At 44.0% G+C, this 251,657-nt stretch overlaps 9 protein-coding genes across 16 annotated transcripts; 5 read left to right on the top strand and 4 right to left on the bottom strand.

Moving 5' to 3' along the window:
* Window positions 1–34,690: 34,690 nt before the first annotated feature.
* On the bottom strand, window positions 34,691–40,587 carry NRROS (negative regulator of reactive oxygen species). Its single transcript, XM_067538618.1, is given in 3 exon segments — window positions 34,691–38,288; window positions 40,346–40,545; window positions 40,548–40,587. Coding segments are annotated over 3 exon segments (2,214 nt in total). The 3' UTR covers window positions 34,691–36,314.
* Window positions 40,588–60,594: 20,007 nt separating this feature from the next.
* On the bottom strand, window positions 60,595–68,681 carry FBXO45 (F-box protein 45). Its single transcript, XM_067538688.1, has 3 exons — window positions 68,426–68,681; window positions 67,383–67,739; window positions 60,595–63,234 (listed from the first exon to the last, which is right to left on the bottom strand). Exons 1-3 carry the CDS (start codon window positions 68,672–68,674, stop codon window positions 63,049–63,051), a joined length of 792 nt encoding a protein of 263 aa, XP_067394789.1. The 5' UTR covers window positions 68,675–68,681; the 3' UTR covers window positions 60,595–63,048.
* A 538-nt stretch (window positions 68,682–69,219) lies between these two features.
* On the top strand, window positions 69,220–77,523 carry WDR53 (WD repeat domain 53). The gene is made up of 3 exons (XM_067538616.1): window positions 69,220–69,291; window positions 71,908–72,403; window positions 75,910–77,523. The coding sequence occupies exons 2-3, from the start codon at window positions 71,924–71,926 to the stop codon at window positions 76,483–76,485; spliced, it is 1,056 nt and encodes a 351-aa protein (XP_067394717.1). The 5' UTR covers window positions 69,220–69,291; window positions 71,908–71,923; the 3' UTR covers window positions 76,486–77,523.
* Window positions 77,524–79,931: 2,408 nt separating this feature from the next.
* SMCO1 (single-pass membrane protein with coiled-coil domains 1) lies at window positions 79,932–91,784 on the top strand. Its single transcript, XM_067538615.1, has 3 exons — window positions 79,932–80,031; window positions 87,422–87,571; window positions 89,828–91,784. Exons 1-3 carry the CDS (start codon window positions 79,982–79,984, stop codon window positions 90,249–90,251), a joined length of 624 nt encoding a protein of 207 aa, XP_067394716.1. The 5' UTR covers window positions 79,932–79,981; the 3' UTR covers window positions 90,252–91,784.
* A 1,544-nt stretch (window positions 91,785–93,328) lies between these two features.
* RNF168 (ring finger protein 168) lies at window positions 93,329–115,367 on the top strand. Of its 6 annotated transcripts, none has more exons than XM_067538686.1 (9): window positions 94,084–94,217; window positions 94,756–94,837; window positions 101,500–101,618; window positions 102,046–102,389; window positions 106,574–106,650; window positions 109,967–110,143; window positions 110,824–110,948; window positions 112,141–112,228; window positions 112,942–115,367. In XM_067538686.1, the coding sequence occupies exons 4-9, from the start codon at window positions 102,089–102,091 to the stop codon at window positions 114,025–114,027; spliced, it is 1,854 nt and encodes a 617-aa protein (XP_067394787.1). In that variant the 5' UTR covers window positions 94,084–94,217; window positions 94,756–94,837; window positions 101,500–101,618; window positions 102,046–102,088; the 3' UTR covers window positions 114,028–115,367. The 6 variants fall into 6 exon arrangements, with proteins under 6 accessions (XP_067394784.1, XP_067394787.1, XP_067394785.1 ...); XM_067538684.1 differs by lacking the exon at window positions 101,500–101,618 and adding an exon at window positions 95,397–95,510; XM_067538683.1 differs by lacking the exons at window positions 94,084–94,217; window positions 101,500–101,618 and adding an exon at window positions 93,329–93,437.
* Window positions 115,368–121,550: 6,183 nt separating this feature from the next.
* On the top strand, window positions 121,551–167,848 carry UBXN7 (UBX domain protein 7). Of its 3 annotated transcripts, XR_010918131.1 has the most exons (12): window positions 121,574–121,663; window positions 124,884–125,031; window positions 126,371–126,438; window positions 132,091–132,156; window positions 135,077–135,189; window positions 142,733–142,879; window positions 143,273–143,363; window positions 145,324–145,451; window positions 147,814–148,228; window positions 149,776–149,855; window positions 155,468–155,692; window positions 167,684–167,848. XR_010918131.1 is itself a non-coding variant. In XM_067538680.1 (11 exons), the coding sequence occupies exons 1-11, from the start codon at window positions 121,591–121,593 to the stop codon at window positions 155,627–155,629; spliced, it is 1,470 nt and encodes a 489-aa protein (XP_067394781.1). In that variant the 5' UTR covers window positions 121,551–121,590; the 3' UTR covers window positions 155,630–163,447. The 3 variants fall into 3 exon arrangements, 2 of the variants coding, with proteins under 2 accessions (XP_067394781.1, XP_067394780.1); XM_067538680.1 differs by lacking the exon at window positions 167,684–167,848 and having other exon boundaries at window positions 121,551–121,663; window positions 147,814–148,207; window positions 155,468–163,447; XM_067538679.1 differs by lacking the exon at window positions 167,684–167,848 and having other exon boundaries at window positions 155,468–163,447.
* Window positions 167,849–209,626: 41,778 nt separating this feature from the next.
* TM4SF19 (transmembrane 4 L six family member 19) lies at window positions 209,627–214,947 on the top strand. Its single transcript, XM_067538614.1, has 4 exons — window positions 209,627–209,803; window positions 211,640–211,717; window positions 213,822–213,991; window positions 214,758–214,947. The coding sequence occupies exons 1-4, from the start codon at window positions 209,627–209,629 to the stop codon at window positions 214,945–214,947; spliced, it is 615 nt and encodes a 204-aa protein (XP_067394715.1).
* A 7,947-nt stretch (window positions 214,948–222,894) lies between these two features.
* On the bottom strand, window positions 222,895–225,709 carry NEU4 (neuraminidase 4). Its single transcript, XM_067538667.1, has 3 exons — window positions 225,509–225,709; window positions 224,686–224,941; window positions 222,895–223,982 (listed from the first exon to the last, which is right to left on the bottom strand). Exons 1-3 carry the CDS (start codon window positions 225,707–225,709, stop codon window positions 222,895–222,897), a joined length of 1,545 nt encoding a protein of 514 aa, XP_067394768.1.
* Window positions 225,710–245,065: 19,356 nt separating this feature from the next.
* LOC137147174 (galactose-3-O-sulfotransferase 2-like) lies at window positions 245,066–247,544 on the bottom strand (the record flags this gene model as incomplete). Its single annotated transcript, XM_067539043.1, has 2 exons — window positions 245,066–245,890; window positions 247,274–247,544. Coding segments are annotated over 2 exons (1,096 nt in total), but the record flags the coding sequence as incomplete, so codon positions are not given.
* Window positions 247,545–251,657: the final 4,113 nt, after the last annotated feature.

Here is a 251,657-nt window from a genome sequence, read left to right as displayed (position 1 = left end):
AGAATCTGCATGCATACAAAGCAACAGGTCATTTGACAAGTGAGATCTAAGCTGTCTTTGCAGAGTGCTGGACACACTATGGGAGAAGTTCTGGCCATGGTGTTTGATTAAGGACTGTGCAAACAGCACGAAACGCTGCGGTTTCAGCCTACCAAATGCAGCAGGTCAGCAGTTTAAAGGGAAACAGGATTAAGGTCCAAGGTACATGCAGTATTAGAACAGTAACTAACCAGCTATCTAAGATTTAAGCTGGCTTCTCCCAGACTGACTCAGCTCACAGGCTTTGGTACAGAGCTCCAACGCCTACAAACAGGACACTACCTCTTCAGGTGGTAGCTTGCAATTCCAACACCGACCTCAATACACCACAAATTGCCTGGCAAAAGAGTTTTTTAACATAGGGTTATGTGACCAAGTGTGTATTGTATGTTTGCATGCTGCCTGGGTGATTGTTCTGTGTGTGTTCTATAAAGTGATGTTGAAAATCTAACTGTAGATGGGTGTAGGGATTTGGGGTGCATCTGTAATATGTGCCTGCAGTGTTGTCTAGACTTTGCATGTACATTTGCAGGCTTTGTGGTTTTTACTTTTGCTTTTTCTGAAATAATTGTTTTAAAACTTAGCATTGGCCTTTTTTGGTGCTTTACGTGTGGATGTCTTACTTTGTGTTTCGATTTGTGTGTCCTTGTTCTGTATATGTATGCAAAAATTGGCAGAGCACATTCTGTTAGGTAAAATCTGTATATGGCTTAACTTTTCCACAAACTGCAGACTATCCCCTGAGTTTGTGAGACGCTAATTCTGTCAGCCTTGGAATAAAGACAGAGGAAGGCGAGCAGGAGGGGAGAGAGAGAATTCTGCTAAACCTGTGTGTCTTACTCCTTGCCTGTGATGCTGGCTGGATTAAGGGGATGATTTGTAATATTATTGATATCAATATTGCAAAATTACAATAATTTGTATGAGATAGTCCATTTCAGATGCCATTGGAAAGGTATAATTTGCTAAGTATGATAATATTGTTTATGTCCATGTAACATCTTTGTATCTGAAGCTGTAAATATGGCTTTCCATATGGATTTCAAATGTGTTTCCTCCTGGAGTAATTGTTTGTATCTAGTTTAGCTAAGTCCATATAAGTCTTATGTATGTATCTGATTGCTTTGACCAGGGTTCTCAAACTGGGGGTTGGGACCCCTCAAGGGGTCACGAGGTTACTATGAGGGTGTCATGAGCTGTCAGCCCCCATGCATGGTTGACAGCTAGAGGCTTCAGAGCTGGGTGGCCAGAGAACAGCAGCTGCTGACTGGGAGCTCTGAAGGCAGCACCACCCCCAGCAGTAATGCAGAAGTAAGGGTGACATGACATGGGGGCGGTGGCACGGCATAGGGAGGTTGTCACAGGCTGAAATATTTTCAAAGAGGGTCCCTGAAAAAAAGTTTGAGACCCCCTGGCTTTGACCAATTTAACATCTCTCTTATTTGTTTCTTTCCTTTTATAATAAACCCTTAGGTGTAGTTACTAAAGAATTGGCTAACAGTGTAGTGTTTTGGGTAAGAGCCAAACATATGGATCTGGTAATGTGGCTGACCCTTTGGGGATCAGGAAAACATTTTTGGTAAAGGGAATAGAGTTTAAATAACTTATCTCTTTACTGGACCCAGTTGCTGATTGGAAGCCAGAGACTGAAATGCAACAAAGGGGGCTGTGTATTTCTTGTTGTAGCTTCTTGGTAACCAGTGTGAGAGATCAGAAGCACTGTGTGTGACTGGTTGCAATTGGTGAATCTAACTGCAGTGTTAGCCACCAGTTTGGGAGAATCTGCTCTCCTTTTGCAGCCTGCCCTGAGCTTGGCATTGTCAGGTGGGCTACCCTACGTACGGACAGGTAATATAGCTTGTGGATCAAAATTTTTCCCTGCCTCATTGTCTGTAGGCAAAAAGTTAGATTAGATGCAGTCTTGCAATTAGATCTTGAGAAAAAGCGGATTTATCTAGTGAGCAGTTTGTCCCAATGGTACTTGCAGGTTTCCTTTTAAAATCGTTAACTATCAACACTTGTGTATTTTCAGTATGGGTAGATGTTTGGATCTAAACAGTCTGTGTTTTTTATTTTTTCTTGGTAGGTTGCTAACTGAGCAAGATCTTTACCGCTAAAGCATCTAAAATATGCTGAGAATGTAGGCTGTTTGGGGCAGAGACATCCTTTTTCTGTGTTTGTACAGCACCTTGCACAGTGCAGGTCTGGTCCCTGATTGGGGCTCCTAGATGTTATGATAATACAAGTAGATCATAAGAATATAATTTATGTTTACTGATCACAACTACTAAAATGTAGCTTTCCCTAATGTTTCAAAGTTTCACTGCATTTATAAATCTAGTTTAACCCTTTTCACAAAGGTACTTTCCATTATTTAAGAGTACAACAAGATATCTGGTTAAATTTTTAAAGTCTGAATGAGTAAGTTAAAGGGACATAGTTTGTGGTAAGAACAGTCAGAAATGCCTCAAACTCAGAACTTTACTTAGTTGTAGTTTTGAAAAGAAAGTCAATAGTTAATGGGAAAGAAGAGTAAGTAAATAAATAATCTAGTTTGGATCTGCTCCTCCCAGCGGCTTGCTGAGCTTAGCCTGTGCAAGGCAGGGGGTGGCTGTAGCAAAAAAAATCGCCCTTCCCTCTGTATTTCAGTCCAAACAGGAATTGAAATGACACAAAGTGGGACTTTCCCATTTTAAATCCCTTGGGTGAACCCCAAGCACCTGCCCTGCTTTCACTCATGCCTGCCTGTGGTTCTGCGCCTACGTGAAATGCTGCCTGAAAATGGGCTGATCGGAATGTGGGGGAAGGAAAGTGAGGAGCAGCAGTTTCAAGGAGGGGGTGGCAACGACGTTCTCAGCAGCCCAGGCACTCGGACCACTAGCACCCATGACAACCATGTAATGGCTAGGAATTGCCTGTGTAGGGGCCCAGGACACTGTCCATGGCAGGGGACTAACACGCAGTGACTATATTGGTCGGGTGCTGTAAACTTGCGCCATCTTCCCTAGGTGATCATGTGTGATATCAGTCTCTTGAGGGTAACACAGGTGGAAAGGGAAGATTTGCTGCAAGCATCTGGGTACAGGCCTGGCCCTTATGCTGCTATGCTGTGTTCTGCAATGATGCCTGCTCATTTAATAGCAGAGTGGTGGGGAAAAGTGTCCTATCGTGGTGGAAGAAATAAGACTGGCCTCCCCAGAAACCTTCCGCAAAAGGATTGCGGAGGATCTACATGAAAGTTTCCTGGCGATATCCATGGAGGATTCTTGGAGCATCCTTATGCACATAAATAGTCTGTTCCAGGTGTAACCCTTTGCTTAAGTGGACCAACAAACTAGGAAGTCCATCCCCACAAACACACAGACTCCTTTTTTCACAGAAATAAGACGCTGGACTGGGGCTATAACCACAGAAATACAATTTGCTATACACACTCATCCCAGCACCTCGGTCAGTCACACTGTCCTGCATCTGGCTGGGCTGCTCTGGAGTAACACATATGTCCTGGCTTTCAGGGAGAATGGATACTCCGCTCACCTTCCCCCTGTTCTCCTCATCCTCCTTGTCCACAGAGTCTTCCTCATTCATCCTGGACTGGGATTCTACGGAGGTATCTGTACTACGTGGTGGCACAGTGGTGGGGTTACCACCGAGAATCGCATGCAGCTCCTCATAAAAACGGTATGTCTTTGGTGTTCGTCTTCCTAGTTTTTGGATATGCCTGCCTCAGCTCTTTGATTTTAACGTGGCACTGCTGCGCGTCCCTGTTATGGCTCTTCTCCACTATATCACACGATATCTTCTTGTAGATATCCACATTTCTTTTGCTGGCTCGGAGCTGAGCCAGAACAGACTCTTCACCCTACAGGCAGATGAAATCCAAGACCTCAGGTCTACTCCAGGCTGGAGCGTGTTGGGGCGTGCAGTCGCCATGAGCAGTTCAGCTACAAAGCTCTCTCCACGCTGACCAAACAGGAAATGGGAATTCAAAATTTCCCGGGTCTTCAGGGGAGGGACTGTTTCCTGTTTATGTGGCCACTGTGCAGCCAAGCGCAAATGTACAGAGCAGTCACAACAGAATATTATGAGATACCTCCCAGAAGCCAATGACATCAATTTACATTGTGCTCTGCCTACATTAACACTCATTCGACCCATTCAATTTGACTTCAGTGCTATGCCACTCGCAGAGGTGTTTTTATTAAGTCGAATTTTACCGCGATTTAGGTCGGCGCAACCGACATGCCAGTGGAGACACATACTTTGTGGTCGATGGAAGCAGCATGTCATCGACCTCTATTTTCAGTGTAGACCAGGTCCTAGTAACAGTGATATGCTTCCTCCGCCACAGAGAAAGAAAACATAGTCCCCCTATTGGCACAATGGTGTAGGAAGAGCTTGGTTGGGATTCACTGATGGACAGAGAGAAGTTACAAGACAGCCTTCCCTCCAGAGGATGCACATGTGCTTACAGAAGCTGGTTAAAAATAATATTTAGCAAACTGAGTTTTAAAAAGTTTATTGTGAGGTTAATGTTGGCTCCTGTCTTGCTCATTGCACCATGCTCATTTCTGGGATTTTTTTGCACCTCAGTTTTGTACCCCTTATTTGTCTAAGGAATCCATGAAAGATTATAGTTATCATATAACAGTGGTTTTCAACCTGTGGTCCATGGACCCCTGTGGGTCTGCAGACTATGTCTAAGATTTCCATGGGGGTCCACACCTTCATTAGAAATATTTTGTAGGTATCTGCAAATGAAAAAAAGGTTGAAAATCACTGCCCAAGGGGAAATGCCCCAACCTAGTAAACCCTGGGAGTTCATGCAGATTGACTTGAAAGGCCCATTCTACCAGAAACACCAGCTGGAAATTGGTATTTGCTGGTAGAGACATCTTCTCAGAGTGTGTGTGGGGTCTCAGCGACTGAATGAGAGAAGGACAGACACATGTTTGGCTGCACTGATGAAACATGGAGTGTTGCAGTTCACACACCAAGCTGCATCTGCAGTGATGAGGGGAAGGAATTGGAATCACGGTTATTGCACAAGGTTTGCCAACAACTCCAGGGAACCACAGTGAGGAACAGTGGGAGAGCAGAGAGAGTAAATCACACCCTTGGTTCCATGCTTAGTCAGTGAAGACCAACAACACTGATGTATGAAGGCACCTTTTGTCGTCATTACATATAACACCAGCCAGCACTCAACTATCCAGTACTCTTCCTATGAGATTATTTATGCACTTGCAAACCATGCTTCCCTGTGCCTTGCTATTCAGGCAGCAAGAACCAGAAAGGCCCCCTACACCTACACAGGTGGGTGATGCAGTGGCATGCCCGGAGGATGGGTATTCCAGAAGGCAGAGGAACAGATGAACCAGAAGTAAGCATTCCAGGCACAAGATGCCAATAAAAAGAATGATGTGCCCATCCAAGAAGAAAAGAAGTGCAACTGGAAAAAGCAGCCAGGAAAAAATCCAAGCTTTACCTTCCCTGGAGGGGATCTTACACAGGAAATAAACCAAATCACTTATTTTTGCTGATGCAAAAAGCAAGAGCTTGCCCTTTTGTAGTGTGTCAAGAGGAATGGAGAGGAAGATTTGGAAGAACTCCAGCAGGTTCCTATATGAGACTGGTTGTGGAAGAAGAAGTGACATCCTCAGGACCTCAACACACAGCACTCTTCAGCGCACACTCTGTCTACCACAGATAAGCCTAACCTGGAGACATGAACACGTACTCGCTGATAATCTAGAGCCAACTACAAGTTGCATCTCTATGACCGAATACAAGACTTGAGCTTTGCTTAACATGAGCTTTGGCATAAGAAACAGTTCCAACTGGCTCATGCCAGAGCCTCTTAAAGGTACAGTTCCCCACAGGACCAACAATGAAACCTCAGTTGATGGCAGCCAACCCTACCTCCTAGGAGTTAAAAAGACAATAAAGCATTTGATACTGTTTTGAAACTCTTATTAAACTAAAAGGGGAGGTTGTAATGATCAATGTAGACTATAGGTGGTGTTTGATCTCTATCTTAGTGCCAAGTTGTCTTGTTGGGGGGGAGGCGGGGGGTGAGGAAGAGCACTAGAAGAAACTTAAGTTCTGCCTGCATGTCCTGGGAGATGTTAGTTGCGTTGTCTCAATAAATCCTTTGATCTCTGTAAGTGAGTATTACAATACCAGCAGAGACAAAACTAGGGTTGCCAACATTGCATTTAAAAAATATGGGACTGTTTTCTTAGCACCCTTGCCCTACTCCTCCTGATATTATTATTAATAAATAGTAATATAAATAAGCAGTACTCATCTCCATTCGCCAGGAGTATTGCGCTTTTTGCAGCACTCAGCAGCTCCCAAAAGAACAGCCATACTGGATCAGACCAATGATCCATCTAGCCCAGTATCCTGTCTTCTGAGAGCAACCAATGCCATGTGCTTCAGAGGGAATGAATAGAACAGGTCATCATCAAGTGATCCATCCCGTCAGTCTCCAGCAAACAGCCATCTCATTGATGGATCTGTTCCTCACGAACTTATCTAGTTCTTTTTTGAACCCCATTATAGTCTTGGCCTTCACTACATCCTCTGGCAAGGAGTTCCACAGGTTGATTGTGTGCTGTGTGAAGAAATACTTCCTTTTGTTTGTTTTAAACCTGCTGCCTATTAATTTCATTTGGTGACCCCTAGTTTTTGTGTTATGAGGAGTAAATAACTCTTCCTTATTTACTTTCTCCACACCAGTGATGGTTTTATAGACCTCTATCATATTTCCCCTTTGGTCATCTCTTTTCTAAGCTGAAAAGTCCTAGGTTTATTAATTTCTCCTCATATGGAAGCTTTTCCATACCCCTAATCATTTTCGTTGCCCTTTTCTGTATCTTTTCCAACTCCAATATATCTTTTTTTTAGATGGAGCAACCAGATCTGCAGGCAATGTTCAAGGTGTGTTCTGCAGGCAGATCTGCAGGCAGTGTTCAAGATTTATAAAGAGGCAATGCAGGATCTTGTTGTACAGAGATATAAAAATAAGGGATGTTGGCAACCCTAAATGGAACCCAAATAAACAAGTTGCTCCTCACATCCCAGGCCTGGTACACATCAGGGGTTCCTCTACTGCAGTCCCTCTGCTTTGGTTCTCCTCTGGCCAACAAAGGAGTCAAAGACCCTTCGGTTTGCTTTTATTTACAAGGTGTGCATGAATTCCCACCACCTTACAGTGCCTTGCTTCAGCCAACAGTCTCTGAGGCTGTTCAGGGAGACAGGCAAAGCCTCCACCCTCCTTTCCCTCTCTTTCTGCCTCCTCTTCCCTTCTGGGCCAGCATTTACACCCTGCTGGGTCAGTGGGGCAGCTGCTGCCCATTGCCTGATCCAGCCTGGGCAACTGCTCAGCCTGCATATGCTGACAGCTGCCTCCCCTCGGGTAATCAGGCCACCACCCAGCTCACAGCTCTGCTGCCCCTCAGCTATAGAAGCTGGAGTGACAGGGGGCTAGCCAGGGGGTCACCCCCCAGCACCCCGTTACAGTACATTACTGACAGCTTACTGCCATGGCCGCTGTGCTTTCAAGGGAACTTGTTTTCTTCACACAGCTGAATGGCAGGAGCCAATCTGTCATGGCATCCTTTAGTTCAAGTTCAACATATGTCCTTTGCTCTGCATCTGATATTGTGCCCAGTTTAATGCTCCGATGGGCTGGGGAGCAGCAAGACAATGCCATGGGGAGAACAAAAGAGGATTAGGGATTGTTTCATTAACCAGTGACATAGACACCATTACTCAAGTGAAAGAAAGAACATCCCTCCCTGCAGACATGTCCCTACCTGCTCCCAAAGGTTTTTGTTCTTCAGGGACAGTCATTCCTCTTTCAAGGAAGATGGAGAAAGTCTAGACTGCAGGCATTAAAGAATCCATACTGGCAGAGCTTCTGTGCACTTCCTAGGTCCCAAGGAAGTGAAGTTACTTTGTTACTGTAGTATACTCCTTAAGAAATGTGCAGAAGGGGAGAAAATGCATAGATAAAAGTGTCCAGCAGGGCAGATCCACTGTCCTGGACCTCATAAGAGCTGCAGGGTGGGAGCTGCTCTCCTGTACAAGAAGGAACCCTTCTATCTCCTGTCCTGCACACGTTAGGCAATAAGAGGAGATTCCTACCCTGCAGACCTCAGGTAAGCACACACAATGAGAGCTGGGCGGCTGCAGACCTCTCGTGCTGTGAGGGCAAGCTGCAGTGAAGACTGACACTGAGAGGAACTCAAGCTGGTCAGTGAAGGAGGAAACCTGGAATTTTCTACGAGCTAAACACACCACGCTCAGAAACCCTGCAAGATCCCAAACAAAACCCTTTTGTCAGAGGGAAGTTAAGGGTGAAGGGCTGTTGCCATCGCTTCTGTCACACCCCAAGAAAACACCCTTACAAAAGGACAACACACAGGAACACATTCTCTGCCCACTCATTGCAGGACCAGACATGATGCAACCTAACAGCAAACAGCAGGCGACAGTGTCTGTATTTAAACCACTGACCCTCTTTTAATCAGCACCTCAGCCTGAAAACCTCTCTAGGCTTCTCCCAGGGCTGGCACACCATGCTTGTCCAGGCTGTGTTGGGAGTTCCCTTCGCTGGTCTTTCTCCTAAACTCCGTCAGCGGGGCTACAGGGTGTGTCCTGGTGCAGGCGAGAGTGGGCTGGAGCTGCGTGGGTTTGTGCCCCGCAGTGCGAGTTCAATGAACAATTGCCACTGGCTGAGTGTGTTTGAATGGAGGGCAAGTGCTCCAGCCCAGGCATCGGACTCCCACGTGCCATTGAGCTGCATTGTCAATGGCGAGCAGTCGTTTGGTGTCTCACCCCTCTATCCCCTCCAGTGTGAGGGAGGCACGTTTCCTTCTCTGTCCTCTCCTGCTTGTTCCAGGGGCTGCTCACTGGCTAGCAGCCCTGACCGATCAGACACTTGCCGACCCACCTCCCCTGGCAGCTCAGCCCATTTCTCACCCCTCTTCTTCCAGCTGCCCAGCAAGAGGGCCCAGGAGCATGACCCTTGATCTCCCCGCGGGTCAGGAAGCTGCTCAGCGACATGGGTGGGGGGGCCTACTCCCCTCAGGCTCCTGTGCTGGGCCGTACGTGCTGTGTAACGCAGGGCACACTGGGGTCCCCCGCTCTCCAGTAACGGATGAGGGTGGCGGGGTCAGTGTCTTAACGACTAGCCCTGCCGTTGGTGTCACGGATCTCCTGTATTCTGAGGACACCCGCTGCCCTTTGGCTTGGCTTTGCTCCCGTCACCTTTCCCACCCTGCTGGGCTCCCTTCCCCCCTGTTACCGACGCTCCCTTCCCAGGCCGTGGGGCTGCTGTAGAGTGACATGAGGCCCTCCCCAGGGCTGGGCGCCTGCCTCTGCCCTGCAGCTGGGAGAGCCGTTCTGAGAGGATCCAGGAGTGTCCCCTCGGTGCCTGGTTGTGCATCCCCTCCCACACTGGGAGGCTGCCGATTCCCACCACCTGCTGCTGAATGAGGGACGGGCCAAGAATCAGTCACAGAAAACATGCGGAGAGGCAAAGAGCAAATCTGTATGGGGGATGGGTGCAATTTCCCCACATTTATTGGCTTTTCAGAATTATTTGACAGACGTTTGCTTCAATCATTCCTGCTCCATAGCTCGTCAGGGGCAGTTGGTGGGGAACATCTCATAGGAAAATAATGGGCCGTTTTGATTGGATGCCTGGGTCACACGGGGCTAAATCCACATAGAGACAGGCAAAACCAAAGGAAAAAAATTGTTTCAGGTTCAATTTAGGTAAAGTTAGTCTCAAAGAATTTTATTCCAGTTTTTTTCCTTTTTTAAGGGGGGTGGGAGGAGGGACTGCAAAACTGCTAACTGGTTTTGACCCCCATTCACAAATGCTTTCTGTCCACCTGAAACTGCACTTTTTGGCAAATTAAATACTTGACCAAGGAACTTTGCTCAACTCAATTCCCAATCCTGGCTAGGCTGGGGAGCGAGAGGCTGGTGCCGTGCTGCAAAGAGCACTGGTCTCCCAGTTAGCCACGCTCCGCACTACCAGTGCTAAGTGACCCGGTGGCCACAAAGCCTGGCCCAAATCAGCATAGCTAAAGTGAAAACACAGTGAAGCTAAGGCAAGTGGTGGCGTCTCCATCCCTTGGTGTGTTCAGACCAAGACTGGAGGCCTCTCTGGAAGGGGCTTTAGTCCAACACACATTATTGGTCTCAGTGCAGGGGTAAGGGTGGAAATTCTCTGGCCTGGGTACACAGGAGGTCAGACGAGGGAGTAGCTTTGCTAGCCAGGGCTGCCCTCTCCTGGTGGTGCCTCTCCCATCATCGCCACCGCTGGCGGACCCACCTACACCCCAAATACTGCAGTGTCTTCTTCATGACTCAGCCCTCCAGCTGTGCCACTGGACAGGTTTCCCCCCTTCTGGACGGGCGGGGAGCATACCTCAGTTCAAGAATTTAGCCACTTCCCCAGTGGCAACCAGAATCAACTACAGTCAACTGTCCAGCCACTTCCCCAGGGATGCCAGCACCTTCTCACCCGCAACATGCCAGTCCTAGCAACCAGCTAGGAATTCCCTCTTGCTCCCCAGTTCCTGCCTAGCTCTGCTCTGTCCACAGTGTTAGCTGCTTCCCTACATCTAGTCCTCCCTCCTTGAGCTCTAGAGAGTAACTGATGGTGCTTTGCCCTGCGGCCCTTTTTATATGGGCCTGCTGGGTCCTGATTGGCTGCCTCTTGCAGCCTCTCTCCTATTGACTGCTTCCTGCACAGCCTCCCTAGGGCTCTATTAACCCATTCCCTGCCAGTGTGGGGCCAAAGACCCTCACACACACAAGAAAAAAAAGAACTTAAAAATGGTCAAAATTAACATGAAATGTGTGAAAACTAGCGAACCATGTATATCAGCTCATCCGAACCAAAATTTTGATCAGGGAGGCGGATTTTTGCTTTGAAACCCTTTGAGATTTCCACTTTTCATCCTGGTTCAGGGAAGTGTTTTGAAATCTTGAAAATTTTTACAGGACAGGACAAAACTACTGCCAGCCCTGTCTTTGAGTGATAAGTTGCGCAGCACATTTCCCTCTGGAGAAGAACTAATAGAGCCATGCAAATGCGCTGATATCCACTTTATATCCACGGACCTTTTTAGCAGATCGCAGATTGGATGCGAGACAAATTTTGTATCCGCGCAGAGCGCTAGCACTGATCTCCTGGGACCCGGATACACAAAGGTTAAAGATTCAAATCCTCCACTGGTGTAAATCTGCACGACTCCATTGACCTACAGCAGCTCAGGAACTGGCCCTCGTGTCTTTGCTGACGTGTTGGACTTAGCATACTAGAGGCCATGCAATCTTTCAATAGTAACAGCTGATGGTCCCTTATACCTCAGCCCTGATAATTCAGCTGGCAACACAAAGTGCTCTCAGCTGGCAGACAAAGATTCAGATGCAAGAGTCCCAAGCTACCAACACAGCAGCGGTTTCACCCAGGCTCTGGGAGGGCAGGAGCAAAAGATGCTTTGCCTCCTGCCAGGGGAGCCGTCCCAACAGGTAGCAGGAAACACTGGTAGTCGTTCAGACGGCAGGGTCAGTATGAGGGGGATTCTGCTGCACAGCAGAAGCAGAGAGATGTCTTCCCACGCCCGCCACCTCTTTTATGACAGAACCTTAAAAAAAAGCATCAATTGGCAGGAAGGGCGTGGGGAAGGAAACACACATGACCTGGCTTCACTTCTTGTTGGATGAGATGTTCTCATTGCTGAAAGGGGAAGCGGATGCCATGAGCTTGGATTTAGGTCACGTCTATATGACTGGCCCACATGGCTTGATGCCAGTCATGGGAGAATACTACGGAGGTGAATGTGGTGCAATCTGCCCTTCTAGCTTGTCCTTAATGGGAATTTACTACAACAGCCCTGATTGTATTGTGAGTTGTGGGAAGTGAGCGGCCCTTCTTCTCTGGCCCGGACACAATTAGTTTGGTCTAGTGTAAGGGGTCTATTAGCCCCTTACTGAAACTTAGTGGGTCTTTTTGATTGGCCATCTCTGGAGGAAACAGGACCCTGGAGCGGACAGCCCCAAGGCTAGTGGAGAGAGGCCAACTCAGGTCAGCCTGATTGACAGGGCAGACAGGCCATTGAGGGAGCCAGGAGGGTGGGGGGGAGACCGGCCCTTCGTGTGAGTTGGAGCTGCATGGCTGGGGCAGAACTGGCAGGAGCAAAGGACAAAGGAGCCAGCAGCTGGAAGACTGGAAGAGGAGCACAAAAAAGATGAATGGAGCCAAGCTGACCCCACCCACAGCAGCAGAGCAGAGGGGCATCCCAGAGAGCGAAGTCCAGCTGCACGGAGCAGAGCGAGCTGGGGCAGGAGCCATCTGGAGCTGGGTGCAGTGAGCAGCTGGGGAGAGCGAAGGGGACTTTGGGAGTGTGTGGCTGCTGCCAGAGCAGGGGTCTGACTCTGCAGCATAGCCCGGGCCTGGACAGTGGGCCTGCAATGTGTGACATAGACTGTGAACCCCAGAGACACTGTTTGTGATGCCCCGGGCCAGGGGGAAGTGTTGGGTGTTTTCCTTTAACCTTTCTCCTCTTTTCTTATTTTTTAAATTGATTTGATTGCTGTTTGTGTAATAAATTGTATTGCTTTGTATTGTATACAATGATCAGTGGGTCAGGGAAGCACCCAGTGCAGTTAGTACCTCAGAGTGGGGACACCCTAGCCCCTGCCCTAAGGAACCACAGCAAGATTGGGGGTTGAGCCCAGGAATCCTGGGCCCAGCCTTGTCGGAGTTATAGGCACCCCACCACACAGAAGAGTGGGAGGGAAGCCCTTGAGGTCAGGTGGGCTTCTGGGTAAAGAGAGTGGGAGCAGGGACTCAGATCCTTTTGCTAGCCAACTCTACAGGGGTAGTGTACAAGCAAGGAAAGTTCCCCACAATAACGGGCCCATTCCTCCGCTTACACTAGGAAATGAGTTGGGGGTGGTGGTAAAGGGGCTTAAAATCACCTTTGCACCCCCCCAGATGCTGCAGGCAGATTCGGACTGGAATGTTCTTGGTCATAAGCTAGAGCGGCCCCTTAATGGCTGGAGCAGGGTACTCTAACCCCACCCTTCCCTTCTCTGACACACCCCTCCTTCCCCGAAACACCCCAGCACTGGGGGCTGTGCGGTAGGGGGCATAGGGCTATTCCATTGGCTTTATCCCTCCGGGAACATCCGCCCCTTGGCAGCGGTTTTTCCAGGTGGAGTAGGGCACCTCCCTGCCAGCTGATGTGGAGGGGGCTGTCTGGAACCCAGAATAATGGCCAACCACTGCTGGTTTTGCCTGTCTTGAACAACCCTTAGCTATTCACATCATTCATCCCAGTTATTAAGGGTACGTCTATACTGCAGCCACAGCCAGAGCAGCTGTGCCTGAGCTGGCTTTAATGGCGCTAGCTGAGGTCCCGGCCCAGCGAAGCTGCAGCAGTGCGCGTTTCAGGGTGAGATAGCCCCATGAGTAATTACCCCTGGTTTCAGGAGGGCTTGCCCAGCCCACGCTGCCGTACATGCTGCCACAGCTTCATTGCACCATGACCCAAGCTGGCCAGATGGAAGCTAGCTCAGGACAGACACTCTGTCATAGTCATTCTAATCTCCCACTCCAGTCTCTGCCTAAGTAGCTGCGTAGCCTCAGAAGAGAGGATGGAGCAATGCTTTGGGCAGTCAATGAGCTAGATGTTACACCAGTTACTCCTTCTCTAGTAAAGGCTTCTCCAGAGAATAACTTACCAGCTAACACAGAGAAATTATTGCTGTCACCCGAAGCTTTACAGAGCTAGGTACAGACACCAGAGTCAGGCTGAGGAATCCATTTTTAGCATTCAGAGATTCCAAGGCCAGATGAGATATCAACTGCACACTTACTCTGGAAGCATGGTTTACCTGACATCTTCTCCTCTGTCCCATTTCAGATGACCCTACACTGTGCAGGACTGAAGGAACACAAGAAGGTAATTACTGGTAATGGAGGGAGGGGCAGAAGATAAAATCCTGAGTGAGAGTAAACTGAAAAAATAACCTGGTCAAGAAACACCAAGGAAAGGGCTAGGAATTCCTGGCCAAAGTTCATTGCAATCACCATGTCCTTAGTAACGACCTGGAACACAGATCCAGCAGCAAAGAGGTAAATTTGCTAATGGTGCTCAGTTACTCAGATTAAGAAGCACAGGAAGGAACAATATAAGGGCCCGCCCAAACTAGTCAATGCGGCAACATGATCGCAGATAAAATACAACAGGAAACACGGGCAGGGTAGTACCCTCCGGAAGGAACCAGTTAAGTTACCCAAGGACAAAAACAACAGGGGTCAGGAAGAGATTTACCCCTAGATACCATATTGCTCAACTGGCTAGGTGGATTATGGGGGATTTTTGCTGCCTTCCTGAAACGTTTTCTACTAGGCTCTGTGAGAGACGGGAGCGGATAGATGGGTTCTGGGATGGCAATTCCTCTGCTCACATGAACCTGGGTGGAAACCACTGTTCAGAGAAACGTCCCAGGGGACTGGATCAGGCCCCAGCTGACGCTGTGTGGCAGCCGTGTTGTAGAGCTGAGGCTCCCCCATAGAACCTGGCAGGGAAGCCTGCATGGCCTCAGCCTGTGTGGTGCTTGCTCTGGGGATAGGGAGGGATTTTAGATCCAAGAGCACTAAAGACATGTGAATTGCTTGTTAGAAGGGAAAAGATGAACCTTTGCTCTGCCTCATTTAGGATGTGAGCTACTCCTCATCTGGGGAAAGGGAGAGGAAAGGCTGTGAACCTGGAAAGGGAGGAGAGCCCACACTCAGATCCTAGTGTGTGCGGTCTCCTCACAGCAGACATCAGACAGGGGCACCACTGAGGGAGGATGGAGAGGGGGAGCACCTGCCCCTCTGTTTCATACCCAAGCCAGGCTCCAGCTCACTCTGCATGGAAGTGCCCGGGCCTGCAAGAAGCGAACGCTGGACCTTTAAGAAAGGTGCGCTGCGTGTGTTTGTACGTGCGCACAGAAGAGTCACACAATCCCTGCCCTGAGCTGTCAATTAGTCAGCGGCTTTTTTTATGTCCACGTCTTGGCTGAGGATCCTCTGCTTCACTTGCACACACCGTCTGCACTGTGCCGTGCCTCTCCCAGCCAAAACCTAGGGCTTGCACTACTCCAGGCTGCTACTTTGCTGAATTTTTCTGGGGTTGGTAAGGTGGTGGTCCCTGGATCCTGCGGCTTTCTTTGTCCTCCAGGCTGCGAATTGCAACCCCCCTTCTTTCCTCCTCTTCCCCCCAAAAGGGTTTGATCTAATGCACTTAGATCCTTATCTGCCCAATGGATCTGGGGCGCCTTCGGTGAGTTCATCATACTTCTGAGAAATTTTTTCTAAGCTTTCACAACGGAAGTATATTGCTGGGTGCCAGTGCTTTTACTGATGCGATGTAGCGTTATTGCTAAAATGCCTAGGACAGGGCCCTCCAGAAATTAAAGGGAAAAGATCACAGAGGGAAATGATGCTCCTCAGCAAGATGGCCGGGGTGGGCGGGAGGGTGGAGTGGGTTTCTGAATTATTCAGGGGCATTTCTTTTCAGATCTCCTCAGCTTCTAGTTTCATCTCCAGTGCATCAACAAAAAGAGTAAGATCTACCTCCAGAAGGTCCCTTCATTTGCCTAGGCACAAGGATTGGATGATAACAGCTTGTGATGTATGTGTTTAAGGATCTAGCCCCTGGGTCAACTTTATACCTAGGTACCCCCTTGTAAAATGGCTTGCTTTCCCCGCCCCCCTACCCCAAATGAAAGGGTTCAGTTGTGGATGATCTCCTCACAGGTGGACCTTTTACCATAGTTAATTCATTGCAATTGGTCCTTATAACAGATTGGAGTCAACCCTCGGTATTAGCCTCACGGGGAGGCCACACTTCTTCACAATCCACAGTACTGAGTGTCCCCAGAGACAAAGGTGGGGTTGGCCCCCAGCAGTCTAGGTGCCCAGCTCTTCTGGCAGGGCAGGACAACCAACGGTTAGGGGGCTGGTCGGTAATCAGGCAGACCCTTCAGGAGTCTATGAGCCCAGGCCCTCAGATAGGGTGGGGCAGCAAACAGCCTATAGCCCTCTGGGCAGGCCAGGGGTCGAGCACCTGCAAGGCTTCACAGGCCAGTGTGAGGCTACTACCCAAGAGGTGGGGTGACAAGAGGATAGGGGGACACGGGCCCTCCCGACTCCACCACGTCTCAGCCCAAGGCCCTAGCAGTGGTGGAATGTTCCACTGCTGGGTCGCCGGGGCTCCAGCTGCAACGCGCCAACCGGCACAAGCACAGCGAAGATGTTTCTGCAAAGAAACATCAAGTAAGTTCTAATAATTAGATATTTTAATACTCACAGTAAGTTGTGCTAAATGAATTATTCAGTACAGTGTGCTGCTTAGGGAGGGATTTTACCAGAGAATCCCTATCCATAGCTATCGCTAGCACAGCTGCCAACAGAAATTGCACCTAACAAACAGCAAGGGGCGAATTCTGATCTCCTTTACTCTGCTGTAAATCTGGAGTAATTGCATGGGTTTCAACCATTCTTCTGAATTTGGAGTTGTGTGAATGCGAACAGAATGTGGTCCATTATATTTCATTTTTAGTTTTGATCTTTTTGCTACAGGATTTTGAACAATATATTTTGACCTCCTTAATATCACTCTCAGGTTCATTGACGTACTTAATTTAGAATTGCAGTCAAGCATTTGTGCGTTGGAAAAGTAAAAATACAAAAATTGCTGCTATGAAAAGTGCTTCACTTGTGGGGTGCTATGAACAACCTTTGCGTTAGGGTGTGATACAATATTGTCCATGTGCATCATTCAAATCGTTGCAGTACCACAAGGTTTAAAGTAGTTACCCTGCAGGGTTGGGGTGGGGTTTGGTTGTTTTTGAAATCTACCTGTGTCTGCAGTGTTGTCCCTGGAATCACAGGTAAAGCTGCCCCTCTCCCCAAAATCTGAAATGGCACCCCTGACATCAGGGCCGCCTCCTGCACCCTTCACCCCATAGGAGCACGTGGCCTGAAAGGGAATGGAAACAGTAGGGCTCTGTGATGGGGAACTGGGGTATTCAGCCCTCCGGGAGCCCAGGCATCAGAGTTGCTGTGTCCTGACCGATTAGGAGCTTCTGGGTTGAATCACACAGACGCCGTAGATAGTTTAAATAAGATTCCACAGACCACTGGCATAGCCCTGCAGCCCACAGAACACAGCCAGCAGCTTCTCCAACTGCCCCACACCCTAGAATGGACTCACCTGCTGCAGCTGCTATATTCGGTACCCTAAAAGACCAGCACAGATCATGGGGTGGATTCTCCAAACACTTCAGGGGTCTGCCCCCACCTGCATATCAGTGAGTTTCATTGTTATGTAAGCCAGGTCTGAGTGTCTTGAGTGGCACTCTCCCTGCTCAGCAGCTGAAAGGGGGGCACTTTATTTGCATGGGCTTTGTATCTGCATGAGTACAAGTAAGTATTTAGCATAACTTACCTAGGTGCTGAGTATAATGGGAAATGGTTAGCAAGGCTGGTTTTTGGCTACAAACCACTTTTGTGTCAACTGCTGGAGTAATGAAATGTTGTCCTTCAATTGTATGAACAGATGTCAGCAAAACTGTGCTTAGTCTGTTATGATAGAATCTGCACCCTAAATTAAACCGAGCTCCACAAGGGTGGCGGACAGATGTTTCCAGAGAGAGGGGTCTTGTATTGGGATTGTACTGGCCCTGGCAAAGGGTTGCCCCCAGGCATGGAGTGACTCTCTCCTCCCATTATTAAAAGATAGACTTAATGACTCCTCTTGGAGTCTTTTGTTTCTTGAGAGCAGGGACATTGTCTGTGTGTCAGCAGAAGGTTTATCCATGAGCTGAAATCACAAAGAGCTGAACCAGTAGGGGATCTGGGAAATGTTGCCTGACAACTAACAGAGCTGAGTGAGCACCAGGCAACTCTGGTGGGAGGCTGGCACAGTTGGTGCCAGCCTGGTGTGGTCAGCGGTCGGCAGAGAGGCTGGCACAGTCGGTGCCAGCAGTCAGCGGGAGACAGGCGTGGTCACTGCCAGCGGTCGGGGACTCAGCGAGGCCCTGAAGGCGGTAGGAGACAGCGGCAGAGGGGGCCTGCTCAAGCCTGTGTCAGACAGGAGTGGCCTAGGGGGTGGAGCTACACCCAAGAGGTGGACATTGCAACTACGACGGTCAGTACAGGGGGAAAGAAGGAAGGGAGTGGCAAAGGACACACCCCGTACTCTGGGAGGGGTTTGGTTCATTGAGTTCATGAATGCTGTTTGCACTGTTTCCCAAACCAGTGCTGTGTTACCTCTCTTTTTGCTATTAAAAGGTTTCTTTCTACACTCAGACTCTGTGCTTGCGAGAGGGGAAGTATTGCCCTTTGGGGCGCCCAGGGGATAGTGTGTAATTTCCCAGGTGACTGGGTGGGGGCTCAAGCCAGTTTGGTGTGTATCATTGACAGGGACCCCTAGACATAGAACCCGACCCTTGCTGTTGCTGACTCAGTTCAGCAGAAGGGTTACATTTTGCAGAGTGCCGGACGGCATGGCCAGGTAGATCTGCGATTACATGGATCCACCGGCTGATCGCACTGCAGAGGGCAGAGCAGTGGCTGAGAGACTATGGCAGTGGGTGGGGGAAGGATTCAGTTCCCCCCATCCTTGAGGAGCCCCAGCCTGCCACGGCATACACCTGCATGTAAACATAGGGACAGAAGGCCAAGGCAATGGAATTAGCAACTGGGTTTTGCAGGACTGTGTCCCCAGAGAGAGGGAGGAAGGCTGGTCTTGTCATCAAGGGACATGACCGGAAACCAGAGGCACACGTTACACCCCGGTCCTGCCACAGACTTCCTGGGTGACTGTGGGCAAATTATTTAACACCCAATTGGGGGGGAAATAATGCAGATAATAATACCAGAGGGTTGTTATGTGGCTAAATGCATCACACCTGCAAAGCTCTCTGTATCCTTGGGTGCAAGGCGCTGTAGGAGGGCACAGCATTCTTGTTATTCCCATGTGCAGATCCTCTCTATTGGAGGGGAAGAATGTAAAGAATTCCAGAACCTTCAATGTCAGTTCAGATGGAGCTTTGACTCTCCTGTGTTGCTTCCTTTTCCCTCTGCTCTGTGACAGAAACATATTACGCTGTGGCTGTGGTGAAGAAATCCAACCCCAGGATTACATGGAAGACCCTGCGTGGTAAGAAGTCCTGTCATACAGCTGTTGGGAGAACTGCCGGCTGGAACATCCCCCTGGGCTTGATTCACAGTGAAACCGGGAGCTGCAAAATTGGTGAGTCAACTTGTGTATCCACTTGTCACAGCGACTATTTGTGTCCGTGTCCCCATTATAGATATATGGGAGGCCAGTGCTAGAGAGCAAGAACCTCATCCCCTCAGCTTTCCTCTGGCCTCTGAGTTTCTGGTGACCCAAGGATGCTGGTTGGGTGATAGCAAGTGGGAAATGCTGCTTTGTTTCAATGAGCCCAGTTTCCCTGAGATGGATTTGAGTATTTCTTACCCCAAGGGAGCAGCAGTCGGATGTGGCATTTCATTCCATTTAGTTAGTAAACTATTGGATATGAAATAAGGATAATGAGTCAATCTAGCATTCTAACAGCAAGGATGACAAAGACAAGGGCTTGGAGAGAAACTTTCCTTGCGGGCTGTCCATAGCTGCCTACTTCAGGGTTTCTTGCACTTTCTTCTGAAACAGCTTTTACACAACCCAGTTGGGGACATGATACTAGACGAGATGGAGCCATGCTTTGTTCCAATGTAACAAATCCTGTCTTCCTGATATGCAGGTTGATAGATCAAACCCTGACTGATCTTGATAATTGTCCCAGTTCACAATGCAGCCTCTGACATTTCTCAGGCTGAAGATATTACCTAGATGATAAGCTCTTTGGAACTGTGATTTTTTGTTCAGTGTCTATCCTTGGCAGTGGCATTCTGGCCTAAGACTACAATACAAATACTACTAATACTTTTTAAATTACTCATTATTTGCTTCAAGTCTCATGGTGAAAACCTGGTGCCTGTGATTTGCTGCCCACAGCAGAGATGCGCCCGTTTCTTATTGTGAATTTCACTGACTGTCACCTCTCTTTGTACATGTGCAGCACAGGAACGGATGGTTTTTAAAAAGAATGATCCACCTTTCATCTAAGGAAATGGCCTCTTCAGTCTTTTAAAGATATTTTAGATTTCAAATAATTTCAAATTACTTCAAGGCCTAGGAACGTTGAATCATATGAAGATTCTCACTAAGGATTAGAGAAAAGCAAGAGCAAGAGGGGAAATATACAAGAGATGTTCTGTATTCCTCCTGACAGATGAATTCTGTAGCGAAGGCTGCGCACCTGGGTCTCCACAAACCTCACAACTCTGCAGCTTGTGTGTGGGTTCAGACAGCAACTTCCCACCAGATTACAAGTGTGTCGCCAACAGCAACGAGAGATACTTTGGATACAGCGGGGCCTTTCAGTAGGTAACTCCAGTATAATACTACTTGCTCCTTAGGCAGTGATGGAGTGAGATCCCTGGCCCTGCTGGCAAAGCTCTGAGGTCTCACTTCTTCCCCCTCACTCTAATTTCCTCCTCCCTCCAGGCCCCACCTGACAGATGCCATCTTTCTGCTCACAGCGCCCTACAAAGCCCTTCAGTGCTGCCCCTTCAGGAGTGTGAGGAGCAATAGCAGATGGGAACTGGAACTTCAGACTTCCCACAGGGCTCAGCCACTAGATCTTCCCCTGTGACTGAAAGGGAGAACAGGACAGCATCTGTAAAACCCTTTCTCCAGTTCTCTTGTACGATTCCAAAGGAGAATTTAGGAGGCCAGATCCAGCAACCTTCTCCCCTGGGGAATATGGGTTCTGGGTTCACTTATACGGGCACCTCCACCTCTAGTATAAGTGCAGTATGAGAAGTGCTGATGCAACTTCCCCGTCTTGCCCACGTGTTCAGTCCTTTCTGTAGAAGCTGCGTCTTAGGATAAGAGATGAGTAGTTCATTTTTCATGTCCATTCAGTTCTTGGCTTCTCCTCTGAGACTGCCGACAAAAAGGCAAATTAGAGCCAATTATGAAGGTGGTTTTTGTGATGTGGACTCACGTCCACTAAGCATCTAGCTTGAGATCACCAGTTCATTTCATACCGTCCACCATACACTCAGTGAATGGTAACAACTCCTGGCACAGATTTGAACCAGTGCCCCGGAATCCTCTTACAAGTCCCTTGAGCCCATCGGTATCCGGTCCACTGACCACTAATATTATGAAAAAGTTTATTCTCCATCTGGACCTGTTTTCCGGAGACAGTTGGAAATGAAATATATTGCTGTGAGCTCTCCAGCCAGCACGCCTGCCCCATTCCCTCTGGTGCTCCCTGTTGCAGAACATACAGATCTCCCTGCCACTGTTCCAATCCAAACAGTGAAATCCTGCCGGGCCTGGGAAAGCTCTTTCTAGCTCTTTGTGCATGTAAACCTATGGCATGTTTTCCACATGGTGAGATTGTTACTGTAGTGTTCTCTGTGCTGGTAGGAAATGAGATGTGTTTTATTTTCTGTTTAAACAAGCTGCCAGCAATATCTGAATCTGCCTGTTCTCTTCCCTTGACAAATCTCCTCCAGATCTGTAGCTTCAGTGATCAGATCTGGGAGCTCCTCACAGTGGGAGCTTCATTCCTTGTAGCGTTCTCAGCACTGAACTGTAGCCAGCCGGGGTCCCACTGCCGCTGTTTCTTTCCCCTCCTTCAACTCAGCATTGAAGAGGTGTCTAGCCTGTTCTCATAATATTTACAACTCCCTGTTGTCATCAGAGCAAGAAATAAAATCTCAGATTCTAACAATGGGCTTGCTGACATTCAGTTTGAAATATTCCTTTGCATCTGCATCCTCAGCTATTACAGAATGCGATCAAACACACAGAGCAGTACAACACGGCCTCTCAGAAATATACGGATTTATTTTTCAGGGTGTATGGTGTCTATCATCTTTCTTTGGAAGCACTAACAATACAGCTATCCAGGTGCTATGGTAATACAAATAACAACAACACATTCCCAGAATAATCCAAACCAATAGAGCGTGTCCAGCTCCAAAGCCTAGATACCAAGTGGAACCAGTCAGAAATGTTCAGCTGCAATGTCCACCACAGCTAGACGACCAGCATTTTCGATGGGATTGTTTGTTACTTATGGGTGCCAACCTAACAGGTCACTGCATGCGGCATCTAGAGTGTGTGCTTCTCCAGAAGGGCAAGCAGCTGAAGTCTCTAAATTACTGACCCATCAACCCTCACAGCACATGCATGGGCACTATCAGCCTCACCTCATTCCAGCACATCCCTGCTCTCCCTGTGAAAGCTTTCTCTTCTCCACCTCTCTACCTCCTAGGGACACAGCAAAAGGGTGGGTGTAGTAAGACAGTGGGTGGCGGGGGCGGGGAAGCTGGTGGATAGAGGAGGGGTGAAGGGAAAGGATGTGGGACTTCAACAAATGGAAATAGAAGCAGCTCCAAAGAGTCCTGGCTGAACGGGTCTGAGATCATGCAGCCACTTGAGTTGTCTGCTTGCTTTAGGATCAATCCTGCTGGCGGTAACAAAGTGCAGTCAAGTTAATGTGACTTGCTGAGCACTGATGCTGATCTGTCATTTACAGCAGTGCCCTTAAAGTGCAGGACATTTGACCCCGAGGCACCAATGGCAGCAAGCTCTTTAGATCATTTACACCCTGGGGTGGGATTTATTTAGCCCTCCGCATAGTGTCTTATGTCTCAGCTGTCCACCCTGCTCTGCCGCTGAAAGCAAATCAGACGCAGACATTTGATTTTTCACTACAAATCATCATAAAAAAAGCCTGCTACACTGAGGTTCTCTGCCTAAAGGAAAGTTAGGCCCAGATCCTCAAAGGGATTTACGCACCTCACTTCTATTGATCTCAATGGGAGTGAGCTGCCCTGAGGGGCTGGGCCTTAGTAAGTAGTGGCCAGTCCTTGGTTACTAGTAAAGAGTCTGAAACGTAGACTCACTGATACGCAGTATTGCCTCCCCCACACTGGTAAAAAAGGGTCGTGCCCCCAAAATCACGAGATTGGCTTAAAGGCGTGAGATTAATGAAAAATGGTTGGGGGGGATTGAGTTGTTGTTAGATTTTGTTTTTGGCACCACTAATGTACGGTTGGATCAGATTTTCAAGCTTTTCTCTACAAGCATGAGGGCTAGAAACTTACTTAAAAAAAAAAAAAGAAGTGGAAATTCTCACATAATCATGCTGCCAGTTCGCCTAGTCCCATGTGGAATTTCAGTGCCAGGATAAGCCCTACCTGTGCAGGGACTCAGTGCTGCCATCCTGTTGGCTTATAAAATACATCTAACCCCAGCCTGCAAAGGAGCTGGGCCCAGTCAAGAGAACCCTGTGAGTACTGGACCGTCTCGTGGTTGGCACACTGCAGAGCTACAGTGGTGGAAGGGGAGCATGGAGTTCAGAAAGCACTTTTCCTCGCAGGACTTGGAGTAGCTTTGGGAAGGTGACTCAGGAAAATGAACTTTTTACGGTGCTTTCCATGGAGCCTCAATTGCTCCAGGAATTGTCCATGCTTTGATCCTGATCAGGATCCTGATTCCTCCCTCTCATCCCTGTGTCCCCCAAAGGGACTCACAACACCCCAGGGTGAGAGGCTGAGGGCTCAGAGACCGAATGCAGAACACACCAGGGATGAGGAACAGGGGTAAAACCTAGGGTCCAATATGAACTTTCAGGACCCATGAGAACCATGGGCAGAGTACTTGAGTCAGACTAAAATCCCCTACCTGATCATCTCTGACTGGTCTGGAAGCTTAGATTGAGATCCAGACTTTGTAACTAGAGATCATCACTAGCCGGAACCCACCAAAGGAATACAGGAACATGGGAAATGCCAGCCTGGATCCCACCCACAGTCCATCTAATCTAGTCTCTGACGATGGGCAGGACCAGCTGCGTCAAAGGAAGGTCCAAGAAATGCCACAGCTGGAAAAAATAGACTAGCTGCCCTCAGGGTAAGCTTCTTTCTGCCAGGGTCAGTTAGAGGTCGGCTTATGCTCTGAAGCATGTCAGTTTATAGCCTTTCTTACACAAAAATGGATTCTATTCCACCGCTGCAGCTGGGAATATTTCTTCTTGTTCATATAAATGGCCAAACCTTCTCTGAATCCTGCTAAACTCTGGGCCTCAATTGTATCTAGTGGCAATGAGATCCATGGATGAATCGAGCATTCTTTTTAGCAGTTTAAAAACTGCTATTTTTACAATTGTGTTGAACGTACCTTGTTTTTGTGTTAGGGAAAAGAGTAATAGGTGCACGAGTTACCTTCTCTGGTCCATTCCTGATCCTGATCTTCTACCTGCATGCTGGTCTCTTCTCCCAACTAAACCACTGCTGTCTTTCAGTTTCTCTTTGCAAAGAATCTTTTCCTGCATCTGATCATTTTCATCCCCCGTCACTGACCCCTTCCATTTTGGGTAAGTCTTTTTTGAGACACTCTGAGCCGAAGTGGACACAATGTTCCAAGTGTGAGAATTTACCACTGGTATTTCTCAGGGCATTGCAATATCTCTAGCCTTTCTCCCCTTCTTTGTGCTTCCTAACGTTTTCCTGGCTTTAACATGGAATTTTCTCAGCGCTTGCCATGGCAGACAGTTCCTACAGTTCTCATAGCAATGGGGGCAGACTAGATCTTTGCTGCCAGCCTGGGCTTAGGATTGCCCCTACGGAAGAATTACCCAGACTGCTCTGCCACCCAGTGATGTGTGCAACAGGCTCCATGGCTCCCATTGGAGTGGAGCTCTCACATGGTCGTCCAAGTTTTTAATTAAGTGCCTCAGTTTCTTCATTGGCTTCAAGGTATTTTTCGCCTAAAAAAAAACCACATTTCCTTTGGCTTTGCAGCAGCACATCTCCCCTGCCCTCCTCCTTGGGAACGGCAATGAGACAGCAGCGGGCCAGCCCCAGTGGGGTGTGGGCCAAGTCCCCGCCAAGAAGGATGAGCAGGTCTCAGAAAAGCCTGACAGTCTCTCAGTGGCGTGTAGGGGAGGACCATGCTGAGATAGTCAAGCAGGGCACATAGAAGCCCCCTTCACAGGGACCAGGCCACATTTAGGGGTATGGGCCAAAGGTAAGCTTTTCAAAGCCCCTCTAGCAGGGGCACCTATCCCCCAGCTCGCAGAGCCAGCAGCAAAGTTTCATTGGCACCTGCTGAATCTTCAGGAAGGCGAGGTCCCCACGTCACAACCCAGAGGAAGAAATCCCTGCTCCCAGCCAGCACGTAGGCAAGGTCCGTGCCCGGGTGGTTGAGAAGGCCACAGAGCACCCACATTTTGCCCTCAGCTGCCATGAAAAATGCCGGGGGCTGCAGCCTCTCTGACACCAGTGATTGATTAGTCTCCAGTGGTTCTGACTCACTCCTCATTCTACATAGTTGCCCCCAGCCCGGCCCCAGCAGCAGACAGTATGTGGTGAAGTAAGTCACATCCCCTTCCGAGAGCCTGGATCTACCTCCGCTCCCCCTCCCACCTTCAGAGATCCCACACAAGGTCATAAAGTGACTCCTTTTTTCCTCAAGCAGATAGATATGCAGCAGACTGGCCTTTCAATCTCCCTGATAATGCACTCCCCCCCTCCCAAGACCCACGGGCTAGAGTATATTGCTCACAACCAGCTCCTAGAGGGGCAGCACAAAGTCTTAAAACCTTTCATGAGAGAGTTTACCTGCTAGATCACTGGAGAAAAGGAGTTTGTGCTTTGAGCAAGAGACCATAGCAGCTTCTCAACTAAGTTTCCCAGAATTAAACACAGATGGGGCATCTAACTCCACAGGTGCGTACTGTTTTAGAAACTGAAACACCAACAAACAAAAAGTTGAAGCAGAGCTGTGTGATTCTTCCTCACCTGGTTTATCAGGGTGTGATTAAGGTGGAGTGGGAATGGCTTATCAAGACCTACTTGTCTCTAAGGAGTAAAGGTCTTCCAATCGTCCTTACTCGGCTTATAGTTAAGTCGGCTGGTCTCTGTCAGCAGTCATTTTGCTTTGTAATTCTGAGGAATTTTTCAAACTTTGCAGCCTCAATCCTTTTGACCTCTTGGTTTTCATCATTTAGAGACAGTCATCTTGTCCATTACCGATGTCATGATCCCATTACTGACGATATACAATGTTCTGTGTTCATTTCACTGCTGCAGATGGATCTCCCCCTTTCCAAACACATCATTACAATTTCCTAATTTTGACTTTAAGTGGCTATAAAGATAACAGTAATAGCTGGTGAGGGGGACAAATGCATATGGAGTAGGATCCAACTGTAGATGGAACGTGAGTCTCGTGTATATTTCTGTATTAACTTTCCGAAGCATTGCACAAATGAACTATCCCAGCGCACATACTGAAAGTTATCCCAGGCCCTTTCAACATATAGATGACATCATGCTAGACATATGATGGCTCCGTTATAGCATCTTATTCATTCTGGCTGAAATTCACCCCTGTTCAGAAGGCCAATAGACAAGATGTGCACATCACTCAGGTCTTATTTTGTTGGTTACTTAAATGGGACATACATATAGGCTTGGGCTGGCCCTCTGCACAGGAGTGAATTTCATGCTCTGGGCACTCACTTATGTGTTTCCTTGATCATATTTGACTCTAAATCTTTCTGCCTGTATCACCCACATCTTTTGCTGAGTGACATGAAATATTCACATTTAAAACTTCCCCATGCAGGATACATTTTTTAGTTGTAATTAGCTATGCCAGTTGGTCAACAATGGGCTAGTGTTATAAATATAACTGCCTTTGCATGGCATCTCCAAAGATCTGCTGCCAGCATAGTCATTGTATCAGAACTGTGAGTGCAAAAATGGGAATTCCTGTCCACTCACTTCACAGAACTATGGTCTGGCAGAACCTTTTTCAAGCTCTTGTACTTTTCAGCTGTCCGATCTAATTGCACTTATGTGAAGAAGCTTTCCAGGCAACCAGCTTTATTGCATTTCCCGCTTTGTATTTCAGCAGTCTTATCGGTCAACAGGTGTTTCTCAGTTTTATCCCTAGTTTCCGTTAGAAAATCTGTGTGAATAACATCTGCCCTTTTTGCTTTTATTTGTATGTGCTCTACAAATGTCCAATGCACCTCCTCCAGAAGCAAATGCTCTAATAGTATGGAAGTACATTGAGTACATGCCCAGTAGATACGTTAAGATTTAGGTTAGATAAGCGGGCTTTTGGAAGAATTTATGGTTGAGCTGTACATTTTTCCATAAATAGGGCACCTATTAACATTTGTGTGTGAGAGAGACATTGCATTTCAGCACAAACTGCTTGTAAAGGTCTGATCAATGACCTATGAACTTTGAATCAGGCTCTACATCTCTAATGGTTTATATTGTCCCGGCAATCCTCCAGATTTCCCCATCCAACTTAATTGTGTATAAAGGCTTTTTTCCTCCTATAGGACTCAAGTTACCATCATGACTCAGTTTACAAAACTCTTCACCCCTGAATAACTTAGGGATCATGACATTGGTCCTGCTATCAAAGAAAAAACTGTTCTGCTTTTGTATCTGAGGGTTTCCACCGCCATTGCACTTTATTTTTTTAAAAACAGCAGTTCAGCTTTCATTTTTTAAAACAAAACTGTAAGATACCCAGCAGGCATTTGGAACAGCTTGATGGCTATTGGTGTAACTTCGCAACCTTGACAGTGGTCCCTTGAAGAAAATAGAAATGTGACCACAATAAAAAGCTATAAGCCTGTGGTGAAAACGAAATGCAGCACTAGAATGAGGCAGAAAGGAAAAACCACTGCAAACCAGCGCAAAGAACCTTCGAGGTAAAAGGCAGTCAGACCCAACCCACTGAGGTTAGCCAGATGCAAAAGGCTTTGCTCATTAAAGAAGAGATCCACAAGGCTTTAGCAAAGCAAAACCCCATTACTCAGACAACTGCTCTGGATAAACCCAGAAATACCGGAGGTGAAACGCGAGCCAGAAAGAAGGAGTTCGGCTTTGAGGTACAGGCCTCATGCATGCACACACACAAACACAAAGCAAGGTCGAAAGCCTCTGGTTTCAGTTCTGCCAGAATTTCAGCTCAGCAGGAAACACCTCCACAAGCCGAAGGCTTTTGCGGCTGCCAGCGCAGAATCGGTTGCTGCAGGTCTAATCTGGTCAGATACGGAAGGGGAAGATGATTGAATCCAACGATTAATCCGGGCACTCACTTAAATCAAGGGGGATCTAGCCCAAACGCCTCTGCTAGCTGCAGCTGTGGCAGCAAGGCAGGCAGTGGGAGCTCCCCAGCCATTAGGACTTTATAGAGCAAAGCCAACAACCTAAAAAATCAGTGCTGTTCCAGCTTGCTCAACCCACCTCCCCGTCATGGATCGTCATCCCAGCCCCAAGGACGCACAGGCTCCTTCCCCTCCCACCCTCCCACTAAAGAAACCCACCCAGTTCCCATCTATCAATGCTGACCCAGCTACCCCACCCATTCCAGATGGGGGGGAATCCACTCAGTTCTTTCCCAACTGATAACCCTCTCGCCCCACCCCCGCAGAAACCAATCCACTTCCGCTTCACAGCCAAGTCATGCACCAGCCCAAGTCCTGACCCTCTTCTAGATGTGGAAAGTCCCTTCATTGTCACAACCAACTCCCCACCCCTTCCGCCTGCCAGCCACCCAACTGAGAAATCACCTCACTGACCTCCCTACCTCCCACCCTTGACCCGAGGGAACCCTGCTCACCTAAGCCCAAACCTGCCAAATGCTGCCTGCTCTAGAGACGGCTACAAATGCCAGTCAGCGTGCAAGGCCACGTCAGTTCCTGTCTCCTCCAGCTGGGGCAACTGCAGGGGAAGCTGGCGGAGCGCCGTCTGTGGGAATAGAAGTCAAGCCAAGCTGCATGCACCATTGGCATGCACTGTTGCCTTCATAAAGCTGCCCACCCTTCTCAGTCGCTAACTCACACGCGGGATCTAGCCTGGTCTAAGACAACCGTTGCCACTCTAAGCGCCCGTTTCCCGTGGGGCACTGCCAGATGCCCGTTCTCCTGCCCACACACTGGGCTGTGGCTGCTTTCAAAAAGAAGAAGCGTCAGCAGCTCCGTGTGGTAGAGGAAGCGAACGCATCCGCCCAAGGAGGCGGAATCTGCACACTCATTTCCCAGTTCTCACAATAGCACTAAAGGCAACTGCTCCCAGCATCTAAAAAGCAGGTCTCCTGCCCCACCCCACCTGCATGGGGTCAGCAGAAGGGACATGAGCAGAAGGGACTAGGCAGCCCCTGCTCTCAGTGCCTGGCATAGCAGATGGGGAGCTGCAGCGGGGTCTGTTTATAAAGGGGCACAAAGGAGGTTTCAGGACATCTTTGCACCCTCCAGTTTCTGGGCTGCTGTGGGGGCCAAAATGCCCTCCTACTTGTGTAGAGCAGCCCTTGGAGCTGGTTTCACTTACAGCAGCTTCCCCTGCCACTACGGGCTGCACAGCAACCAAGAATTCCTGTAGTACTCAACACTAGGGAGAACAGCCTGCTTGTCCGCCACATTCTCTGGTCCTGGGGCCAGTGAGTGGGGACAACATAATGCAACTTATGTCAGCCCCGTGTTGCTCATGCACTGGGAGGGGAGTTTCCCCAGGCTCTGGCGGTACCTGGACATCACCAGAGTAGCCAGCGGGCTGGAGTGGCGGTCAGAATCCGCTCCGTCCTCTCAAGGGGAGCAAGGATGCTCTCATAGTGAAAGCGCATTCCTGGGAGTTAGAAGAGCCAGGTTCGATTCCCAGGTCTGCCACAAACATGCCAGGTAAAATGCTCAAGCCAAGATTCCCAAACCTAGAGGGGATTAAAGTTAGTCACCTAAATTCAGCTTGAGACACTGGAATAAAAGTGGGGTTATTCGCAGCGGTTGTGAGCCTCCACACCGCCGCGCACTTTCATTTCGGCGTCCAATGCTGGATTTAGGAGACTAACTTTAAGCACCGTGTTTGAAATGTTGGCCAAAAGAGTTTGTGCCCCTGCACTTGCCCATCTGTAGGACAGGGCCAATAATTCTGACCTGCCTCACAGAGGTGCTGAGAGACAAACATAATGGAACAGTTCCCCTGAAGTCAAAGGCCTACATCTATGTACCCCAGCAGAGGGCCTAGCTCAGGCCTAGCATTTCTGAAGCTATTTGAAATCCTCAGACAGAAGCGCTGCAAAGCTCTCTGTGTAAGGGAGATCGTCTCACTGATGTTAATTTCTTGAGACATGCTTTAAGTGCGTCCTGGAGACAGTATCTTAGAGCGAATAGATTAACCATGTGACTAACATGAGATAATTGCATGCACTTCGTGTGTTTCCATTGCTAAATACACATGTAGAGCCGCAATTCGATGAAGCATTGGCCAAGCTCTAATACGTTTTTCCACAGCCGTACAAAACTTCAGGGTGCTCTGACTTCCCTTGGGGTTACCGAACACAGCGACCCACGCCCCAGCAGGCACTGCATATTCATTGCTCACAGTCGAGGACCCGGCCCGTAGTGTCAGCACCAGCAGAAGGCTAAGACACAAGGTAGAAGAGGGGGTGCGTGGGTGCACACAGCAGAGAACAGAGAACTGGGCCCAGCCCTCAGTGTGTGGTTTTCCTCTCTATAAACCTCCACCACAGAGAGGCCTCAAATAGTAAGCAAAGCTCAATGTGCACTCCAGGCTAATGGCCAGGCCAGCAACCGACAGGCTCCCAAACTCTGTGCTTGTGGCACTGCTCACAGGGCCTGATCCGCCACCAACTCAGCGCATTTAGGATTAAGCCCCTAATGGGTTAAATCTAAAGCGGTGATTCCTAATCACACTCTTCTGTGAATAAATCCATAGCAGCCAGCAGTCACTAATGGAAATAATTCTTAGCCCCTACCCAGGCTAGCCATCATGTCTGCTACTTCTTTGTAGCTGACCTGCCATTCTAAGGTAGGGTGACCAGCTAGCAAGTGTGAAAAATTGGGATGGGGTGTGTGGAGGGGAGGGGGGTGATAGAAGCCTATATAAGAAAAAGCCCCAAATATTGGGACTGTCTCGATTTTATAGGGACATCTGGGCACCCTATTCTAAGGCCACTGCCCTACAAGTCCCTGACTCCACCCCCAGCCCACCCACCCACTGTAAACACCCCCTCTCATTTTGGAGGAGTGGTCGTTTGTCCCAGGCACTCTAACTGCTTGGGCGCTAGGCATCACCTTGAGTGGATATTTATATTTTATCAGTTAAACCATCCCTCTTTACTTCCCTCATTCCCACGGCTCAGTAATTGCTCTGCAGATGCAGCCCCTGAAAAGCGAGACTGCTATTTCCTCCTACCCAAGGCACAGGAATAAAGGAAAGGGGAAAATACAGGAAATTCAGAGCAAGATCCAGCTAGCCCCAGCCCCGGATGGCTAGCACTGTGGATGGTACTAGTGTAGTGACAAATCTGCAGAGAGATGTATATTTATAGCCTATCACCACCTCACTTCTATCCTGGAGTTCTGGTTTTGTGTCATTAGAAAACTACTTATGGGCAAAAGAATAAGTGAAATTGCTCAAGGTTTTCCCCAGCGTGGGATGTCAGTGCTTTGAATAGAAGCATGCATCTTGCATCATGACCTGCGTCAAAGGTGTAACATAACATTTCACCTTCTCAGTGGCTAGTCCCATTCACAGCAGCTTTGCAGTGCACAGGCTCTGGCTTGTGCAGAATAGGACAGCTTATCTCCTCAAATGACAGCCCGTGACCACACCTGCCATCTGCCGTGGTCCCTCTACTGGGTCCCAGTACCAGGACTCACATCTCCATCCACCATCTTTTGATACATTGCAACTTACAAAATCAAGGACAAAGTACATGAGAGCTGGAAATTAAGTGTTCAGTCCTCAGCTGTGAGTGATCTCCCAGCATAGCCAAGGTGGGAGGGGAGGGAATGAAGGTGGCTCTAAGCCATCTTTACAGGTCCCCAGTATTAGGGTCAATTGGGTTCTTTTTTTAGCGCACAGATCTATTTAGAGCAGTCTCAGGGCTGCTCTAAATTGTGCCAGCTGCAACCACTTCCTTGGTGTCAACGTGATTGATATTCGACTGATATTCAACAATTTGTCAGCGAATCTCAGACCAATGTTCAACCAGAGAAACCCCAGCAGCATTGCAGAAATGAAGTCTGAAGAAAGAAAAAACGTGCTGGGGGGTGAGAGATTTCTCAATCACAAAACCCAGAGCAGTATGAGTTTTCATAATTTGCAGCTGCTTCTTCCAACGGGGTCTGTTTTGACCTCAAAAGTGCCTATGTCAATCTCTCTGCCAAACAAGAACATAAGAACGACCATACCGGGGCAAGACCAATGGTCCATCTAGGCCAATATCCTGTTTTCCGACAGTGGCCAATGCTAGGTGCTTCAAAGGGGATGAACAAATCAGGTGATCAACAAGTGATCCAAGACTTAAGGTCAGAAGCACCCTTATAGAGTCTTCTTATTCTGCAGACTTGCACAAAATCTAGTCACCAGTCTACCTGCCTTATCCATTGAAGGGTTTTATTACAGTGCCCATCTAAGGACTTCCCAGGCAAGTTAGATCTGCTAGGAATATTCTGGGGGAAGGGAATCATCATCATCACCATTTTCCTTAGTCTCTTGCCTCATTTGTTCACCACTCCCAAGTCAATCCTTACTGGTTACAGAGGGAGGGAGTCATCGAAGAGGAGGATCCTGCAATGAGCCTGGAGGTTATGAGCCCCTGGATTAGTCTGATCTCAGGAAGTTCATTTCACAGACAAATCTCTTGACCAATGATGCTTTAGGCTGGATCCTGGCTCCCACTATGGCTCCAGCAAAGCTAAGTGGCTTCAGGGCTGGCTTAGTGTGCTGAGAACACCCTCGTGTAGAGTTCCAGTACCATGCCACTCTTCGCACAGCTCTCTGACCAGGGAAAGCGGCCAGAGGGGAACTGGTAGGTGTGCAGATACTATGGTGATGAATGCTTAATAGCTAGTCTGAGTTACAATAAATGCCCAGATAAACATGCTAATTTCCACCCACACTAACACTTTGGATACATGAGGATTTAGCCAAACACTTAATTGCGGTATCTAACTCCTCTAGGAATCCCATGGCAGACCAGATGCAGGTACTGGCTGGTACTACAGTAGCTGGCAAATAGCACTCTATTATCATCAGCATTAGCATGGCTTTCCTGTGACTCCACATAAACTTGGTAAGAGAGAAGAGTTGTGACTCCACTTACAATTTATTTTGGCCCCCTTTTTCCCCTGGTGTTTTAATACAGAAGTTGCCTGACCAACTGGATTGCCTTCTATGATGAGATGACTGGCTCTGTGGATGTGGGGAAAACAATAGATGTGATATACCTTGATTTTAGCAAAGCTTACAATACAGTCTCCCACGGTGTTCTTACCAGCAAGTTAAAGACGTATGGGTTGAATTAATGGACTATAAGGTGGATAGAGAGCTGGCTAGATCATTGGACTCAACAGGTAGTGATCAGTAGCTTGATGTCTAGTTGGCAGCCAGTAACAAGCAGAATGCCTCAGGGGTCAGTCCTGGGGCCGGTTTTGTTCAACATCTTCATTAATGATCTGGATGATGGGGTAGATTGCACCCTCAGCAAGTTTGCGGATGATGCTAAGCTGGGGGGAGTGGTAGACATGCTGGAGGGCAAGGAAAGGATACAGTGTGACCTAGACAAATTGGAGGAATGGGCCAAAAGAAATCTGATGAGGTTCAACAAGGACAAGTGCAGTGTCCTGCACTTGGGATGAAAGAATTTCATGCACTGCTACAGACTGGGGACCAAGTGGCTAGGCAGCAGTTCTGCAGAAAAGGACCTGGGGGTTACAGTGGAGAAGAAACTGGATATGAGTCAACAGGGTGCCCTTGTTGCCAAGAAGGCTAATGGCATATTGGGCTGCATTAGTAGGAGCATTGCTAGGAGATTGGAGGAAATTATTCCCCTCTATTCAGCACTGGTGTGCCCATATCTGGAGTACTGTGTCCAGTTTTGGGCCCCCCACTACAAAAAGGATGTGGACTAATTGGAGACAGTCCAGTGGAGGGCAACAAAAATGATTAGGGGGCTGGGGCACATGACTTATGAGGAGAGGCTGAGGGAACTAGGCTTGTTAGTCTGCAGAAAAGAATAAGGGGGATTTAATAGCAGCCTTTAACTACCTGGAAGGGGGGGTTCCAAAGAGGATGGAGCTGGGCTGTTCTCAGTGGTAGTAGATGACAGAACAAGGAGCAATGGTCTCAAGTTGCAGTGGGGGAGGTCTAGGTTGGATATGAGGAAAAACTTTTTCACTAGGAGGGTGGTGAAGCACTGGAATGGGTTACCTAGGGAGGTGGTGGAATTTCCATCCTTAGAGGCTTTTAAGGCCCAGCTTGACAAAGCCCTTGCTGGAATGATTTAGCTGAGGTTAGTCCTGCTTTGAGCAGGGGGTTGGACTAGATGACCTCCTGAGGTCCTTTCCAACCCTAATCTATGAAATAAAGATTTAAAGAAGAAAAATGTTAATAAAAATAAAGTGAACATAATTTATTCCTGTATCTTGCATTCAATATTTTACATTATTCCCGATAATGGTCTCTTCTTTAATTGGGACAGCTACTTAAACATAATTAATGACACCACAGTAGATAGCCTAGAAATGTTCAGCTCATATCTCATCAAACAAATACAATCACATACATTTGATGACTAGAAGTCTAGAAAAGCCACCAGTTCCATTCAGTTGTCATGTGCTTGTTTCTATAGAGACCAGTATGTAAATATGGTAGATGTGTTCTCTTACTGCCCTTATTGTTGCTATAGATATGGGTTTCAGTTTCTTTTTTATCTTCTTTTTTAAAGGAATTTGTCACTGTGAAAATTTACAACCATCACAGATTGAAATTTGATATATTAAGTCATATCCAAGGGAAAAACGTTTCAGGGTTTGGTTTTTTCTTTGTTTCTTTTTAATAAAGCCTCACCTTCAAAAAACATTAATTAAAAGCATGTATTTGAAAGTTTAATCAGCAAGGTGGTGGTCACTTTTTTTACGTTATACAGCTCAAAATGAGTTGATTAAAAAAGTAAAATTTAGCAAGGGAGTCATTTATTCAGGTTAACCTTGATCATTAATTTACAAAGACAACCAAATGATCTTAAATGGGTTAGATATTTAACTCTGAAAATCTGTTGAGGAATAACCACGTTGCAATAAAGGCAATGAGGATTTTCACTCTCATACTTAATGTGCTTGTTCTATATTGAACATTGTACATACACAATATTCTCATTTACCCCACTGAGAATTAATTAGTCCTTATGCAAATCCACACCCCCACAGCCAATCAGTGTCCAGGTGACTATATAAATGTAAAACAGTTTGCATAACAGAAAACCGTACAATCTCCTGGATACTACAGTGGTGAATAAATGTATCACATCTGAGCGTGACAGTGGGAAGGAAGAAGCAACTGTTCATCCTTGCACTCTGATTGACTGAGACTGTTTAATTTCAACATAAATTAAAGTAATTGTCATGAATGGGAATTTTTGTTTCCAATTAGGAGAAAACAGATCCCTCTAGGCCTTAACTCAGAACTGTAGCTTCATAGGTTTATATTTATAGTGTAGACATATTTGCTTTATGTTTCACACGACTGATATACTCTGACCTCCCTTCCTTAGCCACCAGTGAAATGTCCTCTAGCGAACAGCAACAGATCTCACCTCGCTGTAAGCCTTCCTCTCACCCAGTGAGGCTACTTCACTGCTGACCTCTTGTTTTTTTCCTAACATTTGCTCTTCCTCATTGTGACCCTCTCCTTTGCCTTCTGAATTTCACTCCCATTTACTCATTTTCACAGTGTCTTAAAATCTGGTTTCGTTACTCTAATCACAAATTCTCCATCATCTTCCCTCCTGGTTCCGGGTCGAGCCCTGGGCTCCCTGAATTAAACTCCAAATGCCTCCACCGTGCTTCCCGGCAGAAGGCCCTATCCCTGCCCAGGGCAACAGGAGAACATGCACCAGGAAGCCACGCACTCGAAAGATCCTGGTCACTCCCTCCAAAGCGCCCCTGGCTCCCCTTTGCTGTCAGCCCCTCACAGGCATCTTAGAGTTACTACTCTGCCTGCATTCTTTGTGCCAGCTGCCTACTCTTCCCCCGCCTCCCAGAGATCAGTATGGGCTGGACACTCTGTACTGCCTTTTCACCATTTGAAGCAGCTTGTGCTTGAAAGTAAGGAAGATGACAGCTAAGGCGAATAGCAGGGTCAGGCAGGGAGGAAGAGCAAGCACGAGGTACCACAAAGCCATATTCATGGTCATCCACCTGCAGTTCTGGAGGACAGACTCAGGCAGCCCCACAGCATGAATAATCTTAGAGGAGTAGTTGCAGGTGACCTGCCCCCTGTCCACAATATGCACTGTCTTGAGACGGTGGAGGAAGTCCCACCACTCCAGCTTGCAGCAGTCAAATGGGTTCTGGCTGAGGTAGAGCACACTTAGGCTCTTCCCAAGGCGCTGCTGCATTGAGTGCTGGGGAAGGGAGAGAAGACGGTTTTTCCGGAGATCCAGGGTGTGCAGTTTCAGGCCACTCAAGGACTCTGGGAAGCTGGTCAGGGAGTTTCCAGACAGGTCCAAACTTACCAAGTTCTGAAAGCCAGAAAAGTCCATGTCCTCCCTGGTGGACGGGAGGCCAGCGCTCCTGAGAGATAAAACCTGCAGCATTAGTGCAATATCTTGTAGAGGCTGCAGGCCCCTGGCCAGCGCTCTCTGATTATTAGACAGATCTAGGTGGGTTAGTGTTGTCCCACTAAAAGCATCGCTGGCCACCATTTCTAGGCCACATCCAGTCAAGTAAAGTTTCCTGAGGGATGTTACGTTCCTTAAGTCTATGCAGATGGGACGCGCAGCCCCACCTGCATTCGCTTGCTGGGGACAGAGGTCTATGCGGTTGTGACTGAGGTCAACTGTAGTGATCTCTGTGTGGGTGAAAATTGTAGGTAGCACTCTCTGCAACCTATTGGCACTCAGATTAAATGATCTGAGGTGTGGCAAGGGGCCTTGGGAACCTAGATCCACCTTCAGCTCTGAAAGCTGGTTCTGGCTTAGATCAAGGTCCGTGAGCATATCCAGGGGTTCTCTCTCCTGTATGTGAAAGGTCTCTAGGCAGTTCTGGTTAAGCTTCAGATGGGAGAGGGAAGTCATGCCTTTCAGGAAGCCGTCGGGTAGGTACCAGAACTGGTTCTGGCTCATGTCCAGAAAGCTCAAGGAAGAGAGATTGCTCAGGCTGATCTCTTCCCAGAGACTGAGGGTAGTAACATTAGTGGTATTGCCATCTGTGAGAAGGAACTGAACTGTGACATCCAGGAGGGCGGTGGCATTGGGAAGATGGCGATAAAAGCTCATCTCGTTGTCCCTCAGCAGCAGAGAGTGCAGTTTGCTCTGCCTTGGTAGTAGCGGGAAGAACAGGAGCCGGTTATGGGAGAGATCCAGCGTCTCCAGTTCAAAGACAGCATCTCCCTCTGCGGCCAGGAACCACTCAATGATGTTATGGCTGGCATTAAGTGTCTTGAGCTGGGTCAGACCAAACTCCACAATGCACGGAATGTAGTTGTAGGCCAAATTAAGCCTCTGCAGGCCCTGCAGGCCTTCAAAGGTGCCCTCCTCAATCTCATAGATGTAGTTCTTCTCCAGGTTCAGCTCCTGCAGCTGACTCAGGCTCTCAAAGACAGAGGCGTCCAGCCTCATTATGATGTTCCTGGCCACAGACAAGGACTCCAAGGAGGACAAATTGCGGAGCATGGTCGCCACCATGTCCTCAGTGAGATGGTTCCCAGACAGGTCCAGTTTCTTCAAGGCTGGTAAGGAGCGAAGAGCAGCTGCCGTCACAGAGTAGTTTGTAAAGAGGGAGTTGTCTGCCACGCAGAGATTCTTGAGGTCTCTGATGCCAAGGAAGGCCCCAGGTTCAATGAGCTCCAGCCTGTTCTCACATAAGCTAAGGGTCTCCAGGTTCTGGTATTGCAGCAGAGAGGTGTTCTTTAGGGTCCGTATAGTGTTGTTATCCAGGAAAAGCTCCTTTGTGTCAGCTGGGAGGTCGACTGGGACTGAGCCTTGCCGTCTCCCAGTGTAATCCACAGCTCTGTGCACCTGAAGCAAGAAATATATACACATAAAAAAAACCATTGGAACAATATTTTGTTCCAATGTTTTAACAAAACAATATATATATATATAAATATATAAATATTATATATATATATATATATATATATATATATAAAACCCACCACTGGAAATAGTGAAACTGGGAGCAAAGGCCTTAGCGTTCAGATGGGACCCTTTGAGACTCCCTGCTGGGACGCATTAGAAAGCAGAGCCTGCCCTTGGGAATAAACCAGGACAGGACATGACCCTGCTCTAACATTGTGATGGTGACCCTCTGTCTCCCCACCTGCCTAGTCTGTTGGAATAGCACCAGCCAGGCTGCTCCTGGAGGCTGAGTCACTGACCGCCGCCCTGCTTGGCTCCACGGCAGCAGCAGCACAGAGCAGAGCAGACCTCCTGTTAGATTTCATGTGGGGGAGCAGTATCACTGAGCGGACAAGAAGAGATCACAGAGTATAGAACAAAGAAGGGACCAGGAAGGAAGAAAGGGAACTCCCCATCAAGGAAGGGGAAGAGAGCAAGGGGGAACGAGCCAATCAGAAAGATAGATAGATTTGGATTGATGTAGAGAAGGGGGCTCGGGGATGCAGGAAATGGAGGAGAAATGAATGGTGTAAAGCACAGATGAGAGGAAGGTTGGTTTTGTGATTATGACACTGGACTGGGACTCAAATTTCGGGTTCAGCTCCGAGCTCTGCCCCAGAGTCCCCGTGTGACCTTGGGTGAGAGACAATCTCTCTGTGCTTCAACACCTCATCTGTAAAACATGAACAGCAGCATTTCCTTTTCTCTCTTCTCTACTGAGATTGTAAAATCTTTGGGGAAGGGGCTGTCTCTTACTTAGTGTATGCACAGTGGTGTGCTGGTCTCACATGGCACCTCTAAGCACCAACATAATACAAACAAACAGAAGAGAAAACAGGGTGAGAAGATGGAAGAACAAAAAAGAAATCGGAGAAAATCCACCCGGTGTTAATCAGCATCTCTATCAGACAGACACTGGCTGCAGGTGGCAACACAGAAAGACTGAAATCACCTTGCCTGGCCTAAGTGAGGAAGGCTAAGAAAAGGCAAAAATGATACAGGGGAAGCATTGGATTTGGTTCAGTATTACAGGTAAGGCCAGATCCTCCGATGGGCTCCGAACCCACAGCAGTGGCCAGATTTTCACGCTCAGTTCTGTTGACCTCAGCAAGGGCTCAGGTTTTCTGCAGCGCCCGGCACACTGGCGAGCATGCTGCGTGCGAAGCTCTTCTGAAAATCTTTCTGCAACCATGGCAGCACCATTGAGCACTTGGAAATCTGTCCCTTTGTGGGCAAGCTCCTGGGGCATCTTCCTCTGCTTCTCATGTAGCCTCATGCATCCCTCACTGATCAGCAAATAGTAAGTGTTTCCAAACAGGGAGCTGCAGCTGCTCCGCGCCTCTGGAAACCAGGCCCAGGACACCAGAAGTTACTCAAAATCTGCAGCACCTGGAAATCAGTGGCCACTTTTGAGACTTTTTCCCCCAAGCTCCCCCGCCCCTCCTGTTTGTGAATCATAATCTCTAGCCTACCCAGCTTCTGCATTTAGCATCTCCCTCCCCACCCCCACCTCACTTCCATATTTTTGTTCATTTCAAAGGCCAAGTGAATAAATGCTGCTAACTATGGTCGTGTTTATCCAGACACCACCACAATGATCTATCCTACTTGATCAATCCAAGGGCCACCTGGCTTTATTCACTGTGCATCAAATGAGACTCTTGCCTCATGTTCAAAAATGGCAAACTAGGTTTTGGGCACATTTAAAAACAAACAAACAAACAAAAAAACCGCAACAACTTTGCACAGATATCAAATCTGGAAAACTGCAGCCTGAACGGTGAAAGTCACAGGCTAGAATGAAAACAATGGGCTTCCAGGCCTACATAGAAGTAGTCACTGTCAGTGCCTCTGGAATACATACTCAGAGTAAACATCTGCTTTTCTGAAGGCCGTGTGCAGTGAGAAGGGAATAAACAATTAACAAGTTCATGGGTTTGCATTAGAGGACTCACTAGTTTGCAGGTCCTGTGATACGTTGCCAGGACCATTCCTGTCTTGTTTCCCCATCCTGCTACTAGAAAGACTAGGGAGAGACTAAGGAACATTGACTCCATCTCAACAGCCACAGTCCTGCAAAGAGACAAAGCGAGAGAGAAAAGAGACAAGGTGAGACACCATTTGAAAGATCTGGTCTGGTTTTTGCCCTTCATTAAGAGATAGATTCTGGCACCACAAAGGATTTCCCAGGAAACATAAGATGAGACAGTCTCTACCTCAAAGAGCTTTGTCTCAAATACCTTCTGATGCTGAATTAGGATGTTAGATCCTCCGCCAGCCCAAGATCAGACTCGGACTCTAAACGTTTTCTCTGTGGCACTTTCCCCACATTGTGGCATTGGATCCATTACACTACGTGATGCGCTTGCCAGACTTAGCTATACATCATGGGACTGATGTCCCACTGTAGCACGGCTGGCACCAGGGCATAGGGATTGCACTGGAGACTTGGGTGGCGCACGCTGGGCTGCAGCGGCTCCCAGCTGACTTAAGAGTTCCTAGAGTGCTGTTACAAGCCAGCATAACTTGGACTAGCCTCTGGGGGGCAAATTCTGCCCCAGGATCCAGCTAGGGAGAGAAGCCACTTTTGTCCATGTCCCCATGCAGTTCCAATGCTCTGGTGAACTGGTCCTTTGGAGTTTGAGTCCACCACAGGAAAACCTGTGCTGGAGGCATCTTCTGGCCCCAACTTTATTAATTACTCTGAGGTTAAGGTTTATTGTAGCAAGATGGTCTCTCAGGCATAGCTTAGTCACTGGGGTAAGAAAAGGGCAAGGTAATTCTGGGGTCCTGTATTCAGATGTCTGAGCAACTCACAAGACTTTCTAATGATAATAGAGAGGTAACCTTGTCTCCCTGGCCAGGGGCTAGGAACCTCTACTGGGACCTGGGGACCCAGATTTGCCTGTGACCGTGGCAAGTCATTTTTCCTCTCTGTGACTGTTTCCTTTCCCACCCATTGTCTATCATGCCTATTCATCTGTTAGGCCCAGATCCTTGATGGTATTCAGGCACCTAATTCCCACTGAAATCAGCTGATGTTAGGAGCCTAAATACCTTTGGAGTTCTGAGGCTAAACTCTTTGAAGCAGGGACTATTTCTCACTGTGTCTTCTGCAGCACGAAGCACAGCGGCACCCTGATCTCAGCTGAGGCTTTCATCACTTCTGTAATATACATAACACAAATTCATACAGTTTGACTGGAGGAGTAGACAATGTGTGTTGTAGAAACACACTACATATTGGCACTAGGATGGGAAAATCCTTTTTTAAAGCAACATCACCATCTAATTGAACAGTTGTTTGCACACATTGATTAATTGACATATTTCATGAAGAAGTTTCCCTCTAATTTTGTAAATTGAAAAATCCAACACATCCAGTGTTCTTTACATGTCTTATCAGCACACAAGGGGTTTAGTTTTTAGATGCACTAAGCACCCACAACTCTAACACAAACCAATCCCTGAACTCCCTGGAAGATCAGGTCCTTAATTAAAGTTCCAATGATGGTGATCAAAGGAACTTGCTGTTTTCCAATAAAGTGAAATAGGATAATAATGGCCATTCACGGCATCAGAGTTTATTGTCCTCAAGAGACCGCGAACCCACATGCAAACATGTAGTGAGGCCCTGATTACGCTATTCACAATGCGTGCTCTCTGAGCAGTGTTTTCAAACCTGTGAACTTTTCAAAAAGAAATTGAAGATTCTTTCTGGCTGCTGAAGTGGTTAGATCTAAATTCCTGTACACAGCTGGGGATATTTTCAGAGGGTTTTTTTTTTAATTTAAATTTTTGTTTTTTACCACCAGCCAAACCACCCTTAAATCACAGATTCAAACAGTACAAAGCCAATGTCTTATCAAAGAGATCACTGACTGCGTCTCCCCTGGGGGTTTCCCCCTTTTCTTTCTATATTTCCTCTGGGACAGATCCTCAGCTTGTGTAGCGCCACTGCAGCCATTCATAGCTGCTGGGAACCTGACCCTCCATGCCTCTAGCGGTGTGGAGATACCACAGGAACAGCTGCGGTACAGAAACCTAAGAGACTGACCTTGATGCAGCTTTATTTCAGCCTTTTTCAGGGTCCTTGTTTCCATCACATTGATTTTTCTATTGTATTTTCACCTTTACTAAAGGTTTCCATGGATTTTAACATCAAACTCTTTTTTCCCAGTTCAGGAGGTTCTCTTTTCTGATTCAGCCGCTCTCCCTCTGTTCGCTTCTTAGGCAACGTGTTTGTTCTCTCCCAAGCTCTGTCTGCCCACCATTAGCTATCTTCCCTCCAGCAACAGCCCTCCTCCCTCCTGGCTTGTCCTGCTGGGACGGAGGCCAAAGGGTGGCATCCTCTAAACATGGGTGGTGGGCATTTCAAAGGAAGACCATGAGAGAGAGTGAACTTGAAGGCATTGCCTTGCCAAAGCTGGCAGGGCCCTGATCACCGCAAAGCTTGGGGGAGGACACTGCATTACAGAATGAGAACCAGGCACATCGCCACATTCAAAGCTTGGAAACGCTCCACACTCCCCGAGCTCAGACGTAGACACACAGAGTAAACCATGGGTGTCGTAATGACCGGCCATCCAGCTGGGAGTTTCTTTCCATTGCCCTCCCTGCCACCCATCCCTGAGCTTTAGCTTCAACCGGGCAAAGTGGGGAGCCCCGTTTTGGGGGTTACTCACCGCTCGGGGCAGCGCATACAGATCGCGGGGACTCATGCTGCACACAGCCGCACTCCTGCTCTCGCTCAGCTGCTTCACAATGTTTGCTGCACCCTTTTTTTTTTTTTTTTGTTTTCTTTTCTTCCTCTCACTTAGCATCAGGTTAATATAGATCTTGCGGAAGGAACTAACGGAAACTGCAGTCACATGGATTGCAGAGTTAGCTGCAAGCCGCTTTGCTTACTGATATCAGCACTTACTCAAGGGTCATGCACATGCAAGTCAATTAAAAACAAGAAGGAACCAGGAGAAAGGGGGAGGGGAGAAACTAGTCCCTCCAGGTTCAGGCTATGAAATCATTAGCTGAACTCTTGTTAATTGCTTTGGGACCTCTTCCAGGGACAGACAGACTGAGTGGTCTGCTATGACGACACTTGCATCAGGGCTCTTCTGTTTGACCAAGGGAAAACACATCATAAGTTCAGTCTCATCACACCGGAGCCCACTTTAAAGCTCTCCTACTAAAAGAACCTTCAGGCTGTAGAAGTATTATACATAACATTCCCATATTTTTCAGTGCTCTGAAGGTTACCCCCCCTTTCCCTGATTCCAATGCAACCTTCCCCTTAATATTGACATGACCATCATTCTTGCTAAGGAATATTTTCTTCAGCGCCAAATCAATACGGCTACTCAAGGTCACTATCAAATTACGGGGAGCAGCCTCTTCATGAGGCACCCAATGCAACTCCCACTGAAGTCAGAGGGAGTTTTTCCATTCATTTCAACAGGATCTGAACCAGGCCTCTAGCAATACCAGCCCTTGAGCAGCTTGGGAGCAAAAAACCAGGACCCGGAATCAAATCTGTCTCCCCTGCAAGGTAGTGCAGAGTTTTGCCACCAGCCCAATGGGCCAGCTCAGCTCCTCATTTTATTTTTAAGAATTCTAAAAGCAAGTCCTAGGAATTCTGCTAGAAAGAAGATCCCATGTACTCTGTTCCAAGCTGGACCCAAATTCTGCCCCCGGGGACTCAGGTTTCTATAGTATTGAGTGGGGCAGCCAGAAAATCATTTAAAGGTTAAAAAGGGAGATTTTTACGGAATTCAGTATGAAGATTGCTAATGCCATCAGTCCAGCATTGCCCAGGTTACTTTCTTTGATGTTAAATTCTGTTTGTTATAAGCCACCCTCGCATTTTCAATTTTCAACCTTCTGCAGCATTTTGTCTTAACTGCTGCCATGCAATGAGGCAATGGTTGGGAGCGATGGAGGTTTGGGCAGCAACGTAGAGGAAAATGGGAGTGTTTGGCAGAGGAGGCCATTTGGGATTGTGAGATAAGCATATTAGTGGTGTGCTTCTGCAAGAACAACCAGAATAGGGGAAAAAAACAACAGTGCTCAGATCTACATGGCACAGCTAGGTTTGAGAGCCCACACTCCACTGGCATAATGGGAAATTCGCACCATCCTCTAATTGACTTTCAGGCTGGCTGCAGAATCAGGAACACAGCACATTCAGCCCATGTTTTAAGGATCTCTGCAATCAATTAGGGTTAGAAACAATGTTTTAAAAATTGAAAAAAGGAGATTCTGGAGGCGAAGTCTGCAGCAAGGGGTGTAATGTATGTTGTCCTGGAATACATGGGGCCCTTGTTATAGATAAATATCTGCATTGGGATGGTGCTGAAGGCATTCCATCTTCAGTTCATTCCTCACATAGCACAAAGGAAGACTTATTGATTACACTCTCTGCCATGCATTTTAATTCATTTTTAATCTATCAATTAGTTCTATACCGCAATGAGGCAGAAAGCAACCCTCAAACAGTTTAGGACATCAGAAAGCAAAGGAAGACAATGACCATTACTGCTCCCTTCCCGATTTGCTATCCTCTTCCAGAAACAGTCCTGTGACAGAATATGTCACTGTGTTCACATCCTACACACTATTGGAATCATGTTTGTACAAGGCATGTCTTGTTGAGATATCATTTAAAAACCCAACTTGCTGATCAATAATATCATGACAAAATGCATGTAGCAGCATTGTGTGTGATGTTATAAGCATAAGCCAAGATCATGACTGAGGCTTTGTCTACACTTAAAAAATAAGTTGACCTATCATGGGTCAACTTACAGCTACCACTGGTGGCTGATGTCCACACTGCCCTCCTTGGGTCAGTGGAGTATGTCCTCACTAGGAGCTCTTCCACTGACCTAAGGGGCAGTGTGAGGAACTGAGAGACCCTGGGGGCTGACTCCCCACTCCCTGGTCCCAGCAAGAAGCCTGGGGAAGCCTCTGGGGACTTCTCCCCTCCCCTTTCCCTGCCAGGAACCACAGCCATGGCAATTTCACTGCTCAGCCGCATAATTGACAAGGCTGCCCCAGTTTGGAGCAGGTGGAGAAGCACCCGGGCTTCTCACCCTATCTCCCAGCCCGAAGCAGGAACCAGCCACCCAGGCTTGGGCTTTCCTGACAGCTGATGTAAGCGGGCACGTCTACATGGACACTGAGTCGCTCTAACTATGCCGATAAAAGCCCTACACCTCTCACCGAGGTGGTTTTAGTTTGTTGAAAAAACAGGGCAATTTTGTCAACAGGGGTGGCTTGCAGTGTGTATACCACCTCAGTATTGTCAACCAAAGCTGACTTTGGTCGACAAAACTCTCTAGGGTAGACCAGGTCTAAAAGTCTGTTTTCTAGAGAAGTCTGGGGATTGGCCAAACCAATTAATCAGAGACAAAGGGGAAGCTGACTGTCATGCTGGTTAGATTGGGAGGGCAGGGGGACATTTGTCATATTGGTTAACATCAGTGTGTCAAAATCATAATAATTCACATAAGATATGCCATGTCAGGTACTGTTAAAAAGGATATAATGTGCTGAGTAAGATAACAATACTTATGCTCATGTGTTGTATGTAAAATGGAATTTATGGATATATTTAATATATCTGTATTCAAATTGTGCTGGCTGGGATACACCCCAGACAGAGAGACAGCAAAACATCAGCCTGCTTGATGGCCCATTGAAACCTTCACAGATGCAAGGGGCCCAGGAAGAAACTAAAGGCATACCTGAAGAGTTACCAGGATTGGCCCATGTGACTCTGGACTCCATTTTAGTTCTTGTAATATTCCACAAGACAGCATGGCCAGGGCCAAAGGGTATATAAGGCCAAGCCACAGAATCCATTTTGTCTTTGTTCCTGTTCAGCTACAGACACATACCTGCCTCTGGATCAATTCATTTTGCAACTGAACCGAAAGACTTAGACCCATCCAGGTACTGGATGTGCACCAGAGGAACTGTACAAGCTTGCAACTCCACAATTCTCCCAGAAACTTGATGTATATGGACTTACAATCACCTGTATGTATTTGCTTTGCTTTGACCCTTTAACATTCTCTTACGGTTTATTTCTTTCTGCTTACAATAAACTTTTAGTTTTAGTTACTAAAGGATTGGCTGGCAGCGTGATATTTTGGGTAAGATCCAAACTTATATTGGCGCTGTGGCTGATCCTTTGGGGTCAGAGGGAACCTTTTTAGTAAAGAGCATAGAGTTTAAAGAACTGATCTCTTTACTGGACCTCGTGGCTGATTTGGGAACCAGGAACTGGAATGCAGTAAAGGGGCTGTGTGCTTTTGTGGACTGGTTTCTTGATAATCAGTGTGGGGAAATAAGAAGCAGTTTGTGGCTGTTTGGGAAGCCTGACTTCAGTGTCACCCATCAGCACTGGGAGAATCTGCTCTCCGTTTACAGCCTGCCCTGACCTTGGCATTTTCAGGTGGCTACCCTAGGCATGGATGGGTCACACTGACACCTCAGCCAGGTGTAAACAAGGCTGACAGACTATTATCTGCTAGAATGGCCATTCTTTGGCAGGAAGGGGGACAGCAAAAAAATCTACATCCTTGCAAAGAAACAGCACAGAGAGAGTTCCCTTCCACACAGACTAGCTGTTGTCTTGCTCTCAGCTGGAAATAGTTCTCACAGAGGGATAAAAAGAAGGGACAAACAACCCAAACCCCGTCTCCCTCCACATCACATTCACTGCACCTGAAATGACAAAGGCAGCATTCGTCAGACTCTGGGAGAAGAGGTCCTGACTTAAGAAGTTTTGTTCGTGAGACAGCAGAAAGCATGTGATGAGAAAACTTTGCTTTGAATTTAATAGGGTTTAAGTTAGACAAAGTGTTTGATCTTTATTTTTCTTATAACCATTTACAGTAAACATTTTCTCTTTCTTATAACCATTTCTGACTTATGTCTCTTTACTTGTACTCACTTAAAATCTCTCTCTTTGTAATTAATAAACTAGGTTTACTGTTTTTATCTAATTCAAGGTATTTAAATTGAAGTGTTTGAATAACTATGTGAAATAGTAAGTTGGCATATTATTCCCATTAAAGAAATAACGGACCTAATATGGGCAGTACAGGACATATGTTTCTGGGGGGAAATCTAAGACTGGGAGGGTGTGGGGGTCACCCTGCAGTATAACCCAGGCTGGTCAGAGTCAGGGTGTAGCTGGCAGACTGCAATTATAAACAGACACTTCAGCAAGGTATTGTAAGGTCACCCATGGTTACAGGGCAGAGGTGATACAGCAGCTCATTGGTCTGGATTATACCCTGGGTCTGTCACAACTCCTATCAATGGGCTTAGGCCAGAGCATGTACCTGGGTTTGTTGGCGGGGTTTTTTTTTTTTTTTTTTTTTTGCCTTCACTGTGGATTTGGTTTCTTTTGTTACCATAAGTCAGATCCCTCCTGTCACTTTTGCAGAGTGTTCTGCGGTTTCGTTTCCTTCATTTTCAAGGAAGTTTTAAGAACAGAAATCAAGAAGGAAAAAGAGACACACCCGTTGTCTAAGTGCCAGAGATTGTGATCGAAGCCTCAGTGCTGGGTAAAGACCATGGACACGGGTTGGTTAGGGTTGAAAACTAGTCATATTGTGCTTTTGATATGCTCTACACTCAAGATCTCTGGGACTTTCACATCTGCTGAGCTACAAGAATTCTAGCTTGAAACAGATCTGGAAACCACAACCCCAATAGGCAGTGGAGTTTGAATTTCCTGGCATGCATCCCATTGATCACACTGTGGTGAGGTACCCACCAAGACCGCCGAGTAGGAGGCAGATGGACTGATAAAACTGCAACAGAAAGTGGCTGGATGAGAAGCAGCCCCTTGTTTTTTTGATTAGCCAGCCTCAGTGTGTTATTTTCTTTCCTGTATGGAACATGATTTCTTCTAAAGTGGAACTTCTGAAAGTAAGGGTCACCCACAGTTCAAGCAGCTCCTGCAAAAGCAGATCAATATCTCCCCATGTAAGTAAGAGCTAAATACATAGAAATGTTTATCGATGAACCACATCTACTCACACATTGACTTCAGTACTGAGAACTGAGTGTAATCAATGAGAAGTCCAACGGAACAGGACAAGAGCCTTGAGGATGATACAAAGTGTTACGGGCAAGCCTGGAGGTTGTAGTTAGCAACTAGCATTTTGCCAGCTATCAGCTAGCTGTGGATAGAGTCCATGGGCAAAAGAAACCTGAAGGAGTAAGAGAACTGACAGCTCCATGAAACTGAAGATCCAGGGACATTTCAGAGACAAAGAAAAAATTTTAAAGCAGCATCTGATAAGACTTGAGAGAAACTGTATTATAGTTACTGGAAATGCTGTGTAGTTCCAACAATATCCACTGTAGGCCGCTGCTTCCATGTTTGATCTCAACCCAAAGAAAGGTGTCAGGTTGGATCTGGCTGGCCACCCAATACTTTGCCTTGTGGCCACCCATCTCGTGGTCCAGAATTTAAGCTTTCATTTAAAAACATTAGGTTTCTAGCCCTTATGGTTGTAAAGAAAACCTGCAAAATATGATCCAAGTGTTAATAATGCAGTGATATCTGCCAGAGACTTCAGACAGCCTGGAACAATTTCTCTGAAAATCAGAAATCCCTCATCTATCTCAATAAGGATGTTCACTCGTAAACAAACACTGATAATTTTAATGTCAGTATTCCTAACTACTTCACTACTGATCCAAGAATGAGGAACAATCATTATAAAGATCTGCACATCTACTGCATCATCTCATTTTGACATCAGGAGGGGGCCAGGTTTGTGACATAGGTGGAGCTTGGGAAAATACCACCACCTATTTTTCCCATCTTAATTCTGATTCAAAGTAAATTTGAGCAAAACTCAGCAATTTTGAGTTACTATTGAGGGGGGAAAAGCTTTTTCTGTTAAAAACTATATTAAATATATTCACTAGGGTTTGGATGTTTTGAAACATCCAAATGAAAAAAAATCAAAGTTGGTCTTCAACTAACCTACATCACATATTTTCATTAACTACTGAGTGATGTATTCTGTACAGGCAATGTGGAAAAATTAATGTTTCTGTAATTAATCTTTGTATTTAACTTTTTCCACTTTGAACTGTCTTTTAGAGGAAAAAATAGCATAACTGCTCTTACAATGCATGGTAAAACTCACCACTTTGCATTCTAACAATAAGCTATCTTATGGTCCTAAATCGCTGCCCATCACCATAGTATCTGAGCACTAATGAAAGGAGATTATTTATATAATACTACTACTCATGATAAAATGATAAAACAGTTTTATAGAGTCATATTATAAATACTACTATTTGGAGATATGTCTTTATTAAAAAGAAACCAAAATTCCATTATTTTTCCAAAACTGGAAATACTTCATATCAGATGTATTTTAAAATGAATCATGGGTTTAATAAAAATACATTCTCCAAACCATATTCCCATGCAAACAAATTTATCAAGAAGTTGTTAATTAGCTAAGTAAGAGAAGACAGTTAAAACTAGACCTAAATAATATATAATGGCTTAATTTTAAGCTAGAGCTCTGGTACTGTTCTCCCTCCTGGCTAAACTTCTCAGGATCCTTATTTGCTACCTTGTGTTTTTTTATCTTGTCTGTTTACAAGAGGGGAGTCCAAGTTCTCTAAATTAAAGAATTAAGTCCCTAACCCTGGAAAGACTTCCATGTGCAAAGTTAAGCAAGTGTGTAAGTGTTTGCAAGATCAGGGACTAGTCAATTTATCTGGAGCTTTGCAAGGAACAGGGATATTGTACCTTAATTCCCTCTGCAAGAAAAACTTACTGAATAGTCTACGCTGAGTTCTAGAAATGCCAGCAATTTATGACCAACTTCAGAGTGTCTTTTTTCTTCTGGCTGCAGCCAGAATTCTCTCTGTTTATATATCCAACAGTGCTTCTTCCTTGCTCCAAGCCTCTTTGCTAAGCAGGTGCTAATACTTCTATGCCTACCTACAGTGGAACTTTATGCTACAAATGTCTCCAGTTTCAGAGTTTTCAGGGATCCCCAATATTCAAAGTGTTCTAAATCTGGGCTAACTGCTCCAGTGATTTCAATCTATAATCAGTTTTAAGCACCTGCTTCACCAGTGCAGCCTGAACAGGGACCTTAATGGCCATCTTGTCCTGTGACTGCATCTCTCTGTTCACATGCAGCTAGACTGACCCTGGGATACCTATTTTCTTGTCTCTGTTCTTTCCATCATTAATGAAACAAATATCAATGTTTACAGAAAAGAACGTTCCCTGTGTGTTCAGTTTTGCTTCCTGAGCTTTAAACAACTCATGGATCAATAGTTCTTACTTCTGAGGAAGGGTTTGCCATTGGGAAAAACTGCAGGTCCATGGAGCTGAAGACCAAGGTTTAAAGAAATCATTCATTCTTTATCTCCATATTTAAAGTGCATTTCTATTCTGAAAAGTGTTTATTGCTGTTCCATATGTATTCAGTCACGCCCGCTGGTTTGAGCAACAAAAAAAAAAAAAAAAAAAATTCTTTCACTCTGCCTTTTGCTTTTTTTAGATTAAAATTTTGCAGCAGGGATTGCATCTTCCTGTGTGTTTGTACAGCACCTAACCCAGTGATCCTAAAAGTGGCCCCTGGGAGCTGTCAGCTATAAATTGTTAAATAATAATATACTGCTTTTCTCTCCCATCAGCCCTGCAAAACCAGCACACCTCAAGGCACGAGAAGGGTTCTATCCTTTCTTGTGCATCATTATAGTGGCTTACTTCCTTTCTACATTTACACCTCAGCAATGGGAGTGCTTGGGCCATCGCTGATGGCATAAATTTTCCCTGGAGAATTGTTTCTTTTTTATTGATTGACAAAGTGCAAGCAGCAAAAAATCCAAGAGGAGTTTGCAGGCTTTGCAGTTGGAAAAAACATGGCTGGACTCTAACTGAACAAACTTGGATCACAGAGACAAAGCTGGAACTTCAAAACTCAATACCATTTTTACACTTACTTTTCAGACTAGAATCACCTTCAACCCTGCACGAGTTCCACAAGGAGGTCAGAAGGAAGTCAGAATTAGGTCTTAGTAGAAAGCAAAACCAAACTTCTAAGAGCACAGAAGCATTCTGGTGTGTGCTGGTCAATGGACTAGCCACATCTGCTTTACCGACTGATGTGAAAGGGCTAGGTGTACCCCTTTGCAGGGCCCAGCCACCCAGTGGATCCCTGCATGGGAGACGTAGAAGAGGCAGTGCTACCTCAGGGGCATCTTTCCTTCCTTTTCCTAAGAACACAAATAGAAATGTAAATGAGGAGGAAGTAGGTCAGGGAGGAGATAGCCAAAGTGGTGACATCATTTCCCTCCCCACAAATACACCCCACCCATGTAGAATTTTTGCATTTTTTAGATAAAGCTAGTGTTCATTTCCCCATCACATTGTTGGCAGTGGGGTTTGGGCCAGAATCAACAGGGTAGCCCCTATCTGCCCAGCTGGAAGGACAAAGAGTGGTCAGCAATCAGTGGAGGGGCACAAGGGAACCCCCTGGTTCTTTAGGATGAACCTCTCTCTTCTCAGAGAAGGCACATCCCACTCCCTTAATGTAAGAACTTAAACTGAGGAGATGAATTTCCTGCTCCATTTGTTAGAATGATGCATATAACAGGACCGTATTGCCCGGAATCAAACATTAAATGTATTAACAATGTCTTAGCTTTCAGTTAATATAGAAATGTAAGTATTAGCACTTCCTTATAATCTGTGAACCAAGATAAGGTTTTCTGGAAGTTTAAATGTTCTAGACAGCTGTTGGTAATTCATTCGTATACAAGTATAAACAAGTTTTTGAATGTACAAGATAGAAAAGAATACAACTCTCTCCTTCCTCGTCTACCCAGAGCTGAGGAAAACCTCAGATATAAACTGAGGAATCCTACATTTTGGTCTCTGGTTCCATCTACACTAAAAAATGTTGTATCCATTTTCCAGCAGTGGTGAAAGTGCTAGCATAGACAGAGCTCAGGCATTTTTACCAGTATGAGATCAGGCTGCTCAGCACAGGTTTTCATGACAGTGGTAAAAACTCCTGAACCCTGTTTATGCTAGTACTAGAATACATTGTTATTTTTTCTAATGTACAATTTGCAAGACTCTGGATACTAAAATATCAAGGATCAAAGTACAAAGAAAAGTCACTGTTACTGACATCATTCAACAATGCAAGTGTGGCAAAATAGTAACCCACATCTGCACAGTCACATAGAGCCTTTTCCTGCACTTAAGAGCTTGTCTACCTGGGGAAATTGACTAGAATTGCTATTGCAGAATAACTCCTTGTGTGGACACACTTATTCCAAAATAAGAGTGCCTTTCTCCAATTTTGCTTAATCCATGAAGCAGAATAGTTTATTCTGGTCATCTTCCCCATATACACCAGCCCTTAGTTCTCACTTCTCTTTAGGAGAAAAGTCATTAATACAAAGGGAAGTGAAAGTATTATAGTGAGTCCTCCCACAGACCTATATACATCCCAAGTAACCTATCCTCTCTGGCCAAGATGGCCAACCATATGCTACACATTGTGTCAGACAAACAGGATCTTATGTTGGATTAAAAATCAAGTTAATTGAATACTTGAGAAAGTCAGGAGACCTGCTCACACTCTATAGCCCTCCTTTGCCCCAGTCCTTCCACCTCTGGCAGGCAGGCATCACACCTTCTCTCACATGCAGCTTTGAAATCAACTTCCACAGAGTCAAGATAAGCCAATCTACTATTTTTTAAAAGGATGAACTTGAGGCGCCTTATTTTATTTGATGCACATGTATCATAATGAAAATGGCCAGGTATACCAGTCAACCTGTAAACTTCCACAATTTTCCCCTCTTCTTTTTTTAAAGCAGTATGATATGGCCCCTGTAGTGCCTTGGAGAGCCAGCCACTGACGTTGTACCTGAAAGAATCATAGAAGATTAGAGTTGGAAGAGACCTCAGAAGGTCATCTAGTCCAACCCCCTGCTAAAGCAGAACTAACCTCAGCTAAATCATCCCAGTCAGGGCTTTGTCAAGCCATGGCTTAAAAACCTCTAAAGATACCACCCTACGTAACCCATTCCAGTGCTTCACCACCCTCCTAGTGAAAAAGTTCTCTCTAATATCCAACCTAGAGCTCCCCCACTGCAACTTGAGACCATTGCTCCTTCTTCTGTCATCTGCTACCACTGAGAACAGCCTAGCTCCATCCTCCCTGGACTCTCTCCAATCGGTCCACATCCTTTCTGCAGTGGGGGGAGGGGGGACCCAAAACTGGAAACAATACTCCAAATGCGGCCTCACCAATGTCAAATAGAGGAGAATAATCACTTCCCTCGATCTGCTGGCAATGCTCCTGCTAATGCAGCCCAATATGCCATTAGCCTTCTTGGCAACCAGGGCACACTGCTGACTCACATCCAGCTTCTTATCCACTGTAACTCCCAGGTCCTTTTCTGCAGATCTGCTGCCTAGCTCGTCGGTCCCCAGTCTGTACCTGTGCATAAGATTCTTCCGTCCTAAGTGGAAGACCCTGCACTTGTCCTTGTTGAACCTCATCAGATTTATTTTGGCCCAATTCTCCAATTTGTCTAGGTCACTCTGTAAGAAGCTCAAAACAAAGCTATTACTTGTTTTGGTTCTAGTATTTATTTTTCCACTTAGCCAGAGTACTGAATAGTTCACATATGCAAATGATAGAAGAAAAAGTAGAGAGCTCAGACAGACTATGTGATCTGCTGTGTAGCTCTCTGAGAAGAGCAGCAGACTAATCCGTCAGTCAATAAACATCACATCCCAGAAACACTGCAAGATCTGCCCGCCACCAGAGATTATGTTCAGAGCTGAAGATAAAGCAAGAACCAGGATGTAACATAGCTTTACATTTAACAGTGAACCACTCCCACATTTCAGATTTCATACTACCCTGTTTCTCTCTAACTAATATTTAATCTGGCTCTGCATTAGGAGTTATTGATTTTATTTTTTCCTGGAATACAATAAATTAAATCCACAACCAAAAGAAAACTATAACTTAGAAGGCTACAAAGCACCATAATTTAGTTTTAAACTCCATTCTGATGCTACATTAATCTGTAAGTGTTTGACACCCATCATGATGTGAAATTATCATTCTCTGCGTTCCAGAATGTGAAAAGGAAGGGGGAAAAAATCATTGTGGAGAAGGAACAAGTGTAGCGGTACATGCCACATTACACTGGTTTAGCTTTGAGGTTGACTTTGGTGAATGCTTTATCATTTCTTCCCCTCCCCCCCAGCTCTGGCTTTTTAGCCTTCTTTGGTCTGTTTGATAACATGCTGCCCTCTGCTGTTGGAATAAGACTAATTTGAAAACGGGTTTGATCAGCATAGCATTCAGTCCACGATACAAAGAACCTACTAGCGGATATTAATGTTGGTATATACATATTTATCTAGAGCTGTTTTAAAAAATGAAAATTCAGATAAAGCAACTTTTTGAAGGGGAAGATCTTTAAGCCTTTGTTTCATAAGTAGCTATATGCTATTTGCTTCAGTTAAGCAGGGTCTGACAAAGCAATAGGAAATATTCTTCACATGTACCTGACAGTGCAGATCTCCAAGCTTTCTAATATTTCAATCCACTTCTGGTGTGTCTGAGCAGAAGCTGCAAGTGGTGGCATGTACAAATGGGTATCAGACAGAAACCACCAAATACATTTACTTTGGAGTGCAAATCCCAATTCCACTTGCTTCACCACCAAGTTTAGCGCACACACAACCATGCTGTCAAGATGCTGGAGGGATTTTGGGGAGGTGAAATGTGTGCTCTCTCATTCTGGTCCAAAACAGATCTTTGCTCCCCATTTCTCTGAGCAGGTTTTATTTTGTATAAATAAGCCTCTCCAATTAATTTTGAGACCAATCTACTCATGTGACCCAGGCATCTCTTAGTGCCAAATGGCAATGGGCACAGAGGGGCTGCATAGGGGTTACAGGGATCTCCTGAGTCTGGCATATACAGTCTAGTTCACCAAAAAGTCAAGTGAGGTCTCAGATTAAAAGCTGGTGTCACTTGTCACCAGCAAAGATGAAAAATAGGTTTTCTGGCAGACAAGAAACCTTGATCCAGCAGGCTGTTTACAAGGAAATTAAGTATTGCATAGTTCACAAGGGGTCTGAACCAAATGCTAAGGAAAGATTGTGAAAACAGAGAGAAAAAAGCATCAGGAAAAGCAAGGAGAGGGGATGGGAGCACCTTATTTTGGAGTGCACATCAAAGGTTGGTTCAAGCATATTTTGCGGACAAAGACACCCCATCATCCTCCACCTTGGAAGGAAGCAAGCAGTGTTTACTTCATGAAAGAAGGGTCTCAACCAGGCTTCATTGCAAATGCTGGAGAGAATGTTGGGTGAGATAAAGTTTCTTTAGACAAGAGGTTAACATTGTCACTAGGAGGGTGGTGAAGCACTGGAATGGGTTACCGACGGAGGTGGTGGAATCTCCACCCTTAGAGGTTTTTAAGGCCTGGCTTGACAAAGCCCAGGCTGGAATGATTTAGTTGAGGTTATTCCTGCTTTGAGCAGGGGGTTGGACTAGACGACCTCTTGAGGTCCCTTCCAACCCTCATCTTCTATGATTTTATGTAACCTTTTTGTTTTCAGTATTCTTACTCACTGTCACTTGAATCTCTGTTCTTTGATGATAATCTTGGTCTTGTTTTCATTATAAGATATCCTGAGTTCAATTTATAAGATGGTGTGCCCTGTTCCTTTGGGAACAGCAGGCCTGGTAATTCTGTGAAAGTTCTGTTGGGAAGGGGGTGAACACGACAAGTACTTAAAGGTTGGTGTGGGCCTTTCACTAACCTGTACAGAGACAAAGGCCTGGAAGGCAAGAGCTTGTGCTACCAGAAGCTGGTGGTTTAACAGAGCTGATCCACAGCAGACACAGACAAGCCTTCCTCATGACGAGGGCAAGTGGTGGTGTGGTGCCTCACAACTCTGGGTACCCCTAGGGAGCAACACAACTGTAATTAACAAAGGTTAGACTATTTTCAACTGTCATGACTGACTTCTTTAAACTTCAGCCTACAAATCCATGGGACTGTGGTTTGAATAAAATACAATCTCAGAGAAGACCAAGAAGTTCCTTTCACGCCGTTATCCACTTTAGATACGAATCTAGATCTATGGCTGTCCAGTCTTTACCAAACTGTAGAATGCCAACATAAACGGGACACGTTTGAGCAAAATGGTCTTGATTGCCATGCACAATAAATGGCAGAGGTGTTGCAGCACTAAACCTGAGCAGTGCTGTGACCCCTGTGCCCATGTTTGCAATACCACTCACTCTATTTTGGCTCCACCACTCCCCGATCATGACAGAGGACCAGCTGGGCCAAACCTGAGTACAGCTTTTCCTTGCCACTGCTGGGGGGCAGGCTCCTGCACCAGGGCTTCCCTCTGGGGACGTGACCAGTGTAACAATTCACGATTGCTGCAGGCCGTAACACATCATCTGTAGTCCGTGGAGTGCCAGTTCTGGTCCAGAGAAACAAGCACAGACTGGTGGGACTGTATCGTTATGCAGCTGTGGGATGATGACCAGCGGCTGCAGAACTTTCGCATGCGAAAGGCCACTCTCCTTGGACTTTGCACGGAGCTGTCCTCCTCCCTGAAGTGCATGAATACTCACTTGAAACAAGCTCTGATGGTGGAGAAGCGAGTGGCCATCGCTCTGTGGAAGCTACATGCTTAGGAGCTGAAATATGAACCTTGGAGCCTCATTTTAGGCTCTCACTTTTAAAAACCTTGGTCTTGAGATTTAAAGAACCTCAAAGCAGATTTCAACAACAGAACAGTAATTTTGCTTATGGATTCACAGAACACAGCTGCTCTGCAGTAGATTCAAAAGCAGTTCCAAAGAGGATATAATCATATAGCATCAAGAGCATGGAAGCAGCACAAAGTCTCAGGATTATTTAAATTACAAGTTACAAGAGTGTAACCTGCCAGCCTAATTCCAGTTCAACAAGATTTTTTCCAAGAGTCAGGCAGTATTTTAAGGCATCAGTTCAAAAGCTATCCCACAGGCATTCCAGTGAACATTGGAAAAGAAAATGACAAATCCTTGTTCAACAACATTTTGAGAGAAATTACTTATTCTAGGGTAGAAACTAAAACAAACGTTCAATTTCTAGTTATTGTGAGATAGTGTCTTCAACATCATCTGGGACTATTAAAAAATGTCCTTCTTTATAAAAAGATTAGAATTAATACATCCAAGAAAGAGGGCAAGAAATGAAGAGATTCAATTAGAGCTAAATCATCAGAATTAAAATACACAGATCTGGCAATCACATCCGGATCAATTACAAGTTAGATTTAATCACAAATACAAAGAAAAAGTTTTAGGACCAGTTTTATCACCAAATTGCTATAATTCACCCCTGCTGATGCCACAACCACCTCTTTACTCCCACAATGGAAATTGTACAGAAAAAGCCAGCCATCTGGAAATATGTCCGTGTGTTAAGCAGATTTAAAAATATGGATTCATACGTAATAGAGGCAAGAAAAAATGGTGAAGAGAGAAAAAGCTAATTTACATCAGGTTTTCATTGGGATTCAAATATGGAAAGAAGGGTACAAATAAGTCCATGAAAAAACTCAGATTCAACATAAAATATGTAATGGTACAGCCCACAGAACCAGACACACCTATGATCAAGGCCATCTGCTCCAGGCTAGCTTTGTCACCTGACAAATAAACAAGATTCGTAAAATTAGTAAAATCAACTGAATGCAAGTACCTTGGCTTCTAGCAAAAGAAGTCACATGCAATACAATTCGCTAGTTTGGGCTTTTATTTCTGCTGCCACTGCATTTTAACTGAAACAAATGTAAAAACAATACTTAGTATTTCCAAAGCACCGCATACTTTCAAAAATTTTTAATTATGATTTACTACCTCTATTAAGTAGAAGTATTTTCATTTTACTGATGGGGAAAACAAAGGTCAGATGACTTATTTAAAGTCAAGTTCAGAAGCACTTTGATTGTAACTCCCAGTACTGTAGAGATACCACTAGGACCATATTGCTTCTGACCAGGTTGCAGTATTCCTCTAGCAGCATGGGCCCCAAAGCTGGGGAAGTATGTCTTGCCTTTTGTAAGTTTTTAAGCTCTTCTTGGCTTCTCCATACAGGATGAACAGATGATCATCTGTTTTTTAAAGTCATGTATCACATAGTATCTTTCTAGGCACACTTACAACAAAAGACTTAAAAGCACAAATCAATTAATAAAATATTCATGATCCAGACAGAAGTCCATCTGTAACTCCTCCAAAATTGAATGGAACCCCCCTTTCCCCACTACAGCTGCCCTTTCAAGGAGAATCTGAGTAAATAGACAGGCTTTGCCCTAAAGACCTTCAAATTCGAGCCCTTTCAGACTAAGGAGGAGCTCAAGAACTGAAAGGCCACTACCTGTACAAAACACACACCAAGTTAGATCACCTACACTCATTTCAGCTGAGGAAGATTACATTAGACACTAACTCTCTGTACCTAACCAGGACCCAAACAATGAAGAGCCTTGAGATAAACATACCATCTTGAACTGCATCTGCAAACAAATTGGAAGCAAAAGAGCCCTATGGAAAACCATGTAAATATGTGCTCCAAGAGTTAGATGACAGTAATAAATAGGGAGCTGCATTCTCCACTAGCTGACACTTCTGAGCATTCTTCAAGTGTAGCCCGAGTTAGTGTAACTAAGGCTAGAGGTGAAAAAGGTACAGATGACAGTGGCAAGAGCCACATCTAACACAAGCCACCCATGCCCTAGCCAAAAGGGAAGAAAAATTAATCTGTGTACTTCTGCAAAGAAGCATCCAAAAGCAGCCACAAATCCAACAGATCATAACAAAAGTCAGCTAACATCACCACTTGTCTTACCTTCAGTTATATTTTTATATTCCCCAAAATCCAAAACATAGAAGAGAGATGAACATTATTTACCAATTGGTTATCCAAAATAAGCCCTTTTGATTACAGATTTATTTTCAGATATTCTCAACTGTAGAGCGTCTGGGTATATTTCACTAATGTAACAAATCAGTGAGCAGAAAACTTTTCATTTGAAACAAGTTTTCTCTAATTAAGCCATTTTAAAAGCAGCATCTATATAGAAAAGGTAGTTTGGGGGTAGCAGCACAGTTCCTTAAATTCTCCTTTCCTAGTGATACTACCTGTTAAGTATACCATTTTAAGAGTGATGAGCAAAAAAAAAAAAAAAAAAAAACCCAGAAAGCTACAAATCAGTATTATATAAACAAACATACTTAATGGCAAAACGCTTACCAGCCATAGGGTGAGAGAAAGTATTACTCCTAAAATATTTTTCTAATGAATGCATTTGCCATAAAATCAGTTGCCCAGAGTAAGATCTGAAAGGAAATGAGTATGTCAGCAGGGTGATAAATCTCTATCAGCAAGCATCCCTTTGATGATTGTTCCCCCTGCATAAAATAACGGAAGATTTCTTGCCACAGATTTACACTACTCAAAATAAAAGGACAACTGATTTTCCTAACTTTAAGTGATGAGTTAAAAGTGATCAAAGTGCCTCAAAAATTCTTTATTCAGCTATCGTAATACAAACAACTTCCATCAACATTCACTCTAGAGCCTTTTATTAAGAGGGGAAACGTTTATTCACTCTCCTTAAAAGTACCCAATATCTTTAACTTTCCCATCAAGAACCACAGAGTGGCAAAAAGAACTCTCTGTGCAGCACTGCACACACAGCAATGCAGTCTCAGCAATGAGTATCAACCCCTCTCCTGCTGTGTAACTTGAACCAACATCTTTCCGGCTCTTAGGGAGTGTTGCTGAGAGCCACCTGTGAGATTTCCTGTCTTTCAAAGAGTACACAAGCAAATATACAAACCATTGAGTTACATACTTTTCAAAATCATTGGTCAGGTTCTCTGGCCTTTTTTTTTTTTTTTTTTTTTTTTTTTTTTTAAATGCCCACATTGAAAATTAAACAGCAGAAATAAGTCACAATGGCCCTCATCTTTTTGGCCAATTGGACTAAATGAAATTTCTCCAATTCAATACTCTCAAAATTGCTACTTCATCTCCCCCATCAACATACCATGAATACTGTTATACCAATACACAAACATTTCCTTTTATGTTATAGCAGAGTTTATTTTAATATTTTGTACAGCTAGCATTGGTCTCCAGTAATAAGTTATAAGAAGTTTACATAAGCAAGTTGTTCCCCACCCACCCAAAGGAAAGGATGTTCAACTTCCACCATTTCTAATTTATAGGAAAAGGGGGCATGACATTACCTGAAAAACAAAAAGTGAAACCTAATTCATGAGCAAAATTCTCTGGAAGAATTCTTGAGGTTAGCTATATCGACTTGGAATCCATAAACAAGTGCTGAAACCATGTCTTCCAAGACTCATTTAGAGAGCACATTAATTAATCTAACTGAATTTTTTTTTCACTTTTGGACAGTTTTTTAAATTGATGCCATAATGTTCTACTGTACTGATATATAGTTTACAGTCTAATACAAATAGTTAATGTTTGTAACAATCAGATTCTTCTAAAAGTTATTCACATATACCAGTCTCACTTCATTCAACTGTTCCATGTTTCAGTTCCATGTTTTAAAAGGTCTTTCATTTCTTAATATGCATTTTGTTTTCAAACAAACAGACAAAAGAAACTGACCTCAACAGATATTCCCTTTAAGTAACAGACTACACATAAAACAAATAAATACTTTAAAACCCTTCAAGTTGCAACAATGTACATAGTTTGTTCCAGGGCAGAACCCTGTTATAACTTATGTAAAAAGCATTCCAAACGTAGTTCTTCAGCAGCACCCCAATTATTCCAGGCAGCTACCTATTCCATTTCCCCTGGCTTAATCAGATAACAGAAAAAAATTAAATCAATAACTTAAGAATTTCCTCTTGCCCATACACAGACAACTCAAAGATGTGTCTGAGATTACATAATTCGGATTCTCTAGCACAGACAAATTAAGGGTTTGTATAAACATTTCCTTCTCCCTTCCCTCAAAGCATTTTGCCAATAATCCTGAAGCATTTAAAATAGCTCTGAGAGGCTTGGAGAAACATCAAGAAATAAGAAATAAAATATTAATACAAAGGACTGGCCTCAAGGCTTAGAGGTTAAGATGTTACTGCCAGGTTGGGGGCTAACTTTGCATTTTTCAACATGGAGGCTTGTGGTTTCCCAGACCACTGCTGAGCTTTCAGACTCTGTGGAAAGCATCTGCAACAGTACCTACACGCACTTCCTTAGGACACAACTGATTGGTATCATAGCCTTCTCAGATTCCATGAGCATTGTAATGCTGACAAGTTTGTGAAAAATAGTTTTTAGAAAAATGAAATGGGTGAAAACCCCACACACTAGAGCTGATCCAGAATTCCTGCCAGAGGGAGATGAGAGTTTTACTATTCTTGGCCGTAGGAGGACAGAGCCCATACCTGAATATTTAGGGATATTTGTTTTTAAAAACAATCTAACTTAAGTCAGGTAAAAGGAAGCCTTGAACCCTTATAAAAACACTTTAACAGGAAAATAAAATCTAGACCCATGAAGTTTAACATTGTTTTTCATATTACTTTGAAAGCCTCATTTTACAATATTGATGATAAACTTTAAGACTTTGTAAAGATTAATTAGTTTTTCTGCATCAAGAGAAGATCAACTCAACAAACAGGTTTGCAGTCCCTGTTTGTGGCAAAACAAAACTTATGGGGGGCTTCTTTTTGTCATAGAAAACAAAAAAAAAGATTACTCTAGCCATGTAAAAACTTTTAACCACATCCAAATGAGCCTATGTAGCACCTTCCTCCACAAAAGCATCCCAAGATCCTTTATAACACAATAAAAAAAGTACATTTGCATGTATGATGTCTATCTGTCAACAGAGGTTGTTCTGATGCCATGTAGTGGTTTTTCCTTTAAGAAATTATATCCCAGTTTAGAACAAAGCAAACCTTTTGTTTTGTTTAACAGGATTTTTTTTTAAACGTGTTCTGTATATACAACCTTTAAAATACACTTAAAAATAGCTGCACACGTTTTATATCTCATTATATGAGAGAAGTGCAGTCCAGGCAGACCATGCTTCTCAGTATGTTAAAAAACATAAATAAAACCCAGCTAGACTCTTTCTTCTCTGGTAGCCACACTGGCCCAAAAGGAAGGAACACAGTTTTAAAATGAGAGTCTTTCACAAAACACACGACCTACAAACCTCAGGTTAATTTCCTCAACCACTTCTATAAAATTACATATTTGAGGTCACACATTGCCAATTTAGCAATGAAATCTGTTGCAACATGCATGTGTGAACTGCCCACTCAACCAACTGCAACCCTGAGGATTTTTCTGGCCTGGTAGAAAAAGGAAATGTAACAATTCCTGCAGTATGGCTGGTTCTCCAAATCACAATTCTTTTGTTTTCCTGGATGTTTCTTACACACACACCCACACTATTTCAAGTTCATGTTTCCATCTAACCAACAAGCAGATTTCTCCTCCAGGTCTTCCACATCTTGATGTCCCAATGAAACAATCAATGTCATCCATCTAGAGGTTTTCCCAAGTAGACCAATGTCACCTCTGTGTTGCCATACACAGCAGACACTGCTGGATACAGGCAGGCCTTTGGCAGTCCTCTGAATGCAACTCCCAGGAACTCATAGCCTCGCTCAAAGGCTAATGTCTTGTCTTCCATGTCCAAGATGACTCGAATCCTCTCACCTATCTGCAAATGGAGATAGGAAGAAGAGTCAGTCAATATTCAAAGGGAAACCCATTAAAGGGAAATAAAATGAAAACAGAACATAGACAGTAGAACAGGAGGCCTTAGAAGAAAGGCATTTTTCTGTTTCTCAAGATATGAATTAATTTTTCTGTGGGAGTGTCAGTTGCAGGGGATGATCACAAGATTCTGTATAGCTGAACAGACAATTTCAAGTTGACATTGTTTCTTTAACCATCACAATGCTAAATGCCCCATACATAGTTCAACCACCAAATGTGACCTTTCGCATGTGACTGTTCTGGCAGTAAGAATTAATACCTGCATTACATCTACTTCAGTGTTCTGCAGTATGTGGCAATTTTGTGCAGGGCGGAGGCCATTATTTCCCATGACTCTGAATATAGCTTTCTTTATGATAAATAGGTAAAGCCTTTGCAGAGAGATTTTAAAGCCACAGAACTGGTTTTAAGAAAGTAGATGCTGTATGCCACGTGCACTGAAAAATGTTTTTGGCCACGCATGAACTCTGAGCATCAGCATTACTCTCTTATTTACAAATACAGCAGGACATTTCACACCAATGTGTAGGCTTTTCCCATTTTTTGCCAGAAGAGATTATATGAGAGTAATGAACACTGAACATAGAATCACAGATCAGCATATAAACATGATATTGCATGTCAGCTCATTGTCCTAGACCATGATTTGAAATTTAAATAAGTCACAGTTCCCAACAGCAAGGAGTAACATGATACTACACAAGCTTCTATTTTGTGGAAGAGTCAAGCTACCCTCAAATGTAGTCTCCTTTAATCTCTAATTTATAAGAGGGTACTTAAAGGATACCTTTTAGTCTTTACTTTATAGATAGAAAGATCATCTTACTTGCTTTACTTAATTCAAGCATACATTGAAGAGACAACAACTAGAAATCCAGTCAATTTAAAAACTAAGATCAAAGCAGTTTTGTCTATTACCATATCCTTGAGTCTCCATGATAATTTCTGTGGTTTTAAAATTCTCCCCCATTCTCATTTCCTATTTGGGTGTGATAGACCCAAACAATAAGGGGAACTGAGAACAAAAAGTAAATAGGTAGAGTGATTATACACAATGCTGTCAAACACACAAAGTCAACTACAGGAAAAAAAATCTCTCTAATCTTTAAATTACAGTAATCTTATGTTTTACATACAAAAAATCAGAGGTGCATATTTCAGAGAAAAGTGCAATTTTTAAATTTAACTGCCATTATACAGATCATGTTTGCTATACAATTCAGACACCTAACTTTACATAGAGAGGGGATTTCACAGAATCATAGAAGATTAGGGTAGGAAGGGATCTCAGGAGATCATCTAGTCCAACCCACTGCTCAAAGCAGGACTAACCCCAACTAAATCATCCCAGCCAGGGCTTTGTCAAGCTGGACCATAAAAACCTTTAAAGATGGAGATTCCACCACCTCCCTAGGTAACCCACTCCAATGCTTCACCATCCTCCTAGTGAAAAAGGTTTCTCCTAATATCCAACCTAGACCTCCCGCACTGCAACTTGAGACCATTGGTCCTAGTCCTGTCACCTGTCACCACTGAGAACAGCCTAGCTCAATCCTCTTTAGAACTCCCACTTCAGGAAGCTGAAGGCTGCTATCAAATCCCACCCTCATTCTTCTCTTTTGCAAACTAAACAAGCCTAGTTCCCTCAGCCTCTCCTCGTAAGTCATTTGCTCCAACCCCCTAAACATTTTTGTTGCCCTTCACTGGACTCTCTCCAATTTGTCCACATCCTTTCTGTAGTGGGGTAGGCCCAAAACTGGACACAATACTCTAAACGTGGCCTCATCAGTGCCGAACAGAGGGGAATAATCACTTCCCTCGATCTGCTGGCAATGCTCCTACTAATGCAGCCCAATATGCCGTTTGCCTTCTTGGCAATAAGGGCACACTGCTGACTCATATTCAGCTTCTTATCCACTAACTCCCAGGTCCTTTTCTGCAGAACTGCTGCTTAGCCAGTCGACCCCCAGTCTGTAGCAGTGCATGGGATTCTTCTATCATAAGTGGAGGACTCTGCACTTGTCCTTGTTGAACCTCATCAGATTTCTTTTGGCCCAATCCTCCAATTTGTCTAGGTCACTCTATCCTATCCCTACCCTCCAGCCTATCTACCACTCTGCCCAGCTTAGTTTAATCCACAAGCTTGCTGAGGGTGCAATCCATCCCATCATCCATATCATTAATGAGGATCTTGAACAAAACCAGCCCCAGGACTGACCACTGGGGCACTCTGCTTGATACCAGCTGCCAACTAGACATCAAGCTGTTGATCACTACTCATTGAACCCAATGATCTAGCCAGATTTCCATCCACTTTATAGTCCATCCACCCAACCCATACCTCTTTAACTTGCTGGCAAGAAAACTGCAGGAGACTGTATCAATAGCTTTGCTAAAGTCAAGGTAGATCACGTCCTCTGCTTTCCCACATCCTCAGAGCTAGTCACCTCTTCATAGAAGAGGATCAGGATAGTCAGACATGACTTCCCCTTGGTGAAACCATACTGACTGTTCCTGATCACCTTCCTCTCCTCCATGTGCTTAAAAATGGATTCCTTGAGGACTTGCTCCATGATTTTTCCAGGGACTGAGGTGAGGCCGACTGGTCTGCAGTTCCCCAAATCTTTCTTCTTCCCTTCTTTAAAGAAGGCACTATGTTTGTCTATTTCTAATCAAACAGGTCCTCCCCCGATCACCGTAAGTTTTCAAAGGTAATGACCAATGGCTCTTCAATCACATCAGCCAACTGCCTCAGAAGCATTGCATCCGACCCCCTGAACTTGTGCGTATCCAGCTTTTCTAAATAACCCTGAACCTGTTCTTTCACCACTGAGGGCTGCTCACCTCCTCCCCATACTGTGCTGCCCAGTGCAGTAGTCTGGGAACTGACCTTGTCTGTGAAGACAGAGGCAAAAAAAGCATTGAGTACTTCAGCTTTTTCCACATAATCTATCACTAGGTTGCCTCCCCCATTCAGTAAGGTACCACACTTTCCCTGACCTTCTTCATGTTGCTAACATACCTGTAGAAACCCTTCTTGTTACCTTTCACGTCCCTGGTTAGCTGAAACTCCAATTGTGCTTTGGGCCTTCCTGATTTCACCTCTGCATGCTCAAGCAATATTTTTATACTCCTGCCTAGTCATCTGTCCAAGCTTCCATTTCTTGTAAGCTTCTCTTTTGTGTTTAGAAATTTTAAAGCTTTAGGAATATTATATACAAATAATTATTAAACAGTGTTCACCCACTGAAATGCAGTCACCTCTGAAGTGGAACATCACACAAAAACACTACATAAAACTATAAATCAGGAAGTATAATGTATTCAACTGAATCTGTACTGTCAGGAAATCTAGCAGGCAGGATGTAGTTATCCAAAAGTGGAATTTGGCCAAAGCTAAATATCGTTATGGGGGAGGGGAGGGGACGACAACACACTCTTTAATTATGGCAAGTTATCTGAACATCAATTTATGTCTTAATCAAAAGATATCACCTCTAAGAAGAATACCAATTATTGAATGACCATCACTTCAACATCACCTAGAGAATTCCTATTTAAGTACTGACCAGACCCAGCACACTTAACAGTGGGATGCACCAAAAAGACTAAAATGCTTATCAAACATAGCCATGTTTTTGGTGGACAAATCACTGGTTAAAACATACAGAATGCTCTAATACTTTTTATTACAAAAAGAAGTAGCTGCCTTTCAATGAACTGTATGAATGCAGGATAATTTCAGTAAGATTTAAGATAAAAGAAGGGTACAAGTTTAATTTTATTCTAACATGAGAAGACAACATTGGATCCAGAATCTGTACACCATATGGGGATGTAATCTAAAGAACGGTAAATTAGAAAAAAAGTAATAAAGTACATTTTTCCCCTCAAAAGGTAAACATAGTGTATATGCTGCTATGTAAGACCAATTTAGGAGACAGACATTTTTATAATAGAAAGGAAACATATCAAAGAACTGTATTTACGCTTATTTGGCAATGAAGTCTTTTTCTTGCCCAACAATTCTTGAAGGACAGCTGTTCACAAATACAGTAGAGCCTCTAGCTGGTGCTTAGTCTCACTCACCTGGTATTTTGGTGCATTATTGCACTGTGGGAAGCTGCCATTTACTTCTCCATTATGTAGCAAATTATTGTCCACCAGATTCCATCCCCAACTCTGGTCATCACTGCCCAGCAGTGCTACATAGCCCTGACACTGCATGGGAGCCCGTTTTGTGGCGATTCCAATTACTGCCACTGTGCCAAGGGGGCCCTCCCACCAAACTTCCCAAGCATGACGACCCTCGCTGAAGCCAATCTTGGTCCTTGCCCCATCTGTGCTCTGAGCAATGGGGTTCCGGTGCAAAGTAAATCCATTTTTCTTGATGTATACATTCCTGGAGCAGTCATTGGTGCTGAAAGCATGTTGAAAGGCCCGTACCTAAAACCAAGGGAAGAGAGAAGGGATTTTTGAGTGGAGGGATTACTAATAAAATTAATTGATTCTTTAACATCCTACAGCTCTTTGCCAACAAATTTCAAACTTTAAAAAAACAAACCCACAGTGCTGGAGGAGACAGGCAGGATAGGGGGCTTACTAGCTGAAGACTCCAGAGAGTAAGGAACCAGAGTATCTGAGCCCCTGACACAGAGAGCAGGAGAGAGGACTGAGGGGAATAGCAGGACGTGGGGACCACCTGGAAGACAAGCAACCCAAAGCCCTGCCTATAGTAGGGCAATTTTTCAAATTGCTAACCCCATTCCAGCTCCCCAGGCCGCAGCAAGGAGGATAGGCTGCCAGCTGCCCAGCGTATTTTAAGCACCGCTGACCAGACGTGCTTTGAACAGCTGGCTGGACGAGACGCAATAGGATGGAGGCAGCTTCCTAGGACAAGCCTGCCCCGATAAAAGCGGACACTTCGCCGACACCAGATCTGGTGCTTGCCATTCTCTGCCCGGCGGAGGAACAGCGCCCGGCTGGTACCGCTCGGCCTGACACGGTCGCTATGACCGCGCGGGAGGGGGGGGTGCCCGGGATCCCGGGGGCTCAGCGCGCGCCGGTTGGGCTGGTCTCCCCGCGCCGGGCCGGGCCGGGCCGGGCCAGGCCGGGGGCGGCGCCCCGCTCACCTTGCCCTTGTAGGTGGGCACGTTGCAGAGGATGTCGGTGCGCAGCGCCTCCTCGGCCAGGCTGCGGGCGGCCAGGCTGCGCCACACCTCGCTGTTCTCGTCGCCGTGCAGGACGCGGTGCCACAGCCGGCAGACCAGCGCGCAGCTGCGCAGCTCGCGCAGCTCCAGGTAGGAGAACACCAGCTCCAGCACCCGCCCGGGCAGCCGCCAGCCCGCGCCCCCCGCCGCGCCGCCACCGCCCGCCGCCATCACCTCAGGCGGCGCCCACCGGCCGCTCGCCCCTCCCCCCCGGCGCCGGCCGGCCGGCAACAGCCGCCGACGCCGCCCCTCCTCCCCCTGCGCGAGACCCCCCCCCCGGCGGCGCGAGCCGCTGTCCCAGCCCCCGAGGCGGGCGGCGCGAGCCGCACAGCACCAGCCTAAGCCAGCCCAGCCTCGCTATCGCTAGCCAGCAGCACAGTGGGGGGCGGTGCGAGCTGGAGGCCCTCCTTCCCCCGGTCCCCGCCCGACTGCTGACAAGTGCGGGCGGAAGTGAGCTCTGCTGTTGGGTGGGCGGGGCCCCCGCTGAGATTCCAAAGGGCCGCTGCTTACCACAGCTACATAGCCGTGAGCGACGGCCAGCCCAGGCCACCCAGCCCACAGCAGCGGTCATTACGACTTCGCATGAGGAGGGCTGGAAGGCAGCGGCGCCATCTTAGCTTAGGGCAGAGCGGTCAGAGAGCCTCAGAAGCGCCTGCGCCGCAGAATACGCTGCCATGGCCCCCGACGGGCGTGTGGGGGGGGGGAGAAATACTATGAGATGACGTAATTATGCTGCGCCGAAACACGCGAGCGAGAATGAGGAGTGCTTGGTGTGGCGCTGGTTAGAGGTAACCTAATGCGGCCTCCAGTCCTCCCCAGCCCCACTCTGGGCTGCCCGCCCGCGGGGCCGCGCCCGCTGCAGCACAGACAGAGCGAGCGGCGTGGTGGAAGCCAGCCCCTGCCTGTCCCCCCGCGCCCCTCGGGCCTTCCCTCCCCCCCCCCCCCCCGCGCTCTCTCCGCCGGCCTTCCCTACAGTCACACCCCCTCCCCCCGGGGCTTTTGCTTACAGCCACTTCCTTTCACACACACCCCCTGTCAGCCACCCCATTGGGGGCTTTGCCTGCAGCTGTCCCTCCTGCCCCCTGTTCATCCCCCCCACCAGGGGGCCTTGCCTATGGCTACCACCCCTCCAACTGTAATCATGCACTACAGCACCTCCCCCTTCCCCCGCCCCCAACACACACACACACACACACACACAAGGAGTTTTGTCAGATATGCCACAGCCCTGATCACATCACAAAAATGTGAACCTCCATCACAAAATTTGAACAAATCATGTTTGGTTTAAAATAGAGGCAATGCTGCTTACTCCATTTTGTACTGGAACACCACATTGCTGAAATACTTAATATATTTGTGCTGTTTCAACTGTGACATGTAAAGCTGCTTATAAAGCCTCAACAATTTTAGGCCCCAGCACTACACTATGATTCATATAAGTGCCAGCGTGCTTCTAGGTGGATGCAATTGCAGAAGCAGAGCCTTATACTTACTTGCTGACAACTTCAATTAATAAGGGCAAACATGGTCATCAAACACATTAGTAAATTTAAAATTAGCTTTGTCCTGCTGTTCAGGCCCTGGGAAGTCTGGACTAGCCACAGATCTCCAGCTCCTAGTATGTGATGGGTCCATAAACATTCTCCTAACAGAGTCACATGCACACATGCCCCACCTTGCAATCACATAGCAAAGTGAATGCAATATATAAGGTGGTTTTATCGTTCTCTTTATCCTATGATACAAAAATGTGAAACATTTTACAGACCCACTTTTTAAAAAAAATGTGGGTTTATAAACATGAGCAAGGTTTTGGTTTTTTAAATGAAACTACACACTTCTAAAAAAGTGTCTTATTTTGCCCCTATGAAGTGGGTTATTTGGCAGTGAGGTTCCATGACACGTGTACCGGCAGACTGCATGCAGTGGTGTCAGACTGTAGAAGCTGGAGACTAGTGGGATCCTTGCTCTTATCAGTAGGGTCACACAAGCAAAAAGATTTAGCGTACAAAAATGCTGTATTCCTCCTCTTTATTGGGGCTTCCAACAACTTTAGAAAGATGCTGAAACAGTTTTTTGCACATCACATTTTTATAGTTTTAGTTTAGATGCTTTGTCTCACCTGGAAATTCAATAGCAGGAGTCAAAATACCATAGAAAATTCCTCAACCTTTTCTCTTTCAGTTCCTCTGAACCAGATATCACTTCCTATCTTACAGATCTCATATTTAAACCTCATTCACTTCATCTGTCAATTAACTCAATTCCTCCCAACTCCAATTTACATCATTCTGCCTTCACTAGAAACCAGTCTGGTCGAGTCCTTTTTGACTTTTCATTTCAGTTTTTCTATAGCTCATCTTTTTATGTTGTTTCCTTTCTGCTTGTGTGAGTATTGCTGTGCTCAGCTAAACTATTTTCTTTGTTCTGCTTACAGCGTATGTTGTTACTTCATGCAAACTCTGCCATATCAAAATAAGTTTATTGTTTAGAAAGAATAGAACTTTACAACTGGGGCAGGTGGGAGAGAAATTACAGCATTTTTTTTATTCCAGGTATCTTGAGTGCTTTACAAAGCAGTCTAGTGACTGTAATCAGAGCAGTTATGCTCTAAATTGTAGCTTTTCACACAACCTGGAACATTAGAATTTGTTATATGTAGAGGGAGTGTTGGCCAGAATACTAAGGGTTGGTCACACAGGGAACTTATGTCAGTATAACTACGTCACTCACTCCGAGCGACAATTACACAGACCTAACCCCCAGTGTAGACAGCGCTATGTTCACATGAGGACTTCCGCCTTCGACATAGCTACCACCTCTCAGGGAGGTGGAGTGCCTATACAGATGGGAGAAGCTTTCCTGTCAGTGGTGTAGGTAGTATCTTCACTAAGCGCTACAGTGGCTTAGCTGCACCCCTGCAGCTCTGTAAGTGTCGACAAGCTCCGAGATTTTTGCCATAGTCTTTTCAGTAAGTGCAATAGGAACTTTAACTTATGTGTTGTGATAGCACCTAGAGACCCCAGTCAGGGATTGGAATCCCATTTTGCTGGGCTCTGTTTGCACATAATGATGAGACAATCCCTGTTGCAGGAGTAATAACTGAAATAACTTCCACCTAGATAGCAACTCAAGATTGGCAGAAAGTGATTTAGTTTAGTTCATGTACTGGACACAGCACTTCTCACAATAGAACAACAAGGGGATGATGCAAGGTGTCAGTATTGTTTGAGCCCAACTCCCAATTAATGTGCTTACCTATACAGATGCCTGTTTTCCTGAGGGACACTAGCAGTATAATATGTACTGTGTAAGATAGTAGCTAAATGTGCTTCCAATCTTAATTTTTTCACTGTAGTAGGAAAAACCCTTGCCTAACATCAATTTGTTTTCCTTCACAGACTCCTCTGAAGTATCATGGCAGTCAAGTGGACTGATGGACATTCCTCTTCTATACTGTGCTTGAATGTAAACAAAGAAGGGCTGGTAGCTTCAGGGGCAGAGAAAGGAGAGCTCACTATCTGGAATGAGGAAGGAATTCAGTTAGGCCAAATACAGCTCCCAAGGGCAGACGATGTCACCTGTGTTGTGTTCTCTCCCACCTGCCCCAGCAGGCTGTACACTTCCCATGGGGAAACCATTAGCATGCTGGATGTCAGATCCCTCAAGGAGCCAGTTGAATGCTTTCACCTGAATGAGGAAGAGATCAATTGCCTTTCAGTGAATGAGACAGACAGTATCCTGGCTGCTGCCGATGACTCTGGGGCAATAAAAATTATGGACTTGGAAAACAAGAAACTCAGCCGGTCCCTAAAGAGGCATTCAAACATCTGTTCCTCTGTTGCCTTTCGACCTCAGCGTCCTCAAAGCCTTGTGTCCTGTGGACTGGACATGAAGGTGATTTTTTTATAGTAGATGGATGATGGCTAGAGAACTTAAATAACAGCCATATGTGTAATGAGATATTTGCTATACTTGGATAGTTAAAGTACAATCCATGGTTTAAATGTGGCTCTGCAACACTCATAATCCAGCATAATAGCCAGCACTATAGTGAGGATATTCATATTGCTGTTTTCTGCACAGCGGTTACATTGTTTCTATTGTTGTCTTTAATAATTATAAAAGAGTTGGGAAAGCAGGAATTAGCAGTGATACTCACACTGAGGCTCACGAGCTGCAAGTGGCTTTTTAATGTGTTTCCTGCGGCTCTTTGCAGCACAAGATATTAAAACACTACGTGATTTAATTATTAATCAGTCTAAGGTATTAAACCAATCAGGATTTTTTTTACAAGTGCAGTTGAAAAAATAATACTCAGTCATTTTGATGTGATAATTTTATATATAGATATATAACCTAAATATTGCCCCGTCATACTGTTTAAATATAAACATATAGCACTGTAGTTAATGAAACAATGAATTCACACGACTGTGGCTCTTTGGGTAATGTTGATCACTAATTTGGCTCCTGAACCGCTGGGGACTGTGTATCACTGAATGAGAGTATTCTCTCCAAAAGGGGGTGTGAGAAGTGGCAGCAGAGCTACAAGAAGCAAATAGTTTGAGAGAGAGGGGAACAGACCTTGGAGAATTGTGGCCCAGAACTTCAATCTGTTGTCAGCAAATAAGAGGTCAAATATTTGTCCATCACCCAAAGCCTAAATCTGCCAAGACTTAGAGGTTCTCTCTGATGTGGAGAGAAAGGAAAAATGACAGAAGGTGACTGTAGAGAGCTCTGCACCACATCAACTATCATTGTTTTGCTCTATGCATACTGCCTTTTCCCAAGTGACCAATTAAATACTGCAAACAGAAATTTGAGTGCTTTGCAAAAAATGCTAACTTTTGAAACCAATGTTCTGACATTTAGTACAGATTAGTTAAAAGCACGTTTATATGACTGGTACACACAATTATAGAAACAACAATGCTTATTTAAAATTTCATATTTTATTCCTTTGTTTGTTTCCTCTTGAAAATGAAATCAATTTTTTTTTCATTTGTCCTTCCTCTACCTCACTTCAAAGTCCAACTTTTATTTTAGGTTTATTATTTAGGACTTTTTTTTAAAGAAGAATATTCAGTTGCTTACTGAATCACATGGATTTTTGCAAAAAGATAAGGGGAAGTCAATGTGGGGATATATACTAACTTTGACAATGAACCTGTTACTAATCCTCTAATGATAAAATAGGACTCAGGTTACTCTTTGAGCATGGAGATGCTGGGGTCAGGCTTTTTTTCCTTGAAGGCATAATCCACTGGGCACCAATATAAACTTAATGCAAACAACATCCCCGAACATTGCAATACCCAGCTTTTGATAGCTTTTTAACATGTAGTCCTGCAGAGATTTGCTTATGCAAGTATACCCCTTGATGTTAAAGGACTACTCTTGTACATAAGGGCTTTCAGGTTCAAGCCCTGACACTGGATGCCTACTTTCAGGATATCCCTAGGGAAGGAATACACCTGGGATTGGCATAGCCATCTCTGTAGGTCACCATTTTATTTACTTGCATCTAAGTTTTGTGAGAAAAATAAAAAAACAGTCTTGATTGTTAATCCTATGACTTTAGTTACATATATACTGCTAAGTCCCATGACCAATGTCATATTTGTCATGTTCTAGTTAAGGTGATAATGTTTTTATTATAAACCTCAATTTTTGAATTCATCATTTAACAGTAATTCAGTAAGGGCTGACTTATTTTATACAGTGGTCAAAATTTGGAAACCTGGTTGCCTAAAATTCCTAAATCTATATTTAGATACCTCGATCAATGACTTTCAGAAGTGCTGAGTACCCAAAAAATTAATTGAAGTTAATGGGAGCTGCAGGTATTGAGCACCTTTGAAAATCAGGCCACTTATTTTAAGGTGCCTAAGTATAGATTTAGGAGCTTAACTTTACAAATCCAGGTTTGAAAATTTTGGCCACAGTTTTGGCCTTTTATATGTATTTTTCTTCATATGCCACTATAAAATAAGGGGGAAAACAGATATTTTTCAGTTTCTGAAGCTTCCTTGTGCTCCTGTAGCTCAGTAACTTCACTCCCTAACAAATGCATTAACCCTGTTAGGTGGTTCATGTTTAATTCTGACTTGCAGTACAGGAAGTTAAATAAAGCTCTATTTGGAAGCATATTTATTGCAATATGGGGATTGTGCAGGTAGCAGAGTGTCACTAAGTTTTATCCTCTGGAGAAGTGTTCTCACCAGATGATGATACTATAGGAAACTGTTCCGAAGCATTTGGTATTGTCACTTCAAATAAATGAATTCTAATTCTCAGTGAGCTGAGTGTGGGATTTGAGTTATGGTTGCCCTCCTCCTCACTGATAATGGGAACCATGCAGGCAAATCCCTGTGCATTGGTTTGGAAACTTAGGAGGTTACTTAGGGTGACTGCTAATGAGCCACTACCACATTCAAATAGATAAGTTCCTTTTTATATTTTACTTAGCTTGGCTAGTGAAATTAGCCTGGCCTATTTCCAGTCAGTGTCACTTCTCATGCACTAGCATAGTGCTGCACTGCAGGTTGCAAATACTGTGGCATGAATGGGGACTGTATCTGTACAATGTATGGAGTGTGTGTGAGATTAGGAACCCTATGTGTCTGTCTGTCAGGCTGCAAACTCCATTTTGAACATGCAACCTTTGACTTCTCTAGGGTGTGTGTGCTTCCACGTTGGCTTAAAAACACCAAAGGCTGGTGGTAGAATAAGAGTAGAGGGTAGTTGTCTTATAAGTACCCAATCACTGGAAATCTATTCACTCTAGACAAAAGTCGTCCTTGCCCAGAAGAACTGATTTAGCAGTGGAAGTGACCTTGACAATGAAGTCACTTGACGGGGGTTTGTCCTCACATGAGGACATGGGTGTCACCTGTGGGGGACATCATGGGTGTCAACTATCCCTTCTCTCAGCCTCAACCCTTAACTCAAGAGCTAAGGCTGAGAGAACTATGCTTCTTTAGTCTGCAGAAGAAAGAATGAGGGGGGGATTTGATAGCGACATTCAACTGCCTGAAGGGTGTTCCAGGGAGGATGGAGCTAGACTGTTCTCAGTGGTGGCAGATGACAGAACTAGGAGCAATGGTCTCAAGTTGCAGTGGGGAGGTTTAGGTTGGATATTAGGAAAAAAAATTTCACTAGGAGGGTGGTGAAGCACTGGAATGTGCTACCTAGGGAGGTGGTGGAATCTCCATCCTTAAGCCCAGCTTGACAAAGCCCTGGCTGGGATGATTTAGTTGGGGTTGGTCCTACTTTGAGCAGGGGGTTGGACTAGATGACCTCTGAGGTCCCTTCCAACCCTAATCTTCTATGATTCTATCCTAAGGAAGGCTGTTTCAACAGTTGTAGTGCTGAGTAATATTTTATTGTTTGATTTGAAGGTTATGCTGTGGAACCTGCAGAAAGCTCGCCCGCTATGGACCATGACCCTGCAGGAGAGTGAAGCAGAGGAAGTGGAACAGCAATCAACTGGCCAGTTCTTTAACCCTCCTCTAGCCCATTCTCTGTCCATTGCAGCCTGTGGCAATGTCTTTGGTTGTGGAGCTGAAGATGGGAAAATCAGGATCTTCAGGGTAACAGGTGTCAAGTTTGAACAGGAGCTGGTGTTTAAGGGTCACACTTTGGGGGTGTCACAGATCCTCTTTCTGCCAGAAGTATATTGGCTGCTTACTGGAGGAAATGATGGGAAGGTCTTGCTGTGGGATGTCAGCAACGAAGTTGGGAAGCAACTGAAGAGTCCTATGAAATCCATCCACAGGAGGAAGGCCAGAACATCAGCTTCCACCAAGAGGGATGCAGTGGTTACAAATGAACATGCCAGAGTTTTACCAAAGCTAAGCATAGAACATGGAGAGAAGGTGAACTGGATTTCATATGCAGAGATCAAAGGCTTCAGGAAGGTATTAGTTGCTGATCAGAGCAGCTGTATATCTGTATATCCTCTGACCGAGCCCTAGACACAAATTGTTTTAAGGAAGTCTTGGCAAGTAGCTAGTGTTTTGGGATGTTGTGAGCTAGCCTACCTGGTTCCCTACAGAGCCCTTTCCTCTTTGTTACCATGGAGAGAGTAAACTTCCTGTAACTTAAATAATTCCCGGCTCTCCTGCATGTTTAGAAGTGGCCAGAAATTGGTTGTGGCACATTATGCACATAAGTAACATTGCTTTATCTTTTTTAATAATGGCATATCTTCGCTGTAAATATTTTCTTGTGGAGTTGGAAGATGTTGCATCTTGAATATAGGTGTGACTGTTTGAAATGGATTGAGAAGAATTGCATGCTCAAAACTGAGCAGACAGAGGCAGCCTCATGCTGCAGGTTTTAATATTTTAATGTTTCAAACTGCAAGTGTAAAAAAGATACTGTGAAAGAAGGTATTCAATCTGGCAGAAAAAATGATGGTCTTTTCTGTATAAACTACATCAGTTGTAGTTCTGTATAAACTACATCAGAGAGCTTTGTTGAAGGTGTAAATTGACTGGAGTCCTCCAAAACCCCATACACTTACAGCAAAACTACTTATTTTCCTGCTTTGCCTCATTATCTCTTTAGTTCTTTGCTTTACTTTCCCTATTTCAAAATTTCTGGCAATTAGGCCTACATTTGACATATACTCTCATTATCTGAGCTGCAGCAACTGAAAATTTGGTTGCAAGCATGTTTCAACTATTTTTAATTTAATATAGTTAATTAGTGAAGTGGGTTAAATAGCTAACTTGATTTACAGTTCTCAGTGAAGTGGGATTTTCAGACTGGAACAAAATTAGGGGTTGGGGAAAAATGTTCACAGCTATTTACTTGGCCTGTCCTCCTCTGATTTCATGTGTCTTGGAAGAAAAATATCTTTTAAATCTTTCTCAATAAAAGCGTTCTCCCTCACTGTACTCCTTGCTTTTGTATGACGATCCTGTGTAACCCTATATGCTATGCAAAAGTGTGAAAATGAGCATTTTATAACTTAAATGCAGAGTATAATAAAAATACAGAGGACCAAATGCTAATATCTTTCTTACACAAATAGTATCACTGACTTCAAGGGCTCCTTGCATGATTAGGGCAAGCAGGCTTTCACCCTAGGTGGACTATTAGCTTTCAAATGTGGGGGGAAGTGACCAATTGTGAATCCTGTGCTTTGAAGTTATTTAATAACCTCTAGGCTTTTATGGGATGTGTAAATAACTCAGAGTTTATTTCCCCAGGTCCTGAATCACTAATGTGCTAAAAGTGCACTACTATAATGTTTGGAAACCAGTCTGACCAATTACATTATTGTCTTCTGGTGGTTTATACATGTAAAGTTCTGTGAGGAACAGTCCCTACCAAACACACTGAACTGTGAAGTATTAAATCTTACATTACTAAAATAAGGTTAATTCACATGTTGACCAATTAGAAGCCTTTTTTGGTGGCAAGCAGTAAGATAATGGGAGAAATGGAATGTCCTTTTCTACTAAGGAAAAAGCCAAACTATAACTAAAATAGTTAAGAAACATTGCCCTCTGGCTGCTTATGTAATCCACTGGAAATCTTGTGCATCAGTAAAGATTAAAAGATTCCTTACAATTGTATATGCTTGATCTTGTTTTCTTATTCTCTGCTTTTGAATGTTTAACTCTCATACGTTTCCAGGGTGACAAAGTAATGCCTTCTGTCAGATGTGCATTTCAAGGTATAAAAGTACCATCTCTATTGCAGTGGGAATCTTTGTGATCCTCATGCCCTGAGCAAAAGGACAATCAACACACTTCTGGAATTAATTTTTTATCATACTCAACAATTATGAAGTCTGCTTCAAAAAGTAGAGTTCAAGTTCCTCCCAGCAATGCAGGAAGCTATGGGAATAGGAGGAACAAGAAATTAGGTGGGGGTAGAAAAGTAGTATGAGGAGAAACGAGGTGAGAAGACAAAAGGGAGAAAAATTGAAAGGAAATGACATTGCAATGAAAGTCAGGTAGGAGAGAAGGAAAGAAAGCAAGAAATGGTGCACAATGTTAGCTCCATGCTAGATCCTCCCCTCTCTCTACAGTTCATTGGAGGGGCAGGCATGGTAGGACCTAGCCTCAGGTTTAAGGATGAAAGGGAGAACTAGAGATTAAAAAATAAAAAAAAGCCACACTTCTCTCTAATTTTTCAGGTTATGCTAGTCTGTTTAGCACACACGTTTGTATCCTGAACAAATGTTTGTAGCATCCAGACTAGTATGGACAAACATGTTAGCAAACTCAAATTAATTGGCAATCAACTCAAATTAAACTAGTGTAGCAACAAACCTTTGTTTTTTGTGGTATTTCAGTAGCTATCCAGTCATCAGTTTTACAGTCTAAAGAGTATGTGCATTTTTGATGTAAAGACACACTTTTTTCTGTAAATATGTTTCAGGCCTTCTTTATCCACCCACCCCCAACTGGACAATAATGCCAGCCTCTATTTTCCACTTGTTGCATTTTCTAAAAAGCTCCGCTGCTTTCTCCGATGCTACTCCTCACGCTTCAAAGAAGCTCTCTGTAAACATCCACAAAGCTACCTCATCCTCCTTCAAATCCCTCACACACACTCCTTTGTCATGGAGCCTACAGAAAACGTGACAATGGTTAGACCACTGATATGCTGAGACAGTCTATTACGCTGACCAATAGTCTCATCGTATTTCCTCATCTGTCCTCATCCATTTGTCATCTCTTGCCTTATACATAGATTGTAAGCTTTTGGGGGCAGTGTTGCCTAGTGGATACAGAACTGGACTGAGACCCAGGGAACCTGAGTGCTATTTCTGGCTCTGCTACTGGTCTGCTAGGTGACGTGGGGAAACTGCTCTGTGCCTGTTTCCCCATTTGTAAAAATGATGCTGACCACACCACCTTTGTAAAATGCTTTCAGATCTACAGATGAAAAGCACTATATAAAAGCTATTTGTGGAGTTATTGTAGTCATGTTGGTCCTGGGGTATTAGAGAGACAAGAAGGGTGAGGTAATATCTTTTAGTGGACCAACAGAAGATGGTCCACCTTGTCTCTATATAAACACCCACCTTATCTCTATATAAAAGCTAGTTATTTTTGTTCTGTATTTGTACACCATCTAGCACAAGAGGGTTCTCGTGTATAAGTGCTACAGTAATATAAATAATATATCAGGACAAAGCAGAACGGGGCACAAGCCCCTTTTCAGATCACCTTTAAATAAAGAGTAATTCATATACAAAGAAAGACAAGTGGGGTATTTGTGTTGGAGAAGCTGCACCAAATTCATATACCATTGAGTAACATGTTTGTGGGCATATGTTTGTGTGTCTAAGAACTATATTTGGATGTACTGGCTATAAAAAAACATTCAGTGCAAAATGACCTTTAGCAGAAGTCGGCTCTCCTGTCATGCTGTTGCTGACTGCCCACAAGAGAGAAGATCAAGCCAGGATTCAAGCCTATCAAAATTGCATTTCTTCTCTTGTTCCCCATGACCAAAGAGGCAATATCTCTGCACTCCCTGAAGCAGACATTAAACAGGTCACTAAGGGTTGTGTGTGTTAGTACTACAAGGAGGAACAAGGCAAGACTCCATTGTTCTGGGAAGGGGCTATAGCAAGATGGGGTAAGGGAAGAAACTAACTTCTACAGGAGTGACAGGTCTGTATATTAGATGAACCTGTATTTGTCTCATAATTCTTTGTGGGAAATAGAGGGGGTATAAACATAAACTGAGGGGATGATGGGTCGAAGATCACCAGGAGTCTCTTTATTTCTCCTTTATCTCTGAAAATAACCAGCTTTTTGTGAACAAACCTTTGCACAGTTTGCAGGCATTTAATCCTGTGACTCTGGTGCATGAGTGCTTTGCCACCAGCCTGAATGCTACCACTTGATCCCCAATTGTGAATGATCTCTTTTTTAAAAGTTGCTATTTGATGATGGGCCAGCAGGAAATTCTCATATTTCCGTATTGAACCATGTGCTAATGTTCTGATAAGATCAGTTCTGAACAACTGTTTTTAGGTAAACCCAGGCCCAGGATGGGTTAGAGGCAAAGAACTCAGAACCCAATGGATTCAAAACACAAGGGTGGGAGTAAGGTAGCCCACTGAGGAAACTCTACTCCATATTCTGTCTCTGATCAATTGCCCGGTCACGTATAACCACTGCCTTTAATTTGCAGACTATTTTTCTAATTTAAATAGTTAACAGATCATATTAAAATTAGAAGGGAAGAAAGAAAAAGATTTGAAAATGCTCCTAAACTTACAGGAGACTGGAGAAAATACAGTCAGTCCATTTTTACAAAAAGTATATATATGGGAATCCCATGTCTGGTATTATTGTGCAAATGTTATCTAACCAGAGAGGCTTGAGTATGTGGAAAGCTGGTGTATACTTGAATAAATATTATTGTAGTAAAAGTAGCTGCTGAATAACAAATGTATTATTACTGCTGGGATGCAATATTTCAATTAATGTTTCTAATGTCTCAACATCTGCATAATTGAACATACATTATTTATATCATGGAAGTGCCTAGGAACCCCAATCAAAGATCAGGACTCCACTGTGCTAGACATTGTACAGACAATTAACAAAGACGACAGTCTTTTTCCTAGAGATCTGACAGTCTGCATGTCAGGACACAGGTGGGTGAACGCAGACATACAGGTGGCTGGTTTGGGAGGAAGAGGTAACAGAACACAGTGACCACTATGGGAGAAATCAGGTAATACAGCATAAGATCCACAGTTTCTCTCATTTAACTAAAACATGTCTTGATTGCTGCTAGTGCTGTGATATATAGGGGGTCAGGCTTCAGTATTTCTGCTACACAAGATCATTGTATGTACTATTAAATCAGCTGTAACAAGTTAGCGACAAGGCAAGAGAAATGGCAGCATGCACCCATACATCTAAGAACAGGACTGAGGACTGTGTGTCTTAATGTTCATATTCTATATAGAGAAACGAGACAGAACTATGTGGAAAGAGAAAAGCAAGTAAGTTTTCAGTAGGAAGTGTAAGGAGTTGCTTGAGTTCTGTGAATAACTCTTTACAAAGTTAGGAATTATTTACCTCATTTACATTTATATACAGATATAAACTATGCTTCAGGGCATAAATCAGCCACTACCTGATGGGGTCAATAAGAAACTTCTCCTATGAGTGGAGTATTCTGCCACTGTTCATTGTGAGGTTTTTTGCACCTTCACAGCATTGCCAACCATCTGTAAATTTACACAGTCAGTAAAAAAAGTACAATTTTAATACTGTCCATAAACCTGCAAATAAATGAAAATGTCCATGAAATTGGGTAGAAATAAAACAAACTGTATTTTGACATTGATTGTCATTCAAAATCGCTTCTTGTATCATAAAACTACACTGACCATGACTTTATCAATTTTCTGTTTTCTATTATTGCACATGCCCAAAGAACTCAATTGCTCAATTAACTGCAGCTAAAACAATTGTGTAATTCCGAATTACTGTGTACAGAATATCACAAGTGAGTACATACTTTTGTGACATTATTGCATTGTTTATGGTATTTTTAGTGATGTCAGTAAAAAGTTTACTGTGTCAGTAAAAAAAAATAAAAATAAAAAATCAACTTCAGATCTTCTTGTCAGTAAAAACTAAAATGCAAGGTTGGCAACCCTGCTGAAACATATACCAATCACTATTGGAGACAAGACACTGGACTACAGGGTCTGATTGGTATGGAAATTACACTGTTCCACAACTCTGTGAATAATATTACCCATTAAAGTAAAAGTGACGGGTGATAAGAAACCTGTGCAGATTGAGGTCTTAAGCGAGGAGCAAACAAAGGAAAGATGTAAGTAAGTGTGTGGTTGATATCATGAAAACAGGATAAGGAGGTGGTATGTGTGACATAGTGTTATACAAGAGCTTGAGATTATGTAATGACCTGGAATATGCACATTTATAGCTTAGCGCTATACTAATAAAAATCAGGGCTGTTTGATTTTCTGGAAAGGGTCCAAACTCAGGGAAAGAAAAGCCATGAGCATTAAATAATGTATTGCAAAAAAAGCCTTTTTTCCATGTAGCATTCAATAACCAGAATGTGAGCTCTATGTTTTTACTGGATGTATTCCAAATGCAGTGCTGTATATTTACAGGAAGAACAGCAGGCAGGTTTTAAATGCTTTCTGGTAAAGAATCAGGATTTGTTTTGTGCTTGTACAAAACAAGATTGACACTGGGAATTATTAATTTAGTAGTAACCTCATTGGTTACCAATTTCAAAAAGGAAAGAGGCTGTAGAGGTCATTAATGGGATTAATTAAAGGGATAATTGAGTCTTCCATCAATCCTTGGGTTTTATCTATAATTCTGATTAAGGAAAAAGATGGTAGCACTAGATTCTATGTGGAATAAGGAAAGCCAAATGAAGTGACTTGAAAGGATTATCATGAGACTTGAGTAGATAATTCTTTGGATGATACAACAATGTTAATTGTTTTCTTGCAATGGATTGCAAGTGTCTGATGGTAGGTGCAACTGGATTCAAAAGAGAGACAGAAGCCTACTTTACAGCCAGGCTGGGTTACTGTAAAGTAATGTTTTCACATGAGTAAAGTGCTCATTTCTCTATAATCTGAGTGCCTCACAAAAAATTCTCATAAAACTCAAGTTAGATTAAGAGATATAATTGCTGCCATTTTACATTAAAAAACAGGCACAGAGAAGTTAACTTATTTTCCCCAAAATCAGAGTTTCAGTGGCATAGCTGGTAACAAAGTCAAGCTCTCCTGACTGCCAGCCTTGTGTCTTAAACACAGGCCATCCTGTCTTTCATTCCTCTCTCTCAGCCTGTTTGCTATATGTGGATGCCATTCGGAGGTTTGCTAACACGATGCAATTACAAATAAAAGTGTAAGAATTCTTAGTTTTGAAATGAAACCCAAAGAAATGTGAGTTATTTAAAAAGCCAGATAACCTACCATCATCCTTTGAATGCGGAATACATTTTCATTGACAAAGTGAATATTGGGGCAGTGCAGAGCTGGTCTATTCCCCAAAGGCTCAAGATGGAAAAGTTTTCTGTGGTTTGCTCTGATTAATAAAGGGTCATTTCCATGTATCATGATTTTGTAAAACCACTTCATAATTTCAAATGGTCAATGCAGTATGAACTGGCATTTTCAGAGCTGACACTTGTGAATGCTTCAGTGTTGACTTGAAGGTCATTTAAAGATATCTGCAAGTAGCTTAGAGTTTCTCCCAAAAACAAAAACAACTGGAAAAGCCAACATGGTAGAATATTAAAGCAACAGACTAAAGGTAGCAGAGAAAAATTATTGCAGCACTGGTGACCCGCTTTCATCAGTAATGAAATCTATTGACCATTTTCAACAGTTATGTAGAAGAAAGATTGTGAGAACAGAAACCATGAATCTTTGTTCACCCAACTCTATGAATGAGCCATTACAAACTGCAATGAATAATTCATCTCTGACTTCTCCACAAACGGACTCTTACAAATATGTTTGCTCATGTTTTTCAGCAGATGTTACATAAATAAATTTCAGGCTGTAGATTGCTGACAAAGTGTTTGCTGCAGCTATTCCTTTGCGTGTTTAATATATGAGCTGTGTGATTAGTCACTTCAATTATAGTATTGTTCCTGTTCCCTAACTGATACCTTCATATAAATAGTAGGGTTTGAACTTTTTCACCTTCACTGCTATCAGCATGGGCCTGCACTACTTAAGGTGATGTACTGACTAGTACATTAGGTAATAAGTCTGATAGCCAGCCACTAGAAGAGGACAAAGACCCGCTCTACTGGAATGAGTTACACTGAGCTTTGTAAACTAATCCCATTTCTGCCCAACATTAATTTCATTTTCTCATTAAACAAATTTCCTTTGTAATTAAACAAATCTCTGCTACAGGCCTAAAATTCCCTTTTTGCCAAACATTTATATGAAACTCTTTACACTTTCATGAATATTCCCAAGTGAATATAAGATGAGATGTAAGCAAGATTAAAGCAAAAGGTTATTTTAAGTTAGTTGCCAAAAAAATTCTCATTATATGTCCAGCTCTACATTTTATTATGGTAACACCTAGAGACCCCAACTGAGCCCAGGGAGCCACTGTGCTAGATGCTGTACAAACAGAAAGTAAAGCCCTGCTCCTGCAAAAACGTAAGTAAGTATGTCAAGTTAAGCATATATATGAATGTTTGCAGGATCAGAGCCTAAGCGACTTTTCCAGTATCATACAGGAAGTCTGTGGCAGAGCTGCAAACACAAACCAGATTTCCTGAATCCTAGTCCACTGCCTTAACCACAAGATCACCTTTCCTCTCTTTTTAGAATGAGTAATGCAAAAGGGCAGTTAGCCAAGTGCCTGTATAAATCACAAAAATATTAATTCAAGGTTGGAGAGACTTAAGACAGAAGCATGTCAACACTGATGCATTTTTCATATAACCCAGTTGAGAGGAACATTCTGGATACAGCCCTAAGCAGGCGAATAGGGATTAATTAGATAGAGAAATTGTGCTAATAAGTGAACAGCACTCATACAAATACCCAGGATTTATGGAAGTCCACATGTTCTTGGAACAAGAGAGGAAGCATTGTAAGAGTGGGCTTCAGAATCATTAAGAACTACACAAATGGAAGATCCATATATTAATTTACGGCAAAACTATACACTTAGTGGGCAACTGGAAACACACTGCAACATAGTGGCCTCTCAGAATAACAGTATAAAGACTTTTTGGTCTCACTGCAAAAGTCTGGATATTAAAGATGCTGCTATATATTACAGAAGAAATGGGGGGAATCAGCTGCTAATAGGTTTCAGTATCAACTGTTTGTATCATCTAAAGTGAAAAGAGACAGAGATTATACTATGACTAGGGCTCTACCATATTCATGGCTGTGAAAAATGCATCACAGACCATGAAATCTGGTCTCTCCCGTGAAATCTGATCTTTTGTGTACCTTTACACACAGATTTCAAAGGGGAACCAGTGTTTCCCAAACGAGAGGTCCTGACACAAAAGGGGGTTGCAAGGCTATTGTAGGGGGTGACGGTATTGCCATGCATACTTCCGCGCTACTGCAGATGGCAGCGCTGTCTTCAGAGCCAGGCAGTCAGAAAGCAGCGGCTGCTGGCCAGGTGCTCAGCTTTGAAGGCAGTGCCACCTCCAGCAGCAGCGCAGAAGTAAGGGTGGCAATACTGTTATCCCCCTACAATAGCTTTGCAATCCTTGTCCCCCCACAACTCCCTTTTCGGTCAGGACCCCCACGGTTACAACACCGTGAAATTTCAGATTTAAATATCTGAAACTGTGAATTTAAGATTTTTTAAAATCTTATGATTGTGAAATTTACCGAAATGGACAGTGAATTTGGTAGGGCCCTAGCTATAACTTGAAAACTACTGATATTTTGGCATTAAGGAAACATAAGGATGACAAAAATAGTCCAGGATACATAATTTCTGTAAGGCAGAGAATGATACTTTTAATCTAAGAAGTTCACCACTGCAACAGATCTCAAGCTCCTTGGAGGAGGGCCAGTCTTTTTTTTTTTTTTTTTTTCTTCTGTGTTTATGCAGTGCCTGGCACAATAGGGTCCTGGTCCATGACTTGGGCTCCTCAAAACTACCGCAAAACAAATAAAATAGTAGTAAAAATATCCATGGACCACACTGTTATGGAGGTGCAAGGCCATTGCCTGAAACAGTTTTGCAATTCAACAGCTGTCAGTTGCCATAGACGTTTTTTCAAGATAGCCTGTATCATCCTGTTAAAAAAAAAATCAAGGCTAACTGTACTTCTAATGAATCAATACTTTGCCAGTTGTGGGGTTCCTGGTTACTTGTATAGAACTTAGACAAAAAATTCCAATCTAAAGTATTTCAACAGCTTCAAGATCCCAGAAATACCTAAAAGTTGCACTTTGGTGGAACAATTTAACAGGGATTTTGGGAACTTAGGTAAGGTAAATTTCCCAAAATATTCCTGAGGAATACTATTAAAAGGGACTGTGACCAGCATATCCCATTCCTTTACATATACAGAGCAGCAATGAATGAGCATAAAGCATGCTTCCTGCCTGCTTGTGATTTAATATGTTGAACACAATAGCATCTTATAAAATAAAATTTCTTATATAGACTATATGGAGAAACTTTAAAAGCAAGATACCTCATTAGTTATATCATTCATGGGAAATATGAAAATATACCATTTTCTTAGAAATAAAAATGAGAAACATAACAACTAACTAGAAGTGAGACCAATGCTGCTACCAATTACAAAATAACCTTTTTAGTACTGGAGCTGATTGGTTCTGCCATATTTAAAGAGCCAGCTCTAGAAAAGCATGCTGGGAAAAAAGTTCTTACAAAAAGGAAACCTTGCAATATGGAGAGTTAGTGGGGATTAGGATGTCACCAGGCATAAGGCTGAAGGAGGGAAGGAAAAGGTTGGTTTAGTATTATGCTTATTATAGGAATTTTTTTAATTCATTTTATAGTGTGTGGATTTAAGTGTTATGTAGGCTCAAGTTGGGTCCTAAAATGAAACCCCTCAATAAGATTAGACTGAGCTTGATAGGTCCCTAATAGCAGACATTTAAGATCTTATGGTAAGAATGTCTGATACATTAATTCAGATAAACTTGACTATCTTCAAAGAAGACTATGTGATGATTGCTTCTAAAGATGCCCAGACTACATCAAGCAACTGAAGCTCAACTGGCAAATACCTGCCAAAAGAATGTCAGAATGACTTCCAAGTAAAATGGAGGAATCTTAAACTGGATCTGAAGTTAGCCATAATGCAGCAGAAGTAGAGCCCTCTTTCAGTGCGTAAGTTCAGATATGTTGATTCTAATAACATGACTCTGCTTCTTATATTCCACAGGGTGGAAAACAGGCTTCAGACCTTGGAGACTCAGTTCAAAGACCTGAACTCCACCATTGACAAACTGGCACAGAAGCTGGAGTTTCAGGGTAAGACCCTGGAGAAGCAGGTGGACCAGCATGAGATGTGGATATCATTACTGGAGGACAGGTGAGCCACAGAAGAACCAGCTTAGTTTTGCCTCCATGTATCAACTGAGAGACTAGAGAATTGAGAAACCCGTGTAACACTCCATACGTGCAGGTGAAGATGAATGGGTTTATACTACACTGAGTGAAAAAGATACAACTTTCTTTCTATATCCAGGGATGTGGCTCTGAATTGCCTCTTACCACAAGTGAATACAGAGTTTGTTGTTCTCAGCAAATGCAAGGCAAATTCCATTCCAAGTGCAAAAACTTCCAAAGAAATGTTAAATATGTACTAAATATTATTATATTTTTTTTAAAAAAATCCATACCATTTCTAAGAATACCAGAGACACCATATGCTCTTTGAAAAACTTTCAAATAACCATGTCCCACTGTAAGCAATAACAATCAATCTTATTAATGCCCTGGTTTCATGCAACTAGCAAATAAGGCCAAAACTTTCAAATTTCGGTGCCTGAAGCTAAGCTCCCATACCCATATTTGGATGTTTGGATAATTGGTTTTTTTTAAAGGTCCTTAGCCATCCACAGTTCTCATGGAAAGCGATGGCAGCTGCAGGTGCTCAGTGCTTCAAAAAAACAGGCTACTTTTACGTGCCTCTGACCTGATCCTATGCAAACGTGCAGTGTGTAACTCTCAGCACGTAAGTAGTCTTACTGAACCCAATAGGACTACTTATGAGTAAAATTACACACCTGCTTAAGCCTCTGCAGAACTGGGATCTAAATAGGTATTTCAGAGCTTAACTTTGGGCCCCCATATTTGGAAAATCTTGGCCTAAATAAATTTTGAATGCAAATAAATTGCATATATGGTACCATATGATGGCATATTACATTAATATCAATAACTGCAACAAAAAGAAATAGCACTTCATAAAACACATACTTGAACCTAATGATTTTAATTGAAACAAGATAGATATATGGTGGAGAAAAATCAAACAAAACATCAAAAATTTTAGTTTCTACATCCTTTTCAGAACTTCCCAGACCCTTTGGAAGGGAGTGTCCTTTAAGATTCATCTCCTTAGTTGGTGCCTTTAGTTAAAACAGAAACTGGAACTGAGTGAGAACATCTGACAGCCACTGGTTTGCTGTGTGACCTTGGCAAGTCATTTAACCTGTCTGCACCTCAGTTTATCCATCAGCAAACTGGGTGTATGATTCTGATACTTCATAAATCTAAGTAAAACAATCTATCACTGTAGGAGCTTACATCAACTAAAAACCCAAACAAAACATGAATAATTCCCAAAATACTATTTTTCTTCTCTTTCAAGTGTTGCGATATTAGGTTTAATAGAACTTATGTAAGGCAGTTAGAATCATAGATTAGAGTTGGAAGGGACCTCAGGAAGTCATCTATCCCAACCCCCTACTCAAAGCAGGACCCACCCTAACTAAATCGTCCCAATCAGGGCTTGTTCAGATGAATATTAGTACACAAGTGCAAAATAATTTTTTTTTCTTTTTGTATTTGTCCCCCAAAAAGCCTAAAGGGAAACCATCTAAGGTATACACTAGATAAGGTACACTAATCATCTAAAGTATACACATCTCCAGTGGTAACTGATCAGGTCAGAGCTCAGCTGGGAAAGCAAGATCAGTTGGTTTCAAAAGGCTACCTTCAACTAATTTTTTTACTCATCTGAATAATTAAACTCCAGTCAGGAGTGGTGGCTTTATATTTTCTCTTTTTCTAGATGCAACAGGATTCTTAATCAAACTGTAACAGACTAGAAAAAATCCACTGGGAAAAATGAACTAATGATCCCTGAAATTGACCTTAACAACAGCTTCAAGGAAATGGAAAGTCTACCCACTTTTTCATTCAAATTCAAGCTCACCTACAAGAAACCTGAAAACACCCCTTCATAGTTGAAAATGACAACACTGTGTTAGCGAGCTCCAGAGGGGTAGTCGTGTTAGTCTGTTTTTGACAAAACAACGAGAGTTCTGTGGCACCTTAAAGACTGACACATTTATTTGGGCATAAGCTTTCGTCAGATGAAGTGGGTTTCTGCCCATGAAACCTTATGCCAAAATAAATGTGTTAGTCTTTAAGGTGCCACAGAACACTGTGTTAGCTTTTTAAGTTGAAGGATTACTGAGAGATGATGGCTGGACCACCAGTGACTGCTGGGTTCAGAGACCACCAGAATCCTCCACTTATTACTTAAATGGGAATGAACTGATGTCTAGGGGAAGTACTTTTGTCTGAGAAGTGGTTTCTGTCTCCATCTTCCTGGCAGGTTCACTTCAATGGAGATAAATCTTTTCTACAGCTATGTCAGTGAAATGCTCTGCTGTTTGCATTCCAGTGTGAGAGTGAAGCTGCCAGATCTGGCAGGAGGCCTCCCCACCTTAGCCTCTATCATGAGGCGCAAAGACAAGAACAAGAGAATTAGACTGGTGTGGGAAGCAGTGCTGGAGATGCTGGGGCTGCAAGAAGGAGATATCTTAACTCTATGCACCTTTTTCATCATACACTGCTCTGAAGCTCAGTACTACCCAGCTAACCAGAGACAAATGTATACCAGTGATATCAGCACAATGATAACCAAGGTGGTGAAGAACCAGATCCTTCAAGAGAGTCTGCTGTGTGCTGTCCAAGTGGTAGAGAATGGCAGAGTACAGAGGGATCCAAAAAAGGTAGTAACTCTTGTCCAAAAATAACCTGTGTGGCAGCTTTCTTTAACTCCCTTACCTACTTAAGACAAACAAGCTTACAACCTAAACAGATTCCTACATAAACATACAATTACATACCCCATCTCCATGCATGTGTATATCAACACACACAGCCTTATGTTACTCCTGGGGGAATTCTGTGCCTAAAAATTCTGTGCAGGATATTTTAAAATTCTGCATATTTTAGTTGTCAAAATAACAGACTATAATCACACCAGTTTCAATTCGTTTGGTAATTTATTTAAACTATAATACAATGAATGGAGAAGGGGAATGGAAGCATTGGAGGAAATCCCCCCACCCCCTTTGTCTAACAGTAATGTAGCAAGGTTTGACCTTTTATTTCTAGTTATTAGTCAACAAACATCTGCAGCCAGATGCTCAGTATTACATCATAGGCATGTGAGGGCTGGGGAATCAAACTCACAGTTTATATTGACTACTGACTATCTTCAGAAAGGTCAGTAGTAAACAGTTCATGGAGCATATTTTGATAGGAAAATTTTTCAGTCCAAAAATTTAGGCCAGTTCTAATCACTGAAGCATGATAAGTGTTTATAAGGCCATATTGTAATTTACACCACTCTGGCAATGTAAGGAGCCTTAAAACTTTTACACCTGTTTTATGATCCTTGGGGAATTCACTAAGAATGGGAACAATTCACTAACAACAATGGGAACAACTAAGGCGGCAGGCTGCTACATTATGCCCTGCCTGAGGGGACAGAGCCTGCCTCACACCTACCTCCAAACGCCCCAAATTCCTGCCCCTTCACACCCGGTGTGCTGCAATAGTGAGCTAGAGGGACAGTTTCTCATTCCTTCACATCTGCCTGTGTCCCCCAGCCAGGTGGTGATTGACATCTCCCCACGCACACACCCAGACCCCCATGCTGATTTATATCTCTGCAGGCTGCTCCGAGCTGCCAGTGAGAGGCGAGTGATCACTCTTGCGGCTTCCCTTCCTAAGTCATTTTTCTGCAGGAAAGCAAAGAAATCTGCAGAGGACATGAATTCTGCACCTGTGCAGTGGTACTGGAGCAATTTTTATAGTGGGGGTGCTGAGAGTCATTGAACCAAACTGTAAACCCTCTCTATGATGAAAACCACTTCAGGCCAGAGGGTGCGGCAACACGCTCCCGCATCCCTAGTTCCAGCACCTATGCCCACAGGAGTAAGATGTACAAATACTCTCAACCATGACATGCTAATATGTATCATGATCATGAGTCTGAAAAGCCAGGCAGGTTCCCAAAATCAATACACCAATCACGTAAGATTTTTGTCACCTCATGCACAAGTTCAGTACGTACACACAAATGTGTAGGCAGAGGCTGCTGGGAGGGACACAAGGATTCATCTGTCTATCAGCTAAAGGATTTTGACACTTGCATAACGTTGAAGAGTTAAAATACCAACATCTTCCAGCCGTACTCTGTACTCTCATTGCATGTCTATGAAAGCTGTAAACTGTAGTATGTGGCAGAGATTCTAATCTCTTGTAATAAAACACCTTGGTGTATAGTTTAATGTGTGTTACCACTCTGTGGAAAAATCAATATTTTCACAGATTATAGAACTGGAAGGGATCTCATGAAGTCATCAAGTCAGTCCGCCATGCTGAGACAGAGCCAAGCACACTTAAGGCCATCCCTGACAGATGTCTGTCCAACGTGTACTTAACCTCCAATGATGGGGATTCCACAAGTTCCCTTAGAAGCCTATTCCAGAATTGAATTATTCTTATACTTAGAAAGATTTTCCTAATATCTAATCTAAAATCTCCCTTGCTGCAGATTAAGCCCATTACATTGTTTTACCTTCAGCGGACATGGAGAACAATTGATCACCGTCCTCTTTATAACAGCCCTTAATGTATTTAAAGACTTACCAGGTCCCCCCTCAGTTTTCTTTTCTCAAAACTACATCTGTGCATTTTTTACCCTTTCTTCTATAGCTTTGATCATTTTGTTGGCCTTCTCAGAACCTTTCCCAGCTCCACTATATCCCTTTTGAGATGGGGAGATCAAAACTGGACACAGTATTCAAGATGTGGGGCACCAAGGATTTATATATTGGTATTATAATATTTTCTGTTTTATTTTCTATTCCTTTCCTAATAGCTTCTAACATTCAGTAACCTCTTTTGACAACTGCTGCACACTGAGTTGAAGTTTTCAGAGAACTATCCACAGTAACTCCAAGATCTCTTTCTTGAGTGGTAACAGCTACTTTAGAATCCATCATTATATAAGTACAGGGTTTTCTTTTTCTTCTAATGTGGATTACTTTGCATTTGTGTTGAATTTCCTCTGCCATTCTGCTGCCCAGTCACCCAGTTTCGTCAGCTCCGTGTAACTCTTTACAGTCAGCTTAAATTTAAAAATTTTGAATAATTTTGTATCATTTTCAATCTTTGCCACATCCCTGTTCACCCTCTTTTCCAGATTATTAGTGAATATATTGAATAGCATTGGTCCCAGTTTAGATCAATTACCTATTTGGCAAGGTCATTGCAAATGCTGCCCCCCACCCACTTTGAGTTATCTGCAAAGTTTATTAGCACACACTCCATGCCACTATCCAAGTCATTAATAAAAATATCAAATAGTACTGGACCCAGATCTGAATCCAGCAGGCAGGATTACCACCTGGCCAGTATTTTGCCAGCCTGATCATTTTTTTTATGGATTTGCCAGTTGCCAGAAAAATAATTTAATCTGCCAGGGTTTTTTTTTTTTAATGCAGGTCTAAAGATTTGCATTATAATCACAGTACACTGGATCTCTAATGTTAAAAGTTTCTGTTTCCAACTAAAGATGCTGCAGCATTCCCACTTCCACAGTTTAAGTGATAACAAATCAAAACTGTTGAAAATACAGCAGCTGACTGCCCACTAACACACAAGTGCATTGCACGTGCGAAGGAGTCCTGCAAGGGTGAGGAGACAGGTGATGTTATTAATCTCATCTATATGTGTTCTCTCTAGATACTATAAGTGGCTGTTGAAGGAAGGGTTGCCTTGTAGTTGGGGTTATGGCAGGCTTGCCTGGGGGTGGAGGGTGCTAGTTTTTTTGCATTTCAAAGGGGGTAACTTTACCTGCAGGACCCTGTTAGATACACCCTCCCGGTATCACAGCACAAGCACACCAGCGAGAACTAGTCTTTGAGGTAGGTTTTTCAACCAGTAGTGTGCCCACATTTCCCTAGATGGTTCATCACATCAGGTGGGATTGCACCCAAAACTGGCCTAAAATCCACCTATAGCCTGGCTCATGCTTCCCTGCCCCACTCTGCCAGCAGCAGTGCCAGAGCAGACTAGGGGCTAGAGGTGGAGGAAGGGGCATTCACTGTCCCACAAGACCCACTCTCAGGGGCGGGCAGCCCCAGCAGTGCCCTGGCCTCTTCCGGCAGCAGGCGAGCTCGGGGGTGAGGGCACGTTCCGAGCCACGAGCTGCGCCTGGCAGCCCCGCCTGAGTCACCTCCCCGCGCCGCCTTCCCTTCCCCAAGGGAGAGATCCCTGCCTGCCTCCCGCTACCGGCCCTGCCAGTGCTGGGGTCGACTCAGCCGCCAGCTGAGGATGGGGAAAGCCCGGCCCGTCACTTCGCCTCAGCCTGTCTCGTCGACGTCGTACGTCCTCCCGGCCCGACCCCGCCCCCCGTGGCGGGGCGGGGCGAAGTACTCTCGGCCCGCGGCCCGCCTTGGTTGGAAGCGAGGCCACAGGCGGGGCCTAGCCCAACCACTGCCAATCTGACTGCGGGGGGCTACTGGCTGGACGGTGTTGTCAGCCCGCGCGCGCCTCAGCAGGTGACGTCATCAGTTTCTTAGGCCCGACCGCGGCCGGGAGGGCTCCTCGGAGCGTAGGGTTCGTTGGGCTCGCGCGAGTCGTGCGCGGCTTCGGGCTGAGGACGGTGGGCGAGCGGGTGCCGCCTCCCCACCGGCGGGCGGGCGGTGAGTGTCAGGCTGTAGTTCCGGGCCAGGGCAGGCGGGGAGTAGAGTCCCCAGGCCTAGCATGTGCTGCTTTCTGGGCCAGCCCCAAGGCGGGAGGAATGGGGGTAAGAAGTCTCTGAGCCTGGGCTCTCCGCAGTGGGGTGGAGGGAAGAAGCCTCTGGGTCCCCGCGGGGGAGGGGCAGGTTGCGGGGTAGGAGGCCCTGCACGGCAGGGGGCCAAGAAACACAGGTGGGGGGTAACTGCTGAAATCAGACACCCTGTTCTTGTTCCTGTGGGCAAAAACACAGACCATAATATTCTCATAGCAAAACACCGGCCAAGTGTTACTTTATCAACTACAATTGGTTAATAACCTACTAAAGGCAGCCTGATTGCTTAATAACTTTGCTTGGTTAATAATTCAATCATATAGTGTTTTAATATCATGTACTGCAAAGAGCCACTTGCAGCTCCTGAGCCTCAGTCTGAGTGTCACTGATCTACCCTGTATGTTTTTTTTTAAAAACCATGGCCTGTGAAATGGTTTTGTGTTCCACAGTACTACTAGACGAGATGGTGCGAGGAAGGTGTGCGATGGTCCATAAGAGTGTCACAAAGAAGTCATAGTCGGACAACCAAAGGTATACAGCCTATCGTTTAACTTATACGCATGCTTTTCAGTCCTGATTATTTCTTTTTAGGTTTTTAGCCCTAAATTAGTCAGCCAGATAGTTTATCCATCTGATAGATCCATCCTTTTGAGCAAGGGCCATTGCTGATCCACAGAACAACACTGAAGGTTAACTTCAGATGATGCTGAAATTGAGGTCCTGTACAAATAGCAGATTTTAAAGGACGTGGATGCAATGTATTGAAACCTTGATTGAGTGGAGGACTTAAGTTTATGAAGACTTGACACAAAACAACAATTGTGATATAATTGTGTATTCAGATGGCAAAAGTAACGTGAGAATACAGATGCAAAAAGATTTGGTTGTCCGATTACTCAAATGTTGAGGTTGCCATGAGCAATATTAGCTTAATTTTGATTATGTACTTGTGATTTTTTTGAAAAGTGTAGTTCAGGTAAACTGGAAAGCCTTTACTGAAAGTTGAAAACTTGAGATTCTGGTAAAAGAAAAGCACATGCAATTATTTTAAAAAGTGTAAATAGTATTCTAATAAAATTACCTCTCTTAGGTCCTGAGAAATGTGAGCTGTTGACTTTTTCTGTGCCTGAATTGAGTGACATCTGATTATAGCACTTTTGATATCACTCAGAAGAACTAGAATGTCTTAAGCTCAGGATCTTGAGTAGGTAAAAGTCTCAAATCTTGTTAAAATACACATTTTGATTTAATTTTGAGTAATGGTTGTATTCAGATGTGACAAAGTGGGAATTTTCAGTCATATTTTTATGAATCTTCCGTGCACCTCAGTTTCCTTCCATATTTTGCATTACTACCCAGTGGGGAGAAAAGGATTAAGGCCTTGTCTACACTAGCATTTATACTGGCAAAACTTTTGTCGCTCAGGTGTGTGAAAAAACACACCCCTGAGTGACATAAATTTTGCCAGCTTAAGTGCTTGTGTGGGCAGACCTATATCATGGGAGAGCTCTCTCCCGTCAAAATAATGTGGCTACACAAGCTCTCATGCTGGCAAAATTGATGTCATTCAGGGGGGAGTTTTTTGCACCCCCCAAGTTTTGCTGGCATAAGTGCTAACGTAGACAAGGCCTAAATTTGCTCTCAGGGCAGATGAAGAGACATAGGTATGTGTGTCACCTCCCCGTCTGGGTAGCATGAATAAAATCATTAAAGAATTGGCTGAAACCAACACAGGTCAAGAACGGGTCCAGAAAGACAATGCATGCTTCAGCGATTCATGCATGAATCAGTGCTCAACAGTGGGAAGCTTTGGCTAGGGGCATTGTGAACAATGATTGGCTCTTCCTGGAGAATGCAGGACTGGGAGCTGTGAAATGCGGGGATAAGTGTGGGCTCTGGAAGAGATTTGACTCTCATACCTGGGAATTTACTCAGGCTTTGTCTACACTAGAAAGGTTTGTTGATGGTAGTTAAATTGGTGACCAAAAAGCACTGTAATTACAGAGCTTGGTGCTCGTCCAGACAGCACTCATTTTTTCGCCAAAGCACAGCCACACTTGATACTGTAGCATTGACAGTGAGAGGAGTGCACTGTGGGCAGCTATCCCACTGTGCAACTTGCCACCGTCTTGTACGAACTGTGGGAAGGGGGAGAGGATCGTGAGGCAACATGGTTGCTAGCTCAACGTCCCATGATGCATTGATTTCCGTCTTGTCAATCATTGCATTCCTGGCTGCATTTTGTGGCATTTTTCAAAAGCCCCGTGTTTTCTGCTTGCCTGCCATCACTATCTGAAAGGATGGATCCTGCACTGCTTTCCAATGTTGCTGTAAGCGTTCTAAACATATCGCAGGGGGTTGTGCAATATATCATGAGCTCCTAATTGGAATGGGAATCTGAGGCATCTGTCCTGCTGCGTGACATGCAAAGAAACAGCACTGTGTTACCGTTTGCGTTCATGGAGCATCTGCACACGGTTTACCACCACTTTTGGATGCACGAGACAAGCACTGAGTGGTGGGATCGCATTGTTATGCAGGTCTGGGATGATGAGCAGTGGCTGCAGAACTTTCGAATGCACAAAGCCACCTTCATGGAATTCTATGTGGTGCTCGCCCCTGCCCTGCAGCACGAGGACACACAAATGAGAGCTGCCCTCTTAGAGGAGACGTGCATGGTGATCGCTGTGTGGAAGCTGGCAACTCCAGACTGCTACCGATCGATCGCTAATCAGTTTGGAATTGGGAAGTCCACCAATTGGGCTGTGTTATTGCAAGTGTGCAGGGCCATTAATTGCATTCTGCTGCGAAGGACTGTGAATCTGAGGAATGTACATGAAATAGTGGATGGCTTCGCAGTGATGGGATTCCCTAACTGGCGGGGCAATAGATGGCACACACATCCCAATTTTGGCCCCCAACCATCTTACGACAGAGTATGTCAATAGAAAGGGGTACTCCTCAATGTGCTGCAGGCACTTGTGGATCACCATGGGCGTTTCACTGACATCAGTGTGGTTGGTCAGGAAAAGTACATGATGCACATATTATCAGGAACACTGGCCTGAATAGGAAGCTACAAATGGGGACTTTCTTTCCAGACCAAATGATTCCAGTCAGGGATTTTGAGATGTCCATAGTGATCCTGGGAGGCCCAGCTTGCCCATTAATACCATGGCTCATGAACAGTTACACGGGCAATCTGAATAGAAGCAAGGAGCACTTCAATAACAGGCTGAGTAGGTGCCAAATGACTGTTGAATGTGCCTTTGGCCTATTAAAAGCTTGCTGGAGGTGCCTTTATGGCAAGCTAGACCTAAATGAGGACAATATTCCCCTGGTTACAACCATCTGCTGTGTGCTCCATAATTTATGCAAAGCTAAGGGCACAAAGTTTGTCCCTGGATTGGACCGCAGAGGCGGATTGCCTTGCATCTGCATATGAACAGTCCAATGCTAGGGGTCTTAGAGGGGCACAACAGGGAGCTATTTGGGTCAGGGAGGCATTGCGCGCTCATTTTGAGAATGAGAACAATAAGGTGTTTTGTTAACAGCATTGTGCCATGCTATAGATGCTATCCAGCTTGAGCTATGCATCAGTGGCAGGGGAAAGTCTTTAAAGAGTACCTATTGTTCTCAGAGCTTGTCTTTATTAAATGCAAAACTGTTCACAACACAAACACTGGGCTGGAGGGGAGAAAGGAGTGAGGGCAATGCGAGTTATGACAGCTGGATGTAAGTCGTAATGAGACGGGCCGGGAGTCTGGTAAGAATGTTTGTGTGGAGTTTGGGGGGTGCATGGAAAACAGTTCTGTAGTGGCTGCAATGGGGGACAAGCACGTATGAACGCTGTCTGCAGTGTCACAATTGTCTTTAGCACCTCTGTCTGCTCCTCCATGGCCTTGATCATGTGCTCATGACCAGCCATCATCTGGTCATGGTTTTCTTTCCTGTCTGTCTATTTTATGAGTTTGTCTCCATGCCCTTTTTTCTCTCTTATCTGCCTCAGAGGACAGGAGGAATTCCTGAAACATGTCTTCCTTGCTTCTCCTTCCTTATCAGGCTGGAGGTGCTCTGCTGGTGAAGGGGTTTTGGCTGTGAAAATCACATCTGTGCAAGCATAAGAAGCAATGAACAAAAGCATTATTGTGGGTGCTGTAACACTGTACATGCATTACTGTTAAACACACCCTTTCTCACTGTCCCATGGGAAGAGCACAGTTCTGTGGTCAGCCTGGGCATGGTGAGTTTTGCAGAGGTTGTGTGGGCAATCATACTTCGGAAGAGATTCTGTTGCTTGGGGCATAAATACAGGTACATATGGACAAAAATTCACATTGTGCCACCATTCTCCACAGGCGGGGACCATAGAAGCCAATATCTCACTCTTGAGAGTACACAGGGATGCTAGGGTGCATCTCCTCCATGCAAACGGCGTCAATCTGGGTCCCTATGCTGCTCATTTGTGTGCTGCTTTGGTCCCTGCACAAGTGATTGCTGATTGGCGTGGGAAAGTGCCCTACAATGGGGGAAGGAACATAGCCGCTCTGCCAAGGAATCTGAGACAGAGAATTGGAGAGTATGTGCAAGAAAGTTTCCTACAGATCTCACTGTGAAATCTTGGTGTGCATTAACATGCTTTTCAGCTGCACTGTCTAGCCGCACAAGGAAATGGGAAAGCACATGGAAACACAGCTACTCTTGTGCATTTCTATCCCTTCAACTACCTCTGTGATTTAGCAAAGCAAAGGACCCCCGTGCCTCCTGTACACAAGCGGTATCAGCTTCCCAAAACACTTACCAGAGCTCCCCTCCCCTGCTTCCTGCATGCCAGAGCTGTAGGGCTGGGGCTGGCTGCAACCTTTCGGGGTTGAGCACAGCTCCTGACTCCCAGCTTCACCAAACAAACCAATCCCCGGCTCTGGTCATCCTCCAACTCCACCTCTTCATTGACGACTTCTTCATCAAGGTTGATTCTGGTGTCTGCTGGCCCCAGGGCCGCGGAGGTGTCCACGGGTGTCTTGAGGGTTGAGGTGGGATCGTCGCTGAGTGTGGCTTCCAGCTCCTTGTAGAAAAGGCACTCTTTGGCTCTGCACCAGAGTAATGGTTTGTGTCTCTGGCATTTTGGTAGCTCTGCTGCAGCTCCTTGATTTTCGCTTGGCACTGCAGCGTGTCCAGTTCATAGCCCTTCTCTGCCATGGCATGAGAAATCTGGCTGTAGGTATCATAATTCCTTCGGCTGGAGTGGAGCTGGGACTGCACGGCCGATTCTCCCCAAATTCCGATCAGGTCCAGCAACTCTGGTGTGCTCTAAGTGGGAGAGCATTTGCTGCATGGAGCTGCCATGGCCAACTGGGAAGATGCGATGTGAGCTCTCCATGCTGACAAAGTAGGAAGTGGAATTTCAAAGATTCCTGGGACATTAAAGAGGGAGGAGCGGGTGGCTGCAGGGCAGCAGAGTTCAAATTGATGGCCAGAGCCATCAGGATGGGCATTGTGGGGCACTTCCTGAGGCCATTTTCTGCAACACAACCAAACCGCAGTGTCTACACTGACACTTTTTCAATTTAAGTTGGGTGAAAAAAATTCTACACCTCTCATCGAAGTGGTTTTATTTTGTCAAAAAAACAGGGCAGTTTTGTCAGTGGGTGGGGGGAGGGAGGGAGGGAGGGAGGAAAGTGATTGCAGTGTGTACACCAGCATTGTTTTGTCAAAAAAGCTGACTTTTAAAGAGACTGTTTAAAAACTGGAATGTAGTAACATCAGGACTCAGAAAATACACATGCCAGTGGTAAGTAGGAAGCTTTCTTGAGCAAGGGCAGTTCTCTACACTTTGGAAAATAAAGCATTCTCTATAGTTGTGAAATGACATTCCAGATATGTCTCAGAACAGTATTACTTCCCTAAGTCTGCAGACAATCCCACTGCCTATGCTTCTGTTCAGAGTTTTGCCAGGTTGAATGGTTAAATCTGACCAGACTAGTCAGTTTTCTTTACTAGTATTCAGAAGCATGTTAGTAACAGTTAAACAGACAAGAATGGACTGATTTCATGATGCAGTTAATAGAGCTGTTGACTGAGAAAGAGGATTCCAAACCAGAGACTAGGAAATACATACAATATTGGAAATGTTCCAATCACTATCCTCATCATCTAGCAAGCTGGGAAATACAGAAAAAGAGAGGAGAGAATGCTCACCTTTTCCAATAGTGGTGGAGTAAGGGGCTTCAAATATATAGTCTTACTAGTTGGAGGATGGAAAAGATGAAGTCCCTAGGCATGATTAAGAACGGCCATACTAGGTCAGACCAATGGTCCATTTAGCCCAGTATCCTGTTTTCGACAGTGGCCAATGCCAGATGCTTCAGAGGGAATGAACAGAACATGACAATTATCAAGTGAGGCATCCCCTGACATCCAGTTCCAGCATCTGGCAGTCAGAGTCTTAGGGACACTCAGAGCATGGGATTGCATTCCTGACCTTGGCTAATAGCCTTTGATGGACCTGTCCTCCATGAATTTATCTAATTCTTTTTTAAATCCAGTTAGTTTTCATCTTCACAACATCCTCTGGCAACAAGTTCAATAGGTTGACTTTGTGTTGTGTGAAGAAGTACTTTCTTTTGTTTGTTTTAAGCCTGCTGCCTATTAATTTCATTGGGTGACCCCTGGTTCTTGTGTCATATGACAGGGTAAATAATACTTTCTCTTCACTTTCTCCACACCATTTATGATTTTTAGACCTCTATCATATTTCCCCTCAGTTGTCTCTTTTCCAAGTTGAATAGTCCGTTTTTTTAATCTCTCTTTAGATGAAAGTTGTTCTATACCCTTAATCATTTTTGTTGCCTTTCTCTGTATCTTTTCCATTTCTAGTACATCTTTTTTGAGATGGGGCAACCAGAACTGTACACAGTATTCAAGGTGTGGGTGTACCATGGATTTATATAGTGGCATTATGATATTTACTGTCTTATTTTGTATTCCTTTCCTAATGGTTCCTAATGTTCTGGTACTGACACTGAATATTGAGTGGATGTCAGACAAATATCCACAATAACTCCAAGATTGCTTTCCTGAGTGGAACCAGCTAATTTAGATTCTATCATTTTGTATGTATAGTTGGGATTGTTTTCCAATATGCATTACTTTACATTTATAAACGTTGAATTTCATCTGCCATTTAATTAAAGGAATCACTCTGGTGGAAATCCCAACAACCTCCCTGTGTCTGAACTGAGCTGCTGGGAGAAAAAGGGAGGATGGGCTTGGCTTCTCACCTGAGTGTTAAGCATACTCCCCATTCCCACAGGTAGTGTCACAAAGGGCATAACTTCATTGGAGAAAAAGGGGTGTGTTGGCAAAGGTATTTTTCACACTAGCTAGTGGATGCATGTAAATTTTCAAGCCCTGCATATATTCTTTTCCTGTTTTGGAATTTTACAATAGCACATTCAGGATTTGTGCAAAACTTTGTAGTTCACTTCCAAGCATTTTGTGTAACATGGATTACTGATGTAGTATCAGTTATTTCAGGAGGGTAAATGACTCTGAGAAGGATTTTCAGTTTACTCTGCAAATCTGGAATCTTGGGGATGATGAACAAAAATAGCTGATTTAAGCACACATTGTGATAGCTCAAGCCTTTTAATACATTATTCAGCACACATTTTTAACTCTGTTTTAAATTGTATTCTTGATAGTACCAACTAAGAAATGTGTTTTTGTTTTGGCTGCAGATACTGATGTTGAATTAGCCTCCTTCTCTTACTTGGAATCAAAATGTCAAAGAAATCTGAGGCTCTGCTTTCCTTGACTGATTATATCTGCCAAATCTGCATGGAAATTTTTGTGGAGCCAGTGACCCTGCCATGCAACCACACTCTCTGTAACTCTTGTTTCCAGTTGACAGTAGAAAAGGCAAGTCTGTGCTGCCCTTTTTGCCGTCGACGGGTCTCTTCTTGGGCACGATATAATGCCCGCAAAAATACTCTTATCAATTGGGAACTATGGGAAAGGATTCAAAAGAATTACCCAGAAGAATGCCAACGCAGAGTAAATGGACAGGATCTGGAAGAGGACAGTAAGTAAAATGACATTTGTCTTGTATTTGTCTGCCGTAACAAAGTAATTGGTGTTAGTGAGCTTGAATGTCATGAAATGAGATCATAAAAGTATTCGCTGGCGCTGCTAAATTATTGAATCATCCAGGAAATGCAGTCTCACACTAATTTGCTGAAATTAAAGGTGACTTGCAAAGGAAAGATATGGATTTGTGCCCTTTTTTATGTAGTATAAAGAAGGCAGGCTACATGTTTGTTTTTTCAGAACTGCACATTTGTTCTTTTTGCGTTTTAGAGAAAAAATGGGCATCTTGTCCATGCAAAGAAAAGTACCAGTGGTGATAATAGAGCAGGCTGCAAGTTCAAATGGTGCTTGGGTCTTTTTTTTTTTTTTTTTTTTTTTTTTTTTAATTACCAACATATGGGTGACATGGTGACCTTGTCTACATTTTGCTGACACTGGTGGTTAATTACAAATTTGAGTTTTCTTAGAGTAGGCACAGCCTGAGAGACTCCTGGATAGTCTACTGTAATGGGTGGGAGTCAGGCAGGTCAACGAACAATCCCAATTGGTGGTCAGAGTTCACACAAGGGATCCGATTGCTAGGAGATCCAGTCCAAGGAGAAGGGACAGCAAGGAGGCTGCTAGGGTCAGATCCAAGGCATCCGGGAGAGGTCAGGTGAGTCTGAGTAGCAACTAGCAGGCAATGGCTTCTTGCTCAGACAAGGCCAGAAGGGAAGCAGGAAGTTTATATATGATCACCAACCAATCAGGGTCAAGATTGTGTGGCCAATCAGGAAGTAGGTCATGGAACCCTGGAAGCTGGCCCACCCAAGTCTGTGAATTCCCTTGTAATCTAATATGTTGGAGTGGCACAACAGCAAATGGTGCTTCCCAAAAACCCAGTGGGCCTGGGTTCGAGGCCAAGGTCCTGACAAGGATTGACGTCACAATCACAAGGAAGTAAAATCTGGTTAACTGAGATGAAGATTGATTTTTTTTTTTCAGTTAGGCCAGGTCTACACTACAAACCTATATTGGTATAATTACGTTACTCAGGGATCTGAAAAATCCATACCCCTGAGCAATGTAGTTATATCAACCTAACCCCCCCATGTAGATGAGAGCTTCTCCTGTCAGCATAGCTACTGCCTCTTGGGGAGGTGGGTTAACTATGCTGAAAGAAGAAGCTCTCCCATCAGTGTAGGAGCATCTTCACTTTAGTGCTATAGCAGTGCAGCTGTGCCAGTGCAGCATTTTAAGTGCAGACCTGCCCTTAGACTGTTTATAACTTAGTTATTTTGACACTGCATTAAGTAAGTTCCAGAAGGGTAGCCATGTTAGTCTGTTTTTAGCAAAACAGCAAGAGTTCTGTGGCACCTTAAAGACTAACACATTTATTTGGGCATAAGCTTTTGTGGGCAGAAACCCAATGCAACGAAGTGGGTTTCTGCCTACGAATGCTTATGCCCAAATACATTTGTTAGTCTTTAAGGTGCCACAGGACTCTAAAGTAAAATACTTTGGAGAAAAGATTAATGTTGAGGATTTAATTCTCCCTACCTCCCCACCAATCTTTTCTATTATGGTCAATACATGTCCGAGAACCTCAATAAGTTTTTTAGCCAAAGCAGAGAAGAACAAACTTGACATTCCTGATATTTCTAAAGTAAAATAAGGGGGGTGAAGGGGTGGAATTCTTTAGATACCATCATCATAGGATTCTCAGCCTTGGGTCTTAACCCTCCAATTTCAGATTCACTTTGGAAGTTCCAGCCAAAGGGTTTTGGAGGGCTGCAATGATATCAGTTGGTTTTATTTACTCTTCCGGTTCCCTCAGGATTTTCAACCAATTATTTCTGTATTTAAATGTCAGAAGACAAACTTGTTCAGGGGCTGTGATTGACTGTACCGAACTTACACTAAGGCTAAGGAGTGGTGGAGCAGCATTGGGCCAAGAAGGTCCTGACCCTCAGCAGCTACAGAGTATGCTCCAAATGGAGGATCTACTTAAAAGGGGCTCTGACAGTCAAGCAAGAGGCAGAGTGAAGGAGAGAATGTCTGCAGGAAGATACTCAGGCTGTAGATTCTGGGACAAAGCGATCTACAGGGGAAGGGTCTGGAATGTGGTGAGATCTGACCAGGAGCCTAACTTCTTTATAGCCCACCCCAACAAGGAGAAACAACCGGACACTGAAAGTGAACTGGGAAGCCCCAGATGACTATCTGAATTGTTGAGACTGTAAGAGCAACCCTCTGCTGAGAGGGAAGCAGTGTGCGGGAACTATACCCCTAACCAAAGAGAGAACGGGATGTAGGAAGTGTCCCAGAGGAGGCTGGTCTAATGTATTCGCTAAGAGGGGCCTGAGACTCTCCCCTCACCTCTTTCCTGTTGAAGAGGAAAGGCCTGGGAACCTGCAGTTCGTCCCACTGTTAAACTGGATCTCCAGGTCAGAGCACTCCAGTTTACGAGCGATGTTTCTTGAACAGGGTCAACTAGGTTTTTGCTCCTGCTAAAGACTGTCTTCAAGACTTGTGACCAGTAGGCAGGTATATGCACTGATTCAAATCAGCTTCTTCAAAACAAAGTGTTTATCTAAAGGAACAAAGTAAACAGAGTGAAAAGGTTAAAATAAGAAAAGGCCTTATAGGTATATTGTCTTACAAATTACCCCTGACATCCCAGCATCAGGGATTGAAGGTTCACTATCGTGCCCAGTAGTCGCTTCCTCCTTCTGACAACCTTTCAGCTTTAGAGGCTGAGGCTTGTAACCTCTCTTAGGGTATGTCTACACAGCAAAGAAGAACCCACGGCTAGCCCATGCCAGCTGAGTTGGGCTCATGGGGGCTGGGCTGTGGGGCTGTTACATTGCTGTGTAGACTTCCAGGCTTGAGCTGGAATCCACACTCTAGGATCCTGCGGGGTGAGAGGATCCCAGAACTCGGGCTCCAGCCCAAGCCTGGAAGTCTGCATAGCAGTGAAATAGCCTCGCAGCCCAAGCCCCTGAGCCTGAGTTGGCTGGCATGGTAGAATATACTTGAGGCATTTGTATTTATCTCATGCAGTTGAAAGGACCTGATTTCTCTCATTATTTAAAAAAGATGAAAATGGTTGGTTTATTTGAGCAGGAGCCTATAATTTTATCGCTGTCTGATCTAGTGAGTGTTTTTTATTAAATGGGAGATGTCTTAAGCTACTTAATCGAGAGTGAAAATCTTATTATGGTATCTTGATAAAAGAAAATTACAGGACTATTACTTTTGGAGAGTAAGTAGCTCAAGAAATGTCCCATTTAATAAAAAGAGCGAACATGCACACTAGATCAGGCAATGATAAAGTTGTAGGCACATGCTATGAACATGCTCTGTTGATAAAACCTGCAAAATAAAGGTAGTTCTGATTGCTCTGTGGACCTTCAGAGCTTGAAAGCCCAGAAATTTCAAACAAGTAATCGGGGCATCATATCCTTCATCAGAAAGGGGTGTGACATCCTTAATTCTGCTTCTTTGAAGATAATATTCTTACAGGAATCTCACTTGTCCATTGCCATCAGAGTTTGAATGGCTTTACCTGTACTGCAGTGAATTGATACATTTCTTCCATTTGTTTGAAAAAGAAACGGACATCTGAGGACACGAGTGAGCTGTATCACTGCCAGTTCAGGATGGGAATGTTTCCTCTGTTGATATGTGGGGATGAAGCCTTGCAACATTTTAGCTTTGGGAGTTTTATCCAGTCAAGAACTTCTAAAACTCAAGAGTGAGAATCTTGTGAAATAGCTTCAAAGCAACAGGACAACACACATTTCAGGCTGTCTTTGTACACCATAAAGAACAAAAGACTTATTTTTCCCTTTGAAGGTCAACTTCAAGATCTTTACTTTTCACGTTGTACTATTCTGCTGTGTAAGGAAACCATTTTCCTCATAAAGGGTGAGAGAAGCTGGAAGCAATTAACAGAGATGTCTTTGCTTTCTCTCTGAATTGGAACATACTCCATATTCCCACTAGTTGGACACAATTGAGTTAAGGTGCAGTATTGGATATGGTTCTGTTCTGCATGTTGTAGGTTTAAGTTAAACTAGGATAATATGAAATTGTAATGGGCTATGGTCTGAAAAGAATCTCTTCTATAAAAATCTGAGATATCTAAAGTGATCATTTGTTTTCCCCACGCTCCTCTTCTCTTTTTCTCTGAATTAGTTTGTATATCCCAACCACTGCATCAGCTAAGCAAACCTGGGGAATTGAGACAGGAATATGAGGCAGAGATTAGCAAGGTAAGTCTAGAAAATCCTGTTTAAAGTTGTAAATGCCTTGAGTATTGATTTATTTGAATTTTGTATGTATATGAAGATGTCAGTATTTGATGATTTATTTAGAGTAACTTTCCTCCTCTTTCTTCTAAAATGGAAGATAAGTTTGGTACTGTGCTAGAAAATTGAAGAGGAAAGAGCTACAAAAATGGTTTGAAGTTTAGAAACACACCTTACAGTGAGAGATTTAAGGAGTTACCTTTTCTTATTAAAGAGAAGGTTAGAAGATTGATCATGATGTACAAGAAGCTACTCAGTGAGAAGGTATTTGATTCTACTGAGCTTTTTAATCTAGCACACAAGGGCATAACAATATCAAATGTCTGCAAGTCAAAGCTATAAAAATTCAAACAAGAAATAAGGTGTACATTTTAAGTCAGGGTCGGTGACCATTGGAATAGCTTACCAAGAAACGTGATGTGACTAACTCTCAGTCTTTGTCTTTCAATAAAGATTGGATGTTTCTCTAAAGACATACTCTTGTTCAACCACAAGTTGTTGGGCTCAGTGCAGGAATTAATGGATGAAGTTCTGTGACCTGTTATGCAGGAAGTCATATTAGATGATTATAATGGTCCCTTCTGGTCTTAAACTGTGAATCCATATCCCCTTGTGAATTTGAACGTTTGGCTTAGGCATATAGATATGGCACAACACCCAGCAAGTCTTGAATCTCATCTATTTCTGAACATTATCTAGGAAGCCTCCAGAAATTAAACATCAACCTCCTTGAAAATACACACCTACCCATCCATGCTGAGAAATAGCTTCTCTAAGTCTTATAATGTATATCCAGCGTCATGCTTGGAACAGCTCCTATAGGTTTATAGTAGACATTTGGAACCTGCCTGTCTTTTTACGTGTTACCTTGATTAGTATCACTGACTGCTACTAGCTGGATCTCATTAGCAGTAATATCAGCTTATTCTCTTATTCAATGGCTTTGTCTTTATTCATCTAGTAGAGCAGTGGTCGCCAAACCTTTTACCCCACGCCTGCCCTTACTCATCCATCCCCCTCCCCCAGCTGGGTCTGGGAGTGGGGCCATAGTCCTGGCTGAGGGATGTGGCAGAGCTTCTGAGTTGGGAGCCCCGGGGCAGCAGAGCTTCCCTGCTCTCAGCCACGAGACAGCAGCCCTGGGGCAGTGGGGGCTCCCGTGCCCCCTGCAGTGTTCCTCTATGCCTCCCATGGGGGCGTACCCCACACTTTGAAGACCTCAGCAGTAGAGAAACAAGATAGGTGAGGCATTATCTTTTATTGTACCAACCTCTGCGTTGAGAGAGAAAAGCTTTCAAGTCTCACTGAGCTCTTCTTCAGATCTGGGAAAGGTACTCAGAGTGTCACAGCTACATACAAAGTGGAACAGATTGTTTGCAGTAAGTAGTTAGGACATATTGTAAGAGACCATTCAAGGTGAAGTGGCCCATTAACACCTCTGCAGTTATAAGACAAGCTTGTTTCTGTCATCAACAGAAGTTGGTCCGATAAAAGATATTACCTCACCCACCTTGTCTCTAATGTCCTGGAACCAACATGGCTACAATAACACTTCTAACAATAAATATATTCAATAATCAGTCAAAAAATATGTTCAATGGCCTGCTTTATATTTACTGTCAAAGTTAGGAGCCATCTAAATGGAATTAAACAATGTACTAATAATGCTTATATATTTTCCATTTGAACCAATGTCTGAATGCTCTTGTACCACCTTTTCCTGATGGCTGCATTGTTTTTCATCACGGCAACAAGGAGATTGAGTGAGCCCAGTGATCATGTGCAACCTTCCTTTTACAGTATGTTTGGAAGCAGACTAGAGGAATGTCAAGGCTGGTATTGATGGAAGGATGGAAACAGGTTGCAATGGTTGGCACTTGAGAGAGATGGTACCTAGTGGTTAGAGGATGGTAGGGGAATCCTGGCCCTCCTACTCCACTCGTCTTCGTCCCAGGGCCCTGTGAGGGTAGCCAAGGTCAGACACCCAGGAGCATCTTAAGACAGCCCTCCTTGGGCCACTTCTACATCTCCACTCTATAGTTCAAGCTTTTCTAGCCTGTAGTTAAGGAATGCAGAACACAGTGCCTGTAGTCTGTCTTGGTTCTAGTGGGTTGATTCCTCTCTTCTCAGAGGAGCAACTTCCACATTCTTCAGGAGTTCTTGAAGCCAGGTCTTTCTCCCTGCCTGGTCAGCCCCCTTTCTGAACTGTCTGGGCACCTTTTAAGCCACACCTCCACCTGGAGCATGTTCTGCATGCTGAGTAGGGTTGTTGGGCTCAGAGTTGTTCCTTAACCCATTCTCTCTGAGTGCTGGGTTTATACACCCTGTCACAAGGATACAAAAACAGAGACAATGTAAGAGAGGTTGGGAGGGGTGCCTGATGTAATCATTGGAAGCAGATACAAAATTTTAATTTTGATACACAGGGCAATGGGAAGCCAGTGAAGCATTACTGCTTTTACACTACACTATTCTGTCAAGTTAGAAGCAAGATTGGATACCCAGTTCAGGAGAGCAATCTGAAGTCTTCATTTAGTGCTGTTCAGTCCTTTGTGTGGTGGTTTCTGCTGGCTGATCTCCCAAGAAAGAAAGTCTGCAGAGGTAATTCCTAAAGGAAGAAAAGATTTTAACCCATAACTGGAGTTCAGTATGTTGCATCAAGAGCGCTACTTGCCCACCCAACTCCGTTAGAGTTCTTTTTATGCTCCAAAGGGTTAGAAACGAATTGAAAGGGATGAGGGCTATGCTGTCTTCCATATTCCTGCATTAAATGATTGGCTGTATGAGAGGATGAACAGCTTCAGCAGTGTTTGCAATATGGCTTCCAGTCTGCTGTATTAAGGGCACATGTTTTTCTCAAGATTCTCTGTAGATTCATATAGTTGGAGAAGTCTAGCTGCAGGTAAGTAACTTTTCACACAGACTGGGAGACCCTTTGCAAATCACTGAATCTTGCAAATTAACAAGTTTACAAATGCAATTTTCTAAGAATCAAAAGGTAGTTCATTAGTGTACTTGATTCTTTTGATTACTGAAGCTTTAATACTTAATAGTATACTAGATTATGACCTGTGTATATGCTAAAATTAATGAAGTCTTAATACTGAAGTTTCACAGTACTCTGCTATTAAATTTTTGCTGGGAAACATGAAAAGTGAGTGCCTTTTTTGTGAATTATGGGGTGTTCATATGAAGTGCAAGGTAGAGAGGTTCTAGTGTAAATGTGTTGTCTGCAGGTTCACTTGAAATTTAATTTGAGATCTTTTAAAAATTACTCTTTCAGGCTGAGGCAGAGAGGAGGGCACATGAACAAGAGGAGAGCAAGGCAAGTGAGGAGTACATTCAAAGGCTACTAGCAGAGGAAGAAGAAGAACACAGGCTGGCAGAAGAAAGGCAAAAAGAGAGGGAGGAACAGCTAAAACGAGATGAAGAGCTGGCATGGGAACTGAGTAACAGTCTGGTGAGTGTGGCTCCAGGGACATTAGAAGATTGTGTTTCTCAAAGTGAGTGATCTTTATATGTTCCAGAGCATACGCAAAAATCTTTGAGGAATTTCAAAAAAATTCTACAAATTTTAAATTGGAATCCAACATTAAATATTCAGTGCTTAAATAACTTAATTGATGAGCATTAAGTTTTAGAATCCAACAAAAGAGAAAAGAATATAAAAATGTCCACATTTAAAATACACTTGAAGCACTTGCCAGTAGTTGATTTAAAATCTCCGCCATAGCCACCCCCTGTTTGGATACCACGAGCTCCTCTCTATTCAAGGAAGTTAAAATCTGTATCCTGTGCTTAAGAGTGGAAAATGCAATGGCAGTGTTTGAGAAAGAGTAACTTAGACAAATCCTAATCCCTGAAATATCTATCTATGTGGGGTGTACATTGCTCAGTTGTATCTGATATAACCTGCTATTTTGTGGTAATACTAATGAAAAGCAATGGATTTATCACTAATGAAAAACTCCTCTTCTCCTGATATCACTGCTTCCAGATATATTTAATGCATGTTGAGGGCAATTCCCTATCTATACTTATTGTTAGCTCCAAAGAATTCATGCAAATAACTAATCCAGTGTACAGAAGGAAACTTATTTTCAGTATTGTATAACTTCTGTATGTTTCCTGTCATTGAAGAATAAGTCTGCCGATGAACAGATTTTCAGCAGTCCTTTACTTCCAAACAGTCACGCATCTGGCCCATCTCCAATTAGTTCATGCAAGACAAAAAACAAATCCAGCAACTCTGGAGACATCCAAAAGTAAGTAATCCATCTTTTTGTTTAAGATTTGTTGATAAACTTCCATAACATATACAACATATGAAAAGAGAAATACGGTTTTTAGTCTGGAAAGAACTTACTAAGTATGGCTAAACTTTGGAAAGTACCACTGTAAATAGTACACTGGCATTCTGTGTTTGATTCTCTCAATGACTTATCAGACTTGCTTAGGTACCAGGTAAAAAGATGGACTTTCTAGTTGTCAGTAGAGTAAATTCAGCCTGGAATCTGAAAGTCAAGCTGTGGTTCTTCCTCAGAGATGACATAGCAATATAGAATCTGCAATTGGAGCTCAGTTAGTAATTCTGTTGATGCCCGGCCAAGGACAGAATCAGTCTTGTTCTCCTATAGCTGTAGTGCAAATAGTGAAAATATCAGTAAACAGATAAGATTTGACACCTATAAGTAGATCTATTAACTAACAAATGCCACACTTGCATAGTTGACTCTCTCAACTGTAACTTCACTTTAAGATCACTGGTCTTTGCTTCTATATCCTGTTGTAGTCTCATTGGCCTACTTATGCTGAATTTATTCTATGCTGATATATTCTTTAAACTTTCTTACTGTGTCCCCTTTTATTACTCCGCTTTAGTTCTGTTCCTTGAAGATCAGTTTCTGTTAACTATTTCTTTTTTAAGTTCACCTGTTCAGAGAAGTGTTACTCAGTCCTTATGGACTTGTACACCATCCAATCTTCCAGTTAAGATCAGAGAACTCAGCCCTTTATTGTCTTTCAGCTGTGGCTGGTAGCCACACTGGTTAATCATTGTTGCCTTTTAAAGTACATATGAACTATTTCTCATTGTTTCAAGAAGGCTTGGAAAGTATAATGCCAAGCATTTGTTTCTTGTTGATACAATATATCACCTTCAAAATGACTTATAGATAAATTATTTTTCATTTTTTTTTAAAATAAGTTATCCTTTAATCATTGGATTCTAGTGGTGAACTGTATTACTTTTTTGGCATGCCATGTCTTTTTTGGTAATCTATGGTAACTGGAAGCTATTGAATAGTTACAATATTTCACCACAGGATAACGTGGAAGATAAAAGTGGGACACTCACCTACCTTGATCTGAAGGTTCAGAGAAATGTAGAGGACTCTGACTTTAATTTGATGCTTAAAGTTTTGTCTTAATGTGTGCTTTTTTTTTCTTTCTCTTAAGGTATCTATCTCCAAAGCCACCCACTGCCTCGGTACCAATGTTGCGCTCTAAAAAAGGAGAGAGAGGCAGGAATAGCTCCTTTTCTATGGTAACCTATGTCTTCATATGATGTTATATATAGCACAGTTTATTAGTAATTGCAGGTTCTTTTCTTTTTGTTGAGAGTATATAGACTGGAAGTACATAATTAGCCATAAAAATGAACACATTGTCATCTTAAGGTAAATGTTCTATTTAAATATAATTTCAGAAATGGCCCCTGAAGGTATTTCATACAGACTGAATCTATCACTGACTAGGCAAAATATATTTTTGTTAGTTTGTGAAAAATTGCAAGATCTGAATATTAATTCTAATTCTCTGACATCAAGTATTGTGGTCAGAAAAGTCCCTGTTAAATTACTCCTGTTTAGTAGATCTTCGCCTTATGTATGAGACTGTACTTTTCTGACCAAAAAATATTTTAACTGCGAACTCAGCATGGCATCTGGAAGGCAAGCTTGTGCTTATTTTGACTGGTGCATCATCCCCAACAAGTATTCTACAGTGGTGACTTGATTAATAATTCTGTTGGTGCACAGGCCAAAGAAGAATCCAGATTAATATCCTCTAGCTTTCAGAGTTAACGCAGTCAGCAGAAATGAAACTTGCTTTTCATTTTATCAAATTTTCTATTTATATAAAAGCTTATCAGAGGATAGTAAACATTTCTGAACAGAAGTAAAAGCTTTTGGAAGATTAACTTTTCACCACGCTCTGTTTGATAGGTTTGTTTTGAGTTTTGCCTTATCTTTTCTGTAGGAAAATAGTAGCACTGAAAATGACATCTTAATGTGGCAAGAAAAGGATAGAGAGGAAATGCCAACATTATCTCCACAAACTTCCTTCACTGTTCAAGACAGAGATGTTAAGGATTCATTTTTAGAATCATGTCAGACTTACTTAAATCTCTCTCCTGGAGTGGGGTCTCACCCCTCTGAGTGGGAAGGTATACCAAATCCAAACTATCAGGTTGATGAAATGACAAATGCATTTCGCAATGTCACAAAACAGGAAAGACCTGATACTGGACTTTCTTATTCCAGTGGAGAGGTAGCCAGAAGTGCTTTTGAAAATAACTCTACATGTATAGAAAACATAGACTTTGAAAAATGTGCAGAAATTAGCTCTTCTCTTCAGGAAACAGTTGATTCTGTGATGTTTGGCAAATTAGAAAACAGGGATGCAACCCATAATCTCATGGAAGTGACTGCAAACTGCTCAGTTGAAGGAAAGAAACAAAATATGTTACAGAACATTAAGGAGACTTCAAAAAGAAAATGTCAAGAATCTCCAACTGAAGCAGCATTTGATTCATGCTTGATTGATAAAAGGAGGAAAACTTTTCCAGAAACTTTTGAAGATCAAGAGGAGAAGGTTAATGATCTTCAGGTCCAAATGTATATAGATTTGGAGAAACAGCTTTATGACAGACATAAGCAAGAGGAGCAGGACAGACTTCTGGCTCTGCAACTTCAAAGAGAGATAAACAGGGAGCAAAAGACATTAAATCGAAAGAAAGGCTCTCCAGATGAGTACCTTCTGCGCACTAAGTCATCTCCAACTCTGGAGGAATCTCCAACTGGGAGAGGAAGTCAAAAGATGGCAAATGATTCGACATCTCCCAAGAGCCAGACTGAAATGAGTCATCGGAAACTGCGAAGAGGCTCCCACAATGAGAACTGGCAGCCCCCCAGCAAGCTCCAGATGAAATCACCGAGTGTCAGAAGAGGAAAGGTATTGAACTGTGTCATCAACAGCTGTGACTCAAAGGATATCCAATCACTATTGCCCAAGAATAAGCAAAAGACAATCCTTCAGATGTTTAAAAGGTCCGTTTCAAAGTAAAAGATCAGTAGGAGTATGAAGACGCAATGGGGTGGGTGGGAAATAAAGGAGTGTTTTAATGTCCTTCCCAGTATCTGCTTATACTTTTTGTAAACAGCTATTTTTAAGTTGGTTGTGTTTAAGGGAGGATAATTTTGGAGCACAAATGCATTCAGAATTATACAGTGTTTGTTGAGCCAAGGAGCCTCTAATGCCTTCCTTTCCTCCAGACCATATCAGTTTTAAGTTAATTTCTTAACTAAATACAAAACTAGTCTGTATCTTCAATTATTTGCTCACTACAGAGCTACATCACTATAGGCTTCCATCAGCACAGTTGCTGTGCATTAAGTTGACCGGTTGATCTGGAACCTCACCATGCTTGATTAGTATTGGCTGGTGAGGATGTGACAGTTAGCCATGTCTGTTATATTTGTTTTCCTCCCACAGTTCTGTAAATAGATTCCTATAGAAAATAATGGCTAAATTAACATTACTTAATTTTCTACAGCAATATGTTGAATTTCATCTAAAGTATATAACACACAAACATCACCAGACCAACAGGTGGTGGGGGGAGGGAGGCAGTGAGAGGAGTCACAATAATCAGATTATAATTTGGAGTAAATTATAATTAATGAATCAATAATTGTGAATAAGGACTAGGTTTATTCCCACCTTTGAGTTAATTTAATTGACTGGTTATAAGACTACCTATACTTTTTGTTGTGTTTATAGGATATCATCCCTTTATGTAAGTAACCATTTTCCTCCTCCTTTGGTTTTTTTTTTTTTGGTACATGTTAAATGTTTTTGGTCAAATAAGCAATTAATATCAGAGTTTTATAATTCGGATGAATTGCTGTTCATCTAGAATGCAAGAAACATCTGGCCTCTGAGAAGTTATTATAGGCTGCAGATGATAAAGGGTTCTCATTTGCCCACATTGCTTCCTCCTCCTTACTTCTCTGACACTCCTAGTTTACTATTTGTTTTCATTGTGAGGAAACAAAACTCAACAATTTGTTTGACTTGCCAGTCTTTAAAAAAACTAAATGTTAATCTATAGTAATACTAATGAAGATGTTCTATGTATATTCATATTTTTAGTGAATAAGGATCACAGTATATGTTTGAACCCTATTTTGATCTGTACATTTGTTTGAATAATAGTTAGTTTGGGTGTTCTTGGAATGAAAAATTCCAAAACAAAAACTAAAAACTGTGTTTTGACTCTGAGTTTAGTCTTTAAGATGAAGCATTTTTCATGGTTTAACTCTGAGACGTTCCCAAGTCATAATACGGCTGCTGTTTTTTCTTCTGACTTACCATCCATTAAAATGGGCTTCAACACTGCACAACCCATGTAACTTGAATTATTCTGTCATTCTTTTCCTAGAGAAGACTAAAAATACTAGTGTTTTACATTTTGAGTGTAAACATTTTGAAATAATTTCTGGAAAGCAGAAGCAGTGGGACAAGCCCAAAACCTGTGAATGATTTTTGTCTTCAGATATTTATAACAATAATAATAGCTGCATGGTAGGAGACTCACATGCATAAATGATATTTTCCTTGAAGAGCTTTTCAGTCTAACAAAGACAATAGGTAAGATGATACATTACCCTCCTTTCCCCCAAAAAAACCCCAAAACAAAACCACTCTCCACTTTTCCATGTTGCTTTCTCAACCGTTGTGCAGAAGCCTTCACTCACTATATTTTTGTTTATAAAATACCCTAACTTATATTCTATCCCAGTCCAGTCCTTAATTTTTCTTTTCAATTTTTATACTTATTAAATGTATATTTACTCTATTACTAATCCTATCTATTTGCCCAAAGCTGTTAACCTTTTCCTACATTAAAATGCTTCTCTAAAAACAAAATCTTGATTGGATTCCTGCTTTTTTGAGTTTCAGCTCTCCCTAGCATGCACGAACTGTAATTCCTCTAGCTTTCAAAGATTTTTTTTTCTCTTTGAGGCACTGGTAGTTTAGCCCCATTTGAATGCCAACTGCCTATGCCTTATACCTTCTGCAGTGTTTTGTTTTGGTTCCTTTTGACTTTGCTCAAAAAAGGAGTTTCCTGTCTAGCTCTCTACTACCTCTGTAAGTTTTTTATCCAGTTTTGATGGTTTCTGCAATTTTATTTTTCCCTTGTTTTCTTTTGGTTACAGCATTGGTGTCTCCACTGGTGCTTTTTAGCTTTGCAGATGAAATAGGCCTAGTCTATGTTAAAAATTTACACCAGAATAGCTATATTGGTCAGGGATGTGAAAAAATACATCCCTAGCGACATAGCTGACAAAACCCCCAGTATGAGAGATAGCTATGCCAACAGAAGAGGGTTTCTGTCAGCATAGCTAACATTCGGGAAAGTGGTGTTCTGTATCAGCAGAAATGCTACTTCTGCTCATGTATGCTGCATCTAGGTTAAGGGGCTACGCTGACAGTCTCTGTAATGTAGACACATCCATAGTCTGAGTTATCAGTGCTGCTTTGAGGCAACGAGGGATTTTTAGCTGTTGCCACTTGTGGGTAGATAACTTGGGCACACTGGGTCATTGTCCTTGTTTTCCTCAGGTGTACTGTGATCATATAATTAAAGACTATCTCAGTGCATATGTACAATGGGAGAGGATTAAAGTTACAAATGCAACTTTAATTCTGGCACTTCATAACTTTTGATTGCTTCATTGGCAATCTTAATTATCTTTTAATTTTTTTTGTAATTTGTAATCTAATTTAAAAATGAAAAAATTATATCGTGCGCAACTTTAGCAACCCCCTCTCGCCCACCCAACTGCTTTGGGTCATCAGCAGAGTTAAAATCTAGGACAATTCAGTGCTGTAGCAGATCTCTACCACTTGAGCCAAAAGAGTAATTATATTACCTGATAGTGTCAGAAGGCTGTTATCCTCTGAGGACCTGCCACATAACAACATGCTAAAACAGTGAGTAATATATACAAGAATGGCCCCATGTTGTAGCCAACATATCTGAGCACCCAGTTTTGGCAGATTCTTTGAGAGACAATACAGCTGAGATTTGGGGCTGTTGTATTAGAGACATTGGTTCTACTACAGCTTTCTGCCAGCAGTGACTCTGTGTATCTTCTTACTCTTACCTCCTAATGTTACAGATATGAGACTTTACTCAGTATTAATGATTGTGGAGTGTGCAGCGCTGACACCACTTAGTAGAAGTGAATCTAAACTCATAGTTTCCTGGTTCACAGGCCAGTTTGCTTTTCCTTAAGCCAAAGGGTGGCAGGGGCAACAGAAGGAGAATGATCCATTGATGTTAAAGCATTTGTTCTCAAAGCTTTCTGTGAGCAGGCTTGCCATGCAGTTCTAATTCTTTTTGGAGCCTGCTGCCAAATTTCATTAAAAGACAAATAAAAACACACAAAATGCTTTCCAACTGTTAATTTTCAAAGTAAACAATTACAGTAGTTGGCACAAGCATCTTGCACGGAAGGTGAAGGTGTCCATGAAACAGTTGCTCTAGTGAGATGTAGTTGTCACTGAAAAGTTTAAAAACTCCTATTATTAAGGGAAGTTACATGACAAAAGGAACTGCCTCCTTTGGATTGCTATGGTTAGAACATATTTCACTATTGTTTCTCTAGCCTAGTTCAGTGTCACTTTCAGAGATACAAAACCTTCAGTCAAGCTGTTCACAGCCCCAGCTACCACCAAAACACCCATGCCATTTGTAACACCACTTGCTCCACCCACAGGTTCCAAACTACCATCTTCTGCCTCACCCACAACATATGCAGCACCTCTCAACCCAATGCCTCTCAGTACCTATGCCACCTACAGAACCCGTTGTATTCATAGTACTGTGCCTTATAGCCCTGGCTAAAATTTGTAGGCCTACTGAGGTCTGGAAGTTCTGAGCACTCCCCACAAAGCCTGAGTCTCAGCATCAATACGTGTGGTAAGGCAGGTCTGTGCTTGAGGTCTTCAGTTTCATTTGGACTGGGACCTCTAGGGGCTGCACTAAATCATAGCACTCTAGATACCTGCCTAAAGCCCTAGTTCCTAGACTCGTGCTGACATCAAAATCTCAACTTTCATTAAAGATGAAATGATTGGTTTAGATTTCATCGTCATTTAAAACCATATTAAAAAACCACTTCAAATCATGAGCTGAACATCCCTTACACAATGATGTGTACCTGAATCTGCAGATAGCCTGGACTAACAGCTCTCAGAGGTGTGAACTGCTCTGAGGGTAACTAACATAAGAACAGCCATACTGGGTCAGACCAGTGATCTCTCTAGTCTAGTACACTGTCTTTCAACAGTGGCTGAGGTCAGATGCTTCAGAAGAAATGAACAGTTCATGGCAGCTATCAAGTGATCCATCCCTTTTTAACCAGTTCCAGCTTCTGTTAATGAAAGGTTTAGGGACACCCAGAGCATGGAGTTGTCTCTGACCATCTTGGCTAAAAGCCATTGATGGACCTATCCACCATGAATGTATCTAATTCTTGTGTGAACCTGGTTATACTTTTGGCCATCACAACGTCCCCTGACGATGAGTTCCACAGGTTGACTGTGCATTGTGTGAAGAAGTATTTCCTTATATTTGTTTTTAAACCTACAGTTTGTTAATTTTATTGGATTATGTGGGGGTTCTTGTGTTATGTGAAGGAATAAATAACACTTTTTCTTATTCACTTTCTCCACAAATTTTATGATTTTATAGACCTCTGTCATATCCCTCTCCTTAATCATTTCTTTTCTAAGATGAACAGTCCCAGTCTTTTTAATCTATCCTCATATGAAAGCTGTTCCAGACCTCTAATCATTTTGTTTCCCTCAGTACTTTTTCCAATTCTAATATGTTTTTGAGATGGGGCAACCACAACTGCACACAATATTCAAAGTGTAGGTTTGGAGTTATATAGTGACATTATATTTTCTGTCTTGTTACTGATCCCTTTCCTAATGGTTTCTAACATTAATTTTTTGATTGCCGATGCACATTTTGAATGGATGTTTTCAGAGTACTATCCACGATGACTCCAAGATCTTTTTCTTGAGTAGTAACAACTAATTTTGACCCCATCATTTTTCATGTATAATTGGGATTGTTTTCCAATGTACATTACTTGCCATTTATCAACATTGACTTTCCTCTGCCATTTTGTTGATCAGTCACACCATTTTGAGATCTCTTGTAACTCATTGCAATGTGCTTTGGATTTAACTATCTTTAATATTTTGGTATCATCTGCAAACTTTGCCATCTCACTGTTTACCCCCTTTTCCCGATCATTTATGAATATGTTGAACAGGACAGATCCCACTACAGATCATTGGGGAATCCCACTATTTACCTCTTTCCACTGTGTAAATTGACCATTTATTCCTACCTTTTTGTTTCTTGTCTTTTAACCAATTACTGATTCCCTCTTATCACATGACTGCTTACTTTGCTTAAGAGCCTTTGGTGTGAGACCTTGTTAAATATTTTCTTAAAGTCCAAGTACACTATATAGACTGAATCACCCTTGTCCACATGCTTTTTGACCCCCTCAAAGAATTCTAATAGAGTGGTGAGGCATGATTTCTCTTTACAAAAGCCATGTTGACTCTTTCCCAACATACCTAGTAAAGCTTTTAAGAACAAGTTAGACAATCACCTGTCAGGGATGGTTTTAGGTATACTTGGTCCTTCCTCAACACAGGGAGATGGACTAGATGACTTCTTGAGGTCCCTTCCATCCCTTCATTGCTATGATTTTATAATACAATGTTCATCTATGTATCTGATCATTCTGTTCTTTACTATAGCTTCAAACAATTTGCCCGGTACTGAAGTTAGGTTTACTGGCCTATGACTGCCAGGATTGCCTCTGGATCCTTTTTTAAAAATCAATGTGTTAGCTATCTTTGTCATCTACAGAGGCTGATTTAAGCAGTAGGTTACATACCACAGTTAGTAGTTCTGCAATTTCATATTTGAGTTCCTTCACAAATCTTGGGTGAATACCATCTGATCCTGCTGACTTTTCTTACTGTTTAATTTATTATTTTTTTCCAAAACCACCTCTAATCTGAGACAGTTCCTCAGATTTATCATCGTAAAAGAATGGCTGAGGTTTAGGAATCTCCCTCATATACTCTGCAATGAAAACTGATGCAAAGAATTCATTTAGCTTCCTACAACAGCCTTGTCTGCCTTGAGTACCTTGATCATCTAGTGGACTCTGATTGACAGACTTCCTGCTTCTGATGTACTTCAATTTTATTTATTTATTTATTTATTTAGCTGTTTGTGTCATTTGCTATTTGCTCTTCAAATTCTTTTTTGACCTGCCTAATTATATTTTTAAACTTGATTTGCCAGAGTTTCCTTTTTATTTTCCTCACCAGGGTTTGACTTTTTATTTTTAAAGGATGCCTGTTTGCCTTTAATCATCTGTCTTACTCTGTTATTTACCTATGGTGGCAATTTTTGGTACTGTTTTGTTTTTTAATTTGGGGTATATATTTAGTTTGAATCTCCATCATTGTGTTTGTTAGTTCCATGCAGTTTGCAGGCATTTCACTCTTGTTGATTGTTCCTTTTAATTTCTGTTTAACTAGCTTCTTCATTTTTGTGCACTTCCTCTCTTTGAAGTTAAAAAATGCTACTATGTTGGGTTTCTTTAGTGTTTTCCCCCCTACAATGATGTTAAATTTAATTAGTGTGAGTACTGTGATATCTACCTGCAGCTAGAGGAAGCAGGTGAGAAGTTTGAATTACCCCATTCATCTGCTTGGGGTATTGACTGAACACCTAATGGCACTGGAGTCCTGCTACCAACACTGCATCCAAGGGGCAGGTGCATCCTAATGGCTGCCTTCCTAGTAGCAGACTCAGCAGGGGTGAGTGGGAGCAACTTGTGCACAGAAAGGGGGTGATGGAGCCCCAGCAGCTAGGTCTGGTGTGGAGGGCTAGCCTATTGAGACAGTACTACCACCTCTCAGTAATCTGTGGTGAGTGGCATAATATGTGGTGCTTTTCTTAAAGCCCCAGCTCTTGGAATCATGGGAAGAGGGGAGACATTAAGAAGGAAGGCTTGTCTGCATAAAAGCCTTGATGGGGCAATGTGAGTGCCCCCCCTAAAGCAGATGCCTCCTGGCATATTAAAAGAACCCCACTATTTTGTTTTTTTAAAAACCTGATTTTCTCGCTAATCATTTGAGGGCAGGGGCCTGACTCATCAGTGGGTGGGGACTGGACCAAGGACTGCCATAGCCCCAGCAGCGGCTGTCAGGGCCTGGGCTGTGGGAGAAGGGGCAGTTGTACAGCCCTCGCTTTGGCTCGGGTAACTGTCCAGTGCTGGGGGCGACGGGACAGTGGCTCCAGCCCTTGAGGGGGCGGGGAAGTGGGCGGAGCACCTCCTGGGAGCTCTTCTGCCTCTCTGTCCGCGGCCGCGGCTTCCAATAAAGCTTGACATTGAAATTGAAAGCGCCTCACTGGCGGTGAGCGAGGGGAAGGGGCGCGGGCGGCTCTGCGCCTGCGCACAGCGGCCGGGGCAGGTGGCTGGTGTGTTGTTGTTCGGCGGCGGCAGCGGCAAGATGGCGGCGCACGGGGGCTCTGCGGCCTCCTCGGCGCTGAAGGGGTTAATCCAGCAGTTCACCGCCATCACGGGTGAGACACACGGAACCGGGGGCGCCCGGGACGGGAGGGGGCCCCGCCGGGAGCTGTGCCTACCCTATGGCCGCAACCGCGGGGGGCGAAGATGGTGCAGGGGTAGCACCGGCGAGCTGGGCCCCGCTGCAGCTCCGCCTGGAGCCGGCCCCGGCCAACGGCGGCTTCCTTCCGGTCCGCGGGGAGGCTCAGGTTGCGCCCCGCGGGCCCCGGAGAAGCGGCACCGGCACGGAGGCTGACAGGATCGGGGGTCCCCTGAGGCAGCCGGGCCAGAGGTTGCCCCGCCTCGCGGTGACCCTCGGGGGCCGGGCCGGGCCCGAGCCCCGCTTTCCCGGCAAAGCCCCGGGCACAGGGAAGGGAGCGCAGGCATCCCACGGGGCAGGTGAGCCCCAGAGCGGGGTGGGCGCTGGACAGGAGGGGAGAGCCTTTGGCGGGAGGTGGACATGCCGTAGAGAACAGGCGGTGGGGAAACTGGGGGCCTGGCAAGGCATCTCTATCTGTTACGCGATGACACTCCAACCCTGTCAGATGCGCAGGTCCTTTTCCCTCCATCCCCAGAACAGGTGTTCTTTGCATTCAACAGAGACCAAAAAATGCATCATCAGTCTTCCTCCTCCTCCTGCTGCTGCGCCCAGTGTAACCGAGGTTCTGTTTGCTTGAGTACTTAGTGGGCCCATTCTGGTGTGAAGTCATCTGTGGGAAATAATCTATTAGTGCACTGAAACGATGATCCATTGTGTCTGAAAGTATTTTCCCACCGTTGTTAGAAATTGTACTGGATTGTTCACAATGATAATTCTTTGTTCAGTTTATCTTGAGCGCTTGATAAAACTTGTGCATAGTCTGTTTTGTTATGGCTTCATCTATTTGTGTGTCTTCACTCAACTACAGAGGAGGGAAGGGTTTTAAAAGATAGGAAAATATGGTTGTCAAAATACAAAAATCTTCTGGTGAAGTAAGTGGAACTACTAAGTTTCATGTTATAAGTAAGTAAATTCCAGATTGTATCCATTTTACTATTCAGATATGATTGGATCAAAATCTGGGTTAAGAACATTGGAGATGTTAAGTAGCTAGAAAATTGCCAGGTATACCCAATAGTGTGTATACTGGGGACTTCTTAGTAAGTTAATTCTTTGTAAATCACAAATACTCATTTTTAAACTCTTGGAGAAAGTACAATATCTTATAGCTGTGCTGGCCTCCACTAATGAAGAATGAGGAGAAATAGTCCTTCAGTATATTTGTGCTGTAGGAAAATAGAGGATTGACTTTTTGTTGTCATTCACCAAGAAGAGTGGTTGTAAGAAACTGAAAAAATACCCATGAGCTACAATGAAACTAGATGACCTTTTTGTTCATATTTCAGTGTTTGAAGTGCTCATTTCAAGGCAAATGCAACAGTAAATATGTTGTAAAGAAAGTAAAGCTGGTTTTAAAGCATTTATTAGTTATAGAAGATCAATACAGACACTGGGTCTTGACAACTTTTGTCTTCTACAACCAGTGATAGGTTTTGAATAGCAGAGATTTGAAAATGGCAATGTCCTTGCAGCAGAGAATGACTGCACATATATGTATACAGGAGTTGTAGCATTATATGGTCATTTCAAAGCATAAAAGTGTCTGAGCATTGCTGGTAACACAGCAGTAAAATTAAATAGGCTTTTTTATATCAAATTGTGATTATAGTTTAAAGAAATTAGATGTAATTTCCATACTTTTACCTAGTTGTCTCTGATATCTAATTTGCTTTTGTATTTATTCACCATTTTAATTAAGGTCTCAGACTAGAGTTGACTTTTATCATAATTGATGCTGTTTGTCTTGGCAAGTTGTTTTTGGAAAGTTGCTCTGTCAGACAAACTGACATTATCTGTGACTTAATGTAATAGCAGCCGCAGGCCATTCAAAGTCATGTTAGCCATACATTTTCTAGTCCTTGTTCTGTTTCACTTGCTGGCTGGGCTGTTCTGACTATAGCTTCCCAGAAAACCTCGTATTGCCAAATAGAGATGAGTGACCAAGATAAAATGGGTTTAGGCCAAGGTGGCTTAATTTACTACAACTGTAATTTTATCGACCATAATCTTTTCATCATTGCTGTGGTATTTGGGCACTTGAGCTAGTGGAAATTAAACTAATCATGAGTACAAAAGCTATTGCCAAGACTAACTCAATTGAAATCTGGGTCTGTAACTCACTAATTGCCTTCACTTACTGTCACCTGAAGAAGAGCTCTGTGTAAGCATGAAAGTTTCTCTTTCACCAACAGAAGTTGGTCCAGTATAAGATATTATCTCACTAACCTTGTGTCTCTAATATCCTAGGACCAACATAGCTATGACAAACACAGTCTCTCTGTGGGTTGGAGAGCTCACACTTATGCTCTGGCAGGTAGACTGTGGGAGAAAATAAAATTCCACCAGTGAGGTTGCTTCTTCGGCCTGACTAACTTTGGATGCTCTTTCTGGAGGAGAAAGGTCTTTTGATGTGGAGAAGGAGGTGGTACTCTGTCACTGTTGTTACTTAAGTATCCATGAACAATAATGGGTACAGTAAGATCCTGACTCTGGGAACCATTTTAATAAATGGACATGTATCAACATGTAAAGAAACCTTCCTCCATTTCTTTCTTCTGCCAGTTATGTTCATTTTCTCTGGATTGAGCATCTGCTGGTTCACTTTTGCTCATGCTATATCTTGGTCAGATGATAGATAATGTAGGGAATGTCGCCTTTCTGCTATAAATATCTATCATACACTGGCCGAAAGCATGATACTCCTTACTGATTTAATATTGAGTTGTCCATAGGGTGATGAGACGTTTGTATTTTGTTTTATGTATAACTCAACATCTTTCCGGATCATTGCACTTTCATGTTTTGAATTTTGTGTTAGGCAAAGGTCTGAGAGCTATTAAAAACAAAAAAGATTAAATGGCTTCTGCTAAATTTCTGGGTTGTTTAAGGAAAAGGATTTCTCTCAATCACACCCCCTTTTATCCGCTAAGCAAGTTGTGTAAATTAGTATTTCTTCTGGTGGTTTCTAAACTATAAATGCAAAGCAAGTGACAGCCAGATAAGTTGTGCATTCTTACTAATTACACATTTTTTGAGAGAACAAGCTTGCCTGTCAGCTATTCCCAGCACCTGTTTGATCAGGTTCTTGATACTGTTTTCTGAGTCTTCTTTTTTAAATTTTGTCTTTGGTATTATAGGTGCCAGTGAAAGTGTGGGGAAACATATGCTCGAAGCATGCAACAATAATCTAGAGATGGCTGTCACTATGTTTCTGGATGGTGGAGGCATAGCAGAGGAGCCCAGCACCAGTTCAGCAGCAGTATCAACTGTCCGATCACATACCGAGTATGTGTTTGTGTGAATGTATCCATATGAATTAATAATCTGTGTTGAATAGTGGTAGGATGGAAAGATGGGAAAGTTATTTTGCTGTTGCCTCTTGTTCATTTCTCTGCTAACCTGCTGTCACTTCACTGTTACTATGTAGTCCTTTAATGATCTTTTCCACTGCTCTGGTAGGACCATTCTAGTAAAACTTTTATATAGTAGTAAGAATGGTCCTGTGACTGAAACACAGGACTTGGTGTCAGGAGACCTGGGGCTTGTTTCTCATTTTCTTAGGAAAATTACCTCTTCTCACTGCTTATGTTACAGTAGTGCATGCCTAGAGGCTAGAACATCATATTGCTCTACAAACATAGCAAAGAAAAGGTCCCCTGCCCTGAAAAATCATACTATGATTCAGTTTCCTCACCTGTAAGTTTTGGATATAATTTGGCTACCTAACAGGGATATTGGTTACAAGCCATGCTAACTAAATGCTGTTTTCAAGAGATGCAGAAGCTGGGTGGATGTATAAGTGGTGCTAATGAAAATTACTTTCACCTCCACTTTGTTGCTTTGAACTTAGTCTAATTGGATTAGTGGCTAAAAAGTAACTAGGTGTTTGGTCTTAAAGAAATGAGTTGGTGGTCTCTGTCCAGTTGCTAGGGGACTTGTGTCCCACCATAAAATCCACAGCAACAGTTGACGTTAATTGGCACCCCTGTTGTGCATGAAAGGCAAGGGTGGGATTAATTATGAAGAGTGGTGCCAACACTTCTAGCCGATGCTAAATACTGTACCTTTTTGCCAGTTGCCTTTGACAGGTAGTAATACTGAAGCTAAAAATCTGTACTCGTCAGTATCGTGGCCTTATTTCTATGCCGATTCATTGTGAATCAGTGACTTCTATACCACTATAAGTTAAAATCTATAAGTTCCATTATTGGAATAAATTTGGTAACGTTGACTCCATTCAAGAGCCAGGCAGTCCATCTCCTATACTTCAAACACAGTGCCTAGGAGACTGTAAAGAGATTGGTAAAACAAATAAAGCATTTCTCTCTGCATTATGTAGGGTTGTAGGCTCTAGTCTGTGACACCTGTAAAACCTCTTATGTGTCAAGGATAGTTCAGATCTCTTAAACATTCACTTCCTCTGTGGAGCCTTTGATCCACTTGAAATGATGAAATAATTAAAAATGTATACAACATCCTTACTTCTTGATCTAAGTATCATGCATCTGTATTGCTCTGTCTCTATCAAGCTGCAAGATCCATGGGGCAGGATCTGGTTTTCTTTGTTTATACAATGCCCAGCACATCCCTCAGTAATTAACAGGTTATTTTTTCTCCTTGGTAGGGATGAAGTACGAGCACCAATTCCACAAAAGCAGGAAATTTTGGTAGAGCCAGAGCCCTTGTTTGGAGGTAAGACTGTTTGTGTTTTTGTTTATGTTGCTTCCTACCTGACTGGGTGACAAAAGAAAAATTATAACTGATTGAGGGCCTGTCTACGCATACAGTGCTTCAGTGGTGCTGCAGTGCTCCCCGAGAGGCAAAAGCTACGTCAATGGGAGAAGGCCCTTTCCTCCCCTCCTCTCTCCCCCACCGTCAACGCAGTGCTGTCTACACCAGGAGTTTAGTCGGTATAACTGCAATGTGCTTAACTAAAATAAGTCTGGAGTGTAGACCAAGCCTGAGAAATTGAATCCGTCACTGTTTTTTCAGCTACTCTATAACCGTAGGACATGATGGCACACTTTGAAATATCTCTGTGTCGTTGGAAGTACGGTCTCTCAAAGGAGACCTGGTAATAAATAATGCACCACTGGGAGTGCACTTTGCTTCATGTGCCATTTATCTGAGGCAGCACCCAATAAGCTATGCTAAAATACTCCTTTTTACTGGCTGAATACAGTGGTCCAGGAACAAGACTGGAAGATACATCTCCCAAATTAGAGATGTGTAAAGTGGTAGGGTTGAAGGACAGAGTGACTGATGGTGAAGGGAAGAAGAATTGGTGAAGATTCAGGAGGACTAGAGTTATAAGGGAGATAGGAGGATTAAAAAATGAAGTCAGAAGAGAAACTATTAATAAAATACATATTAAATAAAAATATTTGATTATTTTAGTTCTGCTTCGTATTGAATTTATTGAATGATCTGAACCTACTTATCTGCTGCAGAAATATTATTGGGGAGACTTAGAAAGTAGAAGATTTCTGAGGGGGAATCCCTGGGCGATCCACAGGCAGAGGTGTATGCAATGACTATTGCTATGTAATACACAAACCCTAGTAATTGTACACTTGCAAAGTATGGATCCCGTATGAATTTGTTTTAGGTGGTAATGGCACTTTTTCCATTTGTGACTGCTGATGGTAGTTTAATCTCTTTTTTTCCTCTGGAGAATAAGATGCAGCTTGTAGTTTTTGTTTTCTGTTTGCTTTAAGTACAAGATGGTTTTATCATCTTTTGCAACGTTGTCTTTTTTCCCCTTTCTAAAGAGAAATGCTAATAGGAAGATCACTTTCCTGCTAGTTAAAAAGAGGTAGCTGTTTATATTGTGATAATCCCTGGGGCCCTGATAAAGGTTCCCATTGCGCTAGGCACTGTACAGACATGTAGCAAAAAAAAGTCCTTGCTCTAGGGAACTCAGTTTAGGTATAAGGATATTTGGATTTGAATTTTATCTAGTTGTTTGTTGAAGGCAGCATCTCTTGAGAATGAGATACTTAAATAATTGCCTGAAACAGAATAGTTGGCTATTACATTCCAAAGAAATGTAAAAATATAGGACAGCATTTTCAAACTTGTATACAATATTAGAATATTAGGGTTGGAAGGGACCTCAGGAGGTCATCTAGTCCAACCTCCTGCTCAAAGCAGGACTAATCCCAACTAAAACATCCCAGCCAGGGCTTTATCAAGCCGGGCCTTAAAAACCTCTAAGGATAGAGATTCCACCACCTCCCTAGGGCTATGTTTACACTGGCGGCGGCAAAATCGCTGCCGCCAGATCTATCTTCCATAATCAATTGAGTGGTCAGTGAGACCCGCTCAATGGATGAGGGAGTCAACTTAACAAGTCCACCTCCTCAACTAGCGTAGCGCTGAGCCGATGGGAACGCTTTTCCCGTCGGCTCAGCGCAATGTGAACAGTGCTCAGAAGCAGTCGACGGGAGTTACACAAACTACTCTATGTAGTTTACGTAACTCCGGTCGACAGCCACCGAATTTTCGGGTAAGTGTGAACAAGCCATAGGTAACCCATTCCAGTGCTTCACCACCTTCCTACTGAAAAACTTTTTCCTAATATCCATTGTAGATTTCCCCCACTGCAACTTGAGACCATTGCTCCTTGTTCTGTCATCTGCCACCACTGAGAACAGCCTAGTTCCGTGGTCCCTGGAACCTCACTTCAGGTTGTTGAAGGCTGCTATCAAATCCCCCCTCACTCTTCTCTTCTGCAAACTAAACAAGCCCAGTTCCTTCAGCCTCTCCTCATAAGTCATGTGCTCCAATCCCCTAATCATTTTTGTTGCCCTCTGCTAGACTCCAGTTTGTCCACATCCTTTCTTTAGTAGGGGGCCCAAAACTGGACACAATACTCCAAATGTGGCCTCACCAGTGCCGAATAGAGGGGAATAATCACTTCCCTCGATCTGCTGTCAATGTTCCTGCTAATGCAGCCCAGTATGTCATTAGCCTTCTTGGCAATAAGGGCACACTGTTGACTCATATCCAGCTTTTTGTTCACTGTAACCCCCAAGTCCTTTTCCGCAGAACTGCTGCCTAATCAGTCGATCCCCAGTCTGTAGGGGTGCATGTGTTTCTTCCGTCCTAAGTGCAGGACTCTGCGCTTGTCCGTGTTGAATCTCATCAAATTTCTTTTGGCCTAATCCTTCAATTTGTCTAGGTCATAGTTTCTCAATTTGTGGTACCTGTACCCCTGGGGGTACACGAGACATAGGCAGGGGGTATGCAGCAAAAAACTCAGTGAAGGAAGGCGGGCAGCAGCCGCCAACTTCTGGGGAAGCCTGGCGGCAGCCTCCCACTTCCCTCCCAGTCCCAGCTTCCATTTGGGACGCCGGGCGGCAGCCGCCGGTTTTTTGGGAAGCCGGGTGGCAGCTGCCCGTGTCCCACCCAGTCCCAGCTCCCAGGTGGGAGCCCAGCAGCAGCCTCCTGTGCCCTGAGAGCTGGGCTCGCAGCTAGGTGGCTGCCACATGTCCCCCAGCTCTGAGCCAAGAGACAGCCTCCCATGTCCTGGCTTGAAGACGGGCAGCAGCTGCCTGCCACCTGCCCATGTGTCCCAACCTGAGCAGAAGCCTCCTCCGCCCCAGCTTGGAGCAGGTGGCAGTCGTCCACTTCCCAGGCTGGCAGACAGGTGGCAGCCACTTGCAACTTGCCCAGGTGGCAGCTCTTCTCCCCGGCTCAAAGCCCCGGTGCCCAAAAAGCCAGGTGGAGAGCCCAGTGGCTTGCCCAATCCTGGAGCCCAGCTTTACCCTCACGCTTACTTGTCAATTTCACTGCTCTAGCTGAGCAGTTAAATTGACAACTATGACAGCCACAGATTTTACCAGTATAAAAATCTTAAGGGGGGGCCCACACTGTGTGATTTGCCCCAGACCCGCACTCCCTAGGGAGGCATGGGGAATGCTGCTATCCACTCTAGTGGGCTGCTAGAGCCTGCTCATACCTCACAAGTTCCTGCCTTCGTGAGGAGAACACCAGGTGACCCCACCATCAGGCCATAGTGATTGGCTGGCATTGATCTTTGCTCCTATATGGAGGAAGGAGGGGAGAAACAGCAGGGGGTTTTCTGATCTGCCACAGCCACACAGCTTTGCAGAACTCAGAACTCTCCTGCTTTACGAGAAATAGTCTTCCAGTTGTAAAGGGGAAATAGATTGTAATTCTCAGAGTGGAAAATTGAGTGTTGGGGTACTTATTAAAATTTTCAGAAGTTAGAGGGACTTGCTACTTAAAAGGTTGAGAAATACTCGTCTAGGTCACTCTGTATCCTATCCCTACCATCCAGCGTATCTACCACTCCACCCATCTTAATGTCATCCATGAATTTCCTGAGGGTGCAATGCACCCCATCCTCTAGATCATTAATGAAGATGTTGAACAAAACCGGCCCCAGGACTGACCCCTGGGACACTCCACTTGTTACCAGCTGCCAACTATACATGAAGCCGTTGATTGCTACCCATTGAGCCCGATGATCTAGCCAGCTTTCTATCCACCTTACAGTCCATTCATCCAACCCTTACTTCTGTATCTTGCTGAGAAGAATACTGTGTGAGACTGTATAAAAAGCTTTTCTAAAGTCAAGATAATCACATCCACTGCTTTCCCCACATCCACAGAGCCAGTCATCTCATCGTAGAAGGCAATCAGGTTGGTCAGGCATGACTTGCCTTTTGTGAATCCATGCTGATCATTCCTGATCACCTTCCTCTCTTCCAAGTGTCTCAAAATGGATTACTTAAGGACCTGCTCCATGATTTTTCCAGGGACTGAGGTGAGGCTGATTGGTCTGTAGTTCCCCAGATCTTCCTTCTTCCCTTTTTTGAAGATGGGCACTATATTAACCTTTTTCCAATCATCCAGGAACTCCTCCAATCGCCACAAATTTTCAAAGTTAATAGCCAATGGCTCTGCAATCACATCATCCAACTCCCTCAGCACACTTGGATGCACTGCATCTGGCCCCATGGACTTGTGCATGTCCAGTTTTTCTGAATAGTCCTGAACCTGTTCTTTCACCACTGAGGGCTGGTTACCTCCTTCCCGTTCTATGATGCCCAGTGCAGCAGTCTGGGAGCTGACCTTAGGCTCCTAAAGCCATACATAAATACGTAAATATGGGCATGTAATTTTTCACCAATTCTGAGCGTTTGTAGCACACATTGATTTGTGTGGGACTTATGGGTGTTTCATACTTAACTCCTAAGTTTATATTGAGGCACCCAGGTCTGAAAATTTTGATTATAATGTACAAAGCAGATCACCTGGGGGCCAGAAAAATTATACCTTTTTTCGTAATTACTTGAAATGAGAAATGCCCATTAGTTCAACCAGTCAGTCTGCCTGCAAATACATTTTTAAAAAACAGGCTTTAATTAAGTTTAATTTGTATAGTGGCCTCTTTCCATTTACTTTGAGTGTTTGCGCATCTCCTGTAACTGAATTTACTTTGAAAATACTGTTTTCAAACCATTTTGTTCCTGTCTTAATTGTTAGAAGTGACCGTTCCTAGGCAGAGGAAAACTTGTAATAAATCTCTCTCTGTGTCTTGTCATGGCCCTATCAGGAGTGCTTGTGCGCAGCAGCTACAGATAGCCAGATAAAGGGCTTGGCTGAAGTCGTGGCATTGCTATTAAAGAGGTCTGTGTGGGTTAATTGCCCAGAGAATTGGAACAATATCTCTGCCTCTCCTTTTGTGCCCAGAGGCAACTGCATAGACCTCCTTGAGGGGGTTTACTTGTGGATAGGGTGATACCTGGATTTAAAAGGAAGAATCTTGCTATTGCCCACCCCACCCCACAGCCAGGAAGACAATGTGGGTGAGTGGTCTGACAGAACTGAATTGGAGAACCCTGGGAGTAACTGTTTTCCTAAGGGTTTTTCCATAATTACTTATGCAGTACGTATAGTTTTTCCAAGGTGGGTTCCTATTTTATGTTAGGGGTTCAGTATGGTAAGAATTATTTCATTAAATACTATATTGGGCCATATAGCAGAAAGACAATCAGCATGGGTATGTGCAAGCGTATCAGAAATGGGAATCCTAGCATTTTACCTGCCTTCATCAGCAACTTAGAATTGCTTTGAGGAAAGACTTACTGTTGGGGGGATATCCTAAAGTAAAATGTGTTGATATTTGAAACGGTTATACTAGTTTTCCTCCGACCTTTTCCCAATGACCTTACGCCTTCCCATATATATGATTTGGGTATTCACTCTTTTGCATCACAAACGTGTGGTACACCATTATTCAAAAGTAATTCTTTGACATTCTAACTTTGAAACTACATCTGAAATATATATATATATATATTTTTTTTAAAGCTCCTAAACGACGCAGACCTGCCCGTTCAATATTTGATGGTTTTCGGGATTTTCAAACAGAAACCAGTAAGTATCTGTGGTTCATTATGGTGGCGTTTCTAGTTTGTTGTGTAATTTTATGGGTGGAATGAACAGAGTCATCTGCTATTGGCTGTGATCATTGGCTGCAGTCATCAAACAATTTTAACTTTAAATGAAATTGGAATTTCCTATGCAGTAGGCAATATTCTGTTCTAAAACTACTATATTAATCCCTAGTTGTAATGGTGCCATTAATACTTAAAAATCTATATATTTATTAATCTCAGTTGTCTTCCCACAGATGCTAGTGTCCCAGTGAGGACTGCTTTTTTTAATCATGGCAATCTTAGATAGTTGTGAGGTGATTATGATGAAAATGCCATGTCATGGAAATATGAATCTTGGCTGATATTATTGGACCTTTTTGTGTCCCAAATACATCTTCCAATCTTATAAATAAATAAATAAATAGAACTGTGCTTGTTCTGTGGCGGTATTGGACCGATGAATAAAGTACTTGCCATATCAGTACAGATTTGATAACCCAATATAACTATTCAAAAGCATTTTTTCCCTTGGTGGTGGGAGAACTCAAGAGCCGTGGAGGAATTAAAACTCTCATTCAGTAATCTGGTCTTTTGTTTGGCCACTGTTGCTGTGTGTGCGCTCTTATTAGTCTTCAGATTAGCCCTGAATTTTATTTGGCAGAGCACAAAGTTCTCAGTGAATTTGTTTAGCCATTTATCATTACATCCACCCACCCATGTGCAAAATCTCCAATTGGACAAAATGACAAAAGGAATAGAGAAACTTCTAAATCAGGAAGTTTCAAAAAATGACTCCTTTGGCATCTGTGACAAATGCGGACTTAATAACGTTTATAGTAATTTGCATTACTGTAGTGCCTGAGAGCCCTAGGCATGGAGCAGGATCCCTTTGTGCAAGGCACTGTACAAACACAGAACGAAAAGCTGACGATCTTCTACTGGCATCGCTCAAAGGGTCCCAGTCAGATTCTTCAGTAATAATCAACCTATTTAAAGGTAGTGTTATTGGCTTCTGTGTGAATAACCTATATCCTGCTGTGCAACTACATTTTCTGACTTTCATGCCTGGTCTCAGACAGTGTACTTTAAACCAGTGGCTCTCAATCTTTCCAGACTACAGTACCCCTTTCAGGAGTCTGATTTGTCTTGCATACCCCCAAGTTTCACCTCACTTAAAACTACTTACTTACAAAATCAGACACAAAAATACAAATGTCACAGCACACTATTACTGAAACATTACTTACTTTCTCATTTTTACCATATAATTATAAAATAAATCAATTGGAATATAAATATTATACTATACACTGAAATGTAAGTACATAGAGTAGTATAAATAAGTCATTGTATGAAATTTATTTTGTACTGACTTCGCTAGTGGTTTTTATATAGCCTGTTGTAACACTAGGCAAATACTTGGATGAGTTGATGTACCCTCAAAAGACGTCTGCGTACCCCCAGGGGTACGTGTACCCCTGGCTAAGAACCACTCTTTAAACTATGTTAATAAAAGATGTACAAACTGAGGAGTCTTGCTAAAATTTAGTAATTTACTGGGAAGTGGTAGATTAACTAAATACAATAGAATTTAGGATTTTATTACTCTGTTTCCACAAAGGAAGATGTTCCAAAATGTGTTTTTGACACATCCTTACAATAACCTGAAGTGGTGCATACGAAGTGTAATCAACATCTTCATGATCACCAGTATGGTCAGATAGATGGAACACATGACCTTTTGTCCATTACTATGGTGTATATTATGAACAGTGGTTAATATAACAGGCAGTGTTTAATTCTTTCATATCACTGTACCAGTGTTTGAGAAACTAGAAGCATTCCACCGTGTCAATAATAGCTCTTGAACAAGGATTTATGATCCAGTTACACATTCATCTCTCATTTAACTTAATAACATTCAATAAAAATACATGAATCCACCAAAAGCTTTTTCATCTAAATGAAAGCTAGAAACTTAATAGTTAAAGTCTGACGCTAATTTGGCCTTTAATGTTTGTGGACTTGTTTCCAAGGACTGCAGATAGTGATATTTACAGGTTCAGGAGGCTTCTATACTCTGGTCTGGTCCACTGCCCATTTGCTTGTGACTAGTGGAGAGCTGGCTGATCACATGACACTGGCTCCCCATTTCCAGCTGCTAAAGTGCATAAAATACTGTTATCCATTTGCTTTTTAGATAATCAGTTGCTGTAATTGCCCCAAAGACTTTACGCTTCCCTGCCCATCCATGATCCTATAGTCTCCATGGTCATGAATGGGAGAGGTGGTGTCCACGAGACATTCTGTCTGTCAAGATGTGGTATACACTATAGAAAGAGTGTGAAAACCTCTGACATATTAGAGGTTGCAATAACTAAGTTCATCAGTGGAAGGATTCAATGTTAAAGAGAATATTCTTTGAAACTCACATTTATGTGAAGAATTATCTGAGTCTGTCAAGGGGGTCCTTTGATGTTTGTGAAGGTGATGGAACAGGTGAAAAATTAAAATAGAAATATTTTTGGATGTATGTCCATATTTAAAAAAGAGAAGCCTAAAGTTAGACTCCTAAATCCATATCTGGGCACCAGAATAAGGGGCCTGACTTTTCAAAAGCATTGGGTGTATAACAGATCCCACTAATGTGTACATTTTACAAATCAGAATATGTTTCAGTCAATGGGAGTTAAGTGTTCAGCACTTCAGAAAATTAGCATTTTGGTGCCTTGTTATGAATTTAGGATCCTGACTTTAGGGTTCTATCTTCAAAAAAAATCTTGGTATTTGGACTTTGTAACCTTGTAACATGACTTGAACAAATGAGTTTGTATGCAGGGGATGGGATGAAGACAGTATAATGCACTGTTGTGAGTGTTTTGTCTAATTCAACTCTTGTTCCTCCCGGGGCTGTACAGTTCGACAGGAGCAGGAGCTGCGGAATGGAGGTGCAATAGATAAGAAACTCACTACCCTTGCAGACCTCTTCAGGCCTCCCATTGATCTGATGCACAAAGGCAGCTTTGAAACGGTGGGTACCTGTGTGTTAATTGGACACAGCTTGTAAGCCCTACATCAGCATGCATGTCTAAATTAATTTGTAGCATGACTGTGCAATAAGTTACAAGAAAACAAATATTCTGCTTCTAAATATTGGAAGCAGGCATCTTGCATGTGGAAGTAATTTAATGAGTTGTATAGGACTGATCTCCTTAACAACTAGAGACTAACTTCTAAAAAGGTTGAGCTTGTTATCCACTGTTGTCTACCCTGGCCCATTCTCTTTTCCTTTCTTTTTTTAAATGTGAAGTTGAGCAGATGCCGTTGGTGCAATTTCTGTGCATAAATGAAGCTGACTAGGATGGAAGAATCCTAGTCGTTTAAATTCAGGAGAGGTGCTGTGGATAAAGATTTTATGTACAGGTGCTCTAGGTACAGGATTTCTGTGCAAAAGCATGATGATGATGATCTTTCTGTGCGGAAGCATGGTGGGGAGGAAAACGGTATTCCACAGATCAAATATGTTGTCTTGCGGCGACAGACTGCTAATTTAATAATCTCAGACACCAGCCACCTAACTTGGACGTCACTGGATAAAACAGTATATTTACTTTAACATTTTCAGTTGATAATCCTATTGACAATTAGAGCTATTATGTAGACTCCTAAAATAAAGGAGTTCATTAGTGCAGAGTTTCTGTAGTTATGCTCTAACTTTAAATAAATTAAAGGCTATGTTTTAAGTTTGATGTCACATTGCATTTTTTCAGGTCAGTTTATGTGGTGTTAGAGACACTTGTGTTAGAACTCAGTCTCCTGACTGGTCAGACTAGAAGGTCAGGATCACAAAGGTTTGATTCTCAGCTGTTGAGTCCGGAGTCCGGAAAAACTATTGTGATTAGTCTGTTTCTGTGGAAGTGGGTCTTCAATCTTTTGATGTCTTTGTACACAGAACTCTTATTAACAGTCTAACACTTACTTTGCTCTAGATAAACTTCTCTCTAACATTTAATTATCACAAAGCTACTACAGAAATAATATTTTTGTTGTGCCTCTGACTACCATCCTTTTCCCCTCTTTGCTTTTGTTTCTGAATTCCCTGAGCAGGTAGTCTGCTGCAGTCGCCTCAGCTGGCTCACCTCAAATCTCCTCTCTAATCCCTGCACTCTGTTGAAACTGCTCTCATTAAGTTTACTTTCCTAGTCTTGACTAAGACCCTCTTTCACAGTCTCATCCTCTGTCTGCTGCCTTTGACATTTGATCACTCCCTCATCCTTGCTCTTCCCCCTCTCTAGAATTCCAGAGCATGGTAATTACCTGGCTCTTCTGTCTCATAGGTCACTCTTTCATCACCAATGTTTCTCAGTGCTCTTCTCTTCTCCCTGTATACGCTGAACTCTTGACAGTAGAGGAGATAGCACATGGACAGGTAGCTGCTTCCAAGTGTACACCTCCACTCACTTGTGACCTCTGCCTTTTTGTTCAGTTTTACGAGTGTGACTGCATCAGGCATCTCACCCTGATGTCCCAACAACTCAGTTGTAATGTGGCAAAGACTAGATGGTAAGCTTGTTGAGGGCACAGACCATCTTTTTTGTTCTGTTTGTACAGCTCGTAACCCAGTGATGTCCTGGACCATGACTAGAGCTCCTAGAGGAACTCCTTTTTCCCCACTCCCAAAATACACTCCTATCCATCATTTAACCACTATTCTCACTTTCAAGTTCTTTGTCATCTTCACTTGCAATTCTGTTCTTTTATGCTACTCCTATGCTTGGGACAGCCTCCTTCCTCTTGTGTACCTAGTAACCACACGGTCTTCTAGCCCTCCTCAAAACTCACTTCTGGCTAATTACAACTCAGGCACAACTAGCTAACCCCCATCCATGAACCTGACTAGATGATAAATTTATGAACTCTAGTAAACCTAATATGACAATTCTAATGGTTATAAGCCAAAGTTCTTGCCTCCAGAAATATCTAAGAACAAATGTTTCAGACTGCTTATGCCCTCATATCTTGTCATTGTCCTATTTAAAGAAATATGTAGATCATTTATTCATGTATTGAATTCTAAGTTCTTCACGGGAGAGGCCATAGCTACTCACATACGTGACGTTTACACAAATGATAGCAGGAGTGGCAGTATACACTCTAGTTAAGGTTGCATGAGCCTTTCTATTCCAATCCCTTATTTTCAATCATTCAGATTTTTCATTCATCTTGCGCTGAAATTTTCTAGTTTTCATCTGCAACTTAAGTTAACTTACTCACTTAACTTTTTGTGAGGTTTTCTGTCACAACCAGTTGTCATTTTTAAATACATGTAGAGGAAGAGAGAAGAAAGCTTTTCTAACTGTAAAAAATAAATAAAATTTAAAAATTGCAACTTTTTTCACTAACCCTTCACCCCCAACCCTCCACCCTCTTTCAAAACTGTTATGGATAGAAAGTTCAATTTTGGCATTGACATTTTGTTGAGGAAAAATGCCTTTGAGTGTTCCAGTGAGTATTGATTTGTCTTTGATTAAGTTATGACTAGGACTGACAATTAATCACAGTGAACTCAAGCAATTAATTCAAAACAAATTAACTCGATTAAAAAAATTAATCATGATTAATGGTGGTTTTAATCATACTATTAAACAATAATAGAATATCAATTTTAATTTGGTATAAATATTTTGGTGTTTTTCTGCATTTTAAAATATATTGATTTCAATTATAACACCAAACAAAGTGTACAGTGCTTACTCTATATTATTTTTATTACACATATTTGCACTGTAAGAAAGAAACGAACTAGTATTTTTCAATTCACCTGATAAAAGTTCTGTAGTTCAATCTCCTTATTGTGAAAGTGTAATTTACAAATGTAGATTTTCTTTTTGTTACATTGTTCTGTTTTTGAATGCAGTTATGTAAAACTTTAGAGCTACAAGTCCACTCAGTCCAATTTCTTGTTCAGCCAATCGCTAAGAGAGTCAAGTTTGTTTACATTTACAGGAGATAATGCTGCCTGCTTCTTATTTACAATGTCACCTGAAAATGGCACTTGTGTAGCCGGCATTGCAAGGTATTTACATGTCAGATATGCATTTGTATGCCCCTTCATGCTTTGGCCACCGTTTCAAAGGACATGTTTCCATGCTGAAGACACTCGTTTTGAAAAAAAATGTATTAATTAAATTTGTGACTGAACTCCTTGGGGGAGAATTGTATGTCTCCTGCTCTGTTTTGCCTGCATTCTGCCATATATTCTGTGTTATGGCAATCTTGGATGATGACCAGCACATGTTGTTCGATTTAAGAACACTTTCACTGCATATTTGACAAAACACAAAGAAGGTACCAATGTGAGATTTCTAAAGATAGCTACAGCACTCGACCCAAGGTTTAAGAATCTGAAGTGCCTTCTAAAATCTGAGATGGATGTGCTCATGCTGTCAGAAGTCTTAAAAGAGGAACACTCCGATGCAGAAACTACAGAACTCAAACCACCAAAAAAGAAAATAAACCTTCTGTTGGAGGCATCTGACTCAGATGATGAAAATGAACATGCGTCAGACTGCACTGCTTTGGATAGTTATCAAGCAGAACCTATCATCAGCAAGGAAGCATTTGTTCCCTGGAATGGTGGTCAAAGCATTAAAAGGCATACAAATATTTAGCATAACTGCCATATATTGGCTGAACAAGAAGAAGGACTGAGTGGACTTGTAGGATCTAAAGTTTTACATTTTGTTTTTGAATACAGTTATGTAACAAAAAATCTACATTTGTAAGTTGCACTTTCATGATAAAAAGATTGCATTACAGTACGTGTGTGAGGTGAATTGAGAAATGCTATTTATTTTATCTTTTTAACAGTGCAAAATTTGTAATAAAAATAATATAGAGGAGCACTGTATTCTGTGTTGTAATTGAAATCAATATATTTTAAAATGTAGAAAATATCCAAAAATACTTAAATAAATGGTATTCTGTTATTGTTTAACAGTGTGATTAAAACTGCAATTAATCATGATTAATTTTTTAAATTGTTTGACAACCCTGGAACACTTTACGTAGGGTTTATTGCTATCTGTCTGTGGCTAACTTAGATATATTGTGTGAAATATTGTGAGGGTGCACATAGATTGAGGCAAGGATTCTGTAAGAGCCCTGGTTTAGTTCTGTAAACCTCTTAAAGTAATAGGGAGATCTGCTGTACACTAACACCTAAAAGCTTACAGGAGTGGACTCTCTACAGCTCCTCATGTTTGTGGTAAAGGGCTTCTCAGTAAACAGGAAGGGTATTCCTTCTTGCAGATCTCCAAAGGTGCATGGCACAGAACATCCTACTAATAACAATATGTCGCAATCTTAAACAGCTTGAACCCCCCTTTTTTCTTTTAAGTAACTAGGAAATTCCACACACAACACAAGCCTGTGCTGAAAGCAATAAGACTGCATGTTTAGGCTCTGAAATATCTGTGAAACAGTAGAAACTGTGTGTGCTGTGTTTGAGAAACTGTGATCAAATAATTACTGTCAATGCATACCATATGCACAAGGAGGCAGAGTTGAGGTTGCTTATGCAATTTTTGGCATTTCCTGACTCTAGAATATTCAGCCTTGCAACTTATCTTTTTCCTTAATGTAGATTTCTGTGTGGAACAAAAAAAAGTTAAAACTGAGTTGAGCTGGCATATCTAGGAATCTGGTGGTCAGGATTCAAGTGCATTCTTGCGGGGGGGGAGGGAAGCAGGTAGCCATGTGACACCTGGTTCTTTACTTTTAATGAGGAAAATGTTTATTTGAACCTTAAAAGTGTGTTTCTTCTGTGAAGAAACTTAACAATTGTATTCTAAAGCTCAATGTTGTCTCTGTGTCCATATGAAATATAGTTAGTTTTCAAGTTAAAAAGATGTATTCCAACTGTCAGTCTTGTTCTACTAAACGGAGTTTGGGTTTGTTCATTCTCACATATAATAAAGTTTCTGATGGCCAAAATAGGTTCTCATTTACTTTTGTACAACTGCATCAGTCAGTGAGTTTGTACTGATGTAACTTAAGAGATCACAGTAAACTACTTAGAAACAGAAATTCAAAATATTAAAGTATTTTCCTAACAACAATAGATACACAGCGATAGTGCTGTGTAGTGTAAATGGAACAGAAAATAATACTGACCCTTATTTGGACCAACAAGTTCAGATTCCTACTGTTTCACTTATGAGCAAGAACAAGAGAACTCTGAGAAGACCCTGTCTTTTAAAATGTGCAAATGTTGTTTGGTCACATTCTCTCATACCTTGGAGAGGTGTCATAGTCCAGTAGATAGGGCAACAGGCTGGGATCAGGAAACCGTGGGTTCTGTTTCTGGCTCTGCTACTGGCCTGCTGTGACTTTGGCCAAGCCTTGGCCTCTGTTTCCTTTCCCTCGTGTGTCTAAACTGCAAGCTCTTTGAAGCAGACTGTGTTTGTGCAGCACCTGGCGCAATGGAGTTCCAGTAAATAAATAAATAAACAAACAAACTTAAAACTAGTTCTGGTTAGTTCAGTAATACACAAGGAGTCATTCAGAAATACTCATCTTATTAAAGCAGATTGTGGCCGCTTTTGAACCAAGTCAAGTTTTGTAGTAAATTCAGGTGTTGCTAGTCATTTCTGAAAGTCCAGCGCTTGTCTAGTACTATAAACTCCATTTTTACCATAAATAAAGATAGTGGCAAAAGTCTCTCTACTTGAAAGGATACAGTCAGGATGAAATCTGATCAGTTTAAAAAATGAGTTTACAGTATTTCAGGTACTACACCTACACCTCTGTAATAATCTTTGTGGACTTATTTTTGTAAATATTTTGAATAGGTTTTTCTTGTTCACAAACTTTAAAGGGGAAAGCGACTATATTTGGATGGGAGAGGAGTGAAACTGACTACACAAAATACTGTCAAAAACACACAAAAGTAGAAAAATTAGACTTTTTTCCCCACTCCGAGTCTTTTGTTTATAGTAATTCAGGTGTAATGGAACAAGAGTAGGAGGAAAATTGTGTAGACAGACTTCTTAGTTGGTGTCCCTTTAATCCAGTATAATTGGGGCGGGGGGGACAGAGCACAGGACTGGGACCAGGGATATTGGGTCTAAATATACATTCTGATAGGGATTTCCCCCTGAGCCTTGGGTAAGTCATTATGCTAAAAATTAGACCTCCAAATCTATATTTAGATACTTAAATAAAAGGCTTGTCTCCTTTGGAGCTGGTGAGCATATTGGAAAATCAGGCCACTTACTTAGATTCCCCTTCTGTTAAATAGGTGTTCAAGGAATGTTGTGAGGAAGTTCTTATTATGTGAATATGCAAGAATGCTGTCATATTCTATGTGCACCTTATTTCTGTATAATGTCCTAATAAGTGAATGGAAAATTAGGCCACAATTGATATGTCACCTGACAATGCAGAATAATTTTACTACTCAGCTGTTTAATCTGAGGTCCCATGTACAATAAGTAAACTTGAACCAGCTTTCCTTAAATATACAGGTCCTAATGGAATTGCCAATTAAATCTTAAGTATTAGCGTTGAAATGGTAATACTGAAGTTATAAATTTAAACTTAATTGACACGAATGGGTAGACAAGACAAGAAACTTCATTCTAAAATTCAAAGCTTAAATTCTGAAGAAAACAGTAAAATCTGATGAAATACCCTAAACACTCGCATTTGCTATTTTTCTCCTTCATGAGTAATGCAGGTAGTGCAAACTCATGTAAATAAATCTCCTTTTTAGGAAAGTTCATCACTTTTTCCAAGTTATCCTGGAGATATGAGCATTCCTACTTTTGATATAGCCCTCTTTTTTTCAACAGGTATGACAATTCAGCGATCAGAATTACATTCTTGATCAAACTCCTACCATTAACTTGCAACCAACCAATCAGACAATGCCAGCTTTGTGACTCAAACCAGTAAGATCTCTTCCTGCAACTTCAAACCCTCCCATCTTCCCCCCCCCTCTTGCTGTCTTAATGAGCATAAGAAAACGACTCCTAATTTGGCAGTCACACCAAAATTAAGTTTAACAACACAAAATCTAGAAAAAATGAAGAGTGAAGAAGAGTGCTGTTGTATAAATATAAGTCCCCAGTCGGTAGAAGTAGCCTATTTACATAGAAAAAGGGTCCACAAATTTTCCTTTTGAGTAACCAGGTCTTTCCTCTGCTATCAGATGTGACTCACTCCACTCTGTTTTCTCTGAACAAGTGCTTAATTCAGAATTTTTTCCATTTTCAGTCTTTGCTTTACAAATTGCTTCCTCTCCCTGCCCTCCTGTGCTTGGTTTGTTGAACTCAGTTCACCAAAGTGTGCCTTTTTATAAATGTAGCCAATTTGAACTGCAGTTAAGCAGGTCTTCTAGCCCTGTCCTCTGTTTGTCAGGTGTTTGAGGATGCCTTTTGCTAGTCCTGATCATCCTTTCTACTGTGAAGGGGTTTTGGTGAAGCCTGATGCACTAATAGAACCCATCATTGCTGGCATTGTTTCTGTCTAGCCTTTTATTTTTATCTAATGTAGTCTTTGTCTGCTTGCAGGCCAAAGAGTGTGGTCAGATGCAGAATAAATGGCTCATGATTAACATCCAGAATGTGCAAGACTTTGCATGTCAGTGTCTCAACCGTGATGTCTGGAGCAACGAGGCTGTGAAGAACATCATCCGGGAGCATTTCATTTTTTGGCAGGTGAGAGGCTAATAGACCCTTCATCTAGGCAGTTGGAGATATGAATTGATGAAAGTGTGACAACAAAAACAAGCCTCTTGGAGTTTTAAAAAAACCCAACAAAATAAAACTCAGTGCTCTCTAAGAACTGCCACGAAAGATTGAATTGTGGATTTACTCATTTCAGTAATCTGAGACTATGTATTAAAACAATAGTTTAAAAAGCCATGTGTTTAGTTCAAAACTAGACCTTTTTTGGTCTATGACCTTTCTACACTAACTAAATTCATGTACTAATGTTTGGAGAAGTTAATGGGAGTTGTGTACATGCGAAGTGTAGAGTACATGGTAAAATAAAGACAAATTTTGTACAGTTTTGAGGCATCAACTTTTTTCAAATGTGTTGTTCTGTAGGTATACCATGACAGTGAGGAAGGGCAGAGATACATACAGTTCTATAAACTGGCAGATTTCCCTTATGTCTCCATCCTGGACCCCAGGACAGGTAAGATAAAAGACAATGCATATGATCTTCAGACAGATTTATGATTGTAGTTTGGAATGTTTAGTTCTGCTTGTTTTTGACAGTGCTAGTTAATATGGGTTGAAACGTGTAAATTACCTTGTAACATTCTAAATGTCTACACAAACAGCAGCATTTTCTCTGAGAGGCACTGAAGCCGTTAAAGATTATGTGAATTAAGAGTTCTAACAAGAACTAAATGACTAAAAAAACCAAATTCTGCATAAATTTTGTGTAGTGACACTTGATTTCACTTTAGCTTGCTAACTTTATCTGTCCATTTGGAAAACAAATTGGTGCCACCTCATGGCCAAATCATGAACTGGCTTTGAAGTGCCCTTTAAAGAGCCAATTTAAACCATGTTTTAAACAAACATTACTTGTGGTATTAAAAACACCTTAGACCGTTAAAAGTGAAATAATTTTATAAATCTGTTCACTCACTAGTGGTCCTCTTTGTTTACTATTTTCATTTTTGTCTGCTTGAACAATGCAAATCTGAAGATGGTTTTTTACTTTTAGGGTCTTAGTCCCCAAACTGACATCAAATGACCTGCAAACTGAGCTGAAGAAGAGCTCTGTGTAGCTGGAGAGCTTGTCTATTTCACCAACAGAAGTTGGTCCAATTAAAAAAATACTACCTCACCCATCTTGTCTTTCTAATATCCTGGGTCCAGCACGGCTACAACACTGCAAATCACAAGTTCATGTCCTAGTAACATGTTAGTCACCACCAGGAGGCTCACAAATGATTATTTTAGACACATCTTAATTTTCAAACATCCATGCAAGCTTTGATATAATTAATTGTTTTTTGTCTTTGACCTTTTTTGGAATGTTGAACAAAATGAATCTACTATTTTTGTAGGTCCCCAAGGAATCTTCAGGTTCTTTTCCCTTCCCCCAAAATCACTACTATAAAACTGATCCTGGTCCTCAGCTTCCTGATGCTGAATTATTGGCTTCTGTAATCAGTGCTGACTGAGATTTCTTTCTGCTTGATAACAATAAAAGAATCTCTGCATTACTGAAACTCAGGTTAAGATAATGCTCCTGACTTTTGCATACTAAGGTATTGGTTCTAGCAGTTCCTTCTCTCTAATGCTCCTTCCAAAGGGATTGTATTGCAGTTGACTTAGAAGTCTTTGTTCTCGGTGAGCTGCAGCCCTTTGAGAATTCCAAACCTCTCTGTTCTGTTGAGAACTAGTCACTTAGGATGTGGCTATAGGAAAACCAGATTGTGATATCTACTCCCTTCCCTTCACTGGCCTTTTCAGTGTAAGCTTAAGAAAGAACTTGCAGTTGTATTAGGGTTGTTCCAGTTAATCTTCTGTTATATAAAGTGAAGCCCAAGCTACTTTTGCTTCTCCAGCCTTGTAATCATCCCCTTTATTCTTTTTTTAGGTAGAAAACAAATTTTTATTGTAGTGTGTGAGGCTTCTCTCCATAAGATTAACTTACTGGGGTGTCAGATCCATCCAGGCAAGAGGGCTGAGTTATGCAGCTTGAAGAAATCTTAGCTATGAAATTATTTTCTCCAAACTTGCATTTTAACATTCCATTCACTGTGTGTGGCATGCATACAGCCTTGCATATAGGAAAGAAGGCATTACTTCTCTTGTGATGTGCACTATTAAACGGAGACAGGCTTGTACCTCTAGCTTGGCAGAGCCTGAAATCAGGCTTTCTAGAAGATTTGAAAGCTTTGGAGAAAAGGAAACTGCTTATCTTTTTTTTATACTAAAAGTAGGGTCCTCCATAAATCCACACTTGCCTCCTCACCACTGTATCAGTTTTGTAGAACAAAAATGGAGCTTTATAAAAACTAATAAGCGTTATGTGCTTTAAGATAAATTTGTTTTATGCTCCTAGTGGCTAAGCAAAAATCTCTTGAGGGTCCTCCTCAGTGAAGTGAGGTCCCATGTTCCTATGTGTTCCATAGGCCAGAAATTAGTGGAGTGGCACCAACTGGATGTAACTTCTTTCTTGGACCAAGTGACTGGTTTCCTGGGCGAGCATGGGCAACTAGATGGACATTCTACCAGCCCTCCCCAAAAATGTTCCCGATCTGTAAGTATGAAGCCTTGTGGGGTAGGGAGGCGGGAAAGAGGAAAACTCCGCACATTTGTGTCTGGTCCAGTAGAACCTCTCACCTCACTGAATGGGAAATAGAAATAGACTTGTGTGAATTAGCAAGTGCGTAAAATCACAAAAAATGCAGATGATGCATCAGAGAATGTACTTTCTCACCTTTTTAATCTAGTTTTGTTTTGTGCGATACTACATAATCCAGTGGTTCCCAACGTTTTTGGCTCGAGGGCCACAAGTATGATTTTTACGATTGTGAAGGGCCATCAGTCCATCAACTCATAAAAAAATGTATTGACATAGTCACCATTAAGGATGATAAATCACAACATATTTAAAGTAAACATTTTGATGCCACTATGCTTATTTTTTACGGTCACTATTTTATACCTACACATTTCTCACAGTATGTCACACACTCACAGACAAAGCACTAGTGTAGATGAGTGACTGTCACTACACACTGAAGCACATGGTCTGGCAGCTAAATCATGGTGGGTGGCCTGCTAAGTGCAGGCCAAATCGTAAGGCACTGATTTTTAGGGTCCTGCCCCTCCTCAAGCATGGTAGGTCCTGGTTGCTCCCTTCCCCCCACTTCAGCTAGATGGAAGAAGTTCAGCGGCAGGCTTTCTTCTTGCTCATCCCCTGGCTGCAGCAGTGAAACTGCACGCATGCTGTTGCCCTGTGCGCTCCAACTGGGTCCCTAGACAGTGGCTCCCTTTTGCAGCCAGGGGAACAGGAAATCAGTGCTCCCTTCCCTCTGACTCCAACAGGGACCTCAGTGCCTATGGACCGAGGAGGAGCACTTTGCTGTGCACCCTGCAACAACCAGGGGGAAGGGAGCGCTGATCTCCCATCCCCTTGGCTGTAGCAAAGACCCTGCACCACTCTTGTAGCCCTGCAGCAATACGCTCCGCTTGAGTCCTTAGGTAATGGCTCCCTTCTGCAGCCAGTGGGAGGGGAGTGGCGGGCCATTTTGAAAGTCCCTGTGGGCCACTTTTGGCCCCCGGGCCACAGGCTGAGAGCCACTGACATAAACTGTAGTATTTGTTACAAATGTAATAGTAATGTGAACTTTCACTACAGAACTCTGCTGTTAAAATTGCTGAGTAGAAATGAGAGACTTGGATGTGAATTATGAGGTGTAAAGATTAGAAAAGGGTATACTATAAGTTAAATGTTCTTTATTTGGGAGAAATGTTTACTCTTTGCTCTATAGTTAGGTATTCAACCATCTGTGGTATCCCTAATCTCTCAGCTCCACACCTCCAAATAAAATAAGAATTAACTGGTAGGGTTGGTGTCTTGGAAGGACGCACCAAAAGTAAAGGCTAGAGAAAAGTACAGGTATTTGTCACTAGTGCTTTTTCTCCCCAACACCTGATTGACTTGTACAGTTTTCTAGAATACAGTAATCCTAAAAGGAAGCTTTTTTTTAAAATACTCATATTTGAATGTTATGCAAAATAACTTAGAGTGAACTGCTACAAATTTCAGTACTGGAGTTAATCCATGAAAAGTGTAGAATGCATAATTTCATATTTAGATTAGTTAATCTCAATAGAATTGCTTCAGCATTGCCTCTTTCAAAATGATTAAACTTCTGTTGCTCTTTAAGCAATTGTTTCTTGCTAATTGTACTCCAGAGGTGGATTCTTGAAGTGTTCTTCTTTTTTATTTTTTTTGAGCAACTAAATTAAAACACAAACCCAAGCACCTTGCAGTACCTTGGGCAGTGGCTTCGTATGTGTCTTTTGAGTCATTCTTCAATATAAATTAAGCCATGATCAAATTTGCAGATAACAAATAGAAGGAGTTGCAACCAGAGGACTGGGCCAAATTGCTGAGTGACCTAAAAAGACTAGGTTGGCAAATAAAGAAAATTTGGAACTGTCTACTCACATGCCGTGGGAGAGGGAAAGATCACATTAAAGGGAGTTTATTTCAACTTGCCTCTTTATTTTAGACCTCTTAGTACTTTTCCATGCAGACAAATGCTGTAGCTGCCGCATGGAAATCAAGACTGGACATTTGGAAGAGAGTAGGTGATCCACCAAATTATCAAGGTTTGGGAATCATTGGGATAGATGGTACTCCACGTTCAGCATTGCTCCAGAGAATGTGAGGGAGAGGGATATGTCACATTTGGAAAACTTAGAGAAATACTTAAGGGCTTTAAAATTGCAGAACAGCTGGCTGCCACAACGTTTAATCATTACACTCTTATCAGACGTCACCTAAGAGCCCTTTATTGAAGTGTTCTAATTCCTGGATATACACTGTTAAAATATTTTGCTTAGTTATGTTTTTTCTTTCATTTCTGTGTTCTGACTGCCTCAAACAGGAGAGCCTCATTGATGCAAGTGAGGATAGCCAACTGGAAGCTGCCATCAGGGCCTCCCTGCAGGAAACACATTTTGATTCCTCCCAGGTCAAACAGGACAGCCGATCAGAAGAGGAATCTGAATCTGAGCTTTTCTCTGGAAGTGAGGAGTTTATTTCTGTGTGTGGCTCTGACGATGAGGAGGAGTCAGAGAATCCTGCCAAGTCTAGGAAGTCTCCACACAAGGACTTAGGGTATAGGAAAGAGGAGAGCCGGAGGCCTCACCCTGAGCCCCCTACAAGGACTGAGCCTGGAACGACATCTAACCATCGAGTACTGTCCTGCATTGATGCTGAGATAATGGAGGAATCTGCTGACAAGCCTGACAGTGCAGTGGAGGGATTGGATCTGAATGGTGAGCTTTTCACCTTTAATGGTAACTTGCAAAGCTTTTTAAAAATTTTCTACCCACCTTTTTGTGTTAGCAAGCATGTTTAAGTCCTAATTTTAAAGCCCCCTTTTTTGTCTTTATCCTTCCTTGAAATTTGCCATTTAGATACATCCCTCTACTTTCAGCAGCATTCAGCAAACCCCAAGAACCTGTTAATCACTGAACTATAATCTGAGTTTCTATTAGTTTGAGGGCCCATCTATAGTAGGGAAATAGGCATTTGTCTAATATAGATGCGTGAAGTGAGGCTGCCATCACTGACGGCATGCTGCACAAGTGTAAACTCCATTTTGCCCTCATGCAGCATATCTTCACTGTTGTGCTTGTATCAGTTCACATTTTCCTAGTGTGGATGGACCTCAAAAGCTTTTCCCCTCCGATTGTTTTCTGTGTGATAGGCAGTAGTGCAGCAGCTTTCTACAAGGCAATGTACAAGAAGAGAGTGCGATAGAGAGAGGGGAATGGCATTCACATCAGTTTGGCAAGCAAATAGCTATGATGTCAGCAGGGGGTTGCAGCTTAAATTGCCTTTACTCTGGTTTTTCTGTGGAGATGGGGAGGGTGTCCGTCACTGCTTTTGACTTAGAAATCATGAAAACAGGAATTTTGATTAAAAAAATGCATGTAACAGAACTTCATCTTCATGGCCCAAGCTTTGCAGCTCACCTTTAAGACTTCTTTATTTTGTGTTAATTTCCACTCACTAATCCTATTGTCCCATACAGTAAATGCTTCTGGGGGAATTCTGCACCGCTGCGCAATGCAGAATGTGCGCAGAATTTCCTTTTCCCCCACAAAATTGGTGCAACAGAGCTGCTGGCCGCCACTAGGGTCCACTGGACGAAGCAGAGCTGGGGTCTTCAGCTCACAAATACAGGACATTTGCTGGGGGGAGGGAGGAGGAGCTGGAGGGTTCCAGGCAGCTACAGTTCCCAGCACATCCTGAAGGAAGGAGGCAGTGTTCAGGAAACTCCATGCAAGCCTGGGACCCAACATCAATCAGGCTGTTTCTCCCTCTTTCTGGATCCTTGGGCTCTGGGGTAGAAGGTGTGGGTATCTGGACTGGGAGGGGGAGACCCTCTGGCTGGGCTCTGGGGGAAAAGGGCTGTAGATGTCTAAGACCGGAGGGGCAGAGTTTTCCCCCAAGATGTGCCCAGCTGGCATGTGAGACACACGCAGACTGTTGTGCCCAACAAAAGCATAACGGAGAAACAGGATGGGTTGTCATAGGGATTTCTTTACCTCTCCACTCCTGGGGGAATCTTTTTTGTTATCTGTATTGTTACAGATATACGTGCTTACAGGTATTTTGAAATAAATTACCAAAATAATTGAAATTGGTGTGATTATATTGTGTTGTTTTGACAAAGTATGCAAGATTTTGTAGAATTTTAAAATATTGTGCATTGAATTTTTAATTTTTTGGTGCAGAATTCCCCCAGGAGTAAGTAAAGTAAACTTACACCTAAACTTACAAAAGAGCTCATATCAGTTGCCCTGTTGTTAACCTGTAGCAACTTACTTTACACTAGGACCAAAGGCACAGCTGATGCTAAGGTATCCAGATGGAAAGAGGGAACAAATTTCACTGCCTGAACAAGCTAAACTTCTGGTGAGTGAAGCTAATTGGAGATTCTTCTTTGAGTAGAAGAAAGGTGAAACTAGAGAATACGTTTTTGTGATGGCTCTATGAAATTAGATCTAGCCAAACATGAAAGTGGTGGCATACATCAGGCTATGTGGCTTCTTCCCTGCTATGTCACTCTCTTCCCACATGCAGACACTGTTGGTTCTTTGTTCCCACTGCCAGTTTCCTATACAGGCTTCCCAGTGTCTTCCTTGGTGCTAATGCTGCTTGTTTCTCTCATACAATAATCCTTTCTAATTAAATAATTTTCATCTTGGCAACTTAAAGCACTTAACACACAGGTCTGAGATTTAATGTTTGTAAGGTATTCTTTATTTTATAGCAAGGGAAACAGAGAAGTGGAGAGACATTAACGGACTCATCCAAGGTCACAGAGTTAGTGATAGACAGGAATAGAACACAAAATTCCTGATTCCTGGGTCCTTTTCTCTAATTTTGACACCGTATTTCTACAGCTCCCCATTGGACATAGATAATAGAATTTCCCCCATAGCGGGATCCCCCTAACTTGGGAATTTTTTGTCACAGTTTAATTCTCTGTCTTTTTGTCAAAGTACAAAACTACAGAGAGGGTTTGCTCAGCTCTAGGAAGAATTGGAAGAAGATTGCTGTTTAGCTGAAAAAAATAAGGACATAGCTTGGTCCAGATGTGAAATGTTAGACATTCACCTTAGTCTTGAGTTGAAATTTTGCTTTAGTTTCCAGGTGAAAGTTTGGTCTCAACCTAGTCTTATCTTCAGGCACATTTTAAAAAACATACCTACGGTATATTTTGACATCACTTTCAGATTGTTCTAGACTAAAGCCCTGGGATTGGAATATCCCTGTCTTGTAAGTAACACCCGAGGAGCATTGACAAAGCCATTCATCTTATGTTTAGGAACTGGTCTTCATGCACTTTAACCTTCATTTGTGCCTTGTCGTAGCCAGCAATCATTTGTGTGGAATCTTGAAATATAAAAGCAAATTTGAAAATTGAATTCTTAAAAAGTGTTACTATAGTTCCATAGCGCACACAGTTAGAGTTGGTTTGTTAAGCAATCAGAAGTTAGAAAACGCCAAAATTAATGTTGTTCTTCGGGTGATTGCAAACATACATCCCCCCTCAGGTGTGCGCGTGCCCAGTGCACCAAAGTCAGAAACTTTACTTAGCAGTGCCCATCAGGGCAGCATTCACACACTTATGTCCTATAGCCCTTCCCATGGCAATATAAGGTCAGTGCTGCCTTGACCTCACTCTGTTCTTTCTTACACTTGCTGCTTGAATCAGAGTGTTCACTGTGGAATCTCTCCTCACGTTTCTCTCTCGCAGTGTTGTCTGTATTTTTTGTGTAAACAGTTCGTTTTAATAGTATCTTAGGATGAAGTTTTGTATAAACTTAGCCTTATGTGATGCCTTTACTGGGTTTTTAAGCATTGTCAGTCATGTGTGGCGACTGTCCCTATTAGTGATCCCCATGCTCAATGTTTGTTGTTCTGCGGGGGAAGGGCACATTACGGAAATGTGCTACATCTGCAGATCTTTTAAAAAGAGAACACAAAGAGCTAAAGACTTGCACTTGAAGCAGCGTCTTATGGAGCAGCCCACCAGGAGCTTCCACAGATTATCGGGTCCTGCAGAGAACACTTGAGAGCCAGTATGTATGGAGCTTCAGAGTCGGATTTGGATTCCTCACTCAGGAGAAAGAGATTGTTCTTCTGCTTCTAGTCCTCTGAAAAAGAACACACAAAATGGACTGGGGCTGCTCCAGAGCTCAGAGAGCATTGTCCTCCCCTTCTGAGATGAGTCTTCCTGTGCATGAGATAGATCTGAGTCATCTACCACTCTCTGGTAGCAGTGTGTGACTAGTTAGACACTATACAGTCGACTCTGGTACCGCCCATGGGCCATCTATTGAATCCAGTCCTGAAGACAGTGATGTTGGCACATATTGTTTCCACGCTGGTGACTTATCAGGCAGCAGTTTACCCTTGGCTTTGACATTTGGTATCTGACTTCAGCTCTAACCCTCCACTTCAGTTCCTGGTTCTGACTCTGGCTTGAGCCCTGGCTCTGGTTATTGGCCGTTGACTCTGGTGCTGACCCTTAGCTTCATTCCACAACCTGAATACCTGCTCTGCCCACTAGACCTGTCTCCTAGGCTGGACCACCTACATCTCAATCCATAACAATGCTCTGAAGCAGCACAGCGAGTCCTACTTAATAGTAGAAAGCTCTCTGCTAGCTGTATATATTTGGCCAAGTAGAAGTGTTTTTTAGTTTGGTCTCTAGCTTGAGGAATCTGGCCAAGGCCAGCACTCATTCTGGACATTTGGATTATCGGTTGCATTTCAAGTCATCAGGTCTGTCTCTCAGTTCGCTGAGGGTCCTCTTAATGGCTCTCTGTGTTCCATCTGCCGATCTAAAGGAAGGGAAGTTTGTCTAACTCCCTAGTGGTTGTTTTTTCATCATTCACCTTGGCTCTTTGTGTCTTATGTGGATTGAATGAAGGTTCAGCTGGTTTCCGTGCAGACGTTCTCCAGATGGATTACTTGTTGTATTACAGCAGCATGTGGAGCAGTCCTGTCCACACCTCCACAAAGACTGGTGACTCATTTGACAAGGGCCTAAGCGGCTTGGGCGCATTCCTCAGCATTTCTGTGTTCGACATTTGCAGAGCCAGATACCTGATCTTCAGTGCCTTCTTTTACCAAGCATTCTGCTGTTACGACAGGATCTAGATCAGATGCAAACTTTGGAAAGGCAGCCATGCAGTCGTTCTTTAGGTAAACTCTGAGCACCACGTCCTTCAGTCACTGCTTGTAAATCACCAGACTGAAATGCACATCTGCAACCATTCAAAGAAATAAAAGCAGCTTCGTCCCTGTACTGTAACTGTTCTACGAGATATGGGTGCAGACGTATTCCACGACCCACCCTCCATCCCCTCTGCGTGAGAGTCTTTAGCTTGGATTTAATTCGGAGGGATCTGAGAAGGGTCAGGTTGGTGCCACCCTTTTATAGCCATGGGAAGGGTGACTGGGCCAAAGGACGTGGAATCCATGTCTGCACCCACATCTCGAAGAACAACAATTACAGTAGGGGTAAGCAGTCTTCTTTGCATGTACAGCCTTACCTCTGCCCTTTTGTGCATATGCATTCTGGTAGCATCTGATTACATAACTACTACCCCGATGACAATAAAATATATATTTAAAAAAAAATTCTACCACCTTGGCTAAGATCCTTTGAACCTTCTGAAGCCTATTGTCAATTACCCTTTCCAAGGATATTAGCGAGACAAGGACAGTGAGATAATATCTTTTATGGACTAACTTCTGGTGGTGAGAGAGACAAGTTTTCACAGAGCTCTGTGTGGCCCAAAAGCTTCTGTCTCTCACCACCAGAAGTTGGTCCAATAAAATATATTACCTTGCCCACCTTTATGTCTCTCTCATAATTCTGGAACTGACACAGCTACAACTATTCTGCATACCATCCAAGAACGTCAGACTCAACCTGTATGCCCCTTCAGTACTTTTTACTATCCAGTTAAGTTGGCTATGCACGTGGGCAGCCTTATTTAGTGGCACATTTAATGCATACTGCAAAATGTGCTGATCCTCATGCAGTTGTCAAGAATGTTTTCAGTCAAATCAGAACCAAGTTTCAAAGACCATTCTACATGACGGCTATTTCCATGCTTAATTTGTTTTTTCCCTCAGCAGTTTCAGTTGTAGAATTGTCCAAAACAGTCATAAGAATTGTTTATAATGAGTGGAAATTGCGTTTTTGAGGTTAGAATGGAAAATTTAACTAATGGCAATTGCCATTACACTAACATTGAATGTACTGAAGACTCACTGTTCAGTCTTTAACTTTTACCAGTCTGGATATTGCTTCATTGCACACCATTGTTCACAGAGTATGCTTGCACTCCCAGTACTGCCTTATTCCCAGATGGATAAGTGGATGGATAGAGAGGGGAAGAAAACAAGTATATGTTGTGTTGGCTCCACTTAGGGCATTGACTCTCTCTTGTCTTCCCATTTTCCATGTTTTTCTTTCACTCTTTTGGATTCACCCTGGCAAAGAAAACAGTATTGCGCTTTTTCATAGTTGCATTTCTATGGGTACCTGTTTTGAGGGCAGTGATGTACAATAAGTAGCGCAGTTTACTCTGTGCTGGTAACATTGTTCTGTGCAGGAACACAGCACTGTCTTTCATCTGTGGCTATCAGATTTGTTGTCTGGAAAATGTCTATTGACTACCAAGTGGCTTGAGGTGTGCAGACAGGGCTGGCCTTAAAATGTTTGGGGAGATGTGAGCAGCAAAATTAACTGATTAATTTTTAAATAAAAGGAGATGTAGGAGAATGACTGACTGTTACTGGCCTCCAGGAGAAATCAATTGCTTGTACTAAAGCCCAGGCTTGGTTGCCAGCATTTGAAAGATGTAATGGAGAGCTCTCCAAACAAACCAGGAGTCTGAGGTGCCACACCCTGAGCCACTGAGGATTTTGGGTACATACTGGTGAACTTTAGAGAGAGAACTCGCTCTCTGCAGTTGTCTGTCTATAGGTTCCAGAATAACAGCAGTATTAAGAAAGTGGTAAAAATGCCTGGTTACACATCCCTACCCACAAATTTAATATTGTAGGTAGGATGTTTGCCAAAACAAGGAGATGTGTATTAGTCATTAACCTAAATTATTTTTTTCTTGCTTCTTTACATCTCCATACTATCTCTAGTTTCCTTTTTCTCTCCTGTTCTTGAAAAGCGGCATTTTCTTTCCTATTATACTTTTTCTCTGCCCTGTGCTGTTTCTGTCTCCTATGTTGTTGTTTCCCTCTTGCACCCCATTTTACTGCCTCCTGTGTTACTTTCTCTCCACAGTCCACTTTTCCTCTGTGCCACACCTGGTGTTTCCTATCCCCTCCTTTGCTGACATGGGCATACACCCTTCCTGACACACCTGCTGTTGTTTGACTGGTTGAGCCAGATATCTCTTCCTCACACATTTCCCCCTCTTTTCCTCTGCAAAAAGCCAATGTTGCCATTTTAGAGAGAGACGCGAAGGAACTAATGAGAGCAGTTTACAAAGAAATATATATTTTGAGAGCAAGAAAAAGATTAAATTGTAGGTAAAAATATAATGAACTCAATATGATCCTGTTCAAGTAACCTAGAACAGCCACTTGTTTTACAGAGGCTCATTTAACACCATTTCTAGTGGCAACCTCCAACTAAGGGGTTTCTGCCCTTGATTATTTTAGAACTCTTTTGCAGGTGCCATTTTACTGTCTTAATGTATAGTCCAAAATTCAGCTTGTTTGCATTAATATGCTAATATCTGTTTTTCTTCTGTTAAAGTATTCATTAGCTAGGGACCGTTTGGTTTAATAGTGCTTAGTATTGCAATCATGAGAGCTATAGAAATGTGTATATAATACAGATCTTTTATTTGTGCACACAATACAGCTCTTTATTACCCAGCTTCTCACTCAGTTCCCTTTGTCCATGATGGCAAACTTTAATATTTCAAAGAGAACATAATTCTGATGTGAATTAATACTTTTCTGCCTTTTTTCTTCAGGCTCTCGTGAAACATGTCCAGTCAAAAGGCTACCCCAATGAACGTTTTGAACTTCTCACCAACTTCCCTCGAAGGAAGCTGTCTCATCTGGACTATGACATCACATTGCAGGAGGCTGGTCTGTGCCCTCAAGAGACTGTCTTTGTGCAGGAAAGGAATTAGCACCATGGCCTGAGCTCTCCCAGCCTTCCTCCCTCCTGTTGGCCTGTGATATCAACTCACTAAGTATGCAGTTGGGCTCATGGGATCACCGAGCTGAAATTGGGCAGTCAGGCATTTGCCCCATCTCCCTCTTCCTCCTTCCTCCTAGTCTTGTGACCAAATGAAAATGCTAGAATATGAGCTTTCCCAGCTTTGGTGTTGGGAAAACCATGCTCTACTTGGGGAGGAGCACATCTCCTACAACTGCACATCCCTTTCTTGGCATAAAAGGGTAGTCTGTGCATCCAGCATGCTCGGGCTAGGAATGGCCATAACACCAACAGATCTTTCTCACTACCCCTAAGAAAATCTATTTTGTTTATATATATATATATTTTATTTTTATTGAGAAATACCATGTGGCTAGGCACTGAGTTGTGTCCCTACAGAGAGAAATTGTAATTTGCAGTAGTGTTTTTCTTCATTTTGGTTTTCCACACAAAAGCTCTCCATTAACCTTACAGACTCGTGAGGATCACTTGTCATGTCCTCTGCAAAATACTGATTTGTTGCAAGGGTATGGGGTGAGTTTTGGGTTTAATGAATCAGGCTGGGGCAGCTTGGTAGATTACACATGCATATTTTCCCCCCTTTTCCTGCTGATGAGGTGACATCTTGCTTTAAGTAAGGATGGATCTGCCAGTGGATTTGGCAAATATCGAATATGCCTGAGAGGGAAATTGGATGCTTGGTCTAGAGCTGAAACCTTTTTTCATAGTTAGAACTTACTCCTCCAGAATCTACTTTTTCCTCTTTTTCCAAAATGTGGCCTTTTTGTTATGAGGACTTCACTGGTGGAGGGGCATTCACAGAATCTCAAACTTTCTGTAAAACTTTTGCTATCATACAACCTAAAAACTAGTTTGATTCTGTTTCCTAGGGAATTCACTTTCTTGGGGCAGTAGGGCATTCAGAAAGCAGTCAGGCTATAAGGAAAGAAAAGTAGGTTCTATTGCTGAGGTTCCATTTTTATAAATCATAAAAAACTCATTGATGGACATCCCACTAATTTAGAATGGTCATTTTATTGGGTCACATCATCAGGGTTGCCTGAAGTGTCCTGGCTGTCTCAGAGTCTATTATCCAACTTCCCGTTTGGAACTGCAGTGAAATGTATAGAATTGTATCAGTAACAAATGTTTTAAAGTTGTGTAAAGCAAAAGTAACTAACTTGTGTCAGTATGATCCAGGCTTTATAGCTCTCAAAGCTATAAAAACTGTCAGCAGAAGCCATGCATACATTATGACTAAGATATCAGTTAACCAAACATATAATGCAACATACAAAACAGTGCAGCCAGTCTCTTGCACCACATACTCTCCTTTCTCCCCAGATGTTTTATCCTGAGTCTGAGCTGCTGGTCAATCGGTGTTCAAAGATTAACAATAGACTGTAGTGAGAGAAAACTATTTCATTGCTAACTCATGCTTTTACAGACACTAGTACTGATACAGGGTGTTGTTTTGTAACAGAGTTTGTGCTACTGTAATCTGCATTTGTGGAGGAAAACAAGCTGCTTCATGTTGGACATAAAAATACAGGTAGGGTGAACTTGAGGAATCAGACAAAACTGGCAGTTTTTAGAGGGTGAAAGATTAGGCCATCTCTGCTGATGGGTTTCATTGTGTTTGTCAGGAGATCTTATCTCCTGTTATTGGTATAAAAAAAAAAAAAGAATTAATGCTCCAAAAGCTGTCTCCAAGCCAGAAAAGAATCCTCTTAGTGGATAACTAGGAATATAATGTGAGGTAAAGTTTTTCAAGATACTTTGCCTTTAATTTCACTCCAGGCTGCATTCCTACATTAAAGGATGATACATGGGAAATCATGGAGATTACCCAGTTTGTTCCTGGTGGGTCTTTGCAAGACTAAGTGTCCTTTGCCCTTAAAATTGTGAGTTCTTATGTATAATTATACAATTGTATAAATATTTATAAGTATATTTATATGATTAAGACTTTATGAATGGATAATTTGACAAAAATTGATACCACTCTGAATTCTGCTGCTGGATTACATACAAAAGCCAGTTCTGATCTCTCTTCACTGTCCAGGGAGTTGAGTCACATCAGAGGTGACATATCGGGACTCTAAAGTGATAACTGATCATTGTCAGCATTGTTCTCAAAGGGGATTTTTCCCCAGCTATATTGATCTGAGGAAGAGAACTGCAACAGTCCAAAAGGAAAGGGAGTGCATTGGTGATTGTGGGTGAAGGGGGAAATGGTGCTTCTAGAATGGAAGAACCTCTGGACCACAAAATACGCAATTCAGGCGTGGCTGCATAAGGATAGGTGTAACAGTAGCCCCTGTTATTTAGTTCTCGATGCTTTCCTGGGCTTCTGAGCACTAATTGAAATGATTAACTGTGATACTTGTCTGCGTGAATCTGTTTGCACCTTCCCAACTGACAAACCTCTGAAGAATTTGAGAGTTTAAGCGCACTGAGACTTACTATCTAGCATTTATGCATGGGCTAGTCCTTGTCCACTAAATTAATCAAGGCTGCAAATTTTTGTGGACCTCCCCTGCTGCCCTCTTATGTACATGGAAGTGGGGCCTTGGCAGTTTCACCAACTCTTGTGTTAAATTGTTTCTGGTTGCGGGGACGCGGATTGTTCAAAGTAATATTCTGATTGGCTAGTTGGTCCTTTTTGACAACTGGGCTTTCCCTAAATTCTGTATACACTTTACATTGACTGGATGGAGGGGAACTTTTCTTTTCCCAAACCCCATTTGTAATTAATTTCTGACTTTAGCTGCAAGGCAGCCAAAAGCCATAAAAGCTCCTTTTTATCTTCTCTCCCTTCTCAGTTGTAAGCAGCTGGCTCTTCTACACTGGCCATCTTGCATTAAAAGGCTGAATTTGGAGTCCTGAAACAGTTTTTAATTCAGCTTTGTTATGTTAAAAGCTGCCCACCCACCTCTCAAGCAGTCTGACCTGAAAGGGAAGCAGCAGTTGTACTTTGAAGAGATGCCACTCATACTTTTCGGTGATGGTATGAAAAGAAACATCTGCCTCTTATCCAGTCTGGCAGTGGTGCTCAGCACAAGCTTTTAGCATAACATGAGCTGAATTGGGTGCCCTCTAGCTCCTGGTTCATTTTTAAGCAAATGACCATTTCAAAAAGAGCCCAGCTGTCTACAGTTGGACAGGGAGGGGAGGCGAGGGATTTCAGTTGTCAACTTCCTTTTCCTTCTCCCCCATTCCCCTGCCCACCTGCCCGTTAGCCAGTAGGTGATAAATTTCTGTACACTTCCTGTTCATCCAGTGATAACTAACCTGAGTGCCATTTAATTGGCCAAACTCATGTTTATGATTTTAAGCAAGTTGAGAGTAGCCATTGGCCAGAAAGTGATGCTGAAAGGCAGCTGAGCTCACTGGGTTGGATATCTGAAGAGACAAGATGTCAAAACTCCAGGGAACCTAAAAGGAAGGAAAATATGACATACTACTTTCTCTTGTGCTGTGAACAAGAGTAGAGAAGTATTTGGTGGATTAAATCCCACTCCCCAAAGAAACTGGCTTCTAAAGTTGTTGGTTTGGTTTTTTTTGGATTTTTTGGGAACACTTAATATTAAGGACCTATGCCACTGTGAGCATTAGTATCTGAGGTCACTTATTGGACCAACGCACACCCACTGAGATTTTAACTCATATAAAAGCGAGCTAGCTGCCTGACTTAGATACACAAAAGTTCAAAGATATGAAATACTGTCCTGCACTATTGCTATTTCCAGTGACTTTATTTAACACTATGATTCGGTGCTGGCAATTGTGGGCTGAATGGCTGAGTGGTCATGGACCAAAACCTGATCTTTGGCCCAGGCCCTGGTAGCAGTTTGTTTCTTCCCAAGAAATGGTTAGAGCCTGTTCTTGGTTGGGTCTGCTTTTATCTTTCAGTTCTCTGCATCTCTGCCCAAGTCCCCAGTGAACACATCTGTCTTTTAAGACCAGCATTGCAACCATCAACTGCATAGCATGGCTAAAGCATGAGTCAGTCAGTACTGTTTCTTAATTGGCTGGTGAGGCTCCTTTTAAGAGAAGTCTTCTCTCCCCACCCTGAACCTTAATGAATTGCCTCTGACACTCTTAGTCTTTGCAGACCAGAGGAGTAAAACTGGGAATCTAAGCGGGGATGTACATATAACAGCTTACATTGACTGGCAGGCACATAAATTAGTCTAGGCAGTTTTTGTTTTTGTGTTTGTGTTTTGTATTGCCACAGAAAGTGCCCTCTAAACAAAAACTTTGTCAAATTGCTTCATGACACTGAGGCTAAGATACACATTACTTTGGAATGGGCTGGAAAAAGGTCTCGTTAGTTGCAAAGAAAGCTGGGGAGTTAAAAAACAAATATTGTTTGGAAGTGGACTTGCTGTGTAACTTCATGCAGGACCCTTAACCTACATGGCTGGGGTGTTTGGTTTCACAAGTTGGTGCTACTTTATGGGTCTGTCATGAGGAGAACTAGGGAGTAGAGGTGTGTTTATAGAATGGGAAAATATTCATGGCTGATACGGGAGGGAATAGCCATCTCCATCCTTTCATACGAATATCATTTCAAACTCATGCTTTGAGTTGCAGTTCCTTTTCTAAAGGAACAATTTGTCCCACATGTTCCATTTGTCTTGTTTTGCTCTCTAACTGTTAAATTCCTCGAAATTAATCATGAATATTGCTATTAACCATGACTATCAGTAGACGTAGTATAGCTTCATAGACGTCAGATCAAGAGGGCATCAGTTTAAAGGATGTTATTGGTTCATACCGGCTAAGGAGGAATTTGAGATGTGTGACTCCCAGGATACTGGGAGCCCTTGGCCTTATAATAGTCTCCTCTACTCCCCTGTAGAGCGAGAGATGGCTACTTAGCTAGGTTTCCAGACAGAGCATTTAGTAAAGCAAGCTAGCCAAAAGCTTCAACCTTGCAACACACTTCACTGGCCAGAAAAGGCAGTGAGGGCCTGAGCAAAAGCCACTGGGAGTCTTTTCACTGACTTCAGTGAGCTTTGAATCATGTCCTAAAAGCTTGGCATGGTACACTTGCATCCACTTCTGGAAGCACATTGCACTCCCTCGTAAATCACCAGACGTGCTTGTCCTCTTTCTTTTTTAAATTATGTATAATAACCTTATTGTTACGGGCTTTTACAGTCTTGTTTTTAAAGTGTTATGTTATAGTGACACCATATAGTGTTTCAAAGGATGTCAGAGTTATCAGAAGTTGTTTAAACAGCATTTCCTTAGCTGTGCTACATCAGAAAGCTTTCCAAAAAAGAACCAAATCTATTAGTCTGTTGGTAAAGTGGAGTGAAAAACTTGGGGGAAGGGAAGAAATCCATTGCTAACCAGTGTAGATAGTTGAATAGAAATTAAGGTGCCTGTCATTTGTTAGTATTAGTGTTGTAAATACTCCCAGTTGCATATAATTCTGCATTTTTCATCGGAGTCTCAGTAATGCATACAAACCTCTACTTCTGCTATCATGGTTTATGCAATTGCTAGAAACCATTTAATGAACTACAGCCTTGCCTCAGACACTGCTTCACAGTTTCTAAAACTAGCAGATGTAACAAAACTGTCACTGTCTTTCTCTTTCAGTAACTTACCCACATAGTGCCATTAAAATGGGATTTATAGACCGAAAGAAACCACTCATCTCAGTGTTCCTTATTGTTATTTCCCTATAATATTTATACATTTTACTGAAGGTTGAATGAGCTACATAATTGACAGCACAGCACTCACTATGCTCAGAATATAGTTTTGTTTTAAGACTATAATTGACAAAGATTCTGGAATAAAAAAAAGAAAAATCCAGCTTGCCATTCAATAGCAATATTGGTCTTGCATGTCTGACAATAGTGAGAACTCAGTTTTGTTATCAAACTGAACAGGTTAAATATACCAACAGATGGGTGCTAGTATGGTATCACTAACCCTTTTCACCTCTGCAGTTCTGAGTGTTTGATCTATAGGTCTCAAACAGAATGGCATATGTAGCTATGTAGTGCAGCCCAGTGGATTCCCAACTGAGTGGTGTATGACCTTCACAGTCAGTAGTGTGCACGATTAATTAGTGACGGGGATGATTGGAACGTAACTTGGAGTAAGAAGGTTGTTTCTCCATTTGTTATGTTGGCTCTTCACAGCTGAAGTGTTGGATCCATCGGCACTGATGGACCATAAAGGTTTGATCTACAACTCATCACTTTTCTAGGGGGGAAATAAGGCTCCAGGTGAGATCTCATTGCTCTGCTCTCCTTATTCCAAACAGTGTAAAGATAAATACAAAAAGACAAGCGATCAGTGCTATTTATGTGTTGGGAATAGCTGGGGATTTGTTACGGACGTTTCTGGGTGAAACTGGAAGTATCCTTTGAGACGTCGTCCCTTTAGCAGTTATCCTTGTAGTGGCTCCATGGACTAGATACTAGCCATTTCCTCCCTCCCACCATCTCAACTTGCCTAATTCAGCAGCTCTGCTGAATCAATTTGCAGTCCTGTCTTAGTTAAATGTCACTTTTTTCACCCTTTGTTTAACCCAGTCGTTTTAACAAGTTAATAGTTAACACTGGTGCATTCCAGGGCATGGAGATGTATGGACGTGCTTTGGCTATATTGAGTATGAAGGCTGACAGCCTTCATTCACATGGACGGGCCTGCCTTTGTCATGCTTTAACATTTCTGACTGTGCTAGTTTAAAAAAAAAAATCTTTTCCCCGTTCTTATATAAAGGCTAGAAACTTTAATCAAATTAACAAAATTGGATAAAGTTTTGACTCGTATAAATGTGCCAGACACCTGCCTGAGTTGGAATTCTCATTAATCTCTGGATTCTAGCGAGTTCCTCTCCAAATTAATCTAAACAGGTTTTGACAACTGGCTGTTGAAATCGGCATAAGTTACTGCCACAGTCATTCTGAAAGGATGATTTTTACAAGGATTTTCCCTTATATGCCAGGAAAGTGCTAGATTTTATTCCAGCTCAGTTACGATCTGTTGTTTGCTTTTGAAACCTGTGAGGTTAATGGACACAGCCATGTGTCATACAGGAGAATTTTATTTGAATCTCTTAATTGTTAGCTGTGAGATCACTTACAGTGTCTATCCAGTCCCAGTAACAATGCCCATACTGGCTTTTTATTGGAGAATACAGCACTTAATGTCATTCTTATGTCTTACGTTGCCTCAGTTTTGTCACCTACCATTATGCAGAAATACATTACTAATAATTATAGAAATTCTGGACTTGGTCACTGTCAGTTTTCATTAATTTCCTTCAGCACAAAGGGGGTAATTCTGCATCTTATAATTGTTTAAAGGTGTTGGAACTTGTGAATCGTAAGAGGATACCATATAAAGATAGATGAAGGAGGGGGATGAGGTGCTATTTTATAGAACAGCTTTAATTGAAGAAATCTGAGTCAAACTCAACTGAGTCTGAGAAGTGTGGTGTCCAACCAGGGACACCGTTCACTTTGATACAATACTGTGTGTGTTTATGGGGTTGGCTCCTCCAGTTGACAAACATAGTTTTTTAACTGTGCAAAATTGTGACTTTGCCTGTAATTTTGTACAGTAGCCATTTTCTTTAATGACGATGCAACTAAGTGGGAGGAGGAGAAGCTGAGATTTCAGCTCACTGTGCTGGGAGGGACCAAACTCAAGGAAACCTCTGATCTATATAAACAACTGCTGCATTTTTTATAAATATATGTAAATGTCCTATTGTAATATTTGATCCTGGAAATAAAACAAACTGTTTTCAGTAGCGGCATCTTTTGTTTTTAAATGGGAATCGTCATGCCCCTGGGCCGTATGTAGCGCACCTGCGTTGTCATCAGTTGATGGAATTTGATCTCACTGGGTATGTCTACACAGCAATAAAAGACCTGCTGATGACACGGGCTGCAGAGCTAAAAGAAGCAATGTAAAGGTTCAGGCTTGGGCCGGAGCCCAGGCTACGACACTCCACAAAGAGTGCCCGCACCCAATTGTCTACACTGCTACTTTTTAGCCTCAAGGTCCAAGCCCTGTGAGCCTGAGTCAGCTCATCCTGCTCTCTGCTGTGTAGACATACCCACTGAGAGTCAAGTTCTCGTTTGTGTGATCTTATAAGGTGGTGGACTTGCCAGAGTTCCTATGGGGAATTAGTTCTGATGTTCAGTCTTTCTTTTGCTAATTGTCTGTGAGTGTTAGTTCAAGGTAGAGTAGTTCAAGGTGTGATATCTAAATTCCTGCCCCTATGGGCTATTTACTGTATATGATCAAAAGCTAAATTAATTTACTGTACAAGGCTGGTGGGCACCCTGCTTAAAATACTGCATTAAATTTGCGGCACCTTTTTCTTTAACAGGAACAATGCTATTGCCCTTTTAAAGACAGAGTGCAGCAGCCTTAATGCCAGGTTCTATGCATATTTGTTCACCCGGGTCCCACTCTTGAGTACCTGTGACCATGCATCCGAGAATGGATTCTTTTGGCTAACCGTGTCCATTGTGGCCACCACAAGACCCTAGATGTCCTGGAATGCCTCCCCCCTGCGGGCATAAGGACAGAGTAGGCTCAACCACCCTGCAGCAGTTGCAGTTAGTTTTAGTGATTAGTGAATATAGTTAGTTCGCCTGTTGGCATCAACAAAGGGAATTTTTACTATTTTTTCATAGATATCCGTACTCTGGGCTGTTTCTGGATGAAGCTAACTCTGAGGGTTAAGATGTGCCCCTCCAGTAATTCTGCCACTTACCATGGCATTCTGAGCGCCTGGCTATACTACAGGCACTGCGGCAGCACAGCAATGGCACCGCAGCTAAGTGACTGTGGCACTGTGGTGTAGTCGCTTCCTACAGTGACAGAAGGGGGTTTTCCGTTGCTCTCGAATTCTATCTCCCTGAGCACTGGTAGCTAGGTAGGCAGACGCTTTCTTCCATCAACCTAGTAGCATCCATGTCGGGGGTTAGGTCAGCATAGCTACGGTGCTCAGATGTGTGAATTTTTCACTGCCCTGGGCCCTGTAGCTAGTGTAGACCAAGCTGAAGTGCTTCCTTTGTTTAGGCAAAGGGCCTATCCCTGGTCACTGCTCTTTCCACCGCTCTTTTCCCTAGTGGACTGAGAAGGCTAGGAATGCCATCCTAAAGTTATTTTGGCTGGAGCCACAGCGTGAAGGCCTCCCACATGGAGAAGGATGATATGGCTCAAGCTCAGGGCTCTCCATTTGGTGTCAGCGAGGGCCCCAGCCAACCATATGTCTGCCCTGAACTCCAGAGCTGACCCCAGTTGCCAACTTTGATCCACTTGTTGACCTTTTTCAGAAGAAATAGGAAGAGCATTACTCCAGAGAAGAGACCCAGAACCCTCAGACCTGAACCCTCAGACCTGCGCTACAAGAGGCCACAAGTGTTAGGCTAGTCTCAAGCTCCGCAGCCGATGGCCTAAGATGGGTCCCTCTGGCATCACAGTGCAAATCATGAAGGACTGCCAGCTAAACCCACTGACCGCTTTTCCTCCAGTGCTGATTGCCTCAGTACCTAGCACCTCTCTGCTATCTCTTCTGGTGCCTAGAACTAAGGATAAGATTGTTATGGAAGAAATGGATTGACCTCCATGACATTTTCCGCTTCAGCCCTGGGGCGGTGGGGCCGGAGCTGTCGGCAGGTGCTGCAGTTCCCAGCCACCAGCCCCAGAGCTCCCAGCTGCCGTGGGCAGTGGGGGGACCCAGAGCTCCCTGCTACCAAAGATGACAGGGGGACCCGCTGACCAGGAGCTCCAAGCTGCCATGGGTGGAGGGGGAGTTGTTCTTGCAGCTCCAAGCCACCAGCCCCATAGGGAGCTCCACAGACCCAGAATTCCTCCCCGCAGCAGCGGGGGACCCCAGAGCTGTCACCAGGTACTGGACCCCCGCTCCCTAACTATGTTTAGGCTCATCGCCCTAGTAAGCCCCATTTTGTCATGGTTATTTTTAGTAACAGTCAGGGACAGGTCATAGGCTTCCATGAAGTTTTGTTTGTTGCCCGTGTCCTATCCCTGACTGTTACTAAAAATAACCGTGACAAAATCTTGCCTATAGGGCACCAAGTGGCTTGAGTGAGGGTCTGATCCTGGAGTTCCCCTGGTTAGCTCATACTCCATCAGCAGTGCTAAATAGTGCAGATAAAAATGGATGACTTTTTAAAAAATAAATAAAAAATTGGACTTACTGGATGTATTTTAATTAAATGATCATTTCTTTTTAAAATCAACCTTGTTAAAATTAAATGTGAATTTAATACAAAATACATTAAGGCCTAAATTTATAATCTCTTAGAACATTTATATAAAAAATAAATGTTATACCTGGGAGTCTCTGTCAGAAACTTAAAGATTAAAGGCTGCCTTTTTATATGAAGAAAGAATTGGGGGCAAAACATCTGACTTTCAAGTTCAAGCTTTATCAATATGGCACAATAGGCTTTAGTAAGGACTTTCTTTGTTTAATAAAAAAAGAAATTGTGTTTGCTATTTTACATGTTTAGTTCCAGCTACTATCCTAATGCAGCTTGATACAAACCATGAGCGAAAAATCCATTACTGAGCAAATAAGCAACATCTTCACCATTTTCTAACATATTAAAAATGTATAATAATAAATCTGAACCTCTGAAGCTGTGTAATTGCTTGAAGAAATGTATATAGTTGTAGTGTGCCTTCCAAAGTAGCAAAAAGATGTACCAAATCTAGTGTAAAGACCCTATTTAATTGTAAGTCATATCACCCAATGAGAATGCACCTCTCTTTAGAAAACAAATGAATTAAAATTGCTGATTTAAATTGAGGCTTTCCAGCTGGTGATTTAAATTGCTGATTTAGATCAGTCCACCCTGCTGCTAACTATGTCTTTAGGCAGGCACCATCCAATGGTAGAGATGTCAGTACTGTTGACTTCCCATGTCCACGTAGAAGGAGAGCAGGAGCCCCCTACAACACTAGAAAGGGTAGCCGTGCCTCTGGAGGAAGTTTATTACTTCTCACTTTCTCCAATGAGACAGAGACTTTTGCTCATCCCACTTCCCTGCCAGGGGCACTGTACTGGGAGTCAGGGAGAGACTCCAGGGGCCATTCTTTGGGCACGAAAATAGACTTTCTCAACCAGGTCAGTTAATGCAATCACAACTCCTAGAGAGAGAGGAGGAGGCTGAGGAGAGGTGCAATGGGCAGAAGTGGAGAAACAATTGATCCTGGTGGTAATTTTGTCATCCTCTCCTGATCAGACAATCAGTTTCTATGCCTTGTCTGATGATTTTAAGGTGTTCCAAGACCTGATGAAACGTGGCCAAAACCCTTGACCTTCTGCTGGAAGTAGTGGAAGAGAAAGTCACCCTAGCTACTGGTCATCCTTCCATGCCTAGTAGACTCACTATGCCTATTGACAAGGGATTGCTAGAACTTGTAGAGGACTTATGGCAGACTCCAACACCTATACCTATCATGTCTAAGAGGGAAGATAGATAGTACAAAGTTCTTCCCAACACTTCTAGTGCTTTCATTTGGATCTGGTTCCAGGCTTATTCATTGTAGCAGTGGTTCAGGAAAAATCTAAGCAACAAGGGCCTCTTAAAACAACATCAGAGTAAAAAGTCTGACTGGATCTGTTTTGCAGAAAAGTTTATTCCTGCACCGATCCTTGGATTTGCATTTTTGGGAAGCCTGGACTGGGATCACCATATGTCAGGGGGTTTGAGAGAGTGTCAGCAAAGGATATTGCATACAATTCCAGTCCTACCACCACCACCTTCCCCAGCCCTCTTCAGGGATCTCTCTTATGAGATACTATTAAAGCAAGAGGTAGACTTGCTCTGAGATGCAGGAGATGCCCTTGGGTTCAAGGGCAATGGTGTTTATTCCCATTATTTTCTCATCTAGAAGAAGAAAGGGGGTTGGTGTCCCATTCTGGACCTTCAATGTTTCAACAGATTCATCCATTGTTTCAAGTTCAGAATGGTAACTCTAGCCTCTATCATTCCCTCCTTAGATCCTCAAGACTAGTTTGCAGTTCTTGACCTTCAAGATGCCTGTTTTCATATATCCATCCATCAATTATCCATTCATCGGAAATACCTCACATTCCTAGCAGAAACAGGGTCCTGCCCTTCAGTCTTCCCACACCACTGAGGGTGTTTTCCAAGTGCTGGGCAGTTGTGATAGCTCATCTAAGGAGGCCAGTAATTCAGGTGTACCCATGTTGATGACTGGCTGATCTGAAGATCATACCAACAGGTGAGTAACCTTAGTGCACTTTCCCTCACCCAGCTTCAAAACCACCTTACTCTGATTCAAAGCAAAGTTAATAGGAGCAGTCTTGCATTCCAGGTCAACAAAACATTATCTTCCCCAAGAGATTCCAAAATGAGCCTCATCAGCCAACTCCAAGCTCACTCAGAGATATCAGTAAGAGCATGCTTCAGACGTCAGGGCACATGGCTTCATGCACCTGTGTGGTGCAGTTTGCCAGACTGCCTATGCTCCATGCAAGGATGGTTGAAATCGGTGCATCTGACCAGCAAGCACCACGTGTCCATGTTGGTCGTGGTCCCGCAAGAAGTCCTCTGCTGGTTAAATTAGTGGGAAAGCCGCAGTTCATGTGTGCAAGGAAGTATCCTCTGCACCACTGCCTACCAAGACTCTTGTAAGAGATGTCTCTGTTCAGGGAAGGGAATGCTCACCTAGTTCACCTTCAAACTCAGGGCCTCTGATCTCCTCAAGCAGCTCAAATGCACATAAACTTACAGGAGCTGAAAGCCATCTTCCTGGCACACAAAGCATTCCTGCCTTGTCTCCAGAGAGCCGCAATCCAACTGCTGAGAGCCAACACCACAGCTGTATCTGATGAAAGCAGACAGAGGAGAGGCAGGTTATTTGCCTCTGGACTTGGTGTATCCATCACCCAGACCACGCCTCTGGCCCTGCATCTTTCAGGCATTTAGAACTCACTAGCAGATTCTCTCAGCAAACGGTTCTCAGACAACCATCAGTGGTTAGTTAAGGACCTTAATGTTGCAGGGTATCTGTCGCAAGGGGAGTATCCACAGACCAGAACAACAAATACCAAGTATTTTGTTCCAGAAGGGGTCCAGGCCAGCCTCCCCGTTGATGCTTTTCTCATCCCCTGGATGTCAGGACTGATATATGCCTTTCCCGTGATAGAGGGTCCTGAAAAAATTGAGGCAAGATTCAGGATCCATGAACATAACAGCCCTGCAGTGGGGCAGGCAGTTCTTGTCCAGATTGGATGAACTTCTCAGTACAAGACCCCCCAGCACCATACCTGCTGCCCACCAGCCTTGCAGTACAATGGTCACATTCTACATCTGGGCTCAGCACAGTCACATTTGACAGCCTTGGATGCTGGCTGGCTGACAGCCACCAGGAGAATCTGGTCCTCTGAAGTTCAGAACATTCTGTTCCAAATCTAGAACGCCTTAACTGGAGTATAAAGCAAAGCCGAAGACATTTTCTATGGGGGTAGCTCAGCACTCCTTGGATAACACCTATTTCAGCAGTATTGGACCGTCTGCTAGCCTGGAAACATGCTGGCTTTTCTAGTAGTTTCATAAGTGTTCACTTAGTAGCACTTTTTTTTTCTGGCACCCTACAGAGGCTAGATTTCTTAAGGGCCTCAAGTTTTTCTCCAGTTCAGGACCCTCACCCGACCCCAGGACCTCAATATAGTATCAACTGGGTTCATTACTCCTTCCAAATTACTAATCTGGTCTTTATTCCATATATCAGTGAGGACTGCCTTTTTAGTAGTAACCATTACATTGGCTCAAAAGAGAGAGTAGATTCAGGTCCTCCCAGGGGGTCCTGCTTATACATTGTTTCATGAGAACAGGTCTCATCCCAAGTTTCTGCCCAAAGCTTTTTCAGAATTCCATATGAAACATCTCATTCATCTCCCCGTTTTCTTCCCCAACTCTCACTCAGCCCTGGGTAAGCTACATTCATACAGTTGATGTAGGACAGGCTTTGTCATACTACCTTAACAGGACAAAATCATTCAGGAACACACACCGACTTTCCGTGGTCTTTGCAGAGAAGGTTAAGGGTGAGGCAATATCAGCAAGAGCTTACCAAAATGGGTTTCCAACTGTATAGGAGCATGGAAAGAGCTAGTCATATTAGCTTCGCTTAGCCATATTAGAGCTCGGGCATGCTTTGCTGCCTCTTTGAAGAATGACCCTAGTGTTGAAAGCTGTAGTGCAGCTATGTGGAGCTTGGTACGCACAGTCACAAAGCACTGTTCTTTGTTAGAGGCTTCCAGATTTCATGCTTGCTTTGGAATGTCTTTTGTGCAATCATTATTATTTAGGTAGGACTCCTAATCCCCCACCTGTAAGAAAAGAGAGCTGATCATTAGTCATCAAGAGAGGAATCTGTGTGGACAAATACTCAAAGAATAGTTGCTCACCTTACAGTAACTGTGGTTCTTTGAGATGGGGTGTCCACATGGACCAGTCCTATTTCTCTGGGATTCTGTATTGGTGACACTCCACCCTTTATGTCATCAAGGAACAGAAGGGGTGGCCCAAGAAGATCTAGATTTGGGCCTCAACAGACACTGCTGGCCAAAAGAATCCGATCTTGTGTGCATGGGACGCATGTACACAACAAGTGTGATCCATGTAGACCGGTATTTCTCAGCCAAGCGGTCGTGATCCAAAAGTTGGTTGCAAGAATGTATTAAAGGGTCACAGTTGCCCAATTTCAACCACCCACGGTTGACAGCTGGAGCACTGCCGCCTGGAGTTGAAGTCACAGAGGTCACACAGCAAATATGGTAGGTGCCCAGTTTGGCTTAACAAAGAAGTCTTTGGTGAGCTTAAACACAAAAAAGAAGCTTACAAGAAGTGGAAGCTTGGACTGATGACTAGGGAGGATTATAAAAATACTGCTCGAACATGCAGGAATGAAATCAGGAAGGCCAAAGCACAATTGGAGTTGCAGCTAGCAAGGGACGTGAAGGGGAGCAAGAAGGGTTTCTACAGGTATGTTACCAACAAGAGGCAGATTGGGGAAAGTGTGGGCCTCTTACAGCATGGGGGAGGCAACCTAGTGACAGATGAGATGAAGAAAGCTGAGGTACTCAATGCCTTTTTTTCCTGTGTCTTCACAGACGAGGTCAGCTCCCAGACTACTGCATTGGGCAGCACAGAATGGGAGGAGATGAACATCCCTCAGTGCTGAAGGAACAGGTTCAGGACTATTTAGAAGGATTGGACATACATTGCATCTGACCCCATGGATTTGTGTATCCGAGGGTGTTGAGGGAGTTGGCTGATGTGATTTCAGAGCCATTGGCTATTATCTTTGAAAGCTCGTGACAACTGGGGGAGGTCCCTGTTGATTGGAAAAAGGCAAATATAGTGCCCATGTTCAAGAAAGGGAGGAAAGAGGATCCAGGGAACTACAGACCAGTCAGCCTCACCTCAATCCCTGGAAAAATTATAGAGCAAGTTCTCAAGGAATCCATTTTAAAGCACTTGGAAGAGAGGAAGGTGATCAGGAACAGTCAACATGGATTCACCAAGGGCAAGTCATGCCTGACCAACCTGATTGCCTTCTATGAAGAGGTGACTGGCTCTGTGGATGTGGGCAAAGCGGTGGACGTGATATACCTTGACTTTAGCAAAGCTTATGATACAGTCTCCCACAGTATTCTTATCAGCAAGTTAAAGAAGTATGGGTTGGATGAATGGACTATAAAATAGATAGCTGGCTAGATCATCAGGCTCAACGTGTCTAGCTGGCAGCTGGTAACAAGTGGAGTGCCCTAGGGGTCGGTCCTGTGGCCGGTTTTGTTCAACATCTTAGACTTGTACAGGCGTAAATACCTGCCCTTTCCTGGTTACTATGCGGCCAGTCCGCCGTCCAATCTAGTATTCAGTAGCTAAGATAATCTAAAATCAAGATCTAACCTATAAGTAATATTTATTATTCAATTAATTTTAAAATTAAATTAAATTACATGAAAGGACAGTTAAACATAGTCAACAGGTCAATAGTATGAAAACTAAAGCCCATTGATAAAATTTAAAATATGGAGAATAAATATATCTATATCTAAAATATATCTAAAATCCACAGGATACACGAAATGAATGTTCGGGTTCACTGTTTATCGCTAAAAAGAGCCAACATATCTGTCGTAGCATACATAGCAAGTCTGCACACACTTTCTTTAAAACTTTTAAATTTATCAATACCTAAAATTTTAAAAATTTAATCATTTCTTTCACTCCATTTACCTCTCGCCCCAACCACAAATCCAAAGAAGTGGATGATCTTCCCACCAGTGAGCTGCAGCACCTCCTCCTCCAACTCAGAGTAGCATGCCTCCTTCTCAATGTGGGCTGCCTTCACACTGTCAGCGTTGTCTTCCCATCTAACTGTGACATCCACAACGGCTACCACTCCTTCCTTTTCAATAATGAGGTCGGGTTTTCTCAACTTCCCTTCTTTATTATGAAGGTAAGGTTCAATCCAAATTTTACATCCTTTATTTCCTACTTTATCAATTAGTGCTTTAACTATCCTATTATGTCTTTTAATTCTTGCTTCTTTCATTTTTATGCACTGACCAGAGATATGAGGAATTGTCTCTTTGACCTTACCACACCATCTACATAACCCTTCCTCCATCTTCCGTCCTCTTGCTAGAGCTTCCCTGGTGGGAAAAACATTCGCTCTCGTTTGCAATGCCGCAATCCGAGAGGAGGACTTGGCCAAGCAAGGATATTTTAAAAACAAATTACTAATACCATCATTTTTAAAATATTTAATACCAATTCCCTGACATCTTAAATTACTCCATTTTAAAAACTCTTCATCTCTCCACGTTTTAGGATTAGCCGTTTTAGCACTATATATTAAAATTTTCTCCACTAAATTTTCCCCAGCATATAAAAACGAGAAATCTATCCAATCATCTTTGGAGACAATATGTCTCCTCCATTTACGAATTAACATGTTTGGAATTTGGGTACTAAATTTTGTAACTGCTAAACCCCCATCTCTAGTTCTAGCATAGAATAGCCCATCAGTTGTACACTGGGGAAGATGTAAAATCTTTTTAAGAGTGTTCCTAACTAAAACATCTAATTCATTTAACATATAAAGTGGCGGCTCGATTAAAAGTAATTCATAAAAAACTCTCGTTAAAATGTAAACTTTTAAAATTATCAATTTCTGCGCAGGTTTTAACGGAGCCTTACATAAACTTTCACACCAATCAATTAATTTTTCCTTAGGGGAATTATTAGCCACTCCCACCCATGGATCTATTCTTGCACCTAGATATCTTTCAGACTCACCAGGTTGAATATAATCAATTAATTCATCACCTAATCCCCATTTATCTTTTGGGTTGATAACATATGTTCCCATGCTTGGGAAAATATGAAAGCCCTTTGTCTTTTTAACATTTATTTTTAAACTTGAATTTTTACAAAACTGATTAAGAATTTTTAAATTCTTAACCATCCCCTTATAGGACCTACTTATTATAGCGATATCGTCGGCAAAGGCCAATGAAGTTATCTTTCTACCCTGCACTATAAAACCATCTCCTTCATCTTCCAATTTATATAAAAGAGGGTCCATGGCTATATTAAATAAAATAGGGGAGAGCGGGTCACCTTGCTTAACTCCACTCTTAATTAAAATAGGTTCTGTCTTATCCTCAACAACACTAATTTCAGTGTAGCAATCTGTATACAAATCCTTTACAATATCAATAAAACTCTCTGATATCCCAAATCTCTTTAACCCCTTTAAAATGTGACCATGGCCAATCGAATCAAATGCCTTAGCAAGATCAATAAAAACAACAGCTATTTCGTCTTTATTTTTCTTGGCCCCTTTAATTAACTTTTCTAAAATCGATATATTTTCCTCACAGCCAGAGGCTGCGATAAAACCTTTTTGTCTGGGGCATAATTTAACAGCACTTGATAATCTTTTAGCTAAAATTTTTGTATACAACCTAATCCAAATCGAACCAATAGTCAATGGCCTCCAAGATGATATTTTCTACAACTCTTGTGGATCCTTGACTTTAGGAATTAGGATTGTACGATTGCCTTTAAAACACTCTGGAATCTGTCTATTTAAAAACCAAATATTAAAAATCCTTACTAAAATCCTACTGTCTAAATTATAAATATCCCATAAATCCTTAACCTTAATTCCATCTGGTCCAGGAGCACTACTATTATCAATCTCTCTTAAGGCTTCTCTAATTTCATCAATTGATAAAGGCCAATTTAAAATTTCATTATCTCCCACTTCTTTTACTTTTGGCCATCCTCTGGTATTCCCATGTCCTTCTCCACCCAAAATTTCTTTATAATAGGTTTCAATCTCCTTAACTGCTATCTTACACGTCGCTTTATCAGGTTCTCCCATAATGATCCTAGCCAACCTTTTCTTATCTTTTTCAAAGAGGGTTTGATAGAATCTAAATTTAGCTTTTCTCCCAGCATATTTTCTATTTCTATTATATTTATCAGGAGGCTTACCCACTTTTCTTCCTTGTTTCCCATTATCATTCTGTATATTATTTTCTTTATTATTTTCCAAATTCTCTACATCTTCATGAGGAGAGTTCATCAACAATTTACATAATTCCTCAAATAATCCCCAACCTTCTGCTACAGTGGCAGAAGCATTTAATTGCTGTTCAATAAAATCCAATTTCTCTAAAATACGAGCCCCATTACACCTAACTCCTGTTAAAAAACTATCAATTAAAATTTTATCTTTTAAAGGTTTAATTTTCTCACGTGGAGGAATATCTTCTAAAATATCTCCCATCCCACCCTCTTCCCATAAAACCATAGAATCTTCATCCTTTTTAACCTTATTCTTGGCCAGGTCCCTCCTCTTATCTGATATTTGCTTATTTGTTTTTGTTTTTAATTCACTTTCTATACTCTTATTAATATTTCTAATCCCTGCATATTTTATTTCAAGCTGAATCAATAATTCAATTTCCTCTTCTGTCCATACCCGAGAGTGACTTGTTTTCCCAACCACTCTAGCTTCCTTTCTTTCCTCATTCCTCACCGCAGGATGCCTATGTCTGATGTGTTGACTCCGCCCCGAGCGAGTGTAGAAGGCAGACCCACAGACCGTGCAGGCATACTTCTTCTCTGAGTTATCCACCTCCTTGGGCCTGCACTTGGGGTAGTGGCAAGCTATGTTATGGAACTGCGAATATTTACCACATTTTTTGCAAATAACTCTTATTGAAGTGCTTTTATGTACATTATTTATATGCTTCGCCCATTTACTGAAACTAGCTAAAATTTGTGAACATATAGGGCAATTAAAACAATCTACGGGATATTCTAAATAAAATATTCCCTCTTTAAATGAACTACTCTCTTTAAAACTAGCTGTATTCATAAAATTTGTATTAAAATTATCTCCTAAAATATTTCTTCTATTTTCCATAGAATCATGTTGTAAATTATTAAAATTGGTATTATTATTATTAAGATTATTAAATTCTATCAAATATGGATCATCAAAAGAATCTAAATATTTGTCATAAAAGCTAGATTTAGAATCGATTATCTTAAGGTCACTATATAAAACATTCGTAAAAGCCATCGGTAAAAGATTAAAATCTAAAACTTGGCTCTCACTAAAATCCTCTTGTTCCTCCCGAACAACACTCTTCTCTCCAACTCGGAGATTAAAATCATCCATAAAACCAGCTATTCCATCTTTTACTCTATCTATAGTATAAGGAGATAGCATCGGTCCGGCTCTATGAATAATACCCCTAATCAATTTAACACTACTAGCCGGGGCGTCGAAACTAGTAGCGGGGGCGTTTTTAACCCGGTCCAGCGCCAATCCGGTATGAAATAAAATTTCTGTTTTCTCCATAGATTTAAAAGATACTACCCTTCACAGGGGGAGGCTTACCCTTACCAGGGGGAAACTAACCCGTTACCAGGGGGGACTAACCCGTGCCTGGGGGAGGCTAACCCTTAACAGGGGGGCAGTTAGGTGTTGGGGCTGCCCTCCCCACCCCCCCCACACAGCAGGGGGGGTTCGTCCTCCGCGATCAGCCTGGACTCCGCCAGTTACCGACTCTCACCACGAGGAGGTTGCGGTTGGACTTGCCAATCAGAGGCTTTCCTCAAATGAGGGGTCCCTGCCAGCTTAATGCCGAGCCCTAACGGGAGGGTGGAAGAGAACTCGGACTCTACGGAGAGATACTTTCAGCATGGCTCTCGCCATCTCTCCGGCACCAATTATTCACCCCACCTCACCCTCAGGTTCTTCGGGAGGGGACTCAACCCCTCCGACCGTCCGGGCTCAACAACTGAACAGGGTCCAGAGACACATGAAAAGCCATTAAGAGCCGTTAAAGATCTGGAGAATGGGGTAGATTGCACCCTTAGCAAGTTTGCAGATGACACTAAGCTAGGGAGAGTGGTATATATCCTGGAAAGTAGGTATAGGACACAGAGTGACCTAGACAAATTGGAGAATTGGGGCAAAAGAAATCTGATGAGGTTCAACAAGGACAAGGGCAGAGTCCTCCATTTTGGACGGAAGAATCCCATGCACAGCTACAGACTGGGGACCGATGGGGTAGGCAGCAGTTCTGCAGAAAAGGACCTGGGGGTTACAGTGGATAAGAAGCTAGATATGAGTCAGCAGTGTGCCCTTGATACCAAGAAGGCTAATAGCATATTGGGCTGCATTAGTAGGAGCATTGCCAGCAGATAGAGGGAAGTGATTATTGGTGAGGCTGCATTTGGAATATTGTGTCCAGTTTTGGGACCTCCACTGCAAAAAGGATGTGGACAAGTTGGGGAGAGTCCAGAGCAGGGCAACAAAAAATGATTAGGGGGCTGGAGCACAAGACTTATGAGGAGAGGCTGAGGGAACTAGGCTTTAGTCTGCAAAAGAGAAGAATGAGTGGGGATTTGATAGCAGTCTTTAACTACCAGAAAGGGGGTCCCAGGGAGGATGGAGCTGAGCTATTCTCAATGGTAGTAGATGATAGAACAAGGAGCAATAGTCTCAAGTTGCAGTGGGGGAGGTCTAAGTTGGATATTAGGAAAGTTTTTCACTGGAAGCGTGGTGAAGCACTGGAATGGGTTACCTAGGGACATGGTGGAATCTCCATCTTTAGAGGTTTTCAAGCTGCGGCCTGACAAAGCCCTGGCTGGGATGATTTAGCTGAGGTTAGTCCTGCTTTGAGCAGTGGGTTGGACTAGATGACCTCCTGAGGTCCCTTCCAACCCTCATCTTCTATGATTCTAAAATCACAGAATCTGTGACCCACTCATAGTGTTACCAATTAGCCAATCGAGTGCAACATGTGAAGAGAGTTCCATATAACTTCCAGTGACGAGTTTGTGTATTAATCACAATTAATTTAGTCGGTGAAATGGATACATTTTTAAACTGTCCAGTAGCAACTGCAAGTATCAGTGTTAGTAGGAAGTCATCACAACCTGAGAAGAAAGTAATGGTAGGTACAATACTGGTTACTTAAAGTTTGGGTTTTCACTTACTGAGAACCGAAATGGCGAACACAGACTGCAGTGTGCCATCTGTTAGCAAATGAAAACCTAAAACTATCTAAGTTGCGTAGGCATTTGGAGACAAAACACTCTAGCTATAAAGATAAGCCTCTTGATTTGTTTAAACAAAAGAGCAAAGATTTGGAAAAGTCACAAAAAACGCTTGACCATGTATTTACTGTCTGAGAGCAACCATTGTGTGCCTCTTACCTTGTTGCACACGGCAATGCAAAAATGTAAAAAAAAGCTCACACCCTTAATAAGGTGTTAATTTTACTTTCTGCTGTTGACTTGTGTACTGTATTGTTGGGTGAGTCAGCTACAAAATATTTTTAAAAATCTCTCCCTCTCTCTCATGATATAATACGGAGAAGAATCTACGCTATCTCAGAAGCCATCAAACTGAAACAACTGATCATCTTTCAATAAGCAACTGCTTGCTTTACAATTAGATGAATCTACAGATGTATCAAACAGCACTATCTAGCTGCTTTATATGACGTATGTAAGGAAAAGTGATTTTCAAGAACAGGACTTGGTTAGTGCAGATTTGCCTATTTCTACTACTGCTGTATTTGTTGCACTGCATAATTTTTTAGAGCTGGTGAGATTGAGCTGGTCGAAGTGTATTACAACTGATAACGCTACTTCAGTGACAGGGAAACATTCAGCAGTTGTTCAAAGAATCCTTTTGAAAGCACCCAGTGCAACGTGGAACCACTGTTCCTGCACAGGGAGACATTAGTAGCTGAAGACCTGGTACCTGAGCTTCCTGAAACTCTTAAAGACATTGTAAAAATTGTGAATTGCATCAAAGAGATGTCAAAAATTCATGCTGCTTCAAATTTTCTGTCAGGAAATGGGCAGTGCGCATGTACATCTGCTTTACATGCACACCAGACTGAGGTTTGTTGGCTGTCCTGTGGCAAAATATCATCTCATGTATACGAACTTAAAAGTGAATTCGCAGCTTTTTTTGAAGAAAAAGTCTCATCTGGTAGAATACTTCGATAACGACACATAGCTTGCCTGTGTTGCACATCTGGCAGATGTATTTGATCAGTTAAATTATTTGAATTTGTCTTTACAGGGCAGAGGGCTCCATCGCTTTGAGCAAACTGACAAAATTGTTACATTGCTACAAAACACTCTATCTCTGGAAGAAACATGTTCTACTTCGAGATGTTGCTCACGTCCATTCCAATATAGGTGAGTGCACACCACCGTGCACGGGTTCCTGGAACTTTTTCCCCTTAGCAGACCCCGTAGGGTTGGCTCTGGTGCCCCCCAGAGTGCTGCACGCATGCCGCAGTATATGAGGCACCGCCGACCCTATGGGCCCTCAGTTCCTTCTTTCCGCCCATGACAATTGTTGGAACTTCTCTTGCTTCTTTCAGGTACCTTCCCCTTGTTGAACTTTATTGTGCATAGTTAGTTAAGTGTTAAGTAGAGCAGTTTAAGATTGAATAAGAAGCCCGCAAGGGCTTAGGATGGCTGGGTATGCCTGGGTCAGCAGGCTTTAAGCCCTGCGCCGCTTGTGGCAAGGCTTTTCCAATTATTGACCCTCATGATTGCTCCCTCAAGTGCCTGGGAAAGCAGCACCGGAGGGAAAAGTGTAGGATTTATAAGGCTTTCAGAAAGAGTGGGACATTCGGCTGAAAGCTATTTAAATGGAAGCGGCGGTCTGACCGGCCTCCGAGCTGTCTCCTCAGTGCAGAGCGCATCACTGGCACCGGAGTCAACTTGGTGCAGGGAGGCATCTCCGGTGCCAAAGAAAAAGAGGCGGCAGAGCACAGAGCGCACACACTCTGCTGCACCACCGATACGGGTGGGGTCGAGTGTGGAGGTGCACCAGCCATGGCCTGTAGAGCTTGCTCCAGTGCCTGCATCTCCAGGCAGGGAGCCTCCCCGGGCTCCTGGAGGTGGGGGAGTGCCCCTGCAGGTGCCATCGACGCCAGAGGCTTGTCAAGCGGCAAGAGTCCTGATGGCCCTGCCCACGCCTCTGCCCTGCCCTCCGCCGAGGGAGAGAGGGCCGGTGTCCCGGGGCAAACCCGCACTGATTCCCCCCAGAGGCTGGTTGAGACCCCCAACAGAGGTGGAAAAGTCTCCTGCTGGACGGTCACCAAGGGTAGAGCGTGGAAGCTCTCCTTTCAGCTCCGAATCTCGCTCGTCGAGCAGATCCTCCCCGCGGTACCAAGGTTGGTCCCCGATGCCGGAGGCAACACAGACCAGGCGGTGCTGCTCGAGGGCCGCCTCGTGGTGCAGGGACAGCTCACGCTCTCAGTCCCCATCACCGAGCCATTCGTCCGGGCAGTACCAGACCCGGTCACCGGTGGGGAGTCCAACACCAAAAGGCTCATCCACTCCAGCGCGTCGTAGATCTGTCTTCAGAGTCAGGTTTGGCACCACGAGGCTCCCAACGGCACCATTCCCGGTCCCCTAGGGGCAAGCGGCACCGGAAGTCATCGGTGCTGGGATAGGCATCGTCATCAAACTCGGAGCGCGCCTCCTCGCATCAGCACCGTTCACGGAGGCGGCGGCGGCAATCTTCATCTGCCTCTACGGAGTCATTGAGGGGTCGGTCCCCAGTGCAGAGTGGCAAAGGCCGGAGACGGGCTCGACACTACTGCTCCTTCGGCTCCAGGTTCCAGAAGGGCAAAGACATTCAAGGGTCCAACCGACACTGCCAGGAGGCTTATCAGCTGGTGCTGATGCCAGCCCTGGGTTGGCCCCAAGGTCCCTGGCAATGGCCCTATTGGGGCACATGGGGGGCTCATATGGGACAAGGGACAGTGTCCGTCCCATCCTCAGGGATGCAGTTGATACCCCCCAACCAGACAAAGAAATAAGGGCTATTCCGTGGAGGAGGAATTGAACTCAGGGGAGGGACCCTCCACGGGGCCACCCCATCACCAGGGGGTCGAGCACCTACAGTCGTCCTCCTCCTCCCCAGACGAAGCAACATCCAGGGACCACAAGGCACTTCAGGGCGCACCAGGAGCTGCTGAAAAGGATGGCCTCTAACTTGAGCCAGGAGGTCCGGGAACTATCAGAGGAGGAGGATACCCTTTTTGGTGTCCTGGGGGCAGAGGGCCCATCAAGGGTTGCCCTGCCAGTTCACGACAGGGTCTTTAAGCTCGCTAAGGCCCTGTGGCAAACCCCTGCCTCAATCCCCCCTACATCCAAGGGCGCCGAAAAGAAATATTATGTCCCTGCGGAGGATTTCGAGTTCCTCTTTACACACCCGGCCCCGGGAACACTGGTGGTGGATGTGGCCAATCAGAGGGAAAGGCTGGTGGTGGATCAGAGGGAAAGGCAGGGGAACCAAGGTTCTACTCCTAAGAACAAGGAGAACAAAAAAATGGACTTGTTTGGGAGGAAAGTTTATTCAATTGCGGCATTGCAGTTCAGGATTTCAAATCACCAGGCCCTACTGGGCCGCTATAACTTCAATCTCCGGGACTCGCTCAGGCGGTTTGCTGAGGCATTGCCCCAGGAGCAGGCAGCTGACTTCGCCATGATCCTCGATGAGGGAATCACAGTGGTGGGGGCAGCACTCCAAACCAGCAGTGATGCTGCGGACATGGCAAGCAGGGCTATGGCCTCTGCCATCGCCATGAGGTGGTATTCGTGGCTGCAGTCCTCGGCGCGCTCACAGGAAGTGCAGCAGTCAATCCAGGACCTCTCCTTTGATGGGTCAGGCCTGTTTTCAGACAAAACTGATGAGAAGCTGCATGGCCTTAAGGATTCGCGGGCCACACTTCGTTCCTTGGGCCTCTATACACCCCAGGCCTCAAGGCGACAGTCACAGCCCCAGGCATAGCAACAACCTAGGCCACCGCCTAGGCCCTTTCAACCTAATAGGGGCAGAGACAGGAACAGGGGGTTAGGATGGTGTAACCAGCCACCTAGCTCATCCTCAGCCTCCCAGCAGGGGCCCCCTAAAGGTTCTGGCAACAGAAAAGGGCAATTTTGATGGTGCACCTGAGGGTGGCAGCCCTACCATCTCCCTGGATCCAATCCGTCCTTTCTTAAACAGGCTAAAGCCCTTCTACAGAGAATGGGCAAACATCACATCAGACTGCTGTGTCCTCGGAATAGTTCTCCGAGGATATGCCCTACAGCTCACGTCCCACCCCCCCAAACAACCGCCCCCGTCCCTCTTCAGGGACACCTCTCATGAGCAACTCCTCTTACAGGAGGTAATCACCCTCCTCGACCTGGGGAGACCTCCCACAGAACGAAATAGGGAGAGGATTTTATTCCAGATACTTCCTCATCTCCAAGGCAAAGGGGGGGGTCTCAGACCCATATTAGACCTGCGCTGTCTAAATAAATTCATCAAGCGGCTCAGGTTCCACATGGTCTCCCTAGCCTCCATTATTCCTGCTCTGGATCCAGGAGATTGATATGCTTCCCTCGACCTGAAGGATGCATACCTCCATGTATCTATCCTTCCCAGCCACAGGCGTTTCCTTCGATTTATGGTGGCTGGTTCCCACTACCAATTTATGGCCCTGCCCTTTGGCCTCTCGTCCGCCCCCAGGGTATTCACTAAGTGCATGGTGGTAGTCGCTGACCATCTGAAATGCGGGGGGGGTGCAGATTTTCCCTTACCTAGACGACTGGTTAATCAGAGGTAGATCCAGGTCCCATGTACAGGACAGTGTGTCCCTCACCTGTGCCATGTGCAGCAGGTTGGGGCTGCTCATAAACAAGCAGAAATCAACTCTATCCCTGGTGCAGCATATAGAGTTCATTGAGGCCCCCCTGGACGCGTCCCAGGCCAGAACCTTCCTCCTGCAACCGCGGTTCGAGGCTATGGCTGCAATTATCACCCAGCTGCACCAGTGTCCCATGACAACAGCCAGGCATTGCCTATAGCTGTTGGGACACATGGCAGCCTGCACATATGTAGTGCGGCTAGCTCACCTCAGACTCAGGCCTCTCCAGGCATGGTTAGCCTCGGCATATGGGCCAAGCAGACACCCCTTGAACAGGGTGGTCACGGTCCCCCCGTGAGTCCTAGCCTCACTGAATTGGTGGAGAACCCCCGGGGCAGTGTTGAGGGGCGTCCCATTCAGGGATCTAATCCCGTCGGTCACCCTGCTCTCAGATGCCTCGGATGTGGAGTGGGGAGCCCACATCAGTGCCAACCTGGGCACCCAGGGGCTCTGGTCGGAGGAGGAGAGGCGCCTCCACATCAATGTAAAAGAAATCAGGGCTGTCATACTGGCATGCAAGGTCTTTCTCTGACCTGTCCTGATGGACAGTACCGCAGCCATGTTTTAAATCAACAGGTGGGGGGGGGCATGCTCCTTGGCCCTCTTCCAGGAAGCCATTCGCCTGTGGGACTTTGCAGTGAGGCACGACTTTCACTTGTCTGCCTCTCACCTCCCCCAGGTGAGGAATGATGAGGCAGACCTCCTCAGTAGGTCGTTTTTACCCCACCACGACTGGTCATTGCAACCAGAGGTAGTGACTTCCATCTTCCACAAGTGGGGTGTTCCCCAACTGGACCTGTTTGCGTCGTCCTGGAACAAGTGCCCGAGGTTTTGCTTGCTGTGGGGTCGCGAGCCAGGCTTTATATCTAACGCATTCCTCGTCGAGTACGCGTTCCCCCCTATTCTGCTCCTGCCCAAGGTCCTCTTGAAAATCAAGAGGGACAGGGCAGACATGATACTCATCGCCCCGGCGTGGCCGAGACAGCATTGGTTCTCCATGCTGATGGACTTGGCAATCGCCCCATGAGTGGAGCTCCCGAGACGGCATGACCTGCTTTCCCAACTTCTTGGTTTAGAGGGGTTTTTTTCCCTTCCCAGTGTCTAGGTCAAAACATCAAAAAGTACAGAGTCTTGTGAGAACCTCTTTAGAAATTTTAAAATCTTTTCAAAGATGGGTTTGGGTTTTGTGTGCGCTCATCTGACCTGCTTCCTATAAGCCCTAAAATTAGGCTAAAGTTCACTGTTCTCGATGAGCTAAATCTGAATATGAAACGTTAAGCAAGGTTAGTACTCCATGAAAGGTACCATGTTGATAGCTCTTAAAAACAAAATCCTACCTTGGTCTCCGGAGGAGCTATTACCTATGCAGTCTTCTCCATGCCACCCTATCAGTGTCCCTCTGCCTGGAGGGGCTAGCTATCGTGATCATACATTTGTCTTTATGATCTTTCTGCTGAGCCTGTTAACGAGTGTCAGTTATGATGCTGTGTTGGTTGTTTTGTGTTTTCTTCAGTTTTAAAAGTGTGTGCCACTCCTCCAGGAAGTGGGGACAGATCTCTAAATCACTTCCTTCAATCACTTCCTTCTGAACAATCTTCAGTTAATGATTTAGGGCTGAACCCAGTCTGGAGCTGAACTGGTCACATCGTGATGAAAGACACCATTGCATGTTACAATCTTTTAGCCATCCATCTGCTCCCTTCCTATTCTAACTCACCATGCAACTTCCTCAAAACCCCCTGCATTTGGGAAAGCTAGCCTCAGCAAGAGCGGTCAGAGAAACCCAGAAGCAGTGGTTATAATTAGAGCTGACTGGAGGATGACAGTTCCATTTCACAGCAACTTTCCAAGTTTTGAAATTTGTTAGTGTGTGTGTCATGTTCTGTAGAAATGGGTAGGGTGCTGACCACGGATGCAGAAGACCAAGATTCAGCTCCCTGCTGTGCCTGATTCAGCCAAAGATTTTCATCCCAAATCACTCCAAATTTGGGCAGAGTGGGGCTTGAACCTAGGTTTCCCACAGCCTGGAGCGTGTCTCTCTCTCTGTCAGACCCAAACACCTGTGTGGCAAAAATTTTGTGGAAACCGATACACTTCCATAAAATGTTTTGGCTCTGGTTCAAAATGGCATACTTCACCAAGATTCCATTTCAGTTAAAATATTCTCACCAGCTCTAGTTATAATAGGCACATGGAAAGTTCTGTCTCCTGCCCCAGATGAATGGAATGACAGAGGGTTTCCAAAGGCCAGAAGGGATCGTTATGATCATCTGACCTGATCTGCCTAGCAGAGGCCAGACAACCTTGGGGCGATAGTGCAGTGGATTTTTATCATAGACTCATAGAAATGTAGGGCTGGAAGAGACCTTGAGAGGTCATCTAATTCATCCCACTGCACGGAGGCAGAACCAAGTAAACTTAGCTCATCCTTGACAGGTGTTCATCCAACCTGTTCTTAAAAACCTCCATTGATGAGGATTCCACAACCTCCCTTAGAAGCTATTTCAGAGCTTTACTATTATCACAGTTTGAAAAATTTTCCTAATATCCAACCTAAATCTCCCTAAAGCTAACAGTATTAGGAACCATTAGGAAAAAGGATAGATAATAAGACAGAAAATATCATGTCACTACATAAATTCATGGTACACCCATACCTTGAATACTGCTTGCAGTTCTGGTCACCCCCTGTCAAGAAAAGATGTATTAGAAATGAAAAATGTACAAAGAAGGGCAATAAAAATGATTAGGAGTCTAAAACAGCTTCCTTAGGGCAAGAGATTTAAAAAAACCTGGGACTGTTCAGTTTAGAAAAGGGATGACTAAGGGGGATATAAAAGAGGCCTATAAAATCATGAAAGGTGTAAAGAAAGTGAATAAGGAAGTGTTCTTTACCCCTTCACATAACACAAGAACCCACAGGTCACCCAATGAAATTAATAGGGAGCAGTTTATTTTAATAAACAAGGAAGTATTTTGTCACACAATGTATAGTCACTCTGTGAAACTCATTGCCAGGGGATGTTGTGAAGGCCAAAAGTATAACTGGGTTCAAAAAAGAATTAGATAAATTCATGGAAGTAGTACAAGGGACCTATTATCAATCAAATGTTGGCCCTGCCCCCTGACCTGTTGAGCCTTGCCCACCTGTCACTTTAAAACTCTCCTCCTGAGGTATGTCTTCTGGGTCAAGATGGACACCTGACCAGAAGCAAGGAAGTGGCATGTCACCCTGCTAAGAATGCCTCTTTTCACCCTCCACCAGGTGGGGTAGGTTTCATCCCTGAGAACAGATTTCACTGATTGGGAGAAATGCTGGGGTGAACTGACCTGTTCTGAAGTGGGTCATGTGATCCCTCTAAGAACTCCTCCCACTGCCCTTCACCAATTGGGGTGGGTTTCATGCCTGTAGGACCCCCCTGAGAGTGGATTGACCAATTGGGGAGGCTGGTTCTGGGGTGGGGTGACCTGCCCAGAAAAGGGTCATGTGACCCCTCCTTTCACTGCTCTCTACCAATCGGAGCGGGTTTCAAACTCTTAGGACTACCCCAAGAGGGGATTTGACCAAATAGGGCATGTGCCGGAGTGGAGTGAACCCCCCTCGGAAGAGGGCCGTATGACCCTTCTGAGAACTTCCTCCATTGCCCTTTGGCAATTGGAATGTGTTTCACTCCCCCTTAGGCCATCCCAGAAGGGAAACGTGTCAATCAGAATAGGCATAGTACAGGGGTCTAGGTCGGAACCCACACCCAATCTTTGGAACTCGACGGTTGGCCTGTGAGCAGCACCGCCCCAGGTCTCAGAGCTGTGCAGAATGCCCATCTCATTTCAAGAAAGTGTGTTTGAGAAGCCATGGAAATGCTGAGAGGAAACATGGTTCCTTCAGCACCTCTGTGAGAACTTTGGAATTTATTTTGGCTCCGAGGGCCTTTGGCCGCCTGTGGAGCAAGTGCTGCATCAGCACCAGTTCTGAGGAGGAGGGAGCAGCTGAGGGGGGCCCTTTGCCTCAGCCATTGATGGATATGCCTGAACCTGAGACTGAGCACTCCTGAGATGGACCAATGAGCGTGATGACCTCTCATTGTCTGTCCCCATGCGGGCAGGTGACTGCGGCTCGTGGGAGTCGCTGGCAGACAAGGTGAAAGGAGAAGACGTTGCGCAGGTAAATGAATTATAAGAAGTAACATTCAAGGATAGGATGTAATGGGGTTAGGAACCAACCTGGGGTTGCATAAATCTAAAAAAACAAGTGGTGAGGGGGCTTACTGCTATTTCTTTTCTGAAAATCTCTCAACAGCTCGACGATGCCTTTCTACAGGACTTTGAGAACCTACACATCAGTAGGAGATAGTAAATCTCTCATGCATCAGCTGGTTTTGCTTATATCTGAGACATAGATCTCAAGAGGAAAATCCAGAAACAAAGAAAATAGAAGAATGAACCAGCTTGGATTCCCTAATGGTAGGGGTCACAGCGTCCATTTTCACAGGCAACTGTAAAAGGGCGCGTTAAACCAGGTGATTAATAAAACTTGTTTACATTTGTCAATGTGAAAGTGTCCCCTCCATACTCGTGTTAGTAAAAGACGTTACAAGTAACACTCATGTCTACACAGACAGCTCTGTTTAAAAAAAATATATATTACACCCCTGGGGAAGTTGGGAACTTCAGAGGGTGAATCCTCTTTTTCAAGCAGCCAAAAAGCAGAGTAAAACTGAACAGACAACAAGTAACAGCTCGACTTTCAGCTTGCTTATGCTTTACACAAACTGGCTTGAATATGTTTTAAAAGAAACAAGACTGTTGCTTTAGATGTGGCTATGCAATGGCAGGCAGATTTGGTGGATGTGCACCAGTTCTCCAAACACAACAGTAGTTTTAAGTGTATCTTAACAGCAAGAGACATTCTATCCAAATATGCCTGGGCCTTAGGCCTAAAAGACAAGAAGGGTGGTGAAGTATCCAAGGCCTTTAAAGCTATTTTCAGTGAAGGTCACATGCCTCAAAAATGACAAACCGATCAAGGAAAAGAATTTTTAAACAAACCTTTAATCAGATTGTGAAAGCGGCATGGTGTCCACCCTTTTGTTACTAATAATGAAATAAAAGTGGGGGTTGTGGAGCGATTTAACAGAACTTAAAAATCTAGGATGCGGAGATATTTTATATTCCACAACACCTTTCCCTACATCAACGTGTTAACTGAGGTTATAAAGAGTTACAATCGAAGCAACATTCACAGAACTGTATGTAACAGACCCCTTGATGTTAACCTCTCAAATTCTCTGAAGGTGTGGAAAAGGGTTTACCGACACTGTTTTAAAATAAAACTGGTTGTTGTCCCTTTTAAAAAAGGTGATCTAAAACCAAAGGAGCTTTTGAAAAAGGTTAGGAACAAATGTTTACCAATGAGATATTCATTGTGGATGAAGGCTTAACCAAGGGTCAGAGATCTGTATACTGATTCAAAGATTATGAGGGCGAGACAGTTACTGGATCTTTTTACCCTGAAGAATTACAAAAAGTAAACCCCAAACGGGACAGGATTTACGCAATTGAAAAAGCTCTAGTGGAGAAAGGAAAAGGAAGAAAAAAAAGCAGCCACTGGTGAAATGGTTGGAATGGCCTGAGAAGTTTAACAGCTGGGTGGAAGCATCTCAACTCTGTGACAGTTAGACGTGAAAGAAAATGATTACTCCTGCAAAGAGAGGGAAAAAATGAGCCATGGTGGATTTTCCATCACCAGCTCTGGGTTTTTTCCCCAAAACACCAGCTCCAACTTTACCATACAGACTAATTAAGCCCTTGGATCTCCTGGGTGCCTGGGAGATAGGGTTAGTGGAAATACAATACCCGCACAGCTGGAACAGTATCAACAAAGACACCCCTTTTGAAATCACCTTTTGAGATAAGAAATGGAGTTTCATCCTACGATGAAGTTATTTCTTATCCATACCCGAATTACTGGATCATATGAACAGTACTGTGGCTTGTCATTCTGGAGTGCCTGAGGTGGTTCATGAACTATGACCCCACGTGCAGAAAAGTTAGACTTAAATCCACTGATGTTGCTTATACATTTTCTACTGGCGGGGAGCTAGCTAATATTCTGTATTCCAAGCACAGCATCCAAAAAATCCCATTCTTGGCAGACATCATGGGGTTTCAACTTCTTGTATCTGTACATGAACATTGTGGAACACCAGCTTGTGCAGGACTTTTCCATTCCCATGTTACACTGCATCCCTGTCCGAGGAAGGAACAAAGAGTTTGTCACCATCACCTATGATAAACTGCATTACATCCCTGTCAGTAAACACCATAATGCCACCATCACCATTGAAATAAAGACAGACCAGAACAGACACATCTCATTTCGCTTCGGCAAGGTGGTCGTTAAGCTGCACCTGCGTTCCTGGAGAAAGCGAGCTTCTAAAAAGCAAAACGCTATGGTGACTCTAAAAAAAATTATGGCAACCCCACAGTCTACAGCAACTACTACAAAGTTCAGGCTGTATACGCCCTTCCTGGATATCATGGGGCCCCTGTGATGTACAGGGCTGGCATGGGCAGAATATTCCATAGCCTCTTTTGAAAAGCCATGCTGCTTTTGAGGAGGGGGATAGAGATTATATGCGTGCTATTCTGGAGAAGATGGGGGAACCACCTGCACAAGAGAAATTGGGACCGATGTGCATTACAAGGAGGAAGAGAAAAAGAAATGCATCATACCTGTGACACATGGGTCTCCTGAAACCCTTTAAAAGAAGGGCTTTGATGCGCAGGACCGGCCATAAGCAAAAGACCAAGGGGAAGTGTGGGAGAAAGAGGAGTTGCTCTCTACCTGGTGAAAGAGAGATATTTTAATTAACATGGCCTTTGTTCACCGCGAGTCTGAACAGAGCACCAAATACAAACTAGCCTTGTTCCAAATAGCCGCTATGCCGATCAGCATCGAGAAAAGCATCTACAGTGAGATGCCGCCTCTACCGGCCATTATGGAAGCTGCCTCCCTTGACTTTTTTATAGTAGGGAATGGCATAGATTATGTGGATTTAAACAACACGCTGTTGTACCTTTGCTGCAAGATTGTAAAAGGAGACGGAACTGAGCTCATCAGGGATGCTAAGGTGGGACTGGTGAATTATCCCGTGGCATCTATTTTCAGTCAGTTGGATGTCATGCTGGGAGACAGCCTCGTAAGCCAAAGCAACGATGGTTACCCTTATAAGGCCTTTATAGAGTTGGTGCCTCAATAACAGTGACACCTCGCCACACAATTTTCTGCTATGGTTGCATTCAATTCCACCAGGCACCAAGACCCCAGGACGGCCCTCTTCTCGTTAGGATGGGCGCATGCCTCCCTCTGCTCATTTTCCTCATGGGTTTGGCATAGCAGGAACATAAGTTTGCCCCCCACTTTGACAGGTAACAACGGGAAAGAGAGACTTTGCGGGGGGTACACTTTAACTTTCACAATTCTGAAATAATTTGTGAAAGGTTCAAATTTGGCATCAAGGATATTGGGGTGACTGATAGGGTATTCTTTGGTTTTGTGTACGAAAGGGTACAGGGTAGTAAAATCATAATAGTGGATTTCTTCACCAGGGTTAGGTTTGTAATAAAGACAGATAGCGTTAGTCCTGCCCCAAAAAGAACATCCCTAGGCACCAGAGGCCGAGGCAACTGGGCTTTGTTTAAGAAATCTGCAAGCTCCCTATCTGTTTCTGTCATCACCTCGCACTCGGTGCTCCCAAAGAGTCATGATTACATAGGCTTTTCAGATAGTTGGTTTGCAACAAAATACTTTTCAATAAACCCACAACTGTCTCTTGCACAGGCCCCTAACACAATTTAAACGTTAAAACCAACCTTTTAAACCATTTTTCAAACACACATGCATTTAAGAGCCAATTGCAGATATTTACCTTCCACCACAGGGCAAAGGGATGCTGGCACATGGTTATTCTGTTTTCCTCCATATGTATTTGGGCCTTTGGGTTAAAGAACAAGCAACATTTTAGTTAGTATTATTCCCCAAATGCATCAAACCTCTATACAACCTGTTTAATACCTGAGGGTTTTTTAAAAAAATGTATATTAAACAGTATTAAGGACAACTATAATTAAAAAGAGGGTTTTACCTTGCCCTGGTAAAACATTGCTTGAAGTTGCTATTTCCATGCTAAACGGATCACACCACAATAAAGAAATGTATCATTATTAGTCAGGACAACATGGACAAAAGAGTAACATTATATAATATATATTTTCAGAGTTAAAAAACAAGCAACATACCTCATCTTGCAGTCCAGCAGCTGTTCAAGATAGATTCTGTTATGTAGTTAGCAAGTTGATTTAATCACTAAAACTCTTAATTAATAGATACTTAAGGAATTTAGATGCCCCTCCCCAAACATTCCCTTTTGTGATCTACACAACTGGGATGCTTTTTGGTTTTTTTTTAAATTAAAATACGTTTTCCTGTTTCAATGAAAAACAGAGCACTCTAGGGCCTTCTTACAGTATTAAACATTAAATCACCGCACTCAACAATCATTAATGTTACTGTACCCTCTCCTGAGTGCAAGACCTTGCAGATATCAATGTGTCTTTTTTTTAAATTTTTTTTCATTTTAAACATATTTCTTTCGTGCTTAAAGTTTTTAAATAAAATGGATGTAGCAGACCCATAGTAAATACCCTACAAATACCCACAGCTTTTAAATGTTTGATGGTTCTTAGAACAAATGCTTATTTAATAAAAGTATGGTAGAGGTTTATGAACCCTTGAAACATTTCAATTTTGAGTTACACCTTTGTTTGTTTTTGTAAATATATTATTTTAAACTTGCAATGACTTTTAGTTGCTGGAAAGACTATCCCGGAGCAGTCAGCCAACTCCTGAGATTTTAATTAAAACTATCCAATAGTGTTCTACAAACTCATAGGTTATATTAAAACTGTCCAATAGTGTTTACAAACTCCTGAGGTTTTATTTAATTTATTATTATAATTAGAGCTCAACATCCCTGCAGATTCCTGCACTTAGGACAGAAGAATCCCATGTACTGCTACAGACTGGGGACCAACGGGCTAGACAGCTAGTCTGCAGAAAAGGACCTGGGGGTTACAGTGGACAAGAAGCTGGATACGAGTCAACAGTGTGCCCTTATTGCCAAGAAGACTAATGGCATATTGGGCTGCATTAATAGGAGCATTGCCAGTAGATTGAGAGAAGTGATTATTTTGGTCTATTTGGCACTGGTGAGGCCACATCTAAAGTACTGTGTCCATTTTTGGGGGCCCCCCACCACTACAGGAAGGATGTGGACAAATTGGAGAGAGTGCAGAGGAGGGCAACAAAAATGGTTAGGGGGCTGGAGCACATGACTTATGAGGAGAGGCTGAGGGAACTAGGCTTGTTTAGTTTGCAGAAGAGAACAGTGAGGGGGAATTTGATAGCAGCCTTCAACTACCTGAAAGGGGATCCCAGGGAGGATGGAGCTAGGCCGTTCTCAGTGGTGGCAGATGACAGAACAAGGAGCAGTGGTCTCAAGTTGCAGTTGGGGAGGTCTAGGTTGGATATTAGGAAAAAGTTTTTCTCTAGGAGGGTGGTGAAGCCCTGGAATGGGTTACCTAGGGAGATGGTGGAATCTCTATCCTTATAGGTTTTTAAGGCCCGGCTTGACAAAGCCCTGGCTGGGATGATTTAGCTGGGGTTGGTCCTGCTTTGAGCAGGGGGTTGGACTAGATGATCTCCTGAGGTCCCTTCCAACTCTAATCTTCTATGATTCTATGATCCCATCACCCACCACCTACCTTACTGTGGGGAATCCCTATCAAACCTAATTACTGATCACTGTTATCTTTAACCCTGATGGAAACAAGGGGAATGATCACATCTAGCCCAAGACCTACAGACCTGTTAAGGCAATAGGGTCATCCTTGTATTTCAGTGTGGTATGGCTAGACCACCAGTTCAACAGGCTCTAGTGTTCTCAAACATGTCTCAAACATCCCTGTTTTATACAGAATAGAGGGTTGGGTTTTTTTGCTTTATTTTAAACACTTTTTTTGTTTTTCCCATAGGATTCTGCTGCACCCATTTCAGCTTTTTGCTGTAAATAGGTCTATTTACACAAAGACACAATAACTGGGTTCTCACAAAACTATTCTTATTTAAAAAACCTACAGGCCCTTGAAAACAAACCAAGATGCTCCATCAAAACTTTTATCTTATTTAAGGGCCACATCAACCTTCTAACAGAAACACAGATAGTCACAAAGCCCTTTTCAATAGATTATTTTTATTTATATCTACCCAGTGTGGTATTGCATGTTTGTCCCTTCACCATTCTCTAACTTAATCCTTTTAGATTTTTTACAAATAGTCTTTTTCCTAAGCAGGGCTCTGTGACTTTTTGTGCGGACCAGACAGTCAATATAACATGCTAAGCAGGCATCCTTTGGTTTGGTGATTTTCTTTAAAACACTGTCAGCGTCCTGAGTGCTTTGCACAGCATTTACCAAGATCACCCCTTATGCTGAATTTTCTTGAGTTTAGCACAGCCACCGAATAGCACAACCTATGACAATAACAGCGTTTAAAGTAAGCTTTCCAAACACAGGTCAGCCCACATGTCCCGGAGCTTGCATCTGAAGTCCAAATCACACTGTCATGGTACCATTGGCCTGGCACGCCTATGACACAGCCCTCACAATCTTCGAAATGCTGATCCTTAAGAGAGTGATTAAGGACAGCATAAAGAGCAGCAGGTACAATACACCGCATGACTTTTTTACACTCATGATGTGGCACAGGCTGTTAGTGCTATGCCAAGGGTCCTTTTTAACTCCATGTAGCTGTCATCCTTGGCGTCCTCGTCAATGATTTGTACCGGCGTTGAGCAGTAACAAGGCTGGCCCAATTCATCTTTGCTGTCTGATGCAACACTGTACGAGGCCTCTAGAAAGGCATCGTTGACTTGTCAAAGATTTTCAGAAAACAAACAGCTGCAAGCCCACACAGCTTGTTTGGGTGTTTTTTAGATTAACACAAGCTCCGATCAGTTCCTAAGCCCATTGCATCCCATCCTCAACCGTCACTTCTTATTGTTCATTTACCTGGACAGCATCTTCTCCGTTCACTTTGTCCGCCTGTGATGATGAGAGGCCATCATGCTCATTGGGTTGCCTCACGAGTGCTCGAGTCTTGAGTTCTGGCGTATCCACCAATGGCTGAGCCAAAAAGCCTCCTTCAGCTGCTCCCTCCTCCTTGGAGCTGTTGCTGATGTAGCACTTTCTCCGTGGGTGGGCAAAAGTCCTCGAAGCTAAAATAAATTCCAAAGTTCTCCTGGGGTGGTGAAGGAGTCCATGTTTCTTCTCAGCACTTCCATGGTTTCTGAAACATGCGTTCTTGAAATAAGATGGGCTCTTCCATGTGCCGTGGGACTTCCTGGGGCCGTGCTGCCAGCTGGCCAACCATCAAGCTCCAGAGATTGGGAGGGTGTTCCAGTCCAGACCGCCGCACTACACCTATTATGGTTAGAACATGTTTCCTTTCTGGGATGGCCTACAGGGGGGTGAAACCCACACCAGTTGGTAAAGGGTGGTGGGGAGAGTTCTCAGAGGGGTCACATAGCCCTCTTGAAGGGCAGGTCACCCTGGCCCAGAATCTGTCGCTGTTTGATCGATCTGTTCTTGGAGAGGTCTTATGGGGATGAAACCCACCTCGATTGGTGGTGAGCGGTGGGAAGAGTTCTTAGAGAGGTCACATGACCCATTTCTAAATGGATTGCTGCACCCTGGCATTTCTCCCAGTTGGTCAAATCTGCTCTTGGGAGTGGTCCTATGGGGGGTGAAACCCACCCTGATTGGTGGACGGCAGTGGGAGGAGTTCTTAGAGGGATCAGATGCCATTCCCTTGTCAGGTGTCCATTTTGACCTGGAAGTAATACCCCAGGGAGTGAGTCTTAAGGTGACAGGTGGGTGGGGCTAACGTTTGATTGATGATAGGCCCCTTGTACTACTCATGGAGGATAGGCCTATTAATGGCTATTAGACAAGCTGGTCAGGGACACAACCCCATGCTCTGGGTGTCCCTAAGCTTCTGGCTGCCAGAAGCTGGGACTGGATCACAGGGAATGGATCACTCGCTAATTGCCCTATTCTATTCATTCCCTCTGAAGCATCTGGCACTGGCCACCATTGGAAGACAGGACACTGAGCTAAATGGACCATTGGTCTGACCCAGTCTGGCCATTCTTGTGTTCCCTTATATCAGATTAAGCCCATAACTGCTTGTCCAACTCTCAATGGTTATGGAGAACAGTTGATCACTGTCCTCTTTATAACAGCACTTAGCACATCTGAAGACTGTTATCAGGTCCCCCCTTTAGTCTTCTTTTCTCAAGACTAAACCTGCCCAGGTTTTTTAAACTTTCCTCACAGGTCAGGTAGTCTAAACTTTTTGTCATTTTTGTTGCTCTTCTCTGGACTCTCTCCAGTTTATCCACATCTTTCCTAAAGTGTGGTGCCCAGAACTGGACACAGTACTCCAGGCTGAGGTCTCACCAGTGCCAAGTAGAGCAGGACAATTACTGCCCATATCTTACATACGACAGTCCTGTTATTGCACCCCAGAATGATGTCTTTTTTGCAACTGCATCACATTTTGATTCATATTCAATTTGTGATCCACTATAACCCTCAGATCCTTTTCAGCAGTACTATTGCCTAGCCAATTATTCCTCATTTTGTAATTGTACATTTTGATTTTTTTCTTCCTAAGTGAAGTACTTCGCACTTTGTCTTAATTGAATTTCTTCTTGTTGATTTCAGATCAGTTCTCCACTGTGTCAAGCTCTTTTTCAATTCTAATCCTGTCCTCCAAAGTGCTTGCAACCCCACCTAGGTTGGTGTCATCTGCAGACTTTATAAGCATAGTCTCCTCTCCATTATCCATGTAATTTAATGAAAATATTGAAAAGTATCAGTATCAGAACCAAGACAGACCCCTGTGGGACCCCACTAGAGATGCCCTCCCAGTTTGAGAGCAAACCACTGATAACTTCTCTTTGAGAGCAATCTTTCAACCAGTTGTGCACCTACCTTATAGTAATTTAATCTTGACCACTTTCCCCTGGTTTGCTTATGAGAATGTCATGTGGGACTGTGTCAAAAACCTTATTAAAATCAAAATATATCATGTCTACGGGTTCTACCCATCCACTACACCAATAACTCTGTCAAAAGAGTAAATTTAGTTAGTTTCACATGATTTGTTCTTGACAAATCCATGTTGGCTATTCCTTTTTGCCCTCTAGGTGCTTACAAATGAATAATTTATTCCAGTATCTTTCCAAGAATCAAAATTAGGCTGTCTGGTCTCCAGTTGCTGGTTCTATGTTTGCTTTTTTCCAGTCCTCTGGGATCGTCTAACCCATCCTCCATGAGTTCTTGAAGTTAATCACTAATGATGTCAAGATTGCTTCAGCTAGTTCCTTGAGTACCCTATGGTGAATTTTTTCAGGTCATACCAACTTGAATTCATCTAATTATTCTTTAACCTGTTTTTTCCCTATTTTGGCTTGTGTTCCTTCCCTCTTGTTTTGAATATTAATTGTATTAAGCATCTGGCCACACTTAACCTTTTTGTAAATATGAATCAAAATAATCGTTAAATGCCAGAGCCTTCTTGATGTCATCTGTTATTATCTCTCCTTCCCCACTTACACTTTCTTTTGTCTTTCTCTTGCTCCTAAAATATTTATAGAACCTTTTTTATTGACTTATGTCCCTTGGTAAGTGTAAATCATTTAAACTCTGTGCTATGTTAATCATTTATACTCAAGCTATGTTAACAGCAGAGAGAAAAAATGAATGAAAACATCTTGCCAGATCTGGAACATTTGTGCAGGGATATCCTAATTATCACCATCACTAGTGACTGTATGTTGAGTTGTTTGTCCAGACCTGATTATATTGGTACTTTCATAACTGGAATTGGTGTGAAACATGAACTTGTCACCTCTTCTTCAGATGTTGTTGCCCTCCCACATAGTTCTAAAATTACTTTGCTGTGTCCGTAAATGAGGGAGGCTAAGAATGCTACAAACTTGTGAAGAAAAACTATTTCTGATATTTCATGCTGTGTGCTTTGTTTTGAGATGCAATTGATCAGAACATCAGTGTAGCAATGCCAGCAGCTCAGGCTGGGTTGACGTATCACGGACACAAGATGAAGTTGCAACACTTTTCCAGTGGAAAAAATACTTCCTCTTCCTTCTGTGAAAAGAGACTCATTGAGTTAATTCCTTGGTGCTGTCACCTGCCTTCTAGAGGTTAAGCTGACCACTAGGTTGAGCTGAGTAAGTCTTCCTATCTGAGAATAAACTGGTATTTCCATGTAAGGGTAAATTCAGATTTTTCCTGGAGAAAGACAACTGACTCTCCCTGTGGCCCCCACTCTCAAGAGAAGCACATCCCCCAAACCGTAGGATCTTCTGGAAAGCAAAGCAATGTCCACTGAGATCACTTGCTACCACCTCTCCTTTTATGCAGGGGTGCAAATAGGGGACCTGATTCTAACCACTCATCTATTCCTTCTGACCCCTGACAGTGCTTAGAGCATATTTTGTATGCTCCCTGCTTCCCCTGGTGGTCACCTCTAGACTGGGAAAATTTATTATGTTTTGAAACATGTTAGCAAACGCTATTTTAAATGCTACTCTGCATCTGGTGTAGGCAAGGCCAAGCCATGTTTAAAATTCTCAGCTATTATGATCAATTCTAGGCTTGCCCATTGACTATGTTGTCTGGTGCCCTGCTGACTTGGAGGCCCATTGTTTAGGTCCCTCCTCCTAATGACAATCTTGTTCAGTGAATTTTTCTTCATAAGTGGCCTCCCTGGCTGAGGTCACCTCCTAACGGATGGCATTGCAGGCATAGCTAAGGTAGCTTCAGATCATGTGCTTCATGCTTCTTCACGATGTCTGTTACAGAAGCCCGTATTCAGTGTCAGGTGCTGGATAGACGGTCACAACTCAGAGAGGTGGCCCATCTGCCTCATCTCTGAACCCATGAGGACCAGGAAGTTGTCTCAAACCCCTGTTGAACGGGAAGACATTCTAGGCCTGGGCGACTAAGTGCGATACAGAGCATTCGGCATCGCTGCTGCCTGGAGATGTAGCTGTTCCAAAGAGCTCCTTGCCAAAGTCCTCTTTTGTCCCGCAAAGAGTGGCAGAGAGTCGCTGGTCTCATCCACGAGCTAACGTCAGCTATTGCTAACACTGAGCATCTCGACTCAAGTCCGGTCACCCCAAGTGGCTGTAGCCCCAGCAGAAGGGGCATCGATATTCTGCCTGAGCTGACAAGGAGCACAAAGATGGGGGCAGGGTGCTGAAGACACGGGGGCTGGGCTTTCGGATCCTCCTTTCCCTGGATGGAGGGAAAAAGAGAAGAGCCTTGGTTCTCTCTGGTCACCACCCATGCTTAGTGTTCCCAAGGCAGAGAAGCTCAGCACTCTCAGTCTTCTTCAGCACTGAGGGTGAGCAGTGTCAGTGATACCTCAGCGTCTGCTCCCTCAGCTCTGGCACTGGTCTCCCCTGATGTTCCGGCAGATGCTGGGAAGAGTGGGGAGACTGTACCCATTACCCCTGCATGGGGGAGGGGAGGGGATCTGGGCACAAGAGACACAGCTTTCAGGCAACTGAGCCAGCATCCCAGGATTCATTCATTCCAAACACGCTGATCTGTGTGCAATCATCTCTCTGAGAAGATCAGTTCTGATTGCAAATAACGGGGTTGATTCAGAAAACCGATTTTCCTCCTGATTGACTCTAGTCCTTGGATCTCAGCATCTCATGCTACCAGAGGATCTTATCTTTGAGGGAAGAGGAAAATCAATGCCTTTTGCTTGTTCGATCCTGGGCTTTTCTGACAGGTTAACACTGTCACTTCCATTGGCCAGCATTGTTCCACAGCTGCACATGTCAAAGGCAGTAAACCGAGAATGAAACATTCTCTCTAACCGTTTCCGCACTGCAAGTGCCTGCTCTCATGCAGCTCACTGGGTTGACCTGTTCTGACACTCGCTGCTGGGACAGAGAGAGAATACCTCTTGCTGTCTCACCTTTTCACCACCCACCTTATTTGGCAGGACAGTAGTTGCATTTCTGGGCTTTGTTTCTCATACTTCAAGTACCGTCAGTCTAGTTCTGCTTGAAGTAGCGTCCTTATGGGTGCTCTACATCAGGTGCCCTTGACTGGAGATTTCTAGTTAGCGGTGCCCATTCAGCCCACCCTCAGTTCCTTGTCTACTACCTTGGCCCAAGAGGGAACACTAGTGTGTCTGCCTAGAGCATACTCAGCCTTATCTCTTTTATCCTTTTTCTATCAAAATCAGTGAATTTAGCGTGCTTGTTAGTGTTAAGAATGGTTAGTTCATTTGAGATGAGAGGAACATTTCCCCCTTTTTTTTTCCCCCTGGGAGACTTGTCTTCTCCTGGCAGGGTAGGCCTGGTTCACCAGGCTTCAAACACTGCCTTTCTTGCCGGGAGGCTATTACCTGTGAGCGACAAAGTGTGTCCATTGCCTGAGGAAGTCCCACATCTCCAGAAGTGCTTCTTTTTTATTTACATCCTTAATTCCAGGGCTAGGAAGCACAGGGAGATAAAGCTCAGATTGCTGGCAATGGAATGGTCCCTGCAATGTCCCTCTGAGCCAGGTGAGGAGACACCCCTTCCCCCCCCACAAACATCTGTGCCTGGACAGATCCAGCTACTTGTTCTTTACTTCATTTATCTATAAAGATGTTCTTCCTAGTTGCCATTGCATTGGCCAATAGGGTCGGGGAGATTGGAGCCTTGATGGCAGTATGTTCTTTTATGATATGTCACTTTACATCCGCATTCTAGGTTCCTAACCAAGGCTACGTTGGAATTTCAAATTAACCAAACTATCCATCTACAAGAATTTTTCCGAAACCTCACAGTTTGGGAATCCTGTTTCCACACCCTGGATGTTAGAAGGCCTTCTACCTGGATAGGACTAAGCAGTTTAGGAGATTGCCTAGACTCTTCATATCCTTTGCAGACAGATCTAAGGGGGCTCCCATTCCTGCACAAAGCCTTTCGAAATGGATATTATGTTGTCTGACTCTGAGAGTGCATTCAACCAGATCGCAAGCAACAGCTACTGCCTTTTTGAAGAATGTCTCAATATCTGAGATATGTAGAGCCGCTTCCTGGTCTCCAATCTGTTCGTTTTTGAAGCATTCCACCCTGCTCCATGCCCTCAGTTCCGATGTGGCGCTTGGCTCTGCTGTGCCATCTTCAGTTCTTGGATCCTGTTCTGAAGCTCCCGTCCCCTTCAAGGGATACTGCTTGGAAGTCACCTCAGTGGAGCACGCACAGGGATGCTACACAAAGGAGAAGGCAGAGAAGACCCGCATCTGCATAGTCGGGCTGCAGAGTGAGGGCAGCCGGCATCAGTAGTGTTACTGAACATCTTCAGTCCATGCCAAGCAGCACATCTAGGGGGGCACCTGTCCCTGCATGCCTCCCCCCTTCTCCCCCATTGCCTCTGAAAGAAGGAAGTGTTACAAAGGAGTTCTTTGAGATGTGTCCCCCTGTGAGTGCGCTGCTATCCGCCCTCCTTTGCCTTTGCTTCAGTTGTTCCCTAAAGCAGGGGTTCTCAACCCTTTTCTTTCTGAGGCCTCCCCAACATGCTATAAAAACTCCAAGGCCCAGGATGGAGGGGGGGCCTCGCGCTCCTGGTTTCAGCCACCGGGTGTGTGTGGGGTGGGACTCTTGGGGCTCCCGGTGGGGGGGCAGACTTCTGCCCCATGTGGTACCAGAGGGGTGGGGTTTGGGGCCTTAGCCCTGGGGAAGCACTGGAGCTAGGGGCTCCCTATGGTTCCACATCCAGTTTCAGCCCCGTGGGGGGCGCCGAGGCTCAGGGCGCTGGGCTGTGGACCCTGGCTGAGAACTGCTGCCCTAGGAGATGACCGAGTAGAGAAGGAACTGACGGCGGCACAATCCTATCTATCCTTGGTGTCTGCCACAAGGAGGCTCAAGGCACACGCGTGGGCCAAACAGGCACTGCTAGCTAGAAATCTCCGATCCGATCCGATAATTAAAGATTATCTCATGAGGAAACCTCCAGGGATACGTCCAACCAACACCAGCAACCCTAACCCGAAGTGGAGCACACGTAGGGGGACACATCTCGAAGAACTATAGTTACTGCCCAGGGTGAGTAACGTTTTCTTAGCCAGCCGTCTAATTTTGGTTCATAAACTGTTAGCACAATGATTACCACTTAGACCAGAGGTGGGCAATAATTTTCGCAGAGGGGCCACTCCATGAATTTTGGTAAGTTGTCGTGGGCCTGGGCTGAAAGCTCTCTGATGCTCCAGGATAGCTTAAGCAGAGTGTGGGCAGTAGAAGCAATGGATTGGGTGGGCCTGCTTTCGCCCCTGCATGGTGGGCTGGACAGGAATGTTAGATGGGCCGGATCCAGCCCCCGGGCTGTATTTTGTCCACCCTGACTTAGACAATCCAGCATACTCCCTTACCAACAGTAGCCAAGTGACAGTTGACTAGGAAACCCACCTTGTCACCATTCCACGCCCACCAATCATCCTTAATAAAACTGAATGTACAGATAGGAAACCTAGAGCTGTCGAGCCCCAAATTTAAAATCACCACAACACTCTCTATTTTATCCCCAAGGTGTGAGATAAGCATCTATATTTTTAAATGTAAAATACAGTGTAACAAAAGATATAGTAATCCCTCCATCTGACTTATGCCAAAGGGCCAATCTCTTTTTCAAAAAGAAAAAGAATAGGTATCTTTTAAAGATTTCAAATGAAATCCACCAGATAGTTGTTATATTCAATCAGATGAAAATAGTGAACATGCAGGAAACACTGCTCAGCATTTTAATGCAACAGAAATTCACACAAAGGAACTTTTAAAATTATGAATATCTATTTACAGCAAAAAAGAAAAAAATCAAAGCAGTATAAACAGACTACTTTTTGGCTTAGTTTAGAGTTTTTCTTGTTTCAAAAGGTTTGTTATTGTTGCCAACTCTCCCAATACTGTATATTTTTTCTCAAAGCCCCAGTGCCTGGAGTCACATGAAGATCTCAGCTTTCATTATAAAACAAACATAGCTTCAGTTGCTTGCTTGGCTATTCTGACCTCTGTAGCATGACATCTTCCAGCTGGCAGAGACCGAATAACCTTATAGGTGTCTCAGTTTCTGTATAGCACAGCACATAATAAGACAAAATACAGATACTGTATGCTTGCAGCTGCACAGAGATGATGATGGGAACAAGTTATCCTTGAACGTCTGGGGGTACACTGTTTTATTGCCAAGGAGCATATTTTTACTCAGCCCCTCCTATCGCCAGATGTTGTTTTGACAACCCCAATTATTATGGTGAGAATGGAATGTAGTTAAGGGTGGAAACCCAATATAGGTAATTAGCATATATGATAATGAGAGAGAGAATTAGGTGAAGGTTGTTTATGGAAGGGTATAAGTAGTCATCACTTAGACAAAGGGGGGCGCTCCATCAACACCTGACTCTGCGGGAGGTGCTTCTGGTTGGACCAGAGGATCCACGGACTTCCTGGCGGGGCTCTTGAAGAAAGCCGTTCCTGTATACAGCCTTCTAAGTGTCTGCTTAGCTCTCCAGGCTTAGTGAGTATGATATATTGTAGTTAATTCTAGGCTTTGTATCTAACTAGTATATTTATAGAAAACCTTGCACATTAAACCATATTGATCTGCAAATCGGGCGTACCATGTCTCACTGGTATCTACACTGATCACAAAGTGTCCAGAATCAACACAGAAGACTTTCCTATTTAGGTATTTACTTGTCAATCCAAGAAAAAAAAATCCTGAAACACCAGAACAAGGCTCAATAGATTTAAAAGTCTGGTCTCTATTAATATTAACTGTACATTTACAGATAGTTTATAAGGAGCTAGTACATGATGACAATTTTAAGAAATAGTTTATAACAATTGATAAGAATTAAGTCCAACAGGACAATGTGTTGCTTGCAATCATGGCCTATAAACTTCTAACCTCCTCTACTGATGTACTTATAACCTTCTATAGTACATACTATTAATGTCTGTAACATGCTTATAACATCAAATACTCATTTATTAACTGTTTATAAACCACTTATAAATGGAATCTTACTACAAAGTGACTGAAAGCTTTTTCTATTTAGTGAAATACTGATTTGAAATAGTTTAATTAAAAAAATTTTTTTTTTAAGTTTAATCTTGTTAGTAATAGATTTCTCCTTAAGATGTCTATAGATCTTTTCCAAGAACCTTGGATGTTATATCCATTTGTATGTGCTGACTATTTGGAGTGTAAGCTCTTCAGAGCCAGGGCGGTCTCTTACTATGTGTATATACAACACCTACCGCAATGGGGCCCTGCTCTCAGCTGACCACCAGGCATTACTAGAATAAACATAACTTGATGAATGCATTTTTCTTTAGTGACAAATACTTGCTAAATGTTGATGTTTTGTCATTACATTTTTTCATTACAGTGAGATCCTAGCTGCAAAGGACCCCTCACACATCGTTTCTGCATATGATGATGTGTTGAGAGAAGTGTGTGGGTCTCCATGGACTTTGTAGAACAGTCTTTCCATGCTTCCTTAAGCGTTAGCAAGATCAGAACCTATCACGCGCATAAGTATGCATATGAGTGGTTCCATGTACTTCAGTGGAACTACATGTGAGTAGCATTACACATCTGCCTAAGTGCATAGCCCATTCTGCTAGTGTGGCTTTCTGCCTGATTTCAGTGTCTGACCCACAGCCTAGATGTTTGGTCTGCCACTTTTTCTGATGTAACACAGCGGCTTCTTTAGCTCAAGCAGTAAGAGTGTCATGCTTTTAAACCCAGCAGTCTCCGGTCCCATCCCCGCTGATTATCTCAGCAGGAAGTCATTACAAGGATTTGCAGGATCAGGGTCCTGGGTGTCCAAGCCACTCATGTTTGCTTGCTTAATTCACATGCCAGACCCAGCAGAGGGAAGCTCCTTATATAGACAATCAGCTTCAACGCCTCTGCTTGGCTCTTGGTTGTCCACATTCTTTTGAACATGCAGCTGTGCACACCCTCCTCTGCCCCACTCAGTTCCTCCAGGAAGCAGCATTCTTGTTTAGAAATAGTTCTCATTTCCTTCCATGAAAGCTGAGGTGCTTTATGTGAGAATGGGTCAGAGCTGTCAGTCATGTGGAAAAGATGAGGTGGATGACTGGTGTGTGGGTGGTGGATGAACAAAACTTCAGACCATCTATGGAAAAACTGGACACCTCCTGATATAGTCAAAGCAATTATAAATGACCAGTATCCATGACTGTGCAGGAATCTTTGCCTTTCCTTGGGACAACAACAAACCTCATTAGATCCTCTCCAGTAACTAGATACTGCCCACCGGGGGAGACAGAGGTGATACTGACCTTGTACTGGAAGATAACTCATTACTTTTGCATCACATCACTTCATTTCTCTCAGGTAAGTGGAGAAGAGGGAGAAGGAGTTAATTCACTGGGGTTTGATATGACTGAGGAGGAGGATTTAGGGAATGAATGCATCTGCTCTTGACCATGAGGATGATTTATTTGTATTACCATAGCACCTAGATCTAACATCAAAGGAAGGTTAGGGGGAATGGAGAGTTTCTCTGGGGTTCCCAATCTGGGACTGATTCAGCCTCTCTTGGGCATCTGTGCTGGTTTGTTTATGATTGTTGGCATGGTATCTTTCTCCCGTCTGGATTTCATGTCCCCTAGTGACCCAGCAGTGGCTTTGTGTGGATGAGATCAGCTAATACAGAACCTGTTTCCAGCTTGAGGGGCAAGGTCAATCAAAGCAGTTAAGCTTTGGGACTGAGGAAAGAGACTGATGCTGTTTCCTAAGAATCCCAAGGGGCATCCTTTTGTACAAGAAATGGGGAGGTTGTGTGTGTGGGGGGGGGGAAGGTAGGAGTAGGGGTTCCTTCCACCATGTGGGGTTGCCAGTGTGGAATGAGTCTGTGGGCTCAGTCCAGTCCCTAGCAGGTGGTGCCCACATCACAGCTGGCCCTGCAGAGCAGCTTCATTGGAAGGCTAAGCAAAAAATGGCTGTTTATCACTTGTACTGTGTTAATGCCTAGACATCCCAACTGAGGTCTGGACCTGTTGTGCTAGGTGCTGTGCAGACACGTGGACCCCATTGTGCTAGGTGCTGTACAAACACATAGTGAGAAACAGTGCCTGCCCCAAAGAGCTTATAATTGAAATAGACAAGCCAACAGGTGGGAGGGGAACAGAAGCACAGAAGGGGACACAAACTCCCAAAGGGGTGCGTAGCAGATCAGTGTCTGAGGCAAGAATCACACTGGGACTCCCAATGCTCAGTCTGGCACCCGCTCCTACTCCATCAATGTTAGTGAATTTACACTAGCAAAGGGCAGAGAGCAGAGCACCCCAAGCAATTGTGCACGAATCTTGTAATGTGCAATTTATATTGTTACTCTGGGCTCTTCCTGGCACCTGGTTGGCTTGTCACTAGTCAATAACAGAGACTCATAGTCCACACAGGCTTCTGATATCAAGCTTCCTAGAATGTGAAATCTCTGGGGTAAGAGACTTCTTAGGGAGCAGCAGCATGGGATTGGTGGCTTCCATGTCCTCTTCCTCCCCGTTCAGTTCTGGCAGGACGGATTGTTCTGCCCATGTCAGCCCTTGCAAAATGAATGCCTCCCGCCCTTCGTCCCAAGGCTTTGCAGGACAGTCTACGTCTACAAGGGGCTGTTGGGTAATTGTTTCGACATCCGCTTCTGAAATTTCACTTCACCATTTCCAGTTCTGCCTCTTTTGAAACAAAACCATCTTAAATGATTGCCCTACAGTGATTGCACAAGACATGCCATAGAATCCGGGTTTGTCAAAGAAACGAGTTCACTAGTAACTCTGCACTGTTCAGGCACGATACCATAAAAGTGCACAGGAAATCTCTTTAGCCCTGCGATGGGTTTGTGCAGGGCCCCCCTCTTCACAGCTCCTCTGCTCCCAAAAACCATTCGCAGCCTTTGGCTTTGTGCTGCCACCTGTGGTCTGTATTCGCAAGTTGTTACCCACCACCGTCTAGCAATACACAGTCCGGCCTGTCAGCCCTGGGCCCTCACTGTTTCAGCCACCGTTCAAGGGACGCTCTTCCTCCTGTTACAGCTGTTTGCCCTCCACCCGCACTGCCGTCCTGTGAGCCTTTATAGTGGCTGACTAACAAGCCCAGCAGCTGCTCCTCATCGTCCCACTCTGTGCAGGTTTACTCAGCCTGTTCCAATTCCCTTCAATGAGGGCTCCAGTACTATTTGAGCACCAGGGTGTGGGCGGGCGCAGCTGAAAGCTTCTCCCCCAGCCTGAGGGGAGAAGCCACTGAGCCTGGACTCAATTAATTACGAAGGACAATAAATGAAAAAACAGGGATGGGCATGAAGGTCAGAGGGCTAAACGGAGGGAACCTGACGGGGACACCGAGCAGAGAACCCCGGACAGCGCCCACTGCTCCTCAAAGGTAACCAAGGAGTCAGCGGACGCGGCCCAGAGGAACTCTGCCCGGAGACGTGATCGGACTGAGGAACGGAAGGAGGCCCCACAGTCGCAGAGCACCTCCTCGGCCAACATCCTCTCCCTGGTGTTGTACATGGCCGCCTTGGCTCAGGCAATGAGGAGGTTGATGAGGAGGTCCCGTGACTTTGTTGTGCCATGGATGGGGTGTGCATAGAGCAGAAGGTGTGGGGAGAAGTGCAGCCAGAACCTCAGCAGGAGGTTCTGGAGGAGCTGGAGCAGGGGCTACAGCCTGACACACTCCAGGTAGACGTGTGCCAGGGTCTCCCTCATGCTGCAAAAGGGACAGGCTTCAGGACAGGGGGTGAACCGCGCCAGGTACATGCCCATGCTCATGGCTCTGTGAAGGAGCCACCAGCCGATATCCCCAGCGGGCCATAGAGCCAAGGTGGAAAAGAGGCTGGCCACCAGGGTCTCTCGCCCTTGACAGGTGGTAAGAGGTCCCACCACTTGGTGTCAGGGCGGGACATGAGGGCGAGGAAATGGAAAGTGTGGAGCATGAGCATGTGAAGATGTGCCTGTGGCGCGGTTCAGAAGCACACCTTGGGGTGTGAGGGGGAGGCAGTCGGGGGGGGATGTTCGTGGGGTGGGGGCCCGAAGAAGAGGTCCGGAGGGCCCTGGGTGAGGGGCGGGTGGGGATCGCCTTCTCTCAGGACCCACTCGAGGTAGGCCTGAGGAGCGGGAAGCAAGGCAGCCCTCACCTCCTGGAGTACCCGCCGGGGGGTTCGAAGGGTGGAGAGCCCCATGCGCGATTTAGGGCTCCAGTGGCAGTGGGATGACTCAGCCTGGTTTCACCCAGCACCCTGTCACAAGCCCACATGGGGCTAGGCTGATGGAAATTGACTGAATGACTCAGCAAGACTGAATTTCACTTACTGCAGCTGTTGCCTGCAAAACTCCTAGCCACAATTAAAATCCCTGCATGTTGCATTGCCCCGTTATAATTTGTAGTTCCTTGTTATACAAAGTAAAGTGAATCTAGAGTGATATTGCCCAAATTCAACAGCAACACTGCACCATGATTAGAGCTATATTACCCTTACTAAACGCCGCCTAACGGCTTAATAATCAAGCCATTTACAAAGAAGATGCTAAATGTTTGGGAAAAGAGCATCTGAGATGCTGATCTACCCTCACAACCATTGCCGATGGACAGGAGCTCTCAATTTCTACTGATGTAGGGCTAAGTTCTGGTCTTGGGTCTATCAATGTAAACAGGAGTACCGCTACTAAAATGAATAATTATTCCAAATGTATGCTGGTGTGATGGAGTGGAATTTTGCCTGAGCACTTTAGGTGAAGATTAGTGGCTAGGAGAGGAATTTGTGTAAAATGATGCGTCTGAAACAAAATCCCTAAATATCCTGTGCACAGGATAGCAAGAGATATAAACTGGCGAACCCACCACTTTGCCACAATCTCCAGTTTAAACAGTATAAACTGGTGTGAGGACTTGTCCCTTAGACTAAATCTGGTCACTGAGCTTCACAATTCTGGTAAAGTCACTGTATCAGATTCTAATCTGTCATACCAGTGTAAATCCATGGTACCTCAGTTGCCTTCAGTAGCATGACTGGATTCACACTAGTGTAAATGAGATGAAAATAGTCCTAAAGTTACCAAATGACGTTCATTGCTACTTTGTAAATATATTCCCAGTGAAATTTTGGAGAGACAAGGCAAAGTGTCATTAAGTGGAGCTGGTCAAAGTATTCAATGCAAACAGTTTGATTAGATTTGTCCCTTCTGTTTTCATATTGACCATGAACAGATCATGGTGTTTTTCTTATTTGTAACTGATTTTGTATAAACATATTTAAACCTACAGTTGCCATGACCAGTTTGATGACCAGTTTCTTTGAGTATCCAGTCAGAATTCGCTGTTTCAGCTGTGTGATTTGTTTGCAAAGTTGCATGGCTTCGTTTCTGTTCTTGACTGGAAGCCTGAAGCATTATAAGCAAGGGGGATTTGGGGGCAGGGAAGAATACGTGTAAAGAAACTGATCAGGTAGTAGAAACTGTTCTGGAGAAGATCTGTTGGTTGGACCAACACAGGGATAATAAATCTCTCTAGGATTTATTATCTTATAGATTCACAGACTTTAAGGTCAGAAAGGACCATCATGATCATCTAGTCTGATCTTCTGCACATCACAGGCCACAGAACCTCACCCACCCATGCCTGTAACAAACCCCTCACCTCTGGCTGAGTTAGAATCATAGAATATTAGGGTTGGAAGGGACCTCAGGAGATCACCTAGTCCAACCCCCTGCTCAAAGCAGGGCCAACACCCACTAAATCATCCCAGCCAGGGCTTTGTCAAGCCGGGCCTTAAAAACCTATAAGGATGGAGATTCCACCACCTCCCTAGGTAACCCATTCCAGTGCTTCACTACTCTCCTAGTAAAAAAGTTTTCCTAATATCCATCCTAGACCTCCCCCACTGCAGCTTGAGACCATTGCTCCTTGTTCTGTCATCTGCCATCACTGAGAACAGCCTAGCTCCGTCCTCCCTGGAACCCCCCCTTCAAGCAGTGGAAGGCTGCTATCAAATCCCCCCTCACTCTTCTCTTCTGCAGCCTCATAGACTTCAGACTTTAAGGTCAGAGGGGACCAATATGATCATCTAGTCTCAATATGATAATCCAGTCTGACCTCCTGCACAATGCAGGCCATAGAACCACAGAACTCACCCACTCCTGTAATAAACCTCTAACCTGTTACAGAATTACTGAAGTCCTAAAATCATGGTTTAAAGACTTCAAGGTACAGAGAATCCACCAGCAAGTGACCCATGCCCCATGCTACAGAGGAAGGCGAAAAACCCTTAAACATTTAGATATGTTCTTTCTTTATCATAAGCTATGTGGGGTTTTTTTTGGCAAGAAATAGTCTCTCTGATCTGGGACATTACTAACATTGCAATCCCACTCCGGTATATTGACTTTATGAGATCTCTGCAATAGCACATGAGAGATACAAAGATTTGTTCAGCTGTCATTATGGATCCATAAAGCTGTACCATTTAGTTGGTTTGGAAATCCAAGAATCTACCCAGGAGCCAACTTTGATGCAGATCAATATCTTTCAGTCTTAGCCCCCACTTGAAAGAGAGCCTCCAACCATTCCCAGTGTTGGCCAGTAGATTTTGACCTTGATGGGCTCCTTTTTTAGCTTGCTGTAACAGCAGAAGCTGCTTAAACACGGTGACTAGAACATGGGACTGAGATTCCGGGGATCTAGTTATTATTCCCACCTTTGCCACTGACTTTGAATGGCCCTTGGCAATCACTGCACCTTTCTGTGCCTCCATTTCCTCAGGGGTGAAATGGGGGTGACAATGCTACTGACCTCCTTTGTAAAGTGCTTTGAGCTTTCTGGATGCAAAGTGGTACGAGATACCTAGATACGAACTCTAGATATTGCTGATATTGTTGAGTTAATGCCGTGATTGGGCAAATTCTTGCTTATTTTCATATCCTTTATGAAATTGTCTAATTGCCCTCTCATTTTTGATTCTTTAGGGTTGGATTTTTTAAAGTTAGTTATGGATGATGTATCATGAAAGATCAAGATATTTTGCTTTATTGACCAGATATTTTCTCTACTGGATTTGGTATGCTAAGTCGTAATCTATAGACTTCAGGAAAGGGCACAATCAATCTAACTGCTTAAATCTCTTAGCAGTTGATTTTTGTCATGAAGTGCAGGAAAAGGGATATTCCCACCCTTGTTAGAGAGGATTTTCAGATGGAAGTTATACAGTAACTTCAGTACCTCAGTAAAACTTAGAAATGGCATATAGACCGCATGCAAACCCAGAATGGGAGTCAGACCCTCAGCGGAGCCCTGTAGAAGTCACTGGTGCTACACTGATTTCTACCTGCTGAGGAACTGATCAGGAGCGTGTGAAATGCAATCATTCCTTGTTTCCCTCCCCTCTGTGCAGGGCTCACTGGCTTGCCGATGATGTGTGTAGGGAAGTGCACTCGGATTCTGGGCCCATGCCTCATTGCGTTGGGTGTGCTTTCCATTGCTGCCAATGTCCTCCTCCTCTTCCCCAGCTGGACGTGGAGCTATCTGAAGGAGGGCCACATCACCAAGCAGGCTATGCAAGTGCCAGGAGTCTGGGGAGGAGGCATAATTGTAAGTGCTGTGACTCCTTTGCACTCCTTTCCCTTTCCCTCCACGTGTGTGGACAGAACATTTAAGGGAGACACAGGACCAAGGCTTGGACACAGTGGGTAGGACACTGGACTGGGACTCAAAATAGCTGTTTTCTTCTCCTAGCCTTGCCACTGCCCTGCTGGGTAACCTTGAGCACCCCGCTCCGTGCCTCAGTTTTCCCATCTGCAAAATGGGTAAGATGGTAAGCTGTGGAAGTATTGGGCTCCAGGCTAGAACCCCTGGCTGACATTCTATGGGCTGTGTTAGACAGCAGGTCAGACTGGAAGATCAGGGCAGCCTTAGAAAATGCTTCAGGATGTCAGTACTTCCCCCTTTTCCTCAGAGCTTTGTATGCTGGTGACTGAAGCGAATACACTTCTCCCACTTACTGACCTGAAGGCAGCGGAAAGGCTCACCTCAGCTTTCGCAGGCTTTGTTAGTGTAATAGAAAAGAAAATCCAGCTATAATATCACATATTTACAAACCTCTTGGAACAATGAATAGATTAAAATAATTACTCTTTTCCCCCCTTATCATGTCCTTATTTGGCATAATGCACATTAGCTAGAATCACTTCCGTGTCTCCTTTTTGGCCTGTCTACTTGGTGCTAGTAATTTCTGTATTTGCTAATCCAGCCTTCTTGACCCTGCTTTCCATTGAGGCTATTTGGGGAACTAGAGAGATTCACAGTGACACCGTCAGGCCATTGAGTGAAACCGTTGTTCTTTTCCAAGAAAGCTTTCCGAAAATGGCAGTGCTTTGCTCTGAACCATTGCAGTGTGACCAGGTGCCCTGGCCAGGGCTGGGATGGAAATGCTTGACCAACAATAATCTAATAATTTATTTGATGAATTCTGGGATGCTTTTAAAGGAACTTTTTTTATTGTTTGCCCAGCTCTGCTCCCAGATGGTTATACTGAAACCAACTGGTGTGTTGTGCTAGTGCCAGTAAAACTGAAAAAGTCTCCTATTCGATTGTTTGCAATAAGTCCTTAGCTGGTTTTGAGCAGTTATAAAATAATAGTATTTTGCTGTTAGAGAAAAATCACTTTATGGGGGTGAAAGCCTGGCTTCCTTGATGTCCTTGGCAAAACTTCCATAGACTTTGATGAGTCCAGGACTCCATCCTCTAATGCCGGCTGCTTTAAAGGTATGTGTTATGTTCATCTTACAGGTAGGGTGACTGAAGCACATAGACATCAAGTGACTTTCCCAGGGTCACACATTGCCACTGACGAAGCCCTGGTAATAGAACTCAGGTGTCTGTAGTCCCAGGCCAGTTCTATTTCATTGTGAATTATTTCTCTGCTATTTGCCTAACCAATTTGTTGTGGTTTATTTGTATTACTGTTGCACCTAGGAGCCCGATTTATTGACCTGGGCTAGGCGGTAGGCTCTGTACAAACACAGAATAAAAAGACGGTGGTGGATAACTACTTCGAAATGTCAGGCCTTCTGACATTTCTAACTTTCTGTACGCATCAGAACATTTGCTCTGAAAGCAAAACACACACTCACAACCAGCCACCTAGATGTTGCAGACAGATATTAGACAGAAGCCGTATTTCCAGGATTCTAACTTTTGGCCCTAATCCTTCCAGGAGCTCCATGCCCACCAGAACCTCTCTGGGTGACTTCAGTGGTGCTCTGTGTAGGCACGAGAGTCCAGCCACAGATCTTGTTGCAGGATTGGGAGCCTGTAAGACTGGGGAGAAGGCTAGTTAATAAATGTTCCATGCTGAATAAGGGAAAGAATGCCCTGCCAGCAGACTGGATTGTCCCATTCATCCTGAATCATTTCCTCCTCACTCAGGTTCTTCTGGCTGCAGCTCAGATCACAGCTGTTGGATGGCGATGTGGCCGCTCTTCCGACTGCGGAACTTGCCGGAATGTAAGCCAGAGATTCATTTGACTTCTGGAAAATGTTCTTATTTTAGCTGCAGAAGCAGACTGTCGCCAAGCAGCCAGATTTAACGGTGCGGTGTTAGGATAGCTCTGGAAGAGAACAAGACTTTTTGCAGACAAGTAGAAAGAAAAGTTCCTTGGCTTATGTCCCAAACGGGCCACTGTGTACAGGAGGGATGAGACAGCCCAACGAGCACTAATTACGTGGCAAAGAGAGGAAGGGCGGTTCAGTGGTTAGAGTACTAGACTGGGACTCGGGAGATGTGGCTTTCACTGCTTGTGCCACCCTGGACTCTACCAGGCCTGTCAAGAGAAATTTGGGGCCCTGCGCACCGTGTTTGCTGGGGTCCCACCCCCTCCCTTTTCACCCCAGTTACAGGCATTTTGGGGGTTCCCCTTTGTGCCGCCCTTGTTAGCCCTTGTGTGAACTCTGGGCCTTGATTCCTCATCTGTGAAATGGATCCCCCCCCACCTCACAGGACATTGAGGCTAAAACCATTACAGCTTGCGGGGGCTCAGCTACTCCAGATTGTGGGGACCACAGAGAGTGAGCACACATCCAGCTGGTCCCATGGCTTTTTTGGCCCTCCCTTCATGCACTGGGGTGTGAATTGCATAGCACCGGAGACTTGCACTCAGCGTGCTTGTGTGGGGTAAGGTCCGCACGCCACCCCCACAGAGATTCACATTCTGCCTCTCTGTTTTACTGATATCATCACGCGTAGGAGGCTTTTGATGAGGGTGGTGATGCGCTGCTTGAAAAGCTAACCCCTCATTTTGCAAGTCCCCTTTTATCCAGCATCTCCGCACCCAGCCCACAGGTCCAGGGCCCTGGTGTGTTCCGTCTCTGGTGGTAAAAAGCACACAGCCCTTTCCCAAATGCAGATCTGAATTTTATTTTCACAAGAACTTGTGCAATAATAGGACCATGGACATTGCTCACTGCTGTGTTCCCCACTGGCCACTAGGCAAAACAGACACAAAAATCCAGCGCTGGAGCTATTCGTTTGCCTCTAGCCTGCAGAAGCAAGGAGCCAGTCTTTCTCCACTTTGCAATCCTTTGGCTTTTTAAAGGGCCATGCCTGACAATGGCAGGAAATAGCCAGTGTGTCTGCCCTAATGGGGCTTGATGGGTAATTCCCATACCCCTTTCTTAGGTTATCTTGTGCAAATCCATCTTTCTGGGAGAGCACGAAGCTGGCTCCCAAGGGGAGCATAGGCTCCCATCACAACAGTCTCGTACACAAAGGCCAGACTTTCAAAAGGAGCTGCTGAGTTCACAGAATCATAGAAAATTAGAGTTGGGAGGGACCTCAGGAGGTCATCTAGTCCAACCCCCTGCTCAAAGCAGGACTAACCTCAGCTAAACCCTGGGCTGGATGTGCGGTGCTGAGTGCCTGCAGCACCGATGGCCCCTAGCTGGAGTTGTGGGTGCTCAGCGCCTTTGCAAATCAGACCATGGGTTTCACAAATGAGGCCCGCACAATCAACGGCCACTTTTGCACATGGGCTCTGTGCCTTGCTGCCAAATGTCAATGAGCAGGTTGAGGTGGAAGAGAAGAACGACAAGGGCAGAGCTGGGGCTGTTTGTTGAATCAAGCGATGGGGCTGATGTGATTGTTTTCAGAGTGATAAAGGGGTTGCTGTGTCAGGAAGGGGTTACAGAGCACAGGGCCTGATTCTCTATAGCCTTCCATCTTGTGTATTCTCCTCCAGTTCTGATTTGCCAGCGTTTTACAGCCACCTCATGCAGTTGTAAATGGTGACAGAAGGTGCAGGGCAGTGGGGAATAGGACATGTGTTGCAGTTGTAAAGAAACTGTCTGGAAGCCAAGACACAGCTCTCACCTGGCTGTCTGCAGTGACTCCCTGGGTTAAAATCACACCAGAGCTGCAAGGTCTCCTAGCTTCTTCCAGCAGTTTTAATTGCAGCATCTGAGGCCATTAGATTTCATCTCGACCCCTTGGCTGTTTCTCATTGCTCCAGTCTCTGCCAATGGTAGGTCCAGCCATACAGGACTCCTGGAATTTGAGGATAGACGTGTGACCCACCTGGAATTACAAGTTCATTTCTGTGTCTTTTACCCACAGATGTTCCTTTCCATTGTTTTATCGGGGCTGGCGTTGCTGGGATCTGCTGCTTGCTTTATCATGTCGGGTGTGGGCTTGACAAATGGACCCCTCTGTTTATACAATCAGACCGAAGTCCCGCAGTGGGATTATCCTTTCATAAACATGGATAACCAGGCCTTCCACGCCAGGTAGTTGTTATGCCCGGTCAGAAGTAGGGCTAAAAAAAGAAAAAAGCTTCATTGCTGCCCTTAATCCAACAATCTGAAGAAGAACTTTAATGATTCATCGTTCAACAAAATTTGTAACACTGAACAGTAAAGTTTTCCTCCTGCTGACTAAACCAGCATTACAGCAAGCTGGCTTGCTGGGAGGGGCAGGGAGGGGGCAGTCTGGGCTGAATGACCACTAAAGATAACCTGCAATGGGGGTGTAGGCTGTTTTTTCCCCTCTTCTGTCCTAACACTATATAAAGATAGGTGTGAAAGGTGTTTTTAAGGGTGAGAGGTGTGTTTTTTCCCTTAGAAATTCAGGTCCTGTCTAGCTGGGATGGCTCTGTGGTGCCTGGGGAAGCACTGAAATTATTACATTAACAAGAGCCATGTGCCCAAACTGAGTGACTGTCAGTGGAAGGCATTTGTAGTGTTTCCTGCTTTTGTTATTTAACTCCAATGGCTAATGAACATTTTGGAGGAAAGAAGTATTTGTTAAAGTTTTATAATTCAAGCCTCAGTGCTCACAATACACAAATCTGAGACCCTTTCGGGGTCCTTCGGAAATGACAAGGAAGATCAGCTTAGATTCATGTTGTTTTTAAAGTTAAAAAAATAGCAGGCTGCCTTTATCCATCACAGTGAAGCAAAATGGATACACACACACTTTTTTACACTATCAGCTGCATGTCATCCCTTCAAATGTCTTTGTCCGATCACTGTCTCATCAGTGTCTCTCTTTAAGGACTCAGAATTATTTGTATAACCAGTCGCTCTGGAATTCAGTCTGCCTTGAGCCCCGCAACATTGTAGCTTGGAATGTCTACTTCTTTTCCGTTCTGCTGGTCATCAGCGTGGTCGAGATGGTTCTGACTTCTCTTCAGATCATCAATGGCTTCTTTGGATGCCTCTGTGGCTTATGTGAAGGCAAATAGGTAACTTCAATTCCTAACAACTTCCTGTTACTGCTTTTCCTCATCTTCTCTCCCTGTGTGAATGGAGCCACCAAGGATTTCAGGCACAAACTCCTGCGGGCTTTCCCGCATGGCCTGAGTACTGCATCCTGTTGCTGAGATGTCTTTTGCTCAGGCATGATGCACAATAACAGCTTGATCCTGCACCGCATGGGTGTGGAGTTATGTATCAGTGCGAGGTACAATGTGATGGAGAGGCCAGGAAGTGGAGGACAGTATGAGAACACAGCTGCTGCCTGGCCCAAAGCCCTCCTTTTACTGGACTGGAGTGACGGATTGGGAGTCTATTTATGGGCCAGCTGTGTGAGAGGCAGCCCTGGGTGGAAGCGTAACATTCAAAGCTGATGATGAGTAGCATCTGGACTGAGATACGCCCTGCAGTGCACCTTGCTACACTGGATCAATGGATGTTCTCACTGCAGGCCCGCAGTGGCTGTGCAGTGTAATAGGGCTCTGCAGTGCTCAGATAGAGCCAGTGCTCAGACGAGACCAAGGCATCCATGGCTGTCCTTTCTTCCCACACATGGCCAGGTCAATCCCAATATTAGGAATCCAGTGGCAGAAAAAGAAATCTCCCTGAATATTCCCTCCAGGCTGGGTTTTTTTTCAGCCAATGGCAAATGCTAATAGGGACAGGCAAGAATGTGATGATAGTTCAGCCAGTAGAATAAATCAGGCCTTGTCTAGACGATGATTTAAAGGTGTGATGTATTTTAGATAGACGTGGAAGGATTCGATTTTTATCGGTAAATGTCGATTTCACCACATACACACACACACACAGAGCAATGAAGAAAACATTTTACTTTGTATATTTTGACACATTTGTCACATATTGTGACAATTTGTTTTAACTTTTTTGAATCTCGCGGTCTACTGTCATTAAATAATTATTGGCTGATAATTTCCCCCAACTGTGAACATTTAAATCAATACAAATTGGGGGAAAAATGTAAACCGCTTATAACCTTACACAACTGTGAAAATTAAAATAGATAAAAATCAGAAAAAAAATGTTTTAAAATAAACATTGATGTTATCCACCAACATTATTTTTTTTTAAATTTCAAATTCTGCCACACCTAATTTTAGCATGTGCTAAACTGATCAATCTAAAACTGGGGGGAACCTATGCTATAGTTTGACTTGCTAACATTGAACTAAAAGTGTCAAACTGTGGCTACATTGGAAAAAACCTCACTTAACACCAATCAAATGAAGCTAGCTCTATAAACCCACTATTATTCCCAGTCGAGCCTGCCCAGGCCTTAGCAGCCGAGAAGGAAAGCTGAACAAAACCCAAATGTTGTTGTAAAGCCTTATCTACACTGAGGATTTTCACGAAATCAATCTAATGTTGCCCTGGGGCTGCTCCATGGATGCTAGCACTGGTGCAGTGTAATTTCACCGACATGCCAGCTAGAGCTGCTCCGAACAGATCTGGGAAGCTGCCAGATGTTTAGATCTAGGGCACAGATCATTTAGACATGGAATATCCTTGCTGGGCTCTCCTTGGGTCTAAATCACTGCAGGTGAGGTTAAGGTGTGATAATGTAAGTTGATTTACTTGTTTGATTTTGTTGCAGGTTCAGTGCACATCAGATTCCTGTATTGCCTGGATTTTGCTGTGCAGAGTAGAAGTGGCGTTTGCAAATGGGAGATCATCCCAGAGCTTTGAGTTGCCTGCACCACCCACACCTGTGCAACTGTTAAACCAATCATGGTCTACTGGATAGACATGTCAGCTGATCACTACAAGGATATTTAATACAGAATAGACTCACTGCCACCGTATTACTCCTTTGTGGATCCCAAGCTGGACATCAGACATGTGCTTTTGTAATATGGAGCTTTGACGTCGTTTCTGTGTGAACATGTTGTACTGAATTGCTGGGATCATTATATGAACTCCCTCTGATTTCTCCAGGCACAGACCAAGGAGGAAGTGGGAATAATCCATGCTAGCTGTGTACTTTAGTCTGGGAAGGGTGCGATGTTCCTTCAGGAAATGCAGAGATCCTTCGTCAAGGGTGGAAGACTCTGCAAGCCTGGAAAGAAGCCAAGAACTAAGGCTCTAGACATGACAGATTCTGCACATGTGAGGGAGCCGTTTGAAGAACAAATGAATCCCGAGTCATCTGATCTGGAGTTTCCCACCCTGTGGTTTCGGCTGTACTGAGGCAAGGCCTCTGGATAGTGGCTGCAAACTGACCTTTGAAAGTGGCCTTTCGGAGGCCTGCTGATTAACAGCATGGGGAGGAGAGACTACGGATGGACCCTGTGATCCTTGAGCTGACATTTTTGCTAAGGACACAGGAATGGAAGGGGGCACCAGTTGGGACCAATAACCTTTCTAACCTTTATGCATCAGAAAGAAGCAAAATAGGTATGAGCCCATTTTCCCTGTTTGCACAACCCTCACAACTGTAGCCCGTGTGCTGATATTTATTGTGACGTTAGTCTGAAAGGTGGTTTATTTTTTCACTCTCTTGTATTTAATTAATTTGACCTAATAAATCTGCATTTAGACAAACTGAGCAGGAGCCTTCCGGATGCTTCCATGGATTTGGTCGTTGTTGGGCATCTCTGAGGAGAGAGAAACCAATTCCTGGGCTCTGGGTCGAGACTGAGGGTTGCTCTCCCCAGAGGCGGAGCAAATGAGGCCATCTCTTCCCCCTTCCCTTATGTCTGCCTATGACAACTTAGAATGACATAGTTTACGACTTGTAAATTAGACACTCGAGTGAGTCCACTTCTTGGGGGCGATATTTCCTGCAGTTGAGGTCAGATGGGGAAGCACAATGATGCCTTGCTCTAGGCTCCTGGGGTCCAACCCAATGCCCACTAAAGTCAATCAGGTACATTCCCTGGACACTTAGTAGGTACTGGATCAGATCCATGCTGAATGGATGGACAGAACAGATACAGCCAAACACTGTTTACACGGATATCGATACTGAATAGGTTTTATTGGCCTTTTTTGTCAGAACATGGCACAGTTTTTAACCATGATATCCAAGAATGAGGGACTTTAATATCGAGCCCTGTCCTTCAACAGTAAGCCAGTCTGGGGCCATCCAATTCACTCATCATGAATGCAGAACTTGTCCAGGCCCCACGGGGGGAGCTATGCTATGCTTTGCTGTGGCTGCTTCCCTCCGTCCCTAGAAGGCATAAGAAAACAAATTCTACTGCGACTTCCTCCTCCTGATCTTTTTATAGAGGAGCAAGCGATGCCCAACCTGGCAGGCTTAAGGGATGGTTTAAAGGGTTAGAGGATTGCTATGGCCCAGGAGTGGCGTCTTCACCTCTAGCCAGAATGTGATGGAGGGTGCGGGGCAGGATGTCTCCATATGTAGAGGTTTCTAACACACACTCCTGTGTGGTAGCAGGCAGATGGGGTCTTTGCCTATTACTTCTGGTGACATCTTCAACACCACCTAAAAGACTATCCTCGCTCTCTCATATCTCTATCTGCTTTCCAGCCCCTTAGGCAGAAGTAATAAGGTCAGAAATGTGGTGCCTACAGCCTTTTCCTTTCTTTTCCGTTAGGCCATTAAAGAGATGGCAGCACTTGGGATGGGTGCCATCCGTTTTCTGCCCAGGCAACCAAAGCTTAGTGGTCTCAGCCTAGCCCAAGTGGAAGTTTATCAATATCAGTGGCAATAACCATTATCAATCGACTGTCTTGCCATTCAGTCCTCATCACGCACTCACAGCCCCCTCCCTTCCAACCCTTGCCAGAAATCTGCTGGTAAAATAATCGTGGCTCTAGCTACACGTCCCTCATGACGCGCCTCCTACCCAACCTCCGTGCGCTATACAGCGTTGCTTTTGCCCCCTTCCCTAGCCTGTCCTCTGCCCGCGCCCCACAGCTAACCTGCCCCTTTACCTCTCTCACACAATTCCACACTGACCCCTAAGCTCAGGCCAGCCTTCGCCTCCGTCTGTGCCCATCACCCTCATCTTCCACAGGGCTGGAGGAAAGCTCATCTTGTGCCAGTAGTTATGTAAGCCAGGTCTGAATGGGCTCTCCCCTGCCAAGCTGGCTGCGGGGAGGGGAACAGGCTTCAGAGCCAGACTGTGTTTGCATGAGCACACCCGCCCTTCCTAGGTGCTCTCAGCACCATGGGACTGCGTTGCCCAAATGAGTCCTTTGGCTGGTGTTGGGTTACAAATCACTTTAGTGTTAGATGCAGGGGAAATGAAATGTTGTTCTTCTTAGCAGCAGAATTGTGCTTAGCCTGTCCTGATTGAAGGGACACTCTCATCTGAACTGAACATGGTAAGCAGCAGGCTTGGATGTAGACAGGTAGAGGGGGGGGTGCCAGGTGTCCCTGCCGGGAGGTATGGGCTTTGCTTAAGAGCTCTAGGCATGGTTTGATCTGCCCCGTGCCACTGTTCAAAGATAGAGCTAATTAAGGCTCCATTAGGAGTCGTTTTGTTCTGTTAGTGATCACTAGAGCTGAAATCCACTAAGAGCTAAAAATCACTGGGAGGAATTTCAGGAGACTGATCTGCAGAGGTCGCAGTAGAGAAGCAGGTGGCAGCAGAAGGTGATGGTGTGCATCGGGAGTGGCTGGCAGAGTGGCCAATGGCCATCCAGGCAGCAGGCAGCTGGTGGGGCAGCAGAGCAAGTGGTGTGGGTGTTTTGCTCATGGTTTTATGTGTGTGAATCCTTCTTGTGGTGTTTTCCCAAGTTAATGCCAGGTTAATTTCCCCCCTTCTCTTTTTATTAGAAGTCTCTTTTCTACACTCAGTCTCTGTGCTTGCGAGAGGGGCAGTGTTGCCTCTAGAGGTGCCCAAGGGGTGGTGTGTAATTTTCCCAGGTTAATGGCGGGGCTCGAGCCAGCTTTGTGTTGTATTGTTGTACCCCTAGATATTGAACCTGGCCATTGTTGCTGCCGACTCTGACTGGCAGAAGGGTCACAGTTACAAAGGATAAAAGGGATGACCCCAGTAATTACAGGCCTGTGAATCTAACATTGATCCCAGTCAAGATAATGAAGCAGCTGATATGGGACTTGATTAATAAAGTATAAAAGGACGGTAATATATTTAATGCCAAGCAACATTATATATAGAAAATAGTTCCTGTCTAGTTAACTTGATATCTTTTTTGATGAAATTACAAACGTGGTTGATAAAAGTAATAGCATTGACGTAATGGACTTCCGTAGGGCATATGACTTAGTACCACATGATATTTTGATTAAAAATATAAATAGAAAGATATAGAAAGATATAAAAATGAACATGGCACATATTAAATGGGTTAAAAGCTGCCTAACTGTCAGGTCTCTAAATATAATTGTAAACAGGGAATCATCATCAAACGTGGGTGTGTTTCTTATTGGGTCTCAGACAGATGGATTCTTGGCCTTACACTGTTTAACATTTTTATTAAATGACCTGGAAGAAAACATCAAATCATCACTGATAAAGTCTGTAGACAACACAAAAATCGGAGGAGTGGTAAATAATGAAGAGGCCGTGTCATTGATACAAAGCGATGTAGATCGCTTGGTAAGCTGGGTGCAATCAAACAATATGCATTTTAATATGGCTCAATGTCGACCTCTGGGAATAGAGAATGTCGGCCATTCTTACAAGATGGGGGACTCTATCCTGGGAAGCAGCGACTGTGAAAAAGGTTTGGAGGTTGTGGTGAGGGGAATCTCAAGTAGGAGTAAAGAGACTATTTTACCACTGTATTTGGTTCTGGTGTGACCACTGCTGGAATACTGGGTCCAGTTCTGGTGCCACAATTCAAGAAGGATGTCGGTAAATTGGGGGAGAGGGCTCAGAGAAGAGCCCCAAGAATGCTTAAAGGATTAGAAAATGTGTCTTATCGCGATTGAGCTCCCCCAGTCTATCTATTTAGCGCAACAAAGAACAGGCAAAGGGGTGACTTGACCTGGTTACAGGCTATAAGTATCTACACGGAGAACAATTTCATAATGGGCTCTTCAAGGAAGCAGAGAAAGGTCTAATATGACCCAATGGGTGGGAGTTGAAGCTAGACAAACACAGACTGGAGATGAAGTGTAGATTTTTAACAGTGATGGTAATTAACTATCGAAAGAACTTACAAGGGTTGTGGTGGATTCTCCATCACTGGCACTTTTTAACTCAAGCTTGGCTGTTTTTCTCTAAACAATGTGCTCTGGGAATTATTTTGGGGCCGTTCTCTGGCCTGTCTTATACAAGAGGTCAGTGCAGATGATCACAGTGTTTGCTTCTGGCCTTGGACTCTAGGAATCAGCTCCTTTAAATTCCATCCGCATTACTCACCTCTTTTCCTCACCTGTCCAAGTCTGACCTGGATGGGAGCTGCTTCATGGCTGGTATCTGATTAGAAGGGAGCTTAGACATTAACACACAAGAGAAAAGTACAACATAATGGCAGATCTAATGCCTGTAAATGATGCTCCTGCCTGAAAAGCTGACCCTCCCCTCACCACACACAAGCACGCAGTCTGTTACAGCTTTTTATTTTGCCATTTGTGTCACAGACTGTACGCTCTTCAAGGCAGGAACCTTGTCATCTTACTGGTCTGTAAAATGCCATGCACGCCAATCACATTATACACATCAGAAAGCAAGTACTAGCCCCATTTCACAAGCTGAGGCAAATGAAGCAGTTAAAAACAACTTTTGCAAATCTGAGCAAAGTAAATCAACCTAGATTCCTATTTAGGCGCCTAAATAAGTAGCCTGGTGAGCATGGATGTAGGTGGCAAACGTTGGGTCGGTCCACCCGGTAGTCAGAGGATGACTGCCGCATGCATATCCCTACCTGTGCTGGCTTTCATCTGGCTGTCCTGAATAGCAGCACAGGTGGCAGGATGGCTTGTCCAAGCCTGACCAGGGCCCTGGGTAGCTACTCCAGCACTAGCCAATACAGCCACCTGTGCTGCTGTGTCACTGCTAGCTGGATGCAGGCTGCCTCCATCAATCCAGCGCAGAGAGGGCTACACGTGCTGTAGCCATGCCACAGCTTGCAGTCTAGCCAGACTGCAGCCAAAAAGTGCAAACCTGAGGGATGGGGCCAAGGCCCAACTTCACTTATTTTGAAAACACTTCTTCAATAGCTGAGGAATTTCCCGTCGCAGGACCAGCCTTCTGGTGAGGGTCTGACAGCGAACAGCCCAGGCATGAATGATAAAGAGGGTGTTTTCGCTGTTCCAATAATTAGGAGCCCAGGTTCAGTGCAGCTGAAGGTGTCGGCGGGTTTTCTGACAGTGTTACAACTGGGCATGTCTGCTGTAGCCGGTGATGAACGATCAGCACAGCTCATTTCGGCAATTTCTAGTTGTCTCACCATTAGGCATGCGGGGCCTCATTCGCCAGGGCAGGTCGTGGTGTCCCTTACACCTAGGCAGCAGGAGTGTAATAGTGCTACCACGTCAGCCGGCTCCACGGAGACTGTATCTGAGCCCAATCAGCCGGCAGGATGGTTCACTCTTATTTTAAAGTGCGTCCCCGTGGAGTAACAGTGCACTGATTTTTTTTGTGATTACTTGTAAAAAATGCACAGTATATCTGAGTAGCAACAGCCCCTGCTAGGACATTAAACCAGGCTTTGAGCTGGGCCCTGCAAGCTCTTGCTTGCACAAGCAAGCCTGATTATGTGTTCCCGTTGACGTCAGTAGGACATGTGACTCTGGCTGTGCGACTTGGGCTTGACGTTTTCCTGGTGCTAGCTTTGTTGGAGCTGTAGGTCAGATCCTCAGCTGGTGTAAGGCAGCATAGCTGCACTGATGTCAGGGGAGCTGGGCCGCCTTATAGCAGCTGAGGATCCAGCCCACTATCAAACTGAATGCAAATAAGCAGGCATCCCTCCTGCCACTTTATAGCGAGTTCCACACCACACTTCAAGCAGCTGAGTGCCATGGCGATACAGCACTAGGTGATGACACAGCTCCTCCCCCTCCTTTTCTTATCCAAGAGGAGCTTGAGGCCTGGTGATGTAACTTTCAGGGGGATGTTCTGAATCACTTCATACAGTGTGAACATACTAAAAGAGATCTGCTCGTAGGGGGACCTCATCCCATTTTCATACAGGCAAGCAAAAGCCATGGCTGGGATCCCAGTGGCTGAGAACTCAGAGTAGGGCAGCTCAATGTAGGCCAGATCTGAGTAGGCACTGGGGCCTTCATAAATGACCCAGGGTTCTGTCCAGCTGTCTGCATCCCTGGGGAACGTACTGAGATAGACCCCCATGTCGACCCGTGACCTGGAGCTTGTTGGGTGGGAATAGAGCACCCAGGTTGGGGTTTGGAAGAGGAAAGTGGATTTGGAAACAGCTCCTGGGTCAGGCTGTCCCTGACCTCCACATGACGCAGCTGAAGGCATGGCGCCATGGGTCCCGTGATGGCTACTGGAAGGACAGGGCTTGTTAGATCCGGTCGGCTCTTGGTGGCTCTGCAGCTGGCTGCCCAAAGACATGGCTGCTGGGTTTTCAACAGCCACCTCAGAGAGAGGAAGGTAAGAGTGTCTAGTGATTTTTCGAGATAGCAGTGGGCAATCTGAGCCATTGATAGGCCAAGGCGCTCTCCCCCATGAATGGGGGCTGCTTGGGGTATAGAAGAGAGGGGCGGGGAAGCCGATGACACTGCCATGACAGCCATGGGGGGGTTCTACCAGCTTTTGGACAAGCTGCCCATAGTGGAAAACTGCTCCATCATCCATGCTCAGCGCCTGCACTCTGAAGCCCAAAGGGCTCCTGGCATTGCAGTACAGGACATTGCTGCCATCCTCCTCATCCACAGAGACCATCTGGCATTCCACGGAAGGCAGGCTGGGGATGCATTCGCCGAAGCGCCAGCTCTGGCCATGGTCATCGCTGTAGAAGGTGAAGGAGTGAGGGGTGGTCTTGCAGAGCTTCCCAAAGCACTCCTTGCAGTCGATGTGGTAAGCATAGGCTGGCAGCAGCAGACGTCCCGACTTGAGCTGAATTCCATGGCCAGGGCCTAGAGCAAAAGTGGCCCAATCTGAGCAGAAAAGGAGAGAGAAGAGTTATGAGCCTTCCCATCTAGCCTCTCCGTCTTCCCTTCTTAACTGTCTTTGCCTTAGAAGCGCATTTAGTGACAGAGCAAGGAGCTGAGCCTTTGAGGCCAATGGCTCCAGCATAGCACGGGGCAGGGCAACCATCCCTTCTGCTCCCCATCATTGTGCCTCTACCCCGGGCTCCAGAGACTGCTTCTCCTCATTCCCTCCTTAGCATCTCTGCCAAGGATGCCATAGATGGTGCTAGCTGGGAGCAGCCCAGCTGTCCCCTAGCGCCCGAGCCGAGAGCCAGAAACGTCGCTGAGCCGAGTTTGAGGGGCAGACCCCAGGGCAAGCCAGGCTTCCCTGCAGCAATGGGAGTGGAGCGGGGAGATGCAGGGCCAGCGTGATCAGCCTCTTCCCCTTAAGTATCCTGCCCATGGCAACAACTGATCAAAAGAGAGAGAACCTGATAGATGCTGACTCCCTCCCACTGCTCCACCTCCTCTCCTGGTGCCCCTATTGCCTTGGGCCTGGTCATTCACCAGCGCTGGGCAAGCAAAGCTCCGGGCTGCAGGAAGCGCGCTTCCTCCTCACTCCCTCCCACACCCAGCTTGCTAGGAAGCCAGGAGAGAACAACCTGCCCCACCCCTCTCTGAACTCCTCCCGGCTCTCCCGCTCCCCCCGCCTCGCTCTGGGGCTGGGTACCTGCGATCGACCTGCCAATGACCGTCTGTGTCACGTCAGTGGCCTTGCTCCAGCTCTGCCCCTGGTCGGAGCTGGACACGTAGCACAAGCGGGCGGCGTTCTGGCCTGTGATGATCTGATAGGCCTCGGGAGTCTTGCCCAGCACAGCAATGAAGAAGAGGAAGACGATGCCTGTGAATTCGTCATAGACGGGGCAGGGGTTCATGGACCGATGGTGCTTCAAGGTCGCAGTGTCGAGTGCTCTCATGTCTTCCCACTAGCAGGAGAGGGCAGGGTGGGGTTACAGGCTAGCACTGATGCTCTTGCACCCGTCTCGTCTCCGCCGTTGCTTTCTCACAAACCAGCTCACCTCAGCCAGCTTCCCACCCGCTCGCCAGAGCTCTGCCCCTTCACCAGCCTCTCTTCTGCTGCTCGCCCGGCTGGCGCCAGAGGGGGCACTGCTTGCATGAAAACGGGAGTTCGCCAGGCCTCCCTGCCACGTGCACAGCAAACGGGCACACGGGGCCTGCTCCCTGGGGCCGGCTATGCCGTGCTCCAGGCAGGAGCAAAGCTGACGTCACACTATCTTTAGCCCTCCTCCCCCATTTTACAGCCCCACGGAGAAAAGACCGAGGGCTGCGCTAAGCTATAACATGCTGCCACAGTCCCCAAGACGCTGTTACACAGGGATTGTCCCAGCAAAAGGTTCACTAGCCCCACCCCGCATTGGTCCCCTAATGTCCCCTGACACCAGTGGGATGGGAAAGGGTGATGCAGAGACTCTGGGGATTCCCTCACATTTGGCTGTAACTATTTTGCTGTTCCAGGCAGCTGACTTCCTCACCTCCACGTAGTTCCTGTAGAAGGCCCCTTGTCTCAGCACCAGCAGGTTGGCCTGGGCATCATCAATACTCAGCCGCTCCTCAGCAAAGGCCAGCAGCTTTGCCACGCAGGGGATGTAGAGCAGCGCTGGGACACGATAAGTCACGCCGCTCGGCTCCCTCTCGAACAGCACGGTGCGAGCTGGGAAATGGCGGGATCCCATCGTGGCTGCAGCCAGGGAGAGAAACCACAGACACACCAAACGGACAAGGTATTGCAAGCACATGTCGGGAAAATACAAGCACATGTCGGAGCCACAGTTTCAGGGTAATTGCACCTGCATTCCCCCCGCCACCCTCCAGCACGCTGTGGTCCATTCCAGGAGTACCCCGTCAGGCCGCAGGTCTCCAGCCATCACCTGTCTCCGGGCAATAGGGTGACCGGATAGCAAGTGTGAAAATCGGGATGGGTGATGGTGGGTAATAGAAACCTGCATAAGACAAAGCCCCAAACATTGGGACTGGCCCTATAAAATCAGGACATCTGGTTGCCCTACTAGGTAGGGACCTTTCTCCTGCTCTCTGCTGCCCAATGGTTTTAAGGCTGCCCAGCCCCTGCCTTAAACTGAGATGGCCCCAGCAAGCCAGCCTGTGTGACAACCAGCACCTGAGTGCTGCTCTCTCTCTGAGGGCAGCGTGCTGCCAGCTGGCCCACATTGCCACCCAGCTCTCCCTTAGCAAGCATCTTTATTCGTAAGGTAAAAGCATGGCAGAGAAAACATGTACAAACAATAACCAGATTTAAACAGTCCAGAGTCACCCATCAGTCTGACAGGCCCTAGCAGGCTAACATCTTTTCCCACCCTTCTGCAAGGGGTGGGCCCCGCTTGAGACAGAAGGCCCCCAGCTATTTGCTGGATCCGAAAGGAGGCCCCATATGAGTTTAAACTCAGCCTTTTTATATCAAAAGCCCTTGCTTTGGTTGAGTCTCTGGGAAACCCAGTTTGACCCACTCTGTGCAGAGACCTCAGAGATCCCCAGGGGAATCGTCCCCCACCTGCCCTGTTTTTAGTTCCTGGAGGAGCTATGGTAACCCTCCCCCATAGAGGAGAACACCATCGTACAGCAACCAGGCATCAGTTTAATACAGTGGTCCCCGGAGATGCTGCAGGGGATTTCAAGCAACACCTGCTCAGCACGGGACGCAGGCTGGTCAGTGCTGCAGGATGGTGCGTGGCCGGGCATGGAACATTTGCCTAGCACGAGCGAGCACATCAGGGACTGCTTTCACCTCGGCAGCTGGGATCATGGGCCATATCCAGGGTAGCCGGTTGGCCAGGCCACGGGGCACCTCCAGACAATGACCCTGCTGTCACCAGCCAGTGCCTCCAGGAAACCACCTTGACCATCCTTATGTTCCATTCATTCAGCCCTGCCTGGAACGGCCTTGGCCCCTATGTGGAACCCAAGGAATGTGGGGTTCCAGTCGTGTATTCATGGGTCAAAACATTTCGATCATCTGCCCTGACCGATTTCACTCTCTTTTTTTGCATTAAGTATTCAAGAGGAGCTGCAACCACCCCTTGGACCAATCCCTGTTAAATTAAAAAATCAGTGTGTGATTCATGTTGTGGTGCAACCGTTCTTGGGAGGACAGCACAACACAGCTAGGGACACCTTGACACTATTGAGCGTGAGATCAGGCTAGATCCACAAAGGGGCTGAGGTGATGCAATGCTCAGCACGGCTACGCCTTGCTCCCAGACCCCCCGCTGCATGGTGGAATGCTCAGGCCCTGGGTAGACCACCAGGCTCCCCATCTAATGTAGGGGGAGAACTAGGCACCTAAAACTGGGATATGTCAGAAGCCAGTATGCCAAGCAAGGAGCCAGGAGTGAACTGCAATGCAGAGAAAAGGGGCAGGGCTCAAGGCCCAGATCCACCAAGGTTCTTAGGTTGAACTGGGCCTCTTGGCACCTGACTGAGGCCAGAGGGACGTGCTTCCCTCCTCCTGGGAACCTTCTCCTGCCTAAACGAGCTCAGCTCTTTCTCGCAAGAAGTGAGAGAGAGGCCCTCGCCCTGCTGGTGGGAACGTTCACCTAGGACATGAGAATCAAATCCCAGCTCTGATGGACTGGAAGCAAGGTCTCCAGTACAGGTCTCCCACCTCCCCGGTGAGTACCCACCCGCCAGGTGATTGGGTATTCTGGGAGGGGTCTCTCTCTTGTAGAAGCTGGTCCAGTTTTTATGAATAAATATTCACTGGCGCAGGGACTTGAGGCTGACGTGCCCACATCCCGGCTGAGTGCTCCAGTCACTGGACTACAGTGGCACTGCTTCAGAAGGAGAGATTCCCCTCACAGTTCAGGGCAACTGCACCTGTACAGCCCCTCCCCCAGTCCACCAAGGGCACCCACTCTAGGCTCCTCAGCAACTCCTCTTGCATCGAGACTCGCGTCTCTCTCCCTCCTGAGTGGGGTTTTCCCAGGCTACACAGTTCCCAGCCTACACTATGACATGCCCAGCGAGCCAGCTGGCCTAGACAGTCCAGTGTCTGCGCTTTGCTTGCTCTCTGAAGGCTCTGAACACCTGTGAGTGTCAGCAGTTCTGAGTTACCACACAGCCCTGTATGAGCAACAACTTTTATTGTTATGGGGAAAGCGTTACAGAGAAAACATTAAAAACAACAAAAACTTACATGCAGGCTAAAAACCTTACCAGAAGTCACCCTAACGACAGCCTCTGGCTCTGGTGCGTGTCAGGCCTTCAACACCCACATCTGGCTTTTCCCTGTGAGGGTTATAAGTTCAGAACTGTCTTAGATTCAGAACCAGAACAACCCTGAATAGTTTAGTCTCCTTAATACAGTTGGGGCCTTTGATCTTGGCCTCAGGTAATAGGTGAGCAGCAGATCAAGGCCCGCTCCTTAGGGAAGCGCTTCAAAAGGCTGGTTTCTTGCATAAGCAGAAGAAATCTGCATTCAGCTGCCCCTAGATATTCCCCAGAAAAACCACTTAACATGTTTTGTTCCATGAGTCCATTGTTGTCTGCCCACTGTTCAGTTTTGTCCTTGGACCCCCCCAGGTCTCACGTCTGTCACATCTCTGACCTCGAATAGTTACATACAATCCCGGGCCACAACTATACACAAACCTTTCGTTTAATACAAGGGACCCTAAAGATACTTAATTCAATAAGGTCAGGTTTCCCAAGGGTATGGCAGGAGATTGGCGTTTGTCACAACTCGCATCCCTAATAACCCAGGGGTCAGGAGGAGACCCGTGATCAAGTCCGTGCTCCAAGGCAGGCAGAAAAGGGGAATGAATCTGGGTCTTTCACCTCCCAGGTGAGTTCCCCAACCACTGGGTGTCACTCATATATATGTCCACTCCTGTCCTGTGATGCCCAGTGAAATGTTAGCTGTGAGGCAGGAGCAGGACTCAGGTGGCTTTGCACATGCCCACGAGCAAAACTTAGCTGGCAGCTGAGCAGGGGGTTTCAGCATGTCAATAGCACCTAACAGTTGAACTGAGTCACATTGGGGATCTAGCTCATGGTACGTAACCAACCCCCGGTATACAATAGCAGACAAATATTGACAAGCTGGAGAGCCTGCATATAATTTAAGGGCTAAAAAAATGCAAACTTCTGAATAGATTCTTTGTATGTGTGTGTAGTCACAAGATAATAAATCCTTGAGCACTTCCCCCAGTCAAACACGTTAAATATCAGTTCTGAGAGATACTGACATGCCTGAACTGGGCTGACTTCAAGGATTAGCTCCATTTCCTTGTCAAATGTAAGCAAAGCTCTCCCGGGAAGGGAGGAGGCGGGGGGAGGAATAATCTTAAGATAGTCAAAGCCTAGCTAGAGAGCTTCCCTCTTCTTTTGGTTCATGTTTAAAGGTGGTGCACCCTCTCTGTACTGCATCACTCTGTAGCACGTTGGCACCAGAAGAAGCGGTCAAGCCGTGGGTTACTTTTGCAGAATATGTATAGTACTTGGAGGGGGAAAAAACAGCTCCCAAAGAAAAACTGATACGGCTTCCAATGGATCATAACGGCGACCTTCAGCTGATCTTTGAAAGTGGCTCACTGAAATGCCAGGCCAGTCAGAAAACTGCAGAGCACGTGATCTAAAGTTTCCCAATCACCATACCTAGTTGCAAACCAGAGAAACCCACACTATATCATGCACATGGCAGTGTGTGGAGTCTCTGACTTAGTTCATATTGCATTTCTTTTAATCTGGTATTGGAGGGAATAGCTAGAATCATAAAGGTCAGTGATTTTACCTGCCTCACATTTCTCCCCGATCTAACATGAAATTTGGACGGACATACCAAGTGTGCTGACAAACAGCTCTGCAAGGCAGACATGGTGTCATTCAAGAGCAGGTAGTAAATTCCTGTCTGGGATTTCTCTGGGTCTGCCACACATGCACTGCATCAGTTAGTCATTTTAATTCCATTTGTGACTCCAGCCCTTATTTCTCTATGACAGAGATCGCATCCCTCTCTCACACCAGACTACCTTTTGTCACAAACTTCTTTCGTTTGGGGCACCATGGAGAGGAAGGGAAATCCTGATTGGGATTCTTGATTAACTGTTCTAGAGTCTGATCCTCACTGTAAATCACTGATGTCAACGACACTATAATTGGCTTACATCAGGTGAGCAGCTGGTCCCTGCTCTCTCTCTGCGTTCAGTGTTCTGGAATGTTATGGCCTCCCAACCCACAGGAGATTTAGGCTTGTTCTTTGTTCAGTCTCCTTCTAGCTGTATCTGTTTCTGCTTCGTACAGTGACTGCATCATTGCGTTCATTATACGTTTCAGTTAACCAGGAAAAAAATTAGATAACCCCCCAGCGTTAAATGGTTAAGAATGCTCTGACCTAGGGCACCTGTAGGAAGAGGAACTTTATTGACAACTTGGTGACAGGAGGCAGGAAATGTCCTGCTGTGACCTATGGAATGGAAGGCTAAGGGTGGATATTCGTGGTTTGCGATAGGATCTGTTACTGAGCAAATATGTCATTGGCTTGTAGCTTTCATGCCACAGAAAGAGCAACAGGGAGCTGAGCCAGCCAGGGAAACACATTTCATCTAGTGCTTAAAACCAATCTCTCTAAACCAGCACTTTCTAAAGGAGTAGTGGAAAAGTGAAGTAACTCACCTGATCCTCGTCTCAGTTTGGTGTGTTCGCGTTCCTCCCCAGAGCCAGAACTGATAAATCTGAGCACACTTCTAGCCTTGTTCTCCCAAGCCTGGGTTGTGAACTGGTTTAAGTATTAACATGGAAAACCCAGGAGATCGGAAGACTAGCTATGATGCATTTCATTTATCATTTTGTTCTCTCATTAGACCCATCTCTCCAACTTCCCTTTCCACTGCCTCTCCCCCTGTGGCTCACATGGCTCTGTCAGTAGAGATCTTCAGTGATCAGGAAAAAGCCCTGAGTCAGCAGCCCTTGGCTCAAACAGCAAAATAAGAACAAAGGCCTCGTTTGTTAGAGAGCAGCCGAATTGTAATCAGCAGTGACCCGTGTTCAGGTACCCACAGCCATCCATTTGCAGCTTATTTATTATTAGGGAGGGCATAGGGATGGAGGAGATACTCATGGACATACATAATGCTTCATTGACACAAAACTCTGGGGTTCACAGTGAGACTTCCATAGAAAAAGGCTATTGCTCAACATTTTCAAAACAAGAGCGCAAAGTTTTCACCAAAAAGGTTAGTAGACGTCAGATGTCTAACATAGTGAACACCTGTGAAAATGAGGTAAGATCTGAGGCTAAAACAGGGAAGGAATAAGTTAAAAATTATTTAGACAAGTTAGATGTCATCAAGTCAGCAGGGCCTGATGAAATACATTCTAGAATATTCAAGGAGCTGACTGAGGAGATATCTGAACCATTAATGATTATCTTTGAAAACTCCTGGAAAATGGGAGAGATTCCAGAGGACTGGAAATGGGCAAATATAGATCCAATCTATAAAAAGGGGGAAAAGGACAACCCAGGGCACTACAGACCAGTCAGCTTAACTTCAGTAGCCAGAAAGATAATGGAGCAAATAATCAAACAATCAAACAAGACGATAAGGTGATAAGAACAAATTATGTCAAACCGACCTAATAGCTTTTGTTGAGAGGGTAATAAGTTTTGTGGATAGGAGGGAAGCAGTAGATGTGGTATATCTTAACTTTAGTAAGGCTTTTGATGCTGTCTCAAATGACCTCCTGTAAACAAACTAGGCAAATATAGAATTGATGGAACTACTATAAGGTGGGTGCAAAACTGGTTGGAAAAAGTGCACTCAGTATTTATCAATGGTTCACAAAAAAGCGGGAAGAGTCTATTGAGTGGGGTCCCACAGGGATCCGTCCTGGGTCTGGTTCTACTCAATATCTTCATCATGCTTTAGATAACGGCACAGAGAGTACACTTATAAAGTTTGTGGATGATTACCAAGATGGGAGGGGTTGCAAGTGTTTTGGAGGATAGGATTAAAATTCAAAATGATCAGGACAAACTGGAGAAATGGTCTGAAGTAAATAGGATGAAATTCAGTGAAGGACAAATTCAAAGTGCTCCACTTAGGAAGGAACAATCAGCTGCACACATATGAAATGAGAAATCACTGCTTAGGAAAGAGGACTGCGGAAAGGGATCTGGGGATCATAGTGGATCACAAGCTAATTATGAGTCAACAGTGTAACATTGTTGCACCAAAAGCAAACATCATGCTGGGATATATTCGCAGGCGTGCTGCAAGCAAGACACAAGAAGTAATTCTTCCACTCTATTCAGCATTGATTAGGGCTCAGCTGGCGTACTGAGTCCAGTTCTGTGCACCACACTTCAGGAAAGATGTGGGCAAATTGGAGAAAGCCCAGAGGAGAGCAACAAACATGATTAAAAGCCTAGAAAATATGACCTAAGATTTAAAAAATTGGGTTTGTTTAATGTGGAGAAGAGAAGACATGATGATAGTCATCAAGTACATAAAAGGTTGTTATAAAGAGAATGGTGATAAATTGCTCTTCTTACTCACCTAGGACAGGACAAGAAGAAATGGGAATTGAATTGCAGCAAGGGACATTTAGGTTAGACATTAGGAAAAACTTACGAATCTTAACAGTCAGGATAGTTAGACACTGGAACAAATTACCTAGGGAGGTTGTGGAATCTCTGTCACTGGAGGATTTTTGAGAGTAGATTAGACAAACAGAAGGCAGGGATGCTCTAGATAATACTTAGTCCTGCCTCCGTGCAGGGAACTGGACTAGATGACCTATCAAGGTCCCTTCCAGTCCTACATTTCTATGATTCTGTTTCCAGAAAAGGAACTTACAAAGTAGCCAGATTGCAGAGCAGGCTGAGCTAGAAAAATCCAAGTTAGTGGCTGTCATTTATTTCTTGTACACGGTAGGTTACAGGGCTGCTATTAGCAGGTCAGGTTTCTGTACCATATATGGAGAAATACACCAAATATGTCTTCCGTAAGATCCTTTAGTGCTCTGCCTGGTACAGCTAAGATTAACTTAAACGAGGTATGTTATGCATAGTGCCACTTGATGGTGGTACAATATAATAGTGTCTAGCATTCTGTTACAGTGGCTTCCTGGCCTGGACCCTCAGGGGAGGAAGGTTTTGGTGAGCTCATTTCTGAGTTTAGATCGCTAACATTCCCCCTAGATGCCAGATTGGATGAAATTAAGGCTGATCTCACCAAAATGGGGGTGAGAGAGTGACCAGTCTGGAGACAGGCATGGGGGACAGAATGGGGGCTGAGACTCTGCTGCAGGATAGAATTAAAATGCTAGCGGGGAAAAAGAGAGCGAGACCCTGCAGAGAGGCTGAAAGATATGGAAAACTGTGAGAGGAGATGTATCCTAAGGATCGGGTGCCTCTCTAAAGGAGTGGAGAAAGGGGATTCAGTGTAATTTCTCTAGCAGTATTGAAGACACCTTCTTTCACGCAGGGGGAGACAGCAAAATAAAGACAGAACTCACAGAGACCTGCATGCTCCCCCACTTGTATTACAAGACCAAGAGATAGGATTGTGTCACTTCACTATTTTGCAATTGGATATGCAAAATTATGTTATGAAAAGGGGAACAAAAGCAATAGATTATTAGCTAATAGACTAAAAAAAACTTTCATAAAAAGTCCCTTATTAAGTCCCTGGCCCTGATGGATTTCATTCAGAATTGTATAAGTGTTTTAGGGATAACTAATACAACAATTAAGAGATGTCTTCAGTGAAATATCATAAGAAAGATTCTGGAGAGAAGCACAAACTAAAATCTTAGAGGATCATCTTCTCATTAAATCAAGATGCACAAATTCATGTTTCAGTCCTAGCAAATAGATTGCAAAAAAATTACCTAGATACAAACCCTGTCTGATCTCTGTTAATGTATTAAACAGGCAGCTAATGGAGAATGTTCACAGAGCTTTAGACCAGATCTTCTCAGATGCTACCAAAGAGCCCCATCTAATTTTATCACTGGATGCAGAAAAAGCTGTTAAGAACTGCCAGTTTACTTTGTCAATATACTCTAGAGACATTTGATTTAGCCCTAAATTTCAAAATAGCATTTGGGCTAACATATAAGATAAATGCAACTATATAAGAAAATGGATATCTATCAGAAAATTCCCTCTTCTTAGAGGCAGATGCCCATTACCACCTCTTTTTGGCTGTGGCAACTACTGTTGCAGGGCACTTGCTATGATCGGTGTAAGTTACCAGGAAGACACAGTACGCCCAATTTACAGATCAGTAAGGTTTAATACACAAGGATTTCTTAGATAGTTAGTTTAATACAAAACCAAAAATTAACTACAACATATTCATACTCACTAGACCCAAGGAGCTATATGTTCACTCTAGAGGCTGTCTTCAGGAATGGCTGTTATCAGGCACCCCACCAGGTGATTTGGCCAGCAGCTTCTCCTGCGGAATCAGTTGCTGATGAAGAATACTCCTTTGTGTGGGTGGTGGCTTTTTATATGCTTTTTTATATTATTTATTTATTTATTTATTTTAGGTGATGTTTTTATATCCTTTACTTTTTTATTTTTTATTGTTAATAATAACTAACATTTATGTTTTTATATATTTTACTTTTTTATTTTTTATTGTTAATAATAACTAATATTTATATTTTTACCATGATAAAATGGAGCAAAACAACATCTGACAGTGGAGAGGCGGTGGGAAAAATCACCCTTAAATGGTGGGAAAGAGCACTCCTTAAAAACTCGTGTCTTTGTTCATCTTTATGTATGTGCAGCTGCTACTAACTAGCTAACTATAAACTAACAAGCTATGTGCTGTGTTGTGCCAAACCCACATTAGTTATTATTTGCTGTAGTGTGCAGAAACTGAGGCACCACAAGGTTACTCAGCAATCTGTTGATCTCTGTCAAATATAAAAAGCGGTCAGGCTGCTGAGGAATTAGGCCTCAAACAGTGGTCAAGCAACTCACCAGTGCTCAAGCAATTTAGTTGAGCAATTCAGGCCAGGCTAGGCCTCCAACAACCACCCGTTTTGAAAGGATGAAATGGGAAATGGGAAAAGGGAGTGGGGGGGGAGTAGCACACTGTCAAAAATGGCATCACGTTTCCAGGTCACTGAAAACTTGGAAGAAAATTATCTTGAATGCTTGTGGATCAATGTCCTAAAAGATAAGGCATAGGATCAAATATTAGTTGGTGTCTGCTACAGACAATCAAATCACACTAGGAAACAGAATTATGGCCTCCTTATATACCTATCTACAATGTGTAAGGGAAAAAAACAAAACTGCACATGGGGGACTTCTCCAGCATATGTAACTCAAAATTGGTCTCATCCTGTCAGTACTAAAACATCCCTAGATAGGCCTCCAACAATCCCCTTCTTGGTAGCCATCATGCTCTTACAACAGGCTGCCACAACGTCTCTTTTGACACACACCTCCAGTCTTCTCATCGCCAAGGTACATCACAGAATATTGTACCACTTGTACTCGAGGGTCCTTCAAGCTCTTGAGTTGTGCCAAGGATTTTTTGGTCCACCAGAAGAGTCCCACTGCAGCTGCTATAGAGACCACTTGCAACAAACATCATTACAATGGAATGGAATGCCAAATTTAAAATCCCTGTTGCAATAGAAGACCATCCCAATAGGGTTTTTTTTTACCAGCTATGGCTTGTAGCAGCCATTGCAGCATCCAGAACTTTAATTACTTTAATTCATTGTGTCTGACTATTAAATTTATAGTTTTTAATGTAAGTTGTATGTGTAAGCTGGGTTATTATTTTCAGGTGTGTTAGCATGTGCTGTACCAGATCAATCTTGATTTCCAATACTACAGGTTAAATTTTTTTTACTATATTAATATTTGTTACCAATAACTAAATATAATTTTGATACAATATACACTACATTACACAATTTCAGTACAGCAGCATTACATAACATTTATTCTGTGCAGGGTTGATATTTTTTGTAAATTCCATTGATTACAACTTGGATACATTGTATGTGTATACAAACACAACTTTTGTCCAATATAAACAATGTTGAATTAATACTATTGTTAGTTAACAAGGCATATTGACAATTCCATGCTCCTGACTGTAGACCAGAGGTGTGACCTCCTTCAGAGATTGACACCGAGGGAAAGCCAAACCCCCCCTGGGGGCTGAAACCCAGGGATGCAGCACCTGAGCAGAAGAAGGTAGGCGGGGCTAGGCCTATAAAAGCCAGACCTGCCTGCTCACTCAGAGCCCAGCAGCTGAGGGAGAAGGATGCCTCTCCCTGGGTGCTTGAGTGTAAGGCCACACCCAACCACTACCTGGAGAGGCTGCCAGATCTACCCATGGCATGGGGCCCTGAGGATCTGTCCGAACTGGATGAGCTGAAGGAGACCCCCAGATCCTATGACCAGGAGGAGAGGCTGCCAGAGCTGCCTACTGCCTGGGGCCCTGAGAGCCTGGAGGAGCTACCTGAGCTGCCAACCCCTGGGGAGACAGAAGGGATACACGGACCCTGGGACCTAGAGGAACCGCCCTCTGCAGAGGACCCCAAACAGTTCCTTGACCTGCCGTCAAGCGATGAGGCACTGGGTATGGCACAGGAGACCAGGTACTCTAGGGAGAGGGTGGGAGGAAGAAGCCCAAGGAAGCCGACTATGGTCTGGCTAAGCTTGCACTTGCTCTGAGTCAGTGTGTTTCGGCTGGAGCCCCACTGACCCAGGGACAGGACACCCCGTCACTGACAGGGCCTGGGGCTGGGATGCAATGGAGATGGGTGGGCCTGTGTCCCCCTCCCCCCTACTACCCTGACCTAGGGGGAATGCCCATTCAGGGCCAGAGCCTGTCCCTTGCTGCTTGCCAAACCCTGCCGAACAGCCAGGTGTGGACTAGCGATTTGCCCTGCCAAGAGCTAGAGACTGCTTCCCTTCTGTCCTGCCCTGCCCTGCCCTGCCTAAGGACCAGGGCCTTGGACCATTTTCTCACCCTCTTGGGCTATAGACTGCTTACTCTCCCTGCTAAGGGCTTGAGACTGTGTTCCCTACTGTCTGCCTGCCCCACAGAGGGGCTAGTCCTGAGACTGTTTCCTCGCCTCTCTGGGGCTACAGATGGCTTTTCCCCCTTGCCGGCCTGCCCTACTAGAGGGCTAGGCCCAAGACTATTGCCTTGCCCTTCTGAGGGCTGAAGGCTATTTCCTGCTGCCTGCCCATCTCTGGCTGAGGGCCAGGCCATAGACTGTTTGCCCGCCCTGTGAGGGTGAGAGACTATTATCCCGAAGGAGAGGCCTGAAACCAAGGCTCGCCCTACTAAGGGCCAGAGGTGGCTCCTTTAATTTGGACTCTCCAAAGGGTGTAGGTGCCGGGAGGTGTGGAGGGGATCTACTACACTGACTCATTTCTGTTACAAGGGTGGTTGAGTTGTATCAATGGTTTTTCACAAATGCTCAGTAGGCCACAACAATCTGATCTTAATTTGTGTTTCTGTAATACGAACATAACAAAAGTTGGCCTTGTAAATTGTATCATAAGACCGATTGAGACACCACAAAAAAAAATATTTTTTCAGGTCGGATTTTGCCTACACAAATGAATTAAATAATTTGGGCCAGCTTCTTGTTGAGGGGTACTAATTTTGGTGACATTTATCGTGAGTTGCCCTTCAAAATTACAGAAAACAGTTACATTAAGCTCCAAAGCATCTTCCCGCAGCCACACTGTAGTGGGAAGGGGTACCATCCTGCAGAATTTGTCTGGAGTTGCACCATCTGTCCCGTTTACACCTACAGAACGCCAACAATACTCAAAGAATGACCATATGAGCAAGAGCAATAAATTAGGCTTTAAATTTTTTTATATTGCATTTCTTGACTCCGTGCTATTGTGGATCTTGTGTGACAACAGTCTATCTACAAAAACAAATCAAAACCAATAGGTTGGGGTCTATTGATCCCATTAGTATTGTTACTTTAGATATTCATTATTTACATATAGTTCACCCACTTCAGTGTTTTCCATCAACCTTTAAAATTGATGGGTACTATAGAGGAGTTATATTATCAGTCTTCTCATCTGGGTATTGTACTGCTGCATACCCTGTCTTGGGAGATTGTTGGACTGTGTATGAGGGGCCATCTCCAAACCAAATTACTGGTTTTTAAGCAGGGTTTCTATTGATTCCCAGCTATTCACAGATTTAAAGGAATTGGTAATATTTGGTTTCATCTGGGGAAGGGGACAGTCATGTTCAGCGCCCTCAATTATTTGGGCATATGACGCACAGTTGGAAACTGTAGGTGGCTGAATTTCCATATTTCTATTGGTTAAGGCTATGGTTCATTTAGCCAATCTAGGGCTGGATAAATGTCCCTCTCTAATCTTTCCAGTTATTATATATTTAATTGGGGTGTGGACGGTTCTTAAAATTACTGAGGGAGAGCCAGTTAAATATTGCCAATGCTCCAAAGCCCACACCAATGCTAGCATTTCTTTTTTACAGGGAGTGTAGGTAACTTCTGGTCCTTCCAATACTCGAGAGGCAAATGCCATTAGTTTTTGACCAGAAGGCCCCTCCTGGTTTAAGATAGCTCCTAGTTTTTTCGGGGAGTAGCTAGCTGCAACACAAACGGTTTAATGTTATCAGGGTACGTTAGTGCAGGAGCGGAGGTCACCTCTTGTTTCAGCTTTAATAAAGCCTGCCTGATTATGTTCTGGCCCCCACTTTCAGGACACGCAGCGGATCTGAAAAAGTAAACATAACCCATTGTGACCCTAATAGGATGTTAATAAAGTATTATATTTGTTTTTACAATATACACTGCATTTTTTTTAAAAAGCTGCACCTTACTTTTACGGTTTAACTGTTACAACATTATATTACTCATGTTAATTTTTATACAAAGTGTAACTGTTTATTTTGTGCTTACAGAGTTTTTATGTACCCTTATTAAAGTGATAGTTTGATTACTTAGAGCCCCTTTAAGGCTTAATGTTTTTAACATTGCTTTTCTTGTGCACTGTCTTTCCTCTCCCGCCTGCCCCCCAGCTTTTAGTTGCTATTTATTACCAAAAAAGATCCAGAATTTGTTTTTACTGTTTTGTTTCTGGCTGCCTCTGCCACAGCCATGACCATGTCCTCTTGTTTTTCAAACAGATATTGAACTTTATAAATTATTGAGGTACCCAAGGGTTAAATGGCCAACAAAGCCAAGCAATGCCAACTGTCTGTGTTTGGCACAAAGTGTTTTTAATTTTTTAACTTTAAATAAAAAATGTAAATGGGCATGTAGTGAAACACACACACACACACACACACACACACACACACACACAAGGAGCCATTCCATTTTAAACACACACAATAGAATTTCACAAAGCAAAAGTATTGGTTTAAGTCCTTAAAAGCTTACATAATTATACAAAAATATTTCTATTTATTACATTAATTTTTTTTATTAAACTACTTTAATTGTTTTTATATAACTGTACCCAGATTACATTCCCATTTTGTACATTTGGAGGCAGTCAAGTTTCAGTGGAAACCCCTTATTTTCCTTTTTGTCAGATTGACTAAATTGTCCAGTAGCCAAATGATTCAAAATAGTTAGTCTCTTTTCCTGCTAATTATTTACAATTAATGATTTACAGACCTTTTCTTCAGGAAAAGGGCCCATTTTCCTTCAGAATAGCTGTAAAGGCTCCTGGGGACAAAAAACCATAGTAGTAGCCACTACCTGACTACCTTGTATAATTTATTTAACTATCAGGGTTCCACCCAATGTAACTGTATTGAGTTACACATACCTTACTGGATGTTATTAAACCAAGAATTCTTTTTTTTTATAAAACGCTCATCATTTTAATATGTCTACAACTGTTGCCTTTTAACATTTCCATAACTCTTAACTGTTTAATTCCCTTCAACCCCTGTAGTATTATTACAAAAGCTACTTTTAACTTTTTTAAATGATTTACTTTTGCTTTTAATTTACTATATTTAGATTTATTGTATTTTTTGCTGCCATAATTTTTAACGTTTTACTGGCAACATATTGGTGTGATCTTAAACCCTTCATTCTCTCACTTAGAGTACTGTGTTTATTAGCCACTGATTTTACAGTTTTACTAAGGGTATGTCTATCCTGATGGCGGCAAAGTCAGTTTTCCGGTGTATTTCTACAGTTCAATTTTCTAAGGTGGTGCATTTTGCTTGTAAAACTTGAACCACCATGTACAATCTTTGCAACACTGCTACCTTAGTCCTTGCTTTGTTTAGGTATCCAAAGTTCCCTCCATAAAAGTTTTAGAAAAACAAAAGTGTGAAGGGGGAGTGAGGTGAAAAGCAACCGATTAAACCTGTGAGATCATATTAAAGCACAGGCTAACAAGAGCAACATTCCTTAACATTTCAAGTGTGGCTTTAAAACAAATCTGAAAGTGTGGCTTCTTGGCCCAGAGCATTTGGAGAGGAGGAGTTGCTGCCACATCCCTGTCTGAGATTGATTCTAATCTAAGGAAGGGGGGGCGGTTGTCACTTCTCGGTCAATAGCATATTGGGTTGCGTTAGTAGCAGCATTGCCAGCAGATTAAGGGAAGTGATTATTCCCCTCTATTCAGCACTGGTGAGGCCACATCTGGAATACTGTGTCCAGTTTTGGGCCCCCCACTACAGAAAGGATGTGCACAAATTGGAGAGAGTCCAGCAGAGGGCAACAAAAATGATTAGGGGGCTGGAGCACCTGACTTATGAGGAGAGAGACTGAGGGAACTCAGCTGGTTTAGTCTGCAAAAGAGAAGAATGAGGGGGGATTTGATAGCAGCCTTTAACTACCTGAAAGGAGGTTCCAGGGAGGATGGAGCTAGGCTGGTCTCAATGGTAGTAGATGATAGAACAAGGAGCAATGGTCTCAAGTTGCATTGGAGAAGGTCTTGGTTGGATATTAGGAAAAAGTTTTTCACTAGGAGGGTGGTGAAGCACTGGAATGTGTTACCTAGGGAGGTGGTGGAATCTCCATCTTTAGAGGTTTTTAAGTTGTGGCTTGACAAAGCCCTGGCTGGGATGATTTAGTTGGGTTTAGTCCTGCTTTGAGCAGGGGGTTGGACTAGATGACCTCCTGAGGACCCTTCCAACTCTAATCTTCTATGATTCATTGCTGGGAGCTCCTCTCCTGAGGGAGTTAAGATGCAGGCAGGAAACCTGTCCCACCACAGGTGGGGAAGCCAATGTTGCTGTCTGACAAAAGACAGCCTGAGTGTATCCCCTGGAAGTGAAGGAAAAGCCTCTGTTTTCCTGTCTTGTGGAGGACAGATAACAAGGTCTGCAGCCTCCATCAAGTCCCCAAGAGGGAGGGAGCCCGCCCCATTCTGGCCCTGGAGGCAGGGTGATGAGCGGTGTTTATTCTGTGTTGACCTCACTCCTTTGCTCTAGCTCTGGGTTTCTCAAGCTTTTCAGGCTGGCAACTGCTCTCAAAGTCAAGAATGTTTGCACCCCCTCCCACTGACATTTTCTATAAAAGTTAGAGTAAAACTGGCTCCATGATAACTATGCTCAGCCTGGGCCAAGTCCATGTGTGCATGTGAGTTACGAGCAGCTGACAGGGAACATGGATACAGGCTGCATGGAGAGTGGGGGAGCGAGATTTTCTTTGCTTTTGGGTGTCGTAACATTTCCACTGCCTCATGACCCCTCCAATTGCTAATGCTCCAGGCATCCCAACCCGCTGCCGGGGGACACTGCCCCAGCCGACAGTCTGCAGTGTGTCGTAGATGCTGCTTGTGCTCCCCGCCCCGGGACGGATTGTAAGGGAGACGAGCACCGAGGGTTTATTCCATTTGTAAATCTCTGCATTCACCCCTTTTCCTTCCCCAGACTAATTCCCTTTCCACCTCCTCTATGCTTTCTCTTTATGCCCAATTAACCAATGCAGCCACAGTGGCTTTAGCTGTAGGCCGGGTCTACACCAGAAACTTTTGTCAGTATTAACAGTGTCACTTAGAGGTGTGATTCCTTGTGATATTGCTACACCAGCAAAAGCTCTAGGGTAGACCAGTTATATCAACATAAAAGTGCTATGGGTGGAATACCTGATTTCACTTGGGTATTCAGTATGGCCTGTATTAGCAAAAGCACATTTACACCAATATAACTCTGGCTATCCTAGAAGGGTTTGCCAGCATTGCTATGCCGGTATAGCTACACCAGCAAATATGGTCCTTGCCCACTGCACTGCAGTTATTAACCCCCTCCATTATACCCAGTGCAGCGCTGCTGATTGGGGGAGGACAGACGGCACATCATGGAAGAGCATTGGCTTCCAGGTAGAATAAGATTTAGCAGCCATAGCGCTCCACGGAAGAAATGAGTGTAATCTGTTTGCCATGGGTTTATTGTGTTATCAATGCTTATACAGTAATTGAGGTAGGAAAGAGTTGATGAAATATATCATTGTTGATTTACAGCACATGTAGCATCACTGCCGCCCCGTTGACGTGGGACAGAGAAGGGAGAGGGCTCTGTGTCTTATTTATCACTTTAAGCACTATAGAAATGCCATTGCACTGAAAGAGTTGTAATACCTGAACACCCCATCCTGTCACAAAGGGTTTGTGCACACACCAAAGCCTCAGGCAAAGGGACTGTGACCACTTCTCAGTCTGAATTCACCTGTGGATTCAAAAGCTATCCCAATCTGCAGCTCTTAATCCCTTGAACTGCTCACAGAGCAACAGATTACTATGACACAGTCTTTATTGTTATTTATTACTGTAGTAAACATCACCTTACATGTCATTTATTCACCTTTCATTGAAAGAACCTTGAACAATCTTTACCAGCAACACACACAATCATTGTTTCACCCATCACTGGAATGCAGCCAACTTGTGGGTAGAAAGGAGCAACCTTTAAACAGTTCAGACCAGAAAGTGAAGGACAATAATTCATTTAGTTGAAAGGTAAAGGGAAACTAAGGGAAATGTAAGGCATACCTACAGGGGAAACTGACTAGGACAGCAGAGCCAACACCCTCTTTCCTGCAAAAGAAGCGAGGGGGTTTACGTTTTAATGCCTCCATTTGATGCTAAAGACAGGGCAGATTCCCAGCTGGTGTTAATGTCACCGATCCATTGAACTCACTGGAGCTGTGAAAAGTGAAACCAGTCAAAGAGCTGCCCCAGCTCCTCCAGCAGGGCAACACTCCTTCGCAGCATGGTGGGGCGCTGATTCAGCACTGTGTCAATACGGAGAAGAGTGTAACCCACTGAATCCCCAATTTCCCTTCCTGAAGCAACGCTATTTTCCTTGGTGATCTCTCAGCCAGAGATTGATTAAGCTTGCACTTGGCAATGTGTGGATCTGGCATGCTCAGAGCCCAAGGTGGGTTGGCTGCCAGCTAGTTTTGTTACCAAATTGATTCATTAGTAGTGTAATTTCTATTACAAGTAACACCTAGAGGCCTCAAGTGAGGCTGGGGGCCCCACTGAATAAACACATAATCGGAGACAGTCCCTGCCACAGAGAACTTGCAATTTGAATAGACAAGACAGACAAAGTATGGGAAAAGGCAGAAGTAACTAGTCCAAGGTCACGCAGCAGGTGTGTGGCAGAACTGGGTCACCTGATGCCCAGTCGGATGACTTATCCATTAGAACCAGGCTGTCGCCTCAAAAGGAGTATTTGCATAAACTTCCATCTTGCCTTAAATCTCCAGTGGTGACAAAACACCACTGACTTCTGTCTCTTCCAGCTGAGGGTAATACTCTGCCTCACTGTGCTCCGTACTACCTTACACACCAGAGGATATCTTGAGGATAACGTGTGTAGAATCACGTTGCCCTCTGTTCTTATTTAGCAGGAGAAAGGGAGTCCAGTTTGAAGCATCTTCTGCTGACTAAAATCGCAAGGGTCGCCGCTGGGCTTCTTTGAGTGGGGCTGACATTTGGGGCTCGGCTTGGTCTGCTCGCGGTATGAGAGCCTGGCTTAGTGCATGTGTGCGGTCATATCTCTGCCTCTACTGATTGTTGCGGGCTACAACTTAGTGATGGCTCATGTTAATGGAGATTCTCAAAGAGAAAGTGAAGCCATACAGAGGGAAGGATTTGATTTGATTTAATTTAAACAAAATGGAGTGTGTATAAAGAGAAGAGCTCTTGATGTAACCAGGCCATTTCAATTGTGCTGACATGATGATTTCCATGGAAGCGTTTTGTCTGGTATATGAGGTAAAATGGGACAAAACTATGTGGCCAAAATATTTATATCTTCCATGGGAGTTCTGAAGACTCTGTCTCATTCTAATTGACTTCTCTGCTTAAAGACAAATAGCCAGGTCAGAGGGGCATGGCTGGCAAGTTCTGCACATCTTCTCTAATAGTAGAGGACTACTATATTCCAGACTCAAAGAGATGTTTTATCTCAGGAGTCTGTCCCTGTGTTTACACAGCTGTCATCTTACATCATGTGAACTCCATTCCACTGGCTTGTGATATAAAGTACGATCAAATAAATCGAAATATAAAGCTTTCCCTCAGGCCTGTAAAACTTGCTGTTTGGTCTTTGCAATGTCTGTGTGCACAAAACTGACCTGTTCTGCACTGGCAATCCCTGGGTTAGCCTAGAAAGGGACAAGGGAATTTCCTGCAGCGTCACTTCTCTGCAGCATTTTCCTTTTACAAACAAGATCAACACAGGCTTTTTTACTAAACCTGATGTTGTGATTTAAACTCGTATTTCACCCACAGAGGAAAGGCCGGTATCTGCTCTGTGCAGCAGAGACAGGACTTGGTCAGGGAACCAGCGGCAGCTCCCTGGTTCTTTAATCAACTTCACCCCAGCCCAGTCTCCAAGGAACCATATGCCAGATGGAGGCAGCTGGGGTGCCACACACCCATCCCACTCTCGGATCTGAAATCTCTGTAAGGAAATTTCACGGGTTAACTCCACTCACCACCAGAAAGGTAAATAAACGTCTCTGATAGGTACATAAACCAGGTGATAGAAATCTGTTATAAGCATTATTGCCCTGTGGGTGATATTAATGATCTACCAAATCTGTCACCTCCGCCATAAGGGAGAGGGTCCGCTCTTCCTCTTCTTGTCTGGGAATTGATGAGAATACAGATAGGACATATACTGAATCTCAGGCGCGATCAATCTCATGCAAGCTCTCAGAGTCACATTATCTAAGTCTTGTCTGAGATTATAGCCCAGAATATTTGCCTTCCCTGATTGGAAGGGCTGAAGCTTTTTGTCTTTGATTTGGCTCTTTTCTATAGGCATTGGATCCAAGAGACACAGCTCCATAAGCTCTTTCTGCCTCCTTCTCAGGAGATTCACCTCCTGATCCAATTTTTTTAGCCCTATTGTCTCCTGAATTCTTCTCCAGAAGGTCCTGTTGAAGTGTTGGTAGAGTTTCCAGTCCAACGAGCACCATTCTTTCACCTTTTCCTTGCTCTCAGGGGTCATGCTCTGGATACTGTCCTCGCTTCTGGAGTTAAGCTTGAAGTAAACCACATCATCCAGATTCCAGCACAAAGCATTCTTCAAAAGGACCATGGACTCATCAAAGTAATCGGCTAACAGCATCAGCTGAAAAGTCTGCTCAATCTCCTCTATGACACTCTGGAAATAGTCCTCAGTGTCCACTGCGTTGTTATTATAGCCAAAGTCAAACCACATGTAGTTCCTCGCATGAACGTTATTTATGTATTCACTCAAATTGTAATATGTCCATGGAGATGCCAGAAACTCATTCACGTCCTTTGACCTTCTAAATGCCGGTGTAAAAAATTTATTATAGGCATAGGAGGACTCCATGAGTGAAATTGGGTTTCTCAGGATAGAAAAGTAGCTGGTGGTGTTTGGCATAACTTTTTGGACCTGTTTATGAGGAAAACAGTAGAATGACCATTAATATATCTCTTGCTTATGCATGGAGGACTTTTTGTGGTACAAAAAAGGCTTCTACTTGACTTTAAAGGTAAATTGGCCAAAATAACAAGCACAGTGTTGATCATTAGCAGGGGTTAAAACACAGTCAAGGTGAGAAAGTCTAAGCACAAGCATTGTACTGACAGGTTGTAGGCAGTCCAGTTCGCTCTTAAAAAGAAAGGCCACTCCAGTAAGCATATGGAAGGGGAGCTTTTTCATTCCTGTTAGGGCCGAGAGACTAGTTTGGCGTGTTCTGAAGGGCTGCATGAGGGCTTTGCTGGCTGAATAATCACACAGGGATCTACTACCCCAGGTACCTGTGCACCCATGAACACCATCAAGGCCAGCCCCACTTGGCGGATGCTGAAGGACACATTGGGCTCAGGTCACTGGGGGAGAGAGGTGGTGAAGATCCACATTTATGTAGACCCAGTGACTTGCCCAACTGCTGCAGTGAAGCTGGGGAAGTTATTCCAGACCATTGGTTGGAGCAGCAGCTGTGGGGAAGGTGGATTTCACCTCCCAAATCACTCCTTGTGCCCTCCACGGAGAGTCTGAATGCTCGGGATTTATGAGTGTGGAGCGGCTTTCACCCCCAGATACTTCATCAAGGAGAGAGAGAAAGAGAGAGATCACAGCCAGGTGTAGAAGTTGATTCTCTATGTTCCCAAGCAAAGGGCCCTCCCTTGAAACAAACAAGGTAACTCCAGTCACCTTTTTTTAAATAAAAAATTGTCAGTCCTAAGATTCTTAGAGGGATTGCCAGCATGTGGCCATGCCTCAATACTAGTGGGTTTTGTGAATGAAAGCTGACGTACTAATTCCTAATTCAGAGAACATTTTAGATTCCCACTGCTCTGAGCTTCACACAGCATGATAGTTACTGCTAGCTAACAACCAGGGATCCTAGAAATCCATTTGCCCCGGAAAAACACGGACTTTGCATTTTTATGGAGAATCTTTAGTTTTTACATTGGTGAAAAAATAAAAACATACACAGTGGAACTCCGATTATCTAATCTAATTGGGACCAGGGCCAGATTGGATCATCAAAACTTCAGATAATCAGGAGAATGGACCGGGCTGCGACTGCCAGCTTAAAAAAATTGTAAGCATATCAATAAAACATTGTGTTCAACTGCTCCCTATATATGTGGTGGCCAGGGAAAATAAAGTTCAGTGTTTCATTTCAATCATGGAAAACCACAGATTTCTATATTTTTTATCGGAGAATTTTGATTTTTTTATCACAGAAAACTAGGATCACTGCTAATAACATCACCGTAACATCTCACAGGACTCCTCCCCCACTGCTACTGCCCAGGACCTCACCTCTGGGAGATTAAACCTCATGTGGTTGCATATGAGGTTGTAGTTTTGTCCCATGGTTTTAAATCCCTCTACAAAATGGGCCATGAAGCGTTGTGGATAGCCCAAGTGGTAGCTCTGGCCAGCAGGAAGGGCTAAGGTAAGATTGTGCTTCTCTGCAAACCGGAAGAGGATGTTCATGATGGTGCTGCTGGCAGTTTTGTGGGTCTTGAGAAACATCACGTTCGTCTGGGGGTGACAGGGTCTCAGCTGCTTGGTGGAAAACTCCCACACTCTGTATGAACGTAAAGCACATGGGAAATGTTTTCTCTGGTGTTGGAAACCATTTCTTACACCTAACAGTGCTGCTTTTCACCTGCCATTTCCTACCCTCTTATTCCTCTCACTTGATTTTTCCAAAGAGCTGCAAGAGTTTAGCCTGAACTACCTTTCCTTGCGTAAATTCCTGGCGTAAATCAGCATCGCTCCCTTGAAGTCAAGGGTCCTATTCCCCAATTAGTGTAAATCAGCATAGCCTCATTGAAGTCAATGGGCCACATCCCCCACTGGTGTAAATTGGCCATAGCTACATTGACGTCAATGGACCAGCTGCCCAGATGGTGTAAACTGGCGTTGCTCCCCTGCAGTCACTGGTGCTACGACACTTTACACCAGCTAAAAATCCAGCACTTTGTAGTTTTAGACCAGTGGTTCCCAACCTTTTTGGCTCAAGGTCCACAAATATCATTTTTACAACCCTGAAAGGCCACCAGTCTATCAACTCATAAAAAATGTATTGACGTATTCACCCTTAAGGAAGGACTACAACTCACTACCTATTTAAAGTAAACATTTTGTTGCTATTGTGCTTATTTTTACATTTACTATTTTACACCTACCAAATTTCTCACAGTATGTCACACATGCACAGACAAAGCACTAGTGTAGATGAGTGACTGTCACTAAATGCTGAAGCACATGACCTGGCCCCTAAATCATGGTGGGTGGCCTGCTAAGTGCAGGCCAACCATAAGGCACTGATTTTTAGAGTCCTGCCCCTCCTCAAGCATGGTAGGTCCTGGCTGCTCTGCCAGCAGCTTCCCTCACCCCCGCAGCCAGATGGAAGGAGTTCAGCGAGGAGGCTGCCTCCTACCTGATCTCCCATCTCCCCCTGGCTGCAGCAGGGAAACTGCATGTGTCCTGTAGCCCCGTGCACTCCATCTGGGTCCCTAGGCAGTGGCTCCCTTCTGCAGCCAGGTGGATGGGAGATCAGTGCTCCCCTTCCTCTATCTCCAGCAGGGACCCCAGCACCTAGGAACCCAGGCAGAGCACTTTGCCGTGCTCTCTGCTGGAGCCAGGGGGAGGGGAGTGCTAATCTCCTGTCCCTTTGGGTGCAGCAAGGAGCCTGCACCAATTTTGTAGCTCCGTGGCAACGTGCTCCCCCTGGGTCCTTAGGCAGCAGCTCCCTTCTGCAACCAGCAGGAGGGGAGCTGCAGGCCACTTTGAAAGACACCGCGGGCCACTTTTGGCCCCTGGGTCATCGGTTGGGAACCACTGAGCCAGATCCTTCCTTCCATCTTCATTAGCTGCAAATGTCAGACTGCTCCATACAATCACCAGCTTATTTGTTACTGAGGAGGTTGGGGTGTAGTTAGTATTATCGCAGTGACTCCAGTTGCTGGATGTTCTATACGACTGATAGGTTACTTATTTATGTGCTAAAAATGGATTTAGGACCCCAACTTCAGGCCCCCAGTCTTGAAAATCCTAGCCCTGATCTCTGTGCTTAGGACTACATTTAGCAGTCCAAAAATATAAAATCTGATGGATCATCTTGCTGCCCCGACACAGACAGGGGCACATGTCAGGTTCGCCTGACTCGTGCTATCACTGTAGAACATAGACTTACGAGGTGACGTTTACATTCACATGGAAGAGCCCGGCTAGAAAAATGACTCCCAGCCAAAGAGTTAGAAGCCCCATGAGTCTGGCATTCCTGCAAAAGAAATGGAGATCCAGTGAGTCCAAGGTAACTAGCAAGGCCTCCCACTTTGACCCACAGATTTCCATGCCACTCTTTGTAACTGAGGGCTTGTCTCCATAAACATTTCATTTGCCGCAAGCTGGATGTAAAGCTGTCCACACTAGCCTGCCACGTGCAACTGTCTGTGTGGGCCCTGCTGACATGCCATTGTGCAATCTGAGAAGAATTTAAGAATGGCCACACTGGGTCAGCCCAATGGCCCATTAGCCCAATATCCTGTCTCTGACAGTGGCTGGTGCCAGATACTTCTGATGGACTGACCAGAACAGGACAATTTTGAGTGATCCATCCCCTGTCATCTGGTCCCAGCGTCTGGCCATCAGAGCAGGGCCCACACATGGGGGGAGCGGGGAAGGGTACACTTTACTGGGGCCCGGAGTCCCTGAGGGGGCCAGTCCAGGCTGCAAACCTCAAGACTTTGGCAGGATATAATACCTTTATAATGACTAAAAAGTTACAAAATAGTCAGCAAACTTGTCGGACTCTCAGGCTGGGTGTTCTGTTAAACAAAAATAGCAAAAGGGGGGGCATTTTTCATAATGTAGAATATGTAACAGTAATTTCAGAATTCAAACTTTTTTCATGGAGATTGTGGTATGTGTGTGGGAAGGGGCTCATGTTACAAGTTTGTACTGGGCCCAAAAAATTATGCTTGGACCCTGGTCAGAGGATCTACCCTGCTTTGAAAAGGGAGTTGATTAAAGCGCACTAGGAAACTGCTAGTTCACGTCAGCAGCTGCCACATGGCTATTTAGGGCATGGAAGGCAGTGAAGATGGGGCTTACAGCCCAGCTTGCCACAAGCTAGATGTTTGTGGAGACAAGCCCTTAATGGTTGTTACAGCCTCCTCCTTTCCAGCCTCTCCTTGGTGTAAAATGGCATACATACGGCAATCAGCGTCTGCCTCTCACGCCCCGTCAGTAACTCTCCTTTTCTGCATTAAAGCAAGGGAGCTTGTGATTTAACAATTACAGCCTTGTAAAACAGCCTTCAACAATGTAAAAAAGTTGTTATAAAAAGGACTGTGATCATAGACTTTCGGCACTACAGATTTCCACTGTCTAAGCATATTGTTGTTGCTGCTCAATTGTCCTCCATGTCCACTGAAGGTAGGACACGAATGTAACACTGTCATAGCAGGCACCGGCTCAGACCGAAACCCCCATTCTCAGCTGAACACTGACAGACACACAGCTGGAATCTGTCTGGCTCACCTGTAGGTATGTATTGATAGGGCAGGAATTAGAATTATAGGGAAGTGTTTCGTGTCTGGACTCCATCGAATGCTTGTGAGGTTCTGCCTGTGTTAATCTCACTTGTAGTATCTGTAATATACTATTGGCACAGGTGTAGTGTCAGTAGGGTGACCAATTTTGGTTGGACATATTCCTGGAGGTGTCAACACATGGCAGAATCTTTAATTAAAGATTAAACTTTAATTCCTGGAGACTCCAGGAGAAGCCTGGAGGATTGACAACCCTAAGTGTGAGCCTCTGTGCCCGAATAATCCCCCCTACAAGAGAGGACAGTAATTAGTGTGAAGAGCTGATCTCTACAGAAATTGTCACACCCCTCCCAAAAGAGGAGACCCAGCGATACCAGACTGGCTCTAGGTGGATCTTACCACTGGAAACTCCCTCCATCTGGATTGAGGAATTGGCAGCAAAAGGACTAAAGACTTTTTCTGCTCCTCTCCCCATGAAGACGAATCATGCGAATGGGCTCCTCCCATCAGCTGAGTTGGCAGCTGAGAGCACATGGCAGGAGGGGGATGAACCCCCCCCAACAAAAAGAACTAAGGATCTCTATGCTGCTCGGACACACGCTGGGGGGATGTCTGCACTGCAATTAGACACCTGCGGCTGGCCCATGCCAGCTGACTTGGGCACACAGGGCTCTGGCTAAGGGGCTCTTTAACTGCGATGTAGACTTCTGGGCTTTAATTAATCTTCATGTAGTCTATTGTAGAAGTGGCTGCAAGTGTGGTCTTGCTGTAAGACCTAAGGTGCAATTGACCTGGGGTGGGTGACTGGACCTTCGGGACTGACAGTAACTCAAATGTTATTGTGATTCTTGGTCTTACGGGCCATCTAATAAAGAGACAAGACAGAGCAGAATATCCAAGGGGACTGTCTGTGACTGTGTAAGGCTGCTAATGTGCCTGAGGAGTTTGCACTTGGCGCAGTTGGTTGGTGAAACGTAAGTTTAGAACTCACGACCAGTTTGAGGTTTGTGCCCTGTTTTTGTAACAGTCACCCGGAGGGTGCTACTCACGCGCTTGTGCCACCGTTGGAAGCCTCACACTGAAGTAATCAGCTTAGTATGCAGCAAGGGAGTTTTAGGCTACCTATTAGGAAAAGCTTT

This window comes from Emydura macquarii, unplaced genomic scaffold, assembly GCF_026122565.2.
Source record: "Emydura macquarii macquarii isolate MOO-44397 ecotype Brisbane River unplaced genomic scaffold, CSIRO-AGI_Emac_v2 contig_499, whole genome shotgun sequence".
Lineage (NCBI taxonomy): Eukaryota > Metazoa > Chordata > Testudines > Chelidae > Emydura > Emydura macquarii.
This window is presented reverse-complemented; position numbering and strand designations above follow the sequence as displayed.

Bases quoted from the DNA above. Each gene is read 5' to 3' on its own strand.
- SMCO1 (XM_067538615.1), top strand. From the start codon at position 79,982: ATGACCAAAGAGGCAATATCTCTGCACTCCCTGAAGCAGACATTAAAC. The intron at 80,032-87,421 runs GTCACTAAGGGT...TATATTCCACAG, and splicing joins CTGAAGCAGACATTAAACAG to GGTGGAAAACAGGCTTCAGA. The intron at 87,572-89,827 runs GTGAGCCACAGA...TCTTCCTGGCAG, and splicing joins ATATCATTACTGGAGGACAG to GTTCACTTCAATGGAGATAA.
- TM4SF19 (XM_067538614.1), top strand. From the start codon at position 209,627: ATGTGTGTAGGGAAGTGCACTCGGATTCTGGGCCCATGCCTCATTGCG. The intron at 209,804-211,639 runs GTAAGTGCTGTG...CTCCTCACTCAG, and splicing joins TCTGGGGAGGAGGCATAATT to GTTCTTCTGGCTGCAGCTCA. The intron at 213,992-214,757 runs GTAGTTGTTATG...TCTCTCTTTAAG, and splicing joins AACCAGGCCTTCCACGCCAG to GACTCAGAATTATTTGTATA.
- NEU4 (XM_067538667.1), bottom strand. From the start codon at position 225,709: ATGGGATCCCGCCATTTCCCAGCTCGCACCGTGCTGTTCGAGAGGGAG. The intron at 224,942-225,508 runs GTGAGGAAGTCA...CTCTCCTGCTAG, and splicing joins TCTACAGGAACTACGTGGAG to TGGGAAGACATGAGAGCACT. The intron at 223,983-224,685 runs GTACCCAGCCCC...TTTTCTGCTCAG, and splicing joins CATTGGCAGGTCGATCGCAG to ATTGGGCCACTTTTGCTCTA.
- FBXO45 (XM_067538688.1), bottom strand. From the start codon at position 68,674: ATGGCGGCGGGCGGTGGCGGCGCGGCGGGGGGCGCGGGCTGGCGGCTG. The intron at 67,740-68,425 runs GTGAGCGGGGCG...CCTTGGTTTTAG, and splicing joins TGCCCACCTACAAGGGCAAG to GTACGGGCCTTTCAACATGC. The intron at 63,235-67,382 runs GTGAGTGAGACT...CTCCATTTGCAG, and splicing joins ATAATGCACCAAAATACCAG to ATAGGTGAGAGGATTCGAGT.
- WDR53 (XM_067538616.1), top strand. From the start codon at position 71,924: ATGGCAGTCAAGTGGACTGATGGACATTCCTCTTCTATACTGTGCTTG. The intron at 72,404-75,909 runs GTGATTTTTTTA...TTTGATTTGAAG, and splicing joins CCTGTGGACTGGACATGAAG to GTTATGCTGTGGAACCTGCA.
- RNF168 (XM_067538683.1), top strand. From the start codon at position 102,089: ATGTCAAAGAAATCTGAGGCTCTGCTTTCCTTGACTGATTATATCTGC. The intron at 106,651-109,966 runs GTAAGTCTAGAA...TTACTCTTTCAG, and splicing joins ATGAGGCAGAGATTAGCAAG to GCTGAGGCAGAGAGGAGGGC. The intron at 110,949-112,140 runs GTAAGTAATCCA...CTTTCTCTTAAG, and splicing joins AACTCTGGAGACATCCAAAA to GTATCTATCTCCAAAGCCAC.
- UBXN7 (XM_067538679.1), top strand. From the start codon at position 121,591: ATGGCGGCGCACGGGGGCTCTGCGGCCTCCTCGGCGCTGAAGGGGTTA. The intron at 121,664-124,883 runs GTGAGACACACG...TTGGTATTATAG, and splicing joins GCAGTTCACCGCCATCACGG to GTGCCAGTGAAAGTGTGGGG. The intron at 142,880-143,272 runs GTGAGAGGCTAA...GTTGTTCTGTAG, and splicing joins AGCATTTCATTTTTTGGCAG to GTATACCATGACAGTGAGGA.